At 38.6% G+C, this 288,358-nt stretch overlaps 1 protein-coding gene across 1 annotated transcript; it reads left to right on the top strand.

The window, feature by feature from the left end:
* The first annotated feature begins 208,700 nt into the window (after positions 1-208,700).
* LOC147636363 (syntaxin-132-like) lies at positions 208,701-211,504 on the top strand. The gene is made up of 6 exons (XM_086802114.1): positions 208,701-209,465; positions 209,825-210,046; positions 210,149-210,219; positions 210,313-210,331; positions 210,851-211,282; positions 211,354-211,504. Exons 1-6 carry the CDS (start codon positions 209,079-209,081, stop codon positions 211,390-211,392), a joined length of 1,170 nt encoding a protein of 389 aa, XP_086658240.1. The 5' UTR covers positions 208,701-209,078; the 3' UTR covers positions 211,393-211,504.
* Positions 211,505-288,358: the final 76,854 nt, after the last annotated feature.

The raw sequence follows: 288,358 nt of genomic DNA, 5'->3' as shown, positions 1-288,358 counted from the left end.
GTCAAGTTAGGGTCATTGTGTAAATTTGGAAAGTTTATAAAAACTTTCGACGTCATGACGCCGTTAAAGATGAGGGCTCCAACAACGTGTAGTTGTTGTATGAAATTCTCTTCCTTCAAATTCTTTGGAGCACACATAAAATACATTCCATCTATGACTAATCCCAAATACATTTCTTTCTTCTCAAGGCACTTCTTTCGATACTTTGCTAGCTTTTGACGCTCTGTATTTTGTTGTTCTCAATGAGCTTTAAGTGCTTGTAGAATAGGACCTGAAAACTCAAAACAATGTAAAGCTAGTTTAAATTATACCACTTGGAATTCTCATTCATAAATTAGAACGTACAAAAAACACAAATCAAACATACCTTTTTCTTCAAATGTCTTTCGATACTTTGCTAGCTTTTGACGCTCTGTATTTTGTTGTTCTCGATGAGCTTTAAGTACTTGTAGAATAGGACCTGAAAACTCAAAACAATGTAAAGCTAGTTTAAATTATACCACTTGGAATTCTCATTCATAAATTAAAACGTACAAAAAACACAAATCAAACATACCTTTTTCTTCAAATGTCTTTGCAACATCTCTTTTGTCTTTGAGCTCTGCACAAATTTGACAAACCCCCATTCTAATTTTCTTGGGAATTTTCACATCAGTAAAATATTGTCTCCAAACTCTAAGAAATGAAGTTAATGAAAGAAATGACATGTTCCTTCCTTTCAACGTTTCCACGTAGAGGTTGTAAACTTCTCCCTTTGTAAAATTATCAAGAAAATGGGTGAATTTCGAATTTGGCATGTGCTCACCATTGTAAGTGACAAATCGTTCCATCCAGCTCTTGAGAAAAGCAGTGTCACATGTAGTAAATGAGTACCAGGAATCTTCTTCCACCTGTGGCAACCGCTTTAAGATCTTTTGCATCCGCTGATTGCTTAAACAAAACACTTGAAGAAAACACTTTCGACACACAATCATGCCGGAAACTGTATATTTTATCCTCTCTCCAGACCTTAGTAAAAAACCATGTAATGCTGTATTCTGTTGAGCACGTTTTAAAGCAAAGACGGTTTCACGTTGTTGCTTAATTTTTTTGAATCCAAGTGTCCTCAAGAAGTTTTTTTTACAACAATACACCCTACATGCCTCTCTCAATGCATTGCGATACAAAAACTTGTCTTTTCTTAAGGGAGCGGTTGTCTCCACACACAAATAGACTGAACTAATGATGGAGAAATTGGAACATCGGTATCAGAATTTGATAAATTAGCAAATAGTGGGCTTGTAACATCATCATCACTCATAGATTGGCTCAGACTTTTAGGAGTGAGTACGGATATAGGCACTTGAAAAGAGCAAAACGAGCTTGAAGAATTTTGTTGCCCTGCCATGACTAGGAACTTCAAACCTCTAAGTTTCTCTAAAAAACAATGTTCTAAGCTACAAAGTGGAGTGTAATCTCAAATTCAAATAACTTACTTTTAGTGGTTAGATTTAAAAATAATATTATTAATTTAAATATTAAAATTATTAATTATTATAAAAAATGGGACTTAAAAGATGAGAGGAAGTCCTTTTTAGACACACATTCCAAGGGTCTGCCACCGCTAACAGAGCCACAAGAGCATTTTTTTTAAATTTGGAGCAGTTTTCTTGAGTTTAATTCTGTAAGGTATGCATTTTCTTGATTACTTTGTTATTTGTTACAATTTGGAATTTTTCTTTCATTGTCATTATGTTCAAAGTTTGCTACGAGAAAATTATGGCTAGGAAGAAAAACAAAAACATTATCTAAGGAGATAAGTGATTTCAAAAATAGACTTTTTTTAAAAAGATATTTTTTTGAAAGAATTGTTTGTCTTTTAAATACACAAAAATACCAAAAAGAAGATTTCATACGTAAATTAAGAAAAAAAGAGATTGAAAAAATAATATTTTATAAAATAAAGATTTAATCAATAATTTTTAAAAATTATAATGACTTTATTTTTTAAAAAGCTAATACTTGTGTTGTATTTTGGAATACAACACAAAAATCGATAAGTTGCCATGTTTCTTGTGTATTAAGTAGTTTGTATTCTAGAATACAAAGCTTGAAGTCACATTTTTAAAAATTTAACACTTATGCACTTTGAGGTTGTATTCCAGAATCCATTGCTTATACAAGTTGTATTTTGGAATAGAACTTCTCTCAACACTTGAGTTGTATTCCAGAATATGAAACTTTTACAAGCTGTATTAAAAAATACATTTTTTCTCTATACTTGAGATTGTATTCCAAAATACATAGTTTCAACAAGACTGCTTTATTCTAGAATACAACTTCTCTCTACACTTGAGTTGTATTCCAGAATACACAGCTTCAGCAAGCTGTATACTGGAATACAACTTCTCTTTACACTTGAGTTGTATTCTAGAATACAGAGCTTTAATAAGCTGTATTCTGGAATACAACTTCTTTATACACTTGAGTTGTATTCCAGAATACAAAGCTTCATCAAGTTGTATTTTGGAATACAACTTCTATTTACACTTGAGTTGTATTCCAGAATACACGGCTTCGGCAAGCTGTGTTCTACAATAACCCAAACTCAATGTAAACCATTAGAATAGACCTTCATGCAAAAAAGATTTGCTTTTTATCTAATTTTAGAAGACATGCAAAGAAAGCAAAAGCTCTCGAGTTCGCGTCGCACGCGCGCACGACTAAAAAACAATAAGCTGTAGTATTAACATAAAAAACAGAGGAGAAGCAACCCGGGAGTATTTCAACCAGGTGTCCTGTATTTCGATATCAGGTGTCTTGGGGTTTTACCCCCCTTTTGAAGCCAACGGAGCGGTCAAAATCTCCATCAGAGCAACGTAACAGAAGATAGATTTTGGGATAAAGCAAAAGCCCTCGAGTTCGCATCATGCGCGCGCGAGAAAAAAACAACAAACTATAGTTTTAACACAAAAAATGGAGGAGGAGCAACTCGAGAGTATTTCAAACAAGTGTCTTGGAGTTTTACCCCCCTTTTGAAGCCAACAGAGCGGTTAAAATCTCCATCAGAGCAACGTAGCAGAAGATAGATTTTGGAGATAAATTTTTCTCAAATTGTGTTCAAGAAAGAGGTTCTGTAAGTACTTTGATGTTAAAAAGGGTCCTAATTGTTTTGGGTTTGATCTATTCATCTCTTAATGTTTTCTCCTCTCTTTTATATCTCTGTATTGTGTTTTGAAGCTTCTTGTGTTGTGAGTTGTATTTTTGGAATACACAGTTCTAGAAAGTCATTTGTTGAAATTCAATTACAAAACACATCTGTGGAGGAAAACAACCTGTTGTATTCTAGAATACATCTCTCTCTCCTTCTTTTTCTCTAGTGTGCTGAGGAGCTCTCTCTCTTACATTCATATCTCATGTTTGCTTACAAATCTAGGTCCGTTCTTGCATGGAGATTAACACACACTCTCTCTCTCTTTCTCTCTATGTCTATTACTTTTTGTCTCTCTCGTTTGTTTGCCCTACATACACGTTTGCTAATCTTAAATGTTGTTTCATTTAACAAATCATATTTTTTCATGAGAAATATGATTTTGTCTCTGTTTGTTTATCTCAGCAATGAGATAATGATTTTTTATTGTCTTGTTTAGGATTAAGATGGCCTCACCCAATACGTGATGCTCGAACTTCTAAGAAGTAAAAGAAAAGTAATCAAGCAACTGCATCTGTCCCTGTGGGTGGCTCAGGACGTTCAGGAGCCTTGACACCTTCCCAATCTCAACCTGCTCCAATTAGTCCTCACTTTCAGGCACCTCGAGTGACTCTGACTCTTCCAAACCCTGGGGGGAACTCACTCTCATTTTGCTAAAAAAGAGTTATGTGCTGAGTATCCTCATGTAGAGAGCTACAAGACAGTCCTAGCATGGGTCTATGCTGGGTTAAGTGATAATGATGCAAAGCTACTTGCCCTTGATCACAACATTGATTCCGAGATGCGACTATCCATGTCTTTCTTATAAAAGATAAGATTTTTTCACAACAACGAGTGGATCAATCATATTCAGCAAGGTCATAAAGTTGATGAAGCTTTCAAAATCAAGCTTTGTGAGTAAGTTGGCCTTGTCACAAAGAAGTCAAGCAAAGCTGGATGCTCTAGAAAAACAAATGTTCAAAGTAATGACAATTTCTTTCAGTTGGCCTTTCGTGATGAAAAGATATGGGATCTACAAGAAGACATTTTCAAGCTTTGGGAGGAAGGTAAAATCAAAGGGCAAAAAGTAAAGATCCCACCTGGAAGTCAAAAGGGCAAAGGAACAGGGAATGAGGACACTTTGAAGCCAATTCCTGAAGAAATGCGTATCACGAATTGGCGAGCAATGCAAGGAATACGTGAGAAAAATATTATCATACCCATCTTGGCACGAGTGAAAGGAGGTTCTTTGACACTCGATGAAGTGGCAAAGGAATTAGAACAGTACGTTGCTAATTCTTCTTTTTAAATCTACTTATTTTATTTCATGTAAAGTTATTTTTTCATTTTGTGTTTTTTTGATACAGGCAAAAGACTTTCTTGTACACGCAAAGAATCATGATTGAAAAACTTTATTGCAAGGATTGGAACGAGGTTCAAATGTTTCATCCCGTCACTAGTCAGCCAAGCTCCTTAGAGCGTTTCATTTATCTTTTCAAAAATGCAGTAAGTAAACTACATATTTGAATAGATTTTTTTTTATTTGAGTGTTTTTGAAGGTTTTGTAAAAATTTAGATCAAATATTTTAAAAATTTGATTTTGATTTTTGTAATCTAGTCAATGTGTATTCTAGAATACATTTAATGTTTACTTATTTTCATTTTAACAAGTTTCGAGCACCTCATGCTCCCATAAAGAGCATTCCTCAAGAGTTTGAGCAACATTTGAGTCGCGCAAGGGCAGAGCAAAAGACATTAGAAGAGGCACAAACTTTGGAGACCATTCAAGAGGCAAATATTTTCATTTCTGATGATGTGTCTGTAGAACCAGTTCAATATTTTGTTTATGAAGGCAAAGTAGAGAACATGGAATCATTTGTGACTGCACAACATTTTACTTTAGCCATTGCTGATGCTCCATATGGATTTAAGGCACCACACTCAATAGACAACGAAGTAAAGTATGGTGTAAGTGCATATAAAAGAGTCATCGACACTTTCAAGAAGGTCACAACGGCTGAATCATGGGCACAGGTAATTTTTCATGCTCATGATCAAATCTCTGCTCTGCAGAGAAAGCATTCATTGACAATCAAATGGTCCATCAGCTATGCATATGGTATGTTAAATTTCAAGGATTCTTTTACAAGTTATAAAAGCTTAAGTTGAAGCCTAACTTTTTCTTTTGTAGGACAAAACCTAACATCAAAGGCTAACTTTTTCTTTTGTAGGACAAATCCTAACATCAAAGGCTATAAGCTTGACAGACTTTCTTTTGCTGCCAAGTTTACAACCATTGGATTCTGGTCTCCTGCAGGTCTGAACAGTAAAGGAAATTTTAATTTTGCTTCGAAACCTAACTGAACAAATATTTTTGATAGACCAGGCGTGTGTCAAAAGCTTAGGGATCTTTCTGGTGATTCAAATGAGATCATGAATCCTTATCAAAAACCACAACTTTTGATGATGGATTTAATTGAGCTTCTATCTTTAAAAGGAGAGTGGATCCTAGATCTTTTTGCGGGGGCAGATCATGCAACCTTAACTTATTACATATTTTATATTACTCATTTAAGTGAGCTTTACCATGTTGATTCTTTTTTTCTTAGGAACAACCACTATTAGTGCTCTTAAAAAAGGAAGGAATGTTGTTGGCTGTTGAGCTGGATCCAGTTCAAGTTCGTTTTATTCAACAACGAATCACTGCAATGAAAGAATTGCTGGACGAGTTTCAAGAGGTTGGAATGAAAAACATGGTAGCAAACCCAAGAGTGGTGGATGCATCTGGAGAACCTCAGCCTCCCTTTGGACCTGATGATGAAATGCAGTTTGCAGATCTTGAGCCTTATGAAAATCCACATACTATGGATATTGATATTCCTCTTACGGAGTCAACACCACTCATTGTAGGACGCGAGCAAACTGATGAAGAAGTTAGTCACATGAAGAGGAGGAATTTCCTGTGCTAGAATAGATTTAGACACTTGTAGTTTCAAAGAATTTTTCGTATTTAAATCCTCATTGGGGGTGTTCAAGGATTTCTAGGTTTTGAGAGTGTTTTGAACAAGATTCTTTTGGTGCTGGATTTGGATTGTTTTTAAAGGATTTTTTTGGTCTCTCAAAACTACAACTCACGATCGGTTGTATTTTCAAATGGCTAGGTGTTTATATATATGACAATATATATGCTGTTATGTTGGGGATATATTTGCCTAGTGTTAGATTTAGGAAAAATTCATTAGCAGAGGATTGTAAGGCCTGGAAGAGACTTTGTATGGAGAAATGCTAGCTCTAACAAAAAGGCCTTAGCCTGGCTTTCCTGGGATAGACTTAGCCTTCCTAGATGTGAAGGAGGCCTTGGCATTCTTCATCTCTACCTCTCACATAGTTGCCAAGTTGGCACTTCTTTTACCCAAGTGCCTTTAGTAGAAGGAGATTTGGACAAGGATACTAAAAGAGTTAGTGGATTGGAAAGAAAAAATACCACTGCTTCCAAGAGGGGAGCTTCCTATGCTTTACATTTGCTTCTTCGCTGCTTCCTTCTGCTATAGGGTATTCATTTTGCAAAATGCTTTGCACCAAATGGAAAGAGGTTTTGGAATTAACGGTTTGGGATGGGTCTAGTAGGGCCTCAAGAAATTCTTTGTTGTGTCTAGGGATATGGTGGACTCATAAATTTAATCCCCCTTTAGCTTTGCAAGATGCTAGAATAGCCAAAATCCTAAACAACAAAGGCTTGAGAAGGTTTTCTGATTGCTGGAATGGGGTTTCAGTTGGGTGGAAGGAGCTTGAGAAACTAGAATTGGAACTTGGTTTGTCTTACATGGAAGGATGACTTGTTATACATGTACTGGGGATGAAGTGCAAAAGGGATCTCTACAGTTGTTGATCGGTCTTATTGGATAAAGGACTGGGCATGGTTTAATGGGACTAAACTGGATAGTGGATCAACTAAGACTCTGTACAAAGAATTGAGAAAGAGTGAGGAGTATGTTAAAACAAGAGGGAAGTGATCAAAAATGAGAATAGACTTGTCAAGAGAGCAATCAAAAACAAAAGAAAAATTAGACAAAGAGAAATTTACATAAACCTTGTCAAGTCTAGCTACCTTGTAGTAGCTCCCCTCCTATTTGTTAGTCCAAGAGACCCTCTGTCTGCACGCACCTATGGATGTATTATATAGAGCGTACACATCACACATATACAAATGCATTGTATATACTTCACTCACCTGTAGATACCTGCCTTGATGTAGATGAGAACATGCTTTTTGTTGGTTTTGGGGATGCTATTCACACAGCAGCTTGGATGGTTTTGAAGCTGCCGGATCCATCCTTGGCCACAACTATTTTGGCAGGTTGAATAAACAAATCTCTCTCCCACGGCAGCTAGGCCAGGGATATAAATTTTTTAGCCATCTCTTAAGCGATGTATATCAGTATGCAAACGTCGCTAAAACAGTCGTTTTAGATGTTCCCTTAAATGACGGCTCCAAAAATGTCATATAGGCGATGATTTTTTAAAAAAAATTTAGATGCCACTTAAGCGACGTATTTGTCTCATCGTATAAGCGACGCTAGATAATTTAAGCCCCCTCGCTAGACCCCCCAATGGCTTATAGTGCTATATGGTCCGATTCATCTTCTCAGCAACACCATTCTGAAAAGGATTATCAGGAGTAGTCCACTCCCTCTTGGTACCATGCATCTCATAGAACTTCTGAAAGGCATGAGAAGTGTACTCTCCTCCATTATTAGTACGCTAGGACTTAAGCTTCTTACGGGATTGATTTTCAACATATGCCAAGACCTTCTGAAATGCGTCAAAATCATCATCCTTCTTCAGAATCAGATAAACCCATACTTTGTGTGTAGCATCATCAATAAAAGTAACAAAATATGATGCACCATCCCCAATGACACTATAGGCATAGGTCCACATACATCACTATGAACCAACTCCAATGGTTCAATTTTGCTCTTACCGCATGATTTCTTATGTAAAGACTGAGTTTGTTTGCCATACATGCAATCCTCACACAGTGAAATCTGGAAAAATGAAGACAGGGACATACTGCAAACCAGAAAGAATTTTCATTCCTGTCATACTCATGTGTCCCAACCGTTGATGCCAAAATGATACAGATGGCTGCTCAATCACGGCTTTCACATGATCTTTTACGCCAGACACATGCAAAGAATACAAAGTTCCATACTTGGAACCTCTCACAACAACAAGAGACCCTTTAATAATCTTCCATGAATAATTACCAAAGAACACATGGTAACCACAATCATCCAGCTGTCCAGTGCTGATCAAGCTCTTCTTAAGATTTGGCACATGCCATACATTCTCGAGCAGAAGAGTAGAACCATTTGCAAGAAATAAATGCACATCTCCCACTCCAACAATATCACAAGCATAGTCATTACCCAATCTCAAAAATCCTTTCCTACTTGCATCATATGAAGCAAACCACTCCTTGTGTGGAGTAACATGAAAGGATGCACCTGAGTCAATTATCCTATCTTGTGACATACCATCATGAGTGGTAACAAGAAATGCATCATCAAACATAGAGGCATATAAAACATCTCCATTATCACTATCACTGCAGATAGTTTTCACCTCCTCTATTCTTGCCTTTGGCTTTTCTTCCTTAATGCCATCATCCTTCTTGTCATTGCATTTGCTTTTGCCCTTGTCCTTCTTCCATTTGAAGCAATCTTTTTTGATGTGACCCTTCTTGACAATAATAGCATTCCACATCTTTCTTTGTGTGAGACTTGCTCCTAGATTTCCCTCTCTCACGGGATGCCCCCCTTAACTGAGATCTGTTTCTTATAGTGAGTGCACTAGAGCCTTTAGTGCTAGCCGTATTCTTCCTATTGACCTCCTGTCAGTGTGAGCAGGTTTCTCTCTACATCCGTGCAACTCACACTGACCTCCTGTCAGTGTGAGCAAGTTTCTCTCTACATCCGTGCAACTCATACCACCTACAAGATGCCAAACTGCTTTACGGCTATCTTGAAAGTATCCCAACTTTCAGGCAAAGTGACAAGCAGAAACATTGCTTTCACTGAATAAATGCAATCTTTTGTGCAGACAACTAGCTGAAAATAGTGTTAAAACTCATTCAAATGGTTGGACATAGATGTCACCTATTCCATGCGAAGATCAATGAGCTTCTTTAGCCAATACACCTGAGGCGCAACACTTTTCTTCTCATAAAGAGCACATGGTTTTTGCCATACATAATTTGCAACTTTTCCCTGTTTTGGATAGCAAATATCTTTTGAACGGTAACTCCGATGCAAATACTATACAAAGCAAAGTTGTAGGCAATTGACAGCTCTATAATTGTTCAGTTGAATGCAGATCTCAAACCTTGAAAGATTTGATGATATTCACCTTTGAAAAAAAACCTATTGCTCATTTACAAACAACTTCTAGCTGTTTTGTATGCATCATATCTTTTTCTCCAAATCTTTGACTGATATGCTTCCAAAAGCAAAGTTGTAGTCTGTCCAAAAATTTTAAACTTCTTAATTCAACTCAGAGACCAATTCCTTATGAAGTCTCTGATATTCATGCTGAAAAACAACCACTTGCACACTTTTTATTGTTGTCACAAGACTGCAAAACTGTCAATTCAACTGTTCAACAAGACTCAAAGTACAGCTTTGCCACCGTCACTAACAAGACATATCATTACTTCACATATGTTGGGACTAACATCCAACCACAAAGGAATCCATGCATCATCCAACCAGGTATTAAAACACCTTAAGCAATATGCATTCAACCACACAACTTCTACTGTAGCTATTCATGGTATGATGCCTACATACTTGTTTACAGGCATAAGACTGGATGTGTCTCACTTGAAAGTGTTTGGGTGTATTGCATACATGCATGTTCTTGATAAAGTGAGAACAAAGTTGGATCCAGAGGCAGAGAAATGCATCTTTATTGGTTATGCTATGGAGTAGAAAGGTTATAGATGTTATAACCCTACCACTCGTGAGATGTGAGTAAGCAGAGATGTTGTCTTTGATGAGATGAGTAGCTGGTATGCACCAGTAGTGAAGACAATAGAAGATGCACATGTAAGAAGTGCTTATGTTGCACCACATGTAAAGCAACAATCACAGGTGCTTAGTGGACTTGGAGAGTCCTATAGCAGTGGATCCAATGTTAGCCCCTGGTTAGGAAGGTTGAGGATAAATGTACATACACATGTATGTATCACGCAAAGGGAAGGAAAATTTAGGTCAACCTTTTGTGCCTAATTTGTGTGCAAGTCACTCATATGTGGATGGTGACTTTAGCGGCTATAAGCAGAGCCTTGATGAGGAGCTTGGCATTCCATCTATGGTTACTCCTAGTGTAAGGAGAACAAGGGCTATTTTGAGGACACTTGGTAGTGATCTAAGTGTACGCAGGTCTACGAGGGCTAGGTACCCTATTGATGATAGGTTGAGATATGATGGATATACAACCTAGAATTATGCTTACATGATTGAAACAATATACAACCTAGAATTATGCTTACATGATTGAAACAATACACGAATTGGAGCCCACTTGTTTTGAGCATGCACATAGAAATAAGAAATGGGAAGATGCCATGAATGAGGAGATGGCAGCATTGGTTACAAATGCAGAGTTAGTGCCTTTGCCTAAGGAAAAGAAGGAAATTGGATGTAAATGGGTGTATAAAGTCAAGAACGTTGTGTGATGTTTTGTGGAAACCTCAAAATCAACTTGTACATGTGTACATGAGTGCTGTTGGTGTTGTGGTGAAGTCGTGGGAACACCCATTGACTCGGTGTGGGCATCGTGGATGCAGCAGTCAGACATAGGGTCTTGATGGAAGTGTGTGCAGAGACAATGTTGGGATTCTGGAAGCACAGGCTCGTCCGGAACGTAGCTGCTGATCAGTTGTTCGATGGCTTGGATGTTTGGATATGTGTGGGCGCGTCAAAATATAAGCGGGCACTTGAGAGAGAGGTGTGTGGAGCATCGGTGAGCAATTGGTGAGCTGGCCTTTAGTTTGGTGTGAAAAGGAGAGTATGGCCATTTTGTAGGCCTTGGGAATAAAATATATAGAATATTAGCATGGCCAGCTGGCAGTAAGGGCGTGGAAGTATGAGGGGCTGCCAACGTATGCGCTGCCAACGTATGCTTCTGGAAGGTGGTGATCGTGGAGTCGGCGCCAGCTGCAAAAAAACGAAAAAGGAGGAGGACGGGGGGTTCTGAGGCAGGCGTGACTGGTATGGCCGCCAAGTGTGGAGACTGCAGGAAGTGCAGCTAGACGCAGGGGAGAGCACGAAGAGGTGGGGTGCTGTGTGTCTGCGTGGCTTGCTCTGCAGCCACAAGAGCTGGAGCAGCGATGGGCTGCTGAAGGTGGGAGAGAGCACGTGGACGGGAGGAGCCCGGTGTTTGGGTGGCTAGTGCAGCCAGGAGCGCAGAGGAGAGTGTGGAGGGCGCTAGTTGTGGACGCCTTGGTGACGGGCTGCTGGATGCGAGGCTGGGACTCTCTGGGGGTCCAGTAGCGGGTAGGCTTGCTGTCGCAACAGGGAGGGAGAAGCTGAGGAGCGCAGCTGCAAGTAAGAACGAGGGGGGGCCCTTGTGTGTTTTTTTTGTGGGGTGCTGCAGCCACTGGAAGTGCTGGAGCGCAAATGGTGTAGGAGGCGGCGAGGGACTGGCACCGTGTGATGGTAGCCGAGTGATGGTAGCTCAGCAAAGAGATAGCTGCAGGAGAGAACCAAAAAGAAAGCTGGCGTAGCTGCTGATGGACAAGGCCGACAGGCTGACGGGTTGGTGATAGTGGAGAGCAAAGGCCACCTATAGGCAAGGTGGGCACAGAGGAGGCAAGGTTGGCGAGGACGAGCAGGTCGGGCTGACAGAGACAGGTCAAGAGGGAGCCACTTGATATTGTGAGACTTGGGCTGGTTGTCGGTTTGTGACAATGTTAGAAGGGTGACTGGTTCTTTGCGTGAGGACAGGCAGTGTGCTGGTGGTGTAGGACAGAGTGGTTTTTAGCTGAGGTGCAGAGCAGAGAGTGCAGAGGTCGGCTACAGAGAAGCAGGAACGAAGGAATTTGGATCGACCAGGAGCTGGAGAGGACTGATTGCGAGTGGGTGCTTGGTGTAGCAGGTGTCTGGGAAATCTTGGGATATCCGACTCTGTAAAGGTCAAGGTCTTTTATGAAATATGAGTCTTGTTCATGCTCTTTGGTCTGGTGTTCTGGTGTGTTTGCATGCGTGTGTGGAAGTGTGGCATGCTATAAGGGCGTAGACAGCTCTACCGCTTCCGTGCCATCACTTTTTGGTGCCTCCACAGAGGAACAGATTTCCTCTGGTTTGTGAAAGAGAAAAAGGGCTGTGTGAAGAAAGATTTGGAAAATGGCTCAGGATTTTCCGGAGTATTGGGGATTGCCGCAGGAGAATGCAACCAGGTTTTTGGAGAAGATGGAGTTTACAGCTTTGATGAAGGACAGGGCAACCTCGGAGATCCTTTCTCGGATTTTGGCTTATTGTTTGCAGGGTGATGCAAAAGTATGGCTGCAGATGTTTGTGACTACACACAGGAATGTTCATCGACAGGATCCTGAATACCGTGTAGTCAGAGCTGCCTTTTTGGCACAGTTTGTCCAGGTGAAGAGTCCAAATGAGGTGTGGAAGGAGTTGTGTAACATTCAGCAGAAGGACGGTCAGGATATGGATCAGTACCTGTTTGAGTTTGGTAGACTGTGGAGTCTATGGTGTGAGGCTCTGATTCCTGAAGTACCCTCGCAGATGATAAAGAGGGAGCGATTTGTGGCAGGTCTGGAGCCAACGATACGACTGAAGGTGGAGCTGAAGAACCTGGATAGCTTTGAGGAGGCTGTCAGAGTAGCTCGAGAGAAGGAGTGGAAGGTGAAGCGTCTGAGGCAGATGGGAATGCGGGAAGAGCCGAGGAGATTTGTGAAGGTGCCACAGATTGAGGGTATGCATCCTGGAAGGAAAGCTGTTGTTGTTCCTAAACAGGAGGATTCTTTGAAGAGGGAAGTTCATGATGCAGTGGAGCTCATGAAGTCTTTAAGCGTGAATTGGATAGAGTCTGCAGGAAGAGGACGAGGCATAGGTGATATGGGAAGAAAGACTGATGCATCATCTGGTTTTGGAGGGAATTCAGTAGATATTGGAAGAGGGAAAGGGTATCTGTGTGATGTGCAATGCCGGAATTGTGGTGAGTGGGGTCATATGAGTCCACAATGTGAGAGACCAGCCAAAGCTAATGGTGGCATATATCAATTGTCTTTGGGAATGAGTGATAGGGTGAGTGGCAATAATGTGCAGGTGAAGGAGGCAATTCAGCCCAGTGTTTGTGAGGTCCGTGAGGTCACATTTGGAGAGCAGGGTATGGGACAGGTTAGCCTATTGGGAATGGAGAAGGATGAGGTTTCTGGAATCAGCCCTGAAGAGCTTTCAGAGGGTGAGGAGGAGAAGGATGGGAGTCTTGATGGTGCTGTGGATTGTGAGAGTGATGCTAGTGCTGAGGAGCCTGATGAGTTTGAGTATGGATATGGCTTGGATGATCTCTTTGATTCAGAGAAGAGTAATGACTTGCAGGTGCCAGTACTTCAGCCAGTCAAGGTAGAGAGTGATGATCAAGGTGTCACTAATGAAGATGCTGTGGATGGAGCCCATATGGATGATCCAAATGATGAGTTGGATATTGCAGCCTGTTGTGAGAGTGTGGATGGTGAGTTGGACAGTGTACTTGATAGTGCACTAGATGATCTGTTGAAGATGGCTTCCTTGGAGAAGAGTGCTTGCATGCCAGTTGTGCAGCAGGAAGAGAGTGATGGTGTGACTGATGGTGAGCTGGATGCTCCTTTGGTTGATGGTGTCATGGATTCTGATTGTGCGGATGCTGATCAAAAGGTGTGTGTTCCTTGTCATGCCCAAGAGAATGAGTTGGTGGTTGTCAGTGATGGTGAGGATGCATGTAAGACTATTGTTGTTGGTCAGGGGGACCAAGATGCTTTGCCTGGGAGTTTGGGGAGCTTGGACTTGGTAGAGATGCCTGTGCAAGATGTGGAGAATCTTGCAAGATCGCCAATGGTCTTGAAGCTGGAGAAACTGCAGGAGAGTGACAATGATGAGTCTACAGTGCACGAGGTTGCTGTGTGTGATGATGATGGGCTGAAGGGAAGTGAGTGTATGGTGGACACACCGCATGTGGATGCTCAGCAAATGGATGAGTGTTTTGGTTATAGTTCGAGTCTGGCAGGTTGTCGAGAGGGAGAGTTGGAAGCCAGTGATGTGGGCAGCAGATTGGGTGACCATGAGATGGGGGTTGATGATGAGATATCTGTTATTTCGGTATCTGATTATGAGTGGAAGTCAGATGTGTCAGAGGGGAGTGAAGGTGAGGAGTGGTGGTCTGCATCACAAGATTATGAGAGCTGGTCTAGAGGAGGAAGTGTGACAGCGGATGGTGATGAGGCCATATGTGAAGAGCCCAGGGGGTTGCTGGAAGTAGAAGGTTATGGCAGGGTGTGTCAATGGTTGTCTGATGGAGGGGAATGCCTGAAGGACTGGAAGGAAGATGCACCGAGGTTTTTGTTTGATCCAGGGGGATGAGTGGTTTCTGATTAAGCAGCTGCTGGACATAAATGTCTCAACAAAAGAAAGGGGGTTGCTAAATATGTGTGATGTTTTGTGGAAACCTCAAAATCAACTTGTACATGTGTACATGAGTGCTGTTGGTGTTGTGGTGAAGTCGTGGGAACACCCATTGACTCGGTGTGGGCATCGTGGATGCAGCAGTCAGACATAGGGTCTTGATGGAAGTGTGTGCAGAGACAATGTTGGGATTCTGGAAGCACAGGCTCGTCCGGAACGTAGCTGCTGATCAGTTGTTCGATGGCTTGGATGTTTGGATATGTGTGGGCGCGTCAAAATATAAGCGGGCACTTGAGAGAGAGGTGTGTGGAGCATCGGTGAGCAATTGGTGAGCTGGCCTTTAGTTTGGTGTGAAAAGGAGAGTATGGCCATTTTGTAGGCCTTGGGAATAAAATATATAGAATATTAGCATGGCCAGCTGGCAGTAAGGGCGTGGAAGTATGAGGGGCTGCCAACGTATGCGCTGCCAACGTATGCTTCTGGAAGGTGGTGATCGTGGAGTCGGCGCCAGCTGCAAAAAAACGAAAAAGGAGGAGGACGGGGGGTTCTGAGGCAGGCGTGACTGGTATGGCCGCCAAGTGTGGAGACTGCAGGAAGTGCAGCTAGACGCAGGGGAGAGCACGAAGAGGTGGGGTGCTGTGTGTCTGCGTGGCTTGCTGCAGCCACAAGAGCTGGAGCAGCGATGGGGCTGCTGAAGGTGGGAGAGAGCACGTGGACGGGAGGAGCCCGGTGTTTGGGTGGCTAGTGCAGCCAGGAGCGCAGAGGAGAGTGTGGAGGGCGCCAGTTGTGGACGCCTTGGTGACGGGCTACTGGATGCGAGGCTGGGACTCTCTGGGGGTCCAGTAGCGGGTAGGCTTGCTGGCGCAACAGGGAGGGAGAAGCTGAGGAGCGCAGCTGCAAGTAAGAACGAGGGGGGGCCCTTGTGTGTTTTTTTTGTGGGGTGCTGCAGCCACTGGAAGTGCTGGAGCGCAAATGGTGTAGGAGGCGGCGAGGGACTGGCACCGTGTGATGGTAGCCGAGTGATGGTAGCTCAGCAAAGAGATAGCTGCAGGAGAGAACCAAAAAGAAAGCTGGCGTAGCTGCTGATGGACAAGGCCGACAGGCTGACGGGTTGGTGATAGTGGAGAGCAAAGGCCACCTATAGGCAAGGTGGGCACAGAGGAGGCAAGGTTGGCGAGGACGAGCAGGTCGGGCTGACAGAGACAGGTCAAGAGGGAGCCACTTGATATTGTGAGACTTGGGCTGGTTGTCGGTTTGTGACAATGTTAGAAGGGTGACTGGTTCTTTGCGTGAGGACAGGCAGTGTGCTGGTGGTGTAGGACAGAGTGGTTTTTAGCTGAGGTGCAGAGCAGAGAGTGCAGAGGTCGGCTGCAGAGAAGCAGGAACGAAGGAATTTGGATCGACCAGGAGCTGGAGAGGACTGATTGCGAGTGGGTGCTTGGTGTAGCAGGTGTCTGGGAAATCTTGGGATATCCGACTCTGTAAAGGTCAAGGTCTTTTATGAAATATGAGTCTTGTTCATGCTCTTTGGTCTGGTGTTCTGGTGTGTTTGCATGCGTGTGTGGAAGTGTGGCATGCTATAAGGGCGTAGACAGCTCTACCGCTTCCGTGCCATCAACGTTGATGGTTGAGTGAGCAAATATAACGCAAAATTGGTGGCCAAAGGCTAACACACAGACTTAAAACATTGATTATGAAGAGACATTTAGCCTAGTGCAAGAATGGAAACCGTGAGATCTGTCATTGCTATGGCCACAGCAAAGGGTTGGACTTTACATTAGATGGATGAAAACAATTCCTTCTTGTATGGTGATTTAAAAGAAGAAATTTACATGATGCAGCACCAAGTTATGAGTGTGATGCACACCTAGATTTTGTATGCAGGTTACGTAAAGCCTTGTATGGCTTAAAGTAGGCACCTAGAGCATGGTAATAAAAGATCGGGGAGTATCTTGTTACCATTGGATTTTAGATATCCAATGCAGATTTTTCACTTTATGTGCGAAAGACAAATAGAGGGATCATCCTATTAGTCATCTATGTGGATGACTTGATTATCACTGGTGATAATCAAGTCATCCTTATTAGTTATCTATGTGGATGACTTGATCATCACTAGTGATAGTGATGTTGTCATATATGATGTCAAGATGCTTTTGAAGCAAAAGTTTGAGATGAAGGATTTGGGTGAGCTGCGGTATTTCTTGGGCATAGAGGTGGTGAGATCTCCTCATGGCATTTTGTTATTGTAGAGGAAATATGGCTTGGACATGTTTCCAAGTATGATATGATAGGCTGTAAGCCTATTTCAGTGCCATTGGAGCAGAACACAAAGCTTTCTGCATATACAGGTGAGCTTTTGGAGGACCCCACTATATATAGATGCATAGTGGGTAGCTAGATCTACATGACTAGGCCAGACTTGAGTTATACTATTGGACTTGTGAGTCAGTTTATGCAGGTCCCTAGGAAGCCACAATGGATGCAGCTAGATGGATTCTCAGGTACATAAAGTCCACAGTTAATTATGGACTTTTCTACGAGGCTAGTACATTAGGACCTCAATGGAGTCTTCTTGGGCCCTTTTATTTGGCAGTTTAAGGGAGTCAAACCTTTTCTCTTAAGAAGAAACGTTTTCTAATTAGAAGCTTCAAAACGGCTACTTTATTCGAATTTGAATTTTGGGGGAAAAATGGAATTTAAAATCTAGCGGATAAAACCATATCATGTAACGTATCTATGGAAAGCTCTTGATGCGTAGATCACGGATCTATAATCTTCGCTCAAATTGGAGCTTGTATGTAGAAGTTATGGAGGTCCGAAAATTGTAAAATTGCCCCCTCCCCTTTTTGGGAGAAAAAGTGCACCCTTTGACCACTCTTACACCTCTCTTAAAAACCCAACATTTCAGTCCACATGGCAACCCCCCATTTGGCTATTCCTTAATCACCTTGATTAGGCTTGGGCAAATTAAAGGGCCCAAGAAGACCCCATTCACTTCCTAATGTACAGATATAGCTCCATGGGTACACAGATGTTGATTGGGCTGGTAGTGTTGTAGATACGAGATCTACTAGTGTTTTTATGTTCTCATTTGGGAGTGCTTCTGTGAGTTGGAGCAATAAGAAGCAACCAACAATTGCCTTGTCAAGTACAAAGGCAGAGTACAGGGTTGCTGCTATGGCAGCTTGTGAGGGAGCTTGGTTTCAGAAGCTACTTAGTGATATGGGTGAGCCCATGGATAGGAAAGTTTTCATTTATTGTGATAGAGGCAGAGTACAGGGTTGCTGCTATGGCAGCTTGTGAGGGAGCTTGGTTTTAGAAGCTACTTGGTGATATGGGTGAGCCCATGGATAGGAAAGTTGTCATTTATTGTGACAACATGAGTAGCATACATTTGGCTAGTAACCCAGTATACCATGCTAGAACGAAGCAAATTGATGTGCACTATCACTTTGTGAGGGAGAAAGTTCTAAAGCAGGTGATGTAGATTTGGTATATGTCAGCATAGAGGATCAGGTGGCTGACATCTTCACGAAGGCATTTGGAACAGAGAATCTCCATAGGTTTAGGAGCTTACTTGGAGTGTAGTGTGTGGAGTTGAGCTCAAGAGGGAGTGTAAAGATATCAAGCTCAACTAGTGCTATAGCGAACATTGATGACCCGCCTGGGTGATAGCTTGCGCACTTATTTCACTGGCACAGTTGGTGCGATTATAGTTGATATGCCCCTAGTGGATGACAGGCTATGTGACAACCACTTTGGAGTACTAGAGTTATGGCATAGTTATAGCACTAGCTCATATAGTTGGGTTCATACTATAGACCGACTACTTTGTATGTTGTTATAGGAGAGTACTTTCCCTTTTATGTATGTACTCTTATCGTTTAGATATATGGTTGTAGAGAAGGAAGAAGATAGAGAAAATTCAGCCATCCATATCTCTTGTGTCTTGCACTCTTTTGTGTGTGTGTGTGTGCGCGCGCTTTGCAAAGGAACGCAAGCTCTCTCTCTCCCCCACATTCTCTTTATCTGTCAATGGCAAGAGGCTATCCTCAAGGTTTCCTATACCCGAATCATCTATAGGGAAATTGCATTTCACCTTGATAATGCTAAGGAACTCATCCATGTGAATCCCACAAGATTTTTCAATGTCATGCAAAAAGAGAAAGAGCTCCCCCCCAACCACCACTAGACATAAAGTTTCAATTTCTATTTTTGTAATGGGAAAGAGTCATCTTTGTCTTCAGTCGCCCTGTCGCTAGCACTGGCCTTGAATTAGTGAGGGTTCTCAGCCAACCCCAATGCACCCTCAAGGAAGTGTTTTTGGACAAGCACTGATTCACTAGAACCGGCAATGGCTATCCTATCTTGCTCACCCTTCTCTATGACAAACCCCCTAAGGCATAGCTAGGGGATCTCAACCTCACCTTCCTCCTCTCATTTTAATAGAGATGTGGAAGACAAAACATGCCAACCATGAGAGGAAACACTCGCCAATATCCCCTTTGCCAAGCTTGCGGACTTGCTATTTTTTTTCAAGCTCTATGAAGTGTTGCCATGACTTCAAATCTGAAGGGTTTTTTGTTGTTGGCTATGTGCATGAGTAGTTTACATGGCATCCAGAATCCATCATCATCCTGTAATGCTAATGAGTGTGGCCTCAAGTGGGTCTCCATGTAGGCAAATAGATCTGAGTGCAGCTAGATGGTGAAGGTCTAGTCAACCACACGAGTGAACATAGCGTACAAGTGCATGGCCTTAGGGAAGTCACTCTCACGTAGGAATGAATTTCTCTAGGGGCTTCATGATGAGGAGGGCTGTTTAGGTGCTTTGATACTTTGGTTCTCTCGAGAGTGTGAAGAAAAAAATGACACATAAAAGGGGCCTTGGGTATTTGTAGAAGGTTTGTGTCCTTTCACACTAGACCAAAAAAAATGTAGAACCATATTTTCTAAAATTTCACGAGTTGAAAACTAGGTTGAGCAAGACCAAGCGCACCAAAAAAAGCAATTATGAAGATAAACCAACCATACCACGAAACCACAATTTCAATAAACCAAAGTATCTTACAAAATAAATATATTTATAAAACTCTAAAACGGAGTGAGATTATAGAACAACTCCAAAATGAAGTTAGATTACAAAACATTTGTCCAAAATGGAGTGAGATTACAAAATGGACACTTCTAGCTTAGGTCCCTTGAGCCAAAGTGACATCATCTTGCCTCTAATCTGAGGACGCCTTGCTGTTTGCTTCTAGCCACCTTCCAACCTATCCAAAAACACCTCATTGTAAGTGAACTATGATAGTTATGAGAAAATACATTTTGTAAGATCCCTGTTCCCACCGAGCAACGGATTCACGATACTGGCAGTGGAAGTAGCACTTCTCGCGCGGGACAGGGGTCCCACATTCGGGGCCTCACCCACGGATATCCGGATAAGAGACTAATCCGTCGGTTGTTCCAAAACCGAACCCGGAAAAACTTCCTTTACCGGAAAGCACGGGCGATTCCACCTGGATAACTTTTTACTCTAACGTAGTCAAGAACATTTTTGTTCGAGCTGATCCAATTACATCTATAAGATACATGGTCAGATTAAGGAAGAAACTTGCACTTGGATCATTGGGATCAACGCTTTTTTCCCCATTCAAGAGGCACAGCCGTTGATTCCTATCCATAGAACAGTTACTGTTCGGGATTTATTTTATCTATCGTAAAAACAAAAGTTTGAGTCTCGATTTACGGATCCATCAGTCCAGCCTAACCCCATCCGATCCCATGGGTTAGCCAACCGCCCAACCACTGTAGTGATGGGATCCAATTTGGAATTTGGTTAGGTTTTGTCCCGGGTACCAAGGAAAAGAGTTCCAAGGCCCCCTAGCCGGAATTTCATGCAAACATAAAACTAGCCACACCACTTACACACCCAATATGAAAATTGCCTTTTTCTTAGCATCAGCTAACTTTAAAACAATCCTTTAATGAAACCATAGTACCACTGATCACAATCTCCCAATTTATCCAGTTGATTCATAATTTCCCATCATTCCTTCATCAGAGTATCTATGGCATCATTGGCAACTAGAACGCTCACCACCTATCCACACAGAGGCCGTTTCCATAGTTCCTAGCCCATAATACTCGGCAATATAATCACTTATCAAGATGGACTCTCGTTGAAGATCAGCAAGATCAACCAACAGATCCATATAAAAGAGCCATGGACTCATCCGTTGAGGACCAGCAAGGTCAGTCAACCAGATCCATGCCCGGTTTCACAAAACAACTCTTACTCCTTGTTCCAATATCTTCCTCGACGCACGCGTGGGTATCCTAGGCGACCCAGAGCCCGAGCACCGTATGGTCAGCACCCTCTAGGATCCTTCGCAGGTGACCTAGCGCTTCACTCATAGGCCGCTTCCTTGGTCCCTCATCCACCGTACCGGAAGCTCACCATTTTAATCGAACCGAGGCTGGTCAAGACCTCGGTCGACCTTGCTACGCGAGACGTCCTCCATTGACTCTCCGTCAGCAGTTGCAACTTTATCAGTTAGGTCTCCACGACCTTAATCACAAGACGGTCAAAATGCTTCCCCAGCATTCTTGACATAAAACAGCCATTTACAAACAGCATTTACAAACAGTTTACAAATACAGTTTCTATATTAACTCTCATTTTTCCACATTATCCCTCATTAATCCACATTACTTATTCCACATTCCATGTATATGTGTACTCATCCAATCACCTCCTTTTCCATCTCTTCACTTCAGATTCCTTCACATCACATATCATATATTCACATCCATATCCACATCCATACATCCACATCCACATCCACATTCACATCCATACATCCACATCTACATGCTTATCTCCATTTTCACATCCTCATTTATACATCCACATCCCATATCCACATTCATACATACACATCCATATATCCACATCTACATCCACATACATACATACATCCACATACATACATACATCCACATCCACATTCCACATTCACATCTATACATCCACATCTACATTCACATTCACGTACATCCACATCCACATTCCCATACATCCACATCTATACATCCACATTCCACATTCACATCTACATTCACATTCACATACATGCATCCACATCTACATGCTTACCTCCATTTTCACATCCTCATTTATACATCCACATCCCATATCCACATTCATACATACACATCCATACATCCACATCTACATCCACATACATACATACATCCACATCCACATTCCACATTCACATCTATACATCCACATCTACATTCACATTCACATACATCCACATCCACATTCCCATACATCCACATCTATATATCCACATTCCACATTCACATCTACATCCACATCTACATCCACATTTACATCTATGCATATACATCTTCATGCATATATCCATTTTCATGTTCATACATCCACACTCCCATCTCCATATCCACACATCCACATACATACATCCATTTTCACATTCCCATTTATATAACCCCATATACTTTCACATCTAATCTTTTACATCACATCCATTCTCGCCCTATCACAACCCATATATATCTTATCCTATCACATACACTTCTTACCTCATCCCCCCATACACATCTTAATTCATCTTATCACATCCTAACTTATTTCATAAGCATCTTATCACCTCTTATCACACCTCTTATCACATCCTATCACTTTCCATACGCATCTTATCAATTCTTATCACATCTCATACACCTCTTATCACATCTTATCACATTTCATATCTTTTTTTTTTTAAAAAAAGAGAATTCTTTTATTTGATATAAGATTTCTCTACACATTTATTTATACATAAATTCCATTTAAGGAGACTAACACTTTCGAAATTAAAATCAATCTTTTATGCATCTTCTTATGCATGATTTCAATTTGGTAGGGAATTATACTTTTAGAATAAAAGAATTTCTCTTATGCATCTAAGTTAAGCATAAAATCCATTTATGAGGAAAATCATACTTTTAGTATAAAAAGAATATCTTTTATGCATACCTATATGCATGAAATCCAATATGATAAAAGTAACACTTTTGATATAAAAATTTTTCCTTTATGCATACTTCTATGCATGAAAATTAAAAATGATAAAAGTAACACTTTTGATATAAAAATTTTCCTTTATGCATACTTCTATGCATGAAAATTAAAAATGATAAAAGTAACACTTTTGATATAAAAATTTTCTTTTATGCATACTTTTATGTATGAAATAAAAATGATAAAAGTAACACTTTTGATATAAAAATTTATCCATTATGCATACTTCTATGCATGAAAATAAAAATGGTAAAAATAACACTTTTGATATAAAAATTTATCCTTTATGCATAATATTAAAATTCAATTTCTCCATGATTATAATGAAATTCTTTCAATTAATCTAGGATGATGATTCCTAGAATATGGTAGGAAGTCCTCTTTTTATGCTTTGAATGAAAATTTTTTATGCATAATTTTTATAAAAATTTTGCCATAGCTCCGCTGCTATGACTGATAAATCTCAAATTTTCTAAGGGATAAAGCTTATCATTAAGGAAATAATTAAAATGATTCTCTAATTGGATCCTTAATCCATAATGGATTGAATCATCAATATACATAAACTAAAAGCATAGAAAAAAAACCATTAATTTGGCCTCAAGCATAGCTTAATCTTGGATTAAGGAAAAGCTTTATGAAAAGCTTCTTTTGGATTGAGAATGGGTCATGAGTATGACCATTTCTTGAGTGAGAGAGAGAAATTACATAAAAACCATTAGAATTTAAACATAAATGGGAATTAACTTCAATAGCATTTATTAAATTATGTAACTCTTCACTACTATTCACCAATTCACTTCAATAGCATTTAAAAAACCATACCAATTAAGCTTCTCAAGCTTGAGAGGGGTTGAGAAGAGAGAAACATTGAGAAATTTTAGAAAAGAGCAATATTCACTAATTACCTTACAAATTGCTTGATTCTTTGTTCACGGTAGAGGCCCCCAACCAATCAATTGGTTAAGTATGTTGATGGAGCCACTAATGGGGATTGAAGAAAGAGGGAAGCTCCAAAAACTAGTGAATTATTAAATGAATTCACAGTTCTTGGCTTAGGTGGAGTAGAGTAACGATGCATAAACACTATATATTTTTCAACAAGGGTGAGGCTTCTATTTATAGGAAAAATTGAGCTCCTAACCAAACAAACTGATTCTAGAATTTTCTAAATCAGTTTGGTCAATATTTGACCATTTTTAGGTCAGTTAAGCTAACTTTTTGGAACTAGACTTGAATGAGGAGAGAGGAGAGATGAAATATCTCAATTTTTATGAGTTTAAAACTCATTCAAGCATGTGAAATATGCACCTCCTTTAAAGAACTCTCCTTCCTTACATATGTCATATTTTTAATATTGCTCATAGTTTTTTACTAATAAACCTTGTACATTTTCAACTCTTCATCTTATGTGAAATATGCACCTCCTTTAAAGAACTCCCCTTCCTTACATATGTCATACTTTTAATATTGCTCAAAATTTTTTACTAATAAACCTTGTACATTTTCAACTCTTCATCTTATGTGAAATTTGCACCTCCTTTAAAGAACTCCCCTTCCTTACATATGTCATACTTTTAATATTGCTCATAATTTTTTTACTAATAAACCTTGTACATTTTCAACTCTTCATCTTATGTGAGCATTTACTCATTTTTGGGTATCTTCTTTTACAAATTGGATTTATCTCCTCCCTACACATGGATTGATGCTATTGGCCCATAAGAACCTTAATTGGACCATAATCCAAAATTTTCTGAAAATCTAGACCCTTAGACTAAGGTCCTTTATACACATTTCCAATTAATTCCAATTGCACATTGGAAAGTTCTTTTTGAATTTCTGTTTCAGGGAAACTTATTTTAATAAGATGAGATAATTTTCTAACCAAAAATATTAAAAACCTGAATATTCTCTCTCTAGAATATTTTCTCTCTCTAGGTTAAAACAGTTAGAAACAAGTCTTTTATATTTCTGAAGAGGGATTGATTATAGAAGAAGATACTAGACATAAAAAGGGGGTTTGGGGGAGGAATCTTACATTCTACCCCACTTAAAAAACGCGAGATGTCCTCATCTCGCAAACTGGGATAATTTCGCAAGATGCACGAATTATTAGACTTAGAGAAAAATTTAAATCAGGATTAACCACCAAGAAAAAGTCACAAAGAGAGCAAGATTCAAGATAAGAACAAGATTTAAACTTTATTCATTCTCAGAACTTATACAGTAAAGATAGAAGAACTCTTTACACTTCCATAAGCCCGTCCATCATATGATCACAAAAGCAGTCCTCACAAGCTGCACAAGTATAGGGTAACTCATCTATGGGAATGATTCTGCTGGTTATTGCCGCACCTATCTCAGTGGTATGAGGCGATCTAACAAAAGGACCTCTGAGAGGCAAGCCAAAAACGGGATAAAGACATATCTTCTCATGAGGAAGAAAACACGCCAGTAAGAAGACCCGCTCAGAAAACCCAAGATGCCTTGATCTCATGACGCAGTAGTATCGGGGACCCAAACCCAAAGCTTCAATAACCATGGCCAAGCGGACATTATTACAAAAATGTTGCTGACCCCAGGGTGTTACCCTAGTTATGTCTTGATAGGTCCGCCATTTGGTTTGCGCTACAGAAGTTCCCAAGTGAGGGAAAAGTGAGCGCTCATACTGCTCTATAAAATCCTTCTTCACAGACTCACTTGCGTCTTGAAGGTGAGGAATCATTATGGATAAAACTAGTTCTTGTTGCCAAGCCATGAAGGAGATTAAGAAAGAAAGGAGATCGATGGAAGTAAGATTACTGTGAGCGACAAGTAAAAGTTACGACTTATATAAAGGAAGGAGCTAGCGTAACTTAGAAGCCAACGGTAACTTGCCACTGAAGTTTTACCGTCTTTCCATGATTTGGGTTTGGCACATTTTTCTATAGAAGGCATTCAAACTTTGAGATGAGGAGATAAAAGAAGCTCGTAAGCTAAATCACCTACTTTCTTTGGTCCACAATATCTGGGAGATAACTTCTTCCCAAAAGATAAAGAACTTCTTTTGGGCCGTACTCGAATGAAGACCAAAACCTTGATATCCAAAAACATCGATTCTCACTTCTGAACTCATTGTTCTGAATCCTTAAAACAGCGTGACTCCTGAGAAGTATTCTAGGGAAAGGGTCTTCCTTTTTTTTAAACAGAATCTTTCTTTTATTTTAGAGAGGGAATAAATATAAGATCAGAAAGGGAGATTCTTACTCCTGTATACCTCTAAGGCTGGGGGAGAATCTTACATTCTACCCCACTTGAAAAGTGCGAGATGTCCTCATCTCATAAAGTAGAGGACAACTCTTTTTCTTAAGATCCAATTTTATTCTGGGGTTCCTTATATTCTGGTCAACCCAACAGAATACTGGGATAAATATCCCTTAGAACTCATCATTAAATAACAATTCATTCAGATCATATCATTCATATCTTTAACATGATAAAGGTTCATTAGACCGAAAAATTTCCTTCTGAGCATTCCTCCACGGGAATTTCAGTCAAGTAAGTTCTCAATTTGTCATCCCTTAACTTGATCTAACGGTCAAGTGTTAACAGTAGCAATTTGACAGCACAATCCACTAATCTCATAGTGATTTGCTGAATCATTTTCATCATTTATCATTACAGGGACTCGTCCCAATCATCCACCTTGCGGTTTTGCTCAGGTTATTATATTTCAACTAAATTTCAAAAATCATCATTTTTCAATCAGAATCCCAATCAATTCATCAGTTCCCAAACAGAATTAAAAATCATATCAACCACATTCAAATTCATCATCTGGATAGCATTAACGCTTATAATTTCAAGTCTTAGATTTACTCGTATATACTGTCAGTAAAGAGCTGCAGTTATACTCTCGGTATATACGGATAGTCACGGCCCTTGGAATTATAAGGTAAATACAATCATGTCTAGGCCTCAAGCAAGTCAGGGATTCTATATAATTGCGGTACTTCCATCTGAAGACCCAATTACCAAATTACGAATTTCAGTTTGAATATCAAATTGTATGAATTATATCACACAATTACAACTTTTTTGTGTTTCTTGATAAATTTCTGACCTATTTGTCTTCTCAGTTGATCTTTATTAACCAAATGCTCTGATACCAACTGTAAGATCCCTGTTCCCACCGAGCAACGGATTCACGATACTGGCAGTGGAAGTAGCACTTCTCGCGCGGGACAGGGGTCCCACATTCGGGGCCTCACCCACGGATATCCGGATAAGAGACTTATCCGTCGGTTGTTCCAAAACCGAACCCGGAAAAACTTCCTTTACCGGAAAGCACGGGCGATTCCACCTGGATAACTTTTTACTCTAACGTAGTCAAGAACATTTTTGTTCGAGCTGATCCAATTACATCTATAAGATACATGGTCAGATTAAGGAAGAAACTTGCACTTGGATCATTGGGATCAACGCTTTTTTCCCCATTCAAGAGGCACAGCCGTTGATTCCTATCCATAGAACAGTTACTGTTCGGGATTTATTTTATCTATCGTAAAAACAAAAGTTTGAGTCTCGATTTACGGATCCATCAGTCCAGCCTAACCCCATCCGATCCCATGGGTTAGCCAACCGCCCAACCACTGTAGTGATGGGATCCAATTTGGAATTTGGTTAGGTTTTGTCCCGGGTACCAAGGAAAAGAGTTCCAAGGCCCCCTAGCCGGAATTTCATGCAAACATAAAACTAGCCACACCACTTACACACCCAATATGAAAATTGCCTTTTTCTTAGCATCAGCTAACTTTAAAACAATCCTTTAATGAAACCATAGTACCACTGATCACAATCTCCCAATTTATCCAGTTGATTCATAATTTCCCATCATTCCTTCATCAGAGTATCTATGGCATCATTGGCAACTAGAACGCTCACCACCTGTCCACACAGAGGCCGTTTCCATAGTTCCTAGCCCATAATACTCGGCAATATAATCACTTATCAAGATGGACTCTCGTTGAAGATCAGCAAGATCAACCAACAGATCCATATAAAAGAGCCATGGACTCATCCGTTGAGGACCAGCAAGGTCAGTCAACCAGATCCATGCCCGGTTTCACAAAACAACTCTTACTCCTTGTTCCAATATCTTCCTCGACGCACGCGTGGGTATCCTAGGCGACCCAGAGCCCGAGCACCGTATGGTCAGCACCCTCTAGGATCCTTCGCAGGTGACCTAGCGCTTCACTCATAGGCCGCTTCCTTGGTCCCTCATCCACCGTACCGGAAGCTCACCATTTTAATCGAACCGAGGCTGGTCAAGACCTCGGTCGACCTTGCTACGCGAGACGTCCTCCATTGACTCTCCGTCAGCAGTTGCAACTTTATCAGTTAGGTCTCCACGACCTTAATCACAAGACGGTCAAAATGCTTCCCCAGCATTCTTGACATAAAACAGCCATTTACAAACAGCATTTACAAACAGTTTACAAATACAGTTTCTATATTAACTCTCATTTTTCCACATTATCCCTCATTAATCCACATTACTTATTCCACATTCCATGTATATGTGTACTCATCCAATCACCTCCTTTTCCATCTCTTCACTTCAGATTCCTTCACATCACATATCATATATTCACATCCATATCCACATCCATACATCCACATCCACATCCACATTCACATCCATACATCCACATCTACATGCTTATCTCCATTTTCACATCCTCATTTATACATCCACATCCCATATCCACATTCATACATACACATCCATATATCCACATCTACATCCACATACATACATACATCCACATACATACATACATCCACATCCACATTCCACATTCACATCTATACATCCACATCTACATTCACATTCACGTACATCCACATCCACATTCCCATACATCCACATCTATACATCCACATTCCACATTCACATCTACATTCACATTCACATACATGCATCCACATCTACATGCTTACCTCCATTTTCACATCCTCATTTATACATCCACATCCCATATCCACATTCATACATACACATCCATACATCCACATCTACATCCACATACATACATACATCCACATCCACATTCCACATTCACATCTATACATCCACATCTACATTCACATTCACATACATCCACATCCACATTCCCATACATCCACATCTATATATCCACATTCCACATTCACATCTACATCCACATCTACATCCACATTTACATCTATGCATATACATCTTCATGCATATATCCATTTTCATGTTCATACATCCACACTCCCATCTCCATATCCACACATCCACATACATACATCCATTTTCACATTCCCATTTATATAACCCCATATACTTTCACATCTAATCTTTTACATCACATCCATTCTCGCCCTATCACAACCCATATATATCTTATCCTATCACATACACTTCTTACCTCATCCCCCCATACACATCTTAATTCATCTTATCACATCCTAACTTATTTCATAAGCATCTTATCACCTCTTATCACACCTCTTATCACATCCTATCACTTTCCATACGCATCTTATCAATTCTTATCACATCTCATACACCTCTTATCACATCTTATCACATTTCATATCTTTTTTTTTTAAAAAAAAGAGAATTCTTTTATTTGATATAAGATTTCTCTACACATTTATTTATACATAAATTCCATTTAAGGAGACTAACACTTTCGAAATTAAAATCAATCTTTTATGCATCTTCTTATGCATGATTTCAATTTGGTAGAGAATTATACTTTTAGAATAAAAGAATTTCTCTTATGCATCTAAGTTAAGCATAAAATCCATTTATGAGGAAAATCATACTTTTAGTATAAAAAGAATATCTTTTATGCATACCTATATGCATGAAATCCAATATGATAAAAGTAACACTTTTGATATAAAAATTTTTCCTTTATGCATACTTCTATGCATGAAAATTAAAAATGATAAAAGTAACACTTTTGATATAAAAATTTTCCTTTATGCATACTTCTATGCATGAAAATTAAAAATGATAAAAGTAACACTTTTGATATAAAAATTTTCTTTTATGCATACTTTTATGTATGAAATAAAAATGATAAAAGTAACACTTTTGATATAAAAATTTATCCATTATGCATACTTCTATGCATGAAAATAAAAATGGTAAAAATAACACTTTTGATATAAAAATTTATCCTTTATGCATAATATTAAAATTCAATTTCTCCATGATTATAATGAAATTCTTTCAATTAATCTAGGATGATGATTCCTAGAATATGGTAGGAAGTCCTCTTTTTATGCTTTGAATGAAAATTTTTTATGCATAATTTTTATAAAAATTTTGCCATAGCTCCGCTGCTATGACTGATAAATCTCAAATTTTCTAAGGGATAAAGCTTATCATTAAGGAAATAATTAAAATGATTCTCTAATTGGATCCTTAATCCATAATGGATTGAATCATCAATATACATAAACTAAAAGCATAGAAAAAAAACCATTAATTTGGCCTCAAGCATAGCTTAATCTTGGATTAAGGAAAAGCTTTATGAAAAGCTTCTTTTGGATTGAGAATGGGTCATGAGTATGACCATTTCTTGAGTGAGAGAGAGAAATTACATAAAAACCATTAGAATTTAAACATAAATGGGAATTAACTTCAATAGCATTTATTAAATTATGTAACTCTTCACTACTATTCACCAATTCACTTCAATAGCATTTAAAAAACCATACCAATTAAGCTTCTCAAGCTTGAGAGGGGTTGAGAAGAGAGAAACATTGAGAAATTTTAGAAAAGAGCAATATTCACTAATTACCTTACAAATTGCTTGATTCTTTGTTCACGGTAGAGGCCCCCAACCAATCAATTGGTTAAGTATGTTGATGGAGCCACTAATGGGGATTGAAGAAAGAGGGAAGCTCCAAAAACTAGTGAATTATTAAATGAATTCACAGTTCTTGGCTTAGGTGGAGTAGAGTAACGATGCATAAACACTATATATTTTTCAACAAGGGTGAGGCTTCTATTTATAGGAAAAATTGAGCTCCTAACCAAACAAACTGATTCTAGAATTTTCTAAATCAGTTTGGTCAATATTTGACCATTTTTAGGTCAGTTAAGCTAACTTTTTGGAACTAGACTTGAATGAGGAGAGAGGAGAGATAAAATATCTCAATTTTTATGAGTTTAAAACTCATTCAAGCATGTGAAATATGCACCTCCTTTAAAGAACTCTCCTTCCTTACATATGTCATATTTTTAATATTGCTCATAGTTTTTTACTAATAAACCTTGTACATTTTCAACTCTTCATCTTATGTGAAATATGCACCTCCTTTAAAGAACTCCCCTTCCTTACATATGTCATACTTTTAATATTGCTCAAAATTTTTTACTAATAAACCTTGTACATTTTCAACTCTTCATCTTATGTGAAATATGCACCTCCTTTAAAGAACTCCCCTTCCTTACATATGTCATACTTTTAATATTGCTCATAATTTTTTTACTAATAAACCTTGTACATTTTCAACTCTTCATCTTATGTGAGCATTTACTCATTTTTGGGTATCTTCTTTTACAAATTGGATTTATCTCCTCCCTACACATGGATTGATGCTATTGGCCCATAAGAACCTTAATTGGACCATAATCCAAAATTTTCTGAAAATCTAGACCCTTAGACTAAGGTCCTTTATACACATTTCCAATTAATTCCAATTGCACATTGGAAAGTTCTTTTTGAATTTCTGTTTCAGGGAAACTTATTTTAATAAGATGAGATAATTTTCTAACCAAAAATATTAAAAACCTGAATATTCTCTCTCTAGAATATTTTCTCTCTCTAGGTTAAAACAGTTAGAAACAAGTCTTTTATATTTCTGAAGAGGGATTGATTATAGAAGAAGATACTAGACATAAAAAGGGGGTTTGGGGGAGGAATCTTACACATTTGTTTAAAGAGAAAACAACCCTTACCTTTCTGCCTTACAATTTGAAGCAAGCATTGTTAAGTCCCTCATACCCCAAGATGCATAGGTGATCACAAACATTCAACAGGCTCCAATTCTTGCTTGCTTGGACAATCTCTATCCACACACTTGGTAAGCATATTGAGAGAGATATGAGCTCCTCAACCTCCTCTTGAGCTTGTAAGGGAATCTATGCTCTAGTATTCATCATCCACCAACAAAATTGAATGCACAAAGTGGCATGTGCTCAAAAGAATCAAAAGGAGACACTGGACTATACTACATTGCACTTGAAATTCTCCCCTTTGTGCTCCCCCTCCACAAGGTCCCACCCTTGGCCAAGTAAATTGACCTTCTCTTCAACACCCAACACCTTGCACATGTACATGGTGGGCGTTTGTGTGCACTCAAAGGCCTAAAATATGTGGGCAAACACATGCATAGGGCATGCCCAAGTAAGATCCATTGATCTTGAGGCCTTGGTATACTTCAAAGAGACTTATATATCACTAGCCATATTTTCCTTAAGAGCAATCATAGTCCAAACATTAGGTGTTGGCCATTCAGGGCTAGAGAGAGGAGGGGAGGGGATTTCTTCAAGCTTACCAAACCCATTGGCCTATGTGGGCAATATATTTTTGTGTGCGTAGAAGAAAACTTTCCAAGGTTAGAAGGGGTAATGTTGGAGAGTATTCCATCCCCTATATGAGCATGAACGGCATAGAATGTCCCTGTTAGGCTTTGTACGGGATTCTCCTCAATAAAGTTGGAAGGGAAAATATCTAGTCTAAACAAACAAACCCATCAAATGAGGTTGAAAACAAGAGCCTATGTAAACCAACCTACTAGAGAGAAATCCATACAGTTACAAGGAAAAAGAGGAGTGTGCCATTGGGGCTGCAATGAAATATCTATTGTTTGCTGAGTACACATGTTGTATAACCACCAACCCATCACGCCTTGATTCCAATGCTTCTCAACCACATCTTGACGTCCAACTCGATGGGGTCTAGTGGCACTATGTTGAAAATAGACCCAATCTCCCTTCTAAAATTGCATCCCAAGCCAAGCATCGTGCTCATCCCTCACATTGTGTAATAGCATAGACTCTATTTTGTCTCTTGGCCTTCTCCTCGACAAAGATGCACTACCCTTCATGGTTTCTTATGCTGCAACAATTAGAGAGAGAGAGAGAGAGAGAGAGAGAGAGAGAGAGAATGAGGTGTGAATAAGCTAAAGGTCTTAGCACAATAGAGAAACCCTTCATGGTTTCTTATGCAGTAACAATTGGGGAGGGGGGGAGAGAGAGAGAGAGAGAGAGAGAGAGAGAGAGAGAGAGAGAGAGAAAGAATAGAGAGAGAGAGAGAGAGAGGTGCGAACAAGTTGCAGGACTAAGCATAGTAGAGAGAGAGAGAGAGAGAGAGAGAGAGAGCTATGGAGATTTGAGTTACTGGTTTTGGGGGGAATGGAGTGTAGGGAGTTGAAGAGGGTGATGTTGGAGGGGAGAATGGAATGTAGAGAGAGCAGATGGAGTTGAAAAAAACTCTTTTTTGATATAATATGGTTTAGTTTGGGTTTTAGAGAGGGGAAATCACTTTTTGGAAATTTTTGAATAAAACCCATTTTTGAGGGATTTTCGACCCACAAGATTGATGGGAGGCTAAACATGATGGAGCCCCCCTACTTTATGGAGCCACCCCCCCCCCAATTTTATTAAGGGTAGACCCTACTTTTTGAACCCCACATTTGTATTAATGAGGAAGACAAGCCTAGTTTTGCCCTTCTTTTGGAAGAGGAGACCAAATGTGCACACTGCTCTCTTCCCATTGGTCTATTACATATGAGGGTCATTAGCAAAGGGCCCAAAAGATGTCCAAAGGCTTTCTAATGAAAGTGGGGACATGAGCTAGCACAAATTGCCAACCCCGACTGTGGCAAAGAGTTTTTCAAGAAAGTGATCTCCTACCCTGGCTAGGGTGGAAAGGTTAGCAGACTCACTACTCCCAAGCTAGCACAGAGATCGCTCCGGCACATATTCCAAATGTAGAGTAAGATCTCTAACACTCTCAATGCATTAAAGTTTTTTTTTACTGTCGTATGTAGACACATAATGCTAGTGGAGAAGTTGTTATTTTATTGTTTTGTTAGAGAATCATAATGTTTTTTTATTAGGTGGTGGTGGAGATGTTGTGTGTGCAATCCTTGGGGGATTCACCTAAAAATATATAAGTATAACACATGAGTTCAAATGAAGGGGTTTTTTAATCGATTTTAAAACAAACTGTAAGTTTATATAGAGAAAGGGTTCATTTTATTCATGAGATGAAAAATTTACACAAGGGTTTTTTTAAATACCCCTTGAATGCACGAGTGAATGAGCTACGGGGAAAGGACACTTGTATATTATGCCCATGGTGGTGGATAGACTACCCAAACGAGGGGAGTTTCCTCTTAGCGAGACTGAGCAGTTTCAAATTGCATTTCATTGTGTAGAGTAGGACATTTGTATGAACTATGTTCAAAGTTTGTTTTTTGTGAGTTTAAAGTTGATACGTTTGTTGAATACAAGAGCAAATAAGAGCAAGAAGCCTCTCACCGAGGCTCAAAAAAATCGACCCCCATGAGGAGAAAAAGGGTAAGAAATTAGCAAACAAGCAAGCAACCCAAGGACAAGGGCAAGAGGCTAAATGAACACTCACCTCCCATCATAAAGAGAATGTGGGGGAGAGGGAGAGCTTAAACCCTAGCAAGCAAACACACACACACAAGAGAGAGTAAGACATAAGAGAGAGATGGATAGCTGAATTTTCTTCTATCTTCTTCTTCTGTACTCAACCAACATAACATAAAGATAAGAGTACACACTATATGGGTTAGTACTCAACTACTACAACATACAAGGGTCGGTCCATAATGTGAACCCGACTAAATGAGCTGGCACTATAACTATGCCAGTCTCTAGTAATCCAAAATGGTTGTCACACAGTCTGTCATCCCACTGGCCACATATCACCCATAATCTCACCAACCATGCTAATGGTGTAGATGCGGAAGCTATCACCTAGGTGGGTCATCAATGTCCACCGTAGCACTAGTTAAGCTCGATATCTCTACACTCCCTCTTATTAAGCTCAACTCCACAAACTGCACTCCAAGTAAGCTCCTAAACCTATGGAGCTTCTCTGTGCCCAATGCCTTCGTGAAGATGTCAACCACTTGATCCTCTATGCTGACATATACGAGATCTACATCTCTTGCTAGAACCTTCTCCCTCACAAAGTGATAATACACCTCAATGTGCTTTGTTCTAGCATAATATATTGGATTACTGGCCATGCTGCTCATGTTGTCACAATATATGACAACTGCCCTATCCACGGTCTCTCCCATATCACCAAGTAGCTTTTGAAACCAAGCTACCTCACAAGCTGCCATAGCAGCACCCCTGTACTCTCTGCCTCTATACTCAACAAGGTAATTGTTGGCTACTTCTTACTACTCCAACTCATAGCAGCACTCCCAAATGCAAACATAAAACCGCTGGTACATCTCTTGTTTGCAATACTACCAGCCCAATCAGCATCTGTGTACCCATGCAACTGTATCTTTGTACCAGCCTCATAGAAAAGTCCATAATCAACTATGGACTTTATGTACCTGAGGATCTGTCTAGCGGCATTGAAGTGTGGATTCCTAGGGGCCTGCATAAACTGACTCACAAGTCCAATAGCATAGCTCAAGTCTGGCCTTGTAATGGTCATGTAGATCAAACTACCCACTATGCACCTGTATGTAGTGGGGTCCTTCAAAAGCTCACTTGTATCTATGGAAAGCTTTGTGTTCTGCTCCAATGTCACTGGAATAGGCTTACAGCCTATCATACCATATTTGGACAACATGTCCAATCCATACTGCCTCTACAATAACAAAATGCCATGAGGTGATCTCACCACTTCTATGCCCAAGAAATACCGCAGCTCACCCAAATCCTTCATCTCAAACTTCTGCTTCAAAAGCATCTTGACATCATGTATGTCTGCATCACTATCACCAGTGATAATCAAGTCATCCACATAGATGAGTAATAGCATGATCCCTCTTTTTGTCTTTTTCACATATAGTGAAAAATCTGCATTGGATATCTGAAATCCAATGGTAACCTGCAAAGTGTATGAAACATAACACATAGTGTTATTGGCAAAAGTATGATGGTAAATGTTGTTGAAAGCACTGTAGATGATATTGCACACCAAATATTTGCCGCTACATAGCCCAACACCCAAAATCGACTAGAACCAATCCAAAATGACGCCTTTTTAGAGTGTCTGCAAAAAGCTTGCGGTGCCCAAAATGCACCCAAATCATGCTACGGACCCTAAAAAATTAAGTATACTTCATATACATAACACTATAGTATATACCTTCTTCTCCCAAGAGGGTATCTCAATCGGAGATAGAAAAATAGGGTCGTGAGGAGGGAGGCATACGACTAGATCAAGTGGCAAGGAAGCTAGCTCTGATACCAATTGTTGGAATAAGGGTTAGGGTTGCAACAATGCACACACACAAGATAGAGAAGCTTGAGAGCACACAAACTCACTAGATTAGAATGAACAAATATGTGTCAGATACAAAAGATAAGCACACTACACACCCCAAAATGAGTAGATAAGAGGGTGTACACATGCATAGGGGAAAAAACCTCCTAGTGAGGGAAAAGTGTCCCGACGGTCCTAAGTGTGTTCACATGCATGACTACCATATAATGCTACATGTTCCTATCTCTTTTTCATATTAGAATGAGATGTCGTCGGAGTGACATTCACCTCATTAACTGTCATCTGCCTCCTTTTGCTCTTGTGACCCTCCTCCGGTTGTTCTTGCCTCCTTCTTTAGAGCCCTGATCATCTCCCCATCTTGTCTTTGTTGTTCTTTGCATTCTTCCACGAGTCTTGTGTACTCTTCAAGCTAGGCCGTCAAGGCCGCTTCATCGTTAGCCCTCTCTAGGCTTTTGGTTGTTTCCCAAGCATGCTCTCATAGCTCATCATTGGGGATAATGTCCATTGATGTTCCTTTGTAGATTACAAGCTCTTTCCCTTTCCCCTTAGAGTGCTTGACCAGTTTCTTTCCACTCTCTTTCAAAAGTGTGAACCGCTTTTTCTAGCTTTCCACCTCTGTTTCTAGCTGGCTGCTGCCTAATCTTTATTTAGAGCTTCTTTTCTGCAATGGTTGTTGAGATATCGAGCTCTAGTGAGGCGGTGGACACTGATGACCCGCCTGGGGGATAGGCCCCACACTTACACCACTGGCATGGTTGGTGAGATCTTGGGTGATATGCGGCCAGTGGGATGACAGGCTGTGTGACAGCCACTCTAGAGACTGGCATAGTTATAGCGCCAGCTCATTTAGTCGGGTTCACATTATAGAGAACCCGTGTATGTATTTGGTTGAGTACCTTTCATATTATTGTGTACTCTTATTCTTGTATATGGTGTGTTGAGTGTTGAGTAGAGAAGAAGAAGATTTTCAGCCTCTCACCTTGTGTGTTCTCTATTAGGGTTTTGTGAGTGTGTGTGTGTGCTTGCAAGAGCTCAAGCTCTCTTCCCCCCTGCATCTTTTCATGGTATCAGAGCCTGGTTCGTGCTAAGGGCTGAGCTGCAAGCAAGAGAACCACAGGAAGCGGTACGAGGGTAAGAGCTTCAACTACTCTTCCCTATTGTGTTGGTGACTACACCCTTGTCGGGAGCTCTACGGGAGGCACCGGCAAACGATCTCCGATTGAGGAGCTTTCTTCGCGGGAGTGAAGCTCTAGGGCAACTATATAGTCCTTTGGACTGTAATTTTCGGGCCGGAAACGCGTTTCGGGCGCGTCTGGACCTCCGTTTTTCAGAAAGCAGGCGATTTCGAGCACTGCGGGTAAGTCATCGATTCTCTGCAGAACTCTGTTTTAAGAACTGCAGGAAGACAGATTGACTGTGCAGACACTGTGGGTGCTGCAAAGAGGTCTACAGTTGCCATTGGGTGTATGTATGTGCATTGAAGTCACTGGTTGTGACATTTGAGAGTACTGCAGTACCGCTGTGCAGAAAATACAGCATTTGTGCAGAAAAACCAGAGTGCAGTTTCTGGTAAAGTTGTGTGTTTGGCAAGATGTCTAATGATGGCATAACACAGATTGTGGCTGAGAAGCTGGACAAGAATAACTTCCATGCTTGGAGGTTCAGGTTGACTAATTTCCTGATGGGAAAAGGCTATTGGGACTACATAGAAGGTGAGCATGAAGAGGCACCGGAGATACCGGATATAAATCCGACTGCTGCAGATGTGAAAGAGTTCAAAGACTGGAACCAAGGAGCCAGGAAAGTAATGTATTGGCTATCCATTAGTATACAGGACACCATGATTGGACATATTCAGGATGCCAAGTCCCCCAAGGAGGCGTGGGACACCTTGGTAAAGCTTTATGAAACAAATACCAAGGCACGTAAGATACAGTTGAAGAATGAACTTCATACTGTGGAGAAAAAGAGCATGTCTGTGAATGACTATGCGCTGAAGATAAAGGGTATTGTGGAATCCCTTGCATCTATTGGTGTGTCAGTAGATGATGATGACAAGGTTGAAGTCTGTCTACGTGGTCTCGGGCCACAATACAAGGCGTTTAAGACGTCTATTCAGACTCGGGAAAACATTCCCAACTTTACAGATTTGGTGTCTATGCTGATTATCGAAGAGAAGAGCTTGGGTGAAGACCAACAGTCTTCACAAAGCAAGAACAGTTCAGAGCAACAGGCCTTCTACACGAGTTCAGGAAGAGGACGAGGTAGAGGAGGCCGTGGACGCGGTCAAGGAGGTGGCCGAACAGGTAATCAGAATTATGGTCAGCAGCAGCAGCAGCAACAACAGTCCCAGAATCAACAACAACAACAACAACACGCAGGTGGAAGAGGCAAATTCAGAGGCAGGGGGAGTCAAAGAGGCCGTGGAAATTGGCAAAGGCAATATAATGATGCACGTGAATGCTACTATTGTGGTAAGCCAGGACATGTGCAGTCAGAATGTTATAAGAAGCAGGCTGACATGCAAAATGGGAAAGTACAGCAAAACAACTATGCATCCTCAAGCAGAAATAATGAGGACAATGAAAGGTTGTTTGTTATGCAGCATGTTGTAAATGCCATGTCTGAAAATGTTGATGCAGCACAAAAGGATAATGTATGGTATGTGGATTCAGGCGCTTCGAACCACATGACGAGTCATGGGGAGTGGTTCAAGGAGATGAAGAACCCGGAAAGACCAGGTTTTGTGGAAACAGGGGATGACACTGCTCATCCAATTGCCCACGTTGGAGATGTGCCATTATCTATGCAGGATGGCAAAGTGAAGTACCTTGCAGATGTACTTCATGTACCGAACATAACAAAGAATCTGGTTTCAGTTGGCCAGATGATTGAGCAGGGGTTGCAGGTTCGGTTTAACCCTGATGGGTGTTATGTTGAAGATTTCAAAGACAAGTGCAGGTTGGTTGCAAAAGGCAACAGAGTGGGCAGAATGTTTACGTTGGATGTAGACATGCCTGAAATGAGTGCTGCAATGTTTGCAAATGGTTCAGGAGTTGTTGCAGACACAGACATATGGCATAAAAGAATAGGACATGTAAATGTGCAGAGATTGAAGTCTATGCAGACAAAAGGAATTGTGACAGGGCTGCCAAAATTTAAAGTGGAAGGTATGCATAAAATCTGTGAAGCATGCCAATTTGGGAAACAAACAAAGCATGTGTTTCCACGTAACAGATATGTGAGCAGAAATGCACTAGATGTTGTGCATTCAGATGTATGGGGCCCTACGAAGACCATATCTATGGGAGGCTGCAGGTACTATGTAACTTTCATTGATGACCACACAAGGAAAGTGTGGGTATATTTTATGAAGGAGAAGAGTGAGGTGTTCACTCACTTTCAGAATTTCAGGTTTTTGGTTGAAAAGCAAACAGGAAAATATGTAAAGTGCCTAAGGTCAGATGGAGGGGGAGAGTACTTCTCCAATGAGTTCTCTGAATATTTGAAGAAGAATGGTATTCGGAGACAGTATACATGCAGATACACTCCGCAGCAAAATGGAGTTGCTGAGCGGAAAAACAGGCACATTGCAGAGATTGCGCGGGCATTGATGGAAGAGAAAAATATGCCGCATTGCTATTGGGCTGAGGCTGTTTCTACAGCAGTATACATCATGAACAGGACTCCAACTGCAGCCATACATGATGTAACTCCAGAGGAGAGGTTTACTGGCAGAAAACCAGATTTATCTCATCTGAAAGTTTTTGGATGCATTGCATATGTGCATGTGCCAGATGAGCTGAGAACCAAGCTGGATCCGAAAGCTGAAAAATGTGTGTTTATTGGATATTCCCTTGAGCAAAAGGGATACAGGTGTTATAACCCTGCTACACGTGAGTTGAGGGTGAGCAGGGATGTTGTCTTTGATGAGATGAGCAGCTGGTATGCTGCTGGAAAAGAAGCTATTGGGGCTGATGTGAGTGGAAGTGTGGTTGCACAGAATGCAGGTCAGCAATCACAATCTTTGAGTGGACCAGGAGAGTCCTAATCCAGTGGGTCTGTTGATAGACCATGGAGTGGCAGGTTGCGTCATAATACCAGTCCTGCAAATGTGATTAGTACATCACGTAAAGGAAAAGAGAAAGTGGTTGAGCCCCTTGGTATGCCTGACATTTCTGCAGGGCATTCTCATGTTGATGGAGAGTCTAGTGGCTCGGATATGAGCCTTGATGAGGAGCTTGGGATCCCAGCTATGAGAACACCTGGTGTAAAGAAGGCTATGGAAGCCATGAATGAAAAGCTGCGAAGATCAGGGAGAGTGAAGAACCCTGTGCAGAGATTTACATATGATGGTTATGTGGCACATCACTATGCATATATGGCAAAGGTTGTGCAGGTTGTTGAACCCACATGCATTGATGAGGCTGTTGGAAATGTGAATTGGGAGAAAGCTATGGATGAGGAGATGGATGCACTATATGGAAATGAAACTTGGGATTTAGTGCAATTGCCAGAAGGCAAGAAAGCCATTGGATGCAAGTGGGTGTACAAAGTTAAACATAACAGTGATGGGAGCATAAACAGGTACAAGGCTAGATTGGTAGCCAAAGGATATGCGCAGACATATGGGATTGATTATGAGGAAACTTTCAGCCCAGTTGCCAAGATGGCAACGGTGAGAGTTGTGATAGCAGTGGCTGCATCAAAGCAATGGTCTTTACATCAGATGGATGTAAAGAATGCATTCTTGCATGGGGATTTGCAAGAAGAGGTGTATATGTTGCAGCCACCTGGTTATGAGGATGTGGGTCACCCCGAGCATGTTTGCAGGTTGAAGAAAGCCTTGTATGGCTTAAAGCAAGCACCAAGAGCATGGTCTGACAAGATTTCTGAATATCTTGTCACTATTGGCTTTCATGTAGCCAATGCAGATTTCTCATTGTATGTGAGACATGGTGATAGAGGAGTTGTGCTTGTTGTCATCTATGTAGATGACTTGATCATTACGGGGGACCATGATGCAGAGATCTTTGATGTAAAGATCTTGCTTAGACAGAAGTTCGAGATGAAGGATCTGGGGGAGCTCAGATATTTCTTGGGCATTGAGGTGATTAGGTCACCACATGGTATTGGATTACTGCAGAGGCAGTATGGCTTGGACATGTTGTCCAAGTATGGTATGACAGGCTGTAAGCCTATTTCTGTGCCATTGGATCAGAATGGCAAGTTGAGTGCAGATTCAGGAGAGATCTTGGAGGATCCTACTATGTACAGACGCATAGTAGGAAGTTTGATCTACATGACGATCACCAGACCAGATTTGAGCTATGCTGTTGGGTTGGTGAGTCAGTTTATGCAGGTTCCACGGAAACCGCATTTGGATGCAGTGAGACGCATACTGAGGTATGTGAGGTCTACTTTGCATTGTGGACTATTCTATGAGACTGGGACAGAGATATGTGTACATGGGTACACAGATGCTGATTGGGCTGGTAGTATCTCAGATAGAAGATCTACCAGTGGATTCATGTTTTCTTTGGGGAGTGCTGCTGTGACTTGGAGCAGCAAGAAGCAGCCTACGGTTGCTCTATCGAGTACAGAGGCCGAGTACAGAGGAGCTGCTATGGCAGCATGTGAGGTAGCTTGGTTGAGAAAGCTACTTGCAGATTTGGGTCTATCAGTGGATAGACAGGTTGTCATTTTCTGTGACAACATTAGCAGTATACAGTTGGCCAGGAACCCAGTCTTTCATGCTCGTACGAAGCACATAGAGGTCCACTACCACTTCGTCAGAGAGAAGGTCTTGGCAGGAGACCTTGACCTTGTTTATGTCAGCACAGAGGATCAGGTAGCTGACATCTTCACCAAAGCATTGGGTACAGAGAAGCTCCGCAGATTCAGAGCTTTGCTTGGTGTACATGAGATGGAGTTGAGCTCGAGGGGGAGTGTTGAGATATCGAGCTCTAGTGAGGCGGTGGACACTGATGACCCGCCTGGGGGATAGGCCCCACACTTACACCACTGGCATGGTTGGTGAGATCTTGGGTGATATGCGGCCAGTGGGATGACAGGCTGTGTGACAGCCACTCTAGAGACTGGCATAGTTATAGCGCCAGCTCATTTAGTCGGGTTCACATTATAGAGAACCCGTGTATGTATTTGGTTGAGTACCTTTCATATTATTGTGTACTCTTATTCTTGTATATGGTGTGTTGAGTGTTGAGTAGAGAAGAAGAAGATTTTCAGCCTCTCACCTTGTGTGTTCTCTATTAGGGTTTTGTGAGTGTGTGTGTGTGCTTGCAAGAGCTCAAGCTCTCTTCCCCCCTGCATCTTTTCAATGGTCTCTCCCCCATCGTGTCCTGCCTCCATGCCCTTCTGGCTGCCTCTTGAGGAGTCCCGATGGCTCCCACCAGTTGTATCCTTGCTAGTTCTACAGTGTTAGGCTTTCCGGATTCCCCATCTAGATTCTTGTCTTAAGTCTGGAGGGGAGCAATTTTCTTGTAGTAGGTAGGTGTGGGGGCTTGCATGGCCACTATTAGCTTCCTTAAATACTTCTCCCACACCTCCTTTATGTCTTCTAAAGTGTGATTCTCCCATTGTTCCATCTTGTCCGCTTCGAGCACATAGACCTTCAGAAAGTCTTCCGCATCCAGCATAGCAAGTTAGGCTTCTATCTTGACTAGTTCCACCTTATCATTGTCCGCCGCCCTGGCTGGACTTCTTTGATGATCCTTAAGTGTTCTTCTCTAATCATTCTCACCTATCCTTTGGCCTGAGCTTGGATTTTAGTAATCTTGTCCACTTCTTCTTGTAGCCTCTTGTTGTTTGTTTTGTCTAGACTAGGACTTCCCTTAGTATGGAGATATCCCATTTTCTTTCTTCATCTGCCCCCTCTAGAGTTTTTCTAATTGCCTTTTCAATTCCTCCATTTGGGCCACTTTTGTCCTTCTTCTTCTCAGCTTCTCTTGGAGCGGTGCATGTTGAATTCTTAGTTCTTAATGGCAGCCTCCTTTTGCCTAACTTTAGTCTATAGCTTGGTTGTCTTTGGCCCCAGTCATGCACTTCCGTGGATAATTTAGGCTCCATTGTACCCAGCCTACGTCAATGCTTTCTGAAAAACTGGAAAGATAGGATTTACAAGGATATACCTATGTTTGCTCGAGGTGGATGGGCCTTGCCATCATGATGCCCTTCTATTCTTGTTAAGGTTCTTGGGTGGTGCTCTCCTGATGTATCCACAGGCATTATGCTGAGAGGGCTTCCTGTTGCTTCTCCTCGAGCTTTTGTGAAAGGATGGACTTTTTGATTCCGGCAGTCGTCCTTGAGGTCTCTGATGCTTTTTTCTTCTACTCCTATCTTTCCACCACCCTTGAGGTTCTTGTTCCATATATGCGGTAGTAACATGACTCTGCTGCTTTTTTCTTCTGCTCCTATCTTTCCACCACCCTTGGGGTTCTTGTTCCATATAGGCATTATGCTGAGAGGGCTTCCTGCTGCTTCTTCTCAAGCTTTTACAAAAGGATGGACTTTTTGATTTCGGCAAAGTCGTCCTTGAGGTCTCTGCTGCTTTTTTCTTCTATTCCTATCTTTCCACCACCCTTGGGGTTCTTGTTCCATATATGCTATAGTAACATGACTCTGCAGAGTGATTGTCCCTTCCATAGACTATGCACACTTGCTGTTGTGTGCCTCTTAACTGGCACTCCTCCTTTGCGTGTCCATGATTGTTGCACCTCGTGCACCAAACATCCGGTCTGACTCCGGATCCTACGTGTCCTCCGAAAATCTTGGCTAGGGCATCCCTTAGTTCTTCTTGAACCTTCTTTGCCTGCTTCCTACCTTTCTTTTTCTAGGGCTTTTTCTCTTCAGCTTCTGACTCCTCCTGACTGGATTCTAAGTGTGAGGTACCTTCTCCACAATCAAATTCTGAGGTTTCTTCGTCTTGTCCTTTTTATTTCTAGAATCTTTGTTAGTTTGCTCTTACCACCACTTGTTTGAAGGTCAGGGCTTGTAGGTCATATGAGGCTACTGCAGTCTAGAGTTTTTCCCTCAATTCTCTCTCTCTACAACAACTCTTGGAGTTTCTCTTCTCCTCTTGGTGGACCAATTGATTGGTCGGGGGCTTCACTGCAATTAGTGAATCAAGCCAACCTTGGAGGTAAAATCGAATTTTTATGGTTTTTTCAATTTTCTCAATAACTTTCTTCTTCTCAACCCCTCTCAAGCTTGAGAAGCTTTCTAAATGATTGTTTTAATTCAAATCAAGCTTTTTTCAAAAATCTTAATGTTTAATTAAGAGAAAGTTAATCTTTATGCTTATATGTAATGCTTTCTTTAAGTAAATCTCTCTCTCTAAAAGAATAGCCATCTTTATGGCTAAATCCCTTGGAAAAGGATGCTTCTCAATGATAGTCTCTTAATTCAAAGCTAAAATCTAGGCTTGATAAGCTAGAGATTAAGAAAATGATATTTTCATGATTTTGTGCTATTAAAATAATGGTAAATTCTTTTAGATTGTTTATGAGTAGTTGAAAACTACTGTAATTCATTCTAAATGAGAAATGGATTATCCTAACAATTTGGAAAAAGAGGAGTGTTGAAATTAGCTTAATCTAGTGAGATAATCATAGTTATGTTTAATTTTATGGTTAAAATTATGATTTAAATTCATAGTTTGATTTTAAGCATAAAAGAGGAACTATTATCATATTTTCATTACAAGCTTTTATTCTTCAGAAAACAAATTGAGAATTATCAGTAATAGCACCGAAGCTATGGCAAAATTTTTAAAAAATAATACATATCTTATTTTTATACATAATACTAAAAGAGGACTTCCTATCATATTCTAGGATTGGACATCCTATGCAAAAAGAATGATTTTTATCATATTCATGAGAAATATTTTTTTTTATAATTATGCATAATTAATTGATTATGATAAAAGATTAAATTCTGGTAAATTTATTTTTATACAAAAAGAGTAATTCCCATGATATTTGAGATCCAAAGTAATTAAATGGTAAAAGAGGAATTTTTGGTAAATTTATTTTTATGCAAAAAGAGAAATTTTTAGTAAATGTTTTTAATGCAAAAAGAGGGATTCCCATGATAATTGAGATCCAAGTAATTAAATGGTAAAAGAGGAATTTTTGGCATAATTCAAATTATGATTATTTATCAAAAGTGAAATTTTGAGTATTATTATTTTTATTGGAAAATATGGGTAGAATTGATTTTTGTAAATCCCATGAATCTTTTACTCAAAAAGAAGAATATTGAATATATCTTACTTGAGAAATTTGAGAAAGAATATAAAAATATCCATTGAGAAAACTTGGATAATTCTTATTCAAAAAAGAGAATCTTGAATACCTGGGAGGATCGAGGATCCAATGAGTAAACGGAAGTTTAGATTCAGTTCTCATCATTAATGAAGCTTAAGGAATGAAAATACAATATGTAAATGCTCTTTCTGAGTTTTTACTATTCAATTCTGATAAGGTTTATTTTTCCTTTTTAAACCTTCAACAACACTATGATACATAGATTCAATGGGGATCGAGAAAAAGTACCTTTAACTAGGCTAAGCAATTGGCATAAACTTAGAAAAGTCTTATCAGTATCGAAAGTAGAAAACGATAGTAAAAGTGGATGTGATAAGATGTGATGTGGATCTAAATGAATGTGATGGGTTGTAAATGGATGCAATGTGATTAGATGAGATGTGAATGTGATAAGAGGAGATGTGATAAGATGTGAATGTGATGTGATGAGATGTGAGTGGATGTGATGAGATGTGGATGAGATGTGATGTGATGTAAATGCATGTGGATGGGATGAGATGTAAATGGATGTGGATGTGATGATATGTGAAAGGATGTGATGTGATGAAAATGGATGAGAATGAGATGTGATGTGATAGATGTGCATGTGAATAAATGTGATGAGCTGTGAATGGATGTGGTGTGATATGGATAGATGTGGATGTGATGATGTAATGTGGATAGAATGAAAGTGATATGATGTGGATGAATGTGAAAGAGATGTGATAAGATGAGGATGGATGTGATGAGATATGAATGAATGTGGGATGTGATGGATGTGAATGGGTGTGATGGGTGTGAATGGATGTGATGAGATGTGATTGGAAGTGGTGAGATGTGAATGTGATGTAATGAGATGTGAATGGATGTGATGTGATGTGGATCTGGTTAGATATGAATGGATGAGATATGATGTAGATAGATGAGATGTGGACTTTGATAAAAAATAGAAGGAGGGAGCACACACAAGAGAAGCAAACCCTAATCCATATTCATCAATCATAAAGAAGGAGAAAAGCCATAGTCATCATCTCTCTCACACACACAAAAGAGAACACAACATAGTGTTATGTCCACACCACACATGACCAACTGGACGCGGTCATAAACACACCACACGATATCCATCTACCATACTGTCACTCTATCAGCACCCATGTGCTATCCTCCAGCTGTATACGAGCTTGACATTTCAACACTCCCCCTCAAGCTTGACATGTCCATCTCTAGGACTCCCAATCTAGTACGGAAATACTCGAACTTATCCTTACCAAGTGCTTTGGTAAAGATATCTGCAACCTGCTCATCTGTCTGTACATATGTCAAATCAACATGCCCATCTAGCACTTTCTCTCTGATGAAATGATAGTGGACCTCAATATGTTTGGTCCTGGCATGATAAACTGGGTTGCTAGCAAGATGAATACTACTCATGTTGTCACAATGAATGACAACTCTCATATCACTCTGTAACCTGACATCATCTAGCAACTTCTTCAACCACATAGCCTCACATGCAGCTATGGCTGCTCCACGGTACTCGGCCTCTGTGGTAGATAAAGCAACTGTAGGTTGCTTTTTACTGCTCCAACTCACTCGGCCTCTATAGTACCGTGGAGCAGCTATGGCTGCTCCACGGTACTCGGCCGCCGCTGTGGTAGATAAAGCAACTGTAGGTTGCTTTTTAGTGCTCCAACTCACAGCTCCACTACCAAGGCTGAAAACATAGCCACTGGTAGATCTCCTGTCATATGCACTACCGGCCCAATCTGCATCTGTATATCCATAGACATGCATGTCTTTTCCTGCCTCATAGAAAAGACCATAATGCACGGTAGTTTTGACGTATCTCAGAATACGTCTCACAGCATCCAAGTGAGGTTTACGAGGACTCTACATAAACTGAATTACCAAACCAACTGCATAGCTGAGATCTGGCCTCGTAAATGGTCATGTAGATAAGGCTACCAACCATTTTTCTGTACATGGTGATATCATCAAGCTCATCACCCAAATTAGCCCTAAGCTTCATATTTTGCTCTAATGGTGTCAACATTGGTTTGCATGCTGTCATACCATACTTTGCCAGCATGTCAAGTGCATATTACCTTTGCACCAGCCATATACCCTTGCTTGTTCTTATCACCTCAATGCCAAGTGTCAGGTAAAAATTTGAAAGGTGTTTTTGGTCAATGTACATATGGTGCGTGTGGTGTGTGAATAAATTTTGCCCTAAATGCCCTGGCAAGTGTACAGGCCGCGAGTGGTTTGGCAGAAAGTTGGTTTATGCACGTGTTTTGTTTTCCGGAGAGCAGACGCTGGAGATCTGGAGTTTTATGGCAATTGTGAGATGTGCGGATGATTACTAAATACAGGGTACCGACTGGCAATTGTCGGATTTGGTAAGTAGCTACAGCGGGAAATGAAGAGGGGGCAGCTCTCGCATTTATTTGGAAATTATGGGCACGGCGTGATGATCTGAAGAAAGGAGAAGGAGAGTTTTTTAGCATCAGTGTGGCCATTACTTTGTGGCTTTGAGGCTTTATAAAAAAAATATATATATAATATAACATGGCCAATTAAAAATAGCTACGTGAAGGCATGGTGGGCTGCCAACTCATTATCTAGAAGGCGTGAAGAAGGAAGAGGATGGCCGCTTCAAGAAGGTGACGGGGGTCCATGAGAAGCAGGGCTTGCTGTAGAGAAACGGCCTAGGGGGAATAGTGAGAAGGCAGAGGCGCAACAGAGATTCCCCGCAGAGCAGAGCAGACAGAGGAGAGCGAGACTCAGTGGAAACGACGGGCTGGTGAAGCCGCTTGGCGAAGGTCGCCGAGTAGAGAGGGGACGGCGTGCTGTGGCGCTGTAGAGAAAAAGAAGGGGATCTTTTTGTTGTAGAGGAGGGGTCGCCGTTTACGCCTCGAAGGAGTAAGCCCAGTTGGTGATTCACAGGCCAGGGAGAGCCAGCGTGGAGTAGTGCGAAGGGCTGGTCTCGAAGGTTGGCTATACAAGAAGGTCGATGATTGAAGGCAGATAAAAACAAGAGCCGGGCTGGTGTTTCGAAGCGAGAGCCAACAGAGAAGGTGCTGGCGGCCTGGTGATCGTGAAGAGTTGGGTGACTCTGGTGCGTGGAGGTATAGCAGTAGACGGGCGTGAAGAAGGCATGGTGGTCGTCAAAGGATACGAAGGATCGCCTTGCCGAGAGCAGTAAGACTCGTGAAGAGCGCTGAGGCTGAGGCATCTCTGGGCATTAGCAACGACTGGGAGCAGCCGCTTCCTGGACGAGTGAAGCACCTTGGTCATAGCAACGAAGTGAAATGCGTGGACAAGTGAAAAAGTGGCCACCTAGTGGTTGGCTTGGGCTGGTGAAACTAGTGTAGAACAGTCCAGGTGTGAAGGGCTGGAGTGCAGCCATATGTGCAAAGAGAGCCAAAGTGAACTGGCTGCTGGATAGAGGAAGATACACTGGCTGGGGCAGTGCAGAAGAGGATGGCCGCCTAGTGGTTTTACTGGGGGGTTCTGCAAGTGAATTCACGGGCTGATGTGGGCCGTATGAGAAGAGAGCCGTGGTGGCGACCGAGAACAGTGTGATGTGGCTTGGGCTAGATATCTGAAAAAAGCTGCATTGAGCAGTGGTTCGTGGTGCTGAAGAGATTGTGGGAGGCTCTGTGGGGGTTGGTGAAACTGCTGGTCTCGACACGCAGAGAGTGGGAGCTGCTGAGTTGAAGGTTAGCTGGTGTGGGCGCCTTCTGGTGAGAGTAGCTGGTCTTGTGTGGGCGATGATTGCAGGCAGTGCGTGGATGCTGACCAAAGAGAGAGCCTTAGTGTTTTGTGTGTATTGACTGTAGAGGTGCTGATGTGTGGGCTGGAGATAGTGGGGCTCGCCTACGACAATTGGCAGGTAGCAGCTGGGGACAGAGAGTAGCCGAGCTACAGAGGAAGTGAAGAAGGGTTGCTGGTGTGGGCGCCCTCTGGAGATTGCAGAGACCGGGAGACAGAGGCTTGGTTGTAAGACGCAAGGGTGTATTCCCTTGGTAGTAAATCCTGGCCAGAGTCCTGGTCTTTGGTATATTTGCTGAGTTGTACATGGTTGATGCTGTATATGTTTTTAGCTGAAATATCATCTGTTCATTGTGGTTTTGAGCTGTCTTTATGGTGTGGGTGGGTGCGAATGGTGAGAGAGTGTTCCAGCCGGTGGCTGGTGGTGCCCCGTTTGGGTTGTTATTTCCAAGTTTGGGAGGTGGAAGAGCTATAGAGGCAAGGTTTTCTTTCTTGTTTTCACGATTGCTCTTTTATTTCCTTCAGTTATCAGGGTGTAGGCCCTAGGTGTTGAGAGTTTCAGGGAAGGTTTTCCTTGGATTTTGAAGTGAAGTTTGGGGGATAAAATGACGTCTTATCCAGAGTTTTATGGTAGCCCTAATGAGAATGTGGCAGATTTCTTGGAAAGGATGGAGGTTGCATATATAAGCAACCATATTAATGAGTGGGTACAGGTGTTGCGGCTACTAAGCATTTACTTGAAAGGGGATGCAAGGACCTGGTACAGAGCTTATGGGGAGTCGTTAAGGGATGCTGTTACACGCATTGAGATGACTAAGGATGGATTAAAGACAGCACTTAGCAACAGGTTCAAGAAGGTAGAAGACCCCAACAAGGTTTGGCATGAGGTGCAAGCTCTGACACAAGGTGAGTTTGAATCAATAGATGATTATATGAAAAAATTTTCTTTGCTATGGGAGACTCTATGCAGGGCTTTAGGGGAAGACCAGGTACCCCCTGACATGATGAAGAAAAACAAGTTTGTAGCCGGGCTTAAGAGGAGTATTCGCTGGAAAGTGGAATTGAAGAAGCCCAGGTCTTATGAGGATGCGGTGGAAATTGCTAAATCAAAAGATTGGAAGTTACAGCGGATGAATCAGCTGGGGATGATTCCAGTTGTAGCACAACCGGAGATTCGTAGAGTGGAAGCTACACCCATGAATGCAGTGATTGAGAGGATGAAGCCCACTGAAGCCCAAGCTATGCAGATGGTGCCTCAAGCTAGTCAAGGAGTACCTATGGTTCCTGCAGGTTCTGATGAGGGATTGCGGCAGGATATGAAACAGATGGTTGATCTTATGAAGAATTTGAGCTTGAATTTAATGGGAAGTACAGGTGGTGGACGTGGTAGAGACCGAGGCAATAATCATGAAGGGGGAGATGGACAAGCAGGATATGGGCGTGGTCGCGGTAGGGGCCGTCATTTCATTCCTACATGCTGGAACTGTGGTGAGCTTGGTCATCTGAGTACAGATTGTGATAAGCCTCAGTGAATGGGTGGTGATATGTACCCACTACCTTCACAGCTACCTGACAGGTCAAATGAATATGGTATTGATATCAGGGATCAAGCAGACCCCAGTGGAATCACAGCTGAAGAGAAAGGTAAAACTAAGGTGATAGATGTGGTCACCCTTGAGAAGACGAAGGAGGCAGAAGCTGATGTGATGCCTTTGGGGAAACGGATGCCACAGGAAAGAGAAAGCAAGGATGCTGCAGGGCCCAACAAGAAGAAAGGTAAAGTGAAGGAAGGAGGGGATGTAAAGGTCAAGCAGAAGCGGAAGTCTTGTAGGAAGTTTCAGGTGACTGATTTTCCACTAGGGGGTGGGCAGGATAGCTACAGTTTGTAGGAGGACATGGCTGGAAGGAAGGCTAACATTACTTTTGGGCAATTCATAGAGTTAGCTCCTAATTTGAAGCATCAGTGGAAAAGACTTGTGAACCCGAGAGAGAAGGAGCCTGCCAAAGGGATAGTGACTGTTCTATCTGTTCAGGAGTTCCCTTATATATGTCCTGTGGTGAATGTGTGGTATAAAGGGAAGAATCTGGGAGAGGCATACATAGATGGTGGAGCACAAATTTGTGTGATCACATTGGCAGCTGTGGAGAGGCTTGGTCTTAATGTTACTGAAGCGTCTGGATTCCGTATTTGGTTGGCCAATCATCAGAAGGTCAAATGCTTAGGTATGATTAAGGAATTGGAATTGCAAGATTTTGATGTAAAGGTGCTTGTGGATTGCCATGTTATGCCTGCAGGAATGGGTGCATTCCCCATCATTTTGGGAAGACCATGGCTGAGAGCGGTGAAGGCTGTTCAGGATTGGAGGAAAGGGGTCATTACTCTGTATGATAGGAGAGGGGATAAGAAGCAGTTTAATATGGATAACCAAAATCCTGTTCGTGATGAAGAGGAGAGTGAAGCTGACTCGAGTGATGATAATATGACTAGTAGCACCACTACTAGTGAGGGAACAGATGATACTTCATCGAGTGAGGAGGATGCAGAGATGGATGCTGTGGTTATTGATAATGAAGTGCTTGCTGATGAGGTTGCTGAACAGGAAGAGGCAATACATGAAGAATGCGAGGAGGTACAAGTGAATCATGAGCAAAGGTATGCATGTGATGTGAAAGAACTTGCTTTTAAGTCTTTGGATAATGAACCTGTGTGGGATGAGTGGGAAATAGACAGTCTACAGGATGATGAACCTGAGTTGGAGCTGGATGACCAGATGTGTATTAATGTTAAAAAAGCCATGACCAGAATTGAGGCTATGAAGGAAGAGAAACATCAGAAGACTTTGAATGAGGCTGCTATTATAGATGAGTCTATGGATGCTGTAATAGATGAATTTCTCATTGGTTTTGATGAAGATGAGCATATAGGAACTGAGGTGGATGCTTTGGCAATGGTGCCTGTTGAAGAGGAGTTTGTTTTGCCTGTAGTGGCTGGTTTTGATGGTGATACTTCTTATGTGGATGGACAGGAAAATGTTATGGCACGGCAGATCTTTCTTGATGAAGCTTTCATCAATTTTTACCCTCAGCAGGAGTTGCTGCATTGGTTCTCCGATATTGGTGCTGACCATATCAGTGATTTTGGAGTTGAGATGAGGCGGGATGGTGTGTATGTCAGGAGCTTTGTCTCCAGAGTTTTTGGTGTTATGTTGTGGGATGTGGGATGGCAAGACATGCCTTGGGAGGATGACAGAGTTTCTTGGATCATTTGGAACAGAGATGTGTTGGTTACCCTGTATGATGCTCAGAGGATTGACGGAGGGAAACGTGGTCATATGTTTTCTGCTGATCATAAATGATTCAGCAGGCTAGGGGTTGGGCAAAGTATGTCAGGTAAAAATTTGAAAGGTGTTTTTGGTCAATGTACATATGGTGCGTGTTGAAATTTGAGCATAATGATGAGCTAGGGTGGATCATACACTAGAATCAACATGATTAACAAAGTGATTAAGAAATGATTAAGATGTAATTAGTGAATAATTAGCAGATAGATTAATGTAGGCATGGATACTCAAAAACCAGCAAATTCTCATTAGGGCTATGCCTCAATTTATAGAGTTTACATCAAGCATCAAATCCCCTTGATTTCTCCATGATTCACTCCCTGAATATCTCCACCTCTTGCCTGATTCTCTCCACCTCTTCTCTTTTCCCTGAATATCTCCCAGAATATCTCCACACTCCTAAATTCCCTCATGCTACCCATTATTCTCTCCCAGTAGATTCTTCTAACCTTTTCACAGGTTCTTTCACAATTACATCTCCTCTTTTACAGCCTCTATCCAAGAGCTTGTTCCCACACACACCCTTTTCACTTGTATATTTCAACACCTCCCCTCAAGTGAATAATCCTAACATTCCTGGACCCTGTATCAAGTTTCCCTCTTACTTGATAGCCCGCGACCAGTGCCTCAAGTCCCTAAACTCCATAGTTCTTGACACTCTCTCTCTCTATGTGTCCAAGGCTACTATAAGTGCCCGCGACCTTGACTAAAGTGCTCACACATACATCTACCACTTGGCCTACATCATCGGTGGCTCAAAGGTGGTTTTACTTTATTGGGGCAGGTTACATTGGGTTGTGGGTTCTCTCTCTCTCTCTCTCTCATAGATTTTCACATGGCTCCTCACTCTTTGGATCCTCACATCTTCTCTTTTCTTCAGTCTTCTTGTCGTGGCAGCTTCTCTCCATGCATCCGTCTCTTCTTTCAGTCTTCTCGGGGCAGCTTCTCTTCTTGTGGCAGCTTCTCTTCTCGTGTCCATGTCTTCCTTCAGCTTTTCTTCTTGGTGTGGATCCTCTTCTTGGGAAGAGATATTCTTCTTCTTTCATGGCTGGGGCCATGAGTTCGTCCGTCAGGTCATTTTGCTCCATGTGAGCAACATGTTTCAATGTTTTGCTGACAGTTCCTTTGGGCTTTTTATGTTCATCTTTTATCATTATGCAATGCAAACCCAAATTTATGCGGGAGGTCTTACCTCTTGCCTTAATCTGGACAAGGGCAGTGTCTGTTCCCATTTTTACACTGATAAAATGTGCCCAATACATAATGCGTATAGCATTCATTCTCATGCACATTCCAAATGCAACTCTGGCTGTGAATAATCTTGAATTTGAGTGAGATTTACAGGCATTAACCAAGGGTTAAATGCAAAATGATAATTTTCACAATTTTTATCAGCACAATTTTCCAGAAATTACATTAAATTAAGGGTAACCAATTTGTACGGGATGGTTGGAGTATCAAAACAACTCCGATTTGCAATCTGAAGCTTTAGGGATCTGTATCAGATACCTAATGGTTAATTTGAACCCTCAATTGCATCAAAGTACAGTGATTAGCACTGATTAATCACTGATTAGCAAATTAATGCTCTGGTTTGTGTGCAGAAAACAGAGTATGCGGGGAGCTCAGATCTGGTGCCTTCCACTTCAAATGAGCTCAAATGCTTTCAAAGGCATCAATAGCAATGAGTCTAGTAGAGGATTAAGCCAAGAAACACAAGATTTGACCAAATAATGAAAGCTTAATCTCTGTTTTACCAAAGTCACCTGCAGATTTGATAAGGAGCTTGGATCTCTCTGTAGACTTGATGAAATTGATTTCTATCTTCACCAGCTTGTAGAGCATGCTTGATTACCCTTTGTGCTAAGAGGAATTAGCTCAATTTGATTTGAGGAGCTCAAGATCTGCAGAATACTCAGAAAATTCAGCGCTGGAAAAAACGCGTAGATCTCCTGAACCCGCCGGCGGTTTGCTGCGTTTTCTTGATAGGCTTGAAGCCAAGGACCTTAGCTAGCTTGTGTTAGAAGCACAAGACCTAATTTTAACTGTGCTAGATGCTAGAGACCCTCCACTAGCTGGGGGTGAAGGGGAAGAGTGAAAACTCACTAAAAACTAATTTTTTTGCTAATTATCTTACTAATCCTGATTAATTCACTAATGGGCTCATAAATCTGGTTGATTCTAGGCATGGCTCTGATACCATATTGAAATTTGAGCATAATGATGAGCTAGGGTGGATCATACACTAGAATCAACATGATTAACAAAGTGATTAAGAAATGATTAAGACGTAATTAGTGAATAATTAGCAGATAGATTAATGTAGGCATGGATACTCAAAAACCAGCAAATTCTCATTAGGGCTATGCCTCAATTTATAGAGTTTACATCAAGCATCAAATCCCCTTGATTTCTCCATGATTCACTCCCTGAATATCTCCACCTCTTGCCTGATTCTCTCCACCTCTTCTCTTTTCCCTGAATATCTCCCAGAATATCTCCACACTCCTAAATTCCCTCATGCTACCCATTATTCTCTCCCAGTAGATTCTTCTAACCTTTTCACAGGTTCTTTCACAATTACATCTCCTCTTTTACAGCCTCTATCCAAGAGCTTGTTCCCCCACACACCCTTTTCACTTGTATATTTCAACAGTGCGTGTGGTGTGTGAATAAATTTTGCCCTAAATGCCCTGGCAAGTGTACAGGCCGAGTGGTTTGGCAGAAAGTTGGTTTATGCACGTGTTTTGTTTTCCGGAGCAGACGCTGGAGATCTGGAGTTTTATGGCAATTGTGAGATGTGCGGATGATTACTAAATACAGGGTACCGACTGGCAATTGTCGGATTTGGTAAGTAGCTACAGCGGGAAATGAAGAGGGGGCAGCTCTCGCATTTATTTGGAAATTATGGGCGCGGCGTGATGATCTGAAGAAAGGAGAAGGAGAGTTTTTTAGCATCAGTGTGGCCATTACTTTGTGGCTTTGAGGCTTTAAAAAAAATAAAAAATATAATATAACATGGCCAATTAAAAATAGCTACGTGAAGGCATGGTGGGCTGCCAACTCATTATCTAGAAGGCGTGAAGAAGGAAGAGGATGGCCGCTTCGAGAAGGTGACGGGGGTCCATGAGAAGAAGGGCTTGCTGTAGAGAAACGGCCCGGGGGGAATAGTGAGAAGGCAGAGGCACAACAGAGATTCCCCACAGCAGAGCAGATAGGGGAGAGCGAGGCTCAGTGGAAACGACGGGCTGGTGAAGCCGCTTGGCGAAGGTCGCCGACTTGAGAGGGGACGGCGTGCTGTGGCACTGTAGAGAAAAAGAAGGGGATCTTTTTGTTGTAGAGGAGGGGTCACCATTTACGCCTCGAAGGAGTAAGCCCAGTTGGTGATTCACAGGCGAGGGAGAGCCAGCGTGGAGTAGTGCGAAGGGTTGGTCTCGAAGGTTGGCTATACAAGAAGGTCGATGATTGAAGGCAGATAAAAACAAGAGCCGGGCTGGTGTTTCGAAGCGAGAGCCAACAGAGAAGGTGCTCGCGGCCTGGTGATCGTGAAGAGTTGGGTGACTCTGGTGCGTGGAGGTATAGCAGCAGACGGGCATGAAGAAGGCATGGTGGTCGTCAAAGGATACGAAGGATCGCCTTGCCGAGAGTAGTCAGACCCGTGAGGAGCGCTGAGGCTGAGGTATCTCTAGGCATTAGCAGCGCGACTGGGAGCAGCCGCTTCCTGGACGAGTGAAGCACCTTGGTCATAGCAACGAAGTGAAATGCATGGAGAAGTGAAAAAGTGGCCGCCTAGTGGTTGGCTTGGGCTGGTGAAACCAGCGTAGAACAGTCCAGGTGTGAAGGGCTGGAGTGCAGCAATATGTGCAAAGAGAGCCAAAGTGAACTGGCCGCCGGATAGAGGAAGATACACTGGCTGGGGCAGTGCAGAAGAGGATGGCCGCCTAGTGGTTTTACTGGGGGGTTCTGCAAGTGAATTCACGGGCTGATGTGGGCCGTATGAGAAGAGAGCCGTGGTGGCGACCGGGAACAGTGTACAGGTGATGTGGCTTGGGCTAGATATCTGAAAAAGGTGCGGTGAGCAAAAGAGATTGTGGGAGGCTCTATGGGGGTTGGTGAAACTGCTGGTCTCGACACGTAGAGAGTGGGAGCTGCTAAGTTGAAGGTTAGCTGGTGTGGGCGCCTTCTGGTGAGAGTAGCTGGTCTTGTGTGGGCGATGATTGTAGGCAGTGCGTGGATGCTGACCAAAGAGAGAGCCTTAGTGTTTTGTGTGTATTGACTGTAGAGGTGCTGATGTGTGGGCTGGAGACAGTGGGGCTCGCCTACGACAATTGGCAGGTAGCGACTGGGGACAGAGAGTAGCCGAGCTACAGAGGAAGTGAAGAAGGGTTGCTGGTGTGGGCGCCCTTTGGAGATTGCAGAGACCGGGAGACAGAGGCTTGGTTGTCAGACGCCTCGGGGGGGTCACTATATGTAAATCCTCTATATCACGTGCGTTCAAGGCCTATTTAAAAAGTCCCTTATCTGTGAATTTTTTAGTGAATATAATGTATCCTTTCCTATTCAAATCTGTAATTTTTTTTAAAAATACAATAAATAAATCCCCTCTGTAAATATATTTCTGTAAGTTTTAAATATTTAAAATATCCTTCTGTTGAACCCACGTGATACTTACATATTTATACGAGTGACCCCCCCCGAGTCAGACGCAAGGGTGTATTCCCTTGGTAGTAAATCCTGGCCAGAGTCCTGGTCTTTGGTATATTTGCTGAGTTGTACATGGTTGATGCTGTATATGTTTTTAGCTGAAATATCATCTGTTCATTGTGGTTTTGAGCTGTCTTTATGGTGTGGGTGGGTGGCGAATGGTGAGAGAGTGTTCCAGCCAGTGGGGCTGGTGGTGCCCCGTTCAGGTTGTTGTTTCCAAGTTTGGGAGGTGGAAGAGCTATGGAGGCAGGGTTTTCTTTCTTTTTTTCACCTCACACCAAGAAAGAACCTTAAATCACCAAGGTCTTTCATATCAAACTCTTTGCATAAAGAGGCCTTAACCTCATCAATGCCTTTCCCACAATCACCTGTGATAATCAAATCATCAACATAAATGACTATCATCACGATACCATCATGTGTCTTCTTCACATAAAGTGAAGAGTCTGCATTTCCAACCACAAATCCAATACTGACAAGATATCTGCTGATCTTGTCACTCCAAGCACGAGGTGCTTGCTTCAAACCATATATTGCTTTCTTTAACCTGCAAACAAAAGTAGGATATTCTGGATGTACATATCCTTCTGGCTGTTCCATGTACACCTCTTCTTGTAGTTCACCATTTAAGAAAGCATTTTTTACATCCATTTGATGTAAACCCCAACCTTTTTGTGCTGCTAGTGCAATGATAAACCTCACAGTAGCCATCTTAGCCACTGGGCTGAAAGTTTCATCATAATCAAGACCATAAGTTTGTGCATATCCTTTAGCGACCAGCCTTGCTTTATGTCTCTCTAGGCTGCCATCTGACTTGCACTTTACCTTATACACCCATTTGCAAACCAATTGCATTCTTTCCTTGCGATAACTCAACCAATTCCCATGTATCATTTTTGTCCAAAGCATTCATCTCTTCATCCATGGCTTTCTCCCATACATGCTCTCCAATAGCCTCTGTATAGCATGTAGGTTCCACATGCTTCACCCCATAGATGTCATATATGCATAGTGCATAGCAAAATCTCGATATGTCAATCTGTCAACTGGACATCTGATTCTCTGGGATCTCCGTAATGCATGCGGGTCACTCTGTACACCTGTAACTCTAGCATGTGGTGGCACATATCTGTCCTGCCTAGCACCAGGTGTGCATAAAACAGGTATGCCATGTTGAGATATCGAGCTCTAGTGAGGCGGTGGACACTGATGACCCGCCTGGGGGATAGGCCCCGCACTTACACCACTGGCATGGTTGGTGAGATCTTGGGTGATATGCGGCCAGTGGGATGACAGGCTGTGTGACAGCCACTCTATAGACTGGCATAGTTATAGCGCCAGCTCATTTAGTCGGGTTCACACTATAGAGAACCCGTGTATGTATTGGTTGAGTACCTTTCATATTATTGTGTACTCTTATTCTTGTATATGGTGTGTTGAGTGTTGAGTAGAGAAGAAGAAGATTTTCAGCCTCTCACCTTGTGTGTTCTCTATTAGGGTTTTGTGAGTGTGTGTGTGTCCTTGCAAGAGCTCAAGCTCTCCTCTCCCCTGCATCTTTTCATGGTATCAGAGCCTGGTTCGTGCTAAGGGCTGAGCTGTAAGCAAGAGAACCACAGGAAGCGGTACAAGGATAAGAGCTTCCACTACTCTTCCCTATTGTGTTGGTGACTACACCCTTGTCGGGAGCTCTACGGGAGGCACCGGCAAACGATCTCCGATTGAGGAGCTTTCTTCGCAGGAGTGAAGCTACAGGGCAGCTATACAGTCCTACGAACTAAAATTTCCGGGCCGAAAACGCGTTTCGGGCGCGTCTGGACCTCCGTTTTTCAGAAAGCAGGCGATTTCGAGCACTGCGGGTAAGTCATCGATTCTCTGCAGAACTCTGTTTTACGAACTGCAGGAAGATAGATTGACTGTGCAGACACTGTGGGTGCTGCAAAGAGGTCTACAGTTGCCATTGGGTGTATGTATGCACATTGAAGTCACTGTTGGTGACATTTGAGAGTACTACAGTACCGCTGTGCAGAAAATACAGCAGTTGTGCAGAAAAACCAGAGTGCAGTTTCTGGTAAAATTGTGTGTTTGGCAAGATGTCTAATGATGGCATAACACAGATTGTGGCTGAGAAGCTGGACAAGAATAACTTCCATGCTTGGAGGTTCAGGTTGACAAATTTCCTGATGGGAAAAGGTTATTGGGACTACATAGAAGGTGAGCATGAAGAGGCACCGGAGATACCGGATATAAATCCGACTGCTGCAGATGTGAAAGAGTTTAAAGATTGGAACCAAGGAGCCAGGAAAGTAATGTATTGGCTTTCCATTAGTATACAGGACACCATGATTGGGCACATTCAGGATGCCAAGTCCCCCAAGGAGGCGTGGGACACCTTGGTAAAGCTTTATGAAACCAACACCAAGGCACGTAAGATACAGTTGAAGAATGAACTTCATACTGTGGAGAAAAAGAGCATGTCTGTGAATGACTATGCGTTGAAGATAAAGGGCATTGTGGAATCCCTTGCATCTATTGGTGTGTTAGTAGATGATGATGACAAGGTGGAAGTCTGTCTACGTGGTCTCGGGCCACAATACAAGGCGTTTAAGACGTCTATTCAGACTCGGGAAAACATTCCCAACTTTACAGATTTGGTGTCTATGCTGATTATCGAAGAGAAGAACTTGGGTGAAGACCAACAGTCTTCACAAAGCAAAAACAGTTCAGAGCAACAGGCCTTCTACACGAGTTCAGGAAGAGGACGAGGTAGAGGAGGCCCTGGACGCGGTCAAGGAGGTGGCCGAACAGGTAATCAGAATTATGGCCACCAGCAGCAACAACAACAACAGTCCCAGAATCAACAACAACAACAACACGCAGGTGGAAGAGGCAAATTCAGAGGCAGGGGGAGTCAAAGAGGCCGTGGAAATTGGCAAAGGCAATATAATGATGCACGTGAATGCTACTATTGTGGTAAGCCAGGACATGTGCAGTCAGAATGTTATAAGAAGCAGGCTGACATGCAAAATGGGAAAGTGCAGCAAAACAACTATGCATCCTCAAGCAGAAATAATGAGGATAATGAAAGGTTGTTTGTTATGCAGCATGTTGTGAATGCCATGTCTGAAAATGTTGATGCAGCACAAAAAGATAATGTATGGTATGTGGATTCAGGCGCTTCGAACCACATGACGAGTCATGGAGAGTGGTTCAAGGAGATGAAAAACCCGGAAAGACCAGGTTTTGTGGAAACAGGGGATGACACTGCTCATCCAATTGCCCACGTTGGAGATGTGCCATTGTCTATGCAGGATGGCAAAGTGAAGTACCTTGCAGATGTACTTCATGTACCGAACATAACAAAGAATCTGGTTTCAGTTGGCCAGATGATTGAGCAGGGGTTTCAGGTTCGGTTTAACCCTGATGGGTGTTATGTTGAAGATTTCAAAGACAAGTGCAGGTTGGTTGCAAAAGGCAACAGAGTGGGCAGAATGTTTACGTTGGATGTAGACATGCCTGAAATGAGTGCTGCCATGTTTGCAAATGGTTCAGGAGTTGTTGCAGACACAGACATATGGCATAAAAGAATTGGACATGTAAATGTGCAGAGATTGAAGTCTATGCAGACAAAAGGAATTGTGACAGGGCTGCCAAAATTTAAAGTGGAAGGTATGCAAAAAATATGTGAAGCATGCCAATTTCGGAAGCAAACAAAGCATGTGTTTCCACGTAACAGATATGTGAGCAGAGATGCACTAGATGTTGTGCATTCAGATGTATGGGGTCCTACGAAGACCGTGTCTATGGGAGGCTGCAGGTACTATGTCACTTTCATTGATGACCACACAAGGAAAGTGTGGGTATATTTCATGAAGGAGAAGAGTGAGGTGTTCACTCACTTTTAGAATTTCAGAGTTTTGGTTGAAAAGCAAATAGGGAAATATGTTAAGTGCCTAAGGTCAGATGGAGGGGGAGAATACTTCTCCAATGAGTTCTCTGAATTTTTGAAGAAGAATGGTATTCGGAGACAGTTCACATGCAGATACACTCCGCAGCAAAATGGAGTTGCTGAGCGGAAAAACAGACACATTGCTGAGATTGCGCGAGCATTGATGGAAGAGAAGAATATGCCTCATTGCTATTGGGCTGAGGCTGTTTCTACAGCAGTATACATCATGAACAGGACTCCAACTACAGCCATACATGATGTAACTCCAGAGGAGAGGTTTACTGGCAGAAAACCAGATTTGTCTCATCTGAAAGTCGATGCATTGCATATGTGCATGTGCCAGATGAGCTGAGAACTAAGTTGGATCCAAAAGCTAAAAAATGTGTGTTTATTGGATACTCCCTTGAGCAAAAGGGATACAGGTGTTATAACCCTGCTACACGTGAGTTGAGGGTAAGCAGGGATGTTGTTTTTGATGAGATGAGCAGCTGGTATGCTGCTGAAAAAGAAGCTGTTGGGGCTGATGTGAGTGGAAGTGTGGTTGCACAGAATGCAGGTCAGCAATCACAGTCTTTGAGTGGACCAGGAGAGTCCTCATCTAGTGGGTCTGTTGATAGACCATGGAGTGGCAGGCTGCGTCATAATACCAGTCCTGCAAATGTGATTAGTACATCACGTAAAGGAAAAGAGAAAGTGGTTGAGCCCCTTGGTATGCCTGACATTTCTGCAGGGCATTCTCATGTTGATGGAGAGTCTAGTGGCTCAGATATGAGCCTTGATGAGGAGCTTGGGATCCCAGCTATGAGAACACCTGGTGTAAAGAAGGCTATGGAAGCCATGAATGAAAAGCTGCGAAGATCAGGGAGAGTGAAGAACCCTGTGCAGAGATTTACATATGATGGTTATGTGGCACATCACTATGCATATATGGCAAAGGTTGTGCAGGTTGTTGAGCCCACATGCATTGATGAGGCTGTTGGAAATGTGTATTGGGAGAAAGCCATGGATGAGGAGATGGATGCACTATATGGAATGAAACTTGGGATTTAGTGCAATTGCCAGAAGGCAAGAAAGCCATTGGATGCAAGTGGGTGTACAAAGTTAAACATAACAGTGATGGAAGCATAAACAGGTACAAGGCTAGATTGGTAGCCAAAGGATATGCGCAGACATATGGGATTGATTATGAGGAAACTTTCAGCCCAGTTGCCAAGATGGCGATGGTGAGAGTTGTGATAGCAGTGGCTGCGTCAAAGAAATGGTCTTTACATCAGATGGATGTAAAGAATGCATTCTTGCATGGGGATTTGCAAGAAGAGGTGTATATGTTGCAGCCACCTGGATATGAGGATGTGGGTCACCCCGAGTATGTTTGCAGGTTGAAGAAAGCCTTGTATGGCTTAAAGCAAGCACCAAGAGCATGGTCTGACAAGATTTCTGAATATCTTGTCACTATTGGCTTTCATGTAGCCAATGCAGATTTCTCATTGTATGTGAGACATGGTGATAGAGGGGTTGTGCTTGTTGTCATCTATGTAGATGACTTGATCATTACGGGGGACCATGATGCAGAGATCTTTGATGTAAAGATCTTGCTTAGACAGAAGTTCGAGATGAAGGATCTAGGGGAGCTCAGATATTTCTTGGGCATTGAGGTGATTAGGTCACCACATGGTATTGGATTACTGCAGAGACAGTATGGCTTGGACATGTTGTCCAAGTATGGTATGACAGGCTGTAAGCCTATTTCTGTGCCATTGGATCAGAATGGCAAGTTGAGTGCAGATTCAGGAGAGATCTTGGAGGATCCTACTATGTACAGGAGCATAGTAGGAAGTTTGATCTACATGACGATCACCAGACCAGATTTGAGCTATGCTGTTGGTTTGGTGAGTCAGTTTATGCAGGTTCCACGGAAACCGCATTTGGATGCTGTGAGACGCATACTGAGGTATGTGAAGTCTACTTTACATTGTGGACTATTCTATGAGACTGGGACAGAGATATGTGTACATGGGTACACAGATGCTGATTGGGCTGGTAGTATCTCAGACAGAAGATCTACCAGTGGATTCATGTTTTCTTTGGGGAGTGCTGCTGTGACTTGGAGCAGCAAGAAGCAGCCTACGGTTGCTCTATCGAGTACAGAGGCCGAGTACAGAGGAGCTGCTATGGCAGCATGTGAGGTAGCTTGGTTGAGAAAGCTACTTGCAGATTTGGGTCTATCAGTGGATAGACAAGTTGTCATTTTTTGTGACAACATGAGCAGTATACAGTTGGCCAGGAACCCAGTCTTTCATGCTCGTACGAAGCACATAGAGGTCCACTACCACTTTGTCAGAGAGAAGGTCTTGGCAGGAGACCTTGATCTTGTTTATGTCAGCACAGAGGATCAGGTAGCTGACATCTTCACCAAAGCATTGAGTACAGAGAAGCTCCGCAGATTCAGGGCTTCGCTTGGTGTCCATGAGATGGAGTTGAGCTCGAGGGGGAGTGTTGAGATATCGAGCTCTAGTGAGGCGGTGGACACTGATGACCCGCCTGGGGGATAGGCCTTGCACTTACACCACTGGCATGGTTGGTGAGATCTTGGGTGATATGCGGCCAGTGGGATGACAGGCTGTGTGACAGCCACTCTATAGACTGGCATAGTTATAGCGCCAGCTCATTTAGTCGGGTTCACACTATAGAGAACCCGTGTATGTATTGGTTGAGTACCTTTCATATTATTGTGTACTCTTATTCTTGTATATGGTGTGTTGAGTGTTGAGTAGAGAAGAAGAAGATTTTCAGCCTCTCACCTTGTGTGTTCTCTATTAGGGTTTTGTGAGTGTGTGTGTGTGCTTGCAAGAGCTCAAGCTCTCCTCTCCCCTGCATCTTTTCATGCCAAGCTCCTCATCCAAATTCTCTGAACTAGATGACTCATAACCTATGATTCCAATTCCTTCGACCTTCTTCTTTCCTTTATCCATAGCACTACTCCCAGTGCTCACACTCTCATGCCTCAAACGTCCTGACCATGGACGTACACTGCTACTCTCAGCTTCTGCTGTGCTGGCCCAGACATAGTAGTAGAACTAGAACTTGCTTGTGGCAAGTTCACAGGCACATCTGCCTCAAGTGACTCAATGACTCCCTCATCTTTTGCTTTGTACCAACTAGCAAGCTCATCAAACACCACATCTCGTGAGATGACCACTTGTCTAGTTTGAGGGTTATAACATTTGTATGCCTTTCGATCCTGTGCATATCCAACAAATACACATTTCTCTGCCTTAGGATCCAACTTCCTTCTTCTTTCGTCAAGCACATGTACATAAGCTATGCATCCAAAAACTTTATGTCCAATGTCTGGCGGCCTGTAACCTGTAAGCCGCATCTCTGGCATGCTTCCATGAATGGTTGCTGTAGGTGTTTTGTTCAATATATACACTGCAGTAGCACATGCTTCTGCCCAATAGTAATCTAGCATGCTCTTTTCATTGAGCATTGCCCTTGCCACTTCACATATGACTCTATTCTTTCTCTCAGCCACACCATTCTACTGAGGTGTATACCTGCAAGTCAACTGTCTTCTTATTCCATGCTTCCTCAAGAAATGCTCAAAAGCTTTTGAGGTGTATTCACCACCTCCATCTGTTCTCAAACATTTAATCCAACATCCATATTGCTTTTCTGCAAGAGCTTTGAAATCCATGAACTTTTCCAACACTTCACTCTTCTCTCTCAGAAAGTATATCCATGTCATCCTGCTGAAATCATCTATGAATGTCACATAGTATAAACTGCCTTTGATAGATGGGTTTTGTACAGGACCCCATACATCACTATGTACGATCTCAAGTGGCCTGCTACTCATATTTCCTTCTCTAGGAAACCTCAACCTTGCCTGCTTTCCAAACTGACAGGCTTCACAAACATGCATATGTCCATCATATTTGAATCTAGGCAATCCACTGACAATGCCTCTTGTTTGCATGTTCTTTAATCTCTGTATATTGACATGTCCAATCCTTTTGTGCCACATATCAATGTCTTGCACAATCCCATTGCTTTTAGAAAACATGGCTGAATTCAACTCTGGTATGCCTGCATCCAATTTGAACAACCTTCCTTCCTTCTTGCCCTTGGCAATCAATCTACAGCCATGCTTAAAGTCTTCCACAAAACAGCCATTCTCATTGAATCTTACTTGTAGTCCCTGCTCAACCATTTGTCCTACTGATGCCAAATTCTTTGTAATGGATGGTACATATAGCACCTCTGACATATTCTTCACATTTCCATCATGTATCCTCAAAGGCACACTGCCAACATGTGTTATAAGATGCTGAGTAGCATCTCCTGTGACCACATAACCATTTTTACCCAATGGTTGCATCTTCTCAAACCACTCACCATGACATGTCATGTGGTTTGAGGCACCAGAATCCATATACCATGACTCATCTCCAACATTCTGAGAATCCATTGTCCCCATAATGTGCTTCATTGCAAAAAGATGATTTGAACTCCCATCATTGTTACTAGTAGATGCATAATTTCCATGTTGTGGTCTTCCATTCCTGACATCATTCTGCTTTTTGTAACAATCTTTTGCCATATGTCCAAGTTTGCCACAATAGTGACATTCAATCCCATTCAAATTTTGTTGAGAACCTTGCTATCGTCCTCTACCACGAGCACCCGTTCCAACTCTCCCCTATGGGATTGAAATCCATGACCTCCACGTGGTCCAAATGATGACTGTGAATTCTGAAAATTCTGATTTGATTGTGGTTGAGTAGACCTGTCATTCCAACCATGTCCTCCATGGCCTCGAGGAGAAAATCTCCCCCTTCCTCGAAAGCCTCTAGATGAGTAAAAAGCCTAATCCCTTGCATGCTCATCATTACTGGATGAGGATGCACCACCTGTAATATTCATACCACCAAGTCCAAGCTTTAGTTCTTCCACAATGAGCAATGACACAAGCTCATTAAAGTCTGGCATTCCTCCCAACCTTACTGAGATGGAAGTATCAAAAGATTTGTACTCTCGGCCTAAACCACGCAATGTGAGAGCAACAAAATCATCATCATCCATTGGGGCATGAATTGATGATAGTGAATCTGCATAACCCTTGATTTCCTGAACGTACTCATGAATACTTCTATTCTTGCGTGTCACACTTTGAATCTGTTGCTTAAGTTGTATCTTTCGAGCATCTGTGTCTGTTTCATACATCCGACACAATATGTCCCATGCTTCTTTTGGTGTATTTGCATCTTGAATATGTATGAACAAAGCATCTGTAACACAAATAGAAAAGTAATGCAACACTTTCGAAGACCGCTCTACCCATTGCTTGTGAGCCACCAACTGAGCATTATTTGGTTGAGGAGGTAGAAATGGCTCCGGGTCTTCATCCGACACGAGACTCCATAAACCTTTGCCTTTCAAAAAACTCTTCATTCAAAACTTCCACACTTGAAAGTTAGTTCTGTCAAGCTTCTCTCCAACAATTTGTACCGGACCATCTCCCATGTTTGCAAAGTAGTAGATGCACCCCTTTGAACACACTATATGAAGTACCTGTAATGCTCCAAATCTCTCCAAATCACATCAAATGATTGCAATATATGTGCTTTTAGATCCCACAATGCTTCATCAACAATGTATACTCGATCAAGGTTGAAAACAAATGATACTTCTTCAAGAAAAAATTTTCTGGTTTTTTTCTCGCTAGAGAACCAGTCAAAGATCTTGCTCTAATTCCTTAAAATCTTGTTCAAATTTGATGTTTATGCATTCATTGGGTTCATAAAACATTTCTCCAACATATCCTAGAAGGGTTTGATCAAATTCTTTAAGTTGAGTGAGAACCACCAAGTTTTGCAACTCTCTGGAATGCTGTTTTCTGCAAATGTCAGGTACCACCTCTCACTAAAAATGCTCTATCTCCTTCAATTCTGATCCAAATCCAAAAATTCTTGAACCAATAGCTTAGCAACTCTTGGGACTCTGCTTGTACCAAAGGAATTTGTCCAATTTGATATAGACAAGGATAAATGCCTTGATTAGTGATGCTCTGTTTCTGGACAGAACTTCTGCAAACCTGCAAATCTCTGATAATTGACTTCAATGAGCTCCAAGTACATCAAATGAGCTGCAACCAAGCTTCACATTGCCTTAGCAATGCCTTTTCTTAACTCCCCAAGCTTTGAATGGCATCAAATGGTGTAGAAATGAGTGCATGGCATGATATTTAATGAACCTATCCAGAATTCTGCTCAGAAAAGCGCCGCCTACTCCAGAGGGCTATAGAAGAGGGGCATTTCACATTTGAGTTGATAGGGTTCTTAGCAATGACCTAATCTACCTTGTGCTTGAAGGGTTTGGCTCAATTCTTGCTCTAACTCCTGCAATCGGGGGGTATATTTTCTGCTTTTGTGAAAAACCAGAAACTTTTGCATAAATTCACTTCCAATTGATTTTGCTCAAATCTGTATGCATCAATCTGCTTCAAGATTCTGTATGTTGCTTGTGCCCACTTTGCTAATACATGTGCAAGCTCAAATACACGTACCTTTGTGTATACATTTGCCAAGAGTATATTCACTTCAAGCTTTCCATGAAAGCTTAGAGAAAAACCAGAAATTTTCACTTGCTTTATGCACTTCAATCTTCATTGAACCTGCTCTTTGGCACCTGCAATCCGCTCAAGGGAATTTTGCTACTCTTACCAGTTAGGCCAAGCTTCAGATCTGTAAAACCGAGGTGAGCTCCACAGCTTTCCTTTGCTCCACAGCTTTAATGGAAATCTTCAAAGCTTCAGATCTGTAACCGAGGTGAGCTCCATAGCTTTCTTTTGCTCCACAGCTTTAATGGAAATCTTCACAGCTTCTTCTTCTTCTTCCCTCTTCTCTCACTCACTCTCACAACACAACTAATGAGTTCTTAGTGTTTTGTTTCAAATGTTGAAAGATAACTCTTTTTTACCAATGAAAAAACTTTTCTACATAATAGTATTTTTAGTCTTTTGTTTCAAAAGTCACTAATTTACTAGGTGCCACAAGACAACGGGTGGCATTTGTTTAATCAAAAAAGCTAAAAAGCATATTCTTGGCCAATAATAAGACAATAAAATAATCATTTCATCAATGATAAGTTACAAGCTTATTTTTTTATGATCCTTGTCTTCTTTTCTTTTTTCTTTTTATTTCACTTTCTTGCACTCTTCTTTTTTCACCACACAATACCTCTTCTCTTTATTTAAAACAAAAAAACAATATCTTAAGTAATCATGTCAACTTTTACTACTTTCTTTCTTTTTTTTCTATTTCTCAATACTCTGATACCATGATTAAAAACAGAAGGAGGGAGCACACACAAGAGAAGCAAACCCTAATCCATATTCATCAATCATAAAGAAGGAGAAAAGCCATAGTCATCATCTCTCTCACACACACAAAAGAGAACACAACATAGTGTTATGTCCACACTACAAAGTAAACCTAATGTAATGTCCACACCACACATGACCAGCTGGACGCGGCCATAAACACACCACACGATATCCATCTACCATACTATCACTCTGTCAGCACCCATGTGCTATCCTCGAGCTGTATACGAGCTTGACATTTCAACAGACTTGGGTAGATATGAGTGGATGTGAAGTGATGTAAATAGATGTGAACATGATGTGATGTGGATCTGAATGAATGTAGATGGACATGATGTGGTATGAATGGATGAGATGTGATGTGATGTGATGAATGGATGAGACGTGATGTGGTATGAATGGATGATGTGATGTGGATATGTTGTGACGTGATGTGATGAGGATAGATGTGATGAGATGTAATATGATGTGATTAGATGAGAATGGATAAAGGATGATGGGAATACATATGATTGGATGTGGAATAAGCAATGTGAATTGATGTAGAAAAATGTGGAATAACGAGAAATGATGTGGAACAATGTGGAAAGATGAGAGCTCGTTAGAAACTGTATTTATGAAACCTGTTTTTAAATGATTATTTTATGTTAAGAATGCTGGGGAAGCATTTTGACCATCTTGTGAATGAGGTTGTGGTGGAGACCTAAGTGATAAAGTTGCAACAGCTGACAGAGTCAATGGAGGATGTCTTGCATAGCAAGGTCGGCCGAGGTCTTGACCAGCCTCGATTCGATTTAAATGGTGAGCTTCCAGTATGGTGGAAGGATGAGGGACCAAGGAAGCAGCCTCTGAGTGAAGCGCTACAGATGGTGGAGCATTTTGGTTGCCAATGATGCCATAGGTACACCGATGAAGGAATGATTGGAAATTAAAATTCAAGCTAGATATTTTGGAGGATTATGATCAGTGATACTATGGTTTCATTAGAAGATTGTTTTAAAGACAGTTGAATCTGTGAAACAGGCAATTTCAGCTAAAACATGCAATTTCACAGCTGAATCTGTGAAACAGGCAATTTCATATTGGGTGTGTAAGTGGTGTGACTATCTTTAAGTTTGCTTGAAGCATCGGCTAGGGGACCTAAGAACTCTTTTCCCTAGTACTCAGGGCAAAACATAACCAAATTTCTAAATGGATCCTATCACTACAGTGGTTGAGCGATTGGCTAACCCATGGGATTGGATGGGGTTAGGCTGGTGGACTGATGGATCCCAAAAATAAGACTCAATTCTGTTAAGTTAAGATAGTTGAAGTAAATCTCGAATAACCCTTGTTTTATGCAAAAGAATCAACGACTATGCCTCTTGATGAGGAAAAAAGGGTTGGTCTCTATGATCTAAGTGCAAGTCTGTATGATCTAAGTGCAAGTCTCTTCCTTGATCTGACCATGTGAATTACGGGTTTGGTCGGATCAGTTTGGTTAGTTAACACCTTGACTACGTTAGAATAAAATATCCTGGAGGAATTGCCTGTCTAGTGGGCGAGGGAAGTTTTTTCGGGATCGGTTTTGGAAGAACCGAGGGATTAGTCTCTTGTCTGGATATCCGTTGGTGGGCGAGGCCCCGAGTGAGAGGCTCTGCCCTGTGTAAGAAGTGCTACTTCCGTTGCTAGCACCCCGAAATTCGTTGCACGGAGGGGGCAGGGATCTTTCACACGTTAAGAAGATCTCTAGATGTAGGCACTAACTATTACCGTATTGCAACCAACTCCCTTAACCTAGATAGATCAGTGGGCGCAAAATGTTAGTGTTGGCTTATCTTGTTGGGTACTGTAGTATTAGTCTCAGGTCTCCTCTCTGGAGCCGACTAGGTGGTCTGGAACCATGCAAGTGCTAGGTCTCGACTGGACACCGACACTTTTGGTGATCCTACTGGGGAACAACACGTGAGGTAGGGAGTAGAAAGATAGAGGATAGTATAGGTTAAGTCCTACACAGTCAATAGGAAAGCACACACTAACGAGGGTTGGGAATGTTAACAAGCGAGGAATAAGAGAACAATGGAGCAAGAGTGGAGAACGAAGAAACTCAAATAGGGAAATATGGTACCATCGTAGATGAAGCTATAGAACAAGAAGCACCACTACACCATCCTCTACGCCGACGAAGAAGATTGTCAAATAGAGTTCCACAATAGCTAGAAAGACTGATTCTGGAACAATAGAGATATTGGGAAGAAAATCATCAGGAATCGGACATGAATCCACACAACAACAGGAAAGACCGATTCCATAACCGCTAATAAATCAGGAAGAAGATCATCCAGATAGGAGGCTGGAAGCTCAGGAAGGGGAAGAGCTGGTAGCTAGGGGTAGGACATCTCTGAAATACCCAAAATTCAAAGGCAAGATTGAGGAGGAAGAAGATGCTCACATCTTTTCCTTTGGAAGCATGTTCCATGCAAACAGGGCTCCGTTGGGGAAAAAGACGTAATATTTTGCCATAACATTGCGTGACAAAGCCACCAGATGGTATGCCCAGTATGGTCTGGAATTACTTCCAGACATTTGAAGAGCTAAAGAATGCTTTTCAAAAAAGACTCACGAAAGACAAGACTGGAACGGAGGTACTAGAAAAGCTGTAGAGGATGACACAAAAAAGAAGCCGACAGAAGACTATGTGACTGAATTTAGAGCAATGCTGATGCGCCTAGACCGGCCCAATCGTCCCGCCCCAAAAACACTCTCCAAGCTCCCAAGAGAGAGAAAAATTTAAGGGATAATAGAAAATATGATTATTTTAATATAATACTGGCATGATATAGCTCCAATATCTAATTTTACAAATGACTGAGGGTCTATTTATAGGTGAGGGAGGCCATTAACCAAGTCCAATTGGGTTCCAAAATTTTCCAGGTTCAGTTTGACTTAATTTGGACAAGATTTGGACCAGTTTCACTCCCTTTTTGATTTGGTTTGATCCAAGAGAGAGCAGAGATAAAAATATCACAGTTTTCTTGAATTAAAAACCCTTCCACACATGTGAAAAAGGCGCCTACCTCAAGAGTCTCCCTTTCCTTACCAAGGTGTCAAAATGCATCATTAATCTAAAATATCTCATCTTTTTAGTAATATCTCATAATTTTAACTAATAAACCTTGTACTTAGTCAACTCTTCATCTTATGTGAGCATTTACTCATTATTGGGTATTTTCTTTTATTCTTTTGCATTTATCTCATCTCAACACTTGGATTAATCCAATTGGCCTATTGGAATCTTAATTAGACCATAATCCAAAAATTTCTGAAAATGTAGACCCTAACGCTAAGGTCCCTTATACCATTTTCAATTAATTCCTAATGCACATTGAAAATTTCATTTTGAACGTTTGTTTCAAGGGAATCCATTTTAGACACTAGGAGGATTTTTATATCCAAAGATATCTCAATTTTTTATTCTCTCTCTAGGCCAAAACAGGATAAAACAAGATCTTTCTTCTATTTCAGAGAGGAGAAAAATTACAAGAACAGAAGGGGAGCTTCTTAATCCTTTACACCTCAAAAGCTAGAGGGAGGAATCTTACAACATGGCTCTTAATCTTGTCTCTATAAGGGAGTCACTTTTGGATAGGTTTGATTGTGAACACATATGAGTAAAAAGACATGTTCAAAACAGAGAGAGCAATGACACAACTTCAGAATCAAATAGGTTTGCATAGGACTACAGATGCCGATGATGCCAACAATCTCCTGTATTACTGAGTAAGGCTTAGCTCGTATATTGCCACACACACTCTCTCTCTACTCTCTTTTCTTTTACATTTGCTCAGGTACTACCCGTTTTAGCGATAACAGCTACAAGTCTATTACAAGAAGTATCCAAAGCTGTTGTTGCCCGAATAAGCTTGGCAGCAATACACTACTGGGGTGGCCACCAACACACGATGGTCTACTAAAACCATATTCTTGAAGTCAATGCGGTTATTAAGCTTTTGAAGTTTAGAAACAGGTCAAACTCCCCATCTTCTTCCCCAACATAAACCACAATTTCTTCAACCAACCACGGTTTCATCTCACCAACCATACCATGCAAATTATTGGCTCATTCCAACTATTGTGGGGCCACAACTGGACAATGCACCAAGGCCACAATCTCATGGGCACAAAGCTATCGATGAACAAATGCTTTTATTTTGTTAGTGTTCTGGAAAGTAAGAACATTAACGTCTATGTCTTCCCATCAAACTGGTAAGTATAGGTAACCCTTTCACCCTCCTTTATTGGCTACCCAATTGATTAGGTAGAGCACTCCCCACCACTAACGGAGGGTAGAGTTGGTAAAGCTGGTTGTTTGTAGGTACTATGTGAGAAAGTCTAAAAATATCTTCCTAGACAGTCCAAACACCTCCCAAACATGCACTCATTATACAATGACTACACACTTACTTAAAAACTAAGGGCTTAATCTATTGCGCATAAGGAATTTTTGTGTACATGCATGGTACATGGATGATGCCACATCCTTTTTCCACCACAGGAACTTATGTACATAGTCCCACCACATAGTCCTCCCAGCCTTGTGGTCTTTTTGGAAATAATCCTTGCACCTATGCCTTGCGTTGATTACACCCAATGGTATAAACTGCACCTTATTAAGAAACTCCAAGACCAGCTCCCATTCTTGCATACAACATTCATGCCGCATGATCTTGCTTTCTTGACTTATTCATTAATTCTTATTCTTGCTTTGTCTATCCTTCTTTCCATCCATGAAGCACAATTCTGGCATCTGCATACTCATAAGGGCTACTAACTTTCCATCTGCACACTCGGCACACTGGGACTTCACACTGAAGAGTCCTCCATCTTGCCTAATCCTCCATCTTGCCCAATCACATGGGCATCCTAATCACAGTCTATGGAGCAATCAGATTCATGCACCTAGGCAGAGATCTCCACACTCCGTGGTGATTGCATCAAGTGTAATCTGCATCTTCCTCCCAAGCACCAATTTTATCCAGATCTATGCTAATCAAGCAAGGTGGAGTTTCCCCAAAAGGTCAAAGCAATTTGCATATATCCATGCTTCAAGAAAGTGGACCAAAGAGACAATAACACTTCCAAAGGAGGCTCAAAAATTGCATGGGTCCATTTGGCCACATTAAAGTTAACGGTTTACCCATGTTCTTGCTAGAATGGGTGTTATAAATTCTTCCATTTTCATGGACAACCCAATCTCATTCCCACCTGCCTTATCGGATAGCCTCATTACAAAAACTAATCGATTTCCTTTCTCAATCCATGTGCAAGAGTCGAAGAAATCATAATGAAAACTATCGATGAAAACTATCGAAGAAAGCAGAGTGTTAGAGCTTTCACTAGAGGAAGCTCCTACATGGGTCCACCTTTTTCCCAATGCCCATGCATGCCACAACTACAATATATCCACCAACTCTATATGTAATAGACATATAGGCATTCTTCCTTCACAGACTAGCAGTGAGCCTCATCACTGACAACGTCTAGGTACATTTCTAGCCCATGGTATGACCCATCATCTATATGTAATAGACATTTAGGTATTGTTCCTTCACAGACTAGCATTGAGACTCATCATTGTCTCGAACTTCCTACAGTTTTGTGCCTCATCCTCAACAACCCCATCCATTCAATCCTCCCTGACTCTAGCCCTAGCACTCAAAAACACCAAGTCCATTAAACCATAGAGGTCGCCTTGCTCCTCTTGCAGCTATTTTCACAACCTTGTGACAATATGTCTCTAACAAATTAATGATCTTGACTTGCCATGAAAAGGGTAGTCAAATAAAGTAGCAAAGAGAAAGATGTTATGTTTGAGAAGTGCATCCACACGGCCACACCTTCCGCCCATTTTCCATGCATGACACGTGCATATTTCACTATGGAAAAATTTTTCACTTCTTGCATCTCATGTCACCATGTAAAACCACACGAATCTACAACTAACCTCATTCAACACAAGCAATAAATGTCAAAGAAAGCAATAAAGAGAGTCGAAGAAAGTAGTTGTGTTGGTGCAGTCCTTGTGTTGGAGAAGTGCACCCACACGAGCACACCTTCCGCCCATTGCCCATGCACATCACTACTAAATTCACTATGGACAATTTTTACACTTTTCATATCTCATGTCATGTATAAACATAAGCACCTGCTGCAATCAACCTCCTCAATACGAACCCTCCAGGTACATTTATAGAATGGGGAGCACGGTGGGTAAAATCCTGGCCTATGGCATGACCCATTTCTTAGAGAACCCTTAACTTGGTAGAACTCTAACATGCCTCCTTGCCTATATCCTCAACGTCAACTTCAATTCCACACCAAAAAAACCTTACCCACACTGACGTATTCATCAACAAAAAACCCCATTTGACAATAATACCTTGTCATGCTAAGATGCCTCGGACCTCAAATGCCCATGCCAATCATTCCGTGGGGTCTTGGCACTCATTTTACCAAACACATGCAAAGACACCTCGGACCTCCATCTACCCATGCCACTCATTCCATGGGATCTTGGCACTCATTTTACCAAACAAGGTGTAGGCTAATTCTACCTCACGTTGAAGGGTCCACACCACTTCCACAACCAACAAAGGCCTAGCATGAAACACCTCTGCATATCCTATCACTTACCATGCTAAGATGCATGTCATCAGGGTGTCCAAATATTCCCTTCACTTTTCTCTCTACACCTGCAGATCGATCCTAAAATAACTACATAACCTTAGCACTGTCAACTCCCTGGCGTATCTTGACCATCCACACCATCATCCACTTCTCTTCACCACCATTGACTTAGGTGATGCGACACCATTGGGAAGGAGGGTACTCCATTGGTTAACATGGTTTCACTCGTTCGACCTACCGTAAGGTGCTTTTCCTTACCATTTGCTTAATATCAAATAAGGAAAGACTATGGACTTAGTGTACATAGTTGCTTAAGACTAGTAATAGAGGTTAGACCATTTTTAAGTTTGGCTAACCTAGTGTGAAAACTAGTCATTTGTATATGTCATTTTTTACAATAAGCAATACACAAGAATTCCCTCTTGTAATAATAGTTTTCATGTGAGCACTCCTCCTTCCCTCTTTTTGCTTGCTTGTATGCTATTATGTTCTTTCTTGATGGATGCTTGTTTAGATAAGTGTGATTGTAGGTTCTCCTCTTGCATCAGATTCTTCTTTTCCCACTTACATTAGCTTCTTCTTATCCCTCCTTTTGTGAGAGACAACCATCACAAAGGACCATCTCTTCTTGCCTCTATCTAGGCATCAAGATATCTCCCTTTAGCCCTTTGGCAAAGGTGCATTTCATTGTGACAATAGAGTGAGGATGTTAGGGATGGGACAAATGAGCTAGTGCGCCCACACGAAAAGTTGCACATATTACGGCTCTAAAAGGCAAGACCTAAAAACATAGGATTTAGCAAGGCTAAGGTGAGATCTTGAATTGAAATAAGATTAAGCAACACTACAAGAACTATAGCTAGCAATTTTTAACAATGTCAGCAATGTCAAGCTGAAATCTCCAAGAAGCAAAATCAAGATGATCAAAACCCTCATACCTACATTATTGCAGAGCTAGCTACCTGTAACAATGTCAGCAGTGTGTCAAGCTGAAATCTCTAAGAAGAAGAATCAAGATGATCAAAATCATCACATCCTACAAACCATGGAAAAACATACATACGAATGTATCAAGTTTTGTATCAAAGTAGTCTCTAGAGTAGTAACAACAACAAGAAGCTTCCTCAAGCAGCACAAAGTTGGGATAACTCTCTTACTTAATGACCAACATAATGACCAAAAGGGTGGATGTTGTGCATTATGAGTGTTAAAGGGAAAATTATATCTTGTCTATCTTCCACACCGAATTAAATTTTTTTTTATCAACCACATTGCCTCCTATTTTTCTACGAGAAATAGTACTAAGAATACAATTCTTATGCCCTTTACATAAAAGGGGGTCATCAATATGACTATTATTTGACCTGCTAATAAAATTTCAGTGTTAGGAAATCTTACAAGACCATAGTAACCTCCAATTCCTTGAACTAATGGTTGGGATAAGCTAACACAAGAGTTTTAAAAAGTAAAAACCAAAGCTCATATCAGATAAGGCAGTTGGTTGTGCAAGACATCACATGTAGCACTTACCACAAGACTAAGTTTAAAAATACCCCAATTCAGTTGCTTGAAACCAAGCAAGAGCAACATCAACACCTTGAGATAAGAGCCGAGGATTGGCATGTGTTGCCAACCCCCATTAACAAATGGTAACATGAGGGGACATCATTATCCAAACCAAGAGATTATTACATGTGGCATCATCTTAGCAAATCTATTGTATTCTTCTATTCCTAACACCAAAGTAGTAGTTTTGAGAGGTGGTGAGAGAGCAAGGGTGCTAATATAAAGTTGTAGAGATGTCAAAAGAGTATGCGCATGTGTGTGTCTGTGTAGAGATGTCAAAAGAGTATGCGCATGTGTGTGTCTGTGTGGAAGACTAATATAAGTTTGAGAGCTTGAGAGGAAGAGATTAGAGAGATTGAGAGAGAGAGTGTGGGAGTGGGAGTGGGAGAGAGCAAGAATGGCTTCCCTAATACCCCAACAAGAGCCACCACTAACCACATGACCTCTTCTCACTACCATAGCACCTAGCCCCCCCTACTACAACACCAACACCACAAAGCTAACCCCAACCTCTCCAACAACATTTCCATCTACCCCCTCCCTCCTAACACCACCAAGCAAACCTCTTCACCAACACCACCGAGCCAAACCTTGGCCTCTCCGACCACACCATTAGCCACACCAAGCCTCCCCAACCTACCAACCCAAGACAATGGCTTAGACTTCTCCAAGAACAACCTGACACTTCTAGCCAAGTAATGGGCATCCAAATCAAAGCCACTAGCCACCCCATAACCACATCTATTGCCAACACAACATCTTCACTAACATAACCCCTATCCCCTTGCAAATCTAACACCATCGAGCCAACCCTAGCTTCTTTGTGAATCCCCAACACATCTGCATGAATGAACAATGCCTCAGCATGACCATCAACAAAAGCGCATCGCCGCCCACAACTTGAAAAAGCTATGAGCCCTCCCATAAGAGGACCGATCTGCTTGGTGCACCAACCTCGAAGTCAAAATAATCTTCTACACATGCACACCTTTTTCCCAACGCCTATGCACATCACCTGAAATATATACATGGGCTCTACATGTTATAAACACATAGGTACTCTTCATTCATGCAACTGCATTGAGCCTCACCACCGATAGCCATCCTAGGTACATGGGGGGGACCATGGGTGGGGGGGCAAGCTCGGTCCATGGTACAACCCTCGCCTCTACCTTCCTCAAATTAGCAAGAACCATTTGTGGCCTCTTCTTTGACTACATCACCTATTTCTCCACATTGCTTCTATCCCAAGTGCTTCAACAACTCAGCAAAAACTCCAAATCCCTTAAGTCATCGAGGCTACTTGCTCCATTGTAGTTGTGGACACAGCCATGTGCAAAGTTTGTTGCCATGCCTTAAACAATGTATGACTCCCCAAGAAAAGGGATGTCAAATAGATGTACGTCAAAAAAAGTAGGAAAGAGAGTCTAAGAAAGCAGTTTAGTTGGCCCACAACAAGATGGATGTACATTGTTGGACCCATCAAAATAATGTTTGGAGGCCCAATAGCCAGGATCGCTAGTTGGATGGTGATGTCTGATACACAGACACACCTAAAGAATTGTAATGACAAACTACTAAAAGAACTAAGCAGATGTAATGACATAAGTTTACATATGGTAAGTCAAATGAACAAGATTATACTATTATATATAAGAGGTTTTCATGAACCTTGCAAGGAAAAACATCCATTGACAATCATATATACTATTTATTATACATAACTTGTTAGTGCATGAGAATATGAAATATGCAATATAAATTAGCTAGTGAATTGAGGAGAAGATTCATATACCTCACCAAGCTTCCCATTTTGTAAATAGCCTCTCTCACCTATGAGCGCATGAGAATACCAAATATGCAATATAACTTAGCTAGTGAATTGAAGAGAAGATTCATACCTCACCAAGCTTCCCATTTTGTAAATATATCCTCTCTCACCTTCTTGTCTCCACAACCAACTATAGAAATTGGAAGAATAAACTATGCATAGAAAAAAATCCAAGTTAATATATGAGCCTACAAATTATGTACCATAAAGAGAAAATAAATAAGTGAATATTTATATAATTGCAATATGTTGTGTCAATCATGTGTCTTGAGGTCATATAATTATACCTCTCCTTTCTTTTTGGTCTTTGTGAGGCACTCTTCAATGACTACATTACTCCCATTGGTGTATGAAAAGAGGCAATCACATTTTTCTCCTTATTGTTCTCCTTGATTAATACCCATGGTGCCTTTGGTAGGACCATGTTAACACTCTCACTTTCAATTGACCATGCACTTTTTGAAGGCGTCCAATGTTTTGTAAGCCATCCCTTGCACCCTTTATATCTCTTTTACTAATTAAATGGTCCCAAATATTTTTTGCCACATTCTTGAAGATATGCATGGGAGCTTAAGCTTACATAAGCCTTTACATAGAGCTTATGCATAAGCCTTTACATAGAGCTTATGCATAAGGCTCTTGCATAATCCTTATGCAAGCTTTGATCATAAGCCTAGGCCTAGGCCTTTATGCAGAAGCCTAAGGGTTCATTCTTTTGATGTGTAGTGCTATGAATTCATGGAGTTTACATGTGTTATTAATCATTTTTTCTCATAAATGTGTTACTAATCACTTTTTCTCATGTTATCTTTTGTAGGTCTTACATTGTTGTCCTCTTCTTTGACTTGACATTGTTAAGGTAAGATCTCTTATTCATGTAATCATTAATGAAACATCATGTTTATTGCACCCTTGGGTGCCGGTTAAGCATATTGCATAACACTTATAGCTTAAGCCTTTTACGAAAGCTTATACATAAGCCTTATGCATAAATCTATATGTGTAGGACTTATACATAGATATATGGGCATTATTGTAGGCCATCTAGAATGTTGGTTATGCATAGATATATGGGCATTATTGTAGGCCATCTAGAATGCTGGTTAAGTCAAGCTAGGAGTGGTTATCCGAGTAGGTGGTTATAGCAAAGTGAGAATATTTGCATGTTTACGAAATCAAAGTTGATCATTATCAACTCTCTCATCTTCAGAAAGATCATTAGCCCTAAAAATATATATTTCAAGAAAAATCCCTCCATCTTCAAATCATGTGAGAAGAGATGATGCATCTATGTTGGCCTCTAAATCTTCTAGCTCTAGCTCTGGTTCCTCATTTGTTGCTGGCTCTTTGTCAAGATCACCGTCTATTATGTCTGAAACATCTTCTGTGTCTGATTGTTTAATGTCTATACCTTCGTCTAGTCCTTGCTCTTGCTATACTTCAACATGTAGTGGAATTTGATCTTGTTGGCCCACACCAATCTTTGCTTCATCTCTGTCTATTTCCATCTCTTCATATATTTGTTTAGTACGTGGTGCCACTTGGATTACAAACCACCATCTTAGATCTCTTGGGTCCTCCTTAAAGATTGTTTGCTCCTCACAATGCTCTAGTAGTACAAATGTGTCTTTTTGTTATATCCATATCTTTGTGGAGTTCACTTGAACTAATGTCTCTTCGTACGGTTGCATGTGCTCCTATTATGACTACCTTAAACCACTTAACATCAAAGATAAACATATGAAACTTTATAAAGACAACATTGATGATATCTTGTATGGTTATAAAGTAATCGAGCATGTTCACATCCGTATTTAAATCACTTGCACTAGTCCTGTTTTCCTACATAAATTTTGCTTTAACACCACAATTGAAAGTTGTTCTCTTTTTCTCAATCTGCTCCACTCAAAAATGGCATCCATGTGAGCACAGTGCTGAAAATTTTTGATACTAAAAGAAAATAACACATTTTTAGATTATGGAGAAGTTGTAAACAATATTTAGAAAACATGTGAACATATCGAGGCTTAGAATGAATGAAATCACCTAGACACGGTAGTCACAACTGTATGCAAGCTCCTCTCTCTCTTCCGTAATAACTTCATTACAAAGTTTCTCTTCTTTGTAAGGTTTGTTGGAGCCATCTACTTGATGAAAAGTTTGGAAGTATAGCAAGCAATGAAGGGTATGGTTGATGAGCCGTAGTCCAACTCCTTCGAAAAGCTTGAGGAGCTCGATTCCTTTCCTTCTTGGCCTCTCCATACCGCTCATTCCACTTTTGCATACTCTTTGAGATTAAGATGCAAAACTGATTGATCTTATCTCATAAGGCCATGTCCATGCTTCTCTCAATCCCTTGTCCTTGTGGTTGTTCTCCAACTACCCTATCATTCTCTTCCCTTATAAATGATCATATGCGACATTTATGGCCATGAACCAGAGGTGATAGTAAGTTGCTATTACCTAAAGCTCCTTGGGTATTGACAAAAGAAGATAAAGCTCCCACTATGTCCCTTCTTTATTGCTAACCATGATGGAAGATTGTAGTTCACAAGACAAATTGGCCATGTGCTCCAAGTTGAACTTTTAAAACCAAACGGATTCACACCATCCATAGCTAGCCTAAGGAAAATATTACGAGGTTTCTCATTAAAGTTTGGCCACTTCTCTTCAATGTGTCTCCATGTAGGGCAATCACAATGGCAGGGGCACACATAACATCATCCGAGGATCTAGTGGTTCAATGCCAAGACATCATAGATGCCATGGATTTACACTTGAACATGGTTTGAATTTGTGGAATGATAGGAAAATGCCTGAGGACTTTTGGAGGAACCCTTTCTCCTTGGACATCTTTCCTATATCTAGATTCTCCACACTATGGATAGTTTGCAACGCTGCATGCTCATGCTGATAAAGAATAAAATCATTTGGACAAGCATGGTAGGAATTGTAGTCCATACCAATGGATTGTAATATGGATTTTACACGCGTGCGGTCCGCAGGCATCTCATTGCCTTCTGGAAATATTTGATCTCTCAATGACCTATCATATTGACAACGATGATTTAAAAAAGGTAAAGGAAAGAGATTAAAAATGGAAAGGGTGAGAAGTCCTTATGATACGCTAGTATCAAACCATCCAAATATTGATTGCAAGTTTAGCATTGCGAGGCATGTACACAAAATAGATATAGGTGCACCATGATACAGAGACATACGAGCCAACCTACACAAGTCTTGATCTTCTCTTGAGGCCTTCTCTGTACATCAATGGACCTCGCCCATCTCCTATGTTATTTCTTGTTGCTCAATATTCCCTATGTCATGTAGGGCGTCTATCATGTCATTCAAATCTTGCCACAAATACATCAGAGAGATTGATTAGTACTTTCTTATATCGTTATCTGCTTGGGTTGAAGGTCCAAGTAATCGATTTGTTTCTCATTTTGAGGACACACATTCGCAACACCAAGTAATGCATTTAGATGCTCAACTAGAAATATATTGTTTTTCTTTACATGGTCGCAAATTTTTCGTCGTCTGAAGAGATTTGGTACTTGAACCAATTGCAAGGGAATAAGCATTTCTCCTCTATGTTCGGGTGTCCCCTCGTGTTTGTAGTGTTCACACCACCATCCCCCATGACTATACATTTGTGTTCTTTGAGAGGGGAGGAATGGCCCATTATATATTAGGCCATAGTCTAGTTGGCCAAAGTTTAAATTCTAATGGGATCATTTTTGGGTTTTCTTTTTTGCGTGGTGAGTTAATCTCCCATACCCCCCATTTGCATGTCCTCTCTCTCTCTCTCTCTCTCTCTCTCTCTCTCTCTCTCTCTCTCTCTCTCTCTCTCTCTCTCTCTCTCTCTCTCTCTCTCTCCTCCATCCATACACTCTCCTACTCTAGCATCTTGCTTCCTTCATAATTTTTTACAGAGTTTTCCTCCACGCGTCCAAGAATATGAGCTTAGTGTGGACCATAGGGTAGATGTGGGCTTGCCACCATTGGATACCATTTTCAGTCGGGATTCCAATCCATATTCTTGTTGGTTTTAGTTCTAGTGGAAGTTCAAGGGTAGCAGAAGACTTACTAGTTATTGTGGGGTGTGTGAGAGTACCCTTTGTGGACGCAGTTGGTGCAGGTAGAGGATCAGAGGTGATGCACTCCCCATCTCAGAGGATCATCCTTACTTTGCCCTTGGGAATATTGAGGTAGAGCTCTGTGTTGTCAGTTGAGTTGATTGTACTTGTAGTGTTATGGACCCAACTTCCTCCAAGGATGATTGCTTCATGTGTCTCACACCTGTGGGAACCACATAAAACTTACAAGCCAATGGGTTAGAGAAAGTATGTAAAGTTTTTGTAAAAGACCCAAGGCTTGGATTCACTAAGTAGACCCAACCAAACAACTAAGTAGACCCAACCAATCATTTACAACAGTATTTCCTATCAATAGAGTCAACCAAACAACTAAGTAGACCCAACCAATCATTTACAACAGTATTTCCTATCAATAGAGTCAACCAATTATCAAAAGCAAGTATGTATATCAAACCCATAATGAATGTATTCCATAAATAAAAGAACAATAAAGAATGACTGGTCGAAAATTAGCCGCGTTTTTGCCATAGACAGCATCACCCTTATGTGGCGATCAAACAAAACAATGTTCAGATTATTAGTGATCTATTCTAATAGTCCTAGAGCAAGCCATATGAACTAAATACTGCTATCTCTGTAGTAACCCCGCATGAGTATTTATATCCAAAAGCCCTCTTAATACAAGGTTTGAGATTAGCAATATATTATTCAATGGTAATGGCCAGATTAATATATATAAGTCAAGCCTAATAGGAGTCATTCATACAATTAACCAGTAATAGCCTGGTTTAAGATTAACCCAATACTACTCATCAATAATAGCATGTTAATACCCGATCCTTTACATGAGTAGCACCTTATTAAGGGCTAACAGTCATATTATTAGAAAAACCGAGAACCCCCAAACAATATATAGATGCGTGCTGAATACAACACACAGTGTAATCAAACCCCCGTATTCTAATGTGGTGTGAGTTAACCAATACATAAGCCCTCCGTTCAGCATTCAGAATAGCAAAACAACATCAAGTAACATTCAAAATAACATGTCAATAGATATACATAAGAATCTTTAAATACGAAAATGAAATACCTTTTGACAAAAATGCATGTGCATTTTGTGGCTAGATAATCGCAAAATATAGAGATATTAACAGAGTTTATATATGCATGCATGTTTTTTAGGGTTAAAATTTAGTTTTATAGAAAAGCTAGAGAGTATCAAAGTTAAAATGATTCGTGTACCCACAACATGCAGACGTCATTTTTTCATCCACATCCGTATCTACATCCATACATACACATCCACATCCACATTCACATCCATACATCCACATCTACATGCATACATCCATTTTCACATCCTCATTCATACATCCACATCCACATACATACATCTACATCCATACATCCACATCCACATCCACATCCACTTCCACATCTACATGCATACATCCATTTTCACATCCTCATTCATACATCCACATCCATATATATACATCTACATCCATACATCCACATTCACATCCACATTCACATTCATACATACACATCCACATTCATACATCCACATCCCCAAAACACCGGTTCTCACTTCTGAACTCATCGTTCTGAATCCTTAAAACAGGTGGGGCTCCTGAGAAAGTATTCTGGGGAAAGAGTCTTCCTTCTTAAACAGAATCTTTCTTTTATGTTAGAGAGGGAATAATTATAAGATCAGAAAGGGAGGGAATTGTATGCATAAAATAATTTATGATGAAAATCACTCTTTTAAATTAAAAATAAAATTTTTTATGCATCTTTCTATGCATAAAATAAGAATTAATAAAAATAACACTTTTTAGATTAATTTAAAGTCTTTATGCATCTATCCATGCATAAATCCAATTTAGTAGGAATTACACTTTTAGAATAAAAGAATTTCTCTTATGCATCTTATTTATGCATGAAATCCATTTATGATGAAAATCACACTTTTAATATAAAAATTATATCCTTTATGCATATGTTTATGCATACAATTCATTTATGATGAAAATCATTCTATAAAAGAATTTCTTTTATGCATCTAATTTATGCATAAAATCCATTTATGATGAAAATCACACTTTTAATATAAAAATTATATCCTTTATGCATATGTTTATGCATACAATTCATTTATGATGAAAATCACACTTTTAATATAAAAATTATATCCTTTATGCATATGTTTATGCATACAATTCATTTATGATGAAAATCATTCTTTTAATATAAAAGAATTTCTTTTATGCATCTAATTTATGCATAAAATCATTTATGAGATAAAAATCTCACTTTTATAATAAAGTATTTCTAGTATACATTTTTCTATGCCTAGAATGAAAATTAACCCTTTAAGAATATTTATACGATGGGGATTACTCTTTTTAACATAAAATTTAATTACTAGAAATCCTCTTTTTCTTAATTCATCAATTATGCATAACATAAAAATCAATTTCTCCATGATTACAATAAAATTCTTTCAATTAATCCAGGATGATAATTCCTAGAATATGGTAGGAAGTCCTCTTTTCATACTTTGAATGAAATTATTTTATATGTAATTTTTATAAAAATTTTGCCATAGCTCCGTTACTATGACTGAAAAATCTCAATTATTTTAAGGGATAAAGCTTAAAATTTAGGGAATGATTAGAATGATCCCTAATTGGATCATTAACCCATAATGGATTGAATCATCAATATTTATAAAATACATAAACTAAAAGCATAGGGGAAAGCCATTAATTTGGTCTCAAGCATAGATTAATCTGGATTAAGGAAAAGCTTTATGAAAAGCTTCATTTGGATTGAGAATATGTCATGAGTATGACCATTTCTTGAGTGAGAGAGAGAAATTACATAAAAACCATTAGAATTTAGCATAAATGGAAATTTATGTAATTCTTTACTATCATTCATCAATTAACTTCAATAGCATTCATCAATTTATGTAATTCTTTACTACCATTCATCAATTAACTTCAATAGCATTCAAAAACCATTCCAATTAAGCTTCTCAAGCTTGAGAGAGGTTGAGAAGAGAGAAACATTGAGAAATTATAGAAAAGATCAAAATTTACCATTTACCTTACAAATTGCTTGATTCTTTGTTCACGGTAGAGGCCCCCAACCAATCAAATGGTTTAGTATGTTGATGGAGCCACGAATGGGGATTGCAGAAAGAGGGAAGCTCCAATTTCTTCAATTTGGAGAGAATTTTAAAGAATAGTAAAAATTAGCATTATTTCAGCATAATTCTAGTATAGTAAAATTCTCCTTTTTTTCAAAGGACTCATGTTCTTTTTATAGGAGAGGGAGGCTCTAACCAAGACCAACTGATTTCTAGAATTTTCTAGATTTTAGTTTGGTTGAATTTGGACTAGATTTGGACCTAGTTTGGTTCCTTTTTGATTCGGTTGATCCAAGAGAGAGGAGAGATAAAAATATCACATTATTTTTGAGTTTAAAACTCACTCAAGCATGTGAAGTATGCACCTCCTTTAAGGGACTCCCCTTCCTTACATATGTGTCAAAATGGAATGATTATACCCAAAATATTTTATTTTTTTAGTAATACTCATAGTTTTTTACTAATAACCCTTGTACATAGTCAACTCTTCATCTTATGTGAGCATTTACTCATTTTTGGGTAATTTCTTTTACAAATTGGATTTATCTCCTCCCCACACATGGATTGATCTTATTGGCCCATAGGAATCTTAATTTGAAATTTCAAAAAAATCTTCACCCCTAGGATAATGCATCTTGAACTGATTATACTTAATTTCTAATGCACCTTCTGAAAATCTTTTTGAACTTCTATTTCAGGGGAACTTATTTTAATAATATGAGAAATTTTTCTATCTAAAAATATTCAAAATCTTAATATTCTCTCTCTAGAATATTTTCTCTCTCTATGTCAAAACAGGCAGAGACAAGATCTTTTATATTTCTGAAGAGGGGATTGATTACAGGGAGAAGATGCTGGACATCTTGAGAGGCTGGGGAGGAATCTTACATTCTCTCCCATTTGAAAAACGCGAGATGCTCTCATCTCGCAAATTGGGGGTAATCCCGCAAGATGCTTAGAATATGAGACTAAGAGAAAATTTAATTAAGAGTAACCACCAAGAAAAGTCTCAAAGAAAGCAATACTCAAGACAAGAACAAAGATTTCAACTTCATACACTCTTGGAAGATATACAACAAAGATAGATGAACTTTTTACAATTCAATAAGCTCGTCCATCATATGGTTACAAAAGCAGCACTCATAAGCAGCACACGTATAAGGTAATTCATCTATGGGAATAATTCGGCCGGTTATTGCAGCACCTACCTCATTGGTATGAGGTGACCTAATAAAAGGACCTCTAAGAGGCAAGCCAAAAATGGGATAAAGGCATATCTTCTGGTGAGGAAGAAAACACGCAAGTAAGAAGACCCGTTCAGAAAACCCACCATGCCTTGATCTCATCACGCAATAGTATCGGGGACCCAAACCCAAAGCTTCAATAACCATAGCCAAGCGGACGTTGTTACGAAAGTGATGCTGACCCCACGAGCGACGGTGTTACCCTAGTTATGTCTCGATAGGTCCGCCATTTGGTCTGTGCTACAGAAGTTCCCAAGTGAGGGAAAAGTAAGCGCTCATACAGTTCTATAAAATCCTTCTTCACAAACTCGCTTGCGTCTTTAAGGTGAGAAATCATCATGGATAAAACCAAGTCCTGCTGCCAAGCCATAAAAGAGATTAAGAAAGAAAGGAGATCGATGGAAGTAAGATTACTGCAAGCGACAAGTAAGAGTTACGACTTATATAAAAGAAGGAACTAGCGTATCCTAGAAGCCGATGGTGTATCTTACCACTGAAGTTTTACCGTCTTTCCATGATTTGGGCTTGGCACATATTTCTTTAAAAGACTTACATGAAATACATTATGAACTTTGAGATAAGGAGGTAGAAGAAGCTCGTAGGCTAAGTCACCTACTTTCTTTGAAATCAGATATGGCCCACAATATCTGGGGGATAACTTCTTATACTTCCCAAGAGATAAAGAACTTCTTTTGGGCCGTACTGAAGACCATATTTGCTTCTTTGAATTCTCTGACTGTCCTCTTATCTGCATACTGCTTCTGTCGTCCTAGACAGCTTTTATATCTTTATGAATTGCCTGCATCTGCTGCTCCATGTCGTCAAGCATTTGTCTGGACATCTCGACCCTAATCAATGGGTTGGACCTAGTTAATGAAGTTAAGTAATCTTGTCCATACAGAGTTTTAAAAGGTCTCATCCCAATACTTCTGTGATAAGAAGCATTGTAGGTGAACTCGACTAGGTGTAGATAGCTTAGCCACTTCTTGGGTTCCCTGCCCCACAGCATGACCGAAGTATATCTTCGATTACTTGGTTTACCCTGATACTCTGCTGGAGTATGGATGACTGAGAATTGTCGATTAGGCCCTTGGTTTTCAATTGTAGCATAGATCTGTCCTTTTTCCTCTTCTACTATATCTGAAATTGCGACTGCTCTGGCTATTGCAGTCTGAGGCGGAATTCTTTCTCTTTGGTTGCCCCAATTCTGGAAAGGAGTTCTGAGGTTATTCTGGACAGAGACAGATGGATGAGCTGGAGATCTTCTGGGATTACCTTGGCTTGGGCGAGACGAACCCTGATTAGACTGGTATGAAGGGATTGGTCTCTAAATTTGGGGTTCTTGACTTCCCTGTGCCCTTGACATGGCAGGAGTCGGGCAGTCTTTTAACCGATGACCAAAACCTTGGCATCCAAAACACCGGTTCTCACTTCTGAACTCATCATTCTGAATCCTTAAAACAGGTGGGGCTCTTGAGAAAGTATTCTGGGGAAAGGGTCTTCCTTCTTAAACAGAATCTTTCTTTTATTTTAGAGAGGGAATAATTATAAGATCAGAAAGGGAGGTTCTTACTCCTGTATACCTCGAAGGCTGGGGGAGGAATCTTACATTCTACCCCACTTAAAAAAAATGCGAGATGTCATCTCGCAAAGTAGAATATCCCTTATATAGAACTCATCATTAAATAACAATTCATTCAGATCATATCATTCATATCTTTAACACGATAAAGGTCAATTAGACCGAAAAAATTCTTTCTGAACATTCCTCCACGGGAATTTCAGTCAAGCAAGTTTTCAATTTGTCATCCCTTAACTTGATCTACCGTGTCAAGTGTTAACAATAGCAATTTGACAGCACAATCCACTAATCTCATAGTGATTTGCTGAAATCATTATCATCATTCTAGTTATGAATATCATCATAGGGACTCGTCCCATTCATCCTCATTGTGGTTTCGCTCAGGTTACTATATTTCAACTAAATTTCAGAAATCATCATTTTTCAATCAAAATCCAAATCAATTCATCAGTTCTCAAACAGAATTAAAAATCATCATCTAGATAGCATTAATGCTTATAATTTCAAGTCTTAGATTTACTCGTATATACTGCCGGTAAAAGAGCTGCAGTTATATCCTCGGTATATACGGGTAGTCATGATACTTGGAACTATAAGGTAAATACCATCATGTCTAGGCCTCAAGCAAGTCAGGGTTCCATACAATTGCGGTACTTCCATCTGAAGACCCAATTACTAATTTACGAATTTTCAGTTTGAATATCAAATTGTATGAATTATATCACACAATTTCAACCTTTTTGTGCTTCTTGATAAATTTTTGACATATTTGGCTTCTCAGTTGATCTTTATTAGCCAATTCGCTCTGATACCAACTGTGAGATCCCTGTCCCTACCACGTAATGGATTCGGGGTGCTAGCAGCGGAAGTAGCACTTCTTGCATGGGCAAGATCCCACACTCGGGACCTCGTCCACGGATATCCAGACAAGAGACTAATCCGTCGGTTTTTCCAAAACCGAACCCGAAAAAACTTCCTTTACCTGAAAAAACTTCCTTTACTCAGAAAGCACGGGCGATTCCACCAAGATAACTTTTTACTCTAACGTAGTCAAGACCATTACTGATCAAGCTGATCCGACTGCACCTATAAAGATACTCAATCAGATCAAGGAAGAAACTTGCACTTGGATCATTGGGATCAACGCTTTTTTCCCCATCAAGAGGCACAGCCATTGATTCCTATCCATAGAACAATTACTATTCGGGATTTACTTCATCTATCGTAATAATAGAAATCGAGTCTCGATTTACGGATCCATCAGTCCAGCCTAACCCCATCCAGTCCCATGGGTTAGCCAACCACCTAACCACTGTAGTGATGGGATCCAATTAGGAATTTGGTTAGGTTTTGTCTCGGGTACCAGGGAAAAGAGTTCTCAGGCCCCCTAGCCGGAAGTTCTGCAAACATAAAACTAGTCACACCACTTACACACCCAACATGAAATTGCCTTTTTCTCAGCATCAACTAACTTTAAAACAATCCTTTAATGAAACCATTATGTCACTGATGACAATCCTCGAAATCTCTGGTTGAATCCATATTTCCAATCATTCATTCATCGGTGTACTTATGGCATCATTGGCAACCAGAACACTCACCACCTGTTCACTCAGGGGCCTTTTCAATAGTTCCTAGCTCATAGTACTCGAAAATATTTTCATATATAAAAATCAAGATGGAATCCTTCTTGAAGATCAGTAAGATCAATCAACAGATCCATATAAGAGAGCCATGGACTCATCCGTTGAGGACCATCAAGGTCAATCAACCAGATCCATGCCTGGTTTCAGAAAACAACTCTTACTCCTTGTTCCAATATCTTCCACGATGCACGTGTGGTTATCTTCGGCGACCCAGAGCCCGAGCACCGTATGGTCAGCACCCTCTAGGATCCTTTGCAGGTGACCTAGCGCTTCACTCATAGGCCGCTTCCTTGGTCCCTCATCCACCATACCGGAAGCTCACCATTTAAATCGAACCGAGGCTGGTCAAGACCTCGGTCGACCTTGCTACGCGAGACGTCCTCCATTGACTCTCCGTCAGCAGTTGCAACTTTATCAGTTAGGTCTCCATGACCTTAATCCACAAGACGGTCAAAATGCTTCCCCAGCATTCTTGACATAAAACAGTCATTTACAAACAGGTCACAAAATACAGTTTCTATATCGAACTCTTGTCTTTCCACATTATCCCTCCTCAGTCCACATTACTTATTCCACATTACGTATTCCACATTCCATTCATATGTGTACTCATTCTCATCCATTCACTCATATCGACGACACATTATTTCACACACATTCACATTCATTATTCTACATACACATCCATGTTCGTACATCTACATCATACATCCAATCCCATATCCGCATTCATACATACACATTTATATCTACATCCATACATCCACATCCACATCCACATTCACAACCATACATCCACATCTACATGCATACATCCATTTTCACATCCTCATTCATACATCCACATCCACATACATATATCCTCTATCCGTATCTACATCCATACATCCATATCCACATCCACATTCACATCCATACATCCACATCTACATGCATACATCCATTTTCACATCCTCATTCATACATCCACATCCACATACATGCATCTATATCCATATCTACATCCATACATCCACATCCACATCCACATTCACATCCATACATCCACATCTACATGCATACATCCATTTTCACATCCTTATTCATACATCCACATCCACATACATACATCTACATCCGTATCTACATCCATACATCCACATCCACATTCACATTCATACATACACATCCACATTCATACATCCACATCCTAACTCATCCCATACTCATTCTTATCACATCTCATATAACTCTTAACTCATCCTATCACATCTCATACGCATCTTATCACATCCTAATAGAATACAAGAGAATTCTTATATTTGATATAAGATTTCTTTATGCATCTATTTATGCATAAATTCCATTTTAAGGAGAATAACACTTTTGAAATAAAAATCAATCTTTTATGCATCTTCCTATGCATAAATTCATTTTAAATGAGGATGACACTTTTGAATTAAAAATCAATCTTTTATGCATAAATCTAATTTAGTAGAAACTACACTTTTAGAATAAAAGAATTTCTCTTATGCATCTAATTTATGCATAAAATTATTTATGAAATGAAAATCATTCTTTTCAATTAAAAATAAAATTCTTTATGCATCTTTCTATGCATAAAATAAAGAATTAATAAAAATAACACTTTTTGGATTAATTTAAATTCTTTATGCATCTATCCATGCATAAATCCAATTTAGTAGGAATTACACTTTTAGAATAAAAGAATTTCTCTTATGCATCTTATTTATGCATAAAATCCATTTATGATGAAAATCACACTTTTAAAATAAAAATTATATCCTTTATGCATATGTTTATGCATACAATTCATTGAAAATCATTCTTTTAATATAAAAGAATTTCTTTTATGCATGCATAAAATCCATTTATGATGAAAAACACACTTTTAATATAAAAATTATATCCTTTATGCATATGTTTATGCATACAATTCATTTATGATGAAAATCATTCTTTTAATATAAAAGAATTTCTTTTATGCATCTAATTTATGTATAAAATCATTTATGAGATAAAAATCTCACTTTTATAATAAAGTATTTCTAGTATACATTTTTCTATGCCTAGAATGAAAATTAACCCTTTAAGAATACTCATACGATGGGGATTACTCTTTTTAACATAAAATTTAATTACTAGAAATCCTCTTTTTCTTGATTCATCAATTATGCATAACATAAAAATCAATTTCTCCATGATTACAATAAAATTCTTTCAATTAATCTAGGATGATAATTCCTAGAATATGGTAGGAAGTCCTCTTTTCATACTTTGAATGAAATTATTTTATATGTAATTTTTATAAACATTTTGCCATAGCTCCGTTGTTGCTATGACTGAAAAATCTCAATTATTTTAAGGGATAAAGCTTAACATTAAGGAAATGATTAGAATGATCCCTAATTGGATCATTAACCCATAATGGATTGAATCATCAATATTTATAAAATACATAAACTAAAAGCATAGGGAAAAGCCATTAATTTGGTCTCAAGCATAGATTAATCTTGAATTAAGGAAAAGCTTTATGAAAAGCTTCATTTGGACTGAGAGTAGGTCGTGAGTATGACCATTTCTTGAGTGAGAGAGAGAAATTACATAAAAACCATTAGAATTTAGCATAAATGGAAATTTATGTAATTCTTTACTATCATTCATCAATTAATAGCATTCATCAATTTATGTAACTGTTTACTACCATTCATAAATTAACTTCAATAGAATACTCATGTTCTATTTATAGGAGAAGGAGGCTCTAACCAAGACCAACTGATTTCTAGAATTTTCTAGATTTTAGTTTGGTTGAATTTGGACTAGATTTGGACCTAGTTTGGTTTCTTTTTGATTCGGTTTTGATTCGGTTGATCCAAGAGAGAGGAGAGATAAAAATATCACATTATTTTTTAGTTTAAAACTCACTCAAGCATGTGAAGTATGCACCTCCTTTAAGGGACTCCCCTTCCTTACATATGTGTCAAAATGGAATGATTATACCCAAAATATCTCATTTTTTTAGTAATACTCATAGTTTTTTACTAATAACCCTTGTACATAGTCAACTCTTCATCTTATGTGAGCATTTACTCATTTTTGGGTAATTTCTTTTACAAATTGGATTTATCTCCTCCCCACACATGGATTGATCTTATTGGCCCATAGGAACCTTAATTTGAAATTTTGAAAAAATCTTCACCCCTAGGGTAATGCCTCTTGAACCGATTATACTTAATTTCTAATGCACCTTCTGAAAATCTTTTTGAACTTCTGTTTTGGGGGAACTTATTTTAATAATATGAGAAATTTTTCTATCTAAAAATATTCAAAATCTTAATATTCTCTCTCTAGAATATTTTCTCTCTCTATGTCAAAACAGGCAGAGACAAGATCTTTTATATTTCTGAAGAGGGGATTGATTATAGGGGGAAGATGTTGGACATCTTGAGAGGCTGGGGAGGAATCTTACGGTATGCGTAAGTATATCCTAGCATCTATGGCTCTTAAGATAATCTTTGTCATTACATATGGGATTTTAGTAAGGATTTCTTGCTCTATGTAGTGGCCATTGGACCCTCTTTGTACTCTACAATAATTGGATTAAGAAATTACTTGCACTTCCCAATAAATGCTCCATGACTCCTGTCCCCATCAAAGATGATAAAGAATGACTCTCTCATATTGTATTTTTACTCCTCTCCATCAAAGATTTTAAAGAATGCTCCTTTCATGTTCCATTAGGGGAAGATTGAGGTCTATAGGGGCCCTTTAAGCTGCCATATTATAATTTAATGACTTTTTGTTAAAACGTTAAGTTTCTTTGACTTTAGATACCTCTTGCTCTTCAAACGGCTAGAAGTTTAAATTTCAAAGTTTTCTGCCAAAATCGAATTTGAAATTAAGCGAGCAAAACTATATTATGCATATCTATGGAAAGAGCTCGATGAGTAGATTCTGGATCTGTAATCTCCGACAAATTTTGAGCTCATATGTAGAAGTTATGGACATCCGAAATTTCAAAAACTTTCCCCCCACTTTTTGGAAATGAAAAGTACAAAAAGGCATTTTCTAGAGAATCTTTTGACCACCTTTAATCACCCAACATTTTTGTATACATGGCATCACACGATTGGCTCTTTTCCTTAATAACCTTTTAGTCACATGGCATCTTAAAGGGCCCCTATAGACCTCAACCTTCCCCTAATGAAAGGTATTAAACTCCTCATCTTCATTAGGAGCTTTAGGGGGATTCGCTTTAAAACTAACTCCCAATTTGAATGGACTACCTTGATAAGCATGCAAGTGATGTTTGCTTGAGAGAAATGATGGGTGAACCCCACCACCCAAATGGATATAATGGTGTTGCATGTGCCTCAACGTCACAATGGGTTAGATTGTGGCTTTTATGTTATGGCTTACATGAAATACCTCATTGAGGGTGCCTTGGAAATAAAGCACCACCAAAAAACATATGGCTATGTGTCCATTCATCATCTTATACTATTACAAAAAGGCAGTTTACTGGATTATACACTGAGAAGAGAGAATAATACGTATAGCGTCGTTTGCTATGACATGATTGTGTATTTTAATAATTGTTACATGAATAACCTTAGTCCTAATGTTTTTTGTCTTTACTATAGTTATTTAATATAAATAGTTGTTTCATAAACCCCCCTCAACACTACATCGTAGGGGGCATTTACAGAACTGGAGGCATGGGATCGAAGGGTTGGAAGTATCCACATGAAGCCCGATCTAACAAGGCTCGTCGGATGGTCTGCAGGTGTAAGATTTTTAAAAATAGGGTCAAGTTTAGTATTTTTCCTTGTGCTTTGGTGAGTGCACCACATTTGGCATACATATCCACAAGAGCACTACCAAGCACAATGTCATATCCTTGTAACCCCTGTTTAGCAATCTCATTATGAATTTCCTCTCCCTTGTCAGTTGCTTTTAAGGTGCTACATACTTTAAAGGTGTAAGCAAAGGTCACTGCATTTGGAGAGATGATGAATGCATAGTGTGTATTTCAGAGCATTGTAACCCTACCATTGCAAGGCATATTATGACCACTACTATACGAGATAATACACTCTTGCTCTTATGCATGACAAGCAATTATTTTTACTTTCACAATCGCACCGCATTTTCCATACATGGCCATTTACACAATAGGAAGAAAGTGAACCTAACCACAACCACCAAACCTGGGCACAAAAAGAATACAACAAACCTTGCGAGCGACAGTCGCCGTCGGTAAACCCTACCTTGGTCTTTTTACAAACAAAGTAAACCTCTCCACAATATTCAAACCAGTAGACTAACCATGCAAACCAATAACTAACTAATTTCATAACCAATAGACTAACTATGCCCATATGCTACACCTTGTCATCATAATAAAATAGGCCCTGATTTTGAAATCAATAAAATTTGGACATATAATGTCAACAAACTTGTAGCAAGGCAAAGGCCGTGATCTTAAATGCAATAAAGTTTACTTTTTTTCTGTAGAAAATGAGTATAGTAAATGGCCACAATTAGTAAACCAAGCCTTGGTCTTTTAACCAAATAAACATAGGTTGTTATGTATGTATTGTACTAAGGGTCAAAACATGACAACCAATAAAATAGGCCCTGGTCCTTCAGCCAAAAAAAAGGAAAAGATAGGTTGTTAGATATGTTCTGAAAGGATCAACAGACCATAATATGTTAAAACATGTACTTGTTGTTGGAAGATATCAACTACTAATGCCATACACAAACAAGGCCATAGGTCACTAAACCCAGCCAGTAAAATAGTCATACTCGATAAACTATCGACGCGAACAGAAAGCAATCCAATGCAAAGTACCCAAGGTACAAAGAGGTGGTTCAATATTGCAAAATACCCAAGCACCACTGATGTAGATGGCTCCTCAATGAACACACATCCTAATGTAATAACCAAGTTTTTGACAGCTGTAGACTACTAAAAGAAAAGCAATAAGAAAAACTAGACTTAGACTCCTCATTTCTTAGCACCGTCACCTTCACCATTTTTGGACCAGTACTCACAATCTCTGTGGCAGCTCAAAATAATTACAAGAAGCCTACCAGCATTAATTAAATGAGAAGGCTAAACATTAATGTTGTGCTTTTGCTGTGCAAAATTAACAATGTTCTAGTTCATGATCATTGGCGGGTCTAAGCCTGCATTAATTAAATGAGAAGGCTAGCCGCTAAACATTAATATTGTGCTTTGGCTGTGCAGAATTAACAATGTTCTGGCTCCTGATCATTGGCGGGTCTGGAAGCGTGAGGTGAGCGAGAAAATGGTAGACGATGTGAGACGAGACATTGCTGTGGAGAGTAGCTACGACGTAACCCTGGACTCCTCGAAAGTCGATGGCACCTCCCGTGATTCCATACTCAAATGACGAGGGTTCCATGAGGTTGAATTCTCCCATGGTGCTAAAGACACCATAGTAGACACCGTCGTTGTAAGTGACGGTGCACATGTGCATGTTGGTCATATAATAGGGGTTATAGTACATGGAGAGGGTGGCGGCGAGGCACCTCTCAGCACCAAGGCGGGTGGAGTTGGGGTCCGGGGTAAGGGTCAAGGGCAAGTCCATGGCTACCACTAAGCCAAAGCTGTTGGTGGCATTCGTATCATGGGGTGGTATCTCCAAGACGACGTTTACACCAACGTTGTAGTGCATGTAGTACTCAAGAACAACCGGCTGTCGTTCTGCGAGTGCAGATGCAGGCATCCAGCTTGCGAGAACCAGCCAGAGAGTGAAGAGAGCACTAGTGGCAGCAGTCCGCATGCTGAGGGCGGAGAGAGGCACGTTGCTCAGGATGTCGAGAGTGTGTGTGAGAGAGAACCACCAGTTGTTGGGTCCTGCTGCCAAAAACACATGGCCTTTATAATCGCCACTCGCTCACAATACCTCAAGAAATCCGCTCACGAGTTGTTCACCGCATCTATGACCAGCTCACAATAACACAAGATGTTCGCTCACGAGTGCCACACCCCAAGTACTTACTCTTTAATGCCTTATTTTTTACAACTTATCAACTATGTGGGACAACTGTTCACATCTGTTTAGTGACGACTACTTAGTACTACGACCACACAGATCGACTACTTCTCTTTGGCGCCTTCCTCTTTTCTTCCAATCAACAACTCTATCAACTATGTGAGTGTAACCCTTAGGATCACACACCTCAACTACTTTTCTTTAGCGACTTATTCTTTTTGAATCAACAACCCATTAGGTAATTTTGAGAATGTTAACGTAGCCCTCTAAAAAATGCCATGTTTTTTTTTGGAACCAACTACTCTAAAATGGAAACTATTACAGACTTAACTTGAAGGGATCAATGCTTTTTTTCGAATTCAATCAGGCACAGCCCCGTTCATCTATTCATTTGAGAAAGGGCCCTTTAAGAAATGTCATGTCCGTTCTTTCTAAAAAATAGACTGATAGTTTTTTTTTACAAATCAAATTAAGATTTATCAAAAATTATAGATTGAGAATCTACTCTTCGCTGATGATATATAGCATGATGGATAATTTTGCATATTCAAGAAGCTCCCAAATTGGTGGTTAGGTGTTAGAGAATCACCAATTTGGGTCACGTAATCACTAATTTGTGAGCTTCTTGAATATTTAAAATCTTTTAAAATATCTAAAATTACCCATCACGATGTATCATTGAAAAGGCATATAATCACCAATTTGAAAACTGAACTTCTTCTAAAGACCAATGGGCATATGAGACCAAAGTTTATTTTTGACACTGCTCACATGGATCCGCAAATGGTAAGGTACATCACACACCTCAAGTACTTCTTTTTAAGAGCCATATGAACTATGTACAAGGCCCATGACCACACACCTCAACTACCTCTCTTTAGTGACATTCTTTTCTTGCACAACGAACAACCATATCAACTATGTGTAACGTCCATGACCACACACCTCTACTATTTCTCTTTAGTGTCGTATTCCCTTCGAATCAACAACCCTATAAACTATGTGTAAGGCCCATGACCACACACCTTAACTATTTCTCTTTAATGATGTATTATTTCCTTGGAATCAACCACGCTATCAACTATGTTTAAGGCCCATGATAAAAAATGGGTTGAATATTGAGTGTGCAAAAACAATGAAATTTCTTTACCTTAAAAAACTTCACCCTAGAAATTATTTTTGAAATTTTGGGCTTAAAAAAAAAATAGTTTGAAGTTGCAAAGGTTTTTTAAGGGTAAACTTAAATTGAACCCTTAAAAAACCTATTATAATTTTTTTAAGAAAGCTTATTTTTTAGAAGGCCGACATGTTAATTAAACGAGTGCAAGAGCCTCTCAGACTTGTGAGACTGAAAGGCCTAGAAGAGTTTGTAATCTACAAGAAGACAAAACACTAAAGTTGCAAGAGGTATTATGGAGAGAGAGAGAGAGAGAGAGAGAGACTCTACATTATACATTAGGCCATTGGATATAAAAGAACATTAAAAAACCCTCAAAGTCAATGGATATCAAATAACATTATTGTTTAAATTTTTTAGTGTGCTTCAAAAAAAAGACAAGAGGTAAAAAGAACAAGTATTTCTTCTTTGTGTCTTAGAGTATATCATACAACATAGTTAAGTTGTAAGGCCATAAAGAAAAACAAATTAAAAAAAACCAAAACAAAACAAAATGTGTACTCAAGAAAAAAATAAAGATTAAAGAAAAGAAAAAATCAAACCACAATCATGTAAATAAAAAGAGAGAACATAATTAACAACACTATAAATTAAAGATAAAATCACAAGACAAGAGCAAGAAATTGAGAAATAGAAGAAAAAGAAAGAAAGTAGTAAAAGTTGACATGATCACTTAAGACATCATTTTTTTAATAAAGAAAGAGAAGAGGTATTGTGTGGTGAAAAAAGATGAGTGCAAGAAAGTGAAATAAAAAGAAAAAAGATAAGAAGGCAAGGATCGTAAGAAAAATAAGCTTGTAATTTATCATTGATGAAATGATTATCTTATTGTCTCATCATTGGCCAAGAATATGCTTTTTAGCTTTTCTGATTTAACAAATGGCACCCGTTGTCTTGTGGCAACTAGAAAATTAGTGACTTTTGAAACAAAAGACTAAAAAATACTATTATGTAGAAAAGTTATTTCATTGGTAAAAAGAGTTATCTTTCAACATTTGAAACAAAACACTAAGAAATACTATTATGTAAAAAAAGTGCCTTTCATTGGTTAACGGCATAAATATGTCAAGTTATTTTCACATCTTCACGGCTAAAGAGCAATTGCATCGGTGAAATCGAACTCATCTACTGATCTACATGAGTGTAGCTAGAGTCTCTATATTCATTTGATTTTTAAGCTTTGACATAATGATATTTTGAATACTAAAACCACGCTCACAAATTGTTGTACTACAATATTATACTAGAGCCACTTGTACCAATTTGAGCAAGGACCCATACTTTTCTAGTAATGTTTGTTATTACTAATCAATGACATGTATCTCTCATTATTCCAACCTCTCATTACTAATCAATGACATGTATCTCTCAACTTGAGCAAGGATTTAATGGTGTTGCACATGCCTCAACATCACAATGGGATAGATTGTGGCTTTTATGTCATGTCTTACATGAAATACCTCATTGAGGGTGACTTTGGAAATAAAGCACCACCAAAAAACATATGGCTATGTTTCTATTCATCATCTAGTATTATCTACAAAAAGGTAGTTTACTAGATCATACACAAAGGAAGACAGAATAATACGTATAGCGTTGTTTGCTGTGACATGATTATGTCTTTTAATAAATGTTACATAAATAACCTTAGTCCTAATTTTATTTTTCCTGACTATAGTTATTTAATGTAAATAGTTACTTCACAAACCCCCCCTCAACATTATATCGCAGAGGGCATTTATGGAGCTGGAGGCATGGGATCGAAGGGTTGGAAGTCTCCACACGAAGCCCGATCAAACAAGGGCTGTCGGACGGTCCGTAGGAGTGTGATTTTTTTAAAAAAGGTCAAGTTTAGTACTTTTCCTTGTGCTTTGGTGAGAGCTCCACAATTGGCATACATATCCACAAGAGCATTACCAAGCACAATGTCATATCCTTGCAACCCTTGTTTAGCAATCTCATTATGAATTTCATCTCCCTTGTCAGTTGCTTTTAAGGTGCTACATACTTTAAAGGCACAAGTAAAGGTCACTGCATTTGGAGAGATGATGATTGCATACTCCGTTGTTCAAAGCATCGTAACCCTACCATTGCAAGGCATATCATATGACCACCGCTATACGAGATAATACACTTCTCCTCTTATGCATGACAATCAATTATTTTTTCTTTCACAATCGCAATGCATTTTCCATACATGGCCGTTTACACAATAGGAAGAAAAAAAACCTAACCACAAGGAGCAAACATCGCCTGGGTTTTAAAGCACAAAAAGAATACAACAAACCTGGCCACAACCAATAAACACTACCTTGGTCTTTTCACCAACAAAATAAACCTAGCCACAATATTCAAACCGGTAGACTAACCATGCAAACCAGTAACTAACTAATTTCATAACGAATAGACTAACTATGCCCATATGCTACACATTATCATCATAATAAAATAGGCCCTGATTTTAAAATCAATAAAATTTGGACATATAATGTCAACAAACTTATAGCAAGGCACAGGCCTTGATCTTTAATGCAATAAAGTTTACATTTTTGTAAAAAATGAGTAGAGTAAACCTGGACACAATTAGCAAACCAGGCCCTGGTCTTTTAACCAAATAAACATAGGTTGTTATGTATGTATTGTACTAAGGGTCAAAACATGACAACAAATAAAATAGTAGGCCCTGGTCCTTTAGCAAAAAAAAAAAGGGTTGTTACATATGTTCTAAAAGGATCAAAAGACCATAATTTGTTAAACATGTACTTGCTCTTCCAACAAAGGAAGATATCAGCTACTACTAATGCCATACATAAACAAGGCCATGGGTCGATAAACCTAGCCAGTAAAGTATTGTCATACTCGATAAATTATCGAACGAACAGAAAGAAATCCAATGCAAAGTACCCAAGGTACAAAAAAGTGGTTCAATATTGCAAAACACCCAAGCACCACTAATATAGATGGCTCCTCAATGAACACACATCCTAATGTAATAACTAAACACACATCCTGATGTAATAACCAAGTCTTTGACAACACACACATACATAATTTTAATACATTTTAATGAAATTTTAATGTATGGAGATGGGTGGTAAGGTGTGCTCACTTTTAAATATATAGATAGATATATTATACACACACACACACACACACATACACGCACACATATATATATTTCTATATATATGTGTGCGTGTGTGTGTGTGTGTGTATACATTTACATATATATATATATATATATATATATGTGTGTGTGTGTGTGTGTATATACATACACACACACACACACACATATATGTATACACACACACACATATATATATGTACGTATGTATGTATAAATGTAAATAAAAACACACATACATGTATACACACATATGCACATATATTTTTTATTTAATTTATATTTATATTTTATTAAAAGCTACTTTTTATTCTCTATCTCTAGCTCTCTTTCTCTCTCTTTTCACCCTCTCCCTCTTTACACCTCTCTCTCTCTCTCTCTCTCTCTCTCTCTCTCTCTCTCTCTCTCTCTCTTTTCACCCTCTCCCTCTTTACACCTCTCTCTCACACACTCTCTCTCTCTCTCTCTTTCTAGGCTTGCCCCATATCACTCTCTCTCAAGCACACACACATAGATGCAGATGTACGCACATACATGCACTCTCTCTCTCTCTCTCTCTCTCTCTCTCTCTCACACACACACACACACACACACACACAGACACACACACACACACACACACACACACACACACACACACATGTAAACACCCGCACATGCACTAATGTGCAAACACACACTCGCTCCTCCCACACAAACTATCTCACACATAGAAACTCTCTCTCTCTCTCTCTCTCTCTCTCTCTCTCTCACACACACACACACACACACACACACAAGTTTAATTAATTAAATTTTAATGGTGGGGATGCCTTGTGAGGTTTGTGCACACACACATGCACATGCACACCCTCTCTCTCTCTCTCATATACATGCACAAACTCTCTCTCTCTCTCTCTCTCTCTCTCTCTCTCTCTCTCACACACACACACACACACACACACACACGCACACACACACACACACAGATACAAACCTGCACATGCACTAATGCAAACACACTTTTCCCCCCCACACACACTCTCAAGCATAGACTTCCATCACTCTCCCTCTCGCTCTATGTGAGATCCTTGTCCCCACCGCGCAACGGATTCGGGGTGCTAGCAGCGGTAGTAGTACATCTTGCATGGGGCAGGGTCCCACACTGCAGGCCTCGCCACGGATATCCGGACAGGTGACTAATTCCTCGGTTCTTCCAAAACCGAATTTGAAAAAACTTCTCTTGCCCGGAAAACACAGGCGATTCCTCCAGGATAAAATTTTTACTCTAACTTATTCATGATCAATACTGTCCAAACTGATCCGACCGCACCTATAAAGATGCTCGGCTAGATCAAGGAAGAAACTTGCACTTGGATCATAGAGATCAATGCTTTTTTTCCCATCAAGAGGCATAACCGTTGATTCCTATCCATAGAACAATTACTATCTGAGATTTACTCCATCTATCGTAAACAGAAAGGAGTCTCATTTTACGGATCCATCAGTCTAGCCTAACCCCATCCCAGTCCTCTGGGTTAGCCAAACAACATTGTTGAAAGGTTGCAAACAATGATGTATGTACATAATCCATACGCCCGTGCACTTCATTCAATGAGAGAAATGTTGTTGTCAAGTCCACGTGCAGATTTGCGAATGGTCATCACTGAAGCTCGATCAACCTCACGGGGCAATACTTGGTTCCTACAGGAAGTGAGGTTGCAGCTATCAAGCCGAGTCAAGGAGATGATTTTCATGTGGGGCATAGAGACATTCAAATAATGTCATGCACAGGTGCTATAAAACAAATATCTAACTTGCATAACTCATATATGCCTCTATTATATGTTCTTCTATTTCCTCAAGGAGAGGATGGTTGGCATGTTGGAATTCCACTCAATAGAGAAGGCTCAAATGAGGATACAAAGACCGTTACTCAATGACAATATTATGCTTATAGACTACAGATTAGGGAAGATACAAATGCATGCCTTCTACGCGGTGGTCGTCTTTTGCAACAATACATTGTTGATGCATTTAGTAGCATGGAAGAATCTAGATTAGTATGGATACGCAATAACCAGAAAGCATTGTATGCAGAAGTATAACAGGGTCTTGCAGATATGGTTGATTTAAGTGATGGAGTTAACAGAGTCTCTGCAGGCATTGCTGGACATAGGGTGGTGCTAACATCTACATATACTGGGGGGCCTAGATATATGCATCAATTGTACCAAGATTCAATGGCTATTGTTAGAAAGATGGGTAAATCTGACCTATTTATCACCTTTACTTGCAATCCTAAGTGGGATGAAATAACCAATGCTTTATTGCTAGGTTAGGTTGCCCACGATCGACCCGACTTGATTACACGGGTCTTTTATGAGAGAAGCATAAGGATGCACTTATTGGTTTAAAAAAAATATTTGAAACGGTATTGGGATTTGTTTATGTTATTGAATTTCAAAAACAAGGCTTGCCACATGCACATATATTATTGATTTTGGAAAGTGGATGTAAACCGATCGAGATCCCTCACTATGATATGTTGGTCTGTGCTAAACTTCCTGACAAGGTGATGTTGCCAGAGCTGCATAGCATAATTAGTCATTGCAATGTCTATGGACCATGTGGTGAACTGAATATGCGCTCTCCTTGCATGATTAATGGGAGTTGCAAACATCGGTTCAAGAGTTGTTGCATGATTAATGGGAGTTGCAAACATCAATTCAAGAGTTGTTGGGTCCTGCTGCCAAAAAGAGCTGGCCTTTAATGGCCAAGAGCAGCATGGAACATTGCAAGAGTAGCATGGACCATTGCACTCTCTCACAATAATACAAGAAGATGTTTGCTCACGAGTCACAAGCACAACTCAACCACTTCTCTTTAGTACTATGACCACATAGATTGACTACTTCTCTTTAGTGCCTTACTCTTTTCTTCCAATCAACAACTCTATCAACTATGCGTGACCCTTAGGATCACACACCTCAACTACTTTTCTTTAGTGACTTATTCTTTTTGAATCAGTAACCCATTAGGTAAATTTGAAAATGTTAACGAGCCCTCTAAAAAATGCCATGTTTTTTTTTGGAACCAACTACTCTAAAAGGGGCCCTTTAAGAAATGTCATGTCTGTTCTTTCTAAAAAATAGACTGATAGTTTTTTTTTACAAATCAAATTAAGATTTATCAGAAATTATAGATTGAGAATCTACTCTTCGAGATCTTTCTGATGATATATAGCATTATGGATAATTTTGCATATTCAAGAAGTTCCCAAATTGGTGGTTAGGTGTTATAGAATCACCAATTTGGGTCACGTAATCACTAATTTGGGAGCTTCTTGAATATTTAAAATCTTTTAAAATATCTAAAGCTACCCATCACGATGTATCATTGAAAAGGCATATAATCACCAATTTGAAAACTGAACTTCTCCTAAAGACCAATGGGCGTATGAGACCAAAGTTTATTTTTGACACTGCTCACATGGATCCGAAAATGGTAAGGTCCATCACACCTCAAGGACTTGTTTTTAAGAACCATATGAGCTATGTACAAGGCCCATAATCACACACCTCAACTACTTCTCTTTAGTAACATTCGTTTCTTGCAATGAACAACCATATCAACTATGTGTAAGGTCCATGACCACACACCTCTACTATTTCTCTTTAGTGATGTATTCCCTTCGAATCAACAACCCTATAAACTATGTGTAAGGCCCATGACCACACACCTTAACTATTTCTCTTTAGTGATGTATTATTTCCTTGGAATCAACCATGCTATCAACTATGTGTAAGGCCCATGACAAAAAATGGGTTGAATATACTGATTAGTGTGCAAAAAAAATGGGTTGAATACTGATTAGTGTGCGAAAAAAATGAAATTTCTTTACCTTAAAAAAATTCACCCTAGAAATTCAAAAAGTTTTTTTTTGAAATTTTGGGCTTTAAAAAAATTAGTTTGAAGTTGCAAAGGGTTTTTAAGGGCAAACATAAATTGAACCCTTAAAAAACCTATTACAATTTTTTTAAGAAGGCTTATTTTTTAGAATGCCCACATGTTAATTAAACGATTGCAAGAGCCTCTAAGACTTGTGCGGAAAGGCCTAGAAGAGTTTGTAAATTACAAGAAGACAAAACACCTAAAGTTGCAAGAGGTATTTTGGAGAGAGAGAGAGAGAGAGAGAGAGAGAGAGAGAGAGAGGGACTCTACATTATACATTAGGCCATTGGATATAAAAAAACATTTAAAAACCCTCCAAGTCAATGGATATCAAATAACATTATTGTTTAAATTTTTTATTGTGCTTTAAAAGAAAGACCAGAGGTAAAAAGAACAAGCATTTCTTCTTTGTGTCTTAGAGTATATCATACAACATAGTTAAGTTGCAAGGCCATAAAGAAAAACAAATTTAAAAAAACCAAAACAAAACAAAATGTGTACTCAAGAAAAAAATAAAGATTAAAGAAAAGAAAAAATCAAACCACAATCATGTAAATAAAAAGAGAGAACATAATTAACAACACTATAAATTAAAGATAAAATCACAAGACGAGAGCAAGAAATTGAGAAATAGAAGAAAAAGAAAGAAAGTAGTAAAAGTTGACACGATTACTTAAGATATTGTTTTTTTTAAATAAAGAAAGAGAAGAGGTATTGTGTGGTGAAAAAAGAAGAGTGCAAGAAAGTGAAATAAAAAGAAAAAAGAAAAGAAGACAAGGATCGTAAGAAAAACAAGCTTGTAATTTATCATTGATGAAATGATTATCTTATTATCTCATCATTAAGAATATGCTTTTTAGCTTTTATGATTTAACAAATGCCACCCATTGTCTTGTGGCACCTAGTAAATCAGTGACTTTTGAAACAAAAGATTAAAAAATACTTCTATGTAGAAAAGTTATTTCATTGTGGTAAAAAGAGTTATCTTTCAACATTTGAAACAAAACACTAAGAAATACTATTATGTAAAAAAATTACCTTTCATTGGTTAACGGCATAAATTTGTCAAGTTGTTTTCACATCATCACGGCTAAAGAGCAATTGCATCGGTGTGCAATTAAACTCATCTACTGATTTGCATGAATGTAGCTACAGTCACTGTATTCATTTGATTTCTAAGGTTTGACATAATGATATTTTGAATACTAAAACCACGCTCACAAATTGTTGTGCTACAATATTGTACTACTAGAGCCACTTGTACCAACTTGAGCAAGGACCCATACTTTTCTTGTAATGTTTGTTATTACTAATCAATGACATGTATCTCTCATTATTCCAACCTCTCCAGTTAGTTCGAATGTTTAAAATTCACTCCTCAATATTTTTGGATCCAATAAGCTCTCATGTGAAACACATCCATATAGCATTGTCTTGCTTTGACCATAGACCGATATCAAAATATCTAGTTCTTCACCCCAAAATTCTTCAATAGCTTAAGAAATTGAAGGATAGCAAGAGGGAGATTGTTGGGGTAAAGACCAATGGCCTACCCAATGCATTTGTACCATGGTTATTCTTTATTTGTGGATACATATAGCATTGTCTTTCTTTGACCATAGACCGATATCAAAATATCTAGTTCTTCAACTCCAAAATTCTTCAATAGCTTAAGAATTGAAGGATAGCAAGAGGGAGATTGTTGGGGCAAAGACCAATGGCCTACCCAATGCATTTGTACCATGGTTATTCTTTATTTGTGGATACATATAGCATTGTCTTGCTTTGACCATAGACCGATATCAAAATATCTAGTTCTTCACCTCCAAAATTCTTCAATAGCTTAAGAATTGAAGTATAGCAAGAGGGAGATTGTTGGGGTAAAGACCAATGGCCTACCCAATGCATTTGTACCATGGTTATTGTTTATTTGTGGATACATAGAGAATAAGGGTGTGGTGACCATTGCACCAGTAACACCCACGATATCCTGTGTCTCTCTCTTTCTCTCGCGGTCGCTCTCTCCGTTGCATCCTCGCTTCCATCAAATGGTATCAAAGCTTGGCATTGGGATTCAAGTAGCTGCCTTTCTAAATTTTTCTTATCGCTTCTACGCGCACACACATTTCAGAGTGTGGATCACTTTTAGAGTTTGGCATCGGGAGATTCAGCATTCTAGGAGCATTTCCATGAGGTGTCTTAAGTTTTTACCTGTGAGGTGGGATTTCTATCCGAAGAAGGGACATGGTGCCTTGAGGGTATGCTAGCCCACCCCGAATAGTTTGCCTCTATATATGGGAAGGAGGTGCAAGGAGAGGCAAAGCACGGACCCATGGTAGGCACCTTAGGAACCTCACCCACATCCAGGTAGGCACGTAACATGCCTACCCCCGGTGCATGAGCGCATTCCTAAGGTGCCTACCATGGGTTCGTGCTTTGCCTCTCCTTGCACCTCCTCCCCATACAGAGGCAAACTATTCGGGGTGGGCTAGCATACCCTCAAGGCACCATGTCCCTTCGGATAGAAATCCCACCTCACATTACTCGCCTTTTGGAGCCATTCGTGTAGTCAGAATCACCGTATGAGCTATGGTTTAGGAGCTGCAATTTCCCAGCTCTCTTTGTGCTCCTTTCATACAAGTTATGTGCGAGCTGTTGTGAGTTGCCAGTTGTATGCGCAAGTTTTGTTGGGGCAGCTAGAGTAAGCCTGTGTAGAGAGTTTCAAAGCAGCTTAGCTCAAGTGTGGGGGAGGACTTGTATTATCTCTCCAGAAGAAAAAACGACCTCTGCAGGACTCTATTTGTTGCTGGCATTGTCGAAGAGTGTGTCTTCATAGCGACATTCTTTATTAAGCTCCCTTGCACTCATGAATACAAGCGTCATCTCCTTAGCCATTCTTACCCTCGGAGCTGATGGTAATGAGGATGTATGCCACGAAGAGGAGACAAAAGCAATGGTATGATCGAAATGTAACAACTGGCCGATTCAAAAAAGGGGACCTTGTGCTCTTGTACACACTTAAGAAGTATAAGCGAAAGCTCAAGAAACGTGGCCTAGGACCGTTTGTAATTAATGAGCTTACTCCTAGTGGTGCAGTGCGTTTAGAGACACTAGAAGGTGAGCAAATGCCTAACTTCATTAATGGAAGTCGTCTCAAGAAATACAATAAACCCTTAACTGAAACCATGCTTCAACAAATGCATGCTGCCCACACGCGGAAAGAAGCACATGATCTACTTAAACGTTAGGCTCAAGAAGAAGCTAAAGCTAGAGTTGCAAAAGCCAAGGAGCGTCGTCGCAAGGCTTTTGTGTTGACCTTACAGTTGGCTACGGATGAACAATATGTCGATCCTTTCAATATTCACGTGTGTCTTCATCTTCATGAGACTACCTACTTTGTCTCTGCTTTAATTGACTCTGGTGCAGATTATAATGTTCTCTCGTTTGACACATGGGTAGCCTTGGGACAACCAACACTTGTGCACATTCCTATTGACTTACGAAGCTTCTCAGGTGAAGATAACCCTATAGAGGGAAAATGTGTCATTATGATGTCCATTCAGAATCACCAAATGTCAGTTCCCTTTTATGTGGCTAGTAAGTCCAAGGCAGTGGGTGGTAGAGGTTGTTCTTGGTCGATCATGGTTAAGTGCTACCAATTGTTCATTAGATTGGAAGAATAGACAATACAAATTGCAAATTGATTCTGATTGCATCTTGGGATCTGCTGCTCCACGAGTTTTATCATGTCACAAGGGTGGTAGTTCTACCTTACACAACCCAATTTCAACATGTGCTCTTCAAGCTCCAAGATAAATGATGTGGATAATCGATGAGGGCCATGGCTGGCATGTTCCAACTACTCTAGTCACTGCTCAAAGAGGGCCAGGCAAGAAGGAATTGTCAATTTGGCTACCCAAAGATGCGTACAAACTTGTACCATCTAGCCTAGTTGCTAAACCTCCTAAAAAGCATATCTTTTCCAAGCCTAAACCTCAGATTGTTACTCATTGGGTCCCAAAGCATGTTCTTAAAGCATAAGGCTATTATGAGGGTGCAACAGCACTTTGGCTTCCCAAATGCCATGGTTTGCTACAGCCTGAAGAGTGTATCAATAAGATTCCAAAAGCCACTCTTGGATTTTCATATCAGCGGTGGGTGCAAAGGAAATCAACACAACCTCTTCAAGAAAGAAGGACATACCCAAAACCAAAGGTAAGGCATTAACACTACAATTGAAGCTCTTTGGTAGATCAGTGTTTGAATAGTCTCACTTTTACTAATGTGGTTCCTTATGCCTTTACAGGATTGTGTTCTTTTTGAGATGATCTTATCTACATTGTTTTTGATAAGGATTGTAATGATGGATATGAGTGTATAAAGTTTGAAGTTTCTAAATTTCATTGTTGTATGCCCGGATACCTCCTGACGGATATTTGGCGAGTACATGTCCACCATGCATTGACCCTGATAGTACTCAACCTGAACATCACGGGGGTTATAGTGCTCCTCCTTTTCAAACTCATTCTAGGTACTTTTATGCTCCCTCAGGTTAAATTTACTGTGGACATCACTTTGTCACTTTATTCTATCAACAGCATCATCCATTTCCACATTGTCAAGAGTGTGCATGACTCGTATTAGGGGAAGCTTCACACATTTGTTGGCTATGCCGCTCTTACTTTCGACGATATGGCATGGACTTAATGAAACAAATTATGGGAATTACACCCCAATGCCATAACCTTCTTGATGTGAGAGTACCATACCGAGGACAAAATCAACGTAGATTACCTGAGGAGGTTCAAGCACAACAATGGAGGGATACATGCATAAATGACTTGCAACCACCTATCTTGCAAGCCCTTCTTCCCCCTGCCTCAACATGTCCATTTTGGATCACTATGAGCACCTATATTGAGCAATTCCAAAATCGGAATTGTCTGCTTAACCTTCCCATAGAACCAATGCCATATTTTAGGGAGGAAGCACTCCTTCTCCAGAGACCGGCTTTTGTACAGGGTTGTTCTTGCATCCTGAAGTGATTGATACCATCTTTCTAGCAGAAGTGGACACGGATCCACCGCCAGTGTAAGGGTAAGCTCATCAACTCCACAATAAGATCAACAAGCCAGGGCACTTTTCTCCCACTCGGTTTTTCCCCTCGGCTATATTTGGTGATTGGCACCAATAACAAATTTTATTCTTTTCTTTTCTTGTTTGTTAATAAGACATTTTGCAGAGATCTCAGCTAAACAAGAGCATACAAACACGCACCAATAGTCCATCTACTGTGCACACAAATTAGGAAGGGGGGAGACATGCAATGCCTACAAAGAGCAAAGAGAAGCAATCTGCACATCAGCAATGCATCAAGACAAACGCACATCAACGAGCACTACAACAGGTGTATTCAAATCATAATCTTTTGTTCTTTATGTGTTTTTCACTTTTGCATATATTGTTTGCATGTTCACACACAGTTGGCTGGTTTAAGTTTTAAATTAGTTGTTACTATGTGGTGAGTGATTTCTAGATTCTTAGAGGACGTAGTAGAAGGTATTTATATTTGAAGACGGTGTAAGATATATGCCAACGGAGTATGCCAAGTTCTTATGCTCTCAAAGTATATTAGTTATCCCTAGTGGTAGCTACCTCTTAGATATGGGCTAGGTGCTACGATTAATAAAAAATTTACGAAACACATGTCCTAAAAAATATATAGAAGTGACTTGAGACATGACGTGTCTATGGCCATGTGGAATGCTTGGTAAGACCTTGGGTTGTTTTAGCACCTTGGGGCCGATGCCTTGGTTTCCATGGGGTGAACATTGACGTCTAAAAGATTAAGAAGAAGACCTTCAAGGACTTTATCGCCTTGATAGATGCTGGTAGGACTCTTGGGTACATTATGGGCCCTCGAGACCGATGCCCTCATCTTCATGGGGTACTCCTTATGTCAAAAAGAAAGAAAAGGGTCTGTCGCCCTTGAGATACTTAAGCGGCCTTTAGATTCTCTTGGCAGAGGTTCCTTGGCCATTGCTTGGGTCTCATTGGGATGGAACCTTCCTCTTTATCAAGCTAAAAATAATAATTCTCTTTAATCTTCTGCTCTTTACACACACACACACAAAAAAAAAAGATTTTTTTTTTAAAGAAAAGAAAAGAAAGAAAGGTCCAATCACCATGGCTTATATTTAGGAGTAGGGTTGCCACTTAGGAATAATTTAAACACTTGTAGGACATTGAGACTGCGGTCATAACCTATGGTGTACAAGCACACTTGCCTTTGCATAGCACTATCTACCACTTAGTCTCACTTTGACTAGTCTTTACTCGCTTCTTTGACTAGTCTTTACTCGCTTCTTTTAGCACTCTTTAAAACTCTAATCGGCCTTTCACTTGCATGCTCACGTGTGAGATAGTCATTGTTGCTGTTTTTTTTTTTTCAATAAAAGGCTTTACTTGTCTTCCATTTAGGAAGGGGGGAATGTTCCACGGGAACACTCACGGAAACACGGATTATAGAAGGAGGCCGGAAGCAATTAATGCGAGAGAGCAGGATTGTAGCCATGGGAACATAAAGACGCACATAATTTTTTCATATTTTTGTGTCGAAGTGCAATATAAATCGTTTTAGGCCAATGTGGGTTCTAAATGAGAGTTCTAAGTGTATTAAGCAAGGCTCATTTATGGGGTTGTCCGCCCATGTGTGAAAGAGGTCTAGGGTTAGTGACATCTCTATAAAAGAGATGTTAGCTAAAGAAAGAGGACATTTTTGGCCATTCTCATAAGCTATTGAGTGAAGCTATTGAGCTCTCAAGCTATGGCAACTCTCTAACTCTCTATCTATTGTACTCTAATGAGCATCAAGCTCCAATGAGTATAGCTCCACTTCTTTCTCTTAATCTGTTTTAGCATCATTGAAGTAGATTAATCTATGATTAGTTGAATGCTTCTTTCTTTCTCTTGTGTATGCATGCTTGTAGTGTGTGTGTGTGTAGTCTCCATTGATGCAAGCTCTTACCCACTTCATTGGCAATGAGTTATTCATGGATAGACTCTCTCGATGAGCTTGTGGGTTTGTGAATGTTACATTCTATGCTTGCTTAAAGCTTGTGGGTTAGTAGATGCACGATTATGGATTTGCTGGCATTAGGGAAAGCTAAGATTTAATCAATGTTTGAATGGGATTAAGAGATTGCCATGCATTGCTTGTTCTCTTGATTAGTGTAGTGGGTTTAAGGGATTGAGAGATTGATTGAGGTGTTGAATGGTTGAATCGTCAAGTGGTGGTTCGTGTATGTGAGCTCTCCCACAAGGGATAAGCCTTCATGCACTAATCGGGTCGAGTCCTCGGATTGACATTGTGTTTCTCAACAAATTTGTTGATCAGTAGTACTCTATGAGCACTATATTGCACGGTAGAGAGAACCGCTCTTCAGTTGGGAAATTGAGAGTTGAGGAAAAAAGACAGGAAAGAAGGAGATGGGGTGATCTTGTAGAAACTCTATAGAAAAAGACAAAGATTGGGAAGTTTAGTGATGAGGAGGCTACTTGGTATTTCAAATGTCAAGCTGGGTTGAGGAGTGAAGATGAGAAATGTACTAGCAGGGAGGAAATTAGAAACAAGTGGAAAACCTTTAATAAGAAAAGGAAGTCAGATGGGTATCTATTTAAGTTAATTGAGGGAAAGAGGGGTAAGGAGATTATGGGGAGGGTTTTGGATGAAAATGATTAAGAGATAGAGGGGATTAGGTTAATAGCCAAAAAATGGGTAGAGTTTTTGAGTTAATAACCCTCAGTCTCAAAGAGGATTACTAAAAAATGAAGCCAAATTTCTACAACAAATTAGCAATAGATTGGGTAGGGCTAGATGGATGGAGAGAAATATTAAGATAGAGGAATGTTGGGATGCCCTTTTAAAGATGGGAAGAGAGAAATCATCTGGGTGGGATGGTTTATCTATAGAATCCTTCATTGCCTTCTTCTGACCATCCTTAAAGGAATTTGTTTTGAAAATCTATAGGACAAGCAATTTGGATAAGGACTTGAAGGAAAGGTTGGTGAAAATCATTCCCAAACAAAATGTTTGTGATAGATTTAATCACTAGAGGGTAATTGTTATATACAAAATTATGGCCAAAACCATTGCCACCCATCAGGTTCACTCCCGCACTTCAAGTCATCATATCTAAGAAACAACATGGCTTTATCAAGGGAAGGTATAATCATCCAGCCATTTAAAAGTACAACTAAACCATCAAAAATACAACCCATTTTTGAAAATGCTAAAATATCTCAAAAAACACTATTTTTTAAACCAAAAAAGAGCACGAGCTCCTAAAAAGCTCTAAAAAACTGTTAAAAAGTGCAAGTTTTACACTTCAATACTTTGAAAGAAAAAAAATACTCAATTTGTAATAAAATAATAATGTCCACAAAATTGGTTACAATGAGAGATCTTATGCCTCTCGTGTTAAATCTTTGACTTTCTCCAGAAGATTTTTTTTGGTGTGTTCGCGTAGATGACCCGACTTTTTCAAGGTAAAACCATAAACAAGAACTTCCACATCCTCCATGCTTAGTCTATCCACGCGACGTTGACTACAATTTGCTTTCTTTCCCTTTTTATTTACTTAAAACATCTCTGGATAATATTTTCGTGATAATGCATCATCTCCATTGACCTTGTACCAGTGGACCTTAATTGAGCTTACTTTTCCATTTTCCTCAAGGACTTTAAGTACCTTTGCCAACCAAAAAAGACATCCTCTTTCATCATCTATTGCTAACAGTGCAATCATTGCACCTACAGTGAGCTCCTCAATATTTCCTTCCCACATTTCCTTCTCTTGCAGCCGTCGTTGACTAGTCCTTCTAGCACCAACATACGCTTCGCGAGTCTCCCCATGCACCAATGTTTGCAATTCTTCAGGCAATTCTGTTTGTTGATTTGGCATTTGAATATTATCATCACGGTCTTCAAGTTCTTGTACCCTCCAAAGAAAGGCCTCCAGATTTATCTGTGATCTTGAACTGCTTTGAACTTCCTCAATCAAGATTTCTTGCTCATGAAAAAATGTATTCCACCATCCAAGTGAGCAAGCTAGAAAATACACATGTGCTGATTGTATGGTCTCTTTAATTTCTATCAAACATTGTTGATAATTGATGGCTCGCTTTTCTTTTTGAGCTTTTGTTGTTTCAATGCTTGATGCCAAAAGCATTTTTGCTGCCTGAAGAATTTGTCATTCTGGGACACTGAGTAAAAACTTCAAACCATCCTAAGGATGACATGCCTCTGAGTTAGAGTACTTCTTACACCACAAACGTGTTTCAGCTTCTTTTTCTTTTATTTTGAATTGATGTTGGAAACTATGGTCATTAAGCTGAGCGAATGCAGGGCTTGCAAAATCTCCACCTATCTCTAAAATCATAGGTGCCTTTCAAAACATGAATTTATGGTGCAGGATCATAAGCTTCTTTAAGAATTGTGCACACCTCTGGAAGCTCAAATGCACTTTTATTAGCAAGTTTAATTGAAAACCTACTAAACATCTGATCAATTTGATCATGAGTGTGACCCACTCCAAGTTTGATCTTTTTGAAAACTTTTTGCTGGACCAACATACTCAAATAAGCAAGCACTATTTGATTTTTGTTTTCCCTTACTGTATTATCTAGCTGCACATAAAGTGTGCTAGGTAATTCTCCTTCCCATTCACTTACTATTTTCTGAATTATGGTGATGGTCAAGTTAGGGTCATTGTGTAAATTTGGAAATTTTATAAAAACTTTCGACGTCATGATGCCGTTAAAGATGAAGGCTCCAACAACGTGTAGTTGTTGTATGAAATTCTCTTCCTTCAAATTCTTTGGAGCACACATAAAATACATTCCATCTATGACTAATCCCAAATACATTTCTTTCTGCTCAAGGCACTTCTTTCGATACTTTGCTAGCTTTTGACGCTCTGTATTTTGTTGTTCTCGATGAGCTTTAAGTGCTTGTAGAATAGGACCTAAAAACTCAAAACAATGTAAAGCTAGTTTAAATTATACCACTTGGAATTCTCATTCATAAATTAAAACGTACAAAAAACACAAATCAAACATACCTTTTTCTTTAAATGTCTTTCGATACTTTGCTAGCTTTTGACGCTCTGTATTTTGTTGTTCTCTATGAGCTTTAAGTGCTTGTAGAATAGGACCTGAAAACTCAAAACAATGTAAAGCTAGTTTAAATTATACCACTTGGAATTCTCATTCATAAATTAAAACGTACAAAAAACACAAATCAAACATACCTTTTTCTTCAAATGTCTTTGCAACATCTCTTTTGTCTTTGAGCTCTGCACAAATTTGACAAACCCCCATTCTAGTTTTCTTGGGAATTTTCACATCAGTAAAATATTGTCTCCAAACTCTAAGAAATGAAGTTAATGAAAGAAATGACATGTTCCTTCCTTTCAACGTTTCCACGTAGAGGTTGTAAACTTCTCCCTTTGTAAAATTATCAAGAAAATGGGTGAATTTTGAATTTGGCATGCGCTCACCATTGTAAGTGACAAATCGTTCCATCCAGCTCTTGAGAAAAGGAGTGTCACGTGTAGTAAATGAGTACTAGGAATCTTCTTCCACCTGTTGCAACTGCTTTAAGATCTTTTGCATCCGTTGATTGCTTAAACAAAACACTTGAAGAAAACACTTTCGACACACAATCATGCCAGAAATTGTATATTTTATCACCTCTCCAGACCTTAGTAAAAAACCATGTAATGCTGTATTCTGTTGAGCACGTTTTAAAGCAAAGAAGTTTTCACGTTCTTGCTTAATTTTTTTGAATCCAAGTGTCCTCAAGCAGTTTTTTTTACAACAATACACCCTACATGCCTCTCAATGCATTGCGATGCAAAAACTTGTCTTTTCTTAAGGGAGCGGTTGTCTCCACACACAAATAGACTGAACTAATCATGGAGAAATTGGAACATCGATATCAGAATTTGATAAATTAGCAAATAGTGGGCTTGTAACATCATCATCACTGATAGATTGGCTCAGACTTTTAGGAGTGAGTACGGATATAGGCACTTGAAAAGAGCAAAACGAGCTTGAAGAATTTTGTTGCCCTGCCATGACTAGGAACTTCAAACCTCTAAGTTTCTCTAAAAAACAATGTTCTAAGCTACAAAGTGGAGTGTAATCTCAAATCCAAATAACTTACTTTTAATGGTTAGATTTAAAAATAATATTATTAATTTAAATATTAAAAATTATTAATTATTATAAAAAATGGGACTTAAAAGATGAGAGGAAGTCCTTTTTAGACACACATTCCAAGGGTCTGCTGCCGCTAAGAGAGCCACAAGAGCATTTTTTTTAAATTTGGAGCAGTTTTCTTGAGTTTAATTCTGTAAGGTATGCATTTTCTTGATTACTTTGTTATTTGTTACAATTTGGAATTTTTCTTTCATTGTCATTATGTTCAAAGTTTGCTACGAGGAAATTATGGCTAGGAAGAAAAACAAAAACATTATCTAAGGAGATAAGTGATTTCAAAAATAGACTTTTTTTAAAAAGATATTTTTTTGAAAGAATTGTTTGTCTTTTAAATACACAAAAATACCAAAAAGAAGATTTCATACGTAAATTAAGAAAAAAAGAGATTGAAAAAATAATATTTTATAAAATAAAGATTTAATCAATAATTTTTAAAAATTATAATGACTTTATTTTTTAAAAAGCTAATACTTGTGTTGTATTCTGGAATACAACAGAAAAATCGATAAGTTGCCATGTTTCTTGTGTATTAAGTAGTTTGTATTCTAGAATACAAAGCTTGAAGTCACATTTTTAAAAATTTAACTATTATGCACTTTGAGGTTGTATTCCAGAATCCATTGCTTATACAAGTTGTATTTTGGAATAGAACTTCTCTCAACACTTGAGTTGTATTCCAGAATATGAAACTTTTACAAGCTGTATTAAAAAATATATTTTTTCTCTATACTTGAGATTGTATTCCAGAATACACAGTTTCAACAAAACTGCTTTATTCTAGAATACAACTTCTCTCTACACTTGAGTTGTATTCCAGAATACACAGCTTCAGCAAGCTGTATACTGGAATACAACTTCTCTTTACACTTGAGTTGTATTCTAGAATACAGAGCTTTAATAAACTGTATTCTGGAATACAACTTCTTTATACACTTGAGTTGTATTCCAGAATACACAGCTTCATCAAGTTGTATTCTGGAATACAACTTCTATCTACACTTGAGTTGTATTCCAGAATACACGGCTTCGGCAAGCTGTGTTCTACAATAACCCAAACTTAATGTAAACCATTAGAATAGACCTTCATGCAAAAAAGATTTGCTTTTTATCTAATTTTAGAAGACATGCAAAGAAAGCAAAAGCTCTCGAGTTCGCGTCGCACGCGCGCACGACTAAAAAACAACAAACTGTAGTTTTAACATAACAAACAGAGGAGAAGCAGCCCGGGAGTATTTCAACGAGGTGTCCTGTATTTCGATATCAGGTGTTCTGGGGTTTTACCCCCTTTTTGAAGCCAACAGAGCGGTCAAAATCTCCATCAGAGCAACGTAACAGAAGATAGATTTTGGGATAAAGCAAAAGCCCTCAAGTTCGCATCATGCGCGCGCGAGAAAAAAACAGCAAACTATAGTTTTAATATAAAAAACGGAGGAGGAGCAACCCGGGAGTATTTCAAACAAGTGTCTTGGAGTTTTACCCCCCTTTTGAAGTCAACAGAGCGGTTAAAATCTCCATCAGAGCAACGTAGCAGAAGATAGATTTTGGAGATAAATTTTTCTCAAATTGTGTTCAAGAAAGAGGTTCTGTAAGTACTTTGATGTTAAAAAGGGTCCTAATTGTTTTGGGTTTGATCTATTCATCTCTTAATGTTTTCTCCTCTCTTTTATATCTCTGTATTGTGTTTTGAAGCTTCTTGTGTTGTGAGTTGTATTATGGAATACACAGTTCTAGAAAGTCATTTGTTGAAATTCAATTACAAAACACATCTGTGGAGGAAAACAACCTGTTGTATTCTAGAATACATCTCTCTCTCCCTCTTTTTCTCTAGTGTGTTGAGGAGCTCTCTCTCTTACATTCATATCTCATGTTTGCTTACAAATCTAGGTCCGTTCTTGCATGGAGGTTAAGAGACACTCTCTCTCTCTTTCTCTCTATGTCTATTACTTTTTGTCTCTCTCGTTTGTTTGCCCTACATACACGTTTGCTAATCTTAAATGTTGTTTCATTTAACAAATCATATTTTTTCATGAGAAATATGATTTTGTCTCTGTTTGTTTATCTCAGCAATGAGATAATGATTTTTTATTATCTTATTTAGGATTAAGATGGCCTCACCCAATACGTGATGCTCGAACTTCTAAGAAGCAAAAGAAAAGTAATCAAGCAACTGCATCTATCCCTGTGGTGGGTGGCTCAGGACGTTCAGGAGCCTTGACACCTTCCCGATCTCAACCTGCTCCAATTAGTCCTCACTTTCAGGCACCTCGAGTGACTCTGACTCTTCCAAACCCTGATAGGCATCCAAGTGAGCCAAGAAGATAACTTTTAGTAGCTCACCAGTTTCCATAGTTACAAGATCAACCACCATCAAGCAGAATGGTTTTAGCTACTCATGGACTTCCTCCATCATCTCAAGGCAGCACACCTTTAAATCAACATCAGCAGAAAAAGTCTTCAAGCATGGAAGCTACAACTCTTTGGAGTAGTGCAAGAGGTAAAGTATGAGAAGGATTTGCTTGGACAATTAAATTTGGCATGGTAGGTAAGTACAAGACAATCATTGAGCCAAACACACCTTTCCTTTCTATTGCGGAAGAAAAAGGAGACTCTGAAAATACAAAGTATTTAACTTATGGTCGCATTGTTAAAGTCAAAGAAAGTATATCTTGTGGGATCATTCATCATCTGATAGACAACAACAAAGGGAAGTGTCTTGCAGTTAGAGTTTTCTCTACAGATTTTCAGCTTGAAGAGATGAATCCTGTTTCTACCCAACAAGAGTTTAAAGATGCAATGATTACTCGCAAACGGGTATGTATGTCTTTCTCTTGACCTTTTTTTCATTAGTGTTAAAAAAATTTCTTATCTTTGTGTATTCTAGAATATGTAGAGAACTGTTATTCTTTTTCAAGTTTGTTTGAGTCATGTCTTTCCAGCTCATATATTGGAATACATAGAGGTCTAGTTAACTCTAGTTTGCATGTATTCTAATTTACATGAAGTTTGTCTAGTCTAGTTTGTATTATTCTAGTGTACGTGTAGTTCATATAAAACATCTTATCTTTGTGTATTCTAGAATACATTGAGAACTATTCTTTGTTTTTTAGTTTATTTAATTCTTGTCTTTCTAGCTCATATCTTAAAACACTTAGAGGTCTAGTCAAGTCTAGTTTGCATGTATTCTAGTATACAAGAAGTTTGTCTGCTCTAGCATATGCTAGAATGCATTCTAGTATACAAGAAGTTTGTCTTGTTTAGTTTGAATGAATTTTAGCAAGAAGGAAGTTTGGCTTACTTTTTATGTCTAGTTTAATGAGTTTAACATATATTCTAGTATACAAAGAGATGGTTATAGTGTTCTTACTTTTGCATAAGTTACTCTTTGGTTCTTACTTTTAAGTTCACTCTATCAAGTCTTTAAATCCTCTTCTACTTAGAATGATTTTTTCTTTTTTTTTAATGTAGTCTTTTTTTGAAGCATTTCAAGAGCATCATGACAATTTATCCAATTCAAACCACTCCACTGATGATTCTGATTATGAAGAGAATGAAGGTACAGACATAGACGAGTCAGAAGAAGATGTTGAAGTTCTTGAAGAGACTTCTGGGTCAAAGTCTCAAGATGTGAGTGATACTTTGCTTTTTGGACCTGGAGCTCCAAAGTCTGATCCTTCAGAATCTTCTGGTCTTAATACCATAAGAAATAAAGCCAAAAAGTTTCATATGGCTGATGAGAGACCCTTAATTTTACTAGTGTCTAACATAGAACGTCCTCCATTGGATCCTGTTTCAAATAAGAGACCACTAGAAGTTCGAACCATTGTCCTTGGACATGTGAGTAATGTTAAAGTAATGATGAAGGAGAACAACAAATGTTTTACCCCTTCTTGTTCTTGTGGATAAGTCTTCTTGTGTTAACAAAGAGAGTTTTGAGAGATCAAAAATCAATCAATACAAATACTTTGTCTTGGGGGGGAAATCACTCTCATTTTGCTAAAAAAGAGTTATGTGCTGAGTATCCTCATGTAGAGAGCTACAAGATAGTCCTAGCATGGGTCTATGCTGGGTTAAGTGATGATGATGCAAAGCTACTTGCCCTTGATCACAACATTGATTCCGAGATGCGACTATCCATGTCTTTCTTATAAAAGATAAGATTTTTTCACAACAACGAGTGGATCAATCATATTCAGCAAGGTCATAAAGTTGATGAAGCTTTCAGAATCAAGCTTTGTGAGTAAGTTGGCCTTGTCACAAAGAAGTCAAGCAAAGCTGGACGCTCTAGAAAAACAAATGTTCAAAGTCATGACAATTTCTTTCAGTTGGCCTTTCATGATGAAGAGATATGGGATCTACAAGAAGACATTTTCAAGCTTTGGGAGGAAGGTAAAATCAAAGGGCAAAAAGTAAAGATCCCACCTGGAAGTCAAAAGGGCAAAGGAACAGGGAATGAGGACACTTTGAAGCCAATTCCTGAAGAAATGCGTATCACGAATTGGCGAGCAATGCAAGGAATACGTGAGAAAAATATTATCATACCCATCTTGGCACGAGTGAAAGGAGGTTCTTTGACACTCCATGAAATGGCAAAGGAATTAGAACAGTACGTTGCTAATTCTTCTTTTTAAATCTACTTATTTTATTTCATGTAAAGTTATTTTTTCATTTTGTGTTTTTTTGATACAGGCAAAAGACTTTCTTGTACATGCAAAGAATCATGATTGAAAAACTTAATTGCAAGGATTGGAACGAGGTTCAAATGTTTCATCCCATCACTAGTCAGCCAAGCTCCTTAGAGCGTTTCATTTATCTTTTAAAAAATGCAGTAAGTAAACTACATATTTGAATAGATTTTTTTTTATTTGAGTGTTTTTGAAGGTTTTGTAAAAATTTAGATCAAATATTTTAAAAAATTGATTTTGATTTTTGTAATCTAGTCAATGTGTATTATTTTCATTTTAACAAGTCTCGAGCACCTCATGCTCCCATAAAGAGCATTCCTCAAGAGTTTGAGCAACATTTGAGTCGCGCAAGGGCAGAGCAAAAGAGATTAGAAGAGGCACAAACTTTGGAGACCATTCAAGAGGCAAATATTTTCATTTCTGTGAATGTGTCTGTAGAACTAGTTCAATATTTTGTTTATGAAGGCAAAGTAGAGAACATGGAATCATTTGTGACTGCACAACATTTTACTTTAGCCATTGCTGATGCTCCGTATGGATTTAAGGCACCACACTCAATAGACAACGAAGTAAAGTATGGTGTAAGTGCATATAAAAGAGTCATCAACGCTTTCAAGAAGGTCACAACGGTTGAATCATGGGCACAGGTAATTTTTCATGCTCATGATCAAATCTCTGCTCTGCAGAGAAAGCATTCGTTGACAATCAAATGGTCCATGAGCTATGCATATGGTATGTTAAATTTCAAGGATTCTTTTGCAAGTTATAAAAGCTTAAGTTAAAGCCTAACTTTTTCTTTTGTAGGACAAAGCCTAACATCAAAGGCTAACTTTTTCTTTTGTAGGACAAAGCCTAACATCAACAAAGGCTATAAGCTTGACAGACTTTCTTTTGCTGCCAAGTTTGCAACCATTGGTTTCTGGTCTCCTGTAAGTCTGAACAGTAAAGGAAATTTTAATTTTGCTTCGAAACCTAACTGAACAAATATTTTTGATAGACCAGGCGTGTGTCAATCTTAGGGATATTTCTGGTGATTCAAATGAGATCATGAATCCTTATCAAAAACCACAACTTTTGATGATGGATTTAATTGAGCTTCTATCTTTAAAAGGAGAGTGGATCCTGGATCTTTTTGCGGGGGCAGATCATGCAACCTTAACTTATTACATATTTTATATTGCTCATTTAAGTGAGCTTTACCATGTTGATTCTTTTTTTCTTAGGAACAACCACTATTAGTGCTCTTAAAAAAGGAAGGAATGTTGTTGCTGTTGAGCTGGATCCAGTTCAAGTTCGTTTTATTCAACAATGAGTCACTGCAATGAAAGAATTGCCAGACGAGTTTCAAGAGGTTGGAATGAAAAACATGGCAGCAAACCCAAGAGTGGTGGATGCGTCTGGAGAACCTCAGCCTCCCTTTGGACCTGATGATGAAATGCAGTTTGTAGATCTTGAGCCTTATGAAAATCCACATACTATGGATATTAATATTCCTCTTACGGAGTCAAAACCACTCATTGTAGGACGCGAGCAAACTGATGAAGAAGTTAGTCACATGAAGAGGAGGAATTTCTTGTGCTAGAATAGATTTAGACACTTGTAGTTTCAAAGAATTTTTGGTATTTAAATCCTCATTGGGGGTGTTCAAGGATTTCTAGGCTTTGAGAGTGTTTTGAACAAGATTCTTTTGGTGCTGGATTTGGATTGTTTTTAAAGGATTTTTTTGGTCTCTCAAAACTACAACTCACGATCGGTTGTATTTTCAAATGGCTGGGTGTTTATATATATGACAATATATATGCTGTTATGTTGGGGATATATTTGCCTAGTGTTAGATTTAGGAAAAATTCATTAGCAGAGGATTGTAAGGCCTGGAAGAGACTATGGAGAAATGCTAGCTCTAACAAAAAGGCCTTAGCTTGGCTTTCCTGGGATAGACTTAGCCTTCTTAGATGTGAAGGAGGCCTTGGCATTCTTCATCTCTACCTCTCACATAGTTGCCAAGTTGGCACTTGTTTTACCAAGTGCCTTTAGTAGAAGGAGATTTGGACAAGGATACTAAAAGAGTTAGTGGATTGGAAAGAAAAAATACCACTGCTTCCAAGAGGGGAGCTTCCTATGCTTTACATTTGCTTCTTTGCCGCTTCCTTCTGCTATAGGGTATTCATTTTGCAAAATGCTTTGCACCAAATGGAAAGAGGTTTTGGAATTAATGGTTTGGGATGGGTCTAGTAGGGCCTCAAGAAATTCTTTGTTGTGTCTAGGGATATGGTGGACTCATAAATTTAATCCCCCTTTAGCTTTGCAAGATGCTACAATAGCCAAAATCCTAAACAACAAAGGCTTGAGAAGGTTTTCTGATTGCTGGAATGGGGTTTTAGTTGGGTGGAAGGAGCTTGAGAAACTAGAATTGGAACTTGGTTTGTCTTACATGGAAGGATGACTTGTTATACATGTACTGGGGATGAAGTGCAAAAGGGATCTCTACAGTTGTTGATCGGTCTTATTGGATAAAGGACTGGGCACGGTTTAATGGGACTAAACTGGATAGTGGATCAACTAAGACTCTGTACAAAGCATTGAGAAAGAGTGAGGAGTATGTTAAAACAGGAGGAAAGTGATCAAAAATGAGAATAGACTTGTCAAGAGAGCAATCAAAAACAAAAGACAAATTAGACAGAGAGAAATTTACATAAACCTTGTCAAGTCTAGCTGCCTTGTAGTAGCTCCCCTCCTATTTGTTAGTCCAAGAGGCCCTCTGTCTGCACGCACCTATGGATGTATTATATAGAGCGTACACGTCACACATATACAAATGCATTGTATATAATTCACTCACCTGTAGATACCTGCCTTGATGTAGATGATGACACGTTTTTTGTTGGTTTTGGGGATGCTATTCACACAGCAGCTTGGATGGTTTTGAAGTTGCCGGATCCATCCTTGGCCACAACTATTTTGGCAGGTTGAATAAACAAATCTCTCTCCCGCGGCGGCTAGGCCAGGGATATATATTTTTTAGCCATCTCTTAAGCGACGCATATCAGTATGCAAACGTCGCTAAAACAGTCGTTTTAGATGTTCCCTTAAACGACAGCTCCAAAAATGTCGTATAGGTGATGAATTTTTTTAAAAAAATTTAGATGCCACTTAAGCGACGTATTCGTGACGCTAGATAATTTAAGCCCCCTCGCTAGACCCCCCAATGGCTTATAGTGCTATATGGTCCGATTCATCTTCTCAGTAACACCGTTCTGAAAAGGATTATCAGGAGTAGTCCACTCCCTCTTGGTACCATGCATCTCATAGAACTTCTGAAAGGCATGAGAAGTGTACTCTCCTCCATTATTAGTACGCTAGGACTTAAGCTTCTTACGGGATTGATTTTCAACATATGCCAAGAACTTCTGAAATGCGTCAAAATCATCATCCTTCTTCTGAATCAGATAAACCCATACTTTGTGTGTAGCATCATCAATAAAAGTAACAAAATATGATGCACCACCCAATGACACTATAGGCATAGGTCCACATACATCACTATGAACCAACTCCAATGGTTCAATTTTGCTCTTACCGCATGATTTCTTATGTAAAGACTGAGTTTGTTTGCCATACATGCAATCCTCACACAGCGAAATCTGGAAAAATGAAGACAGGGACATACTGCAAACCAGAAAGAATTTTCATTCCTGTCATACTCATGTGTCCCAACCGGTGATGCCAAAATTATACAGATGGCTGCTCAATCACGGCTTTCACATGATCTTTTACGCCAGACACATGCAAAGAATACAAAGTTCCATACTTGGAACCTCTCACAACAACAAGAGACCCTTTGATAATCTTCCATGAATAATTACCAAAGAACATATGGTAACCACAATCATCCAGCTGTCCAGTGCTGTTCAAGCTCTTCTTAAGGTTTGGCACATGCCATACATTCTCGAGCAGAAGAGTAGAACCATTTGCAAGAAATAAATGCACATCTCCCACTCCAACAATGTCACAAGCATAGTCATTACCTAATCTCAAAAATCCTTTCCTACTTGCATCATATGAAGCAAACCACTCCTTGTGTGGAGTAACATGAAAGGATGCACCTGAGTCAATTATCCTATCTTGTGACATACCATCATGAGTGGTAATAAGAAATGCATCATCAAACATAGAGGCATATAAAACGTCTCCATTATCACTATCACTGTGGATAGTTTTCACCTCCTCTATTCTTGCCTTTGGCTTTTCTTCCTGAATGCCATCATCCTTCTTGTCATTGCATTTGCTTTTGCCCTTGTCCTTCTTCCATTTGAAGCAGTCTTTTTTGATGTGACCCTTCTTGACAATAATAGCATTCCACATCTTTCTTTGTGTGAGACTTGCTCCTAGATTTCCCTCTCTCACGGGATTCCCCCCTTAACTGAGATCTGTTTCTTACAGTGAGTGCACTAGAGCCTTTAGTGCTAGCCATATTCTTCCTATTGACCTCCTCTCAGTGTGAGCACGTTTCTCTCTACATCCGTGCAACTCATACCACCTACAAGGTGCCAAACTGCTTTACGGCTATCTTGAAAGTATCCCAACTTTCAGGCAAAGTGACAAGCAGAAACATTGCTTTCACTGAATAAATGCAATCTTTTGTGCAGACAACTAGCTAAAAATAGTGTTAAACTCATTCAAATGGTTGGACATAGATGTCACCTCTTCCATGCGAAGATCAATGAGCTTCTTTAGCCAATACACCTAAGGCGCAACACTTTTCTTCTCATAAAGATCACATGGTTTTTGCCATACATAATTTGCAACTTTTCCCTGTTTTGGATAGCAAATATCTTTTGAACGGTAACTCCGATGCAAATACTATACAAAGCAAAGTTGTAGGCAATTGACAGCTCTATAATTGTTTAGTTGAATGCAGATCCCAAACCTTGAAAGATTTGATGATATTCACCTTTGAAAAAAATCCTATTGCTCATTTACAAACAACTTCTAGCTGTTTTGTATGCATCATATCTTTTTCTCCAAATCTTTGACTGATATGCTGCCAAAAGCAAAGTTGTAGTCTGTCCAAAAATTTTAAACTTCTTAATTCAACTTAGAGACCAATTCCTTATGAAGTCTCTGATATTCATGCTGAAAAACAACCACTTGCACACTTTTTATTGTTGTCACAAGACTGCAAAACTGTCAATTCAACTATTCAACAAGACTCAAAGTATAGCTTTGCCACCGTCACTAACAAGACATCATTACTTCACATATGTTGGGACTAACATCCAACCACAAAGGAATCCATGCATCATCCAACCAGGTATTAAAACACCTTCAGCAATATGCATTCAACCACACAACTTCTGTAGTTTCCTGTTTGTGGTACCTGTAATAAAAAAATATGCTTGTATGCAACCCGCTTACTAGACAAGAGGGGAGCGGAGCTCCATGACGAGGGTAAGAATGGCTAAAGAGACAATGCTTGTATTCATGAGTGCAAGGGAGCTTAATAAATAATGTCGATGAAGACACACTCTTGGACAATGCTGGCCAGCAAAACAAACAGAGTCCTGCAACAAGTCGTTTTTGCATCTAGAGAGATAATACAGGTCCTCCCCCACTCTTGAGCTAAGGTTCTCTGAAACTTTCTGCACGGGCTTACACTAGCCCCAACAAAACTTGCGCGTACAACTGGCCACTCACAACAGCTTGCACATAACCTGTATGAAAGGAGCACAAAGAGAGCTAGGAAATTGCAGCTCCTAAACCATAGCTCAGATGGCAATTCTGACTACACGAATGGCTCCGAAAGGGGGGTAAAACCTCAGGACACCTGATGGAAACACTCCTAGAATGCTAAATCTCTCGATGCCAAGCTCGAAAAGTGATCCGTACTCTGAAATGTGTCCGCACACATGGAAGCGATAAGCGAAATCTGGAAAGGCAGCTGCTTGAATCCCAATTCCACACTCTGATACCAGTTGATGGAAGTGAGGATGCAACAGAGAGAGCGACCGCGAGAGAAAGAGAGAGACACAGGTTCCCAAAAAAAACATGGCATTTTTTAGAGGGCTCCGTTAACATTCGCAAATTTACCTAATGGGTTGTTGATTCAAAAAGAATAAGTCACTAAAGAAAAGTAGTTGAGGTGTGTGATCCTAAGGGTCACACATAGTTGATAGAGTTGTTGATTGGAAGAAAAGAGTAAGGCACTAAAGAGAAATCCATTCTCAACCAAAACTGAAATGAGGCAAAAACTTCACAAATTACCTCCACAAATCTCCTTGGCAACTTCTCCTTGATGATGATGAAGACTCCATAGCCTTCATAATGCTGAAATCTCCATTTTCAGCTTCCTTGATGAGCAAGCTCTCCATGTTGCAAAACTCCATTTGCAACTCTCTTGGGCAGCTTCTATGCAACCTTCTTGTTGCAAATCTTCTCTCAAATCCTCACAAATGCAAATCTCCTCTCAAATCCTCACAAATGCAAATCCAAATGATGATATGAGTGTGCATAATTTTTTCATAATAAGCTGAAAATAATGCTTAATCAAAAAAACACACAAGCAAGCTAATGTACACAATAATCGCCATAACCAAGAGCCCATTTGGCTCTGATACCATGTTAAGATTCTAGAAATGGGATTGATCATGGTGAAGGACATAATTAAGCAATATAATTAAGGTGGATTAAACCACACTAAAAACTCCATGAGAGAGAGAGAGAGAGAGATTGCACACTCAACACTATTCCCTTGTATTGCATATCACAATGAACCATACAATGATATAGGCGTTCTAGCCTTATCCCACTTTACACATCATCATCCATGTGGCAACTCCTTTTCCACTCTTTTGGTCAACACTCACACACCATACAATATTACATGTGGCATTCCTATCTCACCACAATATCTTACACCTCTAGGGTGCTTTCCCACATACACACAACACCGCGATTATATCTCTCAACACCCCCTCTTAATCGAGGTGTTCCACAACTCACCCATCATCCATCATCCATACAATGTAGCATTGCACAAACGCAATCGCTATCTCTCTACAGACTTTATAGACCCACTTACATCCAATTGCCTTCTTTTCCTTAGGCAAAGGCACTAACTCCCATGTAACATTTGCATCCAATGTTGCCATCTCCTCATTCATGGAATCTTCCCATTTCTTATTTCCAAGTACCTGCTCAAAACAAGTGGACTCCAATTCTTATATTTCTTTTCCTTACACCAGGAGTAACCACAGATGGAATTCTAAGCTCCTCATCAAGTCTCTACTTAGAGCCGCTAGAGTCACCACTACATATGAGTGACCTGCTATGATAGATTAGGAACAAAAGGTTGATATATTTTTTCCTTCCCTTTGCATGATACATGTGTATCTACACACTGTTAGATAACTCTCTAGGTCCACTAAGCTCCTGTGATTGTCGCTTTACATGTGGTGCAACATTAGCACTTCTTAGATCTGCATCTTCTGTTGCCTTCACTGCTGCTGCTGCTGGTGCATACCACCCCAGCTACTCATCTCATAAAAAACAACATCTCTACTTACTCTCATCTCACGAGTGGTAGGGTTGTAACATCTATAACGTTTCTTTTCCATAGCATAACCAATAAAGATGCACTTTTTTACCTTTGGATCCAACTTTTTTCTCACTTCATCTCAGGAACATACACATATGCAATAAACCCTAACACTTTCAAGTGAGAGACATCTGGTCTTATGCCTATGAACTTCTATTTAAGCATCATACCATGAACAGCTGCAATGGGTGTCCTATTCAAAATTTACACATCAGTTTACTACTTCTTCTACCCAAAAATAACGTGGCATATTCTTTTTAGCCGTCAAGGCATGTGCCACTTCTGTAATGTGCCTGTTTTTTTTCTACAACACCATTATGTTTTGAAGAGATTCCTTCCTTCCTCAGAAAATCGATGAACTCATCTAATGGCCTTGTACTGACATGATTTTCATGTGGGAAATCATGTTTGGCCTGCTTATGAAGCTAGCATGCTTCACATAATTTGTGCATACCATCAACCTTAAACTTTAGCAAACCTGCAACAATATTTTGAGCCTACATAGACTTCAGTCGTTGTACATTCACATGACCAATGTGCTTGTGTCATATGTCAATATCTAAAATGACACATGTTCCATGGTTTCCTTTACTTTTTTAGGCATGTTCACATCCTGTGTAAACATCCATCCTATGTAAAGATCCTACCATTTTTGTTACCCTTTGCAACAACCAAGCGACACTGATTTTTGGAGTCTTCCACAAAACATCCTTAAGAATTAAACCTCACTTGCAGACCCTGCTTAAGCATATATCCAACAGAAACCACATTCCTTGTAATATTTGGAACATGAAGTACATCTATCACAAGTACTTCATTTTGCCATCTTGCATAGACAATGACACTTTACCAATAATATCATCACCTTTTTCTACATAACTTGGTTTTTTCATTTTTTGCATGTCTTTAAACCACTCAACATTATTGGTCATGTGGGTAGAGGCACCAGAATCCACATACCATGCATCTCGAGATCTTGATGTATCTCGTGTGATGGAGTTGGGCATGTGTTGCATCACAAACAACTGCTAACTTCTGTCATCATAACCCCATGTTTACTATATGATGCATAGATACCTTACTACAGCTTTTCACTTTTAATGTCATTTCTGCTTTTTTATACCAGTCCTTTTCCATGTGCCCTGGTTTTCCACAATAATAGGAGTCTATGCTATTTGCATTATGATTTCTTTGCCAACCACCTCGGCCTATTTAGCTCCCCCTACCTCTAGACTTGCCTCCTCCACCTGTGTACGATTGCTATTGTGAATAATTATACTCTTGTCTCCGAGAATTCTGATTTCCTTGTCGTCGGCCACCACCTTGGCCTCGACCATGACCTCTACCTTTGCCTCTACCTGAATTGGAGTAGAAGGCCTATTCTGATGTGTTCTTGCTTTGTGAAGAAGAGTCCTCACCTAAAGCCTTTTCTTCTCATTAGCATAGACACCAAGTCTCAAAAATTGGGAATATTCTCCCTGAATGCAATGGAGGTCTTGAATGGCTTGTACTCTTTTGCCAAGCCCATTAAAACAAACACTTACCAAGTCATCATCTTCTACCGATACATTGATAGACCTAAGGGATTCAATAATGCCCTTGATATATAAAGCATACTCATTGATAGACATGCTTTTCTTTTCCACAGTATGTAGCTCTTTCTTTAGCTGCAATAATTTCCTTACCTTTGTGTTGGTATGGAGCATCTGCACTCAAGGTTTTTCCACACAACAGCTAGAGTGTTGGCATCATGTATGTGTCCTATCATAGTGTCTACTGGTGACACTAATTGAAAGCCAATACATGACTTTCCTTTCACCCTGATTCCAATCCTTGAATGCCTTTATATCTGGTGAAGTGGTATTCTCTTTAGACAACTCTAGAGGCTCCTCATTGTCTCCTTCCACATAGTCCCAAAATCCTTTACACCCCCATCAGGAAATTGGACATCCTGAACTTCCAAGCATGGAATTTGTTCTTGTCCAGCTTCTCACTAACAATCTAATTAATTCTGTCAAACATGCTCTCCTACAAAATAGACAATTTCTATATGCAACCTGTAGTACACCAATATCTTCTATGACTACTACAGCAGTGGTACTTCAACACAACTTGTAGGTCACCAGATCTGACCAAAGTACAAAACCAATTGATTATCCACCTACCTTTGGTAATGACGTGCCAGGGTGGATTTTTGAGGAGGTGGTTGAAAGCTTCATTACAATAGAGGTCAGGATTTTCCATGAATACCTCTTTGTAGACTTATGAAGAATGAAGCCATTCGAGTTGTTGATCCAAGGATAGATGGCCTTGTCAAAAGATTTGAGAAATCTAGTTATAGTGTGTTGGGGGCCCCATTTATTATGTCTTGCCCCCTATCTAAAATTCTCTCTCTTCTCTCACTCTCTTTCTCTCTCAAACTATCTTTCTCTCTCTTTCATTCTCTCTCTCTCTCCAAGCATATCTCTCTCCCCCTATCTTTCTTCATGACTTGCTTTCTAGATCTAAGGCAAAGCTTGTTTTTCAAGTAAACATATAAGCTCCATTGCATGTTTACTAATAGAAAAATTACTTAGTGTGTATATGTGAATCTTCCTAACTTGCTAGCCTTGTGACTAAACATGCTCTAGGTCTAAAATGAGAATCTTCATAGCTATTCTTACTTATGACTAAACATGCTCTAGGTCTAAAATGAGAAGCTTCATAGCTATTCTTGCTTCATGGAATGCTTACTTTATGTGTATTTCTTAGAAAAAGTTGCTTGTGCTTAAACTTTAGGAATTGACAAGGTTATGGACTAGGTGAGAGAATGCTTGACCTTAGAATAATGAGTGATAAAAGAAAGTTGAAACTAATTGAATGCCTTTTTTTGCTTTGTCTTTCTCTCTTAAACTATTTTTCTTGCTCTCTTACTCTCTCCCTCTCCAAACATATCTCTCTCTTCCTCTCTCCTACTCTCTTCCTCTCCAAACATATCTCTCTCTTCCTCTCTCTTCCTCTCTCCTCCGAAAGGAGGGAAAATTGATTGTTTTATTGATTTTTTGAAAAAGGTCTAGATGAAAAGCTCCCTAAATAATTACACTCGGATAATAAATGAGTGAATTAGTAATTAGTGAGAGATGATTTGATGATTTGCTATAAATGGAGTAAAGAATGATGGAATTTGTATCCTAGAAGACTTGGCAACACATCTACTGTCAACCGTACAACCACTATTGAAGAATTATTGAGGTATTCCTTTGTAATTTAGTAATAATGACCATAATTATTGAATATAAAAAATAATTATAAAGGATTAATGAAATGCTGAATAAAAGATATGCTTTATATTATAACTAATTTAATACACACTCTGTATTTCTAATTAAACATGGTTATGGATTAATTTAATTAAGTTTACTAGTTCTCGTTAAAAAAGTATATTTTGAGATTTTGATAATTTTTGTAATTAATTTTCTAGTTAAAGATGCATTATCAAAATACTATGTTTTACAATAATAATTTCAAAAAACATACGGAATCAATGATATTAGTATTAAGGAGTGGATCAGAGATGAATTTTAGTGTATTCTTATTTAAACTGTAAAAATTATTGATGAAGTTTTACTTTGATATTTTAGTATTTTTGTGATATTTTAATAAATAAAAAATAACAAAAATAATTAGAAATAATTCAAAAATGGGAGTTTTTAAATATGTAAAATTGAGGGAATAAGTTTTTATCATTGAAATGTAGAATGATAATATGAAAATGCATAAAATCATTTTAAAATAAAATTATTAATTTATCTTTAATTTTTTGCTTAATATTAGAAACATAATGACTCGGTAAAGAAATAGAATTTGAGGATGATTTAAAAAAAATAGTGTTTATTTCTTATGAGAAATGTTTGTAAAAAAGGGTTTAATGAAATATTAAGTTCAAAGTATACTTTGTATGTAAAATATTCTTAATCAAGGAATTAGTGGAGGGTCATCAACTGAAGATATAAAAAGTACATAGAGATACTTTGAAAAAAGAGAATGTTAATTTTGATCTACTCTTTTAGCCTTAACATTTTTGGTTTAAATGGATTTTATTAAATGGTAGTTTCTTAAGGGTGATAATTGCATATTTGATGGAAATTTATGTGTAGTTTTAAAAAGTAAAGTGTTAGTTATGTGGAGAAGAATGTGTGAGTAAAGTGCAAGCATTAAATGATATGTTTTTCATATATTTTCTTTGTAAAATGAATGTTATTTAGTGTGCAACATTATCCTAAAAATAAATAGAAGAGTCTATTAAATAGTGATTTAAATGAAGGCAATGTTTTGGACTATATACAAGTATAATACTTTGGGAAGATTACACTATACTTAACAAGTTATTAACCCTTAAGTAGTGCATCACCTAATACTTTGCTAGCTAGAACCCTCTTTAGAGAGGACTAACACTCCCTTGAGATGACTATGTAAACCTTACAACGTGTGAACGAGCCCCGAAACACATCCAAAATGCTCTCAAATGCAAAAAACCTTTGGTAACATAGTGAACATCCCACGATGTTGTATACCTTCTCCACCTAAGAGGATAGATCAATTCAAGACAATGAAAAGAGAAACGCCAAGAGAAGATGACAAGGTAGTGAGAGTCAAGAGAACTTGCTCTGATTCCAATTGTTGGAGTAGAGATCAAAGTAGTAACACGCACATAGATGCAAAAAGCAAGGAGAGATAGATGGAAGCATAATACTCAAAGGTGATTAATGAGAATTAGTGAAGTGTGATAATATAATACCACTTACACACTCATAAGAGTGTGTACATATACTCTGGGGAAAAAAACCTTGTAAAAGAGGGAAAAAGTGTCCCGACCCATTATTAGCCTATGTCCACATATCAATACATGGGAGAGTACCAAGTATAAATAAGACATCTCCTAACAATTTTGGCACATTGTGTGTCTCAATTGAGAACTGGCATGCTCGGGGTCTCACCACCACAACGGCAGCTACTCCTTATAAAGTGTGCCTTACAAAATCAAGCACGTCCATCATCCGTAAAATAACAACACAAGGGTGGATCATTGAGTAGCTTCTTTTTCAACATCCCCAAGGGTGGATCATTGAGTAGCTTCTTTTTCAAGATCTCCAAAAGTGTCGATAGACTACTATACCAACACAACAAGACGGTTAAAGGACAAATGCCACACACCCGGACAGATCCATCAATGCCTAGAGTAGATATGTTGGGATTGCCTCTTGGATGTAGAATTTGATGCACACGTGTGCACACACACACATACACACATGTGGATGTATTGAGTTTGATTTTAGAGAAAAGAGAAGAGAAAAGAGTGAGAGAGAGTCACACATGTAGACAACAAAATGTATGTAGGTTGAGTGTATTTCAATGTTGATAATGATACAATATTTGGTCATCTACACAGGGGATGCAACCTAATGCTTGCTAATGAATGGACGACTATATATTATATAAAATAATGCCTAATTTATCAATAATTCTACTGCTCAGTGCTTTAGTTCTCTTGAGAAGACGTAATTGGCATAGTCAGCTTGCATGCTTCTTAAATAGTGTGCTCTTAGTGTTATAATAAAGAATCTAAGTAATAATGCATTGTGTATGCTACAATGTAGGAAATTAGGGTTGCAAAAGCTAAGGTGTATGGAAGTGAAGATAAAGAATCATGATTAACAAGATGACAAATCATAAGTGAGAGATTAACATAAGAGAGAGAGAGAGAGAGAGAGAGAGAGAGAGTTGCACACAAGTGAGCATAGCCAAATGACCAATAGACTTACTAGTTACTTCTTCATTAGAAAATTGGCCTTTATATTGGCACAAAAAGGTTACACCATTCAATACTCGCACGTGGGATAAATACTTTGACCAAAAATAGTAAACCCTAGCACACACCCATAACATGGATAAATATTTCCCCAAAAACAATAAACCCTAGCACATGCCCTTAACATGGATAATTATTTTCCTTTCTCCAACATACAACTAGTTGTCACACATTGCCATGTTGTGCTGTTGGGGTTTGTTAGGGTGTTAGTGGTATTCCAAAGAGCCCTAATGAGGTCCAATGACACTTTTGATAAGGGTCGATCTCATGGATCAATAGAGGAGTTGTGAAATGATATCACCATTAGGACCTCCCAAGCTCTCGTTTTACTAGGGTCCTTTGAGGAGCTATGAAATTATGTCACTAGTAGCACCTCCTAGGCTCTAGTTGGAGGCTACTAGGATCCTTTGAGGACCTATGAAATGATGTCAGTAAATACACCTCCTAAGCACTAGCTATGATAATAGTTTAAAGCTATAACATTTTATAAATTCTTCACATCCTCTCCTACAAATCAAAGTGATGTCTAGAATATCTCTAGCATTAAAAATGTTTTTTGTTAGTTTATAAACTCATTGTCATTTGATTATGTTGTTATAGAGTAAACTCATTGTTATTTTGTATATTGTTATAAACTCATTGTTGTTTGATTATGTTGTTATAGAATAAAGAGCCTATTGGAGGTCAATTGGCCCACAACAAGATGGATGTACACTGTTGGACCCATCAAAATAATGTTTGGAGGCCCAATAGCCAGGATCGCTAGTTGGATGGTGATGTCTGATGCATAGACACACCTAAAGAATTGTAATGACAAACTACTAAAAGAACTAAGCAGATGTAATGACATAAGTTTAAATATGGTAAGTCAAATGAACAAGATTATACTATTATATATAAGAGGTTTTCATGAACCTTGCAAGGAAAAACATCCATCGACAATCATATATACTATTTATTATACATAACTTGTTAGTACATGAGAATATGAAATATGCAATATAAATTAGCTAGTGAATTGAGGAGAAGATTCATATACCTCACCAAGCTTCCCATTTTGTAAATAGCCTCTCTCACCTATGAGCACATGAGAATACCAAATATGCAATATAACTTAGCTAGTGAATTGAAGAGAAGATTCATACCTCACCAAGCTTCCCATTTTGTAAATATATCCTCTCTCACCTTCTTGTCTCCACAACCAACTATAGAAATTGGAAGAATAAACTATGCATAGAAAAAAATCCAAGTTAATATATGAGCCTACAAATTATGTACCATAAAGAGAAAATAAATAAGTGAATATTTATATAACTGCAATATGTTGTGTCAATCATGTGTCTTGAGGTCATATAATTATACCTCTCCTTTCTTTTTGGTCTTTGTGAGGCACTCTTCAATGACTGCATTACTCCCATTGGTGTATGAAAAGAGACAATCACATTTTTCTCCTTATTGTTCTCCTTGATTAATACCCATGGTGCCTTTGGTAGGACCATGTTAACACTCTCACTTTCAATTGACCATGCACTTTTTGAAGGCGTCCAATGTTTTGTAAGCCATCCCTTGCACCCTTTATATCTCTTTTACTAATTAAATGGTCCCAAATATTTGTTGCCACATTCTTGAAGATATGCATGGGAGCTTAAGCTTACATAAGCCTTTACATAGAGCTTATGCATAAGGCTTTACATAGAGCTTATGCATAAGGCTCTTGCATAATCCTTATGCAAGCTTTGATCATAAGCCTAGGCCTAGGCCTTTATGCAGAAGCCTAAGGGTTCATTCTTTTGATGTGTAGTGCTATGAATTCATGGAGTTTACGTGTTATTAATCGTTTTTTCTCATAAATGTGTTACTAATCACTTTTTCTCATGTTATCTTTTGTAGGTCTTGCATTGTTGTCCTCTTCTTTGACTTGACATTGTTAAGGTAAGATCTCTTATTCATGTAATCATCATCATGTTTATTGCACCCTTGGGTGACGAGCTTAGGTTTAACCATATTGCATAACACTTATAGCTTAAGCCTTTTACGAAAGCTTATACATAACACTTATAGCTTAAGCCTTTTACGAAAGCTTATACATAAGCCTTATGCATAAATCTATATGTGTAGGGCTTATGCATAGATATATGGGCATTATTGTAGGCCATCTAGAATGCTGGTAAAGTCAAGCTACGAGTGGTTATCCGAGTAGGTGGTTATAGCAAAGTGAGAATATTTGCATGTTTACGAAATCAAAGTTGATCATTATCAACTCTCTCATCTTCAGAAAGATCATTAGCCCTAAAAATATATATTTCAAGAAAAATCCCTCCATCTTCAAATCATGTGAGAAGAGATGATGCATCTATGTTGGCCTCTAAATCTTCTAGCTCTAGCTCTGGTTCCTCATTTGTTGCTGGCTCTTTGTCAAGATCACCGTCTATTATGTCTAAAACATCTTCTGTGTCTGATATACCTTCGTCTAGTCCTTGCTCTTGCTATACTTCAACATGTAGTGGAATTTGATCTTGTTGGCCCACACCAATCTTTGCTTCAGCTCTGTCTATTTCCATGTCTTCATATATTTGTTTAGTACGTGGTGCCACTTGGATTACAAACCACCATCTTAGATCTCTTGGGTCCTCCTTAAAGATTGTTTGCTCCTCACAATTCTCTAGTAGTACAAATGTGTCTTTTTGTTCTATCCATATCTTTGTGGAGTTCACTTGAACTAATCTAGATTTGTCTCTTTGTACGGTTGCATGTGCTCCTATTGTGACTACCTTAAACCACTTAACATCAAAGATAAACATATGAAACTTTATAAAGCCAACATTGATGATATCTTGTATGGTTATAAAGTAATCGAGCATGTTCACATCTGTATTTGAATCACTTGCACTAGTCCTGTTTTCCTGCATAAATTTTGCTTTAACACCACAATCGAACGTTGTTCTCTTTTTCTCAATCTCCTCCACTCAAAAATGGCATCCATGTGAGCACAGTGCTGAAAATTTTTGATACTAAAAGAAAATAACACATTTTTAGATTATGGAGAAGTTGTAAACAATATTTAGAAAACATGTGAACATATCGAGGCTTAGAATGAATGAAATCACCTAGACACAGTAGTCACAACTGTATGCAAGCTCCTCTTTCTCTTCCGTAATAACTTCATTACAAAGTTTCTCTTCTTTGTAAGGTTTGTTGGAGCCATCTACTTGATGAAAAGTTTGGAAGTATAGCAAGCAAGGGTATGGTTGATGAGCCGTAGTCCAACTCCTTCGAAAAGCTTGAGGAGCTCGATTCCTTTCCTTCTTGGCCTCTCCATACCGCTCATTCCACTTTTGCATACTCTTTGAGATTAAGATGCAAAACTTATTGATCTTATCTCGTAAGGCCATGTCCATGCTTCTCTCAATCCCTTGTCCTTGTGGTTGTTCTCCAACTACCCTATCATTCTCTTCCCTTATAAATGATCATATGCGACACTTATGGCCATGAACCAGAGGTGATAGTAAGTTGCTATTACCTAAAGCTCCTTGGGTATTGACAAAAGAAGATAAAGCTCCCACTATGTCCGTTCTTTATTGCTAACCATGATGGAAGATTGTAGTTCACAAGACAAATTGGCCATGTGCTCCAAGTTGAACTTTTAAGACCAAACGGATTCACACCATCCATAGCTAGCCTAAGGAAAATATTACAAGGTTTCTCATTAAAGTTTGGCCACTTCTCTTCAATGTGTCTCCATGTAGGGCAATCACAACGGCGGGGGCACACACATAACATCATCCGTGAATCTAGTGGTTCAATGCCAAGACATCAGAGACGCCATGGATTTACACTTGAACATGGTTTGAATTTGTGGAATGATAGGAAAATGCCTGAGGACTTTTGTAGGAACCCTTTCTCCTTGGACATCTTTCCTATATCTAGATTCTCCACACTATGGATATTTTGCAACGCTGCATGCTCATGCTGATAAAGAACAAAATCATTTGGACAAGCATGGTAGGAATTGTAGTCCATACCAATGGATTGTAATTTGGTACGGTCCGCAGGCATCTCATTGCCTTCTGGAAATATTTGATCTCTCAATGACCTATCATATTGACAACGATGATTTAAAAAAGGTAAAGGAAAGAGATTAAAAATGGAAAGGGTGATAAGTACTTATGATGCGCTAGTATCAAATCATCCAAATATTGATTGCAAGTTTAGCATTGCGAGGCATGTACACAAAATAGATATAGGTGCACCATGATACAGAGACATACGAGCCAACCTACACAAGTCTTGCTCTTCTCTTGAGGCCTTCTCCGTACATCAATGGACACCGCCCATCTCCTATGTTATTTCTTCTTGCTCAATATTCCCTATGTCATGTAGGGCGTCTATCATGTCATCCATGTCTTGCCCCAAATACATCAGAGAGGGTTATTAGTACTTTCTTATATCGTTATTGGCTTGGGTTGAAGGTCCAAGTAATCGATTTGTTTCTCATTTTGAGGACACACATTCGCAACACCAAGTAATGCATTTAGATGCTCAACTAGAAATATATTGTTTTTCTTTACATGGTCGTAAATTTTTCGCCGTCTCAAGAGATTTGGTACTTGAACCAATTGCAAGGGAATAAGCATTTCTCCTCTATGTTCGGGTGTCCCCTCGTGTTTGTAGTGTTCACACCACCATCCCCCATGACTATACATTTGTGTTCTTTGGGAGGGGAGGAATGGCCCATTATATATTAGGCCATAGTCTAGTCGGCCAAAGTTTAAATTCTAATGAGATCATTTTTGGGTTCTCTTCTTTTTTGCATGGTGAGTTAATCTCCCATACCCCCCATTTGCATGTCTCTCTCTCTCTCTCTCTCTCTCTCTCTCTCTCTCTCTCTCTCTCTCTCTCTCTCTCTCTCCTCCATCCATACACTCTCCTACTCTAGCATCTTGCTTCCTTCATAATCTTTTACAGAGTTTTCCTCCATGCGTCCAAGAATATGAGCTTAGTGTGGACCATAGGGTAGATGTGGGCTTGCCACCATTGGATACCATTTTCAGTCAGGATTCCAATCCATATTCTTGTTGGTTTTAGTTCTAGTGGAAGTTCAAGGGTAGCAGAAGACTTACTAGTTATTGTGGGGTGTGTGAGAGTACCCTTTGTGGACGCAGTTGGTGCAGGTAGAGGATCAGAGGTGATGCACTCCCCATCTCAGAGGATCATCCTTACTTTGCCCTTGGGAATATTGAGGTAGCTGTGTTGTCAGTTGAGTTGATTGTACTTGTAGCGTTATGGACCCAACTTCCTTTATGGGAACCACATAAAACTTACAAGCCAATGGGTTAGAGAAAGTATGTAAAGTTTGTGTAAAAGACCCAAGGCTTGGATTCACTAAGTAGACCCAACCAAACAACTAAGTAGACCCAACCAATCATTTACAACAGTATTTCCTATCAATAGAGTCAACCAATTATCAAAAGCAAGTATGTATATCCAACCCATAATGAATGTATTCCATAAATAAAAGAACAATAAAGAATGACTGTCGAAAATTAGCTGCGTTTCCGCCATAGATAGCATCACCCTTATGTGGCGATCAAACAAAACAATGTTCAGATTATTAGTGATCTATTCTAATAGTCCTAGAGCAAGCCATATGATCTAAATACTGTATCTCTGTAGTAACCCCGCATGAGTATTTATATCCAAAAGCCCTCTTAATACAAGGTTTGAGATTAGCAATATATTATTCAATGGTAATGGCCAGATTAATATATAAGTCAAGCCTAATAAGAGTCATTCATACAATTAACCAGTAATAGCCTGGTTTAAGATTAACCCAATACTACTCATCAATAATAGCATGTTAATACCCAATCCTTTACATGAGTAGCACCTTATTAAGGGCTAACAGTCATATTATTAGAAAAAGCGATAACCTCCAAACAATATATAGATGCGTGCTGAGTACAACACACAGTGTAATCGAACCCCCATATTCTAATGTGGTGTGAGTTAACCAATACATAAGCCCTCCGTTCAGCATTCAGAAGAGCAAAACAACATCAAGTAACATTCAAAATAACATGTCAATAGATATACATAAGATTCTTTAAATACGGAAATGAAATACCTTTTGACAAAAATGCATGTGCATTTTGTGGCTAGATAATCACAAAATATAGAGATATTAATAGAGTTCATATATGCATGCATGTTTTTTAGGGTTAAAATTTGGTTTTATAGAAAAGCTAGAGAGTATCAGAGTTAAAATGATTCGTGTATCCACAACATGCAGACATCATTTTTTCATCCACATCCGTATCTACATCCATACATCCACATCCACATCCACATTCACATCCATACATCCACATCTACATGCATACATCCATTTTCACATCCTTATTCATACATCCACATCCACATACATACATCTACATCCATACATCCACATCCACATCCACATCCATACATCCACATCTACATGCATACATCCATTTTCACATCCTCATTCATACATCCACATCCACATATATACATCTACATCCGTATCTACATCCATACATCCATATCCACATCCACATTCACATTCATACATATACATCCACATTCATACATCCACATCCCCAAAACACTGGTTCTCACTTCGGAACTCATCGTTCTGAATCCTTAAAACAGGTGGGGCTCCTCAGAAAGTATTCTGGGGAAAGGGTCTTCCTTCTTAAACAGAATCCTTCTTTTATTTTAGAGAGGGAATAATTATAAGATCAGAAAGGGAGGTGAATTGTATGCATAAAATTATTTATGATGAAAATCACTCTTTTGAATTAAAAATAAAAATTTTTATGCATCTTTCTATGCATAAAATAAGAATTAATAAAAATAACACTTTTTATGATGAAAATCACTCTTTTGAATTAAAAATAAAATTTTTTATGCATCTTTCTATGCATAAAATAAGAATTAATAAAAATAACACTTTTTAGATTAATTTAAATTCTTTATGCATCTATCCATGCATAAATCCAATTTAGTAGGAATTACACTTTTAGAATAAAAGAATTTCTCTTATACATCTTATTTATGCATAAAATCCATTTATGATGAAAATCACACTTTTAATATAAAAATCATATCCTTTATGCATATGTTTATGCATACAATTCATTTATGATGAAAATCATTCTTTTAATATAAAAGAATTTCTTTTATGCATCTAATTTATGCATAAATTCCATTTATGATAAAAATCACACTTTTAATATAAAAATTATATCCTTTATGCATATGTTTATGCATACAATTCATTTATGATGAAAATCATTCTTTTAATATAAAAGAATTTCTTTTATGCATCTAATTTATGCATAAAATCATTTATGAGAAAAAAATCTCACTTTTATAAATAAAGTATTTCTAGTATACATTTTTCTATGCCTAGAATGAAAATTAACCCTTTAAGAATACTCCTACGATCGGGATTACTCTTTTTAACATAAAATTTAATTACTAGAAATCCTCTTTTTCTTAATTCATCAATTATGCATAACATAAAAATCAATTTCTCCATGATTACAATAAAATTCTTTCAATTAATCTAGGATGATAATTCCTAGAATATGGTAGAAAGTCCTCTTTTCATACTTTGAATGAAATTATTTTATATGTAATTTTTATAAACATTTTGCTATAGCTCCGTTACTATGACTGAAAAATCTCAATTATTTTAAGGGATAAAGCTTAACATTAAGGGAATTATTAGAATGATCCCTAACTGGATCATTAACCCATAATGGATTGAATCATCAATATTTATAAAATACATAAACTAAAAGCATAGGGAAAAGCCATTAATTTGGTCTCAAGCATAGATTAATCTTGGATTAAGGAAAAGCTTTATGAAAAGCTTCATTTGGATTGAGAATAGGTCATGAGTATGACCATTTCTTGAGTGAGAGAGAGAAATTACATAAAAACCATTAGAATTTAGCATAAATGGAAATTTATGTAATTCTTCACTATCATTCATCAATTAACTTCAATAGCATTCATCAATTTATGTAATTCTTTACTACCATTCATCAATTAACTTCAATAGCATTCAAAAACCATTCCAATTAAGCTTCTCAAGCTTGAGAGAGGATGAGAAGAGAGAAACATTGAGAAATTATAGAAAAGATCAAAATTCACCATTTACCTTACAAATTGCTTGACTCTTTGTTCACGGTAGAGGCCCCCAACCAATCAATTGGTTTAGTATGTTGATGGAGCCACGAATGGGGATTGCAGAAAGAGGAAAGCTCCAATTTCTTCAATTTGGAGAGAATTTTAGAGAATAGTAAAAATTAGCATTATTTTAGCATAATTCTAGTATAGTAAAATTCTCCTTTTTTTCAAAGGACTCATGTTCTTTTTATAGGAGAGGGAGGCTCTAACCAAGACCAACTAATTTCTAGAATTTTCTAGATTTCAGTTTGGTTGAATTTGGACTAGATTTGGACCTAGTTTGGTTCCTTTTTTATTCAATTTTGATTCGGTTGATCCAAGAGAGAGGAGAGAAAAATATCACATTATTTTTGAGTTTAAAACTCACTCAAGCATGTGAAGTATGCACCTCCTTTAAGGGACTCCCCTTCCTTACATATGTGTCAAAATGGAATGATTATACCCAAAATATTTCATTTTTTTAGTAATACTCATAGTTTTTTACTAATAACCCTTGTACATAGTCAACTCTTCATCTTATGTGAGCATTTACTCATTTTTGGGTAATTTCTTTTACAAATTGAATTTATCTCCTCCCCACACATGGATTGATCTTATTGGCCTATAGGAACCTTAATTTAAAATTTCGAAAAAATCTTCACCCCTAGGATAATGCCTCTTGAACCGATTATACTTAATTTCTAATGCACCTTCTGAAAATCTTTTTGAACTTCTGTTTCAGGGGAACTTATTTTAATAATATGAGAAATTTTTCTATCTAAAAATATTCAAAATCTTAATATTCTCTCTCTAGAATATTTTCTCTCTCTATGTCAAAACAGGGAGAGACAAGATCTTTTATATTTCTGAAGAGGGGATTGATTACAGGGGGAAGATACTGGACATCTTGAGAGGCTGGGGAGGAATCTTACATTCTCTCCCACTTGAAAAACGCGAGATTCCCTCATCTCGCAAATTGGGGGTAATCCCGCAAGATGCTTAGAATATGAGACTAAGAGAAAATTTAATTAAGAGTAACCACCAAGAAAAGTCTCAAAGAAAGCAAGACTCAAGACAAGAACAAAGATTTCAACTTCATACACTCTTGGAACATATACAGCAAAGATAGATGAACTTTTTACAATTCAATAAGCCCGTCCATCATATGGTCACAAAAGCAGCACTCACAAGCAGCACACGTATAAGGTAATTCATCTATGGGAATAATTCGGCCAGTTATTGCAGCACCTACCTCATTGGTATGAGGTGACCTAATAAAGGGACCTCTAAGAGACAAGCCAAAAATGGGATAAAGGCATATCTTCTGGTGAGGAAGAAAACACGCAAGTAAGAAGACCCGTTCAGAAAACCCACCATGCCTTGATCTCATCACGCAATAGCATCGGGGACCCAAACCCAAAGCTTCAATAACCATAGCCAAGCGGATGTTGTTACGAAAGTGATGCTGACCCCATGGTGTTACTCTAGTTATGTCTCGATAGGTCCGCCATTTGGTCTGTGCTACAGAAGTTCCCAAGTGAGGGAAAAGTAAGCGCTCATACAGTTCTATAAAATCCTTCTTCACAGACTCGCTTGCGTCTTCACAAGGTGAGAAATCATCATGGATAAAACCAAGTCCTGCTGCCAAGCCATAAAAGAGATTAAGAAAGAAAGGAGATCGATGGAAGTAAGATTACTGCGAGTGACAAGTAAGAGTTACGACTTATATAAAAGAAGGAACTAGCGTAACCTAGAAGTCGACGGTGTATCTTACCACTGAAGTTTTACTGTCTTTCCATGATTTGGGCTTCGCACATATTTCTTTAGAAGGCTTACATGAAATACATTATGAACTTTGAGATGAGGAGGTAGAAGAAGCTCGTAGGCTATCACCTACTTTCTTTGAAATTAAATATGGCCCACAATATTTGGGGGATAACTTCTTATACTTCCCAAGAGATAAAGAACTTCTTTTGGGCCGTACTGAAGACCATATCTGCTTCTTTGAATTCTCTGACTGTCCTCTTCTTATCTGCATATTGCTTTTGTCGATCCTGGATAGCTTTTATATCTTTATGAATTGCCTGCATCTGCTGCTTCATGTCGTCAAGCATTTGTCTGGACATCTCGACCCTAATCAATGGGTTGGACCTAGTTAATGGAGTTAAGTAATCTTGTCCATACAGAGTTTTAAAAGGGCTCATCCTAATACTTCTGTGATAAGAAGCATTATAGGCGAACTCGACTAGGTGCAGATAGCTTAGCCACTTCTTGGGTTCCCTGTTGCCACAGCATGACCGAAGTATATCTTCGATTACTTGGTTTACCCTGATACTGTGCTGGAGTATGGATGACTGAGAATTGTCGGTTAGGCCCTTGGTTTTCAATTGTAGCATAGATCTGTCCTTTTTCCTCTTCTACTACATCTGAAATTGCGACTACTCTAGCTGTTGCAGTCTGAGGTGGAATTCTTTCTCTTTGGTTGCCCCAGTTTTGGAAAGGAGTTCTGAGGTTATTCTGGACAGAGGCAGATGAATGAGCTGGAGATCTTCTGGGGTTACCCTGGCTTGGGCGAGACGGACCCTGATTAGACTGGTATGAAGGGATTGGTCTCTGAATTTGGGGTTCTTGACTTCCCTGTGCCCTTGACATGGCAGGAGTCGGGCAGTCTTTTAACTGATGACCAAAACCTTGGCATCCAAAACACCGGTTCTCACTTCTAAACTCATCCTTCTGAATCCTTAAAACAGGTGGGGCTCCTGAGAAAGTATTCTGGGGAAAGGGTCTTCCTTCTTAAACAGAATCTTTCTTTTATTTAAGAGAGGGAATAATTATAAGATCAGAAAGGGAGGTTCTTACTCCTATATACCTCGAAGGCTTAGGGGAGGAATCTTACATTCTACCCCACTTTAAAAAAATGCGAGATGTACTCATATCGCAAAGTAGAGGACAACTCTTTTTCTTAAGATCCAATTTATTATGGGGTTCCTTATATTCTGGTCAACCCAACAGAATACTGGGATAAATATCCCTTATATAGAACTCATCATTAAATAACAATTCATTCAGATCATATCATTCATATCTTTAACACGATAAAGGTCCATTAGACCGAAAAATTTCTTTCTGAACATTCCTCCCACGGGAATTTCAGTCAAGCAAGTTTTCAAATTGTCATCCCTTAACTTGATCTACCGTGCCAAGTGTTAACAATAGCAATTTGACAGCACAATCCACTAATCTCATAGTGATTTGCTGAAATCATTATCATCATTCTAGTTATGAATATCATCATAGGGACTCGTCCCATTCATCCTCATTGTGGTTTCGCTCAGGTTATTATATTTCAACTAAATTTCAGAAATCATCATTTTTCAATCAAAATCCAAATCAATTCATCAATTCTCAAACAGAATTAAAAATCATCATCTGGATAGCATTAATGCTTATAATTTCAAGTCTTAGATTTACTCGTATATACTGCCGGTAAAGAGCTACAGTTATATCCTCGGTATATACGGGTAGTCATGATACTTGGAACTATAAGGTAAATACCATCATGTCTAGGCCTCAAGAAAGTCAGGGTTCCATACAATTGCCGTGCTTCCATCTGAAGACCCAATTACTAATTTATGAATTTTCAGTTTGAATATCAAATTGTATGAATTATATCACACAATTACAACCTTTTTGTGCTTCTTGATAAATTTTTGACATATTTGGCTTCTCAGTTGATCTTTATTAGGCAATTTGCTCTGATACCAACTGTGAGATCCCTGTCCCTACCACGCAATGGATTCGGGGTGCTAGCAGTGGAAGTAGCACTTCTTGCGTGGGGCAAGATCCCACACTCGGGGCCTCGTCCACGGATATCCAAACAAGAGACTAATCCGTCGGTTTTTCCAAAACCGAACCCGAAAAAACTTCCTTTACCTGGAAAGCACAGGTGATTCCATCAAGATAACTTTTTACTCTAACGTAGTCAAGACCATTACGGATCAAGCTGATCCGACTACACCTATAAAGATACTCGGTCAGATCAAGGAAGAAACTTGCACTTGGATCATTGGGATCAACGCTTTTTTCCTCATCAAGAGGCACAGCCGTTGATTCCTATCCATCGAACAATTACTATTCGAGATTTACTTCATCTATCGTAATAACAGAAATCGAGTCTCGATTTACGGATCCATCAGTCCAGCATAACCCCATCCAGTCCCATGGGTTAGCCAACCACCCAACCACTGTAGTGATAGGATCCAATTAGGAATTTGGTTAGGTTTTGTCTCGGGTACCAGGGAAAAGAGTTCTCAGGCCCCCTAGCCGGAAGTTCATGCAAACATAAAACTAGTCACACCACTTACACACCCAATATGAAATTGCCTTTTTCTCAGCATCAACTAACTTTAAAACAATCCTTTAATGAAACCATTATGTCACTGATGACAATCCTCGAAATCTCTGGTTGAATTCATATTTCCAATCATTCATTCATCGGTGTACTTATGGCATCATTGGCAACCAGAACACTCACCACCTGTTCACTCAGGGGCCTTTTCAATTGTTCCTAGCTCATAGTACCCGACAATATTTTCACATATAAAAATCAAGATGGAATCCTTTTTGAAGATCAGCAAGATCAATCCACAAATCCATATAAGAGAGCCATGGACTCATCCGTTGAGGACCAGCAAGGTCAATCAACCAGATCCATGCCTGGTTTCAGAAAACAACTCTTACTCCTTGTTCCAATATCTTCCACGATGCACGTGTGGTTATCTTCGGCGACCCAGAGCCCGAGCACCGTATGGTCAGCACCCTCTAGGATCCTTTGCAGGTGACCTAGCGCTTCACTCATAGGCCGCTTCCTTGGTCCCTCATCCACCGTACCGGAAGCTCACCATTTAAATCAAACGGAGGCTGGTAAAGACCTCGGTCGACCTTGCTACGCGAGATGTCCTCCATTGACTCTCCCTCAGTAGTTGCAACTTTATCAGTTAGGTCTCCATGACCTTAATCCACAAGACGGTCAAAATGCTTCCCCAGCATTCTTGACATAAAACAGTCATTTACAAACAGGTCACAAAATATAGTTTCTATATCGAACTCTCGTCTTTCCACATTATCCCTCCTCGGTCCACATTACTTATTCCACATTACTTTCATATGTGTACTCATTCTCATCCATTCACTCATATCGACGACACATTATTTCACATACACATTCACATTCATTATTCTACATACACATCCATGTTCGTACATCTACATCATACATCCAATCCCATATCCACATTCATACATACACATCCATATCTACATCCATACATCCACATCCACATCCACATCCACATTCACAACCATACATCCACATCACATGCATACATCCATTTTCACATCCTCATTCATACATCCACATCCACATACATACATCCACATCCGTATCTACATCCATACATCCATATCCACATCCACATTCACATCCATACATCCACATCTACATGCATACATCCATTTTCACATCCTTATTCATACATCCACATCCACATACATACATCTACATACATACATCCACATCCACATACATACATCTACATCCGTATCTACATCCATACATCCACATCCACATCCATATTCACATTCATACATACACATCCACATTCATACATCCACATCCTAACTCATCCCATACTCATTCTTATCACATCTCATATAACTCTTAACTCATCCTATCACATCTAATACGCATCTTATCACATCCTAATAGAATACAAGAGAATTCTTATATTTGATATAAGATTTCTTTACGCATCTATTTATGCATAAATTTCATTTTAAGGAGAATAACACTTTCGAAATAAAAATCAATCTTTTATGCATCTTCCTATGCATAAATTCATTTTAAATGAGAATGACACTTTTGAATTAAAAATCAATCTTTTATGCATAAATCTAATTTAGTAGAAACTACACTTTTAGAATAAAAGAATTTCTCTTATGCATCTAATTTATGCAAATTATTTATGAGATGAAAATTACTCTTTTGAATTAAAAATAAAATTCTTTATGCATCTTTCTATGCATAAAATAAGAATTAATAAAAATAACACTTTTTGGATTAATTTAAATTCTTTATGCATCTATCCATGCATAAATCCAATTTAGTAGGAATTACACTTTTAAAATAAAAGAAATTCTCTTATGCATCTTATTTATGCATAAAATCCATTTATGATGAAAATCACACTTTTAATATAAAAATTATATCCTTTATGCATATGTTTATGCATACAATTCATTGAAAATCATTCTTTTAATATAAAAGAATTTCTTTTATGCATCTAGTTTATGCATAAAATCCATTTATGATGAAAAACACACTTTTAATATAAAAATTATATCCTTTATGCATATGTTTATGCATACAATTTATTTATGATGAAAATCATTCTTTTAATATAAAAGAATTTCTTTTATGCATCTAATTTATGCATAAAATCATTATGAGGTAAAAATCTCACTTTTATGCATCTAATTTATGAGGTAAAAATCTCACTTTTATAATAAAGTGTTTCTAGTATACATTTTTCTATGCCTAGAATGAAAATTAACCCTTTAAGAATACTCATACGATGGGAATTACTCTTTTTAACATAAAATTTAATTACTAGAAATCCTCTTTTTCTTAATTCATAAATTATGCATAACATAAAAATCAATTTCTCCATGATTACAATAAAATTCTTTCAATTAATCTAGGATGATAATTCCTAGAATATGGTAGGAAGTCCTCTTTTCATACTTTTAATGAAATTATTTTATATGTAATTTTTATAAACATTTTGCCATAGCTCCGTTGTTGCTATGACTGAAAAATCTCAATTATTTTAAGGGATAAAGCTTAACATTAAGGGAATGATTAGAATGATCCCTAATTGGATCATTAACCCATAATGGATTGAATCATCAATATTTATAAAATACATAAACTAAAAGCATAGGGAAAAGCCATTAATTTGGTCTCAAGCATAGATTAATCTTGGATTAAGGAAAAGCTTTATTAAAAGCTTCATTTGGATTGAGAATAGGTCATGAGTATGACCATTTCTTGAGTGAGAGAGAGAAATTACATAAAAACCATTAGAATTTAGCATAAATGGCAATTTATGTAATTCTTTACTATCATTCATCAATTAACTTCAATAGCATTCATCAATTTATGTAATTCTATACTACCATTCATTAATTAACTTCAATAGCATACTCATGTTCTATTTATAGGAGAGGGAGGCTCTAACCAAGACCAACTGATTTTTAGAATTTTCTAGATTTTAGTTTGGTTGAATTTGGACTAGATTTGGACCTAGTTTGGTTCCTTTTTGATTCGGTTTTGATTTGGTTGATCCAAGAGAGAGGAGAGATAAAAATATCACATTATTTTTGAGTTTAAAACTCACTCAAGCATGTGAAGTATGCATCTCCTTTAAGGGACTCCCCTTCCTTACATATGTGTCAAAATGGACTCCCCTTCCTTACATATGTCTCCTTTAAGAGACTCCCCTTCCTTACATATGTGTCAAAATGGAACGATTATACCCAAAATATCTCATTTTTTTAGTAATACTCATAGTTTTTTACTAATAACCCTTGTACATAGTCAACTCTTCATCTTATGTGAGCATTTACTCATTTTTGGGTAATTTCTTTTACAAATTGGATTTATCTCCTCCCCACACATGTATTGATCTTATTGGCCCATAGGAACCTTAATTTGAAATTTTGAAAAAATCTTCACCCTTAGGATAATGCTTCTTAAACCGATTATACTTAATTTCTAATGCACCTTCTGAAAATCTTTTTGAGCTTCTGTTTTGGGAGAGCTTACTTTAATGATATGAGAAATTTTTCTATCTAAAAATATTCAAAATCTTAATATTCTCTCTCTAGAATATTTTCTCTCTCTATGTCAAAACAGGCAGAGACAAGATCTTTTATATTTCTGAAGAGGGGATTGATTATAGGGGGAAGATGCTGGACATCTTGAGAGGCTGGGGAGGAATCTTACAGTATGCGTAAGTATATCCTAGCATCTATGGCTCTTAAGATAATCTTTGTCATTACATATGGGATTTTAGTAAGGATTTCGTGCTCTATGTAGTGGCCATTAGACCCTCTTTGTACTCTACAATAATTGGATTAAGAAATTACTTGCACTTCCCAATAAATGCTCCATGACTCTTGTCCCCATCAAAGATGATAAAGAATGACTCTCTCATATTGTATTTTTACTCCTCTCCATCAAAGATTATAAAGAATGCTCCTTTCATGTTCCATTAGGGGAAGGTTGAGGTCTATAGGGGCCCTTTAAGCTGCCATATTATAATTTAATGACTTTTTGTTAAAACGTTAAGTTTCTTTGACTTTAGATACCTCTTGTTCTTCAAACGGCTAGAAGTTTGAATTTCAAAGTTTCCCGCCAAAATTGAATTTGAAATTGAGCGAGCAAAACTATATCATGCATATCTATGGAAAGAGCTCAACGAGTAGATTCTGGATCTGTAATCTCCGACAAATTTTGAGCTCATATGTAGAAGTTATGGACATCCAAAATTTCAAAAACTTTTCCCCCACTTTTTGGAAATGAAAAGTACAAAAAGGCATTTTCTAGAGAATCTTTTGACCACCTTTAATCACCCAACATTTTTGTATACATGGCATCACATGATTGGCTCTTTTTCTTAATAACCTTTTAGTCACATGGCATCTTAAAGGGCCCCTATAGACCTCAAACTTCCCCTAATGAAAGGTATTAAACTCCTCATTTTCATTAGGAGCTTTAGGGGGGTTCGCTTTAAAACTAACTCCCAATTTGAATGGACTACCTTGATAAGCATGCAAGTGATGTTTGCTTGAGAGAAATGATGGGTGAACCCCACCACCCAAATGGATATAATGGTGTTGCACATGCCTCAACGTCACAATGGGTTAGATTGTGGCTTTTATGTTATGGCTTACATGAAATACTTCATTGAGGGTGCCTTTGGAAATAAAGCACCACCAAAAAACATATGGCTATGTGTCCATTCATCATCTTATACTATCTACAAAAAGGTAGTTTACTGGATTATACACTGAGAAGAGAGAATAATACGTATAGCATCGTTTGCTGTGACATGATTGTGTATTTTAATAATTGTTACATGAATAACCTTAGTCCTAATGTTTTTTGTCTTTACTATAGTTATTTAATGTAAATAGTTGTTTCATAAACCCCTCCTCAACACTACATCGCAGGGGGCATTTACAGAACTGTTGGCATGGGATCGAAGGGTTGGAAGTCTCCACATGAAGCCCGATCTAACAAGGGTCGTCGGATGGTCTCTGCAGGTGTAAGATTTTTAAAAATAGGGTCAAGTTTAGTATTTTTCCTTGTGCTTTGGTGAGTGCACCACATTTGGCATACATATCCACAAGAGCACTACCAAGCACAATGTCATATCCTTGTAACCCCTGTTTAGCAATCTCATTATGAATGTCCTCTCCCTTGTTAGTTGCTTTTAAGGTGCTACATACTTTAAAGGTGTAAGCAAAGGTCACTGCATTTGGAGAGATGATGATTGCATAATCTGTATTTCAGAGCATTGTAACCCTACCATTGCAAGGCATATTATGACCACTACTATACGAGATAATACACTCTTGCTCTTATGCATGACAAGCAATTATTTTTACTTTCACAATCGCACCGCATTTTCCATACATGGCCATTTACACAATAGGAAGAAAGTGAAACTAACCACAACCAGTGAACCTGGCCTTGGTTTTAAAGCACAAAAAGAATACAACAAACCTGGCGATAGCCAGTAAACCCTACCTTGGTCTTTTTACAAACAAAGTAAACCTGTCCACAATATTCAAACCAGTAGACTAACCATGCAAACCAATAACTAACTAATTTCATAACCAATAGACTAACTATGCCCATATGCTACACCTTGTCATCATAATAAAATAGGCCCTGATTTTGAAATCAATAAAATTTGGACATATAATGTCAACAAACTTGTAGCAAGGCAAAGGCCATGATCTTAAATGCAATAAAGTTTACTTTTTTTCTGTAGAAAATGAGTATAGTAAATGGCCACAATTAGTAAACCAAGCCTTGGTCTTTTAACCAAATAAACATAGGTTGTTATGTATGTATTGTACTAAGGGTCAAAACATGACAACCAATAAAATAGGCCCTGGTCCTTCAGCCCAAAAAAAGGAAAAGATAGGTTGTTAGATATGTTCTGAAAGGATCAACAGACCATAATATGTTAAAACATGTACTTGTTGTTGTGGACGCAGTTGGTGCAGGTAGAGGATCAGAGGTGATGCACTCCCCATCTCAGAGGATCATCGTTACTTTGCCCTTGGGAATATTGAGGTAGAGCTCTGTGTTGTCAGTTGAGTTGATTGTACTTGTAGCGTTATGGACCCAACTTCCTCCAAGGATGATTGCTTCATGTGTCTCACACCTGTGGGAACCACATAAAACTTACAAGCCAATGGGTTAGAGAAAGTATGTAAAGTTTTTGTAAAAGACCCAAGGCTTGGATTCACTAAGTAGACCCAACCAAACAACTAATTAGACCCAACCAATCATTTACAACAGTATTTCCTATCAATAGAGTCAACCAAACAACTAAGTAGACCCAACCAATCATTTACAACAGTATTTCCTATCAATAGAGTCAACCAATTATCAAAAGCAAGTATGTATATCAAACCCATAATGAATGTATTCCATAAATAAAAGAACAATAAAGAATGACTGGTCGAAAATTAGCCGCGTTTCTGCCATAGACAGCATCACCCTTATGTGGCGATCAAACAAAACAATGTTCAGATTATTAGTGATCTATTCTAATAGTCCTAGAGCAAGCCATATGAACTAAATACTGCTATCTCTGTAGTAGCCCCACATGAGTATTTATATCCAAAAGCCCTCTTAATACAAGGTTTGAGATTAGCAATATATTATTCAATGGTAATGGCCAGATTAATATATATAAGTCAAGCCTAATAGGAGTCATTCATACAATTAACCAGTAATAGCCTGGTTTAAGATTAACCCAATACTACTCATCAATAATAGCATGTTAATACCCATTCCTTTACATGAGTAGCACCTTATTAAGGGCTAACAGTCATATTATTAGAAAAAGCGAGAACCCCCAAACAATATATAGATGCGTGCTGAATACAACACACAGTGTAATCGAACCCCCATATTCTAATGTGGTGTGAGTTAACCAATACATAAGCCCTCCGTTTAGCATTCAGAATAGCAAAACAACATCAAGTAACATTCAAAATAACATGTCAATAGATATACATAAGATTCTTTAAATATGAAAATGAAATACCTTTTGACAAAAATGCATGTGCATTTTGTGGCTAGATAATCGCAAAATATAGAGATATTAACAGAGTTTATATATGCATGCATGTTTTTTAGGGTTAAAATTTAGTTTTATAGAAAAGCTAGAGAGTATCAGAGTTAAAACGATTCGTGTACCCACAACATGCAGACGTCATTTTTTCATCCACATCCGTATCTACATCCATACATACACATCCACATCCACATTCACATCCATACATCCACATCTACATGCATACATCCATTTTCACATCCTCATTCATACATCCATATCCACATACATACATCTACATCCATACATCCACATCCACATCCACATCCACTTCCACATCTACATGCATACATCTATTTTCACATCCTCATTCATACATCCATATCCATATATATACATCTACATCCATACATCCACATCCACATCCACATTCACATTCATACATACACATCCACATTCATACATCCACATCCCCAAAACACCGGTTCTCACTTCTGAACTCATCGTTCTGAATCCTTAAAACAGGTGGGGCTCCTGAGAAAGTATTCTGGGGAAAGGGTCTTCCTTCTTAAACAGAATCTTTCTTTTATGTTAGAGAGGGAATAATTATAAGATCAGAAAGGGAGGGAATTGTATGCATAAAATAATTTATGATGAAAATCACTCTTTTAAATTAAAAATAAAAATTTTTATGCATCTTTCTATGCATAAAATAAGAATTAATAAAAATAACACTTTTTAGATTAATTTAAAGTCTTTATGCATCTATCCATGAATAAATCCAATTTAGTAGGAATTACACTTTTAGAATAAAAGAATTTCTCTTATGCATCTTATTTATGCATGAAATCCATTTATGATGAAAATCACACTTTTAATATAAAAATTATATCCTTTATGCATATGTTTATGCATACAATTCATTTATGATGAAAATCATTCTTTTAATATAAAAGAATTTCTTTTATGCATCTAATTTATGCATAAAATCCATTTATGATGAAAATCACACTTTTAATATAAAAACTATATCCTTTATGCATATGTTTATGCATACAATTCATTTATGATGAAAATCACACTTTTAATATAAAAATTATATCCTTTATGCATATGTTTATGCATACAATTCATTTATGATGAAAATCATTCTTTTAATATAAAAGAATTTCTTTTATGCATCTAATTTATGCATAAAATCATTTATGAGATAAAAATCTCACTTTTATAATAAAGTATTTCTAGTATACATTTTTCTATGCCTAGAATGAAAATTAACCCTTTAAGAATATTTATACGATGGGGATTACTCTTTTTAACATAAAATTTAATTACTAGAAATCCTCTTTTTCTTAATTCATCAATTATGTATAACATAAAAATCAATTTCTCCATGATTACAATAAAATTCTTTCAATTAATCTAGGATGATAATTCCTAGAATATGGTAGGAAGTCCTCTTTTCATACTTTGAATGAAATTATTTTATATGTAATTTTTATAAAAATTTTGCCATAGCTCCGTTACTATGACTGAAAAATCTCAATTATTTTAAGGGATAAAGCTTAACATTCAGGGAATGATTAGAATGATCCCTAATTGGATCATTAACCCATAATGGATTGAATCATCAATATTTATAAAATACATAAACTAAAAGCATAGGGAAAAGCCATTAATTTGGTCTCAAGCATAGATTAATCTGGATTAAGGAAAAGCTTTATGAAAAGCTTCATTTGGATTGAGAATATGTCATGAGTATGACCATTTCTTGAGTGAGAGAGAGAAATTACATAAAAACCATTAGAATTTAGCATAAATGAAAATTTATGTAATTCTTTACTATCATTCATCAATTAACTTCAATAGCATTCATCAATTTATGTAATTCTTTACTACCATTCATCAATTAACTTCAATAGCATTCAAAAACCATTCCAATTAAGCTTCTCAAGCTTGAGAGAGGTTGAGAAGAGAGAAACATTGAGAAATTATAGAAAAGATCAAAATTTACCATTTACCTTACAAATTGCTTGATTCTTTGTTCACGGTAGAGGCCCCCAACCAATCAATTGGTTTAGTATGTTGATGGAGCCACGAATGGGGATTGCAGAAAGAGGGAAGCTCCAATTTCTTCAATTTGGAGAGAATTTTAAAGAATAGTAAAAATTAGCATTATTTCAGCATAATTCTAGTATAGTAAAATTCTCCTTTTTTTCAAAGGACTCATGTTCTTTTTATAGGAGAGGGAGGCTCTAATCAAGACCAACTGATTTCTAGAATTTTCTAGATTTTAGTTTGGTTGAATTTGGACTAGATTTGGACCTAGTTTGGTTCCTTTTTGATTCGGTTTTGATTCGGTTGATCCAAGAGAGAGGAGAGATAAAAATATCACATTATTTTTGAGTTTAAAACTCACTCAAGTATGTGAAGTATGAACCTCCTTTAAGGGACTCCCCTTCCTTACATATGTGTCAAAATGGAATGATTATACCCAAAATATTTCATTTTTTTAGTAATACTCATAGTTTTTTACTAATAACCCTTGTACATAGTCAACTCTTCATCTTATGTGAGCATTTACTCATTTTTGGGTAATTTCTTTTACAAATTGGATTTATCTCCTCCCCACACATGGATTGATCTTATTGGCCCATAGGAATCTTAATTTAAAATTTCGAAAAAATCTTCACTCCTAGGATAATGCCTCTTGAACCGATTATACTTAATTTCTAATGCACCTTCTGAAAATCTTTTTGAACTTCTATTTCAGGGGAACTTATTTTAATAATATGAGAAATTTTTCTATCTAAAAATATTCAAAATCTTAATATTCTCTCTCTAGAATATTTTCTCTCTCTATGTCAAAACAGGCAGAGACAAGATCTTTTATATTTCTGAAGAGGGGATTGATTACAGGGAGAAGATGCTGGACATCTTGAGAGGCTGGGGAGGAATCTTACATTCTCTCCCACTTGAAAAATGCGAGATGCCCTCATCTCGCAAATTGGGGGTAATCCCGCAAGATGCTTAGAATATGAGACTAAGAGAAAATTTAATTAAGAGTAACCACCAAGAAAAGTCTCAAAGAAAGCAATACTCAAGACAAGAACAAAGATTTTAACTTCATACACTCTTGGAAGATATACAGCAAAGATAGATGAACTTTTTACAATTCAATAAGCTCGTCCATCATATGGTTACAAAAGCAGCACTCATAAGCAGCACACGTATAAGGTAATTCATCTATGGGAATAATTCGGCCGGTTATTGCAGCACCTACCTCATTGGTATGAGGTGACCTAATAAAAGGACCTCTAAGAGGCAAGCCAAAAATGGGATAAAGGCATATCTTCTGGTGAGGAAGAAAACACGCAAGTAAGAAGACCCGTTCAGAAAACCCACCATGCCTTGATCTCATCACGCAAAAGTATCGGGGACCCAAACCCAAAGCTTCAATAACCATAGCCAAGTGGACGTTGTTACAAAAGTGATGCTGACCCCACGAGCGACGGTGTTACCCTAGTTATGTCTCGATAGGTCCGCCATTTGGTCTGTGCTACAGAAGTTCCCAGGTGAGGGAAAAGTAAGCGCTCATACAGTTCTATAAAATCCTTCTTCACAGACTCGCTTGCGTCTTTAAGGTGAGAAATCATCATGGATAAAACCAAGTCCTGCTGCCAAGCCATAAAAGAGATTAAGAAAGAAAGGAGATCGATGGAAGTAAGATTACTGCAAGCGACAAGTAAGAGTTACGACTTATATAAAAGAAGGAACTAGCGTAACCTAGAAGCCGATGGTGTATCTTACCACTGAAGTTTTACCGTCTTTCCATGATTTGGGCTTGGCACATATTTCTTTAAAAGACTTACATGAAATACATTATGAACTTTGAGATAAGGAGGTAGAAGAAGCTCGTAGGCTAAGTCACCTACTTTCTTTGAAAGCAGATATGGCCCACAATATCTGGGGGATAACTTCTTATACTTCCCAAGAGATAAAGAACTTCTTTTGGGCCGTACTGAAGACCATATTTGCTTCTTTGAATTCTCTGACTGTCCTCTTATCTGCATACTGCTTCTGTCGTCCTAGACAGCTTTTATATCTTTATGAATTGCCTGCATCTGCTGCTCCATGTTGTCAAGCATTTGTCTGGACATCTCGATCCTAATCAATGGGTTGGACCTAGTTAATGAAGTTAAGTAATCTTGTCCATACAGAGTTTTAAAAGGTCTCATCCCAATACTTCTGTGATAAGAAGCATTGTAGGTGAACTCGACTAGGTGTAGATAGCTTAGCCACTTCTTGGGTTCCCTGCCACAGCATGACCGAAGTATATCTTCGATTACTTGGTTTACCCTGATACTCTGCTGGAGTATGGATGACTGAGAATTGTCGAATAGGCCCTTGGTTTTCAATTGTAGCATAGATCTGTCCTTTTTCCTATTCTACTATATCTGAAATTGCGACTGCTCTGGCTGTTGCAGTCTGAGGTGGAATTCTTTCTCTTTGGTTGCCCTAGTTCTGGAAAGGAGTTCTGAGGTTATTCTGGACAGAGACAGATGGATGAGCTAGAGATCTTCTGGGATTACCTTGGCTTGGGCGAGACGAACCCTGATTAGACTGGTATGAAGGGATTGGTCTCTAAATTTGGGGTTCTTGACTTCCCTGTGCCCTTGACATGGCAGGAGTCGGGCAGTCTTTTAACCGATGACCAAAACCTTGGCATCCAAAACACCGGTTCTCACTTCTGAACTCATCATTCTGAATTCTTAAAACAGGTGGGGCTCTTGAGAAAGTATTCTGGGAAAAGGGTCTTCCTTCTTAAACAGAATCTTTCTTTTATTTTAGAGAGGGAATAATTATAAGATCAGAAAGGGAGGTTCTTACTCCTGTATACCTCGAAGGCTGGGGGAGGAATCTTACATTCTACCCCACTTAAAAAAAATGCGAGATGTCATCTCGCAAAGTAGAATATCCCTTATATAGAACTCATCATTAAATAACAATTCATTCAGATCATATCATTCATATCTTTAACACGATAAAGGTCAATTAGACCGAAAAAATTCTTTCTGAACATTCCTCCACGGGAATTTCAGTCAAGCAAGTTTTCAATTTGTCATCCCTTAACTTGATCTACCGTGTCAAGTGTTAACAATAGCAATTTGACAGCACAATCCACTAATCTCATAGTGATTTGATGAAATCATTATCATCATTCTAGTTATGAATATCATCATAAGGACTCGTCCCATTCATCCTCATTGTGGTTTCGCTCAGGTTATTATATTTCAACTAAATTTCAGAAATCATCATTTTTCAATCAAAATCCAAATCAATTCATCAGTTCTCAAAGAGAATTAAAAATCATCATCTAGATAGCATTAATGCTTATAATTTCAAGTCTTAGATTTACTCGTATATACTGCCAGTAAAAGAGCTGCAGTTATATCCTCGGTATATACGGGTAGTCATGATACTTGGAACTATAAGGTAAATACCATCATGTCTAGGCCTCAAGCAAGTCAGGGTTCCATACAATTGCGGTACTTCCATCTGAAGACCCAATTACTAATTTACGAATTTTCAGTTTGAATATCAAATTGTATGAATTATATCACACAATTTCAACCTTTTTGTGCTTCTTGATAAATTTTTGACATATTTGGCTTCTCAGTTGATCTTTATTAGCCAATTCGCTCTGATACCAACTGTGAGATCCCTGTCCCTACCACGCAATGGATTCGGGGTGCTAGCAGCGGAAGTAGCACTTCTTGCATGGGCAAGATCCCACACTCGGGGCCTCGTCCACGGATATCCAGACAAGAGACTAATCCGTCGGTTTTTCCAAAACCGAACTCGAAAAAACTTCCTTTACCCGAAAAAACTTCCTTTACTCAGAAAGCACGGGCGATTCCACCAAAATAACTTTTTACTCTAACGTAGTCAAGACCATTACTGATCAAGCTGATCCGACTGCACCTATAAAGATACTCAGTCAGATCAAGGAAGAAACTTGCACTTGGATCATTGGGATCAACGCATTTTTCCCCATCAAGAGGCACAGCCGTTGATTCCTATCCATAGAACAATTACTATTCGGGATTTACTTCATCTATCGTAATAATAGAAATCGAGTCTCGATTTACGGATCCATCAGTCCAGCCTAACCCCATCCAACCAGTCCCATGGGTTAGCCAACCACCTAACCACTGTAGTGATGGGATCCAATTAGGAATTTGGTTAGGTTTTGTCTCGGGTACCAGGGAAAAGAGTTCTCAGGCCCCCTAGCCGGAAGTTCTGCAAACATAAAACTAGTCACACCACTTACACACCCAACATGAAATTGCCTTTTTCTCAGCATCAACTAACTTTAAAACAATCCTTTAATGAAACCATTATGTCACTGATGACAATCCTCGAAATCTCTGGTTGAATCCATATTTCCAATCATTCATTCATCGGTGTACTTATGGCATCATTGGCAACCAGAACACTCACCACTCAGGGGCCTTTTTAATAGTTCCTAGCTCATAGTACCCGGAAATATTTTCACATATAAAAATCAAGATGGAATCCTTGTTGAAGATCAGTAAGATCAATCAACAGATCCATATAAGAGAGCCATGGACTCATCCGTTGAGGACCATCAAGGTCAATCAACCAGATCCATGCCTGGTTTCAGAAAACAACTCTTACTCCTTGTTCCAATATCTTCCACGATGCACGTGTGGTTATCTTCGGCGACCCAGAGCCCGAGCACCGTATGGTCAGCACCCTCTAGGATCCTTTGCAGGTGACCTAGAGCTTCACTCATAGGCCGCTTCCTTGGTCCCTCATCCACCGTACCGGAAGCTCACCATTTAAATCGAACCGAGGCTGGTCAAGACCTCGGTCGACCTTGCTACGCGAGACGTCCTCCATTGACTCTCCGTCAGCAGTTGCAACTTTATCAGTTAGATCTCCATGACCTTAATCCACAAGACGGTCAAAATGCTTCCCCAGCATTCTTGACATAAAACAGTCATTTACAAACAGGTCACAAAATACAGTTTCTATATCGAACTCTTGTCTTTCCACATTATCCCTCCTCAGTCCACATTACTTATTTCACATTACTTATTCCACATTCCATTCATATGTGTACTCATTCTCATCCATTCACTCATATCGACGACACATTATTTCACACACATTCACATTCATTATTCTACATACACATCCATGTTCGTACATCTACATCATACATCCAATCCCATATCCGCATTCATACATACACATTTATATCTACATCCATACATCCACATCCACATCCACATTCACAACCATACATCCACATCTACATGCATACATCCATTTTCACATCCTCATTCATACATCCACATCCACATACATACATCCACATCCGTATCTACATCCATACATCCATATCCACATCCACATTCACATCCATACATCCACATCTACATGCATACATCCATTTTCACATCCTCATTCATACATCCACATCCACATACATGCATCTACATCCATATCTACATCCATACATCCACATCCACATCCACATTCACATCCATACATCCACATCTACATGCATACATCCATTTTCACATCCTTATTCATACATCCACATCCACATACATACATCTACATCCGTATCTACATCCATACATCCACATCCACATTCACATTCATACATACACATCCACATTCATACATCCACATCCTAACTCATCCCATACTCATTCTTATCACATCTCATATAACTCTTAACTCATCCTATCACATCTCATACGCATCTTATCACATCCTAATAGAATACAAGAGAATTCTTATATTTGATATAAGATTTCTTTATGCATCTATTTATGCATAAATTCCATTTTAAGGAGAATAACACTTTCGAAATAAAAATCAATCTTTTATGCATCTTCCTATGCATAAATTCATTTTAAATGAGAATGACACTTTTGAATTAAAAATCAATATTTTATGCATAAATCTAATTTAGTAGAAACTACACTTTTAGAATAAAGGAATTTCTCTTATGCATCTAATTTATGCATAAAATTATTTATGAAATGAAAATCATTCTTTTGAATTAAAAATAAAATTCTTTATGCATCTTTCTATGCATAAAATAAAGAATTAATAAAAATAACACTTTTTGGATTAATTTAAATTCTTTATGCATCTATCCATGCATAAATCCAATTTAGTAGGAATTACACTTTTAGAATAAAAGAATTTCTCTTATGCATCTTATTTATGCATAAAATCCATTTATGATGAAAATCACACTTTTAAAATAAAAATTATATCCTTTATGCATATGTTTATGCATACAATTCATTGAAAATCATTCTTTTAATATAAAAGAATTTCTTTTATGCATGCATAAAATCCATTTATGATGAAAAACACACTTTTAATATAAAAATTATATCCTTTATGCATATGTTTATGCATACAATTCATTTATGATGAAAATCAATCTTTTAATATAAAAGAATTTCTTTTATGCATCTAATTTATGCATAAAATTATTTATGAGATAAAAATCTCACTTTTATAATAAAGTATTTCTAGTATACATTTTTCTATGCTTAGAATGAAAATTAACCCTTTAAGAATACTCATACGATGGGGATTACTCTTTTTAACATAAAATTTAATTACTAGAAATCCTCTTTTTCTTGATTCATCAATTATGCATAACATAAAAATCAATTTCTCCATGATTACAATAAAATTCTTTCAATTAATCTAGGATGATAATTCCTAGAATATGGTAGGAAGTCCTCTTTTCATACTTTGAATGAAATTATTTTATATGTAATTTTTATAAACATTTTGCCATAGCTCCGTTGTTGCTATGACTGAAAAATCTCAATTATTTTAAGGGATAAAGCTTAACATTAAGGAAATGATTAGAATGATCCCTAATTGGATCATTAACCCATAATGGATTGAATCATCAATATTTATAAAATATATAAACTAAAAGCATAGGGAAAAGCCATTAATTTGGTCTCAAGCATAGATTAATCTTGGATTAAGAAAAAGCTTTATGAAAAGCTTCATTTGGACTGAGAGTAGGTCGTGAGTATGACCATTTCTTGAGTGAGAGAGAGAAATTACATAAAAACCATTAGAATTTAGCATAAATGGCAATTTATGTAATTCTTTACTATCATTCATCAATTAATAGCATTCATCAATTTATGTAATTGTTTACTACCATTCATAAATTAACTTCAATAGAATACTCATGTTCTATTTATAGGAGAAGGAGGCTCTAACCAAGACCAACTGATTTCTAGAATTTTCTAGATTTTAGTTTGGTTGAATTTGGACTAGATTTGGACCTAGTTTGGTTTCTTTTTTATTCGGTTTTGATTCGGTTGATCCAAGAGAGAGGAGAGATAAAAATATCACATTATTTTTTAGTTTAAAACTCACTCAAGCATGTGAAGTATGCACCTCCTTTAAGGGACTCCCCTTCCTTACATATGTGTCAAAATGGAATGATTATACCCAAAATATCTCATTTTTTTAGTAATACTCATAGTTTTTTACTAATAACCCTTGTACATAGTCAACTCTTCATCTTATGTGAGCATTTACTCATTTTTGGGTAATTTCTTTTACAAATTGGATTTATCTCCTCCCCACACATGGATTGATCTTATTGGCCCATAGGAACCTTAATTTGAAATTTTGAAAAAATCTTCACCCCTAGGGTAATGCCTCTTGAACCGATTATACTTAATTTCTAATGCACCTTCTGAAAATCTTTTTGAACTTCTGTTTTGGGGGAACTTATTTTAATAATATGAGAAATTTTTCTATCTAAAAATATTCAAAATCTTAATATTCTCTCTCTAGAATATTTTCTCTCTCTATGTCAAAACAGGCAGAGACAAGATCTTTTATATTTCTGAAGAGGGGATTGATTATAGGGGGAAGATGTTGGACATCTTGAGAGGCTGGGGAGGAATCTTACAGTATGCGTAAGTATATCCTAGCATCTATGGCTCTTAAGATAATCTTTGTCATTACATATGGGATTTTAGTAAGGATTTCCTGCTCTATGTAGTGGCCATTGGACCCTCTTTGTACTCTACAATAATTGGATTAAGAAATTACTTGCACTTCCCAATAAATGCTCCATGACTCCTGTCCCCATCAAAGATGATAAAGAATGACTCTCTCATATTGTATTTTTACTCCTCTCCATCAAAGATTTTAAAGAATGCTCCTTTCATGTTCCATTAGGGGAAGGTTGAGGTCTATAGGGGCCCTTTAAGCTGCCATATTATAATTTAATGACTTTTTGTTAAAACGTTAAGTTTCTTTGACTTTAGATACCTCTTGCTCTTCAAACGGCTAGAAGTTTAAATTTCAAAGTTTTTCGCCAAAATTGAATTTGAAATTGAGCGAGCAAAACTATATTATGCATATCTATGGAAAGAGCTCGACAAGTAGATTCTGGATCTGTAATCTCTGACAAATTTTGAGCTCATATGTAGAAGTTATGGACATCCGAAATTTCAAAAACTTTCCCCCCACTTTTTGGAAATGAAAAGTACATAAAGGCATTTTCTAGAGAATCTTTTGACCACCTTTAATCACCCAACATTTTTGTATACATGGCATCACACGATTGGCTCTTTTCCTTAAGTACCTTTTAGTCACATGGCATCTTAAAGGGCCCCTATAGACCTCAACCTTCCCCTAATGAAAGGTATTAAACTCCTCATCTTCATTAGGAGCTTTAGGGGGATTCGCTTTAAAACGAACTCCCAATTTGAATGGACTACCTTGATAAGCATGCAAGTGATGTTTGCTTGAGAGAAATGATGGGTGAACCCCACCACCCAAATGGATATAATGGTGTTGCACGTGCCTCAACGTCACAATGGGTTAGATTGTGGCTTTTATGTTATGGCTTACATGAAATACCTCATTGAGGGTGCCTTTGGAAATAAAACACCACCAAAAAACATATGGCTATGTGTCCATTCATCATCTTATACTATTACAAAAAGGCAGTTTACTGGATTATACACTGAGAAGAGAGAATAATACGTATAGCGTCGTTTGCTATGACATGATTGTGTATTTTAATAATTGTTACATGAATAACCTTAGTCCTAATGTTTTTCGTCTTTACTATAGTTATTTAATATAAATAGTTGTTTCATAAACCCCCCTCAACACTACATCGTAGGGGGCATTTACAGAACTGGAGGCATGGGATCGAAGGGTTGGAAGTCTCCACATGAAGCCCGATCTAACAAGGCTCGTCGGATGGTCTGCAGGTGTAAGATTTTTAAAAATAGGGTCAAGTTTAGTATTTTTCCTTGTGCTTTGGTGAGTGCACCACATTTGGCATACATATCCACAAGAGCACTACCAAGCACAATGTCATATCCTTGTAACCCCTGTTTAGCAATCTCATTATGAATTTCCTCTCCCTTGTCAGTTGCTTTTAAGGTGCTACATACTTTAAAGGTGTAAGCAAAGGTCACTGCATTTGGAGAGATGATGAATGCATAGTGTGTATTTCAGAGCATTGTAACCCTACCATTGCAAGGCATATTATGACCACTACTATACGAGATAATACACTCTTGCTCTTATGCATGACAAGCAATTATTTTTACTTTCACAATCGCACCGCATTTTCCATACATGGCCATTTACACAATAGGAAGAAAGTGAACCTAACCACAACCACCAAACCTGGGCACAAAAAGAATACAACAAACCTGGCGAGCGACAGTCGCCGTCGGTAAACCCTACCTTGGTCTTTTTACAAACAAAGTAAACCTCTCCACAATATTCAAACCAGTAGACTAACCATGCAAACCAATAACTAACTAATTTCATAACCAATAGACTAACTATGCCCATATGCTACACCTTGTCATCATAATAAAATAGGCCCTGATTTTGAAATCAATAAAATTTGGACATATAATGTCAACAAACTTGTAGCAAGGCAAAGGCCGTGATCTTAAATGCAATAAAGTTTACTTTTTTTCTGTAGAAAATGAGTATAGTAAATGGCCACAATTAGTAAACCAAGCCTTGGTCTTTTAACCAAATAAACATAGGTTGTTATGTATGTATTGTACTAAGGGTCAAAACATGACAACCAATAAAATAGGCCCTGGTCCTTCAGCCAAAAAAAAGGAAAAGATAGGTTGTTAGATATGTTCTGAAAGGATCAACAGACCATAATATGTTAAAACATGTACTTGTTGTTGGAAGATATCAACTACTAATGCCATACACAAACAAGGCCATAGGTCACTAAACCCAGCCAGTAAAATAGTCATACTCGATAAACTATCGACGCGAACAGAAAGCAATCCAATGCAAAGTACCCAAGGTACAAAGAGGTGGTTCAATATTGCAAAATACCCAAGCACCACTGATGTAGATGGCTCCTCAATGAACACACATCCTAATGTAATAACCAAGTTTTTGACAGCTGTAGACTACTAAAAGAAAAGCAATAAGAAAAACTAGACTTAGACTCCTCATTTCTTAGCATATGTACAAGGCCCATGACCACACACCTCAACTACCTCTCTTTAGTGACATTCTTTTCTTGCACAACGAACAACCATATCAACTATGTGTAACGTCCATGACCACACACCTCTACTATTTCTCTTTAGTGTCGTATTCCCTTCGAATCAACAACCCTATAAACTATGTGTAAGGCCCATGACCACACACCTTAACTATTTCTCTTTAATGATGTATTATTTCCTTGGAATCAACCACGCTATCAACTATGTTTAAGGCCCATGATAAAAAATGGGTTGAATATTGAGTGTGCAAAAAAAATGAAATTTCTTTACCTTAAAAAACTTCACCCTAGAAATTTTTTTTTTGAAATTTTGGGCTTTAAAAAAAAATAGTTTGAAGTTGCAAAGGTTTTTTAAGGGTAAACTTAAATTGAACCCTTAAAAAACCTATTATAATTTTTTTAAGAAAGCTTATTTTTTAGAAGGCCGACATGTTAATTAAACGAGTGCAAGAGCCTCTCAGACTTGTGAGACTTAAAGGCCTAGAAGAGTTTGTAAACTACAAGAAGACAAAACACTAAAGTTGCAAGAGGTATTATGGAGAGAGAGAGAGAGAGAGAGAGAGAGAGAGAGAGAGAGACTCTACATTATACATTAGGCCATTGGATATAAAAGAACATTAAAAAACCCTCAAAGTCAATGGATATCAAATAACATTATTGTTTAAATTTTTTAGTGTGCTTCAAAAAAAAGACAAGAGGTAAAAAGAACAAGCATTTCTTCTTTGTGTCTTAGAGTATATCATACAACATAGTTAAGTTGTAAGGCCATAAAGAAAAACAAATTTAAAAAAAACCAAAACAAAACAAAATGTGTACTCAAGAAAAAAATAAAGATTAAAGAAAAGAAAAAATTAAACCACAATCATGTAAATAAAAAGAGAGAACATAATTAACAACACTATAAATTAAAGATAAAATCACAAGACAAGAGCAAGAAATTGAGAAATAGAAGAAAAAGAAAGAAAGTAGTAAAAGTTGACATGATCACTTAAGACATCATTTTTTTTAATAAAGAAAGAGAAGAGGTATTGTGTGGTGAAAAAAGATGAGTGCAAGAAAGTGAAATAAAAAGAAAAAAGATAAGAAGGCAAGGATCGTAAGAAAAATAAGCTTGTAATTTATCATTGATGAAATGATTATCTTATTGTCTCATCATTGGCCAAGAATATGCTTTTTAGCTTTTCTGATTTAACAAATGGCACCCGTTGTCTTGTGGCAACTAGAAAATTAGTGACTTTTGAAACAAAAGACTAAAAAATACTATTATGTAGAAAAGTTATTTCATTGGTAAAAAGAGTTATCTTTCAACATTTGAAACAAAACACTAAGAAATACTATTATGTAAAAAAAGTGCCTTTCATTGGTTAACGGCATAAATATGTCAAGTTATTTTCACATCTTCACGGCTAAAGAGCAATTGCATCGGTGAAATCGAACTCATCTACTGATCTACATGAGTGTAGCTAGAGTCTCTATATTCATTTGATTTTTAAGCTTTGACATAATGATATTTTGAATACTAAAACCACGCTCACAAATTGTTGTACTACAATATTATACTAGAGCCACTTGTACCAATTTGAGCAAGGACCCATACTTTTCTAGTAATGTTTGTTATTACTAATCAATGACATGTATCTCTCATTATTCCAACCTCTCATTACTAATCAATGACATATATCTCTCAACATGAGCAAGGATTTAATGGTGTTGCACATGCCTCAACATCACAATGGGATAGATTGTGGCTTTTATGTCATGTCTTACATGAAATACCTCATTGAGGGTAACTTTGGAAATAAAGCACCACCAAAAAACATATGGCTATGTTTCTATTCATCATCTAGTATTATCTACAAAAAGGTAGTTTACTAGATCATACACAGAGGAAGACAGAATAATACGTATAGCGTTGTTTGCTGTGACATGATTATGTCTTTTAATAAATGTTACATAAATAACCTTAGTCCTAATTTTATTTTTCCTGACTATAGTTATTTAATGTAAATAGTTACTTCACAAACCCCCCGTCAACATTATATCGCAGAGGGCATTTATGGAGCTGGAGGCATGGGATCGAAGGGTTGGAAGTCTCCACACGAAGCCCGATCAAACAAGGGCTGTCGGACGGTCCGCAGGAGTGTGATTTTTTAAAAAAAGGTCAAGTTTAGTACTTTTCCTTGTGCTTTGGTGAGAGCTCCACAATTGGCATACATATCCACAAGAGCATTACCAAGCACAATGTCATATCCTTGCAACCCTTGTTTAGCAATCTCATTATGAATTTCATCTCCCTTGTCAGTTGCTTTTAAGGTGCTACATACTTTAAAGGCACAAGTAAAGGTCACTGCATTTGGAGAGATGATGATTGCATACTCCGTTGTTCAGAGCATCGTAACCCTACCATTGCAAGGCATATCATATGACCACCGCTATACGAGATAATACACTTCTCCTCTTATGCATGACAATCAATTATTTTTTCTTTCACAATCGCAACGCATTTTCCATACATGGCCGTTTACACAATAGGAAGAAAAAAAACCTAACCACAAGGAGCAAACATCGCCTTGGTTTTAAAGCACAAAAAGAATACAACAAACCTGGCCACAACCAATAAACACTACCTTGGTCTTTTCACCAACAAAATAAACCTAGCCACAATATTCAAACCGATAGACTAACCATGCAAACCAGTAACTAACTAATTTCATAACAAATAGACTAACTATGCCCATATGCTACACATTATCATCAGACATATAATGTCAACAAACTTATAGCAAGGCAAAGGCCTTGATCTTTAATGCAATAAAGTTTACATTTTTGCAAAAAATGAGTAGAGTAAACCTGGACACAATTAGCAAACCAGGCCCTGGTCTTTTAACCAAATAAACATAGGTTGTTATGTATGTATTGTACTAAGGGTCAAAACATGACAACAAATAAAATAGTAGGCCCTGGTCCTTTAGCAAAAAAAAAAAAAAGGTTGTTACATATGTTCTAAAAGGATCAAAAGACCATAATGTGTTAAACATGTACTTGCTCTTCCAACAAAGGAAGATATCAGCTACTACTAATGCCATACATAAACAAGGCCATGGGTCGATAAACCTAGCCAGTAAAGTATTGTCATACTCGATAAATTATCAACGAACAGAGAAATCCAATGCAAAGTACCCAAGGTACAAAAAAGTGGTTCAATATTGCAAAACACCCAAGCACCACTAATGTAGATGGCTCCTCAATGAACACACATCCTAATGTAATAACTAAACACACATCCTGATGTAATAACCAAGTCTTTGACAACACACACATACATAATTTTAATACATTTTAATGAAATTTTAATGTATGGAGATGGGTGGTAAGGTGTGCTCACTTTTAAATATATAGATAGATATATTATACACACACACACACACACACATACACGCACACATATATATATTTCTATATATATGTGTGCGTGTGTGTGTGTGTGTATACATTTACATATATATATATATATATGTGTGTGTGTGTGTGTGTATACATACACACACACACACACACATATATATGTATACACACACACACATATATATATGTACGTATGTATGTATAAATGTAAATAAAAACACACATACATGTATACACACATATGCACATATATTTTTTATTTAATTTATATTTATATTTTATTAAAAGCTACTTTTTATTCTCTATCTCTAGCTCTCTTTCTCTCTCTTTTCACCCTCTCCCTCTTTACACCTCTCTCTCTCTCTCTCTCTCTCTCTCTCTCTCTCTCTTTCTCTCTCTTTTCACCCTCTCCCTCTTTACACCTCTCTCTCTCTCTCTCTCTCTCTCTTTCTAGGCTTGCCCCATATCACTCTCTCTCAAGCACACACACATAGATGCAGATGTACGCACACACATGCACTCTCTCTCTCTCTCTCTCTCTCTCTCTCTCTCTCTCTCTCTCACACACACACACACACACACATGTAAACACCCACACATGCACTAATGTGCAAACACACACTCTCTCCTCCCACACAAACTATCTCACACATAGAAACTCTCGCTCTCTCTCTCTCTCTCTCTCTCTCTCTCACACACACACACACACAAGTTTAATTAATTAAATTTTAATGGTGGGGATGCCTGGTGAGGTTTGTGCACACACACATGCACATGCACACCCTCTCTCTCTCTCTCATATACATGCACAAACTCTCTCTCTCTCTCTCTCTCTCTCTCTCTCTCTCTCTCTCTCTCTCTCACACACACACACACACACACACACACACACACACACACATACAAACCTGCACATGCACTAATGCAAACACACTTTTCCCCCCCACACACACTCTCAAACATAGACTTCCATCACTCTCCCTCTCGCTCTCTATGAGATCCTTGTCCCCACCGCGCAACGGATTCGGGGTGCTAGCAGCGGTAGTAGCACATCTTGCGTGGGGCAGGGTCCCACACTGCAGGCCTCGCCCATGGATATCCGGACAGGTGACTAATTCCTCGGTTCTTCCAAAACCGAATTCGAAAAAACTTCTCTTGCCCGGAAAACACAGGCGATTCCTCCAGGATAAAATTTTTACTCTAACTTATTCATGATCAATACTGTCCAAACTGATCCGACCGCACCTATAAAGATGCTCGGCCAGATCAAGGAAGAAACTTGCACTTGGATCATAGAGATCAATGCTTTTTTTCCCATCAAGAGGGACAACCGTTGATTCCTATCCATAGAACAATTACTATCCGAGATTTACTCCATCTATCGTAAACAGAAAGGAGTCTCATTTTACGGATCCATCAGTCTAGCCTAACCCCATCGAGTCCTATGGGTTAGCCAAACAACATTGTTGAAAGGTTACAAACAATGATGTATGTACATAATCCATACGCCCGTGCACTTCGTTCAATGAGAGAAATGTTGTTGTCAAGTCCACGTGCAGATTTGCGAATGGTCGTCATCACTGAAGCTCGATCAACCTCACGGGGCAATCCTTGGTTCCTACAGGAAGTGAGGTTGCAGCTATCAAGCCGAGTCAAGGAGATGATTTTCATGTGGGGCATAGAGACATTCAAATAATGTCATGCATAGGTGCTATAAAGCAAATATCTAACTTGCATAACTCATATATGCCTCTATTATATGTTCTTCTATTTCCTCAAGGAGAGGATGGTTGGCATGTTGGAATTCCACTCAATAGAGAAGGCTCAAATGAGGATACAAAGACCGTTACTCAATGACAATATTATGCTTATAGACTACAGATTAGGGAAGATACAAATGCATGCCTTCTACGCGGTGGTCGTCTTTCGCAACAGTACATTGTTGATGCATTTAGTAGCATGGAAGAATCTAGATTAGTATGGATACGCAATAACCAGAAAGCATTGCATGCAGAAGTATACCAGGGTCTTGCAGATATGGTTGATTTAAGTGATGGAGTTAACAGAGTCTCTGCAGGCATTGCTGGACATAGGGTGGTGCTACCATCTACATATACCGGGGGGCCTAGATATATGCATCAATTGTACCAAGATTCAATGGCTATTGTTAGAAAGATGGGTAAATCTGACCTATTTATCACCTTTACTTGCAATCCTAAGTGGGATGAAATAACCAATGCTTTATTGCTAGGTTAGGTTGCCCACGATCGACCCGACTTGATTACATGGGTCTTTTATGAGAGAAGCATAAGGATGCACTTATTGGTTTAAAAAAAATATTTGAAACGGTATTGGGATTTGTTTATGTTATTGAATTTCAAAAACAAGGCTTGCCACATGCACATATATTATTCATTTTGGAAAGTGGATGTAAACCGATCGAGATCCCTCACTATGATATGTTGGTTTGTGCTAAACTTCCTGACAAGGTGATGTTGCCAGAGCTGCATAGCATAATTAGTCATTGCAATGTCTATGGACCATGTGGTGAACTGAATATGCGCTCTCCTTGCATGATTAATGGGAGTTGCAAACATCGGTTCAAGAGTTGTTGCATGATTAATGGGAGTTGCAAACATCGATTCAAGAGTTGTTGGGTCCTGCTGCCAAAAAGAGCTGGCCTTTAATGGCCAAGAGCATCATGGAACATTGCAAGAGTAGCATGGACCATTGCACTCTCTCACAATAATACAAGAAGATGTTTGCTCATGAGTCACAAGCACAACTCAACCACTTCTCTTTAGTACTATGACCACACCGATTGACTACTTCTCTTTAGTGCCTTACTCTTTTCTTCCAATCAACAACTCTATCAACTATGCGTGACCCTTAGGATCACACACCTCAACTACTTTTCTTTAGTGACTTATTCTTTTTGAATCAGCAACCCATTAGGTAAATTTGAAAATGTTAACGAGCCCTCTAAAAAATGCCATGTTTTTTTTGGAACCAACTACTCTAAAAGGGGCCCTTTAAGAAATGTCATGTCTGTTCTTTCTAAAAAATAGACTGATAGTTTTTTTTTACAAATCAAATTAAGATTTATCAAAAATTATAGATTGAGAATCTACTCTTTGAGATCTTTCTGATGATATATAGCATGATGGATAATTTTGCATATTCAAGAAGTTCCCAAATTGGTGGTTAGGTGTTATAGAATCACCAATTTGGGTCACGTAATCACTAATTTGGGAGCTTCTTGAATATTTAAAATCTTTTAAAATATCTAAAGTTACCCATCACGATGTATCATTGAAAAGGCATATAATCACCAATTTGAAAACTGAACTTCTCCTAAAGACCAATGGGCATATGAGACCAAAGTTTATTTTTGACACTGCTCACATGGATCTGAAAATGGTAAGGTCCATCACACCTCAAGGACTTGTTTTTAGGAACCATATGAGCTATGTACAAGGCCCATAATCACACACCTCAACTACTTCTCTTTAGTAACATTCGTTTCTTGCAATGAACAACCATATCAACTATGTGTAAGGTCCATGACCACACACCTCTACTATTTCTCTTTAGTGATGTATTCCCTTCGAATGAACAACCCTATAAACTATGTGTAAGGCCCATGACCACACACCTTAACTATTTCTCTTTAGTGATGTATTATTTCCTTGGAATCAACCATGCTATCAACTATGTGTAAGGCCCATGACAAAAAATGGGTTGAATATACTGATTAGTGTGCGAAAAAAATGGGTTGAATACTGATTAGTGTGCGAAAAAAAATGAAATTTCTTTACCTTAAAAAACTTCACCCTAGAAATTCAAAAAGTTTTTTTTTGAAATTTTGGGCTTTAAAAAAAACTAGTTTGAAGTTGCAAAGGGTTTTTAAGGGCAAACATAAATTGAACCCTTAAAAAACCTATTACAATTTTTTTAAGAAGGCTTTTTTTTAGAATGCCCACATGTTAATTAAACGATTGCAAGAGCCTCTAAGACTTGTGCGGAAAGGCCTAGAAGAGTTTGTAAATTACAAGAAGACAAAACACCTAAAGTTGCAAGAGGTATTTTGGAGAGAGAGAGAGAGAGAGAGAGAGAGAGAGAGAGAGAGAGAGAGAGAGAGAGAGAGAGACTCTACATTATACATTAGGCCATTGGATATAAAAAAACATTTAAAAACCCTCAAAGTCAATGGATATCAAATAACATTATTGTTTAAATTTTTTATTGTGCTTTAAAAGAAAGACCAGAGGTAAAAAGAACAAGCATTTCTTCTTTGTGTCTTAGAGTATATCATACAACATAGTTAAGTTGCAAAGCCATAAAGAAAAACAAATTTAAAAAAACCAAAACAAAACAAAATGTGTACTCAAGAAAAAAATAAAGATTAAAGAAAAGAAAAAATCAAACCACAATCATGTAAATAAAAAGAGAGAACATAATTAACAACACTATAAATTAAAGATAAAATCACAAGACGAGAGCAAGAAATTGAGAAATAGAAGAAAAAGAAAGAAAGTAGTAAAAGTTGACACGATTACTTAAGATATTGTTTTTTTTTAAATAAAGAAAGAGAAGAGGTATTGTGTGGTGAAAAAAGAAGAGTACAAGAAAGTGAAATAAAAAGAAAAAAGAAAAGAAGACAAGGATCGTAAGAAAAACAAGCTTGTAATTTATCATTGATGAAATGATTATCTTATTATCTCATCATTAAGAATATGCTTTTTAGCTTTTATGATTTAACAAATGCCACCCGTTGTCTTGTGGCACCTAGTAAATAAGTGACTTTTGAAACAAAAGATTAAAAAATACTTCTATGTAGAAAAGTTATTTCATTGTGGTAAAAAGAGTTATCTTTCAACATTTGAAACAAAACACTAAGAAATACTTTTATGTAAAAAAATTACCTTTCATTGGTTAACGGCATAAATATGTCAAGTTGTTTTCACATCATCACGGCTAAAGAGCAATTGCATCGGTGTGCAATCGAACTCATCTACTGATTTACATGAATGTAGCTACAGTCTCTATATTCATTTGATTTCTAAGGTTTGACATAATGATATTTTGAATACTAAAACCACGCTCACAAATTGTTGTGCTACAATATTGTACTACTAGAGCCACTTGTACCAACTTGAGCAAGGACCCATACTTTTCTTGTAATGTTTGTTATTACTAATCAATGACATGTATCTCTCATTATTCCAACCTCTCCAGTTAGTTCGAATGTTTAAAATTCACTCCTCAATATTTTTGGATCCAATAAGCTCTCATGTGAAACACATCCATATAGCATTGTCTTGCTTTGACCATAGACCGATATCAAAATATCTAGTTCTTCACCCCAAAATTCTTCAATATCTTAAGAAATTGAAGGATAGCAAGAGAGAGATTGTTGGGGTAAAGACCAATGGCCTACCCAATGCATTTGCACCATGGTTATTCTTTATTTGTGGATACATATAGCATTGTCTTTCTTTGACCATAGACCGATATCAAAATATCTAGTTCTTCACCTCCAAAATTCTTCAATAGCTTAAGAATTGAAGGATAGCAAGAGGGAGATTGTTGGGGCAAAGACCAATGGCCTACCCAATGCATTTGTACCATGGTTATTCTTTATTTGTGGATACATATAGCATTGTCTTGCTTTGACCATAGACCGATATCAAAATATCTAGTTCTTCACCTCCAAAATTCTTCAATAGCTTAAGAATTGGAGTATAGCAAGAGGGAGATTGTTGGAGTAAAGACCAATGGCCTACCCAATGCATTTGTACCATGGTTATTCTTTATTTGTGGATACATAGAGAATAAGGGTGTGGTGACCATTGCACCAGTAACACCCACGATATCCTGTGTCTCTCTCTTTCTCTTGCGGTCGCTCTCTCCGTTGCATCCTCGCTTCCATCAAATGGTATCAGAGCTTGGCATTGGGATTCAAGTAGCTGCCTTTCTAAATTTTTCTTATCGCTTCTGCGCGCACACACATTTCAGAGTGTGGATCACTTTTAGAGTTTGGCATCGGGAGATTCAGCATTCTAGGAGCATTTCCATGAGGTGTCTTAAGTTTTTACCTGTGAGGTGGGATTTCTATCCGAAGAAGGGACATGGTGCTTTGAGGGTATGCTAGCTCACCCCGAATAGTTTGCCTTGAGGGTATGCTAGCCCAAAGCACGGACCCATGGTAGGCACCTTAGGAACCTCACCCACATCCAGGTAGGCACGTAACATGCCTACCATGAGCGCATTCCTAAGGTGCCTACCATGGGTCCGTGCTTTGCCTCTCCTTGCACCTCCTCCCCATACAGAGGCAAACTATTCGGGGCGGGCTAGCATACCCTCAAGGCACCATGTCCCTTCGGATAGAAATCCCACCTCACATTACTCGCCTGTTGGAGCCATTCGTGTAGTCAGAATCACCGTATGAGCTATGGTTTAGGAGCTGCAATTTCCCAGCTCTCTTTGTGCTCCTTTCATACAAGTTATGTGCGAGCTGTTGTGAGTTGCCAGTTGTATGCGCAAGTTTTGTTGGGGCAGCTAGAGTAAGCCTATGTAGAGAGTTTCAAAGCAGCTTAGCTCAAGTGTGGGGGAGGACTTGTATTATCTCTCCAGAAGAAAAAACGACCTCTGCAGGACTCTATTTGTTGCTGGCATTGTCGAAGAGTGTGTCTTCATAGTGACATTCTTTATTAAGCTCCCTTGCACTCATGAATACAAGCGTCATCTCCTTAGCCATTCTTACCCTCGTCATGGAGCTGATGGTAATGAGGATGTATGCCACGAAGAGGAGACAAAAGCAATGGTATGATCGAAATGTAACAACTGGCTGATTCAAAAAAGGGGACCTTGTGCTCTTGTACACACTTAAGAAGTATAAGCGAAAGCTCAAGAAACGTGACCTAGGACCGTTTGTAATTAATGAGCTTACTCCTAGTGGTGCAGTGTGTTTAGAGACACTAGAAGGTGAGCAAATGCCTAACTTCATTAATGGAAGTCGTCTCAAGAAATACAATAAACCCTTAACTGAAACCATGCTTCAACAAATGCATGCTGCCCACACGCGGAAAGAAGCACATGATCTACCGTTAAACGTTAGGCTTAAGAAGAAGCTAAAGCTAGAGTTGCAAAAGCCAAGGAGCGTCGCCGCAAGGCTTCTGTGTTGACCTTACAGTTGGCTACGGATGAACAATATGTCGATCCTTTCAATATTCACGTGTGTCTTCATCTTCATGAGACTACCTACTTTGTCTCTGCTTTAATTGACTCTGGTGCAGATTATAATGTTCTCTCATTTGACACATGGGTAGCCTTGGGACAACCAACACTTGTGCACATTCCTATTGACTTACGAAGCTTCTCAGAAAGGTGAAGATAACCCTATAGAGGGAAAATGTGTCATTATGATGTCCATTCAGGATCACCAGATGTCAGTTCCCTTTTATGTGGCTAGTAAGTCCAAGGCAGTGGTAGAGGTTGTTCTTGGTCGATCATGGTTAAGTGCTACCAATTGTTCATTAGATTGGAAGAATAGACAATACAAATTGCAAATTGATTCTGATTGCATCTTGGGATCTGCTGCTCCACGAGTTTTATCATGTCACAAGGGTGGTAGTTCTACCTTACACAACCCAATTTCAACATCTGCTCTTCAAGCTCCAAGACAAATGATGTGGATAATCGATGAGTCCTCAAATGAGGGCCATGGCTGGCATGTTCCAACTACTCTAGTCACTGCTCAAAGAGGGCCATGCAAGAAGGAATTGTCAATTTGGCTACCCAAAGATGCGTACAAACTTGTACCATCTAGCCTAGTTGCTAAACCTCCTAAAAAGCATATCTTTTCCAAGCCTAAACCTCAGATTGTTACTCATTGGATCCCAAAGCATGTTCTTAAAGCATAAGGCTATTATGAGGGTGCAACAGCACTTTGGCTTCCCAAATGCCATGGTTTGCTACAGCCTGAAGAGTGTATCAATAAGATTCCAAAAGCCACTCTTGGATTTTCATATCAGCGGTGGGTGCAAAGGAAATCAACACAACCTCTTCAAGAAAGAAGGACATACCCAAAACCAAAGGTAAGGCATTAACACTACAATTGAAGCTCTTTGGTAGATCAGTGTTTGAATAGTCTCACTTTTACTAATGTGGTTCCTTATGCCTTTACAGGATTGTGTTCTTTTTGAGATGATCTTATCTACATTGTTTTTTATAAGGATTGTAATGATGGATATGAGTGTATAAAGTTTGAAGTTTCTAAATTTCATTGTTGTACGCCCGGATACCTCCTGACGGATATTTGGCGAGTACATGTCCACCATGCATTGACCCTGATAGTACTCAACCTGAACATCACGGGGGTTATAGTGCTCCTCCTTTTCAAACTCATTCTAGGTACTTTTATGCTCCCTTAGGTGAAATTTACTGTGGACATCACTTTGTCACTTTATTCTATCAATAGCATCATCCATTTCCACATTGTCAAGAGTGTGCATGACTCGTATTAGGGGAAGCTTCACACATTTGTTGGCTATGCCGCTCTTACTTTCGACGATATGGCATGGACTTAATGAAACAAATTATGGGAATTACACCCCAATGCCATAACCTTCTTGATGTGAGAGTACCAAACCGAGGACAAAATCAACGTAGATTACCTGAGGAGGTTCAAGCACAACAATGGAGGGATACATGCATAAATGACTTGCAACCACCTATCTTGCAAGCCCTTCTTCCCCCAGCCTCAACATGTCCATTTTGGATCACTATGAGCACCTATATTGAGCAATTCCAAAATCGGAATTGTCTGCTTAACCTTCCCATAGAACCAATGACATATTATAGCGAGGAAGCACTCCTTCTCCAGAGACCGGCTTTTGTACAGGGTTGTCCTTGCATCCTGAAGTGATTGATACCATCTTTCTAGCAGAAGTGGACACGGATCCACCACCAGTGTAAGGGTAAGCTCATCAACTCCACAATAAGATCAACAAGCCAGGGCACTTTTCTCCCACTCGGTTTTTCCTCTCGGCTATATTCGGTGATTGGCACCAATAACAAATTTTATTCTTTTCTTTTCTTGTTTGTTAATAAGACATTTTGCATAAGACATTTTGCAGAGATCTTAGCTAAACAAGAGCATACAAACACGCACCAATAGTCCATCTACTGTGCACACAAATTAGGAAGGGGGGAGACATGCAATGCCTACAAAGAGCAAAGAGAAGCAATCTGCACATCAACAATGCATCAAGACAAACGCACATCAACGAGCACTACAACAAGTGTATTCAAATCATAATCTTTTGTTCTTTATATGCTTTTCACTTTTGCATATATTGTTTGCATGTTCACACATAGTTGGCTGGTTTAAGTTTTAAATTAGTTGTTACTATGTGGTGAGTGATTTCTAGATTCTTAGAAGACATAGTAGAAGGTATTTATATTTGAAGACGGTGTAAGATATATGCCAACGGAGTATGCCAAGTTCTTATGCTCTCAAAGTATATTAGTTATCCCTAGTGGTAGCTACCTCTTAGGTATGGGCTAGGTGCTACGATTAATAAAAAATTTACGAAACACATGTCCTAAAAAATATATAGAAGTGACTGTTAGCACCTTGGGGCCGATGCCTTGGTTTCCATGGGGTGAACATTGACGTCTAAAAGATTAAGAAGAAGACCTTCAAGGACTTTATCGCCTTGATAGATGCTGGTAGGACTCTTGGGTACATTATGGGCCCTCGAGATCGATGCCCTCATCTTCATGGGGTACTCCTTATGTCAAAAAGAAAGAAAAGGGTCTGTCGCCCTTGCGATACTTAAGCGGCCTTTAGATTCTCTTGGCAGAGGTCTCTTGGCCATTGCTTGGGTCTCATAGGGATGGAACCTTCCTCTTTATCAAGCTAAAAATAATAATTCTCTTTAATCTTCTGCTCTTTACACACACACACACACAAAAAAAAGGATTTTTTTTTTTAAGAAAAGAAAAGAAAGAAAGGTCCAATCACCATGGCTTATATTTAGGAGTAGGGTTGCCACTTAGGAATAATTTAAACACTTGTAGGACATTGAGACTGTGGTCATAACCTGTGGTGTACAAGCACACTTGCCTTTGCATAGCACTATCTACCACTTAGTCTCACTTTGACTAGTCTTTACTCGCTTCTTTGACTAGTCTTTACTCGCTTCTTTTAGCACTCTTTAAAACTCTAATCGGCCTTTCACTTGCATGCTCACGTGTGAGATAGTCATTGTTGCTGTTTTTTTTTTTTCAATAAAAGGCTTTACTTGTCTTCCATTTAGGAAGGGGGGAATGTTCCACGGGAGCACTCACGGGAACACGGATTATAGAAGGAGGCCGAAAGCAATTAATGCGAGAGAGCAGGATTGTAGCCATGGGAACATAAAGACGCACATAATTTTTTCATATTTTTGTGCCAAAGTGCAATGTAAATCGTTTTAGGCCAATGTGGGTTCTAAATGAGAGTTCTAAGTGTATTAAGCAAGGCTCATTTATGGGGTTGTCCGCCCATGTGTGAAAGAGGTCTAGGGTTAGTGACATCTCTATAAAAGAGATGTTAGCTAAAGAAAGAGGACGTTTTTGGCCATTCTCGTAAGCTATTGAGTGAAGCTATTGAGCTCTCAAGCTATGGCAACTCTCTAACTCTGTATCTATTGTACTCTAATGAGCATCAAGCTCCAATGAGTATAGCTCCACTTCTTTCTCTTAATCTGTTTTAGCATCATTGAAGTAGATTAATCTATGATTAGTTGAATGCTTCTTTCTTTCTCTTGTGTATGCATGCTTGTAGTGTGTGTGTGTGTAGTCTCCATTGATGCAAGCTCTTGCCCACTTCATTGGCAATGAGTTATTCATGGATAGACTCTCTCTATGAGCTTGTGGGTTTGTGAATGTTACATTCTATGCTTGCTTAAGCTTGTGGGTTAGTAGATGCACGCTTATGGATTTGCTGGCATTAGGGAAAGCTAAGATTTAATCAATGTTTGAATGGGATTAAGAGATTGCCATGCATTGCTTGTTCTCTTGATTAGTGTAGTCGGTTTAAGGGATTGAGAGATTGATTGAGGTGTTGAATGGTTGAATCGTCAAGTGGTGGTTCGTGTATGTGAGCTCTCCCGCAAAAGGGATAAGCTTTCATGCACTAATCGGGTCAAGTCCTCGGATTGACATTGTGTTTCTCAACAAATTTTTTGATCAGTAGTACTCTATGAGCACTATATTGCACGGTAGAGAGAACCGCTCTTCAGTTGGGAAATTGAGAGTTGAGGAAAAAAGACAGGAAAGAAGGAGATGGGGTGATCTTGTAGAAACTCTATAGAAAAAGACAAAGATTGGGAAATTTAGTGATGAGGAGGCTACTTGGTATTTCAAATGTCAAGCTGGGTTGAGGAGTGAAGATGAGAAATGTACTAGCAGGGAGGAAATTAGAAACAAGTGGAAAACCTTTAATAAGAAAAGGAAGTCAGATGGGTATCTATTTAAGTTGATTGAGGGGAAGAGGGGTAAGGAGATTATGGGGAGGGTTTTGGATGAAAATGATTAAGAGATAGAGGGGATTAGGTTAATAGCCAAAAAATGGGTAGAGTTTTTGAGTTAATAACCCTCAGTCTCAAAGAGGATTACTAAAAAATGAAGCCAAATTTCTACAACAAATTAGCAATAGATTGGGTAGGGCTAGATGGATGGAGAGAAATATTAAGATAGAGGAATGTTGGGATGCCCTTTTAAAGATGGGAAGAGAGAAATCATCTGGGTGGGATGGTTTATCTATAGAATCCTTCATTGCCTTCTTCTGACCATCCTTAAAGGAATTTGTTTTGAAAATCTATAGGACAAGCAATTTGGATAAGGACTTGAAGGAAAGGTTGGTGAAAATCATTCCCAAACAAAATGTTTGTGATAGATTTAATCACTAGAGGGTAATTGTTATATACAAAATTATGGCCAAAACCATTGCCACCCATCAGGTTCACTCCCGCACTTCAAGTCATCATATCTAAGAAACAACATGGCTTTATCAAGGGAAGGTATAATCATCCAGCCATTCAAAAGTACAACTAAACCATCAAAAATACAACCCATTTTTGAAAATGCTAAAATATCTCAAAAAAACACTATTTTTTAAACCAAAAAAGAGCACGAGCTCCTAAAAAGCTCTAAAAAACTGTTAAAAAGTGCAAGTTTTACACTTCAATACTTTGAAAGAAAAAAATACTCAATTTGTAATAAAATAATAATGTCCACAAAATTGGTTACAATGAGAGGTCTTATGCCTCTCGTGTTAAATCTTTGACTTTCTCCAGAAGATTCTTTTTGGTCTGTTCTCGTAGATGACCCGACTTTTTCAAGGTAAAACCATAAACAAGAACTTCCACATCCTCCATGCTTAGTCTATCCACGTGACGTTGACTACAATTTGCTTTCTTTCCCTTTTTATTTACTCGAAACATCTCTAAATATTTTCCTGATAATGCATCATCTCCATTGACCTTGTACCAATGGACCTTAATTGAGCTTACTTTTCCATTTTCCTCAAGGACTTTAAGTACCTTTGCCAACCAAAAAAGACATCCGCTTTCATCATCTATTGCTAACAGTGCAATCATTGCACCTACAGTGAGCTCCTCAATATTTCCTTCCCACATTTCCTTCTCTTACAGCCGTCGTTGACTAGTCCTTCTAGCACCAACATACGCTTCGCGAGTCTCCCCATGCACCAATGTTTGCAATTCTTCAGGCAATTCTGTTTGTTGATTTGGCATTTGAATATTATCATCACGGTCTTCAAGTTCTTGTACCCTCCAAAGAAAGGCCTCCAGATTTATCTGTGATCTTGAATTGCTTTGAACTTCCTCAATCAAGATTTCTTGCTCATGAAAAAATGTATTCCACCATCCAAGTGAGCAAGCTGGAAAATACACATGTGCTGATTGTATGGTCTCTTTAATTTCTATCAAACATTGTTGATAATTGATGGCTCGCTTTTCTTTTTGAGCTTTTGTTGTTTCAATGCTTGATGCCAAAAGCATTTTTGCTGCCTGAAGAATTTGTCATTCTGGGACACTGAGTAAAAACTTCAAACCATCCTGAGGATGACATGCCTCTGAGTTAGAGTACTTCTTACACCACAAACGTGTTTCAGCTTCTTTTTCTTTTATTTTGAATTGATGTTGGAAACTATGGTCATTAAGCTGAGCGAATGCAGGGCTTGCAAAATCTCCACCTATCTCTAAAATCATAGGTGCCTTTCAAAACATGAATTTATGGTGCAGGATCATAAGCTTCTTTAAGAATTGTGCACACCTCTGGAAGCTCAAATGCACTTTTCTTAGCAAGTTTAACTGAAAACCTACTAAACATCTGATCAATTTGATCATGAGTGTGACCCACTAACAAAAATCCAAGTTTGATCTTTCTGAAAACTTTTTGCTGCACCAACATACTCAAATAAGCAAGCACTATTTGATTTTTGTTTTCCCTTACTGTATTATCTAGCTGCACATAAAGTGTGCTAGGTAATTCTCCTTCCCATTCACTTACTATTTTCTGAATTATGGTGATGGTCAAGTTAGGGTCATTGTGTAAATTTGGAAATTTTATAAAAACTTTCGACGTCATGATGCCGTTAAAGATGAAGGCTCCAACAACGTGTAGTTGTTGTATGAAATTCTCTTCCTTCAAATTCTTTGGAGCACACATAAAATACATTCCATCTATGACTAATCCCAAATACATTTCTTTCTGCTCAAGGCACTTCTTTCAATACTTTGCTAGCTTTTGACGCTCTGTATTTTGTTGTTCTCGATGAGCTTTAAGTGCTTGTAGAATAGGACCTAAAAACTCAAAACAATGTAAAGCTAGTTTAAATTATACCACTTGGAATTCTCATTCATAAATTAAAACGTACAAAAAACACAAATCAAACATACCTTTTTCTTTAAATGTCTTTCGATACTTTGCTAGCTTTTGACGCTCTGTATTTTGTTGTTCTCTATGAGCTTTAAGTGCTTGTAGAATAGGACCTGAAAACTCAAAACAATGTAAAGCTAGTTTAAATTATACCACTTGGAATTCTCATTCATAAATTAAAACGTACAAAAAACACAAATCAAACATACCTTTTTCTTCAAATGTCTTTGCAACATCTCTTTTGTCTTTGAGCTCTGCACAAATTTGACAAACCCCCATTCTAGTTTTCTTGGGAATTTTCACATCAGTAAAATATTGTCTCCAAACTCTAAGAAATGAAGTTAATGAAAGAAATGACATGTTCCTTCCTTTCAATGTTTCCACGTAGAGGTTGTAAACTTCTTCCTTTGTAAAATTATCAAGAAAATGGGTGAATTTTGAATTTGGCATGCGCTCACCATTGTAAGTGACAAATCGTTCCATCCAGCTCTTGAGAAAAGGAGTGTCACGTTGTCGTGCCATGGCACGTCTATGATGTGAAACCGTGCATGTGAGGCCGTCAAATACACATCCAGATGCATGAGGTTATGTGCCATGACGAGTCATTATATGATGACATGTACATATGTTCATATTGTATATAAGGTTCAATAAGACAAGCTGAGGCTGAGTCAAATCTAGAAGTTTTTGTATATGAGTGGGGAGGGTGATGGTTCTGCTAAATGGTATCGATTGGGTTAAATCAGTGAATCTTATGGAATGCAAACATGAGGGTATGCCAATGCACAAAGGGATGTATTTATGAAGATATGGGAAAATACTTGAATGAATAATTGGGGAGTCTATAAATCACATGGCCAATATGATGATTTATACACTATGGAGGCATCAAAATGTTATGGAGACTCAATGGACATTGCAGTGTCGAGAAACTTATTGAATGTTGGGGAATTAAAATAGGTGCATTGAGAACTTTAACCTTAATGCTAAGGTTATGCTTTGCAATGAGAATTCTAACCTTAATATTAAGGTTAGAAGCAATACATAAGGAGTAACATACGTGGCTATACGTGGTGGGTTTTCTAGATAGCATGGAAGAAAACGCGAGCGCAGCCTTCAACACGGGGAAACTCCCGCTTCAATAGCTGCAAAAGGTGGTAAGGGGGCGGAGTTCTCCGCGGGAAAAAGGAGAAAAGACGGAGGCAGACGGCGGCGAAACCAGAGGGGAATAAGAAATCTGCAGAGTTGAGGAACAGTGTCAGAATCTACCAGAGTATTTAATTTCTTGAATACATATACTGCGTGTGCTTTGTAGGTGTTAGAATTAGAGAGTAAATCTAGTACTACATGATGATATAAATATGGGAAAAACCATTTCAAAGATCAAGACTGAAGCGGTGCTGTTTCCACGTTCTCCTTCGCATATTCGGCGCTGAAGCGAATTTCATTTCCATGTAATCTGCATCGCGTGGCTTCGCCGGACAACTTATAAGCTAAGCAAAAATAAAATCAAGTGAAACTCACTTGTAAGGTTCATATAAGCTTTTTTTTTCTACTTTGCCTTTTGATTTAGAAAAAGGCGAAACCCATACATCAAAAGAAATTTGGAAATGAATAGAAGGACTTGGGAAAAAAGTTAAAGAAATTGGAGTTTGGAGATTTGTGAAAAAGGCATTGAAGTTGAGGGTAATTGATCTTACTTTCCACTCAAATGGATTTTGGAATTTACGAGTATGTTAAAGCTATGCCAAATGCTATACTTTGCTTGTGAGATGTTAGAATATTAAGGCAGGTTTTCAGGTGATAAAGTGCATCTCGAAATAATGGTTTTGATGGTACTGGATTAAAAGGATGCAACTGGTCACATGTATATTGGGAAAAATGGGAAGGCCTTGTTATGCACACATGTGAATGGTTCAAAGGATTTCATGCAATTCTGTGCAATCATCTGGATGAATTCAAGGATGTATTGAGGCAAGTTGACACATGTATTTGTCATTGGAATTAGTGATGTTCAATACTCCTTGGGAAATTTTGTGCGTGAGATTCCTTGTTGGATTTGACATTCACTCTCACAGCTAGAAGTTTCGTACTTTCCTGGCTGTACCGCACACTTCACGACATCTTTTGGTGAACCCGATGTGAAACTGCTGGGGTGAGAGTGTGGTGAAATATACAGGGAAGCTATGGCTGAGAATTCTGAGGGTCATTTTGACCCTCATTTTGACCCTGGAGTTATGCAGATGTTTCAAATGTTTACCATGTACATGCAACAGCAACAAGCTGCTGAGAGGGGACGAATTTCCACGACCAAGGCATTACAATCAATTGTGAAAAAGGTGGATCAATTTGATGGGAAGGACATTACAAAGTACCTGCGCAATTATATAAAGGAGATGGAGCTAAACAGGGTGACTGAGGAGGATATGGTTCGAAGTTTCGAGCTGGTATGCGTTCCTGAAATAAGAGAGCGCATAAAAGGATTGCAGACAGCACAGGGTGGCAGAAATTGGGAAGAGTTCAAGCTTGCCTTAAAGGATGAATACTTCATGGAAGATTCTGAGCGAGTGACCAAACGAACTTTCTTGGAATGGGTCACAAAACCTAAAATGGGAATTGCTGCCACAGAATTGCTAAGGGAGTTTGAGAAGCGTTATGCCCAGTTGTCAAGAATAGAGCGTGCAACTTTGGACAGAGAAAAGACAGAGCTCTTCTTGCAAGCAGCTGGGAAAGATCTCCAGGAGAAATTGGAAATCCTCCTTGAGGATAAGAATACAGAGCAAGGATTAAAGAGTGATTGGAATGATGTTGAGGATGCAGTCACTATGTTAGCAAAGCGGCAGCGGAGGAGGGATAAAATGGTGATGGGCTCTGCACCCCCCATAGCTGCTGTTACCCCTGAGAATCTACCCAAACCAGCTGCTACAATTCCCAAGGTAGATGGGCCGATGGATGAGCTTATCAAGGGTATGCGTGACTTAAAATTGAAGATGTCCAGGATTGAAGAAAAGGGTCTACCATTGGGGCAGGCTTCTATGCAAAGGCCTCAAAGCAAAGAAGGGTTTACATATAGATGCATATGGTGTGATGACCCAGAGCATGCAAAGAAGGATTGTACCAGCTATAAAGAAGCTCTTAAAAATCAACTTGTGTTTTTCAAAGATGGGAAAATCCATCTTACAGAGACTGGTCTTCCATTGAGTACAAACTTTGGGAAAGGAGGGATGAAAAAGCTGGTAGAGGATATGGCTGCTAGTCATGCCATTTCTATGGTTGAGGCAGCAACCTATGGATTAAAGGTTGGTCAATTAAAGCAGGGACTTGAGAATGATGAGGATTATGAGAATGAGGATTTTTGGCCATCAACAATGGAATTAATTGCATCAAAGAAAGTGTCAAAGCAAGCTTTGCATGAGGCAGGTGATTGTATACGTCTTGAGACTGGCTGGGAGGAGCCTGTGGATTCTTTATCCATTCATGCCTATATTGCCAAATGCCAAAATAATGAGGCACAGGTAGAGGAGAAGCGAAAAAGGGAAAATGAGGAAGGAGGGCCATCAAAAAGAGTTACACGTGGAAGTGAAAAGAAGGATCCTGGGCCATCACATATGCGTCCACAGCATAGCAGACCTCCACAGGATGTTTCAATGGAAGAAGTGCCACCAAAAATGAAGGAGAAGGGTAAAGGGAAAAGTCCACTCTACAAGCTTCAATCTGATATTGAAGTTGCAACAGATCTCAAAAAGGTACTTGAAGAAAGGATTCTAAACAGCAGGGTGGAATTCACACTGGGGGGAAGTCTTGGGGATTGCAAAGAAAGAATTTCATGATGAGATAATTGATATTATACGAAGAAAAAGGCAGTCCATAATTGAATCTATTCCATCACAAGGGGAGGCAAGCACTTCCAAGACTCATGGAGTACAGGTACAGAAAAAGGAAGAAAGAGAAAATGTGGTGGAATGTAATCACTCTGCTGATGGGGCACGACAAGTGTGCTTTGTGGAAGAGGATGATGAAAAAGAAGTTCTTACAAAGAGTCATTACTCCAAGAGCCATTGGGCAAGAGCAACCACTGAAACCCTTGTCAAGATAGGTGATTTGGAAGAGCCATATGTCGCTCTAATTGATCATGGGTCTGAAATAAATCTTATGGCTAAAAATCTCTACAACAAATGTAAGTGGCCAATGGATGTGGATCATGGGTGGATGATTAAAGCAGCTAATAATTCATCTGGTGAGCTTTATGCAGCATGTCCAAATGTAAGGGTAACTATAGGGGATGTGAAGGATGATCAGAATTTCTTTGTTCAGGAGATGTCATCGTATCCCCTCATTCTTGGGCAACCTTACATTACAGCTGTAAGGATGGAAACAAAGGTTTTGGATGATGGTTCAGCTTATGCAAGAATAAGGAGTAAAGATGGCAAAAAAGCTGTTCAGTTTTTGACAGTTTGCATTAATCATGAAAGGAATCGTGAGTCTCTTCGGGCACAGTCACTCCCAAAGATAAACAGAGAGTTTATGAATTACAGGGAGATGAGGGATTTTGGCCAGGTGCCATTGTAAAGCGGGATTCCAATGGTACAAGGGGAAATGAGTTCTCACAGGACTCAATCAATGTAAATAGTTTTTCAACAAATTTTTCAGGGATTCTCCAGCTATGGGTCACTGGTTTTTGTAAAAAGCAGGGATTTGAAGCGTGGTATGCAAAAACATATACAAAATGAACAAAAAAGTTTTGAGCAGTGTGGTCTTTTGGAGAAGAATGAGTTTATTTCAGGGGTGCTTGATGAGGTGTCATTTATAAATACTATGGATGTGCTTTTTGATATGGGAAGAGCATGCTTACAGGGTGGAAATGAAATGATAAAGGTGTCATCTGTGGAAATGTATGATATAATCCAGGAATTTGAAGGGGTGGAATGTAAAAACATGAATTGTGAGATGGATGCTCATGTTGATACAAAGTACAAAACGGTTGCAAAGAAGGTGAAACCAGTTGCCTTGCCCTTGCCACCAGGAAGCAAGGAGAAGATAGATGAAGCTTCTATGCAGCCAAATCTTAGAGATCCGAAGAAAATTGGGCATAAATTTACTCAAGAAACTCTAAAAGAGCTGAAGATTGGTGAGAGGGATTTTCTGTTGCCAGTTGAAAGGGAATGCTTTGAGGAGATGCTTGTAAAACATGGGAAAGCTTTTACCTTTCAGCCGCATGAGATAGGTTGTGTTGATCCAAGTGTAACAGCACCAATGGTGATCTTTACTGTTCCACATGTGCCCTGGAACCTGCGGCCAATTCCAGTACCAAAGGCTCTCTTGCCAAAGTTGATGGAATTACTAAAGGAAAAGATCAGGATGGGAATCTTGGAGCCTTCATGTGCCCCATATTCCAACAGATGGTTTACTGTACCAAAGAAAAATGGGACATTGCGCTTTATTCAAGACATGCAACCTGTAAACAAAGTCACAATCAGGAATGTGGGAGCAGGTCCAATTGTGGATGAGTTTGCAGAAGCATTTGCAGGGAAAGCTATATACTCTATGGGTGATCTGTATTCGGGATATGATCAGTTCCAGCTGGATATACAAAGCAGGGACTTGACCACAATGAGAACTCCTTTGGGATTAGTAAGGATGTGTACCTTACCACAGGGAGCCACTAACTCAGTGGCACATATGATGAATGGAATGAATAAAGTCTTACGGGACTTCATACCACAAAAAACCATGCCATTTTTGGATGATGTGCCAATAAAGGGCTGTGATGAGAAAGACAAAGATGGGAATTTGGATTCAAAAGGGTGCCGCAAGTTTGTGGCAAATCATATAAAGGATTGTGACATGATTCTATCCAGGCTTGAAGAGGTGAATCTTACTTTATCTGGGCAGAAATCAGTGTTTGGAGTTGGTGAAGTGCTAATAGTGGGACATCTTTGTAGTACTGGTGGACGCCGACCTTGTCCAGCCAAAATAGATGCAATACAAAGAATGAAAGAGACATGCATTAATGTTACAGAGCTGAGGAGATTTCTTGGAGCATGTGTCTTTTATGTTATTTGGATCCCACATTATGCACATGTAGCAGATCCTCTTTATCAACTTTTGAGGAAAAATCAAAAATTTCTGTGGAGTACAGTACATATTAAAGCTATGCGGAAGCTGAAATATTTGCTCCAATCATCACCCATTTTGAGAAAGGCAGATTATGAGTGTGGCAGGCCTGTGATTGTTACAGTTGATACTAGTCCTACTGGGATAGGATGGGCAGTAGGGCAAGATGATGAGGATGATCATAGGTATGTAATTAGATTTGGAGCAAAGGTATTAAGCTTTCGGCAACGAAAGTATCCACAGATCAAGAGAGAATTATGGGGGATAGTCACTGCTCTAAAATGTGAAAAAGAATATCTTATTGGGGCATCTGTACTTGTGGAAACTGATTGCTTGCCACTTCTTGGGATGATAGCAAGTTGTACCACCCCAGATATTGCTATGCTTAGGTGGATTGCTTATATCAAGTCACTAAATCCTGAGTTTGAGCATATTGCGGGAAAAGATAATCCAGTTGCAGATATGCTATCAAGAGCCAGGTATGAAGATGAGAAAGAGATGATTAGTGACATTGATGATGTGGGTACAAAGTTCTATACTACAGCATATGCAAAAGGGGATCATATTTGCCTATCGAATGCACTTGAGTCTTTTATTGAGGAAATATATGAAGGAGATTGGTTGCTTATTGGTCAATATTTGAGTACTCTGACAAGGCAAGAAAATTGGTCTGACTCAGAATTTAAGAGGATCCGCAGAAAAGCATATGGTTACTTTCTAAAGGATGGATATCTCTGGAAGCATCCTAAACAGAGGAATGCTATGCCACAGAGAGTCATATGTGATAAAGAGACTCAAGGGAAGCTTGTGAAAGAATTCCATGAGAGTCTCTGGGCTGGGCATAGAAGTGTGTGGGCCACCTTTACCAAAATAAAGGAAAAATACTGGTGGAGAGGAATGTACAAGGATATTTCCCAATATGTGGAAACATGCATAGTATGCCAAATGTACTCAAATGTGCGGCATCGTGATGGCTTGCAACCAACCTACCCACCTGCCATGCACTACAAATGGGTAGTGGATCTAGTTACAATGCCTTTGGGAATTTGGCAGATGCGGTATATAGCACTTGCAAGAGAAGATTTGACAAATCAGGTAGAAGGGCGTGCTCTTAGAACAAAGAGCACGGAAACAGTATGCAAATTTCTCTTGAAAGATGTGATCTGCCGATATGGTTGTGTTGGGAAGATAACAGCTGATAGGGGTGAGCTAGATGTTGAAGAAGCAAGGGAATTCTTCTCTAGAATTGGTATCAAACTGTCCCTAACATGTGCTTACAATCCTGAGGGAAATGGGAAAAGTGAGCGAGGACATCCTCCAATCATTAAAGCTTTGGCTAAGGCATGCAGAGAAAGGATGAGAGAGTGGCCAAAGCTGCTACCATATGCCTTGTGGGCTGACCGTACAACTCATAGCTCAGTGATAGGATACATGCCTGCAGAATTAATGTATGGTCAGAAGCCAGTGATGCCAGTTGAAGAAGTAATTCTAACTTGGAATGTATTGCCCTGGGTGGAAGGATTGAGCAGAGATGACCTCCTTGCATTGCGAATAAGACAGTTGGAGAGGAGGCCTGAAGATGTAGAGCTTGCTAAAGCTCGCTTGAAAGATGCAAGGCTGAAAAATAAAGAAAGATTTGATAGTAGACACAGACTCCGGCCAAAACCTATTGAAGAAGGTGATTGGGTTCTAATGTATGATAGTAGCCTTGACAACCAATTCACTGTTCAAAGAAAATTTGCAAAAAGATGGTTTGGCCCTTACATTGTCAAGTATGTGCATGGAAATGCCACATATACTTTGTGTGAGCTTGATGGAACACAAGTAAAGAATCTTGTGGCTGGCAAAAGAATCAAGATATTTAAAAGAAGGCATGATGGTGATCCTTTTGATTCACAAGAAATTCAGGATGAGAAGCTTGACAGTGGAAGTATGGATATGGTTGAAGAGGAAGAGGATGATCTTCCTGGAACTGCAGAAGATGAAGACGACATCCAGTTATATGTGGACCTTGATGATGATTTGGCACATACCAGAGGATGTGCAGGTTTAGAGGGGGTGGATGTCGTGCCATGGCACGTCTATGATGTGAAACCGTGCATGTGAGGCCGTCAAATACACATCCAGATGCATGAGGTTATGTGCCATGACGAGTCATTATATGATGACATGTACATATGTTCATATTGTATATAAGGTTCAATAAGACAAGCTGAGGCTGAGTCAAATCTAGAAGTTTTTGTATATGAGTGTGGAGGGTGATGGTTCTGCTAAATGGTATCGATTGGGTTAAATCAGTGAATCTTATGGAATGCAAACATGAGGGTATGCCAATGCACAAAGGGATGTATTTATGAAGATATGGGAAAATACTTGAATGAATAATTGGGGAGTCTATAAATCACATGGCCAATATGATGATTTATACACTATGGAGGCATCAAAATGTTATGGAGACTCAATGGACATTGCAGTGTCGAGAAACTTATTGAATGTTGGGGAATTAAAATAGGTGCATTGAGAACTTTAACCTTAATGCTAAGGTTATGCTTTGCAATGAGAATTCTAACCTTAATATTAAGGTTAGAAGCAATACATAAGGAGTAACATACGTGGCTATACGTGGTGGGTTTTCTAGATAGCATGGAAGAAAACGCGAGCGCAGCCTTCAACACGGGGAAACTCCCGCTTCAATAGCTGCAAAAGGTGGTAAGGGGGCGGAGTTCTCCGCGGGAAAAAGGAGAAAAGACGGAGGCAGACGGCGGTGAAACCAGAGGGGAATAAGAAATCTGCAGAGTTGAGGAACAGTGTCAGAATCTACCAGAGTATTTAATTTCTTGAATACATATACTGCGTGTGCTTTGTAGGTGTTAGAATTAGAGAGTAAATCTAGTACTACATGATGATATAAATATGGGAAAAACCATTTCAAAGATCAAGACTGAAGCGGTGATGTTTCCACGTTCTCCTTTGCATATTCAGCGCTGAAGCGAATTTCATTTCCATGTAATCTGCATCGCGTGGCTTCGCCGGACAACTTATAAGCTAAGCAAAAATAAAATCAAGTGAAACTCACTTGTAAGGTTCATATAAGCTTTTTTTTTCTACTTTGCCTTTTGATTTAGAAAAAGGCGAAACCCATACATCAAAAGAAATTTGGAAATGAATAGAAGGACTTGGGGAAAAAGTTAAAGAAATTGGAGTTTGGAGATTTGTGAAAAAGGCATTGAAGTTGAGGGTAATTGATCTTACTTTCCACTCAAATGGATTTTGGAATTTACGAGTATGTTAAAGCTATGCCAAATGCTATACTTTGCTTGTGAGATGTTAGAATATTAAGGCAGGTTTTCAGGTGATAAAGTGCATCTCGAAATAATGGTTTTGATGGTACTGGATTAAAAGGATGCAACTGGTCACATGTATATTGGGAAAAATGGGAAGGCCTTGTTATGCACACATGTGAATGGTTCAAAGGATTTCATGCAATTCTGTGCAATCATCTGGATGAATTCAAGGATGTATTGAGGCAAGTTGACACATGTATTTGTCATTGGAATTAGTGATGTTCAATACTCCTTGGGAAATTTTGTGCGTGAGATTCCTTGTTGGATTGGACATTCACTCTCACAGCTAGAAGTTTCGTACTTTCCTGGCTATACCGCACACTTCACGACAACGTGTAGTAAATGAGTACCAGGAATCTTCTTCCACCTGTTGCAACCGCTTTAAGATCTTTTGCATCCGTTGATTGCTTAAACAAAACACTTGAAGAAAACACTTTCGACACACAATCATGCCGGAAATTGTATATTTTATCCTCTCTCCAGACCTTAGTAAAAAACCATGTAATGCTGTATTCTGTTGAGCACGTTTTAAAGCAAAGAAGTTTTCACGTTCTTGCTTAATTTTTTTGAATCCAAGTGTCCTCAAGCAGTTTTTTTTACAACAATACACCCTACATGCCTCTCTCAATGCATTGCGATGCAAAAACTTGTCTTTTCTTAAGGGAGCGGTTGTCTCCACACACAAATAGACTGAACTAATGATGGAGAAATTGGAACATTGGTATCAGAATTTGATAAATTAGCAAATAGTGGGCTTGTAACATCATCATCACTGATAGATTGGCTCAGACTTTTAGAAGTGAGTACGGATATAGGCACTTGAAAAGAGCAAAACGAGCTTGAAGAATTTTGTTGCCCTGCCATGACTAGGAACTTCAAACCTCTAAGTTTCTCTAAAAAACAATGTTCTAAGCTACAAAGTGGAGTGTAATCTCAAATCCAAATAACTTACTTTTAATGGTTAGATTTAAAAATAATATTATTAATTTAAATATTAAAAATTATTAATTATTATAAAAAATGGGACTTAAAAGATGAGAGGAAGTCCTTTTTAGACACACATTCCAAGGGTCTGCCGCTGCTAAGAGAGCCACAAGAGCATTTTTTTAAAATTTGGAGCAGTTTTCTTGAGTTTAATTCTGTAAGGTATGCATTTTCTTGATTACTTTGTTATTTGTTACAATTTGGAATTTTTCTTTCATTGTCATTATGTTCAAAGTTTGCTACGAGGAAATTATGGCTAGGAAGAAAAACAAAAACATTATCTAAGGAGATAAGTGATTTCAAAAATAGACTTTTTTTAAAAAGATATTTTTTTGAAAGAATTGTTTGTCTTTTAAATACACAAAAATACCAAAAAGAAGATTTCATACGTAAATTAAGAAAAAAAGAGATTGAAAAAATAATATTTTATAAAATAAAGATTTAATCAATAAATTTTAAAAATTATAATGACTTTATTTTTTAAAAAGCTAATACTTGTGTTGTATTCTGGAATACAACAGAAAAATCGATAAGTTGCCATGTTTCTTGTGTATTAAGTAGTTTGTATTCTAGAATACAAAGCTTGAAGTCACATTTTTAAAAATTTAACACTTATGCACTTTGAGGTTGTATTCCAGAATCCATTGCTTATACAAGTTGTATTTTGGAATAGAACTTCTCTCAACACTTGAGTTGTATTCCAGAATATGAAACTTTTACAAGCTGTATTAAAAAATACATTTTTTCTCTATACTTGAGATTGTATTCCAGAATACACAGTTTCAACAAGACTGCTTTATTCTAGAATACAGCTTCTCTCTACACTTGAGTTGTATTCCAGAATACACAGCTTCAGCAAGCTGTATACTGGAATACAACTTCTCTTTACACTTGAGTTGTATTCTAGAATACAGAGCTTTAATAAGCTGTATTCTGGAATACAACTTCTTTATACACTTGAGTTGTATTCCAGAATACACAGCTTCATCAAGTTGTATTCTGGAATACAACTTCTATCTACACTTGAGTTGTATTCCAGAATACACGGCTTCGGCAAGCTGTGTTCTACAATAACCCAAACTTAATGTAAACCATTAGAATAGACCTTCATGCAAAAAAGATTTGCTTTTTATCTAATTTTAGAAGACATGCAAAGAAAGCAAAAGCTCTCGAGTTCGCGTCGCACGCGCGCACGACTAAAAAACAATAAACTGTAGTTTTAACATAAAAAACAGAGGAGAAGCAGCCCGGGAGTATTTCAACCAGGTGTCCTGTATTTCGATATCAGGTGTCCTGGGGTTTTACCCCCCTTTTGAAGCCAACGGAGCGGTCAAAATCTCCATCAGAGCAACGTAACAGAAGATAGATTTTGGGATAAAGCAAAAGCCCTCGAGTTCGCATCATGCGTGCGCGAGAAAAAAACAGCAAACTATAGTTTTAATATAAAAAACGGAGGAGGAGCAACCCGGGAGTATTTCAAACAAGTGTCTTGGAGTTTTACCCCCCTTTTGAAGCCAACAGAGCGGTTAAAATCTCCGTCAGAGCAACGTAGCAGAAGATAGATTTTGGAGATAAATTTTTCTCAAATTGTGTTCAAGAAAGAGGTTCTGTAAGTACTTTGATGTTAAAAAGGGTCCTAATTGTTTTGGGTTTGATCTATTCATCTCTTAATGTTTTCTCCTCTCTTTTATATCTCTGTATTGTGTTTTGAAGCTTCTTGTGTTGCGAGTTGTATTATGGAATACACAGTTCTAGAAAGTCATTTGTTGAAATTCAATTACAAAACACATCTGTGGAGGAAAACAACCTGTTGTATTCTAGAATACATCTCTCTCTCCCTCTTTTTCTCTAGTGTGCTGAGGAGCTCTCTCTCTTACATTCATATCTCATGTTTGCTTACAAATCTAGGTCCGTTCTTGCATGGAGGTTAACACACACTCTCTCTCTCTTTCTCTCTATGTCTATTACTTTTTGTCTCTCTCGTTTGTTTGCCCTACATACACGTTTGCTAATCTTAAATGTTGTTTCATTTAACAAATCGTATTTTTTCATGAGAAATATGATTTTGTCTCTGTTTGTTTATCTCAGCAATGAGATAATGATTTTTTATTGTCTTGTTTAGGATTAAGATGGCCTCACCCAATACGTGATGCTCGAACTTCTAAGAAGCAAAAGAAAAGTAATCAAGCAACTGCATCTATCCCTGTGGGTGGCTCAGGACGTTCAGGAGCCTTGACACCTTCTCGATCTCAACCTGCTCCAATTAGTCCTCACTTTCAGGCACCTCGAGTGACTCTGACTCTTCCAAACCCTGATAGGCATCCAAGTGAGCCAAGAAGATAACTTTTAGTAGCTCACCAGTTTCCATGGTTACAAGATCGACCACCATCAAGCAGAATGGTTTTAGCTACTCCTGGACTTCCTCCATCATCTCAAGGAAGCACACCTTTAAATCAACATCAGCAGAAAAAGTCTTCAAGCATGGAAGCTACAACTCTTTGGAGTAATGCAAGAGGTAAAGTACGAGAAGGATTTGCTTGGACAATTAAATTTGGCATGGTAGGTAAGTACAAGACAATCATTGAGCCAAACACACCTTTCCTTTCTATTGCGGAAGAAAAAGGAGACTCTGAAAATAGAAAGTATTTAACTTATGGTTGCATTGTTAAAGTCAAAGAAAGTATATCTTGTGCCAGGATCATTCATCATCTGATAGACAACAACAAAGGGAAGTGTCTTGCAGTTAGAGTTTTCTCTACAGATTTTTGGCTTGAAGAGATGCATCCTGTTTCTACCCAGCAAGAGTTTAAAGATGCAATGATTACTCGCAAACGGGTATGTATGTCTTTCTCTTGACCTTTTTTTCATTAGTGTTAAAAAAATTTCTTATCTTTGTGTATTCTAGAATATGTAGAGAACTGTTATTCTTTTTCAAGTTTGTTTGAGTCATGTCTTTCCAGCTCATATCTTGGAATACATAGAGGTCTAGTTAACTCTAGTTTGCATGTATTCTAATTTACGTGAAGTTTGTCTAGTCTAGTTTGTATTATTCTAGTGTACGTGTAGTTCATATAAAACTTCTTATCTTTGTGTATTCTAGAATACATTGAGAACTATTCTTTGTTTTTTAGTTTATTTAATTCTTGTCTTTCTAGCTCATATCTTAAAACACTTAGAGGTCTAGTCAAGTCTAGTTTGCATGTATTCTAGTATACAAGAAGTTTGTATGCTCTAGCATATGCTAGAATGCATTGTAGTATACAAGAAGTTTGTCTTATTTAGTTTGAATGAATTTTAGCAAGAAGGAAGTTTGGCTTACTTTTTATGTCTAGTTTAATGAGTTTAACATATATTCTAGTATACAAAGAGATGGTTATAGTGTTCTTACTTTTGCATAAGTTACTCTTTGGTTCTTACTTTTAAGTTCACTCTATCAAGTCTTCAAATCCTCTTCTACTTAGAATGTTTTTTTCTTTTTTTTTAATGTAGTCTTTTTCTGAAGCATTTCAAGAGCATCATGACAATTTGTCCAATTCAAACCACTCCACTGATGATTCTGATTATGAAGAGAATGAAGGTACAGACATAGATGAGTCAGAAGAAACAACGAGTGGATCAATCATATTCAGCAAGGTCATAAAGTTGATGAAGCTTTCAAAATCAAGCTTTGTGAGTAAGTTGGCCTTGTCACAAAGAAGTCAAGCAAAGCTGGACGCTCTAGAAAAACAAATGTTCAAAGTCATGACAATTTCTTTCAGTTGGCCTTTTGTGATGAAGAGATATGGGATCTACAAGAAGACATTTTCAAGCTTTGGGAGGAAGGTAGAATCAAAGGGCAAAAAGTAAAGATCCCACCTGGAAGTCAAAAGGGCAAAGGAACAGGGAATGAGGACACTTTGAAGACAATTCCTGAAGAAATGCGTATCACGAATTGGCGAGCAATGCAAGGAATACGTGAGAAAAATATTATCATACCCATCTTGGCACAAGTGAAAGGAGGTTCTTTGACACTCGATGAAATGGCAAAGGAATTAGAACAGTACGTTGCTAATTCTTCTTTTTAAATCTACTTATTTTATTTCATGTAAAGTTATTTTTTCATTTTGTGTTTTTTTGATACAGGCAAAAGACTTTCTTGTACATGCAAAGAATCATGATTGAAAAACTTAATTGCAAGGATTGGAACGAGGTTCAAATGTTTCATCCCATCACTAGTCAGCCAAGCTCCTTAGAGCGTTTCATTTATCTTTTCAAAAATGCAGTAAGTAAACTACATATTTGAATAGATTTTTTTTTATTTGAGTGTTTTTGAAGGTTTTGTAAAAATTTAGATCAAATATTTTAAAAAATTGATTTTGATTTTTGTAATCTAGTCAATGTGTATTCTAGAATACATTTAATGTTTACTTATTTTCATTTTAACAAGTCTCGAGCACCTCATGCTCCCATAAAGAGCATTCCTCAAGAGTTTGAGCAACATTTGAGTCGCGCAAGGGTAGAGAAAAAGAGATTAGAAGAGGCACAAACTTTGGAGACCATTCAAGAGGCAAATATTTTCATTTCTGATGATGTGTCTGTAGAACCAGTTCAATATTTTGTTTATGAAGGCAAAGTAGAGAACATGGAATCATTTGTGACTGCACAACATTTTACTTTAGCCATTGCTGATGCTTCGTATGGATTTAAGGCACCACACTCAATAGACAACGAAGTAAAGTATGGTGTAAGTGCATATAAAAGAGTCATCGACGCTTTCAAGAAGGTCACAACGGTTGAATCATGGGCACAGGTAATTTTTCATGCTCATGATCAAATCTCTGCTCTGCAGAGAAAGCATTCGTTGACAATCAAATGGTCCATCAGCTATGCATATGGTATGTTAAATTTCAAGGATTCTTTTGCAAGTTATAAAAGCTTCAGTTAAAGCCTAACTTTTTCTTTTGTAGGACAAAGCCTAACATCAAAGGCTAACTTTTTCTTTTGTAGGACAAAGCCTAACATCAAAGGCTATAAGCTTGACAGACTTTCTTTTGCTGCCAAGTTTGCAACCATTGGTTTCTGGTCTCCTGCAGGTCTGAACAGTAAAGGAAATTTTAATTTTGCTTCAAAACCTAACTGAACAAATATTTTTGATAGACCAGGCGTGTGTCGAAAGCTTAGGGATCTTTCTGGTGATTCAAATGAGATCATGAATCCTTATCAAAAACCATAACTTTTGATGATGGATTTAATTGAGCTTCTATCTTTAAAAGGAGAGTGGATCCTGGATCTTTTTGCGGGGGCAGATCATGCAACCTTAACTTATTACATATTTTATATTGCTCATTTAAGTGAGCTTTACCATGTTGATTCTTTTTTTCTTAGGAACAACCACTATTAGTGCTCTTAAAAAAGGAAGGAATGTTGTTGCTGTTGAGCTGGATCCAGTTCAAGTTCGTTTTATTCAACAATGAGTCACTGCAATGAAAGAATTGCCAGACGAGTTTCAAGAGGTTGGAATGAAAAACATGGCAGCAAACCCAAGAGTGGTGGATGCGTCTGGAGAACCTCAGCCTCCCTTTGGACCTGATGATGAAATGCAGTTTGCAGATCTTGAGCCTTATGAAAATCCACATACTATGGATATTGATATTCCTCTTACGGAGTCAACACCACTCATTGTAGGACGCGAGCAAACTAATGAAGAAGTTAGTCACATGAAGAGGAGGAATTTCCTGTGCTAGAATAGATTTAGACACTTGTAGTTTCAAAGAATTTTTGGTATTTAAATCCTCATTGGGGGTGTTCAAGGATTTCTAGGTTTTGAGAGTGTTTTGAACAAGATTCTTTTGGTGCTAGATTTGGATTGTTTTTAAAGGATTTTTTTGGTCTCTCAAAACTACAACTCACAATCGGTTGTATTTTCAAATGGCTGGGTGTTTATATATATGACAATATATATGCTGTTATGTTGGGGATATATTTGCCTAGTGTTAGATTTAGGAAAAATTCATTAGCAGAGGATTGTAAGGCCTGGAAGAGACTATGGAGAAATGCTAGCTCTAACAAAAAGGCCTTAGCCTGGCTTTCCTGGGATAGACTTAGCCTTCCTAGATGTGAAGGAGGCCTTGGCGTTCTTCATCTCTACCTCTCACATAGTTGCCAAGTTGGCACTTCTTTTACCCAAGTGCCTTTAGTAGAAGGAGATTTGGACAAGGATACTAAGAGAGTTAGTGGATTGGAAAGAAAAAATACCACTGCTTCCAAGAGGGGAGCTTCCTATGCTTTACATTTGCTTCTTTGCCGCTTCCTTCTGCTATAGGGAAAGGCATGAGAAGTGTACTCTCCTCCATTATTAGTATGCTAGGACTTAAGCTTCTTACGGGATTGATTTTCAACATATGCCAAGAACTTCTGAAATGCGTCAAAATCATCATCCTTCTTCTGAATCAGATAAACCCATACTTTGTGTGTAGCATCATCAATAAAAGTAACAAAATATGATGCACCATCCAATGACACTATAGGCATAGGTCCACATACATCACTATGAACCAACTCCAATGGTTCAATTTTGCTCTTACCACATGATTTCTTATGTAAAGACTGAGTTTGTTTGCCATACATGCAATCCTCACACAGCGAAATCTGGAAAAATGAAGACAGGGACATACTGCTAACCAAAAAGAATTTTCATTCCTGTCATACTCATGTGTCCCAATCGGTGATGCCAAAATGATACAGATGGCTGCTCAATCACGGCTTTCACATGATCTTTTACGCCAGACACATGCAAAGAATACAAAGTTCCATACTTGGAACCTCTCACAACAACAAGAGACCCTTTGATAATCTTCCATGAATAATTACCAAAGAACATATGGTAACCACAATCATCCAGCTGTCCAGTGCTAATCAAGCTCTTCTTAAGATTTGGCACATGCCATACATTCTCGAGCAGAAGAGTAGAACCATTTGCAAGAAATAAATGCACATCTCCCACTCCAACAATGTCACAAGCATAGTCATTACCGAATCTCAAAAATCCTTTCCTACTTGCATCATATGAAGCAAACCACTCCTTGTGTGGAGTAACATGAAAGGATGCACCTGAGTCAATTATCCTATCTTGTGACATACCATCATGAGTGGTAACAAGAAATGCATCATCAAACATAGAGGCATATAAAACGTCTCCATTATCACTATCACTGCGGATAGTTTTCACCTCCTATATTCTTGCCTTTGGCTTTTCTTCCTTAATGCCATCATCCTTCTTGTCATTGCATTTGCTTTTGCCCTTGTCCTTCTTCCATTTGAAGCAGTCTTTTCTGATGTGACCCTTCTTGACAATAATAGCATTCCACATCTTTCTTTGTGTGAGACTTGCTCCTAGATTTCCCTCTCTCACGGGATGCCCCCCTTAACTGAGATCTGTTTCTTACAGTGAGTGCACTAGAGCCTTTAGTGCTAGCCATATTCTTCCTATTGACCTCCTCTCAGTGTGAGCAGGTTTCTCTCTACATCCGTGCAACTCATACCACCTACAAGGTGCCAAACTGCTTTACGGCTATCTTGAAAGTATCCCAACTTTCAGGCAAAGTGACAAGCAGAAACATTACTTTCACTGAATAAATGCAACCTTTTGTGCAGACAACTAATTGAAAATAGTGTTAAACTCATTCAAATGGTTGGACATAGATGTCACCTCTTCCATGCGAAGATCAATGAGCTTCTTTAGCCAATACACCTGAGGCGCAACACTTTTTTCTCATAAAGATCACATGGTTTTTGCCATACATAATTTGCAACTTTTCCCTGTTTTGGATAGCAAATATCTTTTGAACGGTAACTCCGATGCAAATACTATACAAAGCAAAGTTGTAGGCAATTGACAGCTCTATAATTGTTTAGTTGAATGCAGATCCCAAACCTTGAAAGATTTGATGATATTCACCTTTGAAAAAAATCCTATTGCTCATTTACAAACAACTTCTAGCTGTTTTGTATGCATCATATCTTTTTCTCCAAATCTTTGACTGATATGCTGCCAAAAGCAAAGTTGTAGTCTGTCCAAAAATTTTAAACTTCTTAATTCAACTTAGAGACCAATTCCTTATGAAGTCTCTGATATTCATGCTGAAAAACAACCACTTGCACACTTTTTATTGTTGTCACAAGACTGCAAAACTCTCAATTCAACTATTCAACAAGACTCAAAGTACAGCTTTGCCACCGTCACTAACAAGACATATCATTACTTCACATATGTTGGGACTAACATCCAACCACAAAGGAATCCATGCATCATCCAACCAGGTATTAAAACACCTTTAGCAATATGCATTCAACCACACAACTTCTGTAGTTTCCTGTTTGTGGTACCTGTAATAAAAAAATATGCTTGTATGCAACCCGCTTACTAGACAAGAGGGGAGCGGAGCTCCATGACGAGGGTAAGAATGGCTAAAGAGACAATGCTTGTATTCATGAGTGCAAGGGAGCTTAATAAAGAATGTCGATGAAGACACACTCTTGGACAATGCTGGCCAGCAAAACAAACAGAGTCCTGCAACAAGTCGTTTTTGCATCTAGAGAGATAATACAGGTCCTCCCCCACTCTTGAGCTAAGGTTCTCTGAAACTTTCTGCACGGGCTTACACTAGCCCCAACAAAACTTGCGCGTACAACTGGCCACTCACAACAGCTTGCACATAACCTGTATGAAAGGAGCACAAAGAGAGCTAGGAAATTGCAGCTCCTAAACCATAGCTGAGATGGCGATTCTGACTACACGAATGGCTCCGAAAGGGGGGCAAAACTTCAGGACATCTGATGGAAACACTCCTAGAATGCTAAATCTCTCGATGCCAAGCTCGAAAGGTGATCCGTACTCTGAAATGTGTCCGCACATGGAAGCGATAAGCAAAATCTGGAAAGGCAGCTGCTTGAATCCCAATTCTACGCTCTGATACCAGTTGATGGAAGTGAGGATGCAACAGAGAGAGCGACTGCGAGAGAAAGAGAGAGACACAGATTCCCAAAAAAAACATGGCATTTTTTAGAGGGCTCCGTTAACATTCGCAAATTTACCTAATGGGTTGTTGATTCAAAAAGAATAAGTCACTAAAGAAAAGTAGTTGAGGTGTGTGATCCTAAGGGTCACACATAGTTGATAGAGTTGTTGATTGGAAGAAAAGAGTAAGGTACTAAAGAGAAGTAGTCAATCTGTGTGGTCATAGTACTAAAGAGAAGTAGTCAATCTGTGTGGTCATAGTACTAAAGAGAAGTGGTTGAGGTGTGGGTGACTCGTGAGCAAACATCTTATATTATTGTGAGAGAGTGCAATGGTCCATGCTACTCTTGCAATGTTCCATACTGCTCTTGGCCATTATAAGCTCTTTTTGGCAGTAGGACCCAACAACATCAATATGTATGTACATGTACGTATGTATGTACATGTACGTATGAGTACATGTATTTGAAATCCATTAAAACCATACATGCCACAATTGGAAGATATGTGTAAGTGTGTGTGCGCCTATGAATGCATGTGTGCATGTTACATACACACATGTAGATATGTATCTGTGTATGCACACGCACCCATAATATTCATAGATACTGGTCACACTCATACATATATGTATACATTGCCCTCAACTTGCCAAACTATTATATAAAAACATCATGATTGCCATATGTATCCATATAGAAGCTTCTCGCATTACAAACGCATAAAATGATGAGTATCTTAATGCACATGAACACAACCTCAAAACAATCTTCGGACAATAGGATTCTCTCTCCTTGGTAGCCTATATCCCGTGCCTCCATCTGGCAAAATGTATGCCATAAAAAATATTAGCATTGAAAATATAACTCTCGTAGGATAAAAGCTTACAAAACTCATTTGGTGGATCAATATTTGAGGCGAACGGCATTTGAATAGGCTTGTTCCATTAGAGGTGAGGAGTTTAGAAGTATGAAGATTACACATCTTCTTAATGGTTTAGATCTTAAGCACGCTATCAATTTTTAAAAATTGTTCACAACATATATTATCAAAGATTTAAGAAAAAGATTTATGGATAATTCAGTTTTAGCTTGCTTGAAAATCCTATCTTTGATGGAAGCGAGGATGCAACCAAGAGAGCGATCGTGAGAGAAAGAGAGAGACACAGGATATCATGGGTGCTATTGGTGCAATGGTCACCACACCCTTATTCTCTATGTATCCACAAATAAAGAATAACCATGGTACAAGTGCATTGGGTAGGCCATTGGCCTTTACCCCAACAAGCTCCCACTTTTAAAAGCCAATGTGCCTTTAAGGGAGAACAATCAACCATGGGGCTGAGAATGGACATTGTAATGTCATCTGCTGATGCCCATCAAGAGTCTGCAATGCGCCCACTTGGAGGATAGACTCTTTGTGAGAAGATCTGCATGATTATCATCTGTATGAATCTTGACAAGCTGAATACACTTGTTTTCAAGCACCTCCCTAATGAAGTGATACTTCACCTCAATATGATTTATCTTAGCATCATGAAAGACAGGATTCTGTGCCAATTACTGGATGGCACTCTGACTATCACTATGCAAAACGGGAACCTCTCCTATAATGCCCAACTCTCCCACTAGACGAGTAAGCCATATTGCTTCCTTGCTTGCCTCAGTGGCTACAACATACTCTGCCTCTGTGTAGACAAAGCCATGCATGCTTGCAAACGAGAGACCCATGAAAATGCACGTCCACCAGTGAATGTGAAAACATATCCTGTCGTAGAATTTTTATTGTATACATTCCCTACAAAGTCTACATCTGCATAACCAAGAACAGATGTCTGCTTCCTCCCAAAGAAAATGCACAAATCCTTTCACTGCCTCCCAATGCTTCTTGCTAGGGTTTGCCATATACCTGATAACCACTCCCACTGCAAAAGCAATGTCTGCATGTGTAGCTACCATAGCATACATAGAGCTACCAACTACAGATGCATAAGGTATCTTTGCCATTTCAGCCCTCTACTCATCTGACATGGGGTTGTCCTCTGGCTGAGTTTCACATGGAGGCAATGGAGTACTTATGGGCTTGCCCCTCTCCATATTGAAACGCTGTAGTACCTCGCTAATACTCCTTTTGAGACAAATAGAGGACTTTATTACTTCTGTCCCTAACAATCCTCATGCCAAGTATATGACTGGCATCACCCAAATCCTTCATGTCAAAGGTCTCATGCAACCTTTTCTTCAAAGCATCCACATCATGAGCACACTTCCCAGCAATAAGTATGTCATCCACATATAATATCAAAATTAGAAGGCTACCATCCAATTCCTTCTTAGTGTAGAGGCAATGATCTGTCTCGCTCCTTGTGTATCCTTGGGATCGAATAAAGGCATCAAACTTATGGTACCACTCCCTTGGAGCCTACTTTAGTCCATAGAGACTCTTCTGATGCTTACAAACCATCCGTTCCTTGCCCTGCTGCCAACAAACCCCTCTGGCTACTGCATATAGATGTCCTCATGAAGATACCATGTAGAAGGCCTGTCTTAACATCCATATGGACAAGTTCCATGTCCTCTCTCTGGTAACCAATGCAAGCACCATACGAAGGGTAGTCATTTTCACCGCCACTGGTGAGAAGATCTCATCAAAATCAATCCCCTTCTCCTGCTTAAAGCCCTGCACAACAAACCCCTCTAGCTACTGCATATAGATGTCCTCATGAAGATACCATGTAGAAGGGCTATCTTAACATCCATCTGGACAAGCTCCATGTCCTATCTCTGGCAAAGCACCATACGAAGGGTAGTCATTTTCACCGCCACCACTGGTGAGAAGATCTCATCAAAATCAATGCCCTTCTCCTGCTTAAAGCCCTTGGCTACCAATCTTGCCTTATACTTAGGCAATGCATCTGCTGGAGACATCTTCAACTTGTAGACCCATTTACATGGCAATGCATGCTTGCCTTTGGGCAAAGAAACTAGATCCCAAGTTGCAGTCTTCATCAAAGAATCCATCTCTGACTTCATGGCCTTCTCCCACTTATGCCTGTCATCCCTAGACATAGCATTTGCATAGCATGAAGGCTCACCAGAGTCTGTCAACATGACATAATCAAGAGACAGAGTATATCTCTGTGTGGAGGATGAGAGACTCTAGTAGAACATCTCAATACTAGATGAACAGGAGCACCTGGCTGTCCAAACTGATCTTCCTGCATAATCGGAGGTTGCACACCTGGCTGTGCCTCTCCCACTTCACGATCTATGGCCTGTCCATGCCCCGCATCATGTGGAACATGCCCTGCATGTGGCACATATGGTGGCTGTCCATCCTCCTGAAACACCACTACATATCTCAACGGTCTTCACTGGCTTTTTGTGCATCTTGTATTCATTGAAGACAACATCGTGGTTGGCTGTGTACTATCTTCCTCGCATCTGGATCCCATAACCGGTATCCCATCTCTCCTGAATCACCATACCCAAGAAATATGCATTTCCTTGACTTCGGATCAAGCTTGCTACGTTTTTTCTCAGGTACATGAACATAGGCCTCATAGCCAAACATGCGTAGATGCTCATAAGAGGGTGGCTTACCTGACCAAGCCTCTTCAGGCACCTTCCCATCCAACGCCTTACTAGGTGATCTGTTAATAAGATGCACTATTGTGTAATAGCCTTAGCCCAAAAGCCATGTGGAAGACTCGCATTAGAAAGCATGCTAAGATTTCTTTCCTGTACAGTCCGATTCGAGGAGAAAAGGTATTACATTCTTTGGTTTTATGGTTACCGCCACATGCTCCACAAAGATGAGGACCTGTAGGTAGTACACTCTGTTTGGGACATCATAGCTGATAGCCTCCAATTTTGTCACCAAAAAGGCTAAAAGATGCGGGGTTTTTATCACATTGTCATTATCTTGTCCATGTTTTTGAGGCATCTATGCCTAGTTGTATCCTTGTTGTTATCATCTATGTAAATGTGCTTGGCTAAATAGCGGGTCCGCATATCACAAGCCAAAGCATATAAACTCTCTATTGTATTGACAAGTCAAGCCATAGTCCTTGTACACATTTGAAGCCATAGCCTAAGGTCTAAAAGTATGTAATGTTTTTCAAATTTGAATAAAGAAAAGAGGAAAGAGGGAGGACGTGTGATCTTGGGAGGTGTGGGAAGTTGCAACCAACTTTTCCTTTATCAACCCATGCACGATTTCTTCACAACTCTCTCTTCCCTTGGCACAACTCTCTCTCTCTTTCTTGTTTCTTGTCTCTCTTGTGCTGCATTGTAAGATCTAATGGAGAGTGAGGATGATGAAGATAGTGAGGATGATATACATGTGTATTTTCTGCGTGCCATAGCATAGGCTAGGCTTTCCACTTGTGTGTGTGGCTATGGCCATTCTAGAGAGAGAAGGAGAGAGATGGTGTGTGTATATGTGTGTTTCTTGAGAGCTTCTTGCAGTTTTTATGGCTAGGAGCAAAGCTCCACGCATATATTTTGCATGCTTGAGCCTGGTTTGCTGTCTTTTTGAGTGCTTGGAAGGCAAGTCATTTGGTGCGTTTGCCGGGAGGGGCTAGCCATGGAACTTGCAAGAAGATCCGGCAATGGCTCAATTTTTTGAAGGGGTTGCTGAGATCAAAAGCTTGATGGCACAGATCAGGAAGAATCTGCAAAAGCTACAGGGAGCTCATGAGGAGTCGAAGTCTGTTACAAGAGCAGCGGCTATGAAAGCCTTAAAGCAGCGCATGGAGGCTGATGTAGATGAAGTAAGCATTATGGCAAAGAACATCAAGGAAAAACTGGAGGCACTTGATAGTGCGAATCTGGCAAACAGAACAAAACCCGGTTCTGGAGAGGGTACAAGCATTGACCGCATTCGTATGTCAATGACAGCAACATTGAAGAAAAAGTGTGTCCGGAGGGGTTTTTACAGAAATTTGATGCTCTGCAGAACTGATGGATCAAGGGAATGCAATCTAGGGACATCAATCGCATGCTGAAGAGCAAGAGGGAGCTTAAGCACCTTGTCAAAGAGGCCAAGGATGTGGTGGAATGGCATGTCCTGCGTTCTCAGTGGGGCAAGTCATTGCAAGATGTGGAATGGGTAGCATATGCAGGAAGCCAAGTCCTGTCCAATGTGAAGAATGATATTCAAAATTTGGAAAATGGTAGAGCAGACAGTGATTCTGAAGTTTTTGGTGTTTTCTAGGGAAATACTCTATCTACTGTTATTCCCATGGATGATTGTAGTTCTCAGGATATAAATTCTCTAGATATTATATTATTGATGCTGATGAAGATATTGTGGTCTCTGATTTCCTTGCTTCTTTTGCTGATGAGGATGTCTCAGATTCTTCTTCTTCTTCTCTGGATGTTCGGAGTTCCAATAGATTTTATTGACGCCCAGCAAGTACAACAACCTGAGTATGCTATGTGTATCAGTGATGGTAGATGGCATAAGAAAAATGAAAAGTTGGGCCTTGCTGAGGAAGAGTATGATGATGTATCAGATGAAGAAGAAAATGATGCCTATGTTCAGCCAGATGTGTGGCACAAGTTCTCACCCGGATGGGCAATGCATATTATGGTTAACCTTGCAGAGATATTTCCAACTGCAACTTAAATACCTCCTATATTTCGACATCCTTATGATCACTCTGGTTTGGGATACCAGTCAGCCCCAAAGGAGGTGTTTTCAGGCTTCCAGCCCTCAAGTGTTCAACAAGTTGTGGCCAGCCTGGAGAGGTAGGGTAACTCTACAAAGTCTCCAAATTATGTCTAGTCCATGACAGAGTTGTTTTATGATCTTGAAGATGAATACCTTGCTGCATATTCCAGTGGTGTAAATGGGTTCGCTGTTAATGAGTGACTTGTTAAATCATGAAGTAGGTTGTTCTCAAGATGATGATGAGGACCATCCCAAGAAGAGTTGTCCAAGATGCACGAAGCTATTAAAGAAATTCATTGTGAAGTTTATGAAGATCTCGATGACCTGGTGGTTCATCCAATAGATATGGATAAGCAAATGGTAGCTTGGGAAAGGAAACTTGTAGGAGAGGATCATGACAAGATGCCATATTTGCTTGGTGATTCCATATTTCTTGATCAATGGTTTGATCGAGGATGCAAAGTTTCTCGAAGTTTGCCGATATGTGACCCAGAGCCAAATGATGTTGATGAGGAGGCTGTGATCCTTGCGACAGCAGCTCTTGATGGCTATGGATAGCTTTCAGACGGTACCTTCATTCATGAAGTAATTGTTGATGCTGGGGAGACATGCCTAGCTAGGGACCAAGCATTTAATGGTGAAGCCAGAAGCATGGAGATGGGATGGCGGGATGAAATGCAGAAATACACAGAGGTACAGCTTGAATAGGCCTTCCAAATTAGCTTCGATGGTGTGAAGCTGAAGGAGCTAATGGCCGAATTTCAGACATTAAGGCAGAAGATCCAGGATGAGTATAGAGAGGTGGTTGAAAGGCGTGCTTTCACAGTCACTGGGAAGAAGCTTGATGAAGAGACCATAGACCGCTTGATAGAAACAGGGGACAATGAGCAGATTTTTCATAAGGCTATCCAGGAGCAAAGACGTGGGCAGATACTAGATACATTGGCAGAGATCCAGGAGCGGCATGGTGCTGTAAAAGACATTGAGAAAAAGCTTCTCGATTTACATCAGATTTTCTTGGATATGGCTGTGTTGGTGGAGGCACAAGGTGAGATGCTGGACAACATTGAAACACAGGTCACAACTGCCGTGGAACACGTGCAGGCTGGAACGGCAGCTCTGCAGCGGGCCAAATTTACTTTCTTTCTTTAATAAGCATTAAATGAACTCCTATGAAGAGGCAGGTCACACACACAACTATAATCTATTCTGCAGCAAGGCTGATGCATCGGGTGGCTGGGCTTTGTTGAAGATGTTGTGTGAGGGAGCGCTTATATGTTTGTATCTATTGTTGGGGATGGTGTTCGATGTTGGGAGTTGATGTTTTTTTCTTTATGAAGTTTATGGGTTTGTTGTGAGCAAGAGGTTGTTGTTGTATCTCCTTATCCTATGTGTTTGGAAGATGAAATAGTGTAGAAGTAGGAGATGGAGTAGAGTTTAGAGTTTGGGGATGTTTGGGAGAAGTTTGATGAAGCTATGATGTTTGTTGGGTTGAAGAAGTTGTGAAGAAGGGTGTGAGAGAAGTGATGATTGTGTTTATTAAGTATGCTGAATAGTGGAGTTCTTCATCAATTTTTCGTTCGCGAGAGCTCACAAGCTAAGTGGGGGAGGAATGATAGCCTCCGATTTTGTCACCAAAAAGGCTAAAAGATGCGGGGTTTTTATCACATTGTCATTATCTTGTCCATGTTTTTGAGGCATCTATGCCTAGTTGTATCCTTGTTGTTATCATCTATGTAAATGTGCTTGGCTAAATAGCGGGTCCGCATATCACAAGCCAAAGCATATAAACTCTCTATTGTGTTGACAAGTCAAGCCATAGTCCTTGTACACATTTGAAGCCATAGCCTAAGGTCTAAAAGTATGTAATGTTTTTCAAATTTGAATAAAGAAAAGAGGAAAGAGGGAGGACGTGTGATCTTGGGAGGTGTGGGAAGTTGCAACCAACTTTTCCTTTATCAACCCATGCACGATTTCTTCACAACTCTCTCTTCCCTTGGCACAACTCTCTCTCTCTTTCTTGTTTCTTGTCTCTCTTGTGCTGCATTGTAAGATCTAATGGAGAGTGAGGATGATGAAGATAGTGAGGATGATATACATGTGTATTTTCTGCGTGCCATAGCATAGGCTAGGCTTTCCACTTGTGTGTGTGGCTATGGCCATTCTAGAGAGAGAAGGAGAGAGATGGTGTGTGTATATGTGTGTTTCTTGAGAGCTTCTTGCAGTTTTTATGGCTAGGAGCAAAGCTCCACGCATATATTTTGCGTGCTTGAGCCTGGCTTGCTGTCTTTTTGAGTGCTTGGAAGGCAAGTCAATAGCATAGCGGAGGCTACACACACTTGTCAATGCGTGAATGCAACCCGGTTAGCGCATAGAGGCTATCCCGAATGGGAGAAGATGAGTTAACCACATACTAATGACTTCTAGTCCTACTCAATCCTTCTTCAACACTCAAGCAATCAATCTAACACAATCAGCACATCAATCTAACATAATCAAAGCATCAAGATTAGGTTACACTTAAGCACACAAATGCAACTTATGCAAAGAGCTATCACACAAGCCTCAACTACACATCATTTCATGCACAAGCTTCATCACATGCACTCTACAACTCACAAATCAAAACATCATTAAGAAATCTAGATTAGCAAGTGTGTAGACCAAAACCTCATATCATTGAAAATGTAGAGAATAGAGAGTACAAGATTGAAGCAAGAATGGAGATGGAGAGCCTTGGGAGAGCACATGAGAAGGAGCTATGGAACAAGCTCTCTCTATGAGCCTCTCAACCAAATGACCAAAGAGTGTTCTAGCTCTCAAATGAGCCACCTTTTATACAAAAATTCTAGAACTCCCAAAAGTTCCCATGTGGGATTATTGTCAAGCCCTCTCCCACATTCATCTACAACTTGGAACTCTTTTCAAGAGCCCTAAGTGTCTTTTTTGTTGCATCCTTGTATTGATCTTCATTCGTCATGCAACACTCCCCCCTTTCTATTTTGCGCACGTCCTCGAGCGCCGTAGTAGCAAGAGCTGCAACAAAAAAAACAATGGATACAAGTAAAGTCTTTTATTGAAAAAAAGAAAAGAAGAGAAAAACCAGCAATGATAATTTCACATGTGAGCATACAAGTGCAAGGCTGATTAAAGTTTTAATGAGTACTAAAATAGGTGAGTAAAGACTAGTCAAAGTGAGACTTAAGTGGTAGATAGTGCTATGCAAAGGCAAGTGTGCTTTGTACACCGCCGGTTATGACCACAGTCTCAATGTCCTACAAGTATGTAAGTTATTCCTAAGTGGCAAACCTACTCCTAAATATGAGCAAAGGTGATTGGAACTTTTTTTTTTTTTGGATATGTGTGTAGAAGGTGATAAAGATTAAGGTTCCATCCCAATGAGACCCAAGCAATGGCCAAGAGACCTCCGCCAAGAGAATCTAAAAGCCGCTAAGTATCTCAAGGGCGACAGACCCTTTTTCTTTCTTTTATGACATAAGGAGTACCCCATGAAGATGAGGGCATCGGTCTCGAGGGCCCATAGTGTACCCTAGAGTCCTACCAACATCTATCAAGGCGATAGATTCCTCAAAGGTCTTTTTCTGAAGCTTTTAGACATCAGTGTTCACCCCATGGAAACCAAGGCATCGGCCCCAAGGTGCTAAGACAACCCCAGGTCCTACCAAGCATTCCACATGGCTGTAGACACGTCATGTATCAATTTACTTTGTATATATATTTTTTAGGGTATAATTTTTATAAATTTTTATTACTCCTAGCACCTAGCTCATACCTAAGTTGTAGCTACCACTAGGGATAACTAATATACCTTGAAAGCATAAGAACTTGGCATATTCCATTGGTATATATCCTACACTGTCTTTAGATAGAAATATCTTTTACTAAGTTTTCTAAGAGTCTAGAATTCACTCACCATATTTTAACAACTAATCATATATGTGAAAGATAAGAGCACATAAAGAAATAAAGATTAAGATTTGAATACACCTGTTGTTTTGCCCTGTTGATGTTGTTCGTTTGCATTGATGCATTGTTGATTTTGTGCAGATTGCTCCTCCTTGATCTTTGTAGGCGTAGCATGTCTCCCCGCTTCCTAATTTGTGTGCACGATAGATGGACTATTGGGGCGTGTTTGATGCTCTTTTTTTTAGCGGAGATCTCTACAAAATTTTTATTTACAAACAAGAAAAGAAAAGAAAAGAATAAAATTTACCATTGGTGCCAATCACCGAATATAGCCGAGGGGAAAAACCCAATGGGAGAAAAGTGCCCTGGCTTGTCGATCTTATTATGGAGTCACTGAGCTTACCCTTGCGCTGGTAGTGGAGATCATCTCAAAAAGAACATAATCCTCTAAAGGCATAAAGAACCACACTATTCAAACATTGATCTACCAAAGAGCTTCAATTGTAGTGCTAATGCCTTATCTTTAGTTTTAGGTATGTCCTTTTTGGGTGGGAATGTTATCAATTGTCTTGGAATTTGAGCAAGATAAGAGGATTTAGGTTTTGAAGTTCTAGAATCTATGCTCAAATGAGACTCATGTGAAGTTGGATGTTTCTTAGGTACACCATTGGAGGGTGGAATTGTGTAACAAGGAGAATTTGGGACAACTGGTGACTCATTACATGTTTTAGGAAGATCAACACAAGTAGATTTGTAGGTGCTATCACAGCCACCTTTCCTTTCTTGAAGAGTTTGTGTTGATTTCTTTTGCACCCACTGATATGGAAAATCAAGGGTGGCTTTTGGAATCTTTCTGAAACACTCTTTTACCCCTAGCAAAGCATGGCATTTTGGAAGCCAAATTGATGTTGCACCCTCATAATAGCCTTGTGCTTTAAGAACATGTTTTGGGACCCATCGAGTAACAATTCGAGGCTTAGGCTTGGAAATGATGTGCTTCTTAAGAGGCTTAGCAACTGGACTAGATGGTACAAGTTTGTACGCATCTTTGGGTAGCCACATTGATAATTCCTTCTTGCCCGGCCTTCTTTGAGCAGCAACTAGAGTAGTTGGAACATGCTAGCCATGGCCCTCACTTGAGTACTCATCAATTATCCACATCATTTGTGTTGGAGTTTCAATAGCAGATTTTGAAAGTGGGTTGTCCTGTAAGACCTTTGTCACTGGAATTTGTCGTACAAACTCCCATTGGTTCTCAGCCCCCTGATCCATTTTGCTCTTGCCTTTCCTATCCCTTTCCAAATTTAGATCTACAAGAAGTAAATCATCTATGGATGGTTTTGAGGACTGGGCATTGGATGGTCCAGGCATGTCCGACTCAATGAGCCAGTCATCTCTAGACTCCCTTGCTCTGGAAAGTTCTGATAAGTCTAAGAACTCGGTTTTAGAGAGCTCCCCTAATTTGTCTACCTTTTCTGGATGGTAGGTGACTTCGTAGCGAACACCATCTCCACCCATGTACATGTTACCCTGGTCATTGACTAGAGGTGCTCTATCAAGTTCTGAGAAAATGTCTGCGATCTTAACAAGATACCGTTGTTGTGGGTCCCTAAAGATCTCAGCTCCTTGAGCATTTGTGTAGACATATTGGAGTCTCACATTGAGTGTTAACCCCATGGTGTCAGCTTCAAATGGATTAAAGGATCTTGAGGGTGTCCTATTTGGGGCTACGGGATGACTATTTGTCGGCCCTAGATTGTCCATGGACAATGAACTAGTTGTTATGGAGGAAAGGGTATCAGATTGGGATTCAGAAAGGGTTTCAGCAATATCTGCCAAATTTCCTACCAATTGGGTCCCACTTTCCTGCGTAGGTACTCTAGAAGGTGCCCTAGGCCCTATGGCAGAATCTACAAGACGTCCCGACCGCAAGTGCATAAGGTCAAATTTTTTTGGTTTTTTTTTAATGTGTTTTTGTTTTGTTTTGTTTTGTTTTGTTTTTGTTTTTTGTTTTTTTAAATAATTATATATGTATATATATATATATATATTTTTAACCTACCTAATCACTAAATGCAACTAAAATGAGTATGTGTGGCGTAACTATCTATCCTATTTTTTTATTTTTTTTTATTTTTTTTAAATGATTTTATGTTTTTATTTTTTTTATTTTTTAAATTTACACAAAAATTATGAATCACACTAAAAAAAATACTAATTATATACAAAGTTACAAAAATTAAAAAATGCAGGAAAATACTAATTATGCAAAAAATTTAAATGAAGAATTACAAAATATGCACAAAAGTAGACTCCTAAAAACACTTAAAAATTTATTTTTTTTAAACTTTTCTTTTGTTTTTTTTCTCCTTTTGTTTTGTTTTGTTTTGTTAGTTTTTTTAAAACTAATAAATTTCGTGCCTAATTACAAAAAATATAAATCTACTAATTATGCACTCAATTACAAAAATAAAAATAAAAAATGCACGCTACTTTACTTATGCAGAATTTTACAGAAATTTTAAAAAATGGATTCAAACTACAAAAACTAAAAATTGTTTTTCTTCTTTTTCTTTTTCTTTTTTCCTCTTTTTTTTTAAAAAAAAATTAATTATTTTTCTTTTTTTTTTCTTCTTTTTTCTTTCTTTTTTAATCTCTTTTTCTTTTTCTTTTATATATATATATATATATATATATATATATATATTATTTTGCCTCAACTACACATCATTTCATGCACAAGCTTCATCACATGCACTCTACAACTCACAAATCAAAACATCATTAAGAAATCTAGATTAGCAAGTGTGTAGACCAAAACCTCATGTCATTGAAAATGTAGAGAATAGAGAGTACAAGACTGAAGCATGAATGGAGATGGAGAGCTTTGGGAGAGCACATGAGAAGGAGCTATGGAGCAAGCTCTCTCTATGAGACTCTCAACCAAATGACCAAAGAGTGTTCTAGCTCTCAAATGAGCCACCTTTTATACAAAAATTCTAGAACTCCCAAAAGTTCCCATGTGGGATTATTGTCAAGCCCTCTCCCACATTCATCTACAACTTGGAACTCTTTTCAAGAGCCCTAAGTGTCTTTTTTGTTGCATCCTTGTATTGATCTTCATTGCAATACACTCCTCATTCGTTGGTGCTGTTGTTGTGGCTGCATGGGTGGGCGATAGGTTTGTCCCAATCTCCTTAGTACTAGGTTAGCTATCTGGTATGGATTTACTAGGGCACTAGACCCTGAACTTTGGTTATCACCCCACTGATCTCTAGGTTACACCTCAGGGCTAGTACCATCTTGGAATTTGAAGTTATCTGTGAAATCCATAGCATCATGGCAACACTCATTGAAATTTGTATGCTTCTGTGCATAGAGATGTGTGTGCAGTGTTGAATTTTTGAGTCCTTTTAAGAAGAGAGAAATGAATCGACTCTGGGTGGGCTTCTCATCTTCTGGGGCAACGATTAATGTACTGCTTCATCCTATTTACACAGTCTCTAACACTCTTAGTCTTGCCTTGCTTGAAAGAGTAGATGTTTGCTACTGTGTCATGCTGAATCCCCATCAAGGAAAAAGCAGCAATGAATCTCTCTTCCAAAACTTGTAAAGAAGATTTGTTTGAAGCCTCTAGTGCCTGAAACCAAGCAAGGGCCTTTCCCTCAAGAGTGAGTCCAAATCCTTAAATTTGCGTATGCTTGTTAGTCACTTGCTCAGCTCAAACTGCTTGCCTAAATGCTGCTACATGGTCAGATGGATCTCCCGACCCTTCGTACTTCTTTACCAGTTTCTGAAGAGTTGATGGCCTTACTCGCCTTGAATACTCATCATCGGGCCTACGGCCTCTCACTCTCAGTGGTTCCTCTCTTTGGTAAGATGGTCCATATGCATCCTAAATTGGTGTGGGTCCCCTATTACCTGCCTCACCAACCCCCTTCAAAGATCTTGTCACCCGCATTTCAGGAGGTGCATTTATGGGAGGCCGAGTTGGCTCCCCTACCCTACGATTGTCATAGTGAGAGAAACGTTGTTGTGGTGTGATCTGTGGTCGCACTTTTGGTGTAGGATAATATCTTGGTGCTAGAGTTGGGCTACTTTTGCAGTGGTCCACTTTGATGTTGAGGGTCCCTCTCTAGTGAACTATTGTAGGGGAGGAGCAATAGTCTCTCCAAGAAAGGCTGTCTCTCCTGGTTTAGCTATATTAGTTGAGAACAATTCCATGAATAATGGTTGTCCTCTCCACGTGAGCTCACGAATCTCCTTTATTAACGATTCGGTTCTTGTATCCTGCAAGCTTCTCGACTACCACCACAAGTGCTAGAGGAAGATCTAGCTTTGGCAATCTAGTTGTGGCATAATATCCTTCTAAAGAGTCCTTATAGACCTCTTCAAGTGGGTCATCCTGAAAGACCTTTGTCACTGGAATTTGTCGTACAAACTCCCATTGGTTCTCAGCCCCCTGATCCATTTTGCTCTTGCCTTTCCTGTCCCTTTCCAAATTTAGATCTACAAAAAGTAAATCATCTATGGATGGCTTTGAGGACTGGGCATTGGATGGTCCAGGCATGTCCGGCCCAATGAGCCAATCATCTCTAGACTCCCTTGCTCTGGAAGGCTTTGATAAGTCTAGGAACTCACTCTTAGAGAGCCCCCCCTAATTTGTCTACATTCTCTGGATGATAGGTGACTTCGTAGAGCGAACACCATCTCCACCCATGTACATGTAACCGTGGTCATTGACTAGAGGTACTCTATCAAGCTCTGAGAAAAAGTTCGCAATCTTAACGAGATACCGTTGTTGTGGATCCCTAAAGATCTCAGCTCCTTGAGCATTCGTGTAGACATATTGAAGTCTCACATTGAGTGGCAACCCCATGGTGTCGGCTTCAAATGGATTAAAAGATCTTGTGGGTGTCCTATTTGGGGCTAAGGGATGACTATTTGATGGCCCTAGATTGTCCATAGACAATGAGCTAGTTGTCCTGGAAAGGGTATCAGATTGGGATTCGGAAAAGGTTTCAGCAATATCTGCCAAATTTCCTACCGATTGGGTCCCACTTTCCTGCATAGGCACTCTAGAAGGCGCCCTAGACCCTATGGCAGTGTCTATATGACGTCCTGACCGCAAGTGCATAAGGTCAAATTTTTAAGGTTGTTTTTATAAAAAAATAATTTTTTTTTCAAAAAAATCCAAAAATTTTCAAGTTGGCTCAAACTTTGCCAGAACCCATTTTGAACCCCCTCGAACACATTAGGCCAAAAAAATAGCATATTTTTCAGGATAAAAAATCACCTAAAATTTACCAGTTTCCCATACTGAACTCACTGGGAAAATGGTTCCGGGAGGACCAAAATTTCAACGATGGGTGTTTTCTAACGCCTCTCGAAAAGTTAAAAAACCTCCCAAATTTTTGCGACACAAAATGAAAAATTTTCCACTCTTTTTTTTTCACCCCATTATCCGCCGGTGCGGTGGCGGTCTTTATGGTGCGGTGTGTGGGTCTCTCCGCACAGTGCACTGTTCACGCACAGCTGCCTTTTTTTTTTTTTTTTTGAAGTGCGTGTGCAGTGAACTCAATGCGTGTGCAGCTGTGAGACTTGCAAAAGCGAATTCAATGGCGTGTGCAGGGAACTCAATGCGTGTGCAGCTGTGAGATTTGCAGCAAATTCGAAATGTTAAATCTTCATGTGTGTGTACAGATTTCAGTTTCTCTACAAGTGTAGGTTTAACAGAGAACTAAAATGCACAAAATTAAAGATGCAAAAAACTAAACTAAGCTAAGAACATAAAATAAAACGAACATGCAGAAAATTGAAACAGCAAAAATTATCCTCAAACAGAATGACAGAAATGCAAATTAGGCCTCTCTCTTTCGCATACAAATTGGCAGGTTTAGCGCCTACCTCCAATCCTTCCCGTGTGTTGAATCCTTGTCCTCACCTCAAGGGAGAGGCGTAGCTAGCCAATCGCACTCAAATTGCAAGACAATAAAGAGAATTTAACAACAGATTAGTCTTAAATAAGTTCCAAAATTAGTCCGAAAGCAGCCTGCTCTCCTATCTAATGGTTTTGCAACCGATTGGAGCTTAACAAGGAGTGGCAGTGTGTGTATGGTGCTTAACTAATGTAGGCACTCGTTCCCTGGCAACGGCGCCATTGAAGAGAAGTTCTCTCTACCGTGCAATATAGTGCTCATAGAGTACTACCGATCAACAAATGTGTTGAGAAACACAATGTCAATCCAAGGACTCGACCTGATTAGTGCATGAAGGCTTATCCCTTGTAGGAGAGCTCACATACACGAACTACCACTTGACGATTCAACCATTCAACACCTCAATCAATCTCTCAATCCCTTAAACCCACTACACTAATCAAGAGAACAAGCAATGCATGGCAATCTCTTAATCCCATTCAAACATTGATTAAATCTTAGCTTTCCCTAATGCCAGCAAATCCATAAGCATGCATCTACTAACCCACAAGCTTAAGCAAGCATAGAATGTAACATTCACAAACCCACAAGCTCATAGAGAGAGTCTATCCATGAATAACTCATTGCCAATGAAGTGGGCAAGAGCTTGCATCAATGGAGACTACACACACACACAACAAGCATGCATACAAAAGAGGAAGAAAGAAGCATTCAACTAATCATAGATTAATCTACTTCAATGATGCTAAAACAGATTAAGAGAAAGAAGTGGAGCTATACTCATTGGAGCTTGATGCTCATTAGAGTACAATAGAGAGAGAGAGTTAGAGAGTTGCCATAGCTTGAGAGCTCAATAGCTTCACTCAATAGCTTATGAGAATGGCCAAAAACGTCCTCTTTCTTTAGCTAACATCTCTTTTGTCACTAACCCTAGACCTCTTTCACACATGGGCGGACAACCCCATAAGTGAGCCTTGCTTAATACACTTAGAACTCTCATTTAGAACCCACATCGGCCTAAAACGATTTACATTGCACTTCGACACAAAAATATGGAAAAATTATGTGCGTCTTTATGTTCCCATGGCTACAATCCCGCTCTCTTGCATTAATTGCTTCTGGCCTCCTTCTATAATCCGTGTTCCCGTGAGTGTTCCCGTGGAACACCAACCCCACTAATTATATCCTGCATTACATTGGAAAAAATCTTCCATGATTCTTGTATAGTGCCTCTCCTCTTGAGTCTCTCAATTGCATCTTCAGTTTGTCTAATAAATAGTTCATCCTTGAGTAATAAATTGTTTACCATTAGTTTCCTAGTAGGAAACTTGTTTAACTCAGTTTCTCACAACCCATTACGTGTTATCCCCATTTTAGAGGCATATGGTCATACAGTGCAGTACTGGAATCCACATTCAATTTGAGCGTGTGAGGAACCCACACATCTTGTTGACTGAAAAAGACCCTATCTAATCTTGAAGATGACCCAAAATATTCAAGACTAAAATAAGTATGCCCAAGATCCGATCCCCATTTACCCATATCCCACCCATCCCTTAAACCCGTTCTCCCTCTCAGACCCTCCCACTTGATCTTCTCCTATCCCATCAAAACAATTCTACCCCCACACCTATCCCTATGTTTCTCAACCATGTTAAAATACCCCATAAGGATGCAATGACCCTGAATATTTAGGTTAACTATCCATTCCCACATCCCACTTCTGACTTTATGATTATGAGCCCCATAAGCATTTATTACCCAAACTCTCTCCCCTTCTAGAAGTATTTCTACAACCAAAATTCTACCATTAGGATGATTAGCTATGATGTTAGGTTTCAAACTGCTTTTAACAATAGTCACAACTTCACTATACCCTCCATTCACACCCCCATATAACATCACTACCCAATCCTTAAATTTATCTTTCCTCAAAATTTTAGACCTGTATAAATTATGCACTTGAATAGCCAAAATGGATAGACCCCACTCTTTGACTAAGCCCCAAAAAGCAGTGTTTTTCTTTTTATCTTTGATTCCCTTGACGTTCCTCGTGCATTGATTAATTTTTAATGCCTCACTCATGTAAAGCAGTTTCAAGCACCATTTCTACCTCCTTCCCACTCCACCCATGATCCCCCTCCTTCTGAATTTCCTTCTGAATTTCTTTCCAAGCTTCATCCCCTTGCCAATTAAATTTTTGAACAGAAGAAGTCCCGTTGTCCTCCTCTTCTAACAGGTTAAAAGGATTCAAATACACTAGAGGACTTAAAGTGATATGCGTCGCTTAAGAGACAACTAAAAAATTTATATCCCTGACCCAGCCGTGGGAGAGAGATTTGTTTATTCGAGGTGCGCGCGGACAGAGGTGACAAGGTTTATGTAAATTTATGCAACAATTTGAATGCCTATCAATGGACCTATAGATTCAAATCTATTTGGGTCTTTTCTAGTAGCTCCAAACATATGGATCCTATTCTACGGAATAACATTGGGAGTAGTCTTCTCTGCCATATTTGGAAAGATAGGAATTCTAGTGTCTTTGGGAAAGGGTGTACTAGTCACATTTATGCCTTTGTGTCTAACCTAGAGCTATTGGCTCTATAGGCTAAAATGGCTATTGAAGAAGCTCGTGATGAAGATTCCAACATCCACTTGATGATAAAGAAATACAAATGGTAGGAGTGGTAGGTTACGCTGTCAAAAATTTATGCCTCCACAAGGCTCATTTGTAACACGCGAAAGCTCTGGAAGTCTTCTTTCAGCCCTAAACACTCTTGGAAACCATCTGATGCAAAACGCAGAGATAGAGAGAGAGTAGAGAAAGAGAGAAGTGCTAGAAATTCAGTATATTCTATGGTACAAAAAGGTACCTAAATCTACTTGTAACACGCGAAAGCTCTGGAAGTCTTCTTTCAGCCCTAAACACTCTTGGAAACCATCTGATGCAAAACGCAGAGATAGAGAGAGAGTAGAGAAAGAGAGAAGTGCTGGAAATTCAGTATATTCTATGGTACAAAAAGGTACCTAAATCTACAGCCATGAGCTATCTTACATAAAAGGTGGTAACACACCAAACATCTGCCCCCTATGGGACCCCTAAAGATCTAAACCCCTAGAGGGAGTGAATGAGCTCAATGATGATCACACTAGCTTTTTAAATGTGTCTTAGACACTTGGTATGCTGGTCGACTGTTGTTACTGGGGATCGGCCAGCCATAAATGCAATAAATGCGTTTTAATAGAGCCGACTGGTTTTTCCTTCTAGCCGACTCGTCCTCCTTTTTGCGCTTGTTGCTGCCCCTGTCCTCTGGTTCAGCCCCAATAGCCTTGTGTGCAGCTAGCAACGCTTTTTCCTGCACCCTGACCTTCAGCTTGCTCTCCATGCCTGTCTCCAGTCTACACTGCGTAAAGTGCTCTGTGCTCCATCATCCTGGTTCTACCTCGTTCATACTCTTTATCTGGTTGCCTCTTCTGGATTTAGCCCTGAGAATGTCCATGGCATCTACGATGCACATGTCATCCCCCTCTGCCAAACTTGATGATGGGATTCCAACCTGCTCTTGGATGACTGTCATCATCCCAATCCTGTCCCGAAGTCCCTCTGTCATCATCCATCCCTGGTAGCCTTTTTTCTCTGAAAACCTAGCCTGTTCTCCAAACCACTCTGTCTTTGACGAAGATCTATGCATCTGTTTTCCTCTAGTCCACAATCTGTTCCTACCCTGACTCTGAACACCGTCTTGGTCTTCTTTCCTGAGAAATGAGTCTGGCACTCTCACATCACCACATAAGACTAATAGTCCTCATCGTCATCTCTGAGATTAACCGTCAATAAAATTTCATCTTCATTATCCTTGTTGACTTCTTCGAACTCCTCCATCGTTAAATCTATGTTGACGTTCATTTCCTCCGTAGTCTCGACATCCATTGTTTCTTCCTCTTCGGTGTCTATAGTGTCAGACTCTTGATCGTTGTCGTTCTCATCATCTACAATGTCATCATGATCGGAAAGAAGAATTCTACACCTCTCTGACGTCGATGTGTCTAGATTTGAGGACGTAATCAATTCATCCTGATTTGCTTTCTCAGAGTCATTGCTATCAAACAAGTGTCGACCTCTAGGTTGGACATGCACAACTTGCCACCATCGATGAGCATCTGTATTCTTGTAAAAGAACGCTTATTCAACATGAGTTGGTAGAATGTAAGGCTCTTTTGTTGCACGCAATAACTTCGAGGAGTCGATGGACCAAAATCCAGACGGCTCTCTTTTCATTGTGGCATTATTGCCTTTATACTCTGTACAAAACCAATTCACCTTCAAAACCACCTGTCAAAATACACGAATCAAAACTTTAGAATTATGTATAGCTTCAAGAAATCTACATGTCATTGTTGCATGAAGAGAGATGTCATTTACCTGCTTGAAGATACGATACGATACTTCATAAATGTCGACTATGGTTCCCACGTAACCAAGTTCACTATCGATAAGATTTGTGTCTCTTGAACTTGCATGTGATAATTGCTTGAAAGAGGCAACAACGCAAGAATCTTGAGTTAGACGTAAGTCATCAATAGATTTTATCCGAAGATGTTGTCCACATAAGCCCACATATTGGTATACATTCGAGCGCCTAGACCAATAAATAAATTATTAAAAAAAATGAGATTCATTTGTTTAGTTCAGAGTTTTCAAAACCCAACAAGTTACCTGTCTTTCACACCTGATCATAAACTCTCTTTGTTCCGTTGAGATTGGCTCATGATCACTAAGCGCCCATTGCATACGGGTGTATAACCAGTCCATGAAAGTAGGTACGTTCCCGTCATTATTTACATTGGTTTGATGTCTAGATCTCCTCTTTTTACGTCTGCCAACTTGTTTGCTTGGAAGTTCCTTCTCGTACTCATCAACGAATTGTTGCATGAATTCGCTATTATAGACAATGAAAGTAGAAATATCCAATTTATCTTGGACCTTAAGTCAAAAAGGGACTCCCTTATCGGACAATACCTCGTCTGACATGGTAGAAGACGACTCATTTGTCCATACACATGGAGCTTCAAAATCGGTTTTCTCAAGGTATTCACAAACGTAATATATGCATTCTTCAAGCATCCATCCCTCCGCCATAGAACCCTCTGGTCTTGCTTTTTGACGTACATAACCTTTCAATACTCCCATAAATCTCTCGACCCAAAACATCCATTGAGTGCTCACAACACCAGTGAGCTCTATCTCGTCCACTAGATGGATTAGAAGATGAACTTGGATATCAAAAAAGGAGGTTGGAAATTCCTTTTCCATTAAACAAAGAAGCTCTATACATTCACGCTTCTTTTGTGGAATTGACCCTTTGGCTTTAGATGTAATCCATCTATCAATAAAAGAAAGAAGATATTAGAGATGTTTTTGAATTAAGAAGATATCAAATAAAATTTTATACTAAAAATTAATGACCGATAAATACCTTGCAACAAGTGATCCAAAGCGATATATTACATCTCGGACTCCTCTTGTAGTACATCCATCAATAACAAGGGGTAGAACATGCTGCATACATGATTAATCCGATCAACAAAATATGCAAGAAAATAAATACTTACAAAGATCTGGATAGATTTACCTTCACAAAATTGTGCCAATCATGTGTTTTTAAACCATACAAGCTCTTGTCATCTAGAGTGAACATGTTTCGACAAGATGCTCCATACATATCCTATAGGCGTACGAATCGACTGAATCTTCTCGTTGAAAGTCTCCAGCTCTTCTGTCTTGAGCACCCATGGGGCAGGCTCGTAGGTTGTCTCAAGTTCTACCCCATACTTCTTTCATTTTGTTTTGTACTATATTGTTTCCTTTAACTAATTGTATATTTTTTGAATTGTATTTTGTAGAGGGAGGTTGTTGGGCGTGACCCAAAAAAAGAGGAGTATGACTATGGATATAGAGCTTCCCGTCCCATAATTGTGTGCTTGAATGTGTACGTGAGGTGTACGCTTGGATGAGGCTCTTTTGGGGACTCAAGTAGACATGGTAAGTATTTGTGAAGCCCCTCTCTTATCTATATCTAATTGTTTTAAATTTTTTTACTTACCTTACTCTTGTTTGCATGTATGTAGGATGAAGAGGAAGAGGTCAAGATCCTGACTACAAGAGAGAAATGGGAGAAGGAAGTGAAGACGAAGATGAAGACGATGATGAGCCGAAGGAATCCGATGAGGATTTCGATGAGCCTCCTCTTCCTTTACTTCTTTTTTGTATATGGCCGAAGGCCCAACTAAGAAATATAATACATTTTTACATTGCATTCTTCTCATTTTATGTCTTTTCAAGTTTATGTTTGTATGTTTAAAATTGTGGATTTTTTTTAATAAAAAAAAGAGTTGGGGTAGACGATGGAGTCCTGTACTACAGATTCCCCAGTGTGTCCTAGCTTTTTTTTCCACATAGTTCTATCGCTGCTTCAGCAGTGAATCTAGTAGCCAAATTGCGTTGCTAATAAGCAACAAAATTATGTTGTTGAAGAACAAAATGTCATCGTTGAATAGCGAAAGTTTGTTGTTATTTTTGTTGCTGAGCATCGATCATCCTGTTCAGCAAAAATAGTAGTGTTTTTAGTAGCGTTATGGGACCAATATTCTTATGCCCTTTCTGTTATAAAAGTGTTGCTAAAAATGCTGGTAGACCCTCATTATGTTGTAGTTCTAACTCACAAAACACTAATATCATTAGAAAAAGATATCTCAACTGTAACCCAATTCACACATATGATGCCTCCTCCATGCATGCAACCCATTCATCTTTATCTTCCAATATTCTTCTAGAAATGCATGCTTCCTTAAAGGTGTAAAAAATACAACCATTGAAAGAGTGTAACTCTTCAAATGCCTTACCTTCTTTGCATATAGTAAGGAGAAGGTGAACATAGTACTAATGAACTGTTGAAGGCACTATGAAGTACGTCTATCATCATGTAGTCTTTCCAAGGTAGATTTTGAAACCCATTTTTAAGGAAAAACATGTAATGTTTCATTTACTTCAAGATTTGGCTCATTTAAAGAAAACCATTTAGTGAGAGTAGTCTTTGCCACATTAGGTCTCTCAAGAACATCACCATCCCTTTAATGTAGACACATATTGTGCATCCATTTACATTTGTATTTCATCAATATTATCTACACTCAGAAATACAAATGTTGTGTGGAGGTACAAAGAACTCAAGTATAAAATAATAGCATAAAAAATCAACTTCAATAAAAGCGTAAGAATTTGCATGACACATTATTGGGTCCAATGTGTTGAGATATCGAGCTCATCTAGTGAGGCGGTGGAAACTGATGACCCGCCTGGGGGATAGGCCCCACACTTATACCACTGGCATGGTTGGTGAGATCTTGGGTGATATGCGGCCAGTGGGATGATAGGCTGTATGACAGGCACTCTAGAGGCTGGCATAGTTATAGCGCCAGTTCACTTTGTTGGGTTCACACTATAGAGAACCCTTGTATGTATTTGGTTGAGTATAACCTTTTCATATGTGTGTACTCTTATCTTGTATATGTTGTGTTGAGTGTTGAGTGAAGAAGAAGAAGATTTTCAGCCTCTCACCTTGTGTGCTCTCTATTAGGGTTTTGTGAGTGTGTGTGTGTGCTTGCAAGAGCTCAAGCTCTCTTCCCCCCTACATCTTTTCATGGTATCAGAGCTTTGTTCATGCTAAGGGCTGAGTTGCAACAAGCAAGAGAACCACAAGAAGTGGTACGAGGGTAAGAGCTTCAACTACTCTTCCCTATTTGTGTTGGTGACTACACCCTTGTCGGGAGCTCTACGGGAGGCACCAACAAACGATCTCTGATTGAGGAGCTTTCTTTGCGGGAGTAAAGCTATAGGGCAACTATACTGTCCTATCGGACTATCGGACCCTATCGGATAAAATTTTACAAGCCAAAATGTATTTCGGGCGCGTCTGGATCTCTGTTTTTTAGAAAGCAAGCGATTTCGAGCACTACGGGTAAGTCATCGATTCTCTGCATAACTCTATTTTAAGAACTGCAGGAAGACAGATTGGCTGTGCAGACACTGTGAGTGTTGCAAAGAGGTCAACAGTTGCCATTGGGTGTATGTATACACATTGAGGTCACTGGTTGCCATTGGGTGTATGTATACACATTGAGGTCACTGGTTGTGATATTTGAGTCTACTACAGTACTGCTGCAGTAAATACAGCAGTTTGTGTAGGAAAAACCATAGTGCTGTTTCTATTAAATTTTTGTATCTGGCAAGATGTCAAATGATGGCATAACCCAGATTGTTGCTGAGAAGCTTGATAAGAACAACTTCCATGCTTGGAGGTTCAGGTTAACGAATTTCCTGATGGGAAAGGGCTATTGGCACTATATAGAAGGTGAACATGAAGAGGCACCAGAGATACTGGATATCAATCCGACTGCTGCAGATGTGAAAGAGTTCAAGGATTGGAACCTAAGAGCCAGAAAGGTTATGTATTGGCTCTCTATCAGTATACAAGACACCATGATTGGGCACATTTAGGATGCCAAGTCCCCTAAGGAGGCGTGGGACACCTTGGTAAAGCTCTATGAAACAAATACCAAGGCACGTAAGATACAGTTGAAGAATGAACTTCATACTGTGGAGAAAAAGAGCATGTTTGTGAATGACTATGCGTTAAAGATAAAGGGTATTATGGAATCCTTTGCATCTATTGGTGTGTCAGTAGATGATGATGATAAGGTGGAAGTCTGTCTACGTGGTCTCGGGCCACAATACAAGGCGTTCAAGATAAAGGGTATTATGGAATCCCTTGCATCTATTGGTGTGTCAGTAGATGATGATGATAAGGTGGAAGTCTGTCTACGTGGTCTCGGGCCACAATACAAGGCGTTCAAGATATCTATTCAGACTCGAAAAAACATTCCCAATTTTATAGATTTGGTGTCTGCTGATTATAAAAGAGAAGAGCTTGGGTGAAGACTAACAGTCTTCACAAAACAAAAATAGTTCAGAGCAATAGGCCTTCCACACAAGTTCAGGAAGAGGACGAGGTAGAGGAGGCCGTGGACACGGTCAAGGAGGTGGCCGAATAGGTAATCAGAATTATGGCCAGTAGTAGCAGCAACAACAACAGTCCCAGAATTCACAACAACAACAACAACAACAACACGCAGGTGGAAGAGGCCAATTCAGAGACAGGGGGAGTCAAAGAGGTCATGGAAATTAGCAAAGGCAGTATAATGATGCACATGGATGCTTTTATTGTGGTAAGCCTGGACATGTGCAGGCAGAATGTTATAAGAAGCAAAAGCTGACATGCAAAATGGAAAATTGCAGCAGAATAACTATGCATCCTCCAGCAGAAACAATGAGGATAATGAAAGGTTGTTTATTATGGAGCAGAATAACTATGCATCCTCCAGCAGAAACAATGAGGATAATGAAAGGTTGTTTATTATGCAGCATGTCGTGAATGTCATGTTTGAAAATGTTGAAGCAGCACGTAAAGATGATGTATGGTACGTTGATTCAGGTGCTTCGAACCACATGACAAGTCATGGGGAGTGGTTCAAGGAGATGAAAAACCTTGAAAGACTAGGTTTTGTGGAAACAGGGGATGACACTGCTCATCCAATTGCCCATGTTAGAGATGACATGCCATTGTCTATGCAGGATGGCAAAGTGAAGTACCTTGCAGATGTACTTCATGTTCCGAACATAACAAAGAATCTGGTTTCAATTGGCCAGATGATTGAGCAGGGTTTGCAAGTTCGGTTTAACCTTGATGGTTGTTATGTTGAAGACTTTAAAGACAAGTGCAGGTTGGTTGCAAAAGGCAATAGAGTGGGCAGAATGTTTACGTTGAATGTAAACATGCCTGAAGTGAGTGTTGCCATGTTTGCAAATGGTTCAGAATAATGCAGACACAAACATCTAGCATAAAAGAATTGGACATGTGAATGTGCAGAGAATGAAGTCTATGTAGACTAAAGGAATTGTGACAGGGCTGCCAAAATTTAAAGTAGAAGATATGCAAAGAATATGTGAAGCATGCCAATTTGGAAAGCAAACAAAACATGTACCCACGTAACAGGTATGTTAGCAGAAATGCACTAGATGTTGTGCATTCAGATGTATGGGGTCCTACAAAGACCTTGTCTATGGGAGGCTACAGGTATTATGTCACATTTATTGATGTGACCACACAAGGAAAGTGTGGGTATACTTCATGAAGGAGAAGAGTGAGGTGTTCACTCACTTTTAGAATTTCAGAGTTATGGTTAAAAAGCAAACAGGGAAATATGTAAAGTGCCTAAGGTCAGATGGAGGGGGAGAGTACTTCTCCAATGAGTTCTTTGAATTTTTGCAGAAGAATGGTATTCGGAGACACTTTACATGCAGATACACTCCGCAGCAAAATGGAATTGCTAAGCGGAAAAACACGCACATTGTTGAGATTGCGCGCGCGAGCAGTGAGATGATGGAAGAGAAAAATATGCTGCATAGCTATTGGGCTGAGGTTGTTTCTACAGCAGTTTACATCATGAACAGGACTCCAACTGCAGGTGCATGTGCCAGATGAGCTGAGAACTAAGCTGGATCCAAAAGCTAAAAAATGTGTGTTTATTGGATATTCCCTTGAGCAAAAGGGATACAGGTGTTATAACCCTGCTACATGTGAGTTGAGGGTAAGCAGGGATGTTGTTTTTGATGAGATGAGCAGCTGGTATGCTGCTGAAAAAAACCTATTGGGACTGATGTGTGAGTGGAAGTGTGGTTGCACAGAATGCAATTCAGCACAATCACAGACTTTGAGTGGACCAGGAGAGTCCTCATCTAGTGGGTCTGTTGATAGACCATGGAGTGGCAGGCTGTGTCATAATACCAGTCCTGCAAATGTGATTAGTACATCGCATAAAGGAAAAGAGAAAGTGGTTGAGCCCCTTGGTATGCCTGACATTTCTGCATGGCATTCTCATGTTGATGGAGAGCCTAGTGGCTCAGAGATGAGCCTTGATGAGGAGCATGGGATCCCAGCTATGAGAACACCTGGTGTAAAGAAGGCTTTGGAAGCCATGAATGCAAAGCTGCGAAGATCTGGAAGAGTGAAAAACCCTGTGCAGAGGTTTACTTATGATGGTTATGTGGCACACCACTATGCATATATGGCAAAGGTTGTGCAGGTTGTAGAGCCCACATGCATTGATGAGGCTATTGGAAATGTGTGTTGGGAGAAAGCTATGGATGAGGAGCTGGACATGCACTATATGAAAATGAGACTTGGGATTTAGTGCAATTGCCTGAAGGCAAGAAAGCCATTGGATGCAAGTGGGTGTACAAAATAAAACATAACAGCGATGGAAGCATAAACAGGTATAAGGCTAGATTGGTAGCCAAAGGATATGCGCAGACATATGGCATTGATTATGAGGAAACTTTCAGCCCAGTTTCCAAGATGGCAACAGTGAGAGTTGTGATAGTAGTGGCTACGTCAAAGCAATGGTCTTTACATCATCAGATGGATGTAAAGAATGCATTCTTGCATGGGGATTTGCAGGAAGAGGTGTATATGTTGCAGCCACCTGGTTATGAGGATGTGAGCCACCCCTAGCATGTTTGCAGGTTGAAGAAAGCCTTGTATGGCTTAAAACAAGCACCAAGAGCATGGTCTGACAAGATTTTTGAATATCTTGTCACTATTGGCTTTCATGTAGCCAATGCAGATTTCTTGCTGTATGTGAGACACGGTGATAAAGGGGTTGTGCTTGTTGTCATCATTACGGGGGACTATGCTGCAGAGATCTTTGATGTAAAGATCTTGCTTAGATAGAAGTTTGAGATGAAGGATCTGGGGGAGCTTAGATATTTCTTGGGCATTGAGGTGATTAGGTCACCACACAAGGTATTGGATTACTGCATAGACAGTATGGCTTGGACATGTTGTCCAAGTATGGTATGACAGGCTATAAGCCTATCTCAGTGCCATTGGATCAAAATGGCAAGTTGAGTGCAGATTCAGGAGACAGTTTGGAGGATCCTACTATGGAGGATCCTACTATGCAGATTCAGGAGACAGTTTGGAGGATCCTACTATGGATAGGTGCATAATACGAAGCTTGATCTACATGATGATCACCAGACTAGATCTGAGTTATGCTGTTGGGTTGTGAGTTAGTTTATGCAGGTTCCATAGAAACTGCATTTGGATGCATTGAGACGCATACTGAGGTATGTGAGGTCTACTTTGCATTATTGTGGACTATTTTATGAGACTGGGACAGAGATATGTGTACATGGGTACATAGATGCTGATTGGGCTGGTAGTATCTCAGATAGGAGATCTACTAGTGGATTCATGTTTTCTTTGGGGAGTGCTGCTATGACTTGGAGCAGTAAGAAGCAGCCTACGGTTGCTCTATCCAGTATAGAGGTTGAGTATAGAGGAGCTGCTATGGCAGCATGTGAGGTAGCTTGGTTGAGAAAGCTACTTGCAGATTTGGGTCTATCAGTGGGTGGATAGACAAGTTATCATTTTTTGTGACAACATTAGAAATATACAGTTGGCTAGGAACCCAACTTTTCATGCTCGTACGAAGCATATAGAGGTCCACTACCATTTTGTCAGAGAGAAGGTCTTGGCAGGAGATCTTGACCTTGTTTATGTCAGCACCACAGAGGATCAAGTAGCTGACATTTTCACCAAAGCATTGGGTACAGAGAAACTCCACAGATTCAAGGCTTCGCTTGGTGTACATGAGATGAAGTTGAGCTCGAGGGACAGTGTTGAGATATCGAGCTCATCTAGTGAGGCGGTGGACACTGATGACCCGCCTCGAGGATAGGCCCCACACTTATACCACTGCATGGTTGATGAGATCTTGGGTGATATGCGGCCAGTGGGATGACAGGCTGTGTGACAGGCACTCTAGAGACTGGCATAGTTATAGTGCCAGTTCACTTTATTGGGTTCACACTATAGAGAACCCTTGTATGTATTTGGTTGAGTACTTTTTCATATGTGTGTACTCTTATCTTGTATATGTTGTGTTGAGTGTTGCGTGAAGAAGAAGAAGATTTTCAGCCTCTCACCTTGTGTGTTCTCTATTAGGGTTTTGTGAGTGTGTGTGTGCTTGCAAGAGCTCAAGCTCTCTTCCCCCCTACATCTTTTCACAATGTGCCCCCACCAAAAGTAAGCCCACGCTTTCTTTTGGTGTATTTTAATTGTATTTAGAAAAATCAACTTGTGGCACTAGGTTGATTTTCTCTCTCACCCAGGTGTGCTACATATATATATGTGTCCTCTGGTATACTAGGCAACGGTTTGAGTGCATCCTCACTGTGAAATGATATGGGTACTATAGGTTAATGAGCTCAATAGCTACCGTGAGCTAAGATATCTCAGAAATCACCCACCATGCTCGAGAAGGGACAATGAGTCAAGCATATTACTCTAAAAAATGACAGTGTAAGTCCATAATTTCTTGCCCTCCTCCATTGCTCTACAAGCTATTCCTGTGCAGTTCTATTTTGATAGGGTGTTTCCACTGGGTAACGTACACTCACGTAATTATGTAGTTGTGTTTCTCCTACCATGGACAGCGATAGTCCTGTTCCCATAGTGCCTAAAATAAGTCCTACATTGCCAACATACGTAGGATGTTGCATACAACATGTGATGACTATAGGTAAGTCATGGTTCAAGGGGATGGAACTATAGGTAGAATAGGTCCCACACAAAGGTGGCTCCACAACATCTCTCCTCTAGTAGTGCATAAAAATAGTGTGAGTGGGTGTGGAAAGGAGGAATTCTTAGTTACCCTCGATAGTATCATTCCTAGCAATCCGGGTCTAGGATAAGGTCACTCGTCGGTCCACCAAAGTTCATTCTCATAGCCTATAGTCATAGAGCAAAGTTGTACTTCATGTTTTAATTTGATATGTGCTTCTTCTCATCATCTTCTTTTACTTTTTTTTTGTTTATTTGTATGGTTAGTTGGATTCATGTATAGTTGCTATATTGCTATACATTGTTGGTTTAAGCTATATTGTCATGGATTAGCTTTTTTCCAATAGGCTCCCTCTTGATATGGACATGAACTTTGTCAGGGAGCAAAAACATGAAGGGTAAAAGTAATGATATTAGCATAAGTCCCCCCTTCCTACTTTCTATCATACCTTGACTTCGCAAGGTATTGTAGGTTTTTTATTACCATCCCTTCCAACTTTTTTCCATCAATGTTTGTTGGCTAGGAGAGCCCTTTATTAATTGTTGTGGCATGTCAACTTCTAGCTTTAATGGCAATAAAGGGATCTCATAAGACCAGATGGAGTTTATAGGTTCACCAGTATAGATGAGCAAGGGAGTTGACACTTGTGTAGTGGGTCGCTCTAGGGAAACCAATGGTGTTGGGACTTGGATAGTCAACAATGGTTTTGTAACCTTTAGTAATTTAGAGGCTTCACCATCAATCACCATGTCTCGTGTGATAGGGTTTCTCTTTGGGATCTAGAGTTTTTTGGCCATTGGTGGTGAAGGTTATTTTATGATAGCTTTTCCTTTGTTGGCATTTGAGCTATTGAAGCCTTTATCCATCATGATGAGGATATTTGGGAATTTGTAGGTGGTGGCAACAGTGAGACTAGTTCTATGCTTTTATGTTTTGATATCTAAATACAATGGTTACCCTCGTAGTAACCTTGATCTTTTAATAAGAATTTTGGGATTCATGTTGAGGTAACTTGTAACTTGGACCTCCTGATTCTTGTGTTGACGTCCTCCTTTTTTGGTCGGTTGAGGTGGTATGGATTGAGAAATCTTGGGAACCCATTTCATGGTAGATTTGGCTTGTCACTTTGTAGCTTCTTGTATCTGTTCATTCTTTTGATATGCAAGTGTTCGTTGTGTGGAGATATAAGAATCAAGAGTTTTTTGAATATTGGACACTGAAGTGGAGGGGGTTTCCATAGACTTTGTGGATGTTGAAGCTTCCTCCTCTTTGCAACCCTTGATAATAGTGAGAGGTGGCAGGGGTTTATGAGTAGATTGTTCAATTGTGGTTTCACCAACAAAGACACACCCTCTCAACCAGTCAATCATACATCCTGCATGTTGAAATATGTAATCTTGATCTATGCATGTGTGGAAAAACACTCTAAAAGTGCTAGATATTGTGTGGTGTGAGTTGTGGGCACTCATGTGGAAAGGAGAGTGCCACATGTAAAGTTGATTGAGTTAATTTCTATCTATATTAGAAGCCTCATTGTATGGTTCATTATGCATATGCAATAGAGTTGTGTTGACTGTGCTACTCTCTCTCTCTCTCTCATGGAGTTTTTGGTGTGGTGTAATCCACCTTAGTGTTTATGATTAATCTATGCTAACCACCATGATCAATCCGATAGTAGGATTCCTAACATTGTATCAGAGCTAGGATGGTATCTTGATCATGGTGCTAATTATGTACATTACATTGTGTGGTTTTTTGATTAAGTATGTTTATATTTTTATCTATTTTTACTATAAAAAAATTATGCACACTCATTATCATTAATCATTGCTTTTGAGAGAGTTCATGGAGATTAGAGTTGAAGATTTTTAATCATTTGGAGATCATGAAGCTGCCCACAAAGCTGAAAATGGTGATTTCAACAATATGAAGGCTTTGGAGTCTAAATCAACAAGAAATATGCCAAGGAGACAATGATATCTCAAGATAAGGTTGGTTTTACAGTTTTGCCTCAAAGTTTTTGGTTTGACCATGAGAGAATTCTCAATGTAAAGAAGGGTTAGTGATTTCTTGGATGAGTAAAAAATCTGTATTAGATATCTAAAATCCAATGGTAACAAGATACTCCCCGATCTTGTTTGACCATGCTCTAGGTGTCTTCTTTAAGCCATACAAGGTGTTTTGCACACATGCACAAAAAAATTTGGGTGTGCATCACTGTCATAACCTAGTGCTTGCATCATGTAAACTTCTTCTTGTAAATCACCATGTAAGAAGGCATTCTTTACATCCATCTGATGTAAAGACCAACCCTTTGATACAACCATAGCAATGACAGCTCTCACGGTTCCCATTCTTGCAACCATGCTGAATGTCTCTTCATAGTCAATGCCATAAGTTTGCGCATAGCTTTTGGCCACCACCAACCTTGCCTTATACCTACTCACTGAACCATCAATGTTATGCTTGACTTTGTTAAGATTCTAGAAATGGGATTGATCATGGTGAAGGACATAGATTAAGCAATATAATTAAGGTGGATTAAACCACACTAAAAACTCCATGAGAGAGAGAGAGAGAGATTGTACACTCAACACTATTCCCTTGTATTGCATATCACAATGAACCATACAATGATATAGGCGTTCTAGCCTTATCCCACTTTACACATCATCATCCATGTGGCAACTCCTTTTCCACTCTTTTGGTCAACACTCACACACCATACAATATTACATGTGGCATTCCTATCTCACCACAATATCTTGCACCTCTAGGGTGCTTTCCCACATACACACAACACCGCGATTATATCTCTCAACACCCCCTCTTAATCGAGGTGTTCCACAACTCACCCATCATCCATCATCCATACAATGTAGCATTGCACAAACACAATCGCTATCTCTCTACACTCCCCCTCAATGATACATTGGAGTGTCCATTATCCAAACATGTGTGCGCGTGTCTACCATCTTAGACACCTAGTCCATTTTGAGCTGACTTGCTCACAGCGGAACCACTGAGTCCGATTTGAACATGGAAGTTTGGGTGGGAACCAACCCATGCGCATGCACCTCACACGTGCATCGCTCTTGCACACATCACACAACAGCCATTTCGAGCTTCTAGGTGAGCTCGGGTAGGGCGACCCTCATACCAGGGGGATGATTACAAAAAATTCTGTTTTGAGCACGCATGCTCGTGGGGACGATTTGTCCATCATCATTTTTGGGTGAAAAATAAAAAAATTACTAAGCCTTTTTGGCCAAAGCCGACGGAGAACTCATGTGAGTGTATAATCAATTGCAAAGTGCATGCTTGTTAAAAAGCATGTGAACAAGGGCTTTATGAAAAATAGACCCTTTCAAGTTTTGAAAGGTTGTGGAATTTTCCAAAAAAAACAATTTGTTGCTGCGCTGCGGACTATTCCCGTGGCGTCTCTGGACCTGCACATGCTGCAGTCAGGCGGCCTTGAACACCCTCATTTACTGCACTTGGATTCTTATGGCGGGCATCTGTACTAGGTTGAATTCTGCACACCTGCTCTTCCTCAGTGCCTTCAACGCAACAACACCGCAGAAAGTAACGATTACATTTTGGAGTTCTACTTCTGATGTTCAAATCTGTATACGCCATAGCTCTTGCTTTTGAGCTCTCATGGGCGACCTGCAGATTTCGCACTTCGCATGGACTGTGGCCTACGCTCGTGGCTGTCTTTGCTTAAGATGTAACACAAGTGCGCTCGTTGCGTACAGAGCTCATCACTGCCATGTCTAAGCCCTTAAGCCTCTGCTCTAGTTGCCTCGTCTCATTCTGGCTTATGGTGCGGAGCCCGACAGAGTGCCTCCTATTCAATGCCTTAAGGCTCTCCATCTCTCTGCTCGTCATCCCAGCCTTCCATGCTGGGGTCACTCTCCTTGCTCACAAGAACAAGCACCTAGCTCTCTCAGCTGCTCTTCCCAGGACATGACCTCCTCCTGCATTCTGCCTATCTACTGTGTCATGGTGGCAGTTTAGTAGTCCGCCACAATTGTTACTTCTGTCATTTCGCGGTTGTGCGATCTTACTCTGCTTCAACAATAATGACATTGCTATCACCATATGTAGCCTCCTTTTGCTACAACTTCTCTGTAAAAACGATGTTGATTTGCCTGCAGCTTGGAGCTCTACACTATACATGGCTTTTGCTTGCTGCATGCTTCCTTAAGGGTGCTTTAATCTAGTCTCTCATTGAGACCAAAAGGTGCCAAACATGTGAAAGCCCAAATGCCTCCATTCTTTGCCCATTTGCTATGAGCAACACACAAGTGCATCCTCCTCTTCATGCACACACATGGACTCCCAAATGAGCCCATAAACTTGCTTGCCACAACAAAGCAAACATGCACCTTCTCGTCCTCATTGCCATATGCAAGGGACATGGGATTCACAAATCCCGTCACATAGCAACCCTTCCAACTTAAGCAAATCCATTCTCAACCAAAACTGAAATGAGGCAAAAACTTCACAAATTACCTCCACAAATCTCCTTGGCAACTTCTCCTTGATGATGATGAAGACTCCATAGCCTTCATAATGCTGAAATCTCCATTTTCAGCTTCCTTGATGAGCAAGCTCTCCATGTTGCAAAACTCCATTTGCAACTCTCTTGGGCAGCTTCTATGCAACCTTCTTGTTGCAAATCTTCTCTCAAATCCTCACAAATGCAAATCTCCTCTCAAATCCTCACAAATGCAAATCCAAATGATGATATGAGTGTGCATAATTTTTTCATAATAAGCTGAAAATAATGCTTAATCAAAAAAACACACAAGCAAGCTAATGTACACAATAATCACCATAACCAAGAGCCCATTTGGCTCTGATACCATGTTAAGATTCTAGAAATGGGATTGATCATGGTGAAGGACATAGATTAAGCAATATAATTAAGGTGGATTGAGAGAGAGAGAGAGAGAGAGATAGAGATTGCACACTCAACTTCCCTTGTATTGCATATCACAATGAACCATACAATGATATAGGCGTTCTAGCCTTATCCCACTTTACACATCATCATCCATGTGGCAACTCCTTTTCCACTCTTTTGGTCAACACTCACACACCATACAATATTACATGTGGCATTCCTATCTCACCACAATATCTTGCACCTCTAGGGTGCTTTCCCACATACACACAACACCGCGATTATATCTCTCAACACCCCCTCTTAATCGAGGTGTTCCACAACTCACCCATCATCCATCATCCATACAATGTAGCATTGCACAAACGCAATCGCTATCTCTCTACAGACTTTATAGACCCACTTACATCCAATTGCCTTCTTTTCCTTAGGCAAAGGCACTAACTCCCATGTTACATTTGCATCCAATGTTGCCATCTCCTCATTCATGGAATCTTCCCATTTCTTATTTCCAAGTACCTGCTCAAAACAAGTGGACTCCAATTCTTATATTTCTTTTCCTTACACCAGGAGTAACCACAGATGGAATTCTAAGCTCCTCATCAAGTCTCTACTTAGAGCCGCTAGAGTCACCACTACATATGAGTGACCTGCTCTATGATAGATTAGGAACAAAAGGTTGATATATTTTTTCCTTCCCTTTGCATGATACATGTGTACATACACACTGTTAGATAACTCTCAAGGTCCACTAAGCTCCTATGATTGTTGCTTTACATGTGGTGCAACATCAGCACTTCTTAGATCTGCATCTTCTATTGCCTTCACTGCTGCTGCTGGTGCATACCACCCCAGCTACTCATCTCATAAAAAACAACATCTCTACTTACTCTCATCTCACAAGTGGTAGGGTTGTAACATCTATAACATTTCTTTTCCATAGCATAACCAATAAAGATGCACTTTTTTACCTTTGGATCCAACTTTTTTCTCACTTCATCTCAGGAACATACACATATGCAATAAACCCTAACACTTTCAAGTGAGAGACATCTGGTCTTATGCCTATGAACTTCTATTTAAGCATCATACCATGAACAGCTGCAATGGGTGTCCTATTCAAAATTTACACATCAGTTTGCTACTTCTTCTACCCAAAAATAATGTGGCATATTCTTTTTAGCCGTCAAGGCATGTGCCACTTCTGTAATGTGCCTGTTTTTTTTCTACAACACCATTATGTTTTGGAGTGTACTTGCATGTAGACTATCTCTTGATTCCTTCCTTCCTCAGAAAATCGATGAACTCATTGGAGAAATATCCTCCCCCACCATCTAATCTCAAGCATTTTATTTGCATTCCTTTTTCCTTCTTGACCAAGACTTTAAATCTCTGAAAGTGAGAAAACACCTCACTTTTCTCCTTCATGCAGTAAACCCGCACTTTCCTAGTGTGGTCTCATTAATGAATGTAACATAGAACTTGCCACATGGAACTGTTGTAGTCTTGGTCGGTCCCCATACATCTGAATGTATGACATCTAATGGCCTTGTACTGACATGATTTTCATGTGGGAAATCATGTTTGGCCTGCTTATGAAGCTGGCATGCTTCACATAATTTGTGCATACCATCAACCTTAAACTTTAGCAAACCTGCAACAATATTTTGAGCCTACATAGACTTCAGTCGTTGTACATTCACATGACCAATGTGCTTGTGTCATATGTCAATATCTAAAATGACACATGTTCCATGCACAAACATGGTTTCCTTTACTTTTTTAGGCATGTTCACATCTTGTGTAAACATCCATCCTATGTAAAGATCCTACCATTTTTGTTACCCTTTGCAACAACCAAGCGACACTGATTTTTGGAGTCTTCCACAAAACATCCTTAAGAATTAAACCTCACTTGCAGACCCTGCTTAAGCATATATCCAACAGAAACCACATTCCTTGTAATATTTGGAACATGAAGTACATCTATCACAAGTACTTCATTTTGCCATCTTGCATAGACAATGACACTTTACCAATAATATCATCACCTTTTTCTACATAACTTGGTTTTTTCATTTTTTGCATGTCTTTAAACCACTCAACATTATTGGTCATGTGGGTAGAGGCACCAGAATCCACATACCATGCATCTCGAGATCTTGATGTATCTCGTGTGATGGAGTTGGGCATGTGTTGCATCACAAACAACTGCTAACTTCTGTCATCATAACCCCATGTTTACTATATGATGCATAGATACCTTACTACAGCTTTTCACTTTTAATGTCATTTCTGCTTTTTTATACCAGTCCTTTTCCATGTGCCCTGGTTTTCCACAATAATAGGAGTCTATGCTATTTGCATTATGATTTCTTTGCCAACCACCTCGGCCTATTTAGCTCCCCCTACCTCTAGACTTGCCTCCTCCACCTGTGTACGATTGCTATTGTGAATAATTATACTCTTGTCCCCCAGAATTCTGATTTCCTTGTCGTCGGCCACCACCTTGGCCTCGACCATGACCTCTACCTTTGCCTCTACCTGAATTGGAGTAGAAGGCCTATTCTGATGTGTTCTTGCTTTGTGAAGAAGAGTCCTCACCTAAAGCCTTTTCTTCTCATTAGCATAGACACCAAGTCTAAAAAATTGGGAATATTCTCCCTGAATGCAATGGAGGTCTTGAATGGCTTGTACTCTTTTGCCAAGCCCATTAAAACAAACACTTACCAAGTCATCATCTTCTACCGATACATTGATAGACCTAAGGGATTCAATAATGCCCTTGATATATAAAGCATACTCATTGATAGACATGCTTTTCTTTTCCACAGTATGTAGCTCTTGCTTTAGCTGCAATAATTTCCTTACCTTTGTGTTGGTATGGAGCATCTGCACTCTAGGTTTTTCCACACAACAGCTAGAGTGTTGGCATCATGTATGTGTCCTATCATAGTGTCTACTGGTGACACTAATTGAAAGCCAATACATGACTTTCCTTTCACCTTGATTCCAATCCTTGAATGCCTTTATATCTGGTGAAGTGGTATTCTCTTTAGACAACTCTAGAGGCTCCTCATTGTCTCCTTTCACATAGTCCCAAAATCCTTTACACCCCCATCAGGAAATTGGACATCCTGAACTTCCAAGCATGGAATTTGTTCTTGTCCAGCTTCTCACTAACAATCTAATTAATTCTGTCAAACATGCTCTCCTACAAAATAGACAATTTCTATATGCAACCTGTAGTACACCAGTATCTTCTATGACTACTACAGCAGTGGTACTTCAACACAACTTGTAGGTCACCAGATCTGACCAAAGTACAAAACCAATTGATTATCCACCTACCTTTGGTAATGACGTGCCAGGGTGGATTTTTGAGGAGGTGGTTGAAAGCTTCATTACAATAGAGGTCAGGATTTTCCATGAATACCTCTTTGTAGACTTATGAAGAATGAAGCCATTCGAGTTGTTGATCCAAGGATAGATGGCCTTGTCAAAAGATTTGAGAAATCTAGTTATAGTGTGTTGGGGGCCCCATTTATTATGTCTTGCCCCCTATCTAAAATTCTCTCTCTTCTCTCACTCTCTTTCTCTCTCAAACTATCTTTCTCTCTCTTTCATTCTCTCTCTCTCTCCAAGCATATCTCTCTCCCCCTATCTTTCTTCATGACTTGCTTTCTAGATCTAAGGCAAAGCTTGTTTTTCAAGTAAACATATAAGCTCCATTGCATGTTTACTAATAGAAAAATTACTTAGTGTGTATATGTGAATCTTCCTAACTTGCTAGCCTTGTGACTAAACATTCTCTAGGTCTAAAATGAGAATCTTCATAGCTATTCTTACTTATGACTAAACATGCTCTAGGTCTAAAATGAGAAGCTTCATAGCTATTCTTGCTTCATGGAATGCTTACTTTATGTGTATTTCTTAGAAAAAGTTGCTTGTGCTTAAACTTTAGGAATTGACAAGGTTATGGACTAGGTGAGAGAGTGCTTGACCTTAGAATAATGAGTGATAAAAGAAAGTTGAAACTAATTGAATGCCTTTTTTTGCTTTGTCTTTCTCTCTTAAACTATTTTTCTTGCTCTCTTACTCTCTCCCTCTCCAAACATATCTCTCTCTTCCTCTCTCCTACTCTCTCCCTCTCCAAACATATCTCTCTCTTCCTCTCTCTTCCTCTCTCCTCCGAAAGGAGGGACAACTGATTGTTTTATTGATTTTTTGAAAAAGGTCTAGATGAAAAGCTCCCTAAATAATTACACTCGGATAATAAATGAGTGAATTAGTAATTAGTGAGAGATGATTTGATGATTTGCTATAAATGGAGTAAAGAATGATGGAATTTGTATCCTAGAAGACTTGGCAACACATCTACTATCAACCGTACAACCACTATTGAAGAATTATTGAGGTATTCCTTTGTAATTTAGTAATAATGACCATAATTATTGAATATTAAAAATAATTATAAAGGATTAATGAAATGCTGAATAAAAGATATTCTTTATATTATAACTAATTTAATACACACTCTGTATTTCTAATTAAACATGGTTATGGATTAATTTAATTAAGTTTACTAATTCTCGTTGATTTTAAATTAATAAATAAAGTGCATGTTATAATGATGATTTTTAAAAATTTACTTGAAATAGAGTAACAATATGATTAAAAAAGTATATTTTGAGATTTTGATATTTTTTGTAATTAATTTTCTAGTTAAAGATGCATTATCAAAATACTATGTTTTACAATAATAATTTCAAAAAACATACGGAATCAATGATATTAGTATTAAGGAGTGGATCAGAGATGAATTTTAGTGTATTCTTATTTAAACTGTAAAAATTATTGATGAAGTTTTACTTTGATATTTTAGTATTTTTGTGATATTTTAATAAATAAAAAATAACAAAAATAATTAGAAATAATTCAAAAATGGGAGTTTTTAAATATGTAAAATTGAGGGAATAAGTTTTTATCATTGAAATGTAGAATGATAATATGAAAATGCATAAAATCATTTTAAAATAAAATTATTAATTTATCTTTAATTTTTTGCTTAATATTAGAAACATAATGACTCGGTAAAGAAATAGAATTTGAGGATGATTTAAAAAAATAGTGTTTATTTCTTATGAGAAATGTTTGTAAAAAAGGGTTTAATGAAATATTAAGTTCAAAGTATACTTTGTATGTAAAATATTCTTAATCAAGGAATTAGTGGAGGGTCATCAACTGAAGATATAAAAAGTACATAGAGATACTTTGAAAAAAGAGAATGTTAATTTTGATCTACTCTTTTAGCCTTAACATTTTTGGTTTAAATGGATTTTATTAAATGGTAGTTTCTTAAGGGGTGATAATTGCATATTTGCTGGAAATTTATGTGTGGTTTTAAAAAGTAAAGTGTTAGTTATGTGGAGAAGAATGTGTGAGTAAAGTGCAAGCATTAAATGATATGTTTTTCATATATTTTCTTTGTAAAATGAATGTTATTTAGTGTGCAACATTATCCTAAAAATAAATAGAAGAGTCTATTAAATAGTGATTTAAATGAAGGCAATGTTTTGGACTATATACAAGTATAATACTTTGGGAAGATTACACTATACTTAACAAGTTATTAACCCTTAAGTAGTGCATCACCTAATACTTTGCTAGCTAGAACCCTCTTTAGAGAGGACTAACACTCCCTTGAGATGACTATGTAAACCTTACAACGTGTGAACGAGCCCCGAAACACATCCAAAATGCTCTCAAATGCAAAAAACCTTTGGTAACATAGTGAACATCACACGATGTTGTATACCTTCTCCACCTAAGAGGATAGATCAATTCAAGACAATGAAAAGAGAAATGCCAAGAGAAGATGACAAGGTAGTGAGAGTCAAGAGAACCTGCTCTGATTCCAATTGTTAGAGTAGAGATCAAAGTAGCAACACGCACATAGATGCAAAAAGCAAGGAGAGATAGATGGAAGCATAATACTCAAAGGTGATTAATGAGAATTAGTGAAGTGTGATAATATAATACCACTTACACACTCATAAGAGTGTGTACATATACTCTGGGGAAAAAAAACCTTGTAAAAGAGGGAAAAAGTGTCCCGACCCATTATTAGCCTATGTCCACATATCAATACCATATAAATGCTAGACATCCTACTTGGGAGAGTACCAAGTATAAATAAGACATCTCCTAACAATTTTGGCACATTGTGTGTCTAAATTGAGAACTGGCATGCTCGGGTTCTCACCACCACAATGGCAACTACTCCTTATAAAGTGTGCCTTACAAAATCAAGCACATCCATCATCCGTAAAATAACAACACAAGGGTGGATCATTGAGTAGCTTCTTTTTCAACATCCCCAAGGGTGGATCATTGAGTAGCTTCTTTTTCAACACAAGGGTGGATCATTGAGTAGCTTCTTTTTCAATATCTCCAAAAGTGTCGATAGACTACTATACCAACACAACAAGACGGTTAAAGGACAAATGCCACACACCCGGAAAGATCCATCAATGCCTAGAGTAGATATGTTGGGATTGCCTCTTGGATGTAGAATTTGATGCACACGTGTGCACACACACACACACACACACGTGGATGTATTGAGTTTGATTTTAGAGAAAAGAGAAGAGAAAAGAGTGAGAGAGAGTCACACATGTAGACAACAAAATGTATGTAGGTTGAGTGTATTTCAATGTTGATAATGATACAATATTTGGTCATCTACACAGGGGATGCAACCTAATGCTTGCTAATGAATGGACGACTATATATTATATAAAATAATGCCTAATTTATCAATAATTCTAGTGCTCAGTGCTTTAGTTCTCTTGAGAAGACGTAATTGGCATAGTTAGCTTGCATGCTTCTTAAATAGTGTGCTCTTAGTGTTATAATAAAGAATCTAAGTAATAATGCATTGTCTATGCTACAATGTAGGAAATCAGGGTTGCAAAAGCTAAGGTGTATGGAAGTGAAGATAAAGAATCATGATTAACAAGATGACAAATCATAAGTGAGAGGTTAACATAAGAGAGAGAGAGAGAGTTGCACACAAGTGAGCATAGCCAAATGACCAATAGACTTACTAGTTACTTCTTCATTAGAAAATTGGCCTTTATATTGGCACAAAAAGGTTACACCATTCAATACTCGCACGTGGGATAAATACTTTGACCAAAAATAGTAAACCCTAGCACACACCCATAACATGGATAAATATTTCCCCAAAAACAATAAACCCTAGCACATGCCCATAACATGGATAATTATTTTCCTTTCTCCAACATACAACTAGTTGTCACACATTGCCATGTTGTGCTGTTGGGGTTTGTTAGGGTGTTAGTGGTATTCCAAAGAGCCCTAATGAGGTCCAATGACACTTTTGATAAGGGTCGATCTCATGGATCAATAGAGGTTAGTAGAATCCTTGAGGAGTTGTGAAATGATATCACCATTAGGACCTCCCAAGCTCTCGTTTTACTAGGATCCTTTGAGGAGCTATGAAATGATGTCACTAGTAGCACCTCCTAGGCTCTAGTTGGAGGCTACTAGGATCCTTTGAGGACCTATGAAATAATGTCAGTAAATACACCTCCTAAGCACTAGCTATGATAATAGTTTAAAGCTATAACATTTTATAAATTCTTCACATCCTCTCCTACAAATCAAAGTGATGTCTAGAATATCTCTAGCATTAAAAATGTTTTTTATTAGTTTATAAACTTATTGTCATTTGATTATGTTGTTATAGAGTAAACTCATTGTTATTTTGTATATTGTTATAAACTCATTGTTGTTTGATTATGTTGTTATAGAATAAAGAGCCTATTGGAGGTCAATTGGCCCACAACAAGATGGATGTACACTGTTGGACCCATCAAAATAATGTTTGGAGGCCCAATAGCCAGGATCGCTAGTTGGATGGTGATGTCTGATGCATAGACACACCTAAAGAATTGTAATGACAAACTACTAAAAGAACTAAGCAGATGTAATGACATAAGTTTAAATATGGTAAGTCAAATGAACAAGATTATACTATTATATATAAGAGGTTTTCATGAACCTTGCAAGGAAAAACATCCATCGACAATCATATATACTATTTATTATACATAACTTGTTAGTGCATGAGAATATGAAATATGCAATATAAATTAGCTAGTGAATTGAGGAGAAGATTCATATACCTCACCAAGCTTCCCATTTTGTAAATAGCCTCTCTCACCTATGAGCACATGAGAATACCAAATATGCAATATAACTTAGCTAGTGAATTGAAGAGAAGATTCATACCTCACCAAGCTTCCCATTTTGTAAATATATCCTCTCTCACCTTCTTGTCTCCACAACCAACTATAGAAATTGGAAGAATAAACTATGCATAGAAAAAAATCCAAGTTAATATATGAGCCTACAAATTATGTACCATAAAGAGAAAATAAATAAGTGAATATTTATATAACTGCAATATGTTGTGTCAATCATGTGTCTTGAGGTCATATAATTATACCTCTCCTTTCTTTTTGGTCTTTGTGAGGCACTCTTCAATGACTGCATTACTCCCATTGGTGTATGAAAAGAGACAATCACATTTTTCTCCTTATTGTTCTCCTTGATTAATACCCATGGTGCCTTTGGTAGGACCATGTTAACACTCTCACTTTCAATTGACCATGCACTTTTTGAAGGCGTCCAATGTTTTGTAAGCCATCCCTTGCACCCTTTATATCTGTTTTACTAATTAAATGGTCCCAAATATTTGTTGCCACATTCTTGAAGATATGCATGGGAGCTTAAGCTTACATAAGCCTTTACATAGAGCTTATGCATAAGGCTATACATAGAGCTTATGCATAAGGCTCTTGCATAATCCTTATGCAAGCTTTGATCATAAGCCTAGGCCTAGGCCTTTATGCAGAAGCCTAAGGGTTCATTCTTTTGATGTGTAGTGCTATGAATTCATGGAGTTTACGTGTTATTAATCATTTTTTCTCATAAATGTGTTACTAATCACTTTTTCTCATGTTATCTTTTGTAGGTCTTGCATTGTTGTCCTCTTCTTTGACTTGACATTGTTAAGGTAAGATCTCTTATTCATGTAATCATCATCATGTTTATTGCATCCTTGGGTGACGAGCTTAGGTTTAACCATATTGCATAACACTTATAGCTTAAGCCTTTTACGAAAGCTTATACATAACACTTATAGCTTAAGCCTTTTACGAAAGCCTTTTACGAAAGCTTATACATAAGCCTTATGCATAAATCTATATGTGTAGGGCTTATGCATAGATATATGGGCATTATTGTAGGCCATCTAGAATGTTGGTAAAGTCAAGCTAGGAGTGGTTATCCGAGTTGGTGGTTATAGCAAAGTGAGAATATTTGCATGTTTACGAAATCAAAGTTGATCATTATCAACTCTCTCATCTTCAGAAAGATCATTAGCCCTAAAAATATATATTTCAAGAAAAATCCCTCCATCTTCAAATCATGTGAGAAGAGATGATGCATCTATGTTGGCCTCTAAATCTTCTAGCTCTAGCTCTGGTTCCTCATTTGTTGCTGGCTCTTTGTCAAGATCACTGTCTATTATGTCTGAAACATCTTCTGTGTCTGATTGTTTGATGTCTATACCTTCGTCTAGTCCTTGCTCTTGCTATACTTCAACATGTAGTGGAATTTGATCTTGTTGGCCCACACCAATATTTGCTTCATCTCTGTCTATTTCCATGTCTTCATATATTTGTTTAGTACGTGGTGCCACTTGGATTACAAACCACCATCTTAGATCTCTTGGGTCCTCCTTAAAGATTGTTTGCTCCTCACAATTCTCTAGTAGTACAAATGTGTCTTTTTGTTCTATCCATATCTTTGTGGAGTTCACTTGAACTAATCTAGATTTGTCTCTTTGTACGGTTGCATGTGCTCCTATTGTGACTACCTTAAACCACTTAACATCAAAGATAAACATATGAAACTTTATAAAGCCAACATTGATGATATCTTGTATGGTTATAAAGTAATCGAGCATGTTCACATCTGTATTTGAATCACTTGCACTAGTCCTGTTTTCCTGCATAAATTTTGCTTTAACACCACAATCGAATGTTGTTCTCTTTTTCTCAATCTGCTCCACTCAAAAATGGCATCCATGTGAGCACAGTGCTGAAAATTTTTGATACTAAAAGAAAATAACACATTTTTAGATTATGGAGAAGTTGTAAACAATATTTAGAAAACATGTGAACATATCGAGGCTTAGAATGAATAAAATCACCTAGACACAGTAGTCACAACTGTATGCAAGCTCCTCTTTCTCTTCCGTAATAACTTCATTACAAAGTTTCTCTTCTTTGTAAGGTTTGTTGGAGCCATCTACTTGATGAAAAGTTTGGAAGTATAGCAAGCAAGGGTATGGTTGATGAGCCGTAGTCCAACTCCTTCGAAAAGCTTGAGGAGCTCGATTCCTTTCCTTCTTGGCCTCTCCATACCACTCATTCCACTTTTGCATACTCTTTGAGATTAAGATGCAAAACTTATTGATCTTATCTCGTAAGGCCATGTCCATGCTTCTCTCAATCCCTTGTCCTTGTGGTTGTTCTCCAACTACCCTATCATTCTCTTCCCTTATAAATGATCATATGTGACACTTATGGCCATGAACCAGAGGTGATAGTAAGTTGCTATTACCTAAAGCTCCTTGGGTATTGACAAAAGAAGATAAAGCTCCCACTATGTCCCTTCTTTATTGCTAACCATGATGGAAGATTGTAGTTCACAAGACAAATTGGCCATGTGCTCCAAGTTGAACTTTTAAGACCAAACGGCGGATTCACACCATCCATAGCTAGCCTAAGGAAAATATTACGAGGTTTCTCATTAAAGTTTGGCCACTTCTCTTCAATGTGTCTCCATGTAGGGCAATCACAACGGCGGGGGCACACACATAACATCATCCGTGGATCTAGTGGTTCAATGCCAAGACATCATAGACGCCATGGATTTACACTTGAACATGGTTTGAATTTGTGGAATGATAGGAAAATGCCTGAGGACTTTTGTAGGAACCCTTTCTCCTTGGACATCTTTCCTATATCTAGATTCTCCACACTATGGATATTTTGCAACGCTGCATGCTCATGCTGATAAAGAACAAAATCATTTGGACAAGCATGGTAGAAATTGTAGTCCATACCAATGGATTGTAATATGGTACGGTCCGCAGGCATCTCATTGCCTTCTGGAAATATTTGATCTCTCAATGACCTATCATATTGACAACGATGATTTAAAAAAGGTAAAGGAAAGAGATTAAAAATGGAAAGGGTGATAAGTACTTATGATGCGCTAGTATCAAATCATCCAAATATTGATTGCAAGTTTAGCATTGCGAGGCATGTACACAAAATAGATATAGGTGCACCATGATACAGAGACATAGGAGCCAACCTACACAAGTCTTGCTCTTCTCTTGAGGCCTTCTCCGTACATCAATGGACACTGCCCATCTCCTATGTTATTTCTTCTTGCTCAATATTCCCTATGTCATGTAGGGCGTCTATCATGTCATCCATGTCTTGCCCCAAATACATCAGAGAGGCTGATTAGTACTTTCTTATATCGTTATTGGCTTGGGTTGAAGGTCCAAGTAATCGATTTGTTTCTCATTTTGAGGACACACATTCGCAACACCAAGTAATGCATTTAGATGCTCAACTAGAAATATATTGTTTTTCTTTACATGGTCGCAAATTTTTCGTCGTCTCAAGAGATTTGGTACTTGAACCAATTGCAAGGGAATAAGCATTTCTCCTCTATGTTCGGGTGTCCCCTCGTGTTTGTAGTGTTCACACCACCATCCCCCATGACTATACATTTGTGTTCTTCGGGAGGGGAGGAATGGCCCATTATATATTAGGCCATAGTCTAGTCGGCCACCAAAGTTTAAATTCTAATGGGATCATTTTTGGGTTCTCTTCTTTTTTGCATGGTGAGTTAATCTCCCATACCCCCCATTTGCATGTCCTCTCTCTCTCTCTCTCTCTCTCTCTCTCTCTCTCTCTCTCTCCTCCATCCATACACTCTCCTACTCTAGCATCTTGCTTCCTTCATAATTTTTTACAGAGTTTTCCTCCACGCTTCCAAGAATATGAGCTTAGTGTGGACCATAGGGTAGATGTGGGCTTGCCACCATTGGATACCATTTTCAGTCGGGATTCCAATCCATATTCTTGTTGGTTTTAGTTCTAGTGGAAGTTCAAGGGTAGCAGAAGACTTACTAGTTATTGTGGGGTGTGTGAGAGTACCCTTTGTGGACGCAGTTGGTGCAGGTAGAGGATCAGAGGTGATGCACTCCCCATCTCAGAGGATCATCCTTACTTTGCCCTTGGGAATATTGAGGTAGCTGTGTTGTCAGTTGAGTTGATTGTACTTGTAGTGTTATGGACCCAACTTCCTCCAAGGATGATTGCTTCATGTGTCTCACACCTGTGGGAACCACATAAAACTTACAAGCCAATGGGTTAGAGAAAGTATGTAAAGTTTGTGTAAAAGACCCAAGGCTTGGATTCACTAAGTAGACCCAACCAAACAACTAAGTAGACCCAACCAATCATTTACAACAGTATTTCCTTTCAATAAAGTCAACCAATTATCAAAAGCAAGTATGTATATCCAACCCATAATGAATGTATTCCATAAATAAAAGAACAATAAAGAATGACTGTCGAAAATTAGCCGCGTTTCCACCATAGATAGCATCACCCTTATGTGGCAATCAAACAAAACAATGTTCAGATTATTAGTGATCTATTCTAATAGTCCTAGAGCAAGCCATATGATCTAAATACTGTATCTCTAGTAACCCCGCATGAGTATTTATATCCAAAAGCCCTCTTAATACAAGGTTTGAGATTAGCAATATATTATTCAATGGTAATGGCCAGATTAATATATAAGTCAAGCCTAATAAGAGTCATTCATACAATTAACCAATAATAGCCTGGTTTAAGATTAACCCAATACTACTCATCAATAATAGCATGTTAATACCCGATCCTTTACATGAGTAGCACCTTATTAAGGGCTAACAGTCATATTATTAGAAAAAGCGATAACCCCCAAACAATATATAGATGCGTGCTGAGTACAACACACAGTGTAATCGAACCCCCATATTCTAATGTGGTGTGAGTTAACCAATACATAAGCCCTCCGTTCAGCATTCAGAAGAGCAAAACAACATCAAGTAACATTCAAAATAACATGTCAATAGATATACATAAGATTCTTTAAATACGGAAATGAAATACCTTTTGACAAAAATGCATGTGCATTTTGTGGCTAGATAATCACAAAATATAGAGATATTAACAGAGTTTATATATGCATGCATGTTTTTTAGGGTTAAAATTTGGTTTTATAGAAAAGCTAGAGAGTATCAGAGTTAAAATGATTCGTGTATCCACAACATGCAGACGTCATTTTTTCATCCACATCCGTATCTACATCCATACATCCACATCCACATCCACATTCACATCCATACATCCACATCTACATGCATACATCCATTTTCACATCCTCATTCATACATCCACATCCACATACATACATCTACATCCATACATCCACATCCACATCCACATCCATACATCCACATCTACATGCATACATCCATTTTCACATCCTCATTCATACATCCACATCCACATATATACATCTACATCCGTATCTACATCCATACATCCACATCCACATCCACATTCACATTCATACATATACATCCACATTCATACATCCACATCCCCAAAACACCGGTTCTCACTTCTGAACTCATCGTTCTGAATCCTTAAAACAGGTCGGGCTCCTGAGAAAGTATTCTGGGGAAAGGGTCTTCCTTCTTAAACAGAATCTTTCTTTTATTTTAGAGAGGGAATAATTATAAGATCAGAAAGGGAGGTGAATTGTATGCATAAAATTATTTATGATGAAAATCACTCTTTTGAATTAAAAATAAAAAATTTTATGCATCTTTCTATGCATAAAATAAGAATTAATAAAAATAACACTTTTTAGATTAATTTAAATTTTTTATGCATCTATCCATGCATAAATCCAATCTAGTAGGAATTACACTTTTAGAATAAAAGAATTTCTCTTATACATCTTATTTATGCATAAAATCCATTTATGATAAAAATCACACTTTTAATATAAAAATTATATCCTTTATGCATATGTTTATGCATACAATTCATTTATGATGAAAATCATTCTTTTAATAAAAAAGAATTTCTTTTATGCATCTAATTTATGCATATAATCCATTTATGATAAAAATCACACTTTTAATATAAAAATTATATCCTTTATGCATATGTTTATGCATACAATTCATTTATGATGAAAATCATTCTTTTAATATAAAAGAATTTCTTTTATGCATCTAATTTATGCATAAAATCATTTATGAGATAAAAATCTCACTTTTATAAATAAAGTATTTCTAGTATACATTTTTCTATGCCTAGAATGAAAATTAACCCTTTAAGAATACTCATACGATGGGGATTACTCTTTTTAACATAAAATTTAATTACTAGAAATCCTCTTTTTCTTAATTCATCAAATATGCATAACATAAAAATCAATTTCTCCATGATTACAATAAAATTCTTTCAATTAATCTAGGATGATAATTCCTAGAATATGGTAGGAAGTCCTCTTTTCATACTTTGAATGAAATTATTTTATATGTAATTTTTATAAAAATTTTGCCATAGCTCCGTTACTATGACTGAAAAATCTCAATTATTTTAAGGGATAAAGCTTAACATTAAGGAAATGATTAGAATGATCCCTAATTGGATCATTAACCCATAATGGATTGAATCATCAATATTTATAAAATACATAAACTAAAAGCATAGGGAAAAGCCATTAATTTGGTCTCAAGCATAGATTAATCTTGGATTAAGGAAAAGCTTTATGAAAAGCTTCATTTGGATTGAGAATAGGTCATGAGTATGACCATTTCTTGAGTGAGAGAGAGAAATTACATAAAAACCATTAGAATTTAGCATAAATGGAAATTTATGTAATTCTTTACTATCATTCATCAATTAACTTCAATAGCATTCATCAATTTATGTAATTCTTTACTACCATTCATCAATTAACTTCAATAGCATTCAAAAACCATTCCAATTAAGCTTCTCAAGCTTGAGAGAGGTTGAGAAGAGAGAAACATTGAGAAATTATAGAAAAGATCAAAATTCACCATTTACCTTACAAATTGCTTGATTCTTTTTTCACGGTAAAGGCCCCCAACCAATCAATTGGTTTAGTATGTTGATGGAGCCACGAATGGGGATTGCAGAAAGAGGAAAGCTCCAATTTCTTCAATTTGGAGAGAATTTTAGAGAATAGTAAAAATTAGCATTATTTCAGCATAATTCTAGTATAGTAAAATTCACCTTTTTTTCAAAGGACTCATGTTCTTTTTATAGGAGAGGGAGGCTCTAACTAAGACCAACTAATTTCTAGAATTTTCTAGATTTCAGTTTGGTTAAATTTGGACTAGATTTGGACCTAGTTTGGTTCCTTTTTTATTTAATTTTGATTCGGTTGATCCAAGAGAGAGGAGAGAAAAATATCACATTATTTTTTAGTTTAAAACTCACTCAAGCATGTGAAGTATGCACCTCCTTTAAGGGACTCCCCTTCCTTACATATGTGTCAAAATGGAATGATTATACCCAAAATATTTCATTTTTTTAGTAATACTCATAGTTTTTTACTAATAACCCTTGTTTGTACATAGTCAACTCTTCATCTTATGTGAGCATTTAGTCATTTTTGGATAATTTCTTTTAAAAATTGAATTTATCTCCTCCCCACACATGGATTGATCTTATTGGCCCATAGGAACCTTAATTTGAAATTTCAAAAAAATCTTCACCCCTAGGATAATGCCTCTTGAACCGATTATACTTAATTTCTAATGCACCTTCTGAAAATCTTTTTGAACTTCTATTTCAGGGAAACTTATTTTAATAATATGAGAAATTTTTCTATCTAAAAATATTCAAAATCTTAATATTCTCTCTCTATAATATTTTCTCTCTCTATGTCAAAACAGGCAGAGACAAGATCTTTTATATTTCTGAAGAGGGGATTGATTACAGGGGGAAGATGCTGGACATCTTGAGAGGCTGGGGAGGAATCTTACATTCTCTCCCACTTGAAAAACGCGAGATGCCCTCATCTCGCAAATTGGGGGTAATCCCGCAAGATGCTTAGAATATGAGACTAAGAGAAAATTTAATTAAGAGTAACCACCAAGAAAAGTCTCAAAGAAAGCAAGACTCAAGACAAGAACAAAGATTTCAACTTCATACACTCTTGGAACATATACAGCAAAGATAGATGAACTTTTTACAATTCAATAAGCCCGTCCATCATATGGTCACAAAAGCAGCACTCACAAGCAGCACACGTATAAGGTAATTCATCTATGGGAATAATTCGGCCAGTTATTGTAGCACCTACCTCATTGGTATGAGGTGACCTAATAAAAGGACCTCTAAGAGGCAAGCCAAAAATGGGATAAAGGCATATCTTCTGGTGAGGAAGAAAACACGCAAGTAAGAAGACCCGTTCAGAAAACCCACCATGCCTTGATCTCATCACGCAATAGCATCGGGGACCCAAACCCAAAGCTTCAATAACCATAGCCAAGCAGATGTTGTTACGAAAGTGATGCTGACCCCACGGTGTTACCCTAGTTATGTCTCGATAGGTCCGCCATTTGGTCTGTGCTACAGAAGTTCCCAAGTGAGGGAAAAGCAAGCGCTCATACAGTTCTATAAAATCCTTCTTCACAGACTCGCTTGCGTCTTCACAAGGTGAGAAATCATCATGGATAAAACCAAGTCCTGCTGCCAAGCCATAAAAGAGATTAAGAAAGAAAGGAGATCGATGGAAGTAAGATTACTGCGAGTGACAAGTAAGAGTTACGACTTATATAAAAGAAGGAACTAGCGTAACCTAGAAGCCGACGGTGTATCTTACCACTGAAGTTTTACCGTCTTTCCATGATTTGGGCTTCGCACATATTTCTTTAGAAGGCTTACATGAAATACATTATGAACTTTGAGATGAGGAGGTAGAAGAAGCTCACAGGCTAAGTCACCTACTTTCTTTGAAATCAGATATGGCCCACAATATCTGGGGGATAACTTCTTATACTTCCCAAGAGATAAAGAACTTCTTTTGGGCCGTACTGAAGACCATATCTGCTTCTTTGAATTCTCTGACTGTCCTCTTCTTATCTGCATATTGCTTCTCTCGATCCTGGATAGCTTTTATATCTTTATGAATTGCCTGCATCTGCTGCTTCATGTCGTCAAGCATTTGTCTGGACATCTCGACCCTAATCAATGGGTTGGACCTAGTTAATGGAGTTAAGTAATCTTGTCCATACAGAGTTTTAAAAGGGCTCATCCTAATACTTCTGTGATAAGAAGCATTGTAGGCGAACTCGACTAGGTGCAGATAGCTTAGCCACTTCTTGGGTTCCCTGCTGCCACAGCATGACCGAAGTATATCTTCGATTACTTGCTGGAGTATGGATGACTGAGAATTATCGGTTAGGCCCTTGGTTTTCAATTGTAGCATAGATCTGTCCTTTTTCCTCTTCTACTACATCTGAAATTGCGACTACTCTAGCTGTTGCAGTCTGAGGTGGAATTCTTTCTCTTTGGTTGCCCCAGTTTTGGAAAGGAGTTCTGAGGTTATTCTGGACAGAGGCAAATGGATGAGCTGGAGATCTTCTGGGGTTACCCTGGCTTGGGCGAGACGGACCCTGATTAGACTGGTATGAAGGGATTGGTCTCTGAATTTGGGGTTCTTGACTTCCCTGTGCCCTTGACATGGCAGGAGTCGGGTAGTCTTTTAACTGATGACCAAAACCTTGGCATCCAAAACACCGGTTCTCACTTCTAAACTCATGATCCTTCTGAATCCTTAAAACAGGTGGGGCTTCTGAGAAAGTATTCTGGGGAAAGGGTCTTCCTTCTTAAACAGAATCTTTCTTTTATTTTAGAGAGGGAATAATTATAAGATCAGAAAGGGAGGTTCTTACTCCTGTATACCTCGAAGGCTGGGGGAGGAATCTTACATTCTACCCCACTTAAAAAAAATGCGAGATGTACTCATCTCGCAAAGTAGAGGAAAACTCTTTTTCTTAAGATCTAATTTATTCTGGGGTTCCTTATATTCTGGTCAACCCAACAGAATACTGGGATAAATATCCCTTATATAGAACTCATCATTAAATAACAATTCATTCAGATCATATCATTCATATCTTACGATAAAGGTCCATTAGACCGAAAAATTTCTTTTTGAACATTCCTCCCACGGGAATTTCAGTCAAGCAAGTTTTCAAATTGTCATCCCTTAACTTGATCTACCGTGCCAAGTGTTAACAATAGCAATTTGACAGCACAATCCACTAATCTCATAGTGATTTGCTCAAATCATTATCATCATTCTAGTTATGAATATTATCATAGGGACTCGTCCCATTCATCCTCATTGTGGTTTCGCTCAGGTTATTATATTTCAGCTAAATTTCAGAAATCATCATTTTTCAATCAAAATCCAAATCAATTCATCAATTCTCAAACAGAATTAAAAATCATCATCTGGATAGCATTAATGCTTATAATTTCAAGTCTTAGATTTACTCGTATATACTGCCAGTAAAGAGCTACAGTTATATCCTCGGTATATACGGGTGGTCATGATACTTAGAACTATAAGGTAAATACCATCATGTCTAGGCCTCAAGCAAGTCAGGGTTCCATACAATTGTGGTACTTCCATCTAAAGACCCAATTACTAATTTACGAATTTTCAGTTTGAATATCAAATTGTATAAATTATATCACACAATTACAACCTTTTTGTGCTTCTTGATAAATTTTTGACATATTTGGCTTCTCAGTTGATCTTTATTAGCCAATTTACTCTGATACCAACTGTGAGATCCCTGTCCCTACCACCCAATGGATTCGGGGTGCTAGCAGTGGAAGTAGCACTTCTTGCGTGGGGCAAGATCCCACACTCGGGGCCTCGTCCACGGATATCCAAACAAGAGACTAATCCGTCGATTTTTCCAAAACCGAACCCGAAAAAACTTCCTTTACCTGGAAAGCACGGGTGATTCCATCAAGATAACTTTTTACTCTAACGTAGTTAAGACCATTACTGATCAAGCTGATCCGACTACACTTATAAAGATACTCGGTCAGATCAAGGAAGAAACTTGCACTTGGATCATTGGGATCAACGCTTTTTTCCCCATCAAGAGGCACAGCCGTTGATTCCTATCCATCGAACAATTACTATTCGAGATTTACTTCATCTATCGTAATAACAGAAATCGAGTCTCGATTTACGGATCCATCAGTCCAGCCTAACCCCATCCAGTCCCATGGGTTAGCCAACCACCCAACCACTGTAGTGATAGGATCCAATTAGGAATTTGGTTAGGTTTTGTCTCGGGTACCAGGGAAAAGAGTTCTCAGGCCCCCTAGCCGGAAGTTCATGCAAACATAAAACTAGTCACACCACTTACACACCCAATATGAAATTGCCTTTTTCTCAGCATCAACTAACTTTAAATTAATCCTTTAATGAAACCATTATGTCACTGATGACAATCCTCGAAATCTCTGGTTGAATTCATATTTCCAATCATTCATTCATCAGTGTACTTATGGCATCATTGGCAACCAGAACACTCACCACCTGTTCACTCAGGGGCCTTTTCAATAGTTCCTAGCTCATAGTACCCGACAATATTTTCACATATAAAAATCAAGATGGAATCCTTTTTGAAGATCAGCAAGATCAATCCACAAATCCATATAAGAGAGCCATGGACTCATCCGTTGAGGACCAGCAAGGTCAATCAACCAGATCCATGCCTGGTTTCAAAAAACAACTCTTACTCCTTGTTCCAATATCTTCCACGATGCACGTGTGGTTATCTTCGGCGACCCAGAGCCCGAGCACTGTATGGTCAGCACCCTCTAGGATCCTTTGCAAGTGACCTAGCGCTTCACTCATAGGCCGCTTCCTTGGTCCCTCATCCACCGTACCGGAAGCTCACCATTTAAATCAAACGTAGGCTGGTAAAGACCTCGGTCGACCTTGCTACGCGAGACGTTCTCCATTGACTCTCCGTCAGTAGTTGCAACTTTATCAGTTAGGTCTCCATGACCTTAATCCACAAGACGGTCAAAATGCTTCCCCAGCATTCTTGACATAAAACAGTCATTTACAAACAGGTCACAAAATACAGTTTCTATATCGAACTCTCGTCTTTCCACATTATCCCTCCTCAGTCCACATTACTTATTCCACATTCCATTCATACGTGTACTCATTCTCATCCATTCACTCATATCGACGACACATTATTTCACATTCATTATTCTACATACACATCCATGTTCGTACATCTACATCATACATCCAATCCCATATCCACATTCATACATACACATCCATATCTACATCCATACATCCACATCCACATTCACAACCATACATCCACATCACATGCATACATCCACATCACATGCATACATCCATTTTCACATCCTCATTCATACATCCACATCCACATACATACATCCACATCCGTATCTACATCCATACATCCATATCCACATCCACATTCACATCCATACATCCACATCTACATGCATATATCCATTTTCACATCCTCATTCATACATCCACATCCACATACATACATCTACATCCGTATCTACATCCATACATCCACATCCACATCCACATTCACATCCATACATCCACATCTACATGCATACATCCATTTTCACATCCTTATTCATACATCCACATCCACATACATACATCTACATACATACATCCACATCCACATACATACATCTACATCCGTATCTACATCCATACATCCACATCCACATCCATATTCACATTCATACATACACATCCACATTCATACATCCACATCCTAACTCATCCCATACTCATTCTTATCACATCTCATATAACTCTTAACTCATCCTATCACATCTCATATAACTCTTAACTCATCCTATCACATCTAATACACATCTTATCACATCCTAATAGAATACAAGAGAATTCTTATATTTGATATAAGATTTCTTTACGCATCTATTTATGCATAAATTTCATTTTAAGGAGAATAATACTTTGGAAATAAAAATCAATCTTTTATGCATCTTCCTATGCATAAATTCATTTTAAATGAGAATGACACTTTTGAATTAAAAATCAATCTTTTATGCATAAATCTAATTTAGTAGAAACTACACTTTTAGAATAAAAGAATTTCTCTTATGCATCTAATTTATGCATAAAATTATTTATGAGATGAAAATCACTCTTCTGAATTAAAAATAAAATTCTTTATGCATCTTTCTATGCATAAAATAAGAATTAATAAAAATAACACTTTTTGGATTAATTTAAACTCTTTATGCATCGATCCATGCATAAATCCAATTTAGTAGGAATTACACTTTTAGAATAAAAGAAATTCTCTTATGCATCTTATTTATGCATAAAATCCATTTATGATAAAAATCACACTTTTAATATAAAAATTATATCCTTTATGAATATGTTTATGCATACAATTCATTGAAAATCATTCTTTTAATATAAAAGAATTTCTTTTATGCATCTAATTTATGCATAAAATCCATTTATGATGAAAAACACACTTTTAATATAAAAATTATATCCTTTATGCATATGTTTATGCATACAATTTATTTATGATGAAAATCATTCTTTTAATATAAAAGAATTTCTTTTATGCATCTAATTTATGCATAAAATCATTTATGAGATAAAAATCTCACTTTTATAATAAAGTATTTCTAGTATACATTTTTCTATGCCTAGAATGAAAATTAACCCTTTAAGAATACTCATACGATGGGGATTACTCTTTTTAACATAAAATTTAATTACTAGAAATCCTCTTTTTCTTAATTCATCAATTATGCATAACATAAAAATCAATTTCTCCATGATTACAATAAAATTCTTTCAATTAATCTAGGATGATAATTCCTAGAATATAGTAGGAAGTCCTCTTTTCATACTTTGAATGAAATTATTTTATATGTAATTTTTATAAACATTTTGCCATAGCTCCATTGTTGCTATGACTGAAAAATCTCAATTATTTTAAGGGATAAAGCTTAACATTAAGGGAATGATTAGAATGATCCCTAATTGGATCATTAACCCATAATGGATTGAATCATCAATATTTATAAAATACATAAACTAAAAGCATAGGAAAAAGCCATTAATTTGGTCTCAAGCATAGATTAATCTTGGATTAAGGAAAAGCTTTATGAAAAGCTTCATTTGGATTGAGAATAGGTCATGAGTATGACCATTTCTTGAGTGAGAGAGAGAAATTACATAAAAACCATTAGAATTTAGCATAAATGGCAATTTATGTAATTCTTTACTATCATTCATCAATTAACTTCAATAGCATTCATCAATTTATGTAATTCTTTACTACCATTCATCAATTAACTTCAATAGCATACTCATGTTCTATTTATAGGAGAGGGAGGCTCTAACCAAGACCAACTGATTTCTAGAATTTTCTAGATTTTAGTTTGGTTGAATTTAGACTAGATTTGGACCTAGTTTGGTTCCTTTTTTATTCGGTTTTGATTCGGTTGATCCAAGAGAGAGGAGAGATAAAAATATCACATTATTTTTTAGTTTAAAACTCACTCAAGCATGTGAAGTATGCATCTCCTTTAAGGGACTCCCCTTCCTTACATATGTGTCAAAATGGAATGATTATACCCAAAATATCTAATTTTTTTAGTAATACTCATAGTTTTTTACTAATAACCCTTGTACATAGTCAACTCTTCATCTTATGTGAGCATTTACTCATTTTTGGGTAATTTCTTTTACAAATTGGATTTATCTCCTCCCCACACATGTATTGATCTTATTGGCCCATAGGAACCTTAATTTAAAATTTTGAAAAAATCTTCACCCCTAGGATAATGATTCTTAAACCGATTATACTTAATTTCTAATGCACCTTCTGAAAATCTTTTTGAACTTCTGTTTTGGGAGAGCTTACTTTAATAATATGAGAAATTTTTCTATCTAAAAATATTCAAAATCTTAATATTCTCTCTCTAGAATATTTTCTCTCTCTATGTCAAAACAGGCAGAGACAAGATCTTTTATATTTCTGAAGAGGGGATTGACTATAGGGGGAAGATGCTGGACGTCTTGAGAGGCTGGGGAGGAATCTTACAGTATGCGTAAGTATATCCTAGCATCTATGGCTCTTAAGATAATCTTTGTCATTACATATGGGATTTTAGTAAGGATTTCCTGCTCTATGTAGTGGCCATTGGACCCTCTTTGTACTCTACAATAATTGGATTAAGAAATTACTTGCACTTCCCAATAAATGCTCCATGACTCTTGTACCCATCAAAGATGATAAAGAATGACTCTCTCATATTGTATTTTTACTCCTCTCCATCAAAGATTATAAAGAATGCTCCTTTCATGTTCCATTAGGGGAAGGTTGAGGTCTATAGGGGCCCTTTAAGCTGCCATATTATAATTTAATGACTTTTTGTTAAAACGTTAAGTTTCTTTAACTTTAGATACCTCTTGTTCTTCAAACGGCTAGAAGTTTGAATTTCAAAGTTTCCCGCCAAAATTGAATTTGAAATTGAGCGAGCAAAACTATATCATGCATATCTATGGAAAGAGCTCAACGAGTAGATTCTGGATCTGTAATCTCCGACAAATTTTGAGCTCATATGTAGAAGTTATGAACATCCGAAATTTCAAAAACTTTCCCCCCACTTTTTGGAAATGAAAAGTACAAAAAGGCATTTTCTAGAGAATCTTTTGACCACCTTTAATCACCCAACATTTTTGTATACATGGCATCACATGATTGGCTCTTTTCCTTAATAACCTTTTAGTCACATGGCATCTTAAAGGGCCCCTATAGACCTCAAACTTTCCCTAATGAAAGGTATTAAACTCCTCATCTTCATTAGGAGCTTTAGGGGGATTCGCTTTAAAACTAACTCCCAATTTGAATGGACTACCTTGATAAGCATGCAAGTGATGTTTGCTTGAGAGAAATGATGTGTGAACCCCACCACCCAAATGGATATAATGGTGTTGCACATGCCTCAACGTCACAATGGGTTAGATTGTGGCTTTTATGTTATGGCTTACATGAAATACTTCATTGAGGGTGCCTTTGGAAATAAAGCACCACCAAAAAACATATGGCTATGTGTCCATTCATCATCTTATACTATCTACAAAAAGGTAGTTTACTGGATTATACACTGAGAAGAGAGAATAATACGTATAGCATCGTTTGCTGTGACATGATTGTGTATTTTAATAATTGTTACATGAATAACCTTAGTCCTAATGTTTTTTGTCTTTACTATAGTTATTTAATATAAATAGTTGTTTCATAAACCCCTCCTCAACACTACATGGCAGGGGGCATTTACAGAACTGTTGGCATGGGATCGAAGGGTTGGAAGTCTCCACATGAAGCCCGATCTAACAAGGGTCGTCGGATGGTCTCTGCAGGTGTAAGATTTTTAAAAATAGGGTCAAGTTTAGTATTTTTCCTTGTGCTTTGGTGAGTGCACCACATTTGGCATACATATCCACAAGAGCACTACCAAGCACAATGTCATCTCCTTGTAACCCCTGTTTAGCAATCTCATTATGAATGTCCTCTCCCTTGTTAGTTGCTTTTAAGGTGCTACATACTTTAAAGGTGTAAGCAAAGGTCACTGCATTTGGAGAGATGATGATTGCATAATCTGTATTTCAGAGCATTGTAACCCTACCATTGCAAGGCATATTATGACCACTACTATACGAGATAATACACTCTTGCTCTTATGCATGACAAGCAATTATTTTTACTTTCACAATCGCACCGCATTTTCCATACATGGCCATTTACACAATAGGAAGAAAGTGAACCTAACCACAACCACCAAACCTAGGCACAAAAAGAATACAACAAACCTGGCGAGCGCCGTCGGTAAACCCTACGTTGGTCTTTTTACAAACAAAGTAAACCTGTCCACAATATTCAAACCAGTAGACTAACCATGCAAACCAATAACTAACTAATTTCATAACCAATAGACTAACTATGCCCATATGCTACACCTTGTCATCATAATAAAATAGGCCCTCATTTTGAAATCAATAAAATTTGGACATATAATGTCAACAAACTTGTAGCAAGGCAAAGGCCGTGATCTTAAATGCAATAAAGTTTACTTTTTTTCTGTAGAAAATGAGTATAGTAAATGGCCACAATTAGTAAACCAAGCCTTGGTCTTTTAACCAAATAAACATAGGTTGTTATGTATGTATTGTACTAAGGGTCAAAACATGACAACCAATAAAATAGGCCCTGGTCCTTCAGCCAAAAAAAAGAAAAGATAGGTTGTTAGATATGTTCTAAAAGGATCAACAGACCATAATATGTTAAAACTGTTGAAATTTGAGCATAATGATGAGCTATGGTGGATCAAACACTAGAATCAACATCATTAACAAAGTGATTAGCAAATAATTAAGACGTAATTAGTGAATAATTAGCAAATAGATTAATGTAGGCATGGATACTCAAAAACCAGCAAATTCTCATTAGGGCTCACATCATCACGGCTAAAGAGCAATTGCATCGGTGTGCAATCGAACTCATCTACTGATTTACATGAATGTAGCTACAGTCTCTATATTCATTTGATTTCTAAGGTTTGACATAATGATATTTTGAATACTAAAACCACGCTCACAAATTGTTGTGCTACAATATTGTACTACTAGAGCCACTTGTACCAACTTGAGCAAGGACCCATACTTTTCTTGTAATGTTTGTTATTACTAATCAATGACATGTATCTCTCATTATTCCAACCTCTCCAGTTAGTTCGAATGTTTAAAATTCACTCCTCAATATTTTTGGATCCAATAAGCTCTCATGTGAAACACATCCATATAGCATTGTCTTGCTTTGACCATAGACCGATATCAAAATATCTAGTTCTTCACCCCAAAATTCTTCAATAGCTTAAGAAATTGAAGGATAGCAAGAGAGAGATTGTTGGGGTAAAGACCAATGGCCTACCCAATGCATTTGCACCATGGTTATTCTTTATTTGTGGATACATATAGCATTGTCTTTCTTTGACCATAGACCGATATCAAAATATCTAGTTCTTCACCTCCAAAATTCTTCAATAGCTTAAGAATTGAAGGATAGCAAGAGGGAGATTGTTGGGGCAAAGACCAATGGCCTACCCAATGCATTTGTACCATGGTTATTCTTTATTTGTGGATACATATAGCATTGTCTTGCTTTGACCATAGACCGATATCAAAATATCTAGTTCTTCACCTCCAAAATTCTTCAATAGCTTAAGAATTGGAGTATAGCAAGAGGGAGATTGTTGGAGTAAAGACCAATGGCCTACCCAATGCATTTGTACCATGGTTATTCTTTATTTGTGGATACATAGAGAATAAGGGTGTGGTGACCATTGCACCAGTAACACCCACGATATCCTGTGTCTCTCTCTTTCTCTTGCGGTCGCTCTCTCCGTTGCATCCTCGCTTCCATCAAATGGTATCAGAGCTTGGCATTGGGATTCAAGTAGCTGCCTTTCTAAATTTTTCTTATCGCTTCTGCGCGCACACACATTTCAGAGTGTGGATCACTTTTAGAGTTTGGCATCGGGAGATTCAGCATTCTAGGAGCATTTCCATGAGGTGTCTTAAGTTTTTACCTGTGAGGTGGGATTTCTATCCGAAGAAGGGACATGGTGCTTTGAGGGTATGCTAGCCCACCCCGAATAGTTTGCCTTGAGGGTATGCTAGCCCACCCCGAATAGTTTGCCTCTATATATGGGAAGGAGGTGCAAGGAGAGGCAAAGCACGGACCCATGGTAGGCACCTTAGGAACCTCACCCACATCCAGGTAGGCACGTAACATGCCTACCATGAGCGCATTCCTAAGGTGCCTACCATGGGTCCGTGCTTTGCCTCTCCTTGCACCTCCTCCCCATACAGAGGCAAACTATTCGGGGCGGGCTAGCATACCCTCAAGGCACCATGTCCCTTCGGATAGAAATCCCACCTCACATTACTCGCCTGTTGGAGCCATTCGTGTAGTCAGAATCACCGTATGAGCTATGGTTTAGGAGCTGCAATTTCCCAGCTCTCTTTGTGCTCCTTTCATACAAGTTATGTGCGAGCTGTTGTGAGTTGCCAGTTGTATGCGCAAGTTTTGTTGGGGCAGCTAGAGTAAGCCTGTGTAGAGAGTTTCAAAGCAGCTTAGCTCAAGTGTGGGGGAGGACTTGTATTATCTCTCCAGAAGAAAAAACGACCTCTGCAGGACTCTATTTGTTGCTGGCATTGTCGAAGAGTGTGTCTTCATAGTGACATTCTTTATTAAGCTCCCTTGCACTCATGAATACAAGCGTCATCTCCTTAGCCATTCTTACCCTCGTCATGGAGCTGATGGTAATGAGGATGTATGCCACGAAGAGGAGACAAAAGCAATGGTATGATCGAAATGTAACAACTGGCTGATTCAAAAAAGGGGACCTTGTGCTCTTGTACACACTTAAGAAGTATAAGCGAAAGCTCAAGAAACGTGACCTAGGACCGTTTGTAATTAATGAGCTTACTCCTAGTGGTGCAGTGTGTTTAGAGACACTAGAAGGTGAGCAAATGCCTAACTTCATTAATGGAAGTCGTCTCAAGAAATACAATAAACCCTTAACTGAAACCATGCTTCAACAAATGCATGCTGCCCACACGCGGAAAGAAGCACATGATCTACCGTTAAACGTTAGGCTCAAGAAGAAGCTAAAGCTAGAGTTGCAAAAGCCAAGGAGCGTCGCCGCAAGGCTTCTGTGTTGACCTTACAGTTGGCTACGGATGAACAATATGTCGATCCTTTCAATATTCACGTGTGTCTTCATCTTCATGAGACTACCTACTTTGTCTCTGCTTTAATTGACTCTGGTGCAGATTATAATGTTCTCTCATTTGACACATGGGTAGCCTTGGGACAACCAACACTTGTGCACATTCCTATTGACTTACGAAGCTTCTCGGAAAGGTGAAGATAACCCTATAGAGGGAAAATGTGTCATTATGATGTCCATTCAGGATCACCAGATGTCAGTTCCCTTTTATGTGGCTAGTAAGTCCAAGGCAGTGGTAGAGGTTGTTCTTGGTCGATCATGGTTAAGTGCTACCAATTGTTCATTAGATTGGAAGAATAGACAATACAAATTGCAAATTGATTCTGATTGCATCTTGGGATCTGCTGCTCCACGAGTTTTATCATGTCACAAGGGTGGTAGTTCTACCTTACACAACCCAAATTCAACATCTGCTCTTCAAGCTCCAAGACAAATGATGTGGATAATCGATGAGTCCTCAAATGAGGGCCATGGCTGGCATGTTCCAACTACTCTAGTCACTGCTCAAAGAGGGCCAGGCAAGAAGGAATTGTCAATTTGGCTACCCAAAGATGCGTACAAACTTGTACCATCTAGCCTAGTTGCTAAACCTCCTAAAAAGCATATCTTTTCCAAGCCTAAACCTCAGATTGTTACTCATTGGATCCCAAAGCATGTTCTTAAAGCATAAGGCTATTATGAGGGTGCAACAGCACTTTGGCTTCCCAAATGCCATGGTTTGCTACAGCCTAAAGAGTGTATCAATAAGATTCCAAAATCCACTCTTGGATTTTCATATCAGCGGTGGGTGCAAAGGAAATCAACACAACCTCTTCAAGAAAGAAGGACATACCCAAAACCAAAGGTAAGGCATTAACACTACAATTGAAGCTCTTTGGTAGATCAGTGTTTGAATAGTCTCACTTTTACTAATGTGGTTCCTTATGCCTTTACAGGATTGTGTTCTTTTTGAGATGATCTTATCTACATTGTTTTTTATAAGGATTGTAATGATGGATATGAGTGTATAAAGTTTGAAGTTTCTAAATTTCATTGTTGTACGCCCGGATACCTCCTGACGGATATTTGGCGAGTACATGTCCACCATGCATTGACCCTGATAGTACTCAACCTGAACATCACGGGGGTTATAGTGCTCCTCCTTTTCAAACTCATTCTAGGTACTTTTATGCTCCCTTAGGTGAAATTTACTGTGGACATCACTTTGTCACTTTATTCTATCAACAGCATCATCCATTTCCACATTGTCAAGAGTGTGCATGACTCGTATTAGGGGAAGCTTCACACATTTTTTGGCTATGCCGCTCTTACTTTCGACGATATGGCATGGACTTAATGAAACAAATTATGGGAATTACACCCCAATGCCATAACCTTCTTGATGTGAGAGTACCAAACCGAGGACAAAATCAACGTAGATTACCTGAGGAGGTTCAAGCACAACAATGGAGGGATACATGCATAAATGACTTGCAACCACCTATCTTGCAAGCCCTTCTTCCCCCAGCCTCAACATGTCCATTTTGGATCACTATGAGCACCTATATTGAGCAATTCCAAAATCGGAATTGTCTGCTTAACCTTCCCATAGAACCAATGACATATTATAGCGAGGAAGCACTCCTTCTCCAGAGACCGGCTTTTGTACAGGGTTGTCCTTGCATCCTGAAGTGATTGATACCATCTTTCTAGCAGAAGTGGACACGGATCCACCACCAGTGTAAGGGTAAGCTCATCAACTCCACAATAAGATCAACAAGCCAGGGCACTTTTCTCCCACTCGGTTTTTCCTCTCGGCTATATTCGGTGATTGGCACCAATAACAAATTTTATTCTTTTCTTTTCTTGTTTGTTAATAAGACATTTTGCATAAGACATTTTGCAGAGATCTTAGCTAAACAAGAGCATACAAACACGCACCAATAGTCCATCTACTGTGCACACAAATTAGGAAGGGGGGAGACATGCAATGCCTACAAAGAGCAAAGAGAAGCAATCTGCACATCAACAATGCATCAAGACAAACGCACATCAACGAGCACTACAACAAGTGTATTCAAATCATAATCTTTTGTTCTTTATATGCTTTTCACTTTTGCATATATTGTTTGCATGTTCACACACAGTTGGCTGGTTTAAGTTTTAAATTAGTTGTTACTATGTGGTGAGTGATTTCTAGATTCTTAGAAGACATAGTAGAAGGTATTTATATTTGAAGACGGTGTAAGATATATGCCAACGGAGTATGCCAAGTTCTTATGCTCTCAAAGTATATTAGTTATCCCTAGTGGTAGCTACCTCTTAGGTATGGGCTAGGTGCTACGATTAATAAAAAATTTACGAAACACATGTCCTAAAAAATATATAGAAGTGACTTGAGACATGACGTGTCTACGGCCATGTGGAATGCTTGGTAAGACCTTGGGTTGTTTTAGCACCTTGGGGCCGATGCCTTGGTTTCCATGGGGTGAACATTGACGTCTAAAAGATTAAGAAGAAGACCTTCAAGGACTTTATCGCCTTGATAGATGTTGGTAGGACTCTTGGGTACATTATGGGCCCTCGAGATCGATGCCCTCATCTTCATGGGGTACTCCTTATGTCAAAAAGAAAGAAAAGGGTCTGTCGCCCTTGCGATACTTAAGCGGCCTTTAGATTCTCTTGGCAGAGGTCTCTTGGCCATTGCTTGGGTCTCATAGGGATGGAACCTTCCTCTTTATCAAGCTAAAAATAATAATTCTCTTTAATCTTCTGCTCTTTACACACACACACACACACACAAAAGGATTTTTTTTTTAAGAAAAGAAAAGAAAGAAAGGTCCAATCACCATGGCTTATATTTAGGAGTAGGGTTGCCACTTAGGAATAATTTAAACACTTGTAGGACATTGAGACTGTGGTCATAACCTGTGGTGTACAAGCACACTTGCCTTTGCATAGCACTATCTACCACTTAGTCTCACTTTGACTAGTCTTTACTCGCTTCTTTGACTAGTCTTTACTCGCTTCTTTTAGCACTCTTTAAAACTCTAATCGGCCTTTCACTTGCATGCTCACGTGTGAGATAGTCATTGTTGCTGTTTTTTTTTTTCAATAAAAGGCTTTACTTGTCTTCCATTTAGGAAGGGGGGAATGTTCCACGGGAGCACTCACGGGAACACGGATTATAGAAGGAGGCCGAAAGCAATTAATGCGAGAGAGCAGGATTGTAGCCATGGGAACATAAAGACGCACATAATTTTTTCATATTTTTGTGCCAAAGTGCAATGTAAATCGTTTTAGGCCAATGTGGGTTCTAAATGAGAGTTCTAAGTGTATTAAGCAAGGCTCATTTATGGGGTTGTCCGCCCATGTGTGAAAGAGGTCTAGGGTTAGTGACATCTCTATAAAAGAGATGTTAGCTAAAGAAAGAGGACGTTTTTGGCCATTCTCGTAAGCTATTGAGTGAAGCTATTGAGCTCTCAAGCTATGGCAACTCTCTAACTCTGTATCTATTGTACTCTAATGAGCATCAAGCTCCAATGAGTATAGCTCCACTTCTTTCTCTTAATCTGTTTTAGCATCATTGAAGTAGATTAATCTATGATTAGTTGAATGCTTCTTTCTTTCTCTTGTGTATGCATGCTTGTAGTGTGTGTGTGTGTAGTCTCCATTGATGCAAGCTCTTGCCCACTTCATTGGCAATGAGTTATTCATGGATAGACTCTCTCTATTTTCTTGTGGGTTTGTGAATGTTACATTCTATGCTTGCTTAAGCTTGTGGGTTAGTAGATGCACGCTTATGGATTTGCTGGCATTAGGGAAAGCTAAGATTTAATCAATGTTTGAATGGGATTAAGAGATTGCCATGCATTGCTTGTTCTCTTGATTAGTGTAGTCGGTTTAAGGGATTGAGAGATTGATTGAGGTGTTGAATGGTTGAATCGTCAAGTGGTGGTTCGTGTATGTGAGCTCTCCCGCAAAAGGGATAAGCTTTCATGCACTAATCGGGTCAAGTCCTCGGATTGACATTGTGTTTCTCAACAAATTTGTTGATCAGTAGTACTCTATGAGCACTATATTGCACGGTAGAGAGAACCGCTCTTCAGTTGGGAAATTGAGAGTTGAGGAAAAAAGACAGGAAAGAAGGAGATGGGGTGATCTTGTAGAAACTCTATAGAAAAAGACAAAGATTGGGAAATTTAGTGATGAGGAGGCTACTTGGTATTTCAAATGTCAAGCTGGGTTGAGGAGTGAAGATGAGAAATGTACTAGCAGGGAGGAAATTAGAAACAAGTGGAAAACCTTTAATAAGAAAAGGAAGTCAGATGGGTATCTATTTAAGTTGATTGAGGGGAAGAGGGGTAAGGAGATTATGGGGAGGGTTTTGGATGAAAATGATTAAGAGATAGAGGGGATTAGGTTAATAGCCAAAAAATGGGTAGAGTTTTTGAGTTAATAACCCTCAGTCTCAAAGAGGATTACTAAAAAATGAAGCCAAATTTCTACAACAAATTAGCAATAGATTGGGTAGGGCTAGATGGATGGAGAGAAATATTAAGATAGAGGAATGTTGGGATGCCCTTTTAAAGATGGGAAGAGAGAAATCATCTGGGTGGGATGGTTTATCTATAGAATCCTTCATTGCCTTCTTCTGACCATCCTTAAAGGAATTTGTTTTGAAAATCTATAGGACAAGCAATTTGGATAAGGACTTGAAGGAAAGGTTGGTGAAAATCATTCCCAAACAAAATGTTTGTGATAGATTTAATCACTAGAGGGTAATTGTTATATACAAAATTATGGCCAAAACCATTGCCACCCATCAGGTTCACTCCCGCACTTCAAGTCATCATATCTAAGAAACAACATGGCTTTATCAAGGGAAGGTATAATCATCCAGCCATTCAAAAGTACAACTAAACCATCAAAAATACAACCCATTTTTGAAAATGCTAAAATATCTCAAAAAAACACTATTTTTTAAACCAAAAAAGAGCACGAGCTCCTAAAAAGCTCTAAAAAACTGTTAAAAAGTGCAAGTTTTACACTTCAATACTTTGAAAGAAAAAAATACTCAATTTGTAATAAAATAATAATGTCCACAAAATTGGTTACAATGAGAGGTCTTATGCCTCTCGTGTTAAATCTTTGACTTTCTCCAGAAGATTCTTTTTGGTCTGTTCTCGTAGATGACCCGACTTTTTCAAGGTAAAACCATAAACAAGAACTTCCACATCCTCCATGCTTAGTCTATCCACGTGACGTTGACTACAATTTGCTTTCTTTCCCTTTTTATTTACTCGAAACATCTCTAAATATTTTCCTGATAATGCATCATCTCCATTGACCTTGTACCAGTGGACCTTAATTGAGCTTACTTTTCCATTTTCCTCAAGGACTTTAAGTACCTTTGCCAACCAAAAAAGACATCCGCTTTCATCATCTATTGCTAACAGTGCAATCATTGCACCTACAGTGAGCTCCTCAATATTTCCTTCCCACATTTCCTTCTCTTACAGCCGTCGTTGACTAGTCCTTCTAGCACCAACATACGCTTCGCGAGTCTCCCCATGCACCAATGTTTGCAATTCTTCAGGCAATTCTGTTTGTTGATTTGGCATTTGAATATTATCATCACGGTCTTCAAGTTCTTGTACCCTCCAAAGAAAGGCCTCCAGATTTATCTGTGATCTTGAATTGCTTTGAACTTCCTCAATCAAGATTTCTTGCTCATGAAAAAATGTATTCCACCATCCAAGTGAGCAAGCTGGAAAATACACATGTGCTGATTGTATGGTCTCTTTAATTTCTATCAAACATTGTTGATAATTGATGGCTCGCTTTTCTTTTTGAGCTTTTGTTGTTTCAATGCTTGATGCCAAAAGCATTTTTGCTGCCTGAAGAATTTGTCATTCTGGGACACTGAGTAAAAACTTCAAACCATCCTGAGGATGACATGCCTCTGAGTTAGAGTACTTCTTACACCACAAACGTGTTTCAGCTTCTTTTTCTTTTATTTTGAATTGATGTTGGAAACTATGGTCATTAAGCTGAGCGAATGCAGGGCTTGCAAAATCTCCACCTATCTCTAAAATCATAGGTGCCTTTCAAAACATGAATTTATGGTGCAGGATCATAAGCTTCTTTAAGAATTGTGCACACCTTTGGAAGCTCAAATGCACTTTTCTTAGCAAGTTTAACTGAAAACCTACTAAACATCTGATCAATTTGATCATGAGTGTGACCCACTAACAAAAATCCAAGTTTGATCTTTCTGAAAACTTTTTGCTGCACCAACATACTCAAATAAGCAAGCACTATTTGATTTTTGTTTTCCCTTACTGTATTATCTAGCTGCACATAAAGTGTGCTAGGTAATTCTCCTTCCCATTCACTTACTATTTTCTGAATTATGGTGATGGTCAAGTTAGGGTCATTGTGTAAATTTGGAAATTTTATAAAAACTTTCGACGTCATGATGCCGTTAAAGATGAAGGCTCCAACAACGTGTAGTTGTTGTATGAAATTCTCTTCCTTCAAATTCTTTGGAGCACACATAAAATACATTCCATCTATGACTAATCCCAAATACATTTCTTTCTGCTCAAGGCACTTCTTTCAATACTTTGCTAGCTTTTGACGCTCTGTATTTTGTTGTTCTCGATGAGCTTTAAGTGCTTGTAGAATAGGACCTAAAAACTCAAAACAATGTAAAGCTAGTTTAAATTATACCACTTGGAATTCTCATTCATAAATTAAAACGTACAAAAAACACAAATCAAACATACCTTTTTCTTTAAATGTCTTTCGATACTTTGCTAGCTTTTGACGCTCTATATTTTGTTGTTCTCTATGAGCTTTAAGTGCTTGTAGAATAGGACCTGAAAACTCAAAACAATGTAAAGCTAGTTTAAATTATACCACTTGGAATTCTCATTCATAAATTAAAACGTACAAAAAACACAAATCAAACATACCTTTTTCTTCAAATGTCTTTGCAACATCTCTTTTGTCTTTGAGCTCTGCACAAATTTGACAAACCCCCATTCTAGTTTTCTTGGGAATTTTCACATCAGTAAAATATTGTCTCCAAACTCTAAGAAATGAAGTTAATGAAAGAAATGACATGTTCCTTCCTTTCAATGTTTCCACGTAGAGGTTGTAAACTTCTTCCTTTGTAAAATTATCAAGAAAATGGGTGAATTTTGAATTTGGCATGCGCTCACCATTGTAAGTGACAAATCGTTCCATCCAGCTCTTGAGAAAAGGAGTGTCACGTTGTCGTGCCATGGCACGTCTATGATGTGAAACCGTGCATGTGAGGCCGTCAAATACACATCCAGATGCATGAGGTTATGTGCCATGACGAGTCATTATATGATGACATGTACATATGTTCATATTGTATATAAGGTTCAATAAGACAAGCTGAGGCTGAGTCAAATCTAGAAGTTTTTGTATATGAGTGGGGAGGGTGATGGTTCTGCTAAATGGTATCGATTGGGTTAAATCAGTGAATCTTATGGAATGCAAACATGAGGGTATGCCAATGCACAAAGGGATGTATTTATGAAGATATGGGAAAATACTTGAATGAATAATTGGGGAGTCTATAAATCACATGGCCAATATGATGATTTATACACTATGGAGGCATCAAAATGTTATGGAGACTCAATGGACATTGCAGTGTCGAGAAACTTATTGAATGTTGGGGAATTAAAATAGGTGCATTGAGAACTTTAACCTTAATGCTAAGGTTATGCTTTGCAATGAGAATTCTAACCTTAATATTAAGGTTAGAAGCAATACATAAGGAGTAACATACGTGGCTATACGTGGTGGGTTTTCTAGATAGCATGGAAGAAAACGCGAGCGCAGCCTTCAACACGGGGAAACTCCCGCTTCAATAGCTGCAAAAGGTGGTAAGGGGGCGGAGTTCTCCGCGGGAAAAAGGAGAAAAGACGGAGGCAGACGGCGGCGAAACCAGAGGGGAATAAGAAATCTGCAGAGTTGAGGAACAGTGTCAGAATCTACCAGAGTATTTAATTTCTTGAATACATATACTGCGTGTGCTTTGTAGGTGTTAGAATTAGAGAGTAAATCTAGTACTACATGATGATATAAATATGGGAAAAACCATTTCAAAGATCAAGACTGAAGCGGTGCTGTTTCCACGTTCTCCTTCGCATATTCGGCGCTGAAGCGAATTTCATTTCCATGTAATCTGCATCGCGTGGCTTCGCCGGACAACTTATAAGCTAAGCAAAAATAAAATCAAGTGAAACTCACTTGTAAGGTTCATATAAGCTTTTTTTTTCTACTTTGCCTTTTGATTTAGAAAAAGGCGAAACCCATACATCAAAAGAAATTTGGAAATGAATAGAAGGACTTGGGGAAAAAGTTAAAGAAATTGGAGTTTGGAGATTTGTGAAAAAGGCATTGAAGTTGAGGGTAATTGATCTTACTTTCCACTCAAATGGATTTTGGAATTTACGAGTATGTTAAAGCTATGCCAAATGCTATACTTTGCTTGTGAGATGTTAGAATATTAAGGCAGGTTTTCAGGTGATAAAGTGCATCTCGAAATAATGGTTTTGATGGTACTGGATTAAAAGGATGCAACTGGTCACATGTATATTGGGAAAAATGGGAAGGCCTTGTTATGCACACATGTGAATGGTTTAAAGGATTTCATGCAATTCTGTGCAATCATCTGGATGAATTCAAGGATGTATTGAGGCAAGTTGACACATGTATTTGTCATTGGAATTAGTGATGTTCAATACTCCTTGGGAAATTTTGTGCGTGAGATTCCTTGTTGGATTTGACATTCACTCTCACAGCTAGAAGTTTCGTACTTTCCTGGCTGTACCGCACACTTCACGACATCTTTTGGTGAACCCGACGTGAAACTGCTGGGGTGAGAGTGTGGTGAAATATACAGGGAAGCTATGGCTGAGAATTCTGAGGGTCAGGGGGTTCATTTTGACCCTGGAGTTATGCAGATGTTTCAAATGTTTACCATGTACATGCAACAGCAACAAGCTGCTGAGAGGGGACAAATTTCCACGACCAAGGCATTACAATCAATTGTGAAAAAGGTGGATCAATTTGATGGGAAGGACATTACAAAGTACCTGCGCAATTATATAAAGGAGATGGAGCTAAACAGGGTGACTGAGGAGGATATGGTTCGAAGTTTCGAGCTGGTATGCGTTCCTGAAATAAGAGAGCGCATAAAAGGATTGCAGACAGCACAAGGTGGCAGAAATTGGGAAGAGTTCAAGCTTGCCTTAAAGGATGAATACTTCATGGAAGATTCTGAGCGAGTGACCAAACGAACTTTCTTGGAATGGGTCACAAAACCTAAAATGGGAATTTCTGCCACAGAATTGCTAAGGGAGTTTGAGAAGCGTTATGCCCAGTTGTCAAGAATAGAGCGTGCAACTTTGGACAGAGAAAAGACAGAGCTCTTCTTGCAAGCAGCTGGGAAAGATCTCCAGGAGAAATTGGAAATCCTCCTTGAGGATAAGAATACAGAGCAAGGATTAAAGAGTGATTGGAATGATGTTGAGGATGCAGTCACTATGTTAGCAAAGCGGCAGCGGAGGAGGGATAAAATGGTGATGGGCTCTGCACCCCCCATAGCTGCTGTTACCCCTGAGAATCTACCCAAACCAGCTGCTACAATTCCCAAGGTAGATGGGCCGATGGATGAGCTTATCAAGGGTATGCGTGACTTAAAATTGAAGATGTCCAGGATTGAAGAAAAGGGTCTACCATTGGGGCAGGCTTCTATGCAAAGGCCTCAAAGCAAAGAAGGGTTTACATATAGATGCATATGGTGTGATGACCCAGAGCATGCAAAGAAGGATTGTACCAGCTATAAAGAAGCTCTTAAAAATCAACTTGTGTTTTTCAAAGATGGGAAAATCCATCTTACAGAGACTGGTCTTCCATTGAGTACAAACTTTGGGAAAGGAGGGATGAAAAAGCTGGTAGAGGATATGGCTGCTAGTCATGCCATTTCTATGGTTGAGGCAGCAACCTATGGATTAAAGGTTGGTCAATTAAAGCAGGGACTTGAGAATGATGAGGATTTTTGGCCATCAACAATGGAATTAATTGCATCAAAGAAAGTGTCAAAGCAAGCTTTGCATGAGGCAGGTGATTGTATACGTCTTGAGACTGGCTGGGAGGAGCCTGTGGATTCTTTATCCATTCATGCCTATATTGCCAAATGCCAAAATAATGAGGCACAGGTAGAGGAGAAGCGAAAAAGGGAAAATGAGGAAGGAGGGCCATCAAAAAGAGTTACACGTGGAAGTGAAAAGAAGGATCCTGGGCCATCACATATGCGTCCACAGCATAGCAGACCTCCACAGGATGTTTCAATGGAAGAAGTGCCACCAAAAATGAAGGAGAAGGGTAAAGGGAAAAGTCCACTCTACAAGCTTCAATCTGATATTGAAGTTGCAACAGATCTCAAAAAGGTACTTGAAGAAAGGATTCTAAACAGCAGGGTGGAATTCACACTGGGGGGAAGTCTTGGGGATTGCAAAGAAAGAATTTCATGATGAGATAATTGATATTATACGAAGAAAAAGGCAGTCCATAATTGAATCTATTCCATCACAAGGGGAGGCAAGCACTTCCAAGACTCATGGAGTACAGGTACAGAAAAAGGAAGAAAGAGAAAATGTGGTGGAATGTAATCACTCTGCTGATGGGGCACGACAAGTGTGCTTTGTGGAAGAGGATGATGAAAAAGAAGTTCTTACAAAGAGTCATTACTCCAGGAGCCATTGGGCAAGAGCAACCACTGAAACCCTTGTCAAGATAGGTGATTTGGAAGAGCCATATGTCGCTCTAATTGATCATGGGTCTGAAATAAATCTTATGGCTAAAAATCTCTACAACAAATGTAAGTGGCCAATGGATGTGGATCATGGGTGGATGATTAAAGCAGCTAATAATTCATCTGGTGAGCTTTATGCAGCATGTCCAAATGTAAGGGTAACTATAGGGGATGTGAAGGATGATCAGAATTTCTTTGTTCAGGAGATGTCATCATATCCCCTCATTCTTGGGCAACCTTACATTACAGCTGTAAGGATGGAAACAAAGGTTTTGGATGATGGTTCAGCTTATGCAAGAATAAGGAGTAAAGATGGCAAAAAAGCTGTTCAGTTTTTGACAGTTTGCATTAATCATGAAAGGAATCGTGAGTCTCTTCGGGCACAGTCACTCCCAAAGATAAACAGAGAGTTTATGAATTACAGGGAGATGAGGGATTTTGGCCAGGTGCCATTGTAAAGCGGGATTCCAATGGTACAAGGGGAAATGAGTTCTCGCAGGACTCAATCAATGTAAATAGTTTTTCAACAAATTTTTCAGGGATTCTCCAGCTATGGGTCACTGGTTTTTGTAAAAAGCAGGGATTTGAAGCGTGGTATGCAAAAACATATACAAAATGAACAAAAAAGTTTTGAGCAGTGTGGTCTTTTGGAGAAGAATGAGTTTATTTCAGGGGTGCTTGATGAGGTGTCATTTATAAATACTATGGATGTGCTTTTTGATATGGGAAGAGCATGCTTACAGGGTGGAAATGAAATGATAAAGGTGTCATCTGTGGAAATGTATGATATAATCCAGGAATTTGAAGGGGTGGAATGTAAAAACATGAATTGTGAGATGGATGCTCATGTTGATACAAAGTACAAAACGGTTGCAAAGAAGGTGAAACCAGTTGCCTTGCCCTTGCCACCAGGAAGCAAGGAGAAGATAGATGAAGCTTCTATGCAGCCAAATCTTAGAGATCCGAAGAAAATTGGGCATAAATTTACTCAAGAAACTCTGAAAGAGCTGAAGATTGGTGAGAGGGATTTTCTGTTGCCAGTTGAAAGGGAATGCTTTGAGGAGATGCTTGTAAAACATGGGAAAGCTTTTACCTTTCAGCCGCATGAGATAGGTTGTGTTGATCCAAGTGTAACAGCACCAATGGTGATCTTTACTGTTCCACATGTGCCCTGGAACCTGCGGCCAATTCCAGTACCAAAGGCTCTCTTGCCAAAGTTGATGGAATTACTAAAGGAAAAGATCAGGATGGGAATCTTGGAGCCTTCATGTGCCCCATATTCCAATAGATGGTTTACTGTACCAAAGAAAAATGGGACATTGCGCTTTATTCAAGACATGCAACCTGTAAACAAAGTCACAATCAGGAATGTGGGAGCAGGTCCAATTGTGGATGAGTTTGCAGAAGCATTTGCAGGGAAAGCTATATACTCTATGGGTGATCTGTATTCGGGATATGATCAGTTCCAGCTGGATATACAAAGCAGGGACTTGACCACAATGAGAACTCCTTTGGGATTAGTAAGGATGTGTACCTTACCACAGGGAGCCACTAACTCAGTGGCACATATGATGAATGGAATGAATAAAGTCTTACGGGACTTCATACCACAAAAAACCATGCCATTTTTGGATGATGTGCCAATAAAGGGCTGTGATGAGAAAGACAAAGATGGGAATTTGGATTCAAAAGGGTGCCGCAAGTTTGTGGCAAATCATATAAAGGATTGTGACATGATTCTATCCAGGCTTGAAGAGGTGAATCTTACTTTATCTGGGCAGAAATCAGTGTTTGGAGTTGGTGAAGTGCTAATAGTGGGACATCTTTGTAGTACTGGTGGACGCCGACCTTGTCCAGCCAAAATAGATGCAATACAAAGAATGAAAGAGACATGCATTAATGTTACAGAGCTGAGGAGATTTCTTGGAGCATGTGTCTTTTATGTTATTTGGATCCCACATTATGCACATGTAGCAGATCCTCTTTATCAACTTTTGAGGAAAAATCAAAAATTTCTGTGGAGTACAGTACATATTAAAGCTATGCGGAAGCTGAAATATTTGCTCCAATCATCACCCATTTTGAGAAAGGCAGATTATGAGTGTGGCAGGCCCGTGATTGTTACAGTTGATACTAGTCCTACTGGGATAGGATGGGCAGTAGGGCAAGATGATGAGGATGATCATAGGTATGTAATTAGATTTGGAGCAAAGGTATTAAGCTTTCGGCAACGAAAGTATCCACAGATCAAGAGAGAATTATGGGGGATAGTCACTGCTCAAAAATGTGAAAAAGAATATCTTATTGGGGCATCTGTACTTGTGGAAACTGATTGCTTGCCACTTCTTGGGATGATAGCAAGTTGTACCACCCCAGATATTGCTATGCTTAGGTGGATTGCTTATATCAAGTCACTAAATCCTGAGTTTGAGCATATTGCGGGAAAAGATAATCCAGTTGCAGATATGCTATCAAGAGCCAGGTATGAAGATGAGAAAGAGATGATTAGTGACATTGATGATGTGGGTACAAAGTTCTATACTACAGCATATGCAAAAGGGGATCATATTTGCCTATCGAATGCACTTGAGTCTTTTATTGAGGAAATATATGAAGGAGATTGGTTGCTTATTGGTCAATATTTGAGTACTCTGACAAGGCAAGAAAATTGGTCTGACTCAGAATTTAAGAGGATCCGCAGAAAAGCATATGGTTACTTTCTAAAGGATGGATATCTCTGGAAGCATCCTAAACAGAGGAATGCTATGCCACAGAGAGTCATATGTGATAAAGAGACTCAAGGGAAGCTTGTGAAAGAATTCCATGAGAGTCTCTGGGCTGGGCATAGAAGTGTGTGGGCCACCTTTACCAAAATAAAGGAAAAATACTGGTGGAGAGGAATGTACAAGGATATTTCCCAATATGTGGAAACATGCATAGTATGCCAAATGTACTCAAATGTGCGGCATCGTGATGGCTTGCAACCAACCTACCCACCTGCCATGCACTACAAATGGGTAGTGGATCTAGTTACAATGCCTTTGGGAATTTGGCAGATGCGGTATATAGCACTTGCAAGAGAAGATTTGACAAATCAGGTAGAAGGGCGTGCTCTTAGAACAAAGAGCACGGAAACAGTATGCAAATTTCTCTTGAAAGATGTGATCTGCCGATATGGTTGTGTTGGGAAGATAACAGCTGATAGGGGTGAGCTAGATGTTGAAGAAGCAAGGGAATTCTTCTCTAGAATTGGTATCAAACTGTCCCTAACATGTGCTTACAATCCTGAGGGAAATGGGAAAAGTGAGCGAGGACATCCTCCAATCATTAAAGCTTTGGCTAAGGCATGCAGAGAAAGGATGAGAGAGTGGCCAAAGCTGCTACCATATGCCTTGTGGGCTGACCGTACAACTCATAGCTCAGTGATAGGATACATGCCTGCAGAATTAATGTATGGTCAGAAGCCAGTGATGCCAGTTGAAGAAGTAATTCTAACTTGGAATGTATTGCCCTGGGTGGAAGGATTGAGCAGAGATGACCTCCTTGCATTGCGAATAAGACAGTTGGAGAGGAGGCCTGAAGATGTAGAGCTTGCTAAAGCTCGCTTGAAAGATGCAAGGCTGAAAAATAAAGAAAGATTTGATAGTAGACACAGACTCCGGCCAAAACCTATTGAAGAAGGTGATTGGGTTCTAATGTATGATAGTAGCCTTGACAACCAATTCACTGTTCAAAGAAAATTTGCAAAAAGATGGTTTGGCCCTTACATTGTCAAGTATGTGCATGGAAATGCCACATATACTCTGTGTGAGCTTGATGGAACAGAAGTAAAGAATCTTGTGGCTGGCAAAAGAATCAAGATATTTAAAAGAAGGCATGATGGTGATCCTTTTGATTCACAAGAAATTCAGGATGAGAAGCTTGACAGTGGAAGTATGGATATGGTTGAAGAGGAAGAGGATGATCTTCCTGGAACTGCAGAAGATGAAGACGACATCCAGTTATATGTGGACCTTGATGATGATTTGGCACATACCAGAGGATGTGCAGGTTTAGAGGGGGTGGATGTCATGCCATGGCACGTCTATGATGTGAAACCGTGCATGTGAGGCCGTCAAATACACATCCAGATGCATGAGGTTATGTGCCATGTCGAGTCATTATATGATGACATGTACATATGTTCATATTGTATATAAGGTTCAATAAGACAAGCTGAGGCTGAGTCAAATCTAGAAGTTTTTGTATATGAGTGTGGAGGGTGATGGTTCTGCTAAATGGTATCGATTGGGTTAAATCAGTGAATCTTATGGAATGCAAACATGAGGGTATGCCAATGCACAAAGGGATGTATTTATGAAGATATGGGAAAATACTTGAATGAATAATTGGGGAGTCTATAAATCACATGGCCAATATGATGATTTATACACTATGGAGGCATCAAAATGTTATGGAGACTCAATGGACATTGCAGTGTCGAGAAACTTATTGAATGTTGGGGAATTAAAATAGGTGCATTGAGAACTTTAACCTTAATGCTAAGGTTATGCTTTGCAATGAGAATTCTAACCTTAATATTAAGGTTAGAAGCAATACATAAGGAGTAACATACGTGGCTATACGTGGTGGGTTTTCTAGATAGCATGGAAGAAAACGCGAGCGCAGCCTTCAACACGGGGAAACTCCCGCTTCAATAGCTGCAAAAGGTGGTAAGGGGGCGGAGTTCTCCGCGGGAAAAAGGAGAAAAGACGGAGGCAGACGGCGGCGAAACCAGAGGGGAATAAGAAATCTGCAGAGTTGAGGAACAGTGTCAGAATCTACCAGAGTATTTAATTTCTTGAATACATATACTGCGTGTGCTTTGTAGGTGTTAGAATTAGAGAGTAAATCTAGTACTACATGATGATATAAATATGGGAAAAACCATTTCAAAGATCAAGACTGAAGCGGTGATGTTTCCACGTTCTCCTTCGCATATTCAGCGCTGAAGCGAATTTCATTTCCATGTAATCTGCATCGCGTGGCTTCGCCGGACAACTTATAAGCTAAGCAAAAATAAAATCAAGTGAAACTCACTTGTAAGGTTCATATAAGCTTTTTTTTTCTACTTTGCCTTTTGATTTAGAAAAAGGCGAAACCCATACATCAAAAGAAATTTGGAAATGAATAGAAGGACTTGGGGAAAAAGTTAAAGAAATTGGAGTTTGGAGATTTGTGAAAAAGGCATTGAAGTTGAGGGTAATTGATCTTACTTTCCACTCAAATGGATTTTGGAATTTACGAGTATGTTAAAGCTATGCCAAATGCTATACTTTGCTTGTGAGATGTTAGAATATTAAGGCAGGTTTTCAGGTGATAAAGTGCATCTCGAAATAATGGTTTTGATGGTACTGGATTAAAAGGATGCAACTGGTCACATGTATATTGGGAAAAATGGGAAGGCCTTGTTATGCACACATGTGAATGGTTCAAAGGATTTCATGCAATTCTGTGCAATCATCTGGATGAATTCAAGGATGTATTGAGGCAAGTTGACACATGTATTTGTCATTGGAATTAGTGATGTTCAATACTCCTTGGGAAATTTTGTGCGTGAGATTCCTTGTTGGATTTGACATTCACTCTCACAGCTAGAAGTTTCGTACTTTCCTGGCTGTACCGCACACTTCACGACAACGTGTAGTAAATGAGTACCAGGAATCTTCTTCCACCTGTTGCAACCGCTTTAAGATCTTTTGCATCCGTTGATTGCTTAAACAAAACACTTGAAGAAAACACTTTCGACACACAATCATGCCGGAAATTGTATATTTTATCCTCTCTCCAGACCTTAGTAAAAAACCATGTAATGCTGTATTCTGTTGAGCACGTTTTAAAGCAAAGAAGTTTTCACGTTCTTGCTTAATTTTTTTGAATCCAAGTGTCCTCAAGCAGTTTTTTTTACAACAATACACCCTACATGCCTCTCTCAATGCATTGCGATGCAAAAACTTGTCTTTTCTTAAGGGAGCGGTTGTCTCCACACACAAATAGACTGAACTAATGATGGAGAAATTGGAACATTGGTATCAGAATTTGATAAATTAGCAAATAGTGGGCTTGTAACATCATCATCACTGATAGATTGGCTCAGACTTTTAGGAGTGAGTACGGATATAGGCACTTGAAAAGAGCAAAACGAGCTTGAAGAATTTTGTTGCCCTGCCATGACTAGGAACTTCAAACCTCTAAGTTTCTCTAAAAAACAATGTTCTAAGCTACAAAGTGGAGTGTAATCTCAAATCCAAATAACTTACTTTTAATGGTTAGATTTAAAAATAATATTATTAATTTAAATATTAAAAATTATTAATTATTATAAAAAATGGGACTTAAAAGATGAGAGGAAGTCCTTTTTAGACACACATTCCAAGGGTCTGCCGCTGCTAAGAGAGCCACAAGAGCATTTTTTTAAAATTTGGAGCAGTTTTCTTGAGTTTAATTCTGTAAGGTATGCATTTTCTTGATTACTTTGTTATTTGTTACAATTTGGAATTTTTCTTTCATTGTCATTATGTTCAAAGTTTTCTACGAGGAAATTATGGCTAGGAAGAAAAACAAAAACATTATCTAAGGAGATAAGTGATTTCAAAAATAGACTTTTTTTAAAAAGATATTTTTTTGAAAGAATTGTTTGTCTTTTAAATACACAAAAATACCAAAAAGAAGATTTCATACGTAAATTAAGAAAAAAAGAGATTGAAAAAATAATATTTTATAAAATAAAGATTTAATCAATAAATTTTAAAAATTATAATGACTTTATTTTTTAAAAAGCTAATACTTGTGTTGTATTCTGGAATACAACAGAAAAATCGATAAGTTGCCATGTTTCTTGTGTATTAAGTAGTTTGTATTCTAGAATACAAAGCTTGAAGTCACATTTTTAAAAATTTAACACTTATGCACTTTGAGGTTGTATTCCAGAATCCATTGCTTATACAAGTTGTATTTTGGAATAGAACTTCTCTCAACACTTGAGTTGTATTCCAGAATATGAAACTTTTACAAGCTGTATTAAAAAATACATTTTTTCTCTATACTTGAGATTGTATTCCAGAATACACAGTTTCAACAAGACTGCTTTATTCTAGAATACAGCTTCTCTCTACACTTGAGTTGTATTCCAGAATACACAGCTTCAGCAAGCTGTATACTGGAATACAACTTCTCTTTACACTTGAGTTGTATTCTAGAATACAGAGCTTTAATAAGCTGTATTCTGGAATACAACTTCTTTATACACTTGAGTTGTATTCCAGAATACACAACTTCATCAAGTTGTATTCTGGAATACAACTTCTATCTACACTTGAGTTGTATTCCAGAATACACGGCTTCGGCAAGCTGTGTTCTACAATAACCCAAACTTAATGTAAACCATTAGAATAGACCTTCATGCAAAAAAGATTTGCTTTTTATCTAATTTTAGAAGACATGCAAAGAAAGCAAAAGCTCTCGAGTTCGCGTCGCACGCGCGCACGACTAAAAAACAATAAACTGTAGTTTTAACATAAAAAACAGAGGAGAAGCAGCCCGGGAGTATTTCAACCAGGTGTCCTGCATTTCGATATCAGGTGTCCTGGGGTTTTACCCCCCTTTTGAAGCCAACGGAGCGGTCAAAATCTCCATCAGAGCAACGTAACAGAAGATAGATTTTGGGATAAAGCAAAAGCCCTCGAGTTCGCATCATGCGTGCGCGAGAAAAAAACAGCAAACTATAGTTTTAATATAAAAAACGGAGGAGGAGCAACCCGGGAGTATTTCAAACAAGTGTCTTGGAGTTTTACCCCCCTTTTGAAGCCAACAGAGCGGTTAAAATCTCCGTCAGAGCAACGTAGCAGAAGATAGATTTTGGAGATAAATTTTTCTCAAATTGTGTTCAAGAAAGAGGTTCTGTAAGTACTTTGATGTTAAAAAGGGTCCTAATTGTTTTGGGTTTGATCTATTCATCTCTTAATGTTTTCTCCTCTCTTTTATATCTCTGTATTGTGTTTTGAAGCTTCTTGTGTTGCGAGTTGTATTATGGAATACACAGTTCTAGAAAGTCATTTGTTGAAATTCAATTACAAAACACATCTGTGGAGGAAAACAACCTGTTGTATTCTAGAATACATCTCTCTCTCCCTCTTTTTCTCTAGTGTGCTGAGGAGCTCTCTCTCTTACATTCATATCTCATGTTTGCTTACAAATCTAGGTCCGTTCTTGCATGGAGGTTAACACACACTCTCTCTCTCTTTCTCTCTATGTCTATTACTTTTTGTCTCTCTCGTTTGTTTGCCCTACATACACGTTTGCTAATCTTAAATGTTGTTTCATTTAACAAATCGTATTTTTTCATGAGAAATATGATTTTGTCTCTGTTTGTTTATCTCAGCAATGAGATAATGATTTTTTATTGTCTTGTTTAGGATTAAGATGGCCTCACCCAATACGTGATGCTCGAACTTCTAAGAAGCAAAAGAAAAGTAATCAAGCAACTGCATCTATCCCTGTGGGTGGCTCAGGACGTTCAGGAGCCTTGACACCTTCTCGATCTCAACCTGCTCCAATTAGTCCTCACTTTCAGGCACCTCGAGTGACTCTGACTCTTCCAAACCCTGATAGGCATCCAAGTGAGCCAAGAAGATAACTTTTAGTAGCTCACCAGTTTCCATGGTTACAAGATCGACCACCATCAAGCAGAATGGTTTTAGCTACTCCTGGACTTCCTCCATCATCTCAAGGAAGCACACCTTTAAATCAACATCAGCAGAAAAAGTCTTCAAGCATGGAAGCTACAACTCTTTGGAGTAATGCAAGAGGTAAAGTACGAGAAGGATTTGCTTGGACAATTAAATTTGGCATGGTAGGTAAGTACAAGACAATCATTGAGCCAAACACACCTTTCCTTTCTATTGCGGAAGAAAAAGGAGACTCTGAAAATACAAAGTATTTAACTTATGGTTGCATTGTTAAAGTCAAAGAAAGTATATCTTGTGCCAGGATCATTCATCATCTGATAGACAACAACAAAGGGAAGTGTCTTGCAGTTAGAGTTTTCTCTACAGATTTTTGGCTTGAAGAGATGCATCCTGTTTCTACCCAGCAAGAGTTTAAAGATGCAATGATTACTCGCAAACGGGTATGTATGTCTTTCTCTTGACCTTTTTTTCATTAGTGTTAAAAAAATTTCTTATCTTTGTGTATTCTAGAATATGTAGAGAACTGTTATTCTTTTTCAAGTTTGTTTGAGTCATGTCTTTCCAGCTCATATATTGGAATACATAGAGGTCTAGTTAACTCTAGTTTGCATGTATTCTAATTTACGTGAAGTTTGTCTAGTCTAGTTTGTATTATTCTAGTGTACGTGTAGTTCATATAAAACTTCTTATCTTTGTGTATTCTAGAATACATTGAGAACTATTCTTTGTTTTTTAGTTTATTTAATTCTTGTCTTTCTAGCTCATATCTTAAAACACTTAGAGGTCTAGTCAAGTCTAGTTTGCATGTATTCTAGTATACAAGAAGTTTGTATGCTCTAGCATATGCTAGAATGCATTGTAGTATACAAGAAGTTTGTCTTATTTAGTTTGAATGAATTTTAGCAAGAAGGAAGTTTGGCTTACTTTTTATGTCTAGTTTAATGAGTTTAACATATATTCTAGTATACAAAGAGATGGTTATAGTGTTCTTACTTTTGCATAAGTTACTCTTTGGTTCTTACTTTTAAGTTCACTCTATCAAGTCTTCAAATCCTCTTCTACTTAGAATGTTTTTTTCTTTTTTTTTAATGTAGTCTTTTTCTGAAGCATTTCAAGAGCATCATGACAATTTGTCCAATTCAAACCACTCCACTGATGATTCTGATTATGAAGAGAATGAAGGTACAGACATAGATGAGTCAGAAGAAACAACGAGTGGATCAATCATATTCAGCAAGGTCATAAAGTTGATGAAGCTTTCAAAATCAAGCTTTGTGAGTAAGTTGGCCTTGTCACAAAGAAGTCAAGCAAAGCTGGACGCTCTAGAAAAACAAATGTTCAAAGTCATGACAATTTCTTTCAGTTGGCCTTTCGTGATGAAGAGATATGGGATCTACAAGAAGACATTTTCAAGCTTTGGGAGGAAGGTAGAATCAAAGGGCAAAAAGTAAAGATCCCACCTGGAAGTCAAAAGGGCAAAGGAACAGGGAATGAGGACACTTTGAAGACAATTCCTGAAGAAATGCGTATCACGAATTGGCGAGCAATGCAAGGAATACGTGAGAAAAATATTATCATACCCATCTTGGCACAAGTGAAAGGAGGTTCTTTGACACTCGATGAAATGGCAAAGGAATTAGAACAGTACGTTGCTAATTCTTCTTTTTAAATCTACTTATTTTATTTCATGTAAAGTTATTTTTTCATTTTGTGTTTTTTTGATACAGGCAAAAGACTTTCTTGTACATGCAAAGAATCATGATTGAAAAACTTAATTGCAAGGATTGGAACGAGGTTCAAATGTTTCATCCCATCACTAGTCAGCCAAGCTCCTTAGAGCGTTTCATTTATCTTTTCAAAAATGCAGTAAGTAAACTACATATTTGAATAGATTTTTTTTTATTTGAGTGTTTTTGAAGGTTTTGTAAAAATTTAGATC

Source organism: Cibotium barometz, chromosome 8, assembly GCF_041138505.1.
Source record: "Cibotium barometz isolate CiBa-2024 chromosome 8, ASM4113850v1, whole genome shotgun sequence".
Taxonomy (NCBI): Eukaryota; Viridiplantae; Streptophyta; class Polypodiopsida; order Cyatheales; family Cibotiaceae; genus Cibotium; species Cibotium barometz.
The sequence above is the reverse complement of the archived record's forward strand: the minus strand, read 5'-3'. Positions and strand labels throughout refer to the sequence as shown.

What these genes read in the sequence shown, in the direction of transcription:
- LOC147636363 (XM_086802114.1), top strand. Translation starts at nt 209,079, where the DNA reads ATGGCTCAATTTTTTGAAGGGGTTGCTGAGATCAAAAGCTTGATGGCA. An exon ending in GCAATCTAGGGACATCAATC is followed by an intron (nt 209,466 to 209,824) that starts GCATGCTGAAGA and finishes AGGATGTCTCAG; the next exon opens with ATTCTTCTTCTTCTTCTCTG. An exon ending in ACAAGTTCTCACCCGGATGG is followed by an intron (nt 210,047 to 210,148) that starts GCAATGCATATT and finishes TTGGGATACCAG; the next exon opens with TCAGCCCCAAAGGAGGTGTT.